This window comes from Echeneis naucrates, chromosome 16, assembly GCF_900963305.1.
Source record: "Echeneis naucrates chromosome 16, fEcheNa1.1, whole genome shotgun sequence".
In the NCBI taxonomy this organism is placed as follows: domain Eukaryota; kingdom Metazoa; phylum Chordata; class Actinopteri; order Carangiformes; family Echeneidae; genus Echeneis; species Echeneis naucrates.
In genome coordinates, this window is record NC_042526.1 from 7626870 (window position 1) to 7915227 (window position 288358).

At 41.5% G+C, this 288358-nt stretch overlaps 5 protein-coding genes across 17 annotated transcripts in view; 3 read left to right on the top strand and 2 right to left on the bottom strand.

Moving 5' to 3' along the window:
* The first annotated feature begins 19407 nt into the window (after positions 1-19407).
* mical3a (microtubule associated monooxygenase, calponin and LIM domain containing 3a) lies at positions 19408-75979 on the top strand. Of its 6 annotated transcripts, XM_029523263.1 has the most exons (47): positions 19408-19573; positions 33805-34210; positions 34906-35113; positions 35247-35363; positions 35485-35586; positions 36274-36429; positions 36892-36992; positions 38839-39096; positions 39191-39306; positions 39651-39777; positions 40334-40427; positions 40557-40586; positions 41129-41276; positions 42306-42502; positions 42687-42805; positions 42894-42956; positions 43105-43275; positions 44258-44359; positions 46556-46666; positions 47092-47154; positions 47365-47478; positions 47636-47740; positions 48153-48266; positions 48818-48919; positions 49964-50071; positions 50450-50636; positions 51423-51517; positions 51753-51846; positions 54391-54586; positions 54976-55319; positions 55608-55700; positions 56317-56481; positions 56950-57012; positions 58196-58270; positions 58381-58494; positions 58590-58666; positions 58757-60815; positions 60895-60989; positions 62690-62740; positions 63452-63559; positions 65071-65164; positions 65961-66011; positions 67016-67066; positions 70145-70210; positions 72959-73058; positions 73647-73720; positions 73826-75979. In XM_029523263.1, exons 2-47 carry the CDS (start codon positions 33932-33934, stop codon positions 74008-74010), a joined length of 7542 nt encoding a protein of 2513 aa, XP_029379123.1. In that variant the 5' UTR covers positions 19408-19573; positions 33805-33931; the 3' UTR covers positions 74011-75979. The 6 variants fall into 6 exon arrangements, with proteins under 6 accessions (XP_029379123.1, XP_029379124.1, XP_029379125.1 ...); XM_029523264.1 differs by lacking the exons at positions 65961-66011; positions 70145-70210 and having other exon boundaries at positions 42891-42956; XM_029523265.1 differs by lacking the exons at positions 65961-66011; positions 67016-67066; positions 70145-70210 and having other exon boundaries at positions 42891-42956.
* Positions 75980-77880: 1901 nt separating this feature from the next.
* Positions 77881-88024, top strand: ttc38 (tetratricopeptide repeat domain 38). Of its 3 annotated transcripts, XM_029522716.1 has the most exons (16): positions 77881-77978; positions 78433-78510; positions 78640-78721; positions 79850-80021; positions 81082-81255; positions 81969-82044; positions 82418-82537; positions 82720-82779; positions 83008-83046; positions 83471-83552; positions 84037-84202; positions 85487-85646; positions 86042-86115; positions 86435-86692; positions 87194-87294; positions 87616-88023. In XM_029522716.1, exons 1-14 carry the CDS (start codon positions 77949-77951, stop codon positions 86520-86522), a joined length of 1401 nt encoding a protein of 466 aa, XP_029378576.1. In that variant the 5' UTR covers positions 77881-77948; the 3' UTR covers positions 86523-86692; positions 87194-87294; positions 87616-88023. The 3 variants fall into 3 exon arrangements, with proteins under 3 accessions (XP_029378576.1, XP_029378575.1, XP_029378574.1); XM_029522715.1 differs by having other exon boundaries at positions 86435-87294; positions 87579-88024; XM_029522714.1 differs by having other exon boundaries at positions 86435-87294.
* On the bottom strand, positions 86750-101415 carry tspan33b (tetraspanin 33b). Its single transcript, XM_029522717.1, has 8 exons — positions 101314-101415; positions 94675-94732; positions 94023-94150; positions 93774-93848; positions 90706-90801; positions 90262-90390; positions 88514-88675; positions 86750-87249 (listed from the first exon to the last, which is right to left on the bottom strand). The coding sequence occupies exons 1-8, from the start codon at positions 101407-101409 to the stop codon at positions 87181-87183; spliced, it is 813 nt and encodes a 270-aa protein (XP_029378577.1). The 5' UTR covers positions 101410-101415; the 3' UTR covers positions 86750-87180.
* Positions 101416-108509: 7094 nt separating this feature from the next.
* tspan9a (tetraspanin 9a) lies at positions 108510-163979 on the bottom strand. Its single transcript, XM_029523216.1, has 7 exons — positions 163608-163979; positions 122711-122902; positions 120400-120474; positions 113458-113559; positions 113021-113152; positions 111419-111502; positions 108510-108803 (listed from the first exon to the last, which is right to left on the bottom strand). Exons 1-7 carry the CDS (start codon positions 163977-163979, stop codon positions 108732-108734), a joined length of 1029 nt encoding a protein of 342 aa, XP_029379076.1. The 3' UTR covers positions 108510-108731.
* A 123797-nt stretch (positions 163980-287776) lies between these two features.
* Positions 287777-288358, top strand: part of LOC115056749 (protein arginine N-methyltransferase 8-B) — a 17045-nt gene continuing 16463 nt past the window's right edge. For 3 of the 6 annotated variants that reach the window (XM_029523440.1, XM_029523443.1, XM_029523444.1), the window contains exon 1: positions 287777-287845. In XM_029523440.1, coding sequence (XP_029379300.1) covers positions 287777-287845 — 69 coding nt within the window. Of the gene's footprint in view, positions 287852-288253; positions 288257-288358 lie in introns of all 6 variants that reach the window. The other 3 variants (XM_029523439.1, XM_029523442.1, XM_029523441.1) reach the window with 2 other exon arrangements.

The window sequence follows — 288358 nt, forward strand, 5'->3', positions numbered from 1 at the left end:
CAGAAAATGCACACACTTCATCAGTCCCTGCACTGATCTGTTGGCAGCCTCACAGCGTTCATTTAGTAACTGAGCAGGAGAAGAGAAAACAGTAAGAAGTGGTGATTATTCAGACGATCACTTCCTGCTACAGCTGTGCCTCCTTGGGTCTGATCTGCTGCCAGCCCTAAGCCTTTTAACCCTGTTCTTTCTCTACGACACTGAGTCAGACTCCAGCACAGGAGATTAGATTGCAGCTAAAGGTGGTGTTGTGGTCATGTTGTGTTTTTACAACTCTCTTTTTCTGAACAAACCAGCAGAAAAATTCTGCATGTCTATTTTTCTTCCCTTTGTTGTCATAGTTTTTTTCTCTCAGCATTTTTTTTTTTATCCTGGTAAAGAGTGCACCACCCTGTCCTATCTGGCTACCCATGACCCTCCTTGTGGGGTCCAAATATCTGCCCCCGCCCCATCCCTCCCTCCTCCCAGCAGTAATCCTGTCTGTGTGTTGTCCCGTCCCCGTCTCAGCTAGCTGAGTCCAGCTCAGCCCAGTGTAGCACAACAAGAGCACACCCAGGAGTTAATCTGGATCATGACCGTAATTACTGCCCGTGTGTCCAGTCCGCAGGAGGGTATGAGGAAGGGAGAAATGGTCCACCAAGGGAGGAGTCAAAGAGGCAGCTCTGCCCACTGACCTTGGAGAAAACTGTGAGGGAGGGAGGCAGAGCAGATCCAGACATTAGCATACTGACAGAGTTCCAGCACTGCAGACCTCTCTCTCTCTCTCTCTCTCTCTCTGCCTTTAAGTGCTCTCTCACTTTTTTGTCTGCCGGTGAAAGACAGAAAGACAACCGGAGCAGGAAGGAGGCCAAGTGTAAAACAAATCCATTGACAGATGAGAAAAAAGAGGATATCTTGTCTTTTCACTGATCCCAGCAGAGAATTCAGAAGCACTTGTGAGTAGACTGCTCTCAGCTTGACATTCGCTGAGTAAAGTGTCTATATGTATGTGTGTCTGTGTGTTGTTTTGTGTGTCAGTTGCTGTAATGAGAGTCACATCTAAGGAATTTTGGGTGCAATGGTTTCTCAACCAGAGCACCACAGACAGTGTCTTCCTACAAGGTATATGTTTGTCTTCTTCTGGAGGTGGTGTGTGTGTGTGTGTGTGTGTGTGTGTGTGTGCGTGCGTGTGCACTGTTACCATAGTAAGTGTTGTTCCTCCAGCTGCCTGTCAGAAACAGACATGCCTGTGGTGTCATGACGATATGAATCGTACAGTAGTATTAGTTACAGCTGTCAACATTGTTGCAGCAGTGTGTGGGAGTAAATGGTCCTCGCCCTCCATGTTTACCAGCCTTGATTTATTTTTTATTTTTTTTCTAATATATGCAATTACGCAACACTCTGCTTGCTGCGCTGTCACACAGCATCAGAGTTTGTGCTCAATGGCAGCAGGATTGGTTGGCTTACAGAGACACTGCAGCATCCCGGCAGCTCCTGCAGTATGAAGCTAAGGCCCAGTTTGCACTGCTGTCACTGTTTTCACCATCACAGACTCACGTGTGTGTGTGTGTAAAACATCAGCAGCTGACTGTTTTTAGCTTGGTCCAACACATCACCTTAGTCACTTTCTACTGCAGCAGTAAGTCTTTGTTTTTATTTAAACATCTCCTTACCCCCCTACCCCTCCTCACTCCATCATCATCTTCACTGCTGCTCCCTCTCCACCAGCCGTCTCTTATGTAGCTTATCTTTGCTCTCTTGTTGGGTCGGTTCCTCATTTCTCTCTCTGTGTTGACGTTGGCATCAGGACACGCAGCGGGAAGAGGAGGCAGAGTTGGTTGTTGAGCTCGAAGGGCAGAAACTAGAGCTTGTAAGGAAAATGTGACATTTTACCCGGAGGAGGCACAGACCCCCAGCTCTGCCTGTTTTCATAACAGATGAACAAGCATCTGTGGGGAAATAGTGGCGAAGGTCAGAGAAGGATGAAGAAATGAAGGTGTGTTTTGTTTCTTGTTTTTTTTTTTTGTTCCTGTGGCAAATGCTGCCCTACTCACTGTTTCATAACACAGAACCGTATTTTCCCCTCAGGTCAGAACCAAAGCCAGCTCAGTGTTGTACTTGTGGTGTGTCGGGTCAGGTAATCTTTGCTTACTTGTTGCCAGTGGAGCATCACGGTCCCCAAGGTCACGGTGCAGGTTATCTCTGTCTCCCCCGCCTCCCGGTCCTCACCACCCGGCCATACTGTATCAGAAGACAGAGCTGGATATTGTGTGCGGTGTAGGAGGGAGAACTCATGTGATGTTGGGGGGGGGGGGTGGTGAATAGCTGTCATTCATAAGAGGTTGCCCGTTTGCATGGCAGCTGCCCTCTGCTCTGACTTCAGGCTTACTGATCCTGCCTGTCAGCTGCTGCCAGCCTTCTTCTGCAGCCAAACTGTTCTCCTCCCTGACCACAGAGGTTGACACATTAAACCCATTTGTTGTTGTTGTTAATAGGCATGGTGGAGCAAGACATATTAATAATCTGAACGTGAACTCTTAGGGTAATAATGCAGAATAGCTACCTTGATTTTTTAATATATTTTTTTTAAGCTCAAAGTGCATTTTCACATTTCTTAACTTTCATAACACTAAAAACAATTCGAAAAACTTCCCATAATGTACATGGGGGAAAGTTTATCTCACCCTAAACAGAAATAAGATTGTAACAAGATGTACAACTTCATATAAAATCTGTGCACCAAGTATGGCCCAGTGGACGTGGTAACTTCATTAAGCCACCCAATATCCCGTAGCTGATCTTCTGTCAGTGTTAATCCCTGTTGGCAGACACTGGATCTCTCTGCACTGCTGTCTTACTCACCACAGCCTCTGGACATTCACAGGAGAGTCAGCAGAAGAATGCAGCTCAGGCAAGACCAGCCAGATGACTGGCCGGTGAGTGAGCAGATGGGAGAGAACGGCGACTTCTGCAGGGTGTGAAGCCACTGAAAAGCCCCCAGAGGTGCAGACTGAGGGCAGTTAGAGGAAACATAAAGCTGAAGTGGATGAAAAAGACAATGGTGTCCTAAAAAAAAAGGTAAAAAACAAAAGCAGGAGTTTCTTTGTTTGTTTGTGTGTACAACCATAGACTGAACATTTGTGCGCTTTTTAAGTTCTGAAGAGCCTCAAATGCTTTTTTTTTTTGTGTGTGTGGTTGTGAACAGTCCAGACGATAATGATCAGATAATCCTGTTAAGCTATTATTTCCCTAATAGCTTTGTTTCGGTCAGCAGATGGGCATTGCAGGGGTGTATTTTTTCTGGTCGGACTCTTTTATATATCAGGGTTGACTGCACAATTTCCCAGCGCATATTTTTTTATACATGCAATTATTCACTTAGCCAACCTTTTTAAAAAACGCTGCTTTCGTCACAGCCTGTGCTAAGGTTTGAGTAGATGGAAGAAATTTATACTGTTGGGTCATAAAGTATCATTAGCAGGATCCCTGCAGACCTGATGTGGACATGCTGTGACTAAACGTTGCTCTATAAATAATCCCATTTCTTTCTAATGGGATCTACGGAGCAACCGCACACTCAAAACATTTTGGGCACTGTTGCCTTGAACACGGCTTTGAAAACATTTGAACATCTCTCAGATTTTTTTTTTTTTCTTTTTTTTTTTTTCAAAAATCTTCTGCTAATGCTGCTCGATATAAACTAACACTAACCAGAACAACAATTGAGCATTTCATCCTGATTTGATCCCAACGTAGATTATCTGGGGTCTATGAAAAATCAATTCAGCTGAGTAGTTTGTTACTGGCAGTGCTTTCACGCTCTCCCTGAGCTTCAAGCAGACATCAGCAAAATACAGTGTGCTGTGTTCAGCTGGAGGACCACAAGGTTAAGAAAGACGGAAAGGAGATCTGAAAGTGTGTGGAGCTTCAAAAAATAGCTCTTTTCTGAGCCAGTTTTCTTTTTGACTGCCACCCAGATTCAACATTATTTGAGACGATTTGTCCACATTTTTCATTTTTTTGCGCTGGATTTGTCTTGCTGAGAGAAATGACCCCCAGCTGGAGTTTCTTCCTGCCTGTAAAATATCACTCCATTTTGGTATCTGGCAAACCAAAACTGTTTTTGAGACTTGTGGTCAAGACCACCAAAGTTGAGGTGATGAATTTGACTACCATAAAACTTTGTTGCTTTCCAAACAAACCACTGTAAACCCTCAACTTGTATATATTTACATGAATGAATACAAAATAATAAATCATATAAAATAGATATTGCCAACAGACTACATAGAAAGTACACTTTAGTTAACAACTGACAACAGTGTGACAACTGGAATAATGTCCATCCAGCACTTTGTTCTATTGTGACAAATATAATCAGTAATTGTTGTTTTCACACCTTTCGCTCACTGAGTCAGTCCTGACTGATGTTTACTGCGCTGGAGTTATTTGCTCACTGTGCATCCTTAAGCACAGATGAATATTGCTCGTCTTTGGGGATTTGACACTGAAGGAGGACATGATGAAGGACAAGACCCGACCAAGACCAAGAGCTCAGTTACACAGTCTAGACATGAAGGGCTAACACAGGAAACATTACCACAGGAGACATTTGTATGTTTATCTCTGGGAATATTTCAGGAACCCTTAAAATATGGGCCCCATATGATGATGTGGAAACGCTGCTTTCTGTTTGACTACATCCTCAGAAACATTCTAATATGATGCTGATTTTCGAACAATGAGCCAGGCAAGCAAAAAAACCCTCAACCATGAAAAGTATTTTTAATACAATGCTACTTTCTATAGCCATTGTGCTTGTCAGAAAACCAAGGCAACAAAGTCTTTAAAAAATATAAAGCCTATTGTTTAGTTTTGTTTCTCAAAGACAAAGACAGATCTGTTGTAGTTTAGATGGCATCCATGCCAGCTCGAAAAGATTTACCTCTTGTCACATGTGCTGGTTAATGCCCACATGTCCTTTGTTTACATCTAAACACTACTGAGGTATAAACAAGGACATTTAAAAAAGTACCTTCAGAAAATCCAAGTTTTGACAAACAACAGCACAACAGCAACAGCAGCGCACAGCATATTACACCAGGCACAACATTATGCTGCATACCAGCTGTTTGAGTCACACAGAGCTGAGCGTCAGTGCGCTTGTATGACCAGGTGAACCTGCATGTGTGCGTCTGTGTGTGTATATAGTGAAGTAGTCGGTCAGCGGGGAGCAAAGAGGCAGAAAAACGGGACGCTTTGAGAAGTTACATGCTGTAACACATCGGCAGGCCGAGGCAGAGCACATGAGCACAGACACAGGGTCAGGTGTTCAGAAATAGATGCAGCACACATTCGGACATATGATTACACATACGCACACATGCACGGGGGGACAGAGGGTCCAAAGTGGACATAGGTCTGTGCAACAGCTGTTCTCCTGGTTCTTCTTCCCAATCCCACCCGGATCAACTTTCAGACAGATGGGGTGTCAGTCGTACGAAGTTCACCCGGCGGTGAAACAGTCTTTCTGTTGTACTTTTCGTATAGAGACTGAACATGGTGGTTTGATACTATATTGTATTGTTTATATGTATTGATGTGGATGTCATTTTGTATTTTAATTACCTCAAACACAACTTAGAAGATTACACTCCTGATTGGTGCTCCACGTAGGTTACTTTCATTCATGGGGTTGATATTGTGAGAACAACATAGCTGCCGACAGCAAAGAATTAGCTTGTTGACTTTTGAAGAAGTTTTTTTGGATATATTGAAATTAGAAATGAGAATTGTATAGGAAGTCTGACTCAAAAAGTTAAAGGTAACTTTTAGTTAAAAGTAATATCTGAACCATGACCTCATTTAAAGTCACAATAATCAGACAGTCAATGACGAAGCTTAGGATGAGTCATTACATAACTGCTAAAGTCACATGAGCCACCAATCAGTGCTGCCTTCAACACGAAAATGGAAAATATATTGAAACAGAATTTATGCAAATCACAGAAACTGTTTTCAAAATTGCTTTATTGAAGTAATAACTTTATTGAGCTGCCTTCAAATATTTATCTCACCAGTGACACTTTTATCCAAATAAATCAGATATATTTTCACTGACACACTTTTCACAACTTGGACTGGGCTTCTTCACCACAACATCACTAAACACAGTAACCTAGTTACCCGTTTGCAAAATGACATCATGGATTTGTGGAGTTGTGCACAAACTCGGCAGAGGCAGTGTTGTGAAAATGTCGAGTGGACTAAAGACAGACTTTTCTGACAGGGTGGGGAATCCAACTGGGCACTCACACAGATTCAACAGCCCTCAGTGGGAGAACAGGAGGGATTGTGCAAAGAATGATGTTCATGCCATTTTCATAATCCACATCTCTGTGCTTTCTTGAACTGGTTGCGCTCCGGCCAATCTTCCACATGGATTGTGGGAATCTTCTTTGCCTCAGATATATTCTGTGTAAAGCCCTATTGAATGTGGTTGGGCACTCTGGGAGTGGTTGGGCTCTATTTTATTCTTGCATCCAGTGGATTTTTCCCCTGCAAGGGATGAATGAGTTCATTTTAGGCCACAGCATTTCATCAGAGCCATCTGCAGGAGAAGTACTGCTCTCACCTGCTTTTGCTTGTCAGTCCGCAAATTGTGAGTGAGGTCAGCCAGAGAAGTCAGAAAAGGGTAAGGTACCTTTCCATGGTAACCTGACAAATCACACCACCAGTAAGGCTGCAAGATTTGGAGTTGGCCATGTTTCGGCTCCACACCCTCACTAGATGAGAAAATTATGGGATTCCTGCTCCATCTGAATTGTGAGAGTGTTGTTATTCTGGGTGAAATCCAGCTTGTACAAGACATATACACTGTAATTATGCCCCTGTGCATTCAATGTAACTGCATGCCAACGCATCCTCTGTTTCATAGATGAAATATAATAACACCATCTGGAACAAAAACTCTTTCATTGTGGTTTAACATACTGACACGTGCTGTACGTGTTCAAATGACTCAATGAACTCATTCTCCAAACTCAGGTGGAGTGTTTTTAAGACATGATGATAGCAGCCTTCCTTTCCTCTCCTGATGAAAAACTCAGAGATGGTCGAGGAATCGGGGAGAGAAAACAGAGATGTGAGATCACAAATCAGAGCTGATGTCAGGATGAAAGCTGCGAGCCAAATGTGATTCACACACACATACTTACATGGGGCCTTCAAGGTCTTATAAAAGCACTGCCCGTAATTAAACACAAATTCATAGCTCTGGGAATCTGTAAAGGTACTCAGTATGTTTCTATCAACAGTGGTGACCAGAGACCGGCTATTCATTATTCAGCAGTAAACCACGACCAAGAAAAAAACCTGCTTAACATAACGAGCTTAGCGTTCGTCCACTCTTTTGACTTTTGCAGAAATAGTTAGATACCTTTGAATACATTAAAAGATAGTTTTTGTGATTGTGTTATGGAGAGCGGAGTAGGGGGGGAGATGATCCACAAAAACAGAGAAAAAGGAAGCATTTCTTTTTTCTTTTTTTTTTATTTTTACTTGTTATTTGTCGGGCAGAGTGGTTCACTCCACTGTGGAATCTCTTACTTAAAGGTGACTCATCATTTTCTTTACTTTGAACCCAGCAACCATTTCAGCAGAGAAGGCATCAAATTATGTCAGTTTATCCATCTTAACACAGGATAGGTATGTTTTGGCTGAAACTCGTTGTTCTCTTGTGTAATTTGTCCACCATCTGGAAGGTATTCTACTTTCAGACACAATCTGATGGGGATAACAAGAAGATTATTGAAAGTTGATGGCAATAAAGTAAATTCTGAATCATCTGTTGAACTATCTTCTTTTATGTGAGGCTAAACATAATTGTGTTATGATTTTTGAGAGTGGGACAAAAAGTAGAAACCTGGCACGGGTATGTATTGTCTCTATGCGGTTTGGATTGGCCTTTTCACATTACAAATGTACACGTTTTAGAGATTCTATAGAGTATCTGTATCCAGAGATAGTGAAGAAAACCCGAAAGGCCACTTTGGATCAAAGTATTATTTCATACCTTTGTGTCTTATGAGAAGCCACGTCTGTAGAGCCTCATCAGGCTGAGAGGAAAAGCGGACATGACACACTCCATACAAGGCTTCCTCAGTGAGGTCATGACTTAACTCTGGGATTTACAGAATAGCTGGTCTGTGACGTGATTCCCTCGTCTTTTAATGCAATTGAAAGGCTTTGTTTTCTGCCAATCTGTTTTTCATTACCCATTTTGATAGATTTGTTTGCATAAGACTTCTGCCACACTCAGAATTATTTATAGGAAAAGGCTGCTAGGGTCCATAACGCTAAACAAAGCAGCAGTATTTATGGTGTCGTCCTGTTACATGGCTTTTAATCACGAAGAAGAATGCAGATACAGAGACAGCATTTATCTTCATTTATCTTCTGGGCATGTTTTTCTATTGCAGAGATTGTGATCGCCTGATACGTGCAGTGATCCAGGTTCCCTAAAGTTCTCTGGCTCTGAAGGAAAAACCTCACTGAATTTTCTTCCTTGACAAATTATAAATATGTGAAATACGCATATTTTCACTGAGGCATAACAAAATTGTTCATCTGTGAAATCGTGTTTAGCTCTCGATATTGTGGAGCTTTCGGGGAGGTCAGTCAAATTTGGGCTCAGACTGAAGCTGAAGCAGAGCTGCTGCAGCTGTTAAATTTGAGTTAACTGTGGAGTCCTTGTGCTGAGCTTTTGCCATTTCCTTTTAGTGTCACCACCAGTCTTCGCTTTTGTTTTTTGTTTTTCCAAGTTCAATGTCTTATAATTGACATGAAATACAAACCAAGTAACTTTAGCGAGGCCCTAACTTTTTTTTTTTTTTCACATTTGTCTTTTCATTGTAATATCTTGAACTGTCTCTGGCACTGACATTTTTCTTTCATGCCCAACTGAACGGGGATGATTCTGTAGATTTGCTTTGTTAGCACACAGATAGGTTTATGGTGACCATGGTAAATATTACGCCGGTTAAATATTGTGTTAGCATTGTCCTTTTGAGTGTGCTGCTGTTGAACTTATGGCATCACTGAGTTGTTGCTAGGACTTTGTCTGTCGTTGTATTCCATTGTATGGTGTTGATACTATTTCCTGCTCCCAGAGATAAGTTGAATGTTATTCTCATGCAGCCTCAGAAAATCCATTCAGATCTCACTACAGTATCAATTATAAGGATGTGAAGCTAAGGACTCAAAAAAGGTGTCAGGAAGGTTAACACACGGAGACGCCTTGTCTGTTTGATCCTCATCAGTGGGTGTGACACAAATCCAAGTGCCAGCTTTCGAATGAATAAATGGCTCTGAACATCTTATCGAGGAATGACAAAGCAGGGCAAACAACAGAACAAAGGCAGTTTTGTTCTTTCAGAAGATAAGGAATTAATCGCTGTCCTCCTATGATAAAATGACTACTGCTCAATGTTGTGTTTATTCAACGTTTAGACAGTGCTCCTCCTCAGTAACCTGAGTGTGAGAGGTGAAGTGTAATACAGCAGCAGACTGCTTCCTGCGTGTAGCGATATTTCTCAGGGTGCAGAGACAAAGTGTGGCAGGTTGCACATAAGTACACTGCCGTGCGTTTGGGTCAGGAGGCGGGGATGGGCCGCAGAGACGAGCTCCCTGTTCTCCCCGTCTTTGTGTCCTCGTCATTCATTACAAGCGCTCTTTGTGCCAGCCACAGATCACATGTCACAATATTTGAACAGCTGCAGACGATAGTTGTGTGTTTGCTCTTTTCCAGCAACACAGAGGGCAAAGATCTGGTTTGATAAGATGGAGTGTGAGAATTTGGGAGAGTTGAGCGATGTGGAGCGTATGTACGGGAAGCAGAGGAAAAGGATGTCGTGGTTTGGGGTTCAGCTTTCTCCTTGTCTTTGTCTTTTTGTTGTCTGCAAAGTCATCTTTTCAAGGTCAATTATTCAAATATTACGAAACCACAATGAAGCGGTTTACTTTCTCAAATACATAATTTGTTATTGCAATCACAAAATAGAACGACACCTGAAAATGGGCCCCTGAGTGTATTCCTTATGTCTAATTGGAGAGGATCAATTTGTTGCTATTAGGCACCGCTAATCGACTGTTAGAAACCCTGCCAGGGACTTCTCTGACAGCTCCTCTCATTCTGTCACTTTTCATTACCTCCATTAAACTAGAGCCAGGAATGTGACTCTAATCGAACTATGTGTTCCTATTACATTTATATATATAGCAGCACTACAAAGACCTCTTATCTTTTTTATTTATTTTTTTTTTCACAGTGCAGAAAATCACAAAAGCTCCTTTAGTGTGGCGGTTACTTGCAGAATACAGTCTGTTCACAGCATTTTCACAGTGTGGGGAGCACTGCCAGTTTTAATAGGTGTCACAGGTTTCCAAAATGACTGACTCCCGCCAGTTCTCTGTAAGCTATAGGAGAGAAGTTGCTCTTGGTCAGCCTTGTGTGGCACCAGTAACCATTTAAAACAGTGCAGTGTATGGGAATGTTGTGTGTTTTTGTGTGTATAGCACATACCGAAGTACCTGTACAGGTGTCACAGGTATGTGCGTGTTCACAGAGAAATATTTGGTTTCTGTCCTTGGGCCGTGTTTGTGCACAAACTTCAGGTGAACGCTGCAGAACGTGGCCATAAAACAATGACCTCAGCCTGCTGTGGAGTCAACATCTGCCCATATGTCTTCCAGGCAGAATGCAAAGTGGGAGCTGGAAAGCCAATCCAAGTGTGGATCAGTTTTCACATTAGTCAAGGTCAAGTTGGGGTCAAGCACATTTTCGTTTCGATGCATGAACGAGGCAACACCATTTCACTCAGCTGTGTTGAGTTATGTGATGATCCATTTGAAAGTAGCTAAATCTATCTGCACATTTTGGATTAAAGATAGACAAAATGTGGTGATCTAAAACTGAGCTTTGGCTCATTGTGTAAACTGTGGCTGAGCTCTGCATTGCCTCTGACTGTAATGAAAAGGCTTCGCTCAGGGTTGAGTTTACTGACTACTGATTACAGATAGCGGCTGCTGGTGGGGAAATTGTCCAATCAAACTCACAAACGTATACAGCAGCGTCATAGTTGAGAGTAAGGAGGGATGGTGTGCTTGGAAAAGGGTAGAAGAGCGAGAGAGACAGCAATGAAGAGCACAGTTAAAATTCTGGTGTGGTCACAGAAACGCTCTGCTTGGAACGATAATTCAGCTGTCACACTGATGACACTTTACTAGGAGCTGGCAGCACAGTTCGTCAGACATTTGTGGTGTCTGGGGTTTTTTTCAAGTTTTGTTTTCAGCACTGTTGTTTTGTCATAGCCGATCACCTGGTCAAAGATAAAAGGTGAAGCAGGAGAGAACAGATGGGCTGATGTGTATCGCCCATTACTCAGATATATTGTATCAAAGAAAAAGTGAAGATGAAATGCCTTTCTCTTGAGTGTGATATTATACACATTCCCTCAAGGAAGGCATACAAGCTTAAGTTCAATCAGAGTGTTATTACATAACGAGACCTATAGCATGTCTAAGATAAATCCATTATATTAACTAATGATGTTTAGTAATGAGGGTTATGCTTTGAAACACCGACCTTGTAAGGAAAAGCTGTAGACAAAGCAAAATGAACTGAACCCTGAAGGCATCATTGCTTCTTTGAGTATAACTTTGTGCTCTCAGTCTCCGCTCTAATTCATCCCAAAGGTGTTTTATCGGGCTGAGGTCAGGACTCTGTGCAGGCCAGTCATGGAACTGTCCAAAATCTCTTACATACCATACCATATACCACTTTGTGGGAACAGTTTGGGGATGGCGCCTTCCTGTTCCAACATGACTGTCCATCAATGCACAAAGCAAAGGTCCGTAAAGACATGGATGAGAGAGTTTGGTGCGGGTGAACTCGATTGGCCTGCACAGAGTCCTCAGCCCGATAGAACCCCACTCCTAAGCCTGTTGAAGCTGTTATCGCTGCAAAGCGCGGATTAAGAATGGGAAGTCACTTAAATTCATATCCGAGTCAAGGCTGTACCAATGAAATATATCGTATGATAAACACCAAACACTGCCGCCCTCCCACATAGAAATGTGACATGCTTGGCTATGTCTTAAGTAACACGGCTCTGGATGCTCATATTGGTCAGGACAGGAAGAAATCCCGTTGCCATAGTAACTGATCGTGTTTAAAGCCCGGTTTATGCCAGCCCAGTGGTATTGCAGTGATGTGCAGCATCATGCCAGCCAGGGATTGGTCAGTTAAAATGAGCCCTTGGAACTCCTTAGTCATGAAAATTGGCTTAAATTTTCATAAAGTCGCAGACAAATACAAAGCGAAGTCAGAGTAGAACTGCTGACAGGCATCTTTATGTTGCTGGAGTTGATTTTGCATCGATTTACTGACAGAGAAAATGGAGTGCTCTTCAGTATGTTGTCTGCTGAGGGATCTCAAGCTGCTGCTGTTCACTCTGTGTGCTGCCTGTTGGTGCTGCACAGACACAGCATCAAATCCCGCTAAGACCACCCCAGGCTGTCCTTCCTTCACTGAGACACTGGCTCCTCGTCTTTCAGGGATCAGCATGCATCTCCTTTAACTCCCCCTCCAAACACGTTGGATTTTCAGTTTCTCCCAGGTTATCCCATGACCTGTGCTGTGTGAGCATGCAAACAAGCTAAATTATGGACGTTGACATGGTAAGTGTCAGCACGCACACATCAGCCTTTAGCTCAGGAAAGAAACTGAATATTATACAAATATGATACTTTTCAACACCTTCACCGATCTTCATGGGAACCTCTAATCCAATTGTCACAATTTAGACATCTCGAGCCGTTTACCTTTAACCTGTTTACACCTGCAGTCTTAGCTCATGAGCGTCTATGGAGCTAAGGGTCAGGTGGGGGTCAGGGACACGGGGTCACAGCCAGGACTTCTGATCCTTTTGACTTCTATGAATCATGGGATAGTATATCATGCTAGCAGTCCAGTAAAAAGCCAGCAGTGTGAGAAATGGGTCCAGTGTGGCCACACCCTGACCACTGGTGCTGTTTTAGTCCTCACTCAGCTCTGGTCTGAGGTCTCCTTAAGACAAACAGTTATATTTAGACTGTCTCTGACTGACCACAGACTCAGCCAGACCTCCTGAAATCTGACCTCACTGTCTGCTTTCTCACTCTCCTCTGCTGCCATTGGATGATGTTACAAAGTGTTTGAATTCTAAGTTGGACCCCCTACCGCCACACACACACACACACACACACACACCTCACTCTCCTTTCACTTCTCCCTCTGTGCATCATATTCGGGGGCAACTGACTGGAGCTGATTTACGTAGTGTTTGGACAGGGTTAGTCTTCATCGCTCTGGAGGAAATTAAATTTTCAAATTCCAGCACCGGCTGGATTCATGTTAGCTAAAATACAGAAGACATTTTTCAATAGCACTTGTTTTGGCTGAGAGGGTTCATATTGTGTTCACTTGTGGGTCAAACAATAACTCTGTATGATATGTATCACATGGTCAGTTTTCTGGGAATATTACATTTAAATGTTTCTGAGTATTTGGATACTAATGCTACTGGGTATTCATGTGTACTTGCAAGATAGTCGCACTAAATCATCCATTAATCTTGTGATGCATCTTTTTTAAGCTTAAGAAAACAGTCTAATCACTGACTTCATTTATTGGCAAGTTTGGCTGATTAATTAAATTGATATACTATAACCACTATCTTTGTCATGAACAATAACACTTGCAAAAGATTGGACAAGCATTATCTGGGATTTTCTTTTTTTTTTTTACCATGAAATTTTGTGCAGTTATGTAAAGAGCCTTTAACTTTCAGCCTTGGTTTTACTTTCTATTGGGCAAACATGTAAATGCTAATTAAAATGGTGGGTAAGAGTTTATCTATAGTATAGTTTATCTATAGCACTTTTCCAACCATTCATTTTTTTCTGACTTTTTTTTTTTGTTTTGTTTTGTTCTTTATTTAATGTAAGAGAAATGATAGAAACGTAGTGGTTAGCACTGTTGCTCCACAACAAGAAGGTTGCGGGTTTGGACATTTTTGTGCGGTGTTTGTATCTTCTCCCTGTGCCTGCGTGGGTCTCCTCCCACCGTCCAAAGACATCATGTTTGGGTTAACTGGGGACTCTAAATTGTCTGAAGGTCTGAGTGTGAGTCCTTGTTGGTCTCTGTCTGCCTCTGTGTGTTGCCCTTTGATGGACTGACCCCGCCCTCACCCACTGTGAGCTGGGATCGGCTCCAGCACCTCCTGTGACCCAGAAACAGATAAACAGTAGAAGATGCGTGGATGAATGATAGAAATGTCATAGTTCCGTCTCTGATGTTTACATGCTATTCTAAGCTGCTAGTTCCTTTATCATATCTGTTACGATGGCTTCTCTCCCTCGCTCCCGTTGTCGTATAACATATGACAAATGTGATGAAAGTTGTTTATTTTGTGGAGTGGAGGTGAGTCTTAGTGGATTGGCAGCAGTCATCTGCTTTGCTGCAGCTTTAGAGCAGCCAGGAAACTAGAGCTGCTTGATGAGTGACTGTAACAGAAGCCTGAAGCCCACATTTGACACCCAAACACAGCCCAATCACGTGGCATACAGTCGGCCAATGGTGGGAAAATGATCAGTCAGTCAGTCAGTCAGTCAGTCAGTCAGAACATTTTCCATGAGGCTGGCTCCACTCTTTGTTTTGGCACAAAGAGTATTTGTTTTAGTTGTACTCAAAACCTCCTGTCAGATTTCATAAGTTGACTCAGCACCCAGAGAAATCAGTTTTGGGAAGAATTTGACTTCATTGGGTGCATAACATCTTTGTGCTGGCTGGGTGCAGAGAAACAGATCACGATGGAGATAGTGGTGCATGTTTAATTAATAGTGCTGCCCGGTTAGAGCATTAGGAGAAAATGGATGCATTATGCATGGCCCTGGTTGTCTTTCGAGAAAGATGTTTCGGCGTCACATCTGACCAATTTAAATTGTGCCATACTTCTTGGAGATGGCACAACAGTTGCTTTCTTTAGATTCACAGTGGAAATATGCATTTCCTATAGTTACTGAAATTAAGAAGATTCACACAATGTATCTGGAGGTGTGTTTTTCATTTCAATCCTCCATATTTTCTTTGATTTAATCCAAAAATGTTTTTAAATAGGGAAGAAACTTGCATCAAAACAGAGCACCAGTAGGTGTGTAACTTTGGGCTCATGTCCTGATAATTATATGGTGCTTTGAATGTAGTGACACGCCCAAACAGGTGTTTGGATATTTGTTCATGTTAAACTGAGAGAAGTGCCCTAATATAAGCATCTATACACACAAAAATGTTTCTCTTTTTTTGACTTGTAAAACAAAATGGCCTAACAAAATGGCAGTAGCTCACAAAACTCACAAAAACAAAATATGATCAGCTCAGAACAACCAACATTATACTGTCAGAAAAGGAACATTTCTCATCTCTGGCAAAACTGGACCAATCCCAGACTGCTACACAAAAGTCTGGAAAACAAGCCTGGACCATGAATACATGTCATCGTTGGGAAACAGAAAGGGACTGACAGAGACCTTCTTCTAATAAAGGGAGTACAACAGCCAAACTTTCGTTCGTATTGCTTTAATTAACACAGGAAGCTTTTTTTCTGTCCTTCAGCAGCTACAGTAAATACTACTTTTATTGCTGTTGTTCTTCTGCCAACTTCTTTTTTGTCTCAGCTTTCAACTCTGTGAAAGGCTTGTAAATTGTGTGACAGCAGGACAGTTACCATTATGCTATTATGGCACTTAGGCAGGTCAGAGTGTGCAACATGGCCCTTTATTAGCTCAGCTATTTTTCAGCCATGTAATCTGCCCGTTCATGACATACATTTTCAATGACAAGTCATTTGCGTGTTATTAACATGAGCGTGAGCGACAATCTGTTGTGTGCGATTTTGTGGTTTCACTGTTTGAATGTTTCGAGATTTTTAAGAGTGAATAACGGTTATGATTCAGTCTGCCTATGGTGGTGATATTAATAGTCCCTCTGCAGTTCGTGCAGCAGAGGCTGAAGTGTGGTAGGCCGGCAGGTCAAGCTGCCACATATGGGTGCTTTTGTGTGTCTTGTATTATTTCTGAATCCTGAGCTCCCGGCGCCTTAAGTGTGCTGGAACACATTTTAGTGGCAGCTGCAGCATCACAGTTGAGGAGGAAGTCTTATCGGACCGTCGGCCAGTCAGTTGGATAGGATCACCCTTGATTGTCTAACGTCACCACCACCAGCTCAGCCCCACCTTGAAAGGACTCCCATTGTGTCTGTATGTGTGCTTGCAGGCCGCCTGTCTGAGGGTCCCTCCCATTTGGGAACCAGCGGGTGTGTGACGTCACCACCCTGCACCCGTCCCTCCCTCCTCACGTCCTTACATCTGTCCAATCAGCACCCAGGAATCTCCGGTCACGTGAAAATCCCCCCAGTCTTGGTTACCATGCCAACGAGCTCTGGTCCAGGCAGCATCTTGCTTCGGTGAGAAAGAGGAGGGGAAGAGGCGGGAGGAGAGACAGAAAGAAAGGGGGGAAAGGGAGGGGAGGAAATAGAAAGAGGAGAAATCCCAGCCAGAGGAATACCTTTTGGATCATCAGCTTCTGCCTGTCTGCTCTCAGTACAGTAAGTACTTTAGCTTTATGACCCTACTTCAACGGCCTTATCACATGTGAACGAATGGGAATTTAATGCAGTCAATTGTCATCTGTGTTTGAAGATGTGATATGACAGATGCCTTTGAAGATTTCTGGCATGACATCATGTGTAAGTCCTTTGTTATGCTGGGAATGTGTGCAGCCTGCCTCACCTAAGGTGGACAACCCCTTGTGTGCATGCTTCATTTAGCTTCCACTGATTTTCAGTTAAAGGCTGATGACAAAGCTCAGTGGTGAGCAGAGGTGCGGTGGGAAGGTGCTCAGCCCAATATAAGGTGACTTCATAATGTGGCGAAACTCTCTGTGATGTGTTTTGATCCAGCAGCAAGCCATTCTGCTCCTGACTCATGATCACAGCCATTTGTTTTCATCATTGCTTCTCCTCTATATCTGTCTTCCTCTTCCTTTTATTTTCACACCCAGCTGACATCCTGTGTCCCCCTGTGGTTTGTTTAATTAGCAAATCAGTGCAAATCCAAGTAGGGCAGCTTGTTCTGATTGGAGACCTCGTGTGTAAAATGTCCTTGTGTTGGTGGAATCAGTGCACTTTCCTGGCTGCAAATCTCTCCACACTCAAAATGCTGCTGTTTTAAACGTGAGTTTGAACCTCATCCGAATGTTGCAGGAACATGGGAGATGTTCCTTTTTTTAATTACATAAGAAAGAGTTACATTTTCACTATGCACATAACCTCAACTGCAGACGCTTTTATTGCTTTTTCCCCACTCTAACACTGTTCCTCTCGATTTGGTTTGAGAATTTAAGTATTGAGTTGCAAGAACTGATGCGCAATAATATATTTAAAATTATACTACAATAGAAACCCCAACTCCCTCTCCTTGTATATATGTGTGTGGGTGTGTGTGTGTACAACAAAGACTCTACCTTGAGCAGACAATGGTAGATTAAAGAAATATAGTTCTTTATTATCCTTAAAATATCCATGGACTGTTTCCTTTTTCTTTCACACATAAGTGTAGAACATGGGTCTGCTGTGAATACCTTTATAATCACTTGTCAATTGATAACACTGTTTAATGAATATACTGAAATGTCATAGTAACAATAATCCTTCCACATGGTTGCATTCAAGTTAAACTTTACACAGCATCCTTGTGGGGGATTATCTCTCTGTGTCCTCACCAAAACCAGCCACACAGACCTATCTGCTGAGTGACAGGAGGTGACATGCTTGCTGGATGTTCAAGAGCAAATGATCTGCAGAGAGCTGATAGTGGTAGAGGGCTTCCTTCTTCTCGCAAAGTGGTGCAAGGGCTCACTGAAGGTGGTACCTACTATAAATAGATAAAAAAAAAAAAAAAAGCTGTTGCTAGTACAAGAACACAGACTTACTACTTTCTACTTTAAGTAGACATGTTTTCAGATTGTACAGCCTTTATTAGCCGGTGATCCAGCTAATGGCAATGGCACATCTGACTTTCATACTTGAATAGGTTTTGCTCAGAGCCTGCATGTCATTGACCTTTCTTATGAATCAACCAAGACTCTCGGGATAATCATTACAGCTTTTAATAGGTTCTTTGGATTTACAGCCTGGAGTTGCTGGACCGTTGACTTAAACAGTGTGTTTTTGTTGTATGAGGAGAAATCTGGGATTGTGCGGTGATTGCAACAGAACAAAGCATCATATCAATGATGCATATTTCTGTCAGTGGGAAGCAACCAAAGAGTCACTGTACTGTTTTCTGTGTGATGTCTTGCTGTTTGAAAGTGATTGTTTGAAACTTAGAATTTTCCCAAGTTGTAATCTTAAGCGGTTTTCCACTAAGGCAAGCTTCAGTTCCTCTCAAACCACGGTGCAATCTACGTCCATGCTTTGTTACAAAACAAACAAATGGGCTTTGGAATTTGGTGGCAATTATATTTCTCATTCAAAATGAGAAAGAGACACATACAGACGGACACAACAGATTCTTTATTACTTTATGATTTCTTTCAGTGGCAACAATCAGCTCATTGAACTATTCAGATAAGTGAGTGAAGCACATTTGCAGCTTTGTTTACTCTCAACTTAAACTAACTAACATCTAAGATAAACTACTAACAGCAACTAGAGTCATTTTTTGAAATCAGTGGCTTTACAATTTAGTAAGCCTCGTTTAAGGCGTTTAAATTGTCGGAATTTACTGCTTTAAATTGCATAATTTTTTTTTTATTTTAAATTTCAAGTCGAATCGGTATGGCCACACACAAGGTGTATCGGAATCCTTCTCTGTAAAAAGAGAATTTAAAAATATCTCTGCAGTTTGAAGGCCGTGAAGAAATCCCGCCTGCCTCCCCCTGTTGTGTAAACCTGTCTAATGTTTCTGACACCACGTGAAGGCAACGGCATTGCTGCGTCACGTTGGAAAAGACCAATCGGATTAAACTGAACTAAAAGGCGCAGGCCCCCTCAAAGTAGTAGCGGGGGCGTCCCACCTAACTTTGTTAAAGAAAGTCAAATGCATACTAAGGTTAGAGAATTTTATCCGGTTTATATGTCAATTTTTTCAATTTTCTCCTACGTTTTGGTGTAAATTGTGGTGAAATTAATTGGTTGATAGCGTTTCGGTGTCTTGTTGTTATCGCTGGCTCTGCCGCCCACCCCCCTTCTTGCGGTGGTAATGGTTTGGACCAATCCCTCTCTGTCAGTTTCAAGTGTCTCCTTTTCCTCCGCCGTGTTTCTCCGCTCCGGCCTGAACGGGCGCTCTCCGGTCGACTCTCCCAGCTCCCCCCTCCCCCCTCTCTCTTTCCCCCCCCATCTCTGTGGATTTACCGGGGAAAATCTGCGTCCGCTGACGGACATGGACTCAACCCGGGGACGTGCGAGCGGATTATAAACACGCTGGATTGAAAGGTGAGACGAACACGTGTGATCGCTTGACAAAAAAAAAAAACAAAAAAAAAACACGGCGGGTTTGGGAATGTGGCGGTCTGCTGCCTCTGTGATGGAGTTACTGACCATTTTTAACGGCCTGTAAATCTCCCCGCTTCGTTACGCACGGCACATGCACGTTAGTGTAATGGTGCATCAGTGCTGATCAGCGCTGATCAGCCCTGCTGCAGATCGGATGGGATAGTTGGCGGAATGTGTTGCACGGCTGATAATATTCACTCCTGATCAATCACACTGGGATGTCCTGATCCTGAGGACAAACGCCTTCACTGGAAAGGGCACCTTGGCATCTATTTGTCATCTCCCTTAACGACTGACAACGTGCCTTTGTGTTTGTTTGTTTGTTTTACAGTAACATATGCAATGCAGCAGAAAATTAAATGATCGTGATTTGACCATCAAGGTTGAATGCCTTATCTGTGTGTGGGCCATTTGTGCGACCCCACATTACACACACGTACATTTAGTGTGTGTAATCACGTCATCACATCATAAGCTGTTCCAAATGTTATAGGTTGAAAAAGTGCAACAGGTTTCTCTATCCTTTAGGACATTCCCCCATCCGAGTTCTGTATTGAATTCATCTCTTCATTGACATCGGATCAGATTTTAATTCGGTTACTTGACCAAGTCAGATATTGAATTATGCTCATGTTTGATGCATGGAAGCAGGTACTCCGTCACAGTGTTTTTATGTAAAGAGGCCACTCTTATTTCTCCCCAAATCAACACATGCATAGCAGACATGTGACTACTCAAACCCTCCTCCTGACCCCTTTCTGGTGTGTGCCTTTATTTGACGCTCCTGTTGTTGGTCTTGTTGGCTGGTTGTGCACTGACCTCAACAATAACAACAAAACAATATTCCACCAGCTGACCCAGATGGGGCCATACGTCAACACGCAGCAACAAGAGTCAGTCTGTGGCTAAATGGAGCAGTAAGGTCTTGACCCGACAGGCGTTTTCCCTGGACAAAGACTCTTATGCTGTCTCAGTTGAGTGATTTGACATTCGTTGTATTGATTAATCCTGGCGTTTGGTCGCACTTTATCCACCTCCTTTGTTCGTAAAAGCATCAGAAATGGCCAGACTTTGGACAGTTTCTCTGAGGTCACAGGGTCTTGCAGGGCAGGCAGACATTAATTGGGATGTACAGCTTCCATTAAGATGCGTATGCTACCCAACTCAGTCTTCCTCTCCAGAGATCAGGATGTGAAGGAAAGCGAGAAGGAGGAGGAATTTTGTCTTGGAGTCCGACTCAGCACGGTTCAGAGCTGAGGAAGACTGCAGTCTGACATAATTGAGGAGCTGGGTCAACCTTTAGTCTGCAGCATCCTCTGCAACGTTTGTCAGCGCAGCTGCAGCGGCAGTTTTATGTCAGTTCTGTTTTTCAGTTTCCAGGATCTCATCTCCCTTTTTAATAATCATACAGTTGACAACGTCTCTCAGCACCAGTTGGCATAAACAAAGGAATATATGAATCACTTGTCCCAGTAGAACGTTATTTTCATACAGTTGCATAGGGCCGAGGAATATAATGAAATATACCCTGATGTAGTAGAGATGTTTTCTAGGGATTAGTCAGTTGTAAACAATGTTGTAATCAGTGATAAAATCCGATTTATGGTTATGTTGGATTACAAGGACTTTAGTATTAAATTCAGTGAATTGCACAGAAATAAACAGCTCCATCCCAGTTTGCGATTTAAATGTTGAACTGCATCACGTTGCGATTACATAAAAAAAGTTCAAAGTTCATCATCTTGTGAAATTTGGTATTCTGCTTTGATGTGTTTATAATGAAGATAATTTTTATTTTTATATTAGTCAGTGTTCAGTCCACGCCCTTATGTTTGGCAGCAGTTATGTCACAAAGGCAAAGGTAACTCAGGCAGTCTCCTAAAACTGCTCCGCAGAAAATAAATGAGTCAGATGTGATGCTGGAACATGTTTTGTCAAAATATATAGATACAGAGGAAGTGGGTCAGGCTGAGTCACTGTGACCTCTCACTGACTGTCACTTAGAGGGAGTGAATACCTGCCTGGTTCTGGCCCTCCATGACCCTTCAGAGTACCATGGCTTTGGAAGCAGAGCTGGATGAAAGGACAGTAGGAAGGAAACTCCTGAAAGCAGCTTCTGTTGTACTGTGCACAGATGGATGCATCCCAGCAGCAAAAACCTTGAATCATCCAAACGTTGTTGGCTCTGCTGATGTCTAACCGCCACACATCGTAGGACTGGTCTAGTCTGCAACACACCCTTAAAAGGAGACATGTCAGTAACTAGATTCACTTTGATAACTGTTGGACGGGTTTGATTTTGCAGCAGGGGTCCTCTGTACAGTAAATAGTATATTGAAATACTCTTTCAGCTGTGTCCTTTAAGGAATAAGGCCATGATGATTAGTGTTTTCCTGCTTGAGTCAGACATTGTAAAAGAAAACAACCCGGTACAAACCATTAACATGCCAATAAGGTTATCTAAATTCTCTGAAGTACAAACCAAAGCCCTGTTACAAGACAACTCACTTCTCTTTTCCTAAGATTGTGACGTTCCACATATGAGATTTTTGATGGAATGGGTTTACCACCATTCCTAACTAGTCATAAAGTTTTCGACTTTATGAACGAGGAATAACGCAGATCAGATTTTAAGGATCCAACAACAATCCAACACCTGGTGGAAGTTGTTTCTGTGTCTTTAAACGTCTGACCCCAGCCCATTTGCTTTACTGATTTCTCACAGTTCCAGATTAAGGACTTGCTTCTTGCTGGCTGTTTTTTGTACTTTGCAGGTCAGAAGTAGGTCAGTATGACAAATGCATTCCTGAGACCAAGCCAACAAGACTGTTTACATTTTGCCAGCATGCTGACCCTTGAAACTATAGAATGGCTACGCAATTTTAGTTTTTATTTTTCTGCGTGTGTGATGGATGTGACCGGTTATAAAGGACTAAATGTAGTTAACACAGAGGTGGGGTAGTTTTATTGAGTTCAGCAAACTTTAAGTTGGAAAGGAAAACATGCAACGCAAGGTGACTCAAAAACTGCATTCTGTATAATCTAAAATAACTGAACTTCTACTGAATTGTTTTCCAGATAACTGGAGGCTAATGTTCCTGCTAAATTGTCACATTGTGTTTTTATGGTGTTAAATGGTGTTTGTTTCATGTGACCTTTAAGCTTTATATAGCTAGTTGTTTAATTAATCATAATCATCAACTAGTTATGTCTTTTCCAAGCACTTCTTGTAGAGCTTTTCAGTCCTTTCCGTAGCTTTTTGTTGGGTTTTATGCCCTAATAGCTGCCATTCAAAAAACTATACAGTACCTTCTCTGTGCAAAACAGCAGACGAGCAAAGCGGCACAGAGGGATGTTACCAAGCAAAGGGCCGGTGTCACCTGATACTCATGCTCTAACCAGTCAGGTCTTATTCTGACGCGGCTTTATTTTCTGAAAACTACATAATGGCTTCACCTTTTCATATAGCAGGCCTTAGAAGCGAACAGCTGCTCAGCCTATAGCTGTCAGAGCTCTTTCAACTGTTCCGCCCTCTGGAGACCACATCATATTTCACATTCACTCTCTGCTTGTGCGTGGATGAGCCTTGGACTTGTTATCTGCCTCCCTGGACAAGCAATGGATTCTTCTCTGGCAGGCCTGATGGAGAAAGAGGTGCACTAAATGTACTTTCCCAGAAGAATGATGGGAACAGTCATACAAGGGCCTCGTCTCTCCTGGTCTTTTTAATTTTAGTTGTTTGTGGGACCTGTGAATCACAGCCACACATATGCTCAGCGGTGTTCATACAAATGGGCGTCAATTTTATAATAAGTGAGAACATGACAAACACAAGGTTGATCTTATCACTGTAATGTTAGTGTGAATGTTAATGGGGGACGTTGTGTTTGAGGCCATATGTGTTTAGGACAGATGGTTATCTTATGCCCACTCCTGGGATGCTGAAGTAAGCCTCTCCACAGCAGAGGTGAAAAGAGCCACCCCTTCAATGGATAAGTAGCTTCTTAAGAGTTCACCACTCTGAGATAATTCTATTTGTTTTTCAGAGAATAAGAAGGATGTCAGTCCGCTCTTTCTGCATTCACTGCAGGTCTGTGCTGAGGGCACCTTTAGCTTAGCTTAGCATAAAGACTGGAGGCAAAGGGAAACAGCTAGCCAGAGTTCAAACCCAAACCTTCCACTTTCTCTTCTGCAGATTTATTTTCACATTGTATCCTGTGGGTTCATTTTCTGCATAACTAATAGAATGCAAAAACATCTGCTCAGTGGTTTTGTGCAGGTCCTTCAGCTATAGCACAGTAGGTAAACACGTGTGTTGGTTTTGGCCTCTGCGCAAACACCGTGTTTATCTTCGAAATGTCAAGCAGGCATAACTTCCCAAAAAGTCATTTTTACTCATGTTTAATTACGAAATCTTATTTTAAAGTTGTATTTACAATCCTTGGGTAATCTTTTCGAGGAGGGCTGAACTTGTGCCGATTTAAGCACATTTACTGGGTTATCATTTCAGCATCATTTCACATAATAAAGGTGATACATAGATTGGATGACGTGTTTGGCTTGGCAGCTGCAAATCCTTGAATATTTGATGAGGGGAAAGAAAGAGTCTTTGTTTCATGAAGCCCCACTCATCATCATTAACTTTGTTGCACAGAATTTCCCAGAATCTTTTATTGCATTAGGATTTTTGTCTTCTCGTTGTCAAGGTCAATTGTAAGTCCTTTCCTGTCTATTTACACTACACCTCCTTTCCAGTTATTCCATCTCCCCATTGCTCTCTCATTCCTGTTTATTTTCTGAGACATGACTTACAGCCAAGCACTTCAAGTTTTCATCTGGTCTTTAAGTGTAATACGTGCAGCACCTGCCAAACGCTTGCATCTTGTTATATGTAGCAGAGATTAAAGTGTAATTGTGGAGGACTCTGTTTTTATGCCTCTCTCTGTAAATCAATCAGCGCACTTCCTGGCTATGTGTGGGTGTTCACTTACCTTCCTACTGGATGAGCCTGCAGCTCTGCGCCGCTCACACCGGAAAGCTGACCTTCCTCTGGACCTGGTTGTGCTAAAGCCTTTAGTGGAACTGGCAAGAGGGAGATGAAATGATTGAGCAATGTTTGGCTGAAAAGAAATCCTTGCTTGCATATTCTCACGCTACTGTCTGTTTGATTTGCACGTGTGAGCAATCTAGGTATTATTTCACTTGGGGGGGTTGACTTGATGATGGGGAAAGAAACTTGTTTTCTTGGGTTGTCATAAATGAAAATATAGCTTAAGTCAAAATACAAAATGGAAATTACCATCTGAAGTAAAAGCAAATGGCATTATCAGTGATTAAGCCTCATGCCAGAGAGGGTCAGTCCTGACCCATCTGACATTTGTATACCTGCGCTCCATAGTCCTCAGTTTACAGGCATCCTATTAAATGTCCCGAGCTTCACTTTAGTAGATTGCTGTCCAGTGTGACTGGGTTCACAGGGCTGTTAGTTTGCTGCAGCTGCTTCTCTGCACTCAGTCGGCTTGTCACAGGGCCAAATTGAGGATGTTTGAGCCTTGGAGAAAAGTCAAGACATCCACAGGCTGGGTTAAGAGGAGCTGGTCAGCTTGTTGGCCTCAGGACTGGTGGCTCACTCTGCTGATTCCTCTCATCTCACACTGCATGCATATACAGATTAGAGAAATCAAGTGTGGATGTGGCAGGATTATGACGTATGCTGTCTCCGTGTCTTGGATGCATGTCCCATCAGCCTTGATCTATCATATATGGGATTTATCATAATTTTTTCAATTGATGTAGAGATCTGGGTAAATCTGGCAAGAATAACTCAGAAAATGTTCAACATTAAAGGGCCTTGTCTAGTTGGCAGTTTAACACCTGGGACAGGTGGTTCTGTTTGCCTCAGTGAAATTCTTTCCTTTGCTGTCATGGATGCATCAGAATCTGGCAGAATATTTTGTGTTCTTTCTGTTGTTTCTCTCAAAAATATGATTTTCAAATATAAGAGAATGCTCCCATTATTATAAGAACTATTCATATTATCACGACCCCATTTCCACCTGTTCACTTTAGTCAGTTCTCACATGAAATCAGACAATGCCCATATAAGTTAGTGTCTTATTCATTCTTTGCTAATTTCCAGCATAGCTGTAGCAGTCAGTTTGGAAAACTGACTATTTCTGAGCCTTGTGAAATTTAAACATTAGCTTTGTATTTAATTTTGGTGAGTCAGTAGTGCTAAAACAGTGAACAGAGATTCCCATGGCCTGCTGGAATAAAAAGCATTCTGCGGTTTAGCCCGGGTGTTAAATCTGTGATGTTGTAATGAGGCCTAGAAGGTTAGTTTTTATGTCTTGGCCCAGCTGTTTATCTTCCTGTCCATCATCCCTCAAGTAAGAACACGCAGCAAGACAAAGGAATCGATTCGAGATGTTTTATTTTTTGGTTTTGCAATAATAGAACCTCTTTGACTGACGTTGTAGATATTGTTGGATGTATTGTAGGCATGATTAGGCCTTGCCCTAAGATATTTAGTTTTCCATTAGAGTTCTCCTGTTACATGAAACCCAGGAACAAAGACTATCCCAAACACTACCCCAGCATCTCAATATTTTAGTGGTTGTAGGATTTTGGTCTCTCTGGACCATCCGAACATGTTCCTGTTACTTGAAAGAGGTCATTCGAACAGGTCTTGATACATCCTCTCCTTCCCTCTGCCATGCCTCCATTCCTCAGCGGTCATAAGTAATCCTTGGAGACTAGTCTGTGTTGACTGTATTTGCCTACTGGTCTCGGATTACACTTCCCAGTTCCCTGGCTCTGAGTATAAGTGTAACCAAATACACGCTTCCATTTCATGACACAATCTGGTGTGAAATATGCTAATGATCAGCACAGTTAGCCAAATTGTAACACCCATAAAATTTTAATGAGGAGGGCTATTCATAGCACATAGCTGAGCTTTGCAATACTTGCTGCATTTTTTTTTCTCCATTCCTTTTGTGGTTCGCTGTGTTTATGTCTGCATAGCTGCGGTGCCTGCTCTACTCTCGTTATGAAAGGCACGAAAGTGGGAGATGTGGCATTCAAGTTGGGATTTCAGAGATTTCCCAAATCAAATACCTGCTGCAAGTACTGGCAAGCAGCTCAAGTCAACTATGTTTGACACCCATAAGCATGCTGTCTGGGCACAGGCTCAGATTCCCCTGGAGTTGTTACCAACACAAATTCATAAAAAAGGCCCTTTGTAATCAGCATGTAGTAGATTTAGAATTCATTTTTTCACTGGCTGTGCCATTTCACACGTTGAAGCCAATCCATTTGAAGTCCCTCGTCATGGTTGAAGTAGATCGTTTATGGGTCAGTAGATGTAGAAATGAAATGGGGTTCAGATTTAGTTAATCTCTGATTCCTTTTTTATTATTATTTTATTTGGTCAGAATTTGCAATTACCTTTGCTGCAGCACTGAGAAATCGGAGCAATATTAATCTAGAGTAGAACCTCAGATCTTCAATCCCTTCTGCCTTTTAGATTACATAATTCTAAATGGTCAAGTGGTGGTTGATTTAGCTGCTCTAAATCTGATTCAACTCCAGCAGCGGCTCTTACTACAGCATAATAAATCACATATTGTCCAAATGAACTATTGCTTTCCCAAGTGTAGTGAATATTTCCAACATGAATAAAACAATACTCCAAACAAGGATCGTTTACTGAAAACATCTTTATGGTGGTCAAAATTTATGGCCTGTGGTGAGGTTGGCAACGACAGAGCATATGTTACAGTTCACATCTCAGCTCTAGTCCCAGGACACCACAGAAGTGAGAAATATGACTGGAAACTTGATGTTTTTCCATGATGAGTATTAATGTGTCCACCTGTTTAGTGCTAAAAAGAGGACAACATGGAATTTTTAAGTTTATTGGCTCTGAGGCTGATGCTGCTACTGGATTTGGTGAAGATGTGGATCAGTTTTGGGGAGTTGAAATGAAGAGCTGAGCTCAGCAGAGTGGCCTGACTGTCAGAGGCAGAGACATTGCCAGATGGTTTGGTGTCAACAGCTGCCAGAAGCAAGTTGAGCTTCAGTCAAGAAGTGTTTGTGTACGCGGTGAGCTCTGAGGCTTTGTCTGTTAATGTGAATGGACACACAACTGTCTCCGCTCCTGTGTATATGAATAGAATCTGAGAGCTGAGTGGGCATATCTAGACAATAACAAACAGAGTAACACAGCTTTTCATCTGCTTTGTTGACTTGAACTTCATGTGTGTTGCCATTACATTTGACGTGCAGCGGCAATCTGGTATTACTACCATTTTAGGAGATTATATTTTTAGGGAAGCACAAACATGCTTTCTGCACTGGTGTTTATAGTCTATTCTTCATAACACCTCTCATGTCACCCCATGACAGCTGTGCCACCAGACTTACCTGTGATGAGTTAAATCTGAAGCTTATGTGCACAGGGAAGACACACACACTCAACACCTTTTTGTTGAGGAAATTCCAGTTGGATGCATCCGGGTGCCTACAAAATGAATGCGGCACTTTTGTATTACTGAATGTACTCCAAACAAAAGAACACCTCTTTCTTACTTTTGATGAAGAAATTCATGCAATTCATGCAAACAGATCAAGACAACAATGATTTATCATCTCTGCTGCTCTGTAGCCCTCACTACTCATGCCCTTGTCAAGGGAAGCTGGAAATTAAAGGTCAGTCATGTGTCACATTACTGCAACAACACACTGACTGTAGTACCGTGTAATAAAGGTTGTGTGTGGCTGTAAGCAGACGTCTGGAGTGCCACTGTGACGCTCTAACTAGATACCAATGAAAAGATGGTTATGGTGATGATTACCTGTTGACAGAATGATGAATGTGTTGGTTGTTGAAAGAGTCAAGTATGGTCATCAAAGAGAACAGACTAACTCCAGCACAATGACAGAGCCAGTGCAACAACTGAAGGGAGCCAGAAAATAATTAAAGGAAGTGCAAATGAGTAGGTACACTGGAAAGGATTAGAAGGATTTACGTTCTCTTGAATCGAGGTTTGATATAAAGCTTTTTGGAGTTGAAGATAATATGCATTTATTGATTATTATCAGGAACAGCACGCCGGCGTAGTTGTTAACGCTGTTGTCTCACAACAAGAATATAGTGGGTTTGGTTCCCGGGCTGGGGCCTTGCTGAGCCGAGTGTGCATGTTCTCCCTGCGTCTGCGTGGGTCTCCTCCGGATACTGCAGTTTCCTCCCACCGTCCAAAGACATCGTGTTTGTGTTAATTGGTGACTCTAAATTGTCTGTAGATCTGACTGTGAGTTGTTGTGTATCTCTGTCTGTGTGTTGGCCCTGTGATGGCCTGATGACCTGTCCAGGGTGTACCCCGCCCTCACCCAATGGCCCCAGCACCCCCTGCAATCCAGAAACAGATAAGTGTTTGAAGATGAATGAATGATTGTTATAATTACCATGCACCCAAATATTCTTATTGATTTATGATAAAATTGTATAAAATGCACATCAGGATTTCCCAGTGCTTCAGGCTACATCGTATTATTACGCTTTTTATGTCCAAGAAAAAAGGTCAAACCAAAGGACATAAAGTTTACAACAATAGAAAATACGGAAAAAGTGGACATGGTCACAAATAAGTTTGAGCCAAGAAATAGTTGGCATTTTTTCCAGTACTAGCCTGAAAAAATTGCTGTTCATCAATAGCTAAACTGACTAATCCTTTAAGCATAACAGATGAAGATTGAAATGGTATAATTCACCCCAATCCTCTTGATTACTTCACTATTTTCTTGTAACCCTCACCAAGAAAGCTAATAGCTGTATTAGCATCAAACAAAACCACCACCCCCCCTCCCTCTTAAATGTTTTTTTAAAAGCTTTACAGCGTTTCCTCCAGGATTTTTTTCAGCAGCAGGTCAGGCTCTCCGGGGGGCCGAGGTGGAGGAAACAAATGACACTTGACTGCAGATTTAACTTTTCCCCTTACAACAACTACAACCTCTACATCTCAACTTTGCGAATATGTATTTAACTTGTAAAATCTCTGAGTTATCTTAAGTTATCTTAAGCTAGTCTACCTTTTCTCTGGTAAGTTGCTGCTCTATTTTCCAGGACGACACTCTTCTGACTCTCTGACCTGCTGCCTGACATGATGTCACTTTCGAGGCCGTACTCTCGCGAGTAATTAACTTCGTATTAACTCCAATAGGTGGTGTATTTGCGACAATAAAAAAAAAATAAATAAATAAATTTGAAGTGGGGGCTCGCCACTCCTAAATGAATGTAAAGAGTGCTTTAAAAACTAGCCCAAAGTTGTAGCATGTCTTAATTTACATTTTTCTAATTGCTGAACTAAATATTGTGCACACGATGGACTACAAGCAATAGGAGATAAAATATAATGACTCTTGTCAGTGAGATGCATTTGGAAGCCACAGGCAACTGCTGCATTGGTCTGTAATTAGCATTATAGTCATAATGTAATGCAGCCATCTGCAGTGACAGGCAAAAAGAGTCCAAGTGGGCTGCTAACGTTATCATTAACTGTACAGAACAAAGACAGAGTGGAAGTTGTTGTGAAGCACAAAGGAAAAAATGAGCGGGGGCATAAAATAGTCAAAATTGACTGTTATTGCTGTGGGATTGTAGAAAAGGTGAAGTGGGTGTGGTGAAGTATAGGTTTGACTGAATATTTTGCCGGCCCGTCATTGTGAAGATTTCCTTGGCTCAGGCAGAAAGCTCACATTGCGCCCTACACTCCCTCCTACTCTGCACCAACTCTGCTGATGGATGAGAGGAGGAGATGGGTCGGGAGTTATTAGCTTTCATCTCCAGCATTGTCATCTGAGCATCACTCATCTCTGACCTGCAGACTGGCAGAGCACAAAATGCTATTTAAGGACACATGCGTAGAGGATTGCAGTCGATCCAGTCACTAACATTTATTCTATTCCAACCAGCAGAAAAATGCCATGTTCTTTGTTATACTGACAGAGAAAATGAAACTTATTATTGGTTATTCTTGGTGGGGTTTTTTTTTTGTTTGTTTGTTTTTTTAAGTCTGTGGCTTTGATCAAGGAATGCAAATAAAATTGAATACAGGCAAAATAAACAAAAAGATTAACGTGGCAACCTGGACTGCTTCTGCAAACCACCTCAGGTTACAGAACAGTCATTTATCCAGTTTGTGAATTATTACTCCTGGCTGTGACACTGTTTACAATGCACTTAAACACTGTTGTCAAATGTGTAGCCTAGTGGCCTAATCTCTGGCTCTATTTTTAGCTTAGATGATGATGTAATACAACCATCAGAAAGCAGTGGCGTGTGTGCGTGTGCGTACTCTGGTAGGGGTTAGAAGGGGTTGTGTGTGCAAAGGCTCACATGCATGTGTGTAATTCTGGTGTGAATGTGAATGAATTCCTTGCTTATCCAGATGTCAGAAAATGTTTTAGTGTGTGACGAGCCTGTTTTTGATGTTTGTTTGTTTTTGTTTTTTTTTTTTTTTTTTTTTTGTCTTTCCTGTCACCATCCTCTGCCCATCAGAAACACATGCTGCAATCGCTCCTGTTGAGTTGGCATTGGCATTCATATTATAGGCATGTTTTTAGTGTTGTCATGAAATTGGCCGAGGGGCAAGTATGTCGCAGCAGGGCCGGCCTGAGTTGCACCATGTTTGGACAGATCACACAGCGATGTACTGTGACTCAGCATGCCCGTGAGGAGTTGGACCCCCAGTGACTTCAAAGACCCCAAAACGTGCTGAATGTTTACTGCTGGCTCTCTCAGAAGTGTGTCATAAAAGGATCATTTCATCTCCCATTTTTGGGCCTTGATGTATGTTCATAACCCGGATGCCTTTACAGTCGTATAAAAATACCACCGAGGGGATCACTTTAGTCCCAGTGGTGGGCTCAGAGGGAAACATAGGAAGTGATTCAGCTTAGCTCTTGCAAGAAAGATTCAATTACACTATTAACTGAATTATTTACCCCCTGAGACCATCTTCTGAAGTTCCTGTTCTTTTTAAGTCTGGTTCATGAGGCTCTGAGCGAGGAGTGGGTTGAACTGGTTTCTTCTTCTCTGCCGCCAGAATCCTGATGAAGTGTGACCCTGCTGCAGGATTTTTGGCATTGTTAAGTGTGCAGTTTATAAGCTGCTCATTTGTGGTTTGTAGGTGCATTTGAAGGCTGCATGGGTCACGATGCCATGTGCCAAAAAATGGCAAACAAACCAGTTTGTGTAGTTGGTAACCTTGAAATTGTCCTCTGTGTTTGCTCAGTGTGTGCTGCTTCAGCCCCCACCAGTTGCTAGACACAAAAGGAAATGTAAGCCTGACTGCACATCAATTTGCTCTGCTCAGCAATCAAACCCAGCATCTCCAGTCTTTGTGGAGATAAATCGTTATTGGACACCTGAAACCTGTTTTTGTTTGAGTGACATACACATTTGTCTTTACTGATTCTGATCATATCACCATTACTATTATTATTATTATTATTATTATTATTATTATTATTAAGTGAAATAAAAATAATTTATTGAGTTGTTGATAATGAATATTGGCTGATTGTTGTCTCCACTCAGTCAATCAGAATTTTTTTTTTTTTTTAAGTTGTGGTCATCTTAGCTGTTCTTTCTGAGGCAAAGGTTAGAGTTAAGTTCACGGAGGAAATGATGTGGCTGATATGTGAAGGCTTGTGTTAGAAAAGGGTCCTTTCTGTCTGTGCTGGCACTGCAGCCTTCAGCCCCAATCCTGCCTGACTGAGGCAGAGCCAAAGCCAGGGCCCTGCTGTTTTCTCTGCAGAGAGCAGTTGGCAGGGTGTGAAAGGGAGGCCAGCTGACCTCTGTACCTGCCTCGGTTTCATCATGCGTTGCCTCTGGGCCTGGGACTACATTGGTTTTCATGAACTAGCTCAGTTCTTCTGCAACTGAGTCCTGAAAAATTCCTTACAAAAAACAGGCCATGTCCCGAAGAAAGGTTTATATTCTGATCAGTAATGCCATTTTGTTTTTTAATCATTGAGATGTGGGGAAACATGAAATGACACCTCAAAAGATCCCTGAATTCTTCATTTCTTATTGTGTTTCCTTACTGATGCCAGTTTCCTGTGACTCTTCCTTCTACATGATAAATGTCGAAGTTACATAAATCATGCTGTTTGCTGAGCCACTGTGAAATTCTAACAAGTGGCTAATTTCTCCTTGTTGCCCTGGGAGACAATGCAAATCAGAACCAACGCTCAAATGAAATGTGTTGGATGGCAAATACACTTGATCAAATAAGTGTTCTTTTCATCAGTTTGAGGTTGACACAGCCTCTTTTGCCACCGTGCTTTGAGACATTTCTCTCACCTTCATACTCACACTGATGTCGGGTAAGACAGATTTTGTAGTGCTTGTGCTGCTAAATAGATAATTTTGGAGTTCAAGGAAGACAAATTCCAGTCATGTCAGCTGAGCCACAGACGCTAAAGAACATGAGAGATCTTAACCCCTGAGGGTTAAAAAGCAGAAAACATTAAGTTCAAACTGCCACAAGTCACAGCAGGTAGAAGAACAGCAGAAGTCAACTCTGGCTCAGTATTTATACATGAGGCTGTAAACAACCAGAGGAGGCTTTTGTTGACCATCTTACTTATAGCACATTATTTTCCTGAATGAATAGGATTGCGTCACCTGTGGTAGTGGGCTTTTTTGGGTGCTGTTTTGGATGAACTGGCTGTTTCCTGCGTCTGGAGTCTGTTTGAAGTGATTCTGTGCCACACAGACATGCCTATGCACATGTGCCCCATGTGTTTCCTGTTTGACTTTGTCTGGGTTCAGTGCCCTTCCTGTGTCCGGCAGCCTCATTCCTAGAAAAGATAAGAGGTTGTTTAAGGTCAGCTTCCTGCGGAGGAACAACGGCAAGAAACTTAGATGGCCTGGTCTTTCTTGATTGCTTGTCTGACCAGCTGTTATACATAGAGAGATTTACAACCCATTTCATTAAGAGAGGGACAAAACATTTTCCAAAGTTAATTGTACTTTGTTGCATTGGGCAGATATCCTTTTGCAGCCTGTGCTGATGTTTTTTACAGGACTGCAAATTACAAGCAGAATGTGGAGTTATCGTTAAGGATTCAATCAGTTTTGTTTTTCTCCCCTTCACTGACAGAATGAAGATGCCTGAGGCCTGAGTTAAATCTCTCCACCTGAGAGAGCGTGTTCCAGGGCTGGGGCAGGACCCAGAGACCCCTGCCTTGGGGGTGAAGGGCCCTCACAGCCCGGTGTGTGTCTGGACCATGGGGGATGGAAGCACTGCTGCAACTGGAGGAGATGGGGTGAACCGGTCCCATGTCCTGTTCGACAACTTCGTCCAGGCGACCACGTGTAAGGGCACGCTCAAGGCCTTCCAGGAGCTGTGTGACCACCTGGAAGTCAAGCCCACCGAGCACAAGGTCTTCTATCACAAGCTCAAGTCCAAACTGAACTACTGGAAGGCCAAGGCACTCTGGGCCAAGTTAGACAAGAGGGCCAGCCATAAGGAGTACAAGAAGGGTCGAGCCTGTGCCAACTCAAAGGTGAGTCTGCATCAACATAAGCTGTACTGTAACAACTGTGCAATTCCATTGAGGGCATTTTTGTTTTTTTGCTGACATCGTCCTGGAATGAGCTAAAATTTCATCCTGTTCACACCTGTTAATAAAATGTGATCAGTTTCCAGATCCATTATCTGAATAATTGTGTTTGCGTTAACACCTGATATTTTTGGATCAGTTCTTTTAATCCCCATTGAAATCAGATCACACGTGTAATCTGAGGCGGTAGACAATCAGATATGGGTGTCAAAGATTGCATTACTCCTAAGGAAGCTTCTTGGTCCGTTGACATCCTGGGCACCACATATTCACATACAGTATATGACTTCCATGCATTTGAGCTTACCTGAATAAGTTGCAAGGGTGCAGATTGCATTTGAACGTCAGGTTCAAACAGGGAGGAATCCCATAAATGGGATGTCCATCCAGCCAGATGGATAAATTTTTCCCTAATGTTGGTTTCCCTGTTTACATTGTTGACAAAAAGAAAATGTTAGAGTGGAAATAGTTGGATTGGATGTGTACCTTTCACACTTTTTCTTTTTTTTTTTTTAAGTGGGATGTGAAGTGCCGAGGTGCCGTCTGAATCGGTGGGACAGCACCTCTGGTCTGACCTGGTTTTCTGTGTGTGCGGCTCTTTCAGCTCATATTTATAGCATGTCTCCCTATGTCTGTAGTGTTTGATCATTGGTGCGGGGCCATGTGGCTTACGGACAGCCATCGAGCTCGCTTTCCTCGGGGCCAAAGTGGTGCTGCTGGAGAAGAGAGATGCATTCTCCAGAAACAATGTGCTGCACCTCTGGCCCTTCACTATCCAGGATCTCAGGGGCCTCGGGGCCAAGAAGTTCTATGGGAAGTTTTGTGCTGGTGCTATCGATCACATCAGTGAGTGAATATGACATATTTTACTCTCTTCGTCTTCAATACTTTAATTGTAAGTGCCTTTAGAAGACGTGTTTTGTGGTTGTGGAGCTCCTACCTTTCCTCAGTTTTCTTATTCACTGGCTTTGTATTGCAGGTATTCGTCAGCTTCAGCTAATGCTGCTCAAAGTAGCTCTCCTCTTGGGTATTGAGATCCATGTCAATGTAGAATTCAAGGGTCTTATTGAACCCCCGGAAGATCAAGAGACTGAAAGTAAGTGAGTCAAGCTGCTGCCGAGCCAGCACAAGAAATATGAATAGTCGCTATCTGTCAGGGGCTCTCAACCTGGATCTGTTAATGCATTTCTGTCGGATTACGCATTGTATTTTCTCAGGGATTGGCTGGAGGGCTGAGGTCCATCCCAGGACACACCCTGCCAGCGAGCTGGAGTTTGATGTCATCATTGGAGCAGATGGAAGGAGAAACACACTACCAGGCAAGTCTTGATGCACACACTGGTAGAAATGAATCAATGATGTTTTTCCTGGACTAAACAAACAAAAGCACAAGGACCACTGTTTGTTTGTTTCTTCACGTGGAGCTCACTCATCATGACTATGACCTCACTCGTGTACAGCTGTGGTCGGGTGCCTGACCTCACTCCATTCCTCACTTATGAATGAGGGTTTGTGCACATCTACGTGTGTGCGAGTGCATTTGTGTCTGGCTGTTACATTTAGTTTCAGAGTGTTTGCTCTTCTACCAGAGCAGAATAGGAATTGTTGAACTGGCTGTCTGTTTCATTGATGAGTTTTAGGGCCTCACACATAGCTCCACTGGCAGACTGAACCCCTGTGGACCAGAGTACCATGACCCCGCTCTGTACTACTGACTACTGCATCACAGACGGGAAGCAGCAGGCTCCCTCTGCGATAAGCATGAACTGCATTCACACAGCATGAAAAGCTAGCAAGTTGTTTTTTGATACAGAACATCTGGTTGCATTTATGATGCACATCAACAAGTCTGGGCGTGCTGTAAAAGCAAATATGAGTTGGCACTTTTCACTAGTTTGATTTGAAAGTTGCGTCTCTTTTTTGGAAGCTTTTTGAATGACATGTTTGCACAGATTCCTGACCTTCATGTCACATGCCGTCTCCTTATTCCTCCCTGTAATCTCCAGGATTTCGGCGTAAAGAGTTTCGCGGAAAGCTTGCCATCGCCATCACCGCTAACTTCATCAACAGGAACACGACTGCAGAGGCGAAGGTCGAGGAGATCAGCGGCGTGGCCTTCATCTTCAACCAGAAGTTCTTTCAAGACCTCAGAGAGGCAACAGGTCTGCCACAGCTCCACTCTGATAAATGTCTTGTGTTTACAGGGATTTTAGGCTTTTTTTTAAAGTTACGGTCTGATATGAACACCTTAAGATGCAGCATTAGACATAACATTTCACATTTTTGATGTCTATTTTTTTTTATTATTATTAAAACTACTTTTCACAAGTTTTTGAGTACACTTGATGCCACATGATTGAGGTTAATGGACAAATGATCTGCCTTTTGATCAACGTTCTGAATTTGTCAGCTCATCCAGTTGCAATGATTTTCATTAGGTTTGATGCCAAGTTTGTCCACAGATTATTGCTGACATGACAATGTCCTGGGGGCTTTTGTTATGTGAGCTGAGTCATGTAAATGCTGCGCTTGTCCTCTAATGGCGACATGACAGCCAGCTACGGCAATAAGGAAGGGGATTGTCCTTGGTATGTAACAATACTTCTTTCTGTTGGTCTTTTTAGGTATTGACCTGGAAAACATTGTCTACTACAAGGATGACACGCACTACTTTGTGATGACTGCCAAAAAACAGAGCCTACTGGAGAAAGGAGTCATTCTCCATGTGAGTGATCAAAGCCCAGAACTCAGCATGGTGTGTGTGTGTGTTTGTTTGTGTTTCTATATGTGTGTGTGTGTGTGTGTGTGTGTGTGTGTGTGTGTGTGTGTTGGGGAGACAATTGTTGAGTCTCATCCTGTCTCTCCGCAGTAGACATAAAAGCTATATGCATGCACAGACCCACAAGTCTGACTGTCTCTTTTTTGTCTTGGTCTCTTTCATTCTTTCAGTCTTTTATTCTCCCTCTGTTTCTGCCCAGTATCGGCCTAATGACCCAACCTAGCCAACAGTGTTGAGGAACACACTGCCAACTCAAGCAGCCTTACTGTGTGTTTGTGCCCTCACTTCGCAGGGCAGTTTCCTTTCCCTGGCTGCTTTCCACAGGAAACTGGAAAGACCGTTTTACATTTCGGTCTTTATGTCCTAGTATTACTGAAGGTGTGCCGTGTGGGAGCCTTTTAATTTTAAATGGCATTGAAATGTCTTTTAGATTAGTGTACTGTTATTTTTTTAACAGCCAAACACATCATTTTAGCTAATTTAACTGTTTTACATGGGTGCAGCTGCTGAATATTTTTGCTGGCCGTATGCATGCGTGTGCAAGTCTGTTTGTTTTCATGGTGAGCTGATGACTTTCATGAGGTTTGGTTCTGAGGGGGATTTGCAGTCAGCAGCACATGTTAAGGAAAAGGCACAATGGACAGACAGCTCACCATAGATCCTTTTAAAGCAATGAGCACTACTCAGTATTCTCGTGTATGAGGAAAGGTGGGATTTTTGGAATAGGATGGGTTAGTCCACACAGTGCGAGGAAAAAAAAACAACCCTCCATTCATATTTGCACTCCCTTCTCAGGCTGCTGCTTGATGATGGAAGAATGTGCATCTCTATGAAAACATTTGAAAGCATGCATTGATCTGATGATACATGTTGGAGAGAGTTGTGAACAGCACACATTGTTCCTCAGAAAGGGCCTGGGCCTCCTTGTTGCACTGTCAAGTTACAGAAGCAGACACCTTGAATTCCCAACATTTTCTACGTGTTTAGTGATTTTGTTATTATTGTCTTTCATTCCTCTCCTGACATTTCTCATGCTACATTTTCAATGTCACTTGCTCATATGGCATGGAATACAATATTTTAATGTCTCTGACAAGCAGCCAGGCTTAGCTTTGTTTTTTTATTAGAATGTCCAGTTCAAATTAATGTTCATCACAATACAAATCACACCAATTTAGTTTTGCTCCCTAGATATTTATGTGGTGCACCTGCCCTATGTCTGATTTCATAAAAAGTAAAATTTTCCTCTCTTTCTCTTCTTGTGTAAATTTGTGCTAATTTTACATGTGATCATCTGCCATGAGTCTGTGTTGGAGTGCGTGAAATCCACCTTAAAAACACTCACAGTGACCAAATAAAAAAAATTATATTGCACGTATTTGCTGCAGTCATAGATTTATCCAAGTGGAATAATCTTGTAAAAAATACACCTCTCTTGAGATCTGGGTTTTGTGTGCTCTTACATCATATGACAACAGCAACACTAAGAATTGTCTTAAGGTATTTTACTCTTCACTTGGCTTAACTGAACCTTGTTTTAATATTATTTTGTTAGTTAAGAAACTGACTGCAAACAACATTTTTCCCATCTTCTTTTCGTTTTTCATTCACACTCCTTCATGATTTATTGCTTGGCCTTAAGTTATCTCCCACAGCTGCAACCAAATCTCTTTCCCATGCTGAGTGAGCCCCTCTAACAACTGCTGATTTTTCATTTGTCTGAACATCTCTGCATCAGTTTCAGTCTAGATGACTGTTGTGAAATCGTGTCAATCTTTTCTCTCTTCTGTAGGACTATGCAGACACAGAATTGCTGCTATCCAGAGCTAACGTGGACCAGGCGGCCCTGCTCTCTTACGCCCGTGAAGCTGCAGATTTCTCCACCAGCCACCAGCTGCCGACACTGGACTTTGCCATCAACCACTATGGCCAGCCCGATGTTGCCATGTTCGACTTCACCTGCATGTACGCCTCTGAGAATGCTGCCATGGTGCGGCAACGTAATGGCCACAAGCTGCTGGTGGCACTTGTGGGAGATAGTCTGTTAGAGGTGAGAGATGATAAGAAGAGACTACGATTAGCTGTTATGGTCAAGTTTGCGGCCATATTTGGTTGTTTAATTTGGTGTTCGCTGTTCTCTGCAGCCGTTCTGGCCCATGGGCACTGGCATTGCTCGTGGTTTCCTGGCAGCGATGGACTCAGGCTGGATGGTAAAGAGCTGGGCTCAGGGAAAAACCCCTTTGGAGGTGCTGGCTGAGAGGTAAGTGTGTGGAAACACTGATGCATGCACGCCAAACTCTGCATTCTCTTCCTTTATTCACATTCAAATACACATCCACGTGCACGCACATATGTTCCCTCTCTTCAAACACACCCTTTTATCTCTAAGTGCTCTACTAGGAAATGTGCCTGTATGTGATTTCAGCTATCAGTCCCACCTCTCCTGGTACTAATGGGATAAGAGGTTCTCATAAGACCTGAATGGAATGTGACTTCTCTGTTTGGCACTAACTCTGTGCTGTTTGTTTGGAGTGTAACTGTGACTAAGTTATTACCAGAGTACATTTACATTTCTTTTAAAACCGTATTTCCTCTGTTATTCAGGGAGAGTATATACCGCCTGCTGCCCCAGACCACGCCAGAAAACGTCAGTAAGAACTTCAGCCAGTACAGTGTGGATCCCACCACCCGTTACCCCAACATAAGCCTTAACTTCCTCAAACCCAGTCAGGTGAGAAGTGCAGCCAACTATTTCAAACGTCTTCACCTCTATTGTTGCTTCACTATACTTGCAGATTTATAGTACCATTTAAAAGTTAAAGATACAGCAGTCATATGGAGTAAGATAGCTATCAAAAAAATGTGTGCATGATATAAATCATTTGTATTTGTAATGCAAAATTCTGCTATCATGTATATGAGTCTTTTTGTTGTTGTATATTGTTTTTATGCGAGTATGGGGGGGGTTCCTGTCTAGTCTCTGTGGGTGTCCCGTCTCTGGTCCCTGGGGGGTCCAGTCTCTGTGGAGGTCCGGTCTTTGGGGGATCTGCTCTGGTCTCTGTGGGGGTCCCATCTCTGATCTCTAATCTCATGCACACATTTTTTTTGAAAGCTATCTTACTCCATACAATTGTTTTATAAACAGGGAAACCTGAACATATCTGGTTTTTTTGTTTGTTTGTTTGTTTGTTTTTAATTAACGAATTTGTGCTTGTAAATTTTGATGGGCACGTCACTGACTTTGGTTTGATCATGCAGTACAGATATAGTAACTGTATATGTTGCAGGTGCGGCACCTCGTCGACACAGGAGAGACGCGGGAGATGCGCATAGAAATAGAGAATGTTATCAATACATCGACGCCTAAGTTGGCCAGGAATGGTTTGTATCTCTTGTGTTTTATATTAGTGTTAAAAGCCACTTTTAACACTTTATGTGCTTATTGATCAGTAGAGGATTTTGCTGCAATTACTCTTGCTGAAATGTAACAATGAACTATTTTCACTCTAGAAAATTGCCTGCTTCACAAGCAGTTGGAAGGTAACACAAAGTCTGAGTGCATGGTGTTGCTTTTCAAAATTCCTAATAGTTTTTAACAGTTTTGAAGTTGACCTGTTATGTATTCATGAATAATATGAAATAAACCCTGGAATGATGGAACTTGGATGGACTAATTGCAGCCTATGAAAATTCCTTTGCTTGCATTATTTTTTGACATTGATATTCTCCCTAGTTATAGTCAACATTTATTTTCCCCTCCAGCTGTTTAGGTTTCCTGTGAATTCCGCATCTTCGTCTAACATCTCATTTGCATTCATTTACATCAGAAAAATTATGTTTTACATGGTTCATAATACTTCCTCTCTGGCTGGTTGAAACTCGTACTAACAAGGATGATGAGGCCATGGATATCCAAAACGTATAATCGTTTGCCTAGCCTGGCCAGACCAAGGCCATGAGGTTGCCCAGCAAGAGATATGTAGTGTTTTCCAGAGACAGTTTTCTTTTCTTGACATGTTTAATACAATTCTGTTTAACCTCCTGCCTCAAACATCAAGACTTTCATTTTTTCTATTTTCTAGAATCTGTTGCTCGATCAAGTAAACTGCTCAACTGGTGCCAGAGACAAACGGAGGGATACAGGAATGTTAATGTAACGGACCTCACTATGTCTTGGAAGAGTGGTCTGGCCCTGTGTGCTCTAATTCATCGGTACAGACCGGATCTCATGTGAGTGTCATGAAAACAGATTTTTCTAAACATACAAAATACAGTTCACAAATTAATCTGAACTTTTTTGTTTTGCAAACACTATCAGTGAAACACAATGTGGTTACAGTGAAAGGGTTAAAACAGTTCCAACGTCTGGAGAGGCTGGCCTGTTGTGTTTATGGGACTGTGTTTGGTTGCAAATGATGTTTATTGTCTGGTTTTGGACAGTACATCACTATAAATGAGGTGACAGCTTCCAGTCACACTGGCCTCTTGGGCTCATTCCACGGAGCCCTCCTCATAACCTTCCCTTCTCTGCACACACACACACACTTTGCGCTCATGTGCTCCATAAACAACACAGTCTCCATCTCCATTGCCTAATGTAGTTTGTTGCCCTCTGGGGGCATTGTGGCAATTAACATTATAAGCTGTTAGTGCCCGTGTTCTGTCTGACCTTTACCAAGAGGTATAGCCGTTGTGTTCTGCGGCCTTTCATAGGGCAGATAATGGGTGGAGGGGAAGGAGGGTAATGAGCTGAGGTATCTTGGGAAAACCGCATTGATGTGCATGCATGTACAAGACGGATGATTAGGAGGAGTGAGTGCGGGGCCCACTCTATTCCTGATGTGATATGCACTGCCAAGGCTTTTAAACAGACTGAATGTGCAGTTGAAATGTATGGATGAGCCAGCTTAATGATATTTTCAGCTGCAGCGCAACAACATTTACGCTAATGTTTTTCACAACATGTACAGTAGGCCCCAGTATAGAAATGCATCTTTATTAGTGCCAATAATGCACCCTCACTTTCCATTATCAATCCATACATGTTGAAAACCTGCTAAGCTCTCCTGCTTATAAATAACCTCTTTGAAGTGCATTTAGGCCATATTTAATGGGGCAACACAGACTAGGATGATTGGACAGGAACCCTTCTGTTAATAATGGGCTTTCTTTTTGTCCCATATGTTTAAGTTTAATTTGCCATCATGTCCCATCTGATTCAAACATTTCATCTTTCTCCCATGTTTCTCCTGCCCTCAGTGACTTTGACTCTCTGGACGAGCGTGATCAGGAGAAGAACAACCAGTTGGGTTTTGACGTGGCAGAGAAGGAATTTGGCATCTCACCCTGCATGACTGGCAAGGAGATGTCTTCTGTGGTGGAGCCAGACAAGCTCTCTATGGTCATGTATCTCAGCCAGTTCTATGAAATGTTTAAGGACACAGTGCCACCCGGAGGTGAGAGTGAGTAACACAACAGGACTGTTTGTCCTGTAATCTGGTGTTGGGAGGCGTCTGTAATTACAGAAGTGTTGTCCTTGGCAGATGCTGTGGAAACATAATTACCTGTAATTCTGAGAGGATTCTGTTCCTTTGACTTGCTGATACACTATCATTTTCTTTTCTGTCTGTTTCTCTTCAGATAACCACAATTTGAGTCCTGAGGAGAAGGCGGCGCTGATAGCCAGCACCAAGTCTCCCATCTCGTTCCTGAGCAAACTCGGCCAGAGTATAGCCATATCCAGGAAACGGAATCCAAAGGTTAGTTTCTCAAGAAATGCCTGTTTCACTGAAAACACAGTTTCACAGATTTTTCCTGGACCTAAAATAACTGTCATGTCATCAGCAGGACAAAAAAGAGAAGGATGTAGATGGTTTGGGGAAGAGAAGGAAAACCAGCCAGTCTGAAGATGTGAGTAGTTTTGACAGCACAGCGTCTCAGATGTTGAGCTTGGATGGTTGATCAGTGTAGCCAACAAGAACAGACTAATTAATCCCACTAGACTGGCGGCAGCAGGTTAAAGAAAACAAAAATTCTGCTTTGCCTTTTTTTCCCGCAGGAAGAGGTATTCAGGACTGGCCGAGACGACAGGCCATCTGTTATCCTATCCGACAGGAAAATGGACTCCGCTGCTGTGGGTAACCACAACAAAGTCAAGGTCATGGCCACCCAACTACTGGCCAAGTTTGAGGAGAATGCCCCTGCCCAGCCTACAGGCCTGAAAAGACAGGTATGGAGGAGTTGCCTGGTTTATTTTGTGCTAATACAGCTGACGGTTGTGGAAAGAGTTTTCCACTCATGGAAAAAAGTTCAGAGTGTGTACGACTTCACATGACCCTTTTACACACTCGTTGTGGTTTCTTTTTCCTTCCAATGAGGACTTTGATGAGAATGTAGATTGTCATGTTGCATGAGAGGATATCTGATCTTATGATAGAGCTGCAGTGCTCTGTATTAATGAGCTCGGGTCCAGAATGCTAATATTGGTCAGGCAGGGTATTGTCTCTGGGTCATGTGGGAGGCCTCACAGTGCTGACTGGGCTTGATGGGCTCAGTTGAATGGGTTTGCAAAGCTCTGTTTTCTCTTGCTACTGAGGACGAACAGAGCAGAGTGGGAGGGAGATGTGGGCTGTGGGAACACTGGGCAGTATTGTGGATCGGCGGAAAGACAACTCTCAGCCGTTGCTGTCTCGGAAGACATGCTGTTACTGTGTGACTGGAAATAGGTGTTTTAGGTTTTATGGTCTTTTTTTGGTAGAAAAGCTTGTTTTGGTTTATTCCCCTAGCCACCAGATGTCTACAAAAGTAGCTTAATTATATTAATATGTATGTCCAAAACTTGTTCAAATGTATGAATTTAAATGTTTCATAATGACTAAATAGTGTAGCAGTTACTTGGCAAGATATACTGGTGTATTTCCTCATTTTCCATTTATTATTAAAGTTTACTCTGCATGACTTTTGATCATCTCCAAGTGCTATGATAAATATCTCTTCTCCCAGCATAAACTCTGTATGACTCTTTATCATTTCCTTATTAGTTGTGAACACTTTTTTCCCAACCATTGTGTGATTGATTCACATCCTGTTATTTTTCCTCTCTCCTTGCCTCCATCTCTCCCTCATGGACCATTTCATGATGCCTTGCATGGTTGTTCTGGCTCTCTTAATGGCCGTTCTCACTGTCACATCACCTTTACTTGGCCACAAAGGGGGAGTCTCTACCCAATCTGGACCGCCTTTTGCCCCCATCCCCGCCCCAAACACCTGTGCATGAGCCAGTGCGCCTGGCGCCTGTTCCAGCCTGGAGAAAGGTAAAGACTGGAAATGTGCCACCCTTATCCCCTTAGAGACTAACCATTAGACTGACTCATCTAACCAAATGTTCCGATGGTGCGTCATAGCCGGGAAAGCTTCTTTATGTTGACCAGTCCGTGCTGTATCTTCTTGTGAGATGTGCTGCAGATCTGTTATGTCAGATTAAATCAATAATGCAGATACTTTGGGAAAATCTTGTATAGTTATCAAACCTGCTTGACTGTTTTAACTTCTCAGTCATATAAATGTGAAGCTTCATATATTTGTGTCAGAGAGGGAGAGAGAGACATAAGAATTGTGCCACCGTCATGGTCTCTCTCCTCCCCACTTGTCTTGTCCTGGTTCAGAGACGCACTCAGCAGCAGGAGCAGCTCAGCATTCGCTACAAAGAAATGATCAAGTGTCAGACGCTACCCAACAGGGGGGAGCAGGTATGCTGACCCAGTAGTCCTCCAACTGATTCCACATCCTGTTCCAACCAGGCTCTCCCACCTACAGATAAAAACAGAAGCAAGGGGAAGGGAAGATAAAGTAATCCAGGCAGTTTTACTGTATGAATGGAAAATTTCCAAGTCTTAAAAAAAAAAAAAAAAAAATGGGCTGAAGAAAATTGAACATAAAAGAACAAGAGATGTTTGTTTTGTTTCAACACTCCAAACACCTGCTAACAGTAGGTGTTAAAAATAATATACTGTATGAGCGATGTAATTATGATGGGTAGTTAAGGAGAAATTTTGCATTATTTTCAGAAGTTTAAGAATAAAATAAATGGAAATAGACCCCAAAGCAGGTCATTAATAAAATGATTGACATTTATGAGTATACAGCACAGTGAGTGGTGGAGTTGTGGGAAGGGTTCATAGTGAAAATGCAATGGTACAATTAATATGAAAAGCTGACAGGCAATTATACAGAAAATGCTACCTAACTGAAATATTAAAAACACAAAACAGCACTTACACAATAATACACTGCCAATTAAAGGAACCCTATGGAAAAACAAACTGTTTACATTTAGGCTTCTCACCTAACAGTGTTATAGTTATTTCTAAGAGGTAACGATTTATTAAAGGCAATAAGTTCCCTTGTGCTGCTAGTTTGCTGAAATACTAGAAGGTACATTATATGTAGATGCTGTTGAGAGCAAATTTGAATGTTGGCAATGTAAAAAGAAAAGTATGTTTAAACAAAAAAAAAAAAGGGTAGGCAGACTTTTTCTATGATGTCTACCTTCCCCTTCTTTTCCCCACCACTCTTGAGTTCCCGTTCAGCGCTCCCTGCTGCACGTGTTTTAGCCCTCCCTATGGAAGTAGATGGCTATTTTTGTTCTAGTCAGAACAGTCCTTCTCAAAGGTGACCACATATGTAGTTTAGATCTCGCATCTGTCCTGCATCCTCAGTAGAGGACCAGTTTTGCTGCTCTGATGCCACCCTCCTTGACTTTTTCCCCCATGAGTCACAGAGTCAGCACAGCTAAGTGCCGCAACCAGTTTTTTTTGGTCTTAGATTAAGCATTCACATCAGTGACATTGATTTAAAGCTCAGAACTCTGCCGATTAAAGGGATTTAATTCGCTGCTGCTCTTAAATGTCCTCTCACTGCACATTAATTCTCTTGTTGCTGAGTAAATGAGCTGAGAGTAAGTTATAAAGACTTGAAATAATTGTGATAATCCGAAGTACTTTCTACATAATGTACTTAAAATGTAGTTTTTAAAGCCAAGTTAAAAACAACCATTTTCTGTAATATTCAAATATCATTTCCATGCATCAGTTTTAAGTTAACTTGATATTACAGTTAAATACAGCATCAGGGATTTTTTTTTTGGTCTCTTAACAGGCATTGGAGTATGTGTGTATTATTTTGTTAAGTGCACTTGAAGAATATTCCTTCTCGTGGTGCCGCTACTGTGATGTAAGTGAATCTAACCAAGTGAAGTACAAAACTAATTTAAAAGTAAAACTAAACTAATTCCATAAACAAAACTATTAATTCTTTGGTCTTGAAGGTAAATACAAATACTTTTGATATGGCTTTCTCTCAGTTAGCAAGTAAAAAAAAAAATGCATGGTCCTACTTTGACTTACAAAGAAGCAGAGACTAAACAATCATAGCACTAGCTTCTCATCGTCATTTTCGTCCTCATCCTCACCGTCTTCTGTTCAATCTGCTCCCGCTCCTCATCTCTCAAGGCCAGAAGTGGTGCAGATCAACTGTCCAGCTCGGGCTCTCGGAGCTGCCCCAAGAAAACCATTCTGCTTCCTTCTTCCTCCTCCACTTCTTCGCTCTCTCTTCACTCAGAGGTGACACACTGTCTGCTGTATCTGTCTGTCTGTGTCTGTCTTATTCTGCCAAAAAGCTGCGGCAAACACATCAAGTTAAATCAAGTGTGTGTCTTCATAATCATGTCTCCTGGATATCAGATTTGAACCCTGCAGTGTTGTAGTGAAGGTAAAAGCAAAATTCTCCATTTCCCCAAGTGAACTTTCTCGAGTGGTCGCAGTTGTGTTTGCTTCCCTGTGAGCATTTCATTTTCAGAGAAGCAGATGTTGAATGGTATATTGTTGGAATGTGATGGCTTTTAAATAAATCCAGAGTCGGGAGACCTTGGCAACTTTTAAGTTAATGTCAGAAACTCTCACAAACTGTTCTCTAAGGCGACGCCAAACAACAGTCTATGCAAGATGGAAATCAAAATGTTAATCCAGTACATTTTTCTGCTTTCAAGCATTTACGAAAAGCTCCAGAGGAAGAGGAGCTTGAATACTACGAAATTCCTCTGAAAGACGGGGTAGAGTAAATGAGTGCTTGCATGGACACGCACTCATGTTTGTCACTGCCTGTTTGTGGTTTTGTGATGGAATGATGGTTGGAGTTGCTGTATATAGACGTCTTTATTGGCCAAACCTTTCTCTGCCTGACACAAAGCTGTGGTAGTCAAAGCCTTCAGATATTAGACATACCCAGTCAGCAGCAGGTCTTAAAAGAGCTTCCTTGGCAGGAATGGAAGCCGCTGCACCTGACAGACCCAGGACCCCTTCACATACCTGGTATACAGGAACGGGCTGACCGCCTAATCTCAAAATTTAAGGGCAAACCTGACAAGGCACCAAAGGTGAACACCCCACATGCATGTTTTTGTACAAGCGTTTTTTGTTTTTTTTTTTTTTTGGGGGGGGGGGGGGGGGGGGGGTGTCTGTGAAAAAAAACTTGCTGCTGAGGTACTCTAGCACTAATACCTTCTCTCAACCATTCCTCTTTTGTCCGTGGAGCCTAAGAAAAAGCCATCCCGTTTCTTTATAGAGCAGTGGCACTTGTCCCGCAGCCTAACAGAGAGGTCTGGTTCACCGCTGTCCTCTCCTGACTCTTCCAGAAAGGTTAGGTTTCCTGTGCTGTGTGCTCACAACACATCACTTTCAGTCACACTGAGAAATAACCTCTAATGAAAGATTTTACTTCTGGGTCAGGATATTACATTGGTCAATGTTACATCATTTGGGCTTGTTCAGTTCGATTTATTTTTCTAGGTGTAGTGTGTTTTCCTGTGTATTTTCCGTTTGATAGCTCTTACAACTGCAGGGCAGTACTTTCGTAGTTTACCCACTCAGGTTCACATTACTACGGAGATTAAAGGCTGTCAGCTGGAACTATGAAAGCAAAGCTAACAAACCATCTATGGCCTTCACCACAATGATAAGCTTTTTGGAAGGAAACTCATTTTTTTAAAGCCACTTTAAAAGACTGCGTTGTCTTCCTCAAACCATGATTGAATAATCTATTTTTCTGCAGGAGTCAGCAAGGGGTCTCTTCTCTGACGACCAAATGCCCTTACATGTGCTTAGTATTCAGGAAAGAGCTGAACAACTTGCCTCCAAATTTGAGGGCAGGCCAGTTGCACCAAAGGTGAAATTTCCCTGATAATAAACAAAGCAGATTATCAGTCTGACATTTGTGCGTAAATATTGAAAGGTGAGACTTGCCCTGTTGGTCAACTTTATGTATTAAGGACTCAATACCAAGTTCACATTTCCCAAGATGCTTTTGGAGCTGTTATTAGGTGGTTAAAAGACCGATTCCAGGTCTGTCATTAAGGATTTCCTTTGGATGTCAAATTAAATAATAAACATTAATTTGTAGCTTTATGGCAGTTTTGTGAAGGCGATCACTATAATCTGACAAAACCTCACAAACTGCCTATTTCTTATTTCTCTATAACTGCACTCCTTCTAATATGGGAATGTACAATAGGACCAGAACTTCATAGGGAATGAAGCTGACCAATTCCCAAACAAAAGATTGCCTAATAATTTGGAATTTTTGGAAAATTGTGTAAAAGATGGTGGAAATTAAAATTGTCAAAAACATCAATAAAAACTAACATCTACTGGTGAATATTGAAAATTAAGTTCCTTACTGCACTTCTAACTACTCTCCTCTCCCCCTCTTTTGTGGAGCCTAAGAAAAAGCCCTCACATTTTTTTATGGAGCAATGGCACCGGGCCCGTGCCCAGAGTCCTCCCGAGTCTCCCCCCTCCTCCTCTGACGCCTTGAGACAGGTAGTCCCGTCATGCCTGGAAAGAATGGAGTTTGGCGACACTAACAAGCTACTCTGGCACTTTGTCTTTTCGGAAAATGCCGCACCTCACTTAGTTATATAAATTGCTTAAAATGTCTTAGACTCACCTGAGACCTGCTTGAAAAAGCTGGATGTTTACCTAATAACAGCTTACTATGATTGTTGTGATAAATGTGTGAATGATTAATTACCCTCTGTGACACTATTGAATAGCAACATATTCCAAGCTGGGGCATGTTTGATCTCAATTATTATTCTGCCAACGGAGTCCCAAGGAGTTGTTTTAGATTAGAAGAGCAGCTTGGCAGTAAAAATCTTATCTAGCGTAACTCCCATGTTGAAAAGCACAGTTCCAACTGTGGCAGAGTAACAACTGAGCAGTGGCACTGCAGCGCTGTAAAGTGTGCTCAAACCTCATTTCAAAAGATTTCATGATTAAGTTTTGCTCATACCACAAGTGGCCTCAATTTTCCCTCTATTGACGATCAAAAAGGTTCCTGGAGTTTGAATAAGTTGAAGCCTAATTCCGGAAGTTGAAATTCAGGATTTATACTAAAAATTTGGACCATAACAAAGAAATCATGTTTTGTTTGAATTTTCTGTAAAGTTTAGTGAGATTCTGCATGTGGATGAAAGACTTCTTTGCACAAATGATGTCCCAAACCCAATAAAGGTTTAAGTTTTGTTGGAATAACTTGTTTGACTTAGTGCTGAAGTTATTATATAAGAATTGGGAGTGTGTTTGGTGTATATCTAGCTAAAGGCTTGGCCGGTACATTTAAGCTCTTCATCACTGAAGCATAGAAAAACTGCTTTGTCCTGTCTAAATGAGCTGTCAAGCATTATTGTCAGTAAATGCCTCCCACAAAGAGTGATCGCCTCGCACCTCCCTAATCCATTTGTTTTTCCTGTTCTTGTGTTTTCATCAGTCATTTTCTGACATTAAGCCACCTGTCCTTTTTTATGTTTGCTTGTTTATTTATTTATTTTGTTTGTTTGTTTTCTTCCTGATGCTGTTATTTAGCGCTATGTAAGGATGTACACAGGGGGAGTTAGCTCATTGGCTGAGCAGATAGCCAATGATCTTCACTCTCAGGAAGACACCAAACCGGTACCAGAAAGGCGGGATTTGGTAAGCACGCTGTACCGGCTGGTAGAGGGAGCAGGCATGTGACTGCACAAATCAAAGATTGTTGTTGTTGACACATTAATGTTCTAGCTTCATGTCCCAGTTGGTCCTTGATCCATCCTTTGGCCTTTAGGGTGTGTTAACTCCAAAAGTCACCAAACTTTGGGATTTTTGCTGGACTTCCTTGTTACTAATAATAAATAACCTTTGGCTCGCTGTGATGTGGTTATTAGATTATAGAATAGCTCAATTTCCAGCATACAGTGGTGAGATTGTGGCTCGATGCGTCCTCAGTCTTTGATGTACTTAAGTCTTTCCCGTCCGTTCCCATATTTTCACTCTTTCATCTGACGACTGATGAAATGCTTTATCTTTCCACAGGGCTCCCTGAGAAAAGAGTTCCCCGTCAATATCGGCGGCAGCGACGTGTGCTTCTTCTGTCGAAAGCGTGTGTACGTGATGGAGAGGCTGAGCGCAGAGGGGAAGTTCTTCCATCGCAGCTGCTTCAAGTGTGACTACTGTGGCACCACACTGCGTCTGTCCTCGTACGCCTTTGATGTGGAGGATGGTGAGAAGATGATTTTTTTTTTTTATTTTTAATTTTAATTTTTTTTTTAATTGTCAGAAAAATGCCAAACATCAAATGCACACAAAATAAATTTGAATATAATTTGAAGAGAAAAGAAAAGTAATTCAGAGAGTATCACTCCATGCATTTTAAAACCACTTTGTGAAAATGTGCCTTGTTATATTGGCATGGACAAAGTCAGTGTGTATTGCAACTTTAAACTCCACCCAATCCAATCCAAAGAGAACCTGGAGGGCTGGCCTGAAAGCAACATTTTATAGAATATATAATGCATTTTAAAATGATTTAAGCATCAGAATGATTTGAAAAATCATTCAGATTCTTAAATTGTCAACACTTTGTAGCTTTGAGAGTGAATTTTTTTTTTAACTGTGATGTGACCTTACATTATATTATTAGACTGTCTGAGTTTAGAGCTGAGTCTCATGATTCCATATTTTCCTCTCTGGGAGGTGTCCATTGTGCTCAAGGACAAGGAACAGATTGTTCAGTGAGACAGAGTAGCTCTTTTTCCGAATCAGCTGTGGGACTGAAACCCACTTATGGTCTGACATGAGACAGAGAGGAAGATTTTTTTTTTTTTTATTATTATTATAAATGAAAACTAGGCAAACTGCATCAACAGAACAGATAGAACCTATGGAGTCTATGAGGTGACGTTTGCAGTATATTCACTCTTTATTTTTTGTTTTGTTTTGTTTTGTTTGTTTGTTTTATATGTCTGCTTGTTTTCTCTCCTCCTCCTTCTCTCCTTTTGTCCTGCAGGGAAATTTTACTGCAAGCCTCACTACTGTTATCGTCTGTCTGGCTATGCACAGAGAAAGAGGCCTGCCCCCTCCCCCTCTCCAATCACAAACAAGGTACTTCTTTTTATTTACAGCATGAAATCCTGCTAGAAAATCAGAATTGGCATGACTGTTTGGGAAGAAATGAATCGTGTAGTTTATCTTCAAAATGCAGTGCTTAGGCTCATGGGGGCACCTGAGCTAACATGCGGGAAGCAAAGTAGCATATTGATTAGGAACCTTTTCCTCTTTTATTTTGAACCAAGGTATGAACAGGTGTAGCCACTTTTCTGTCTCCCTACCTTTGCAGGACAGCCAGGCACCCCAAACACCTGCGGCGACTGTTGATGCACCTGGAAGGGCGATGGCAGCAGCAGCGCCCTCGGCTGACCTCCAGCCCTCAGGTACCCTGCTTTCCTCTCTTGCTGTGGCAGTTGCCCGCTGCCGTTTGGCCGTGGGTGTGGGAGTTCCTCTGCGTACCCTCCGCCGCACGCTCTCCTGGACCTGCCACCAGGTGGCACACAACCCCCTAGATTCTCCCTTCTTGTGTACCTACTGCATCTACCTCTTCTGCTGTTTCACCATCAATGTTCTGCTCAACCTCCTCTAGCATGACTCTCTTTTCCCTCCTTCCTTACTTCCTTTTACTTTTCGCTGGCCTACATCAATTGGACTGCGCAGATTTAGCCGATTGTATTGAGCCCCTGAGTCTGCAGAGTGTTCTTGTGAATTGTGGTTTATTTATATCTTGAAGACGCACCACTCTTTCTGTCCACGTTAGCAGCCAGTTTAAAACCCAAGGCACTTCAGCAGTTCTCTGGCATAACAATTTAATTTATTTGCTTTTCTCTTGGCTTGGAAATTAAAAAGAGTCGGACAGAGTCCCTTTTGGTCAGCTCTCTGGGCAGCAATAATATCTGATTCCAATCCTGATTTTTATTGTGCTCTATGAAGCAGCAATGCAGTAACTTTCTTAACTAAAATTATCTGTTAAAATTTGTCATATGGCAAAATCTTTAGAATTAATTGTTTCTTACCTGATGTCTTTTCCTGCCTGTTTTTTAATGAAAAGCCAAGCTTTACTCTTTTGTGATTGTAACCTCTGATGGCCTGTGACTGCTCTTTTACCTCTACCTCGTCCTGTGTGATGCGTTTCTTTTTAATGCCTGCTGTGTGATGTGTTTCTTTCTCTTGTATAAGCTATTTGCACCTATTGTACCCCTCCTCCTGAAACACGTTGTATTGTGTTAAGTGCCTGTATCAGGGCTTTTGTGAGCTTTACCTTTCCCCCTCCTATCAGAGCAGTTTAAAACTGACAGCTCTGCCAGTGCCTGTGATTGGTTCTCTTGTGATTTTTCCCTCCTCTGTCACACCATCTCGGCTGCCCTGTCCGCCTGCATCCCTCAGCCACTCATCCCTGACAGATTGCTGCTGAAACCTACTTGCGTTTGATTAGGATAGTGCATCTTTGCTGCATTTATTGCTTTGCATATTGGAGGTAAACATAATCTGAAGTTGATAGGCTGGTAATATTCATAGACACTAAATCATTGGAATCTAAGTAAAATGTAGGCCTGCTGCATTGTGTGGCAAGTGTAGTATTATGAATTTAAATAGATACTCATATATAGTTTAATAACACCATAAATGTATGCAATATTTATATTCAATTAAATAATATTATATATAGGCAGCATAAAATTATTACAATAATGAAATATAATAAAGAATTTGTCCTGATGATAACAATAATACAAGCCATTACTTTCGCTTAGTTAAAGATATAACATCATATTAGTTACAGGAGATCCAGCTTGACTGCAAAGTAATAGCAAGTTTAGGTTAAACTAATGATCTTGAAGTAATTTAACAATACTTTTGGGATAAATCTTATCCATTAAAATCTCTAAACTCCGTGTGAATATATTGCGATGCTAAACACTGTGTTATCTGCATTTGCCAGATCATATGGTCGCTTTAGCCCTTTAACTGTCATGGTTGATTTGGATGGAAAGGTAGCGTACTAAATTGAAATGGTAATTTTCTTCACAGCTGTCTTGCATTTTCAGACATGTTGCCTTGATGGCAAAAAGGAAACTACAGCTGTCGAAGCATATTTCTTGTCTACATAAAATAACAATGTTACAGCATCAAATATCACACATTCACTGTCACACCTATGATTTCCAAGGTGATTTACAGTGAGGTCAGTGCTTACAGCAGTTGTAATTGGAGGGCAGCTATATCCCTGTTAAGTGATTGGAGAACCAACAAGTGTAATATAAGTTATCAAACACTTGTTTTTAATCATAACACTCACATTCAACAATTCCCAAGTAATTTGAAAGCCACATTTTTGAAATACAGTTTTAAGATTTGCTTCTCAGGATGGGAAAAAGGCAAGGCATAAAACCTTGTACCTATAACTGTAGTATAATAGAGGGATTTTAGATTGTTAAAATGTGTTTGTTGGTAATATCTGCTGTAGGAGTTTAATATAACGCAATAAATTCAGTTTTAGATCTTAAGTTGGTGTGTTGTTGTCGGTTTGTCCTAAAAATCCATAGTTGCTTTAGTAAAGTGGGAGAAAATTAGATTAAATAATTAATATTAAAAAAATTGTGTCAAAATATAAAATTTACTGTTGGATGTTTGATGGATTTGTTGCTATTAGAATGATATTTTCACACAAAGAGATCTGTCGACACAGCATCTTCCACAAACAGTCACACAGTTGGTTTTGGATTAGATCAGTTTTTTCAGAGACACACATGCTGTTAGAAGCATAGTCTTGCCCTTACAATCAGTTCTGCATGGCAGCTGCACTATTTTTCTTCTCTAGACTTTTTTGCACCTGCCTGATTCTCAGTTCTGTTTTGTGCTCCCTTTCTCCTGCCCCCCCCCCCCCCCCCCCAACACAATGTCCTCATCTCACCCCGCTGTCTCAGCACCAGAGGTCAATGGACTACAGGAGCCGAGTCTGCCTAAACGACTGCGGGGAACTCCGGAGCGCATCGAGCTGGAAAACTACCGTCTATCTCTGCAGAGGGAGGAGGAGCTGGAGGAGGTGCCTGAGGAGACGCTGGCAGAGCACAACCTCAGCAGTGTGCTCGACAAGGCCACTGATGCTGACTTAGGGTCCAGGTAGGAGGATAACAAGATTCAGTTTTCAATCAGTGCAAATTTTAGTAATCCATTGGTGGTCAAGTTTTTATCAAATGCAAACAAGACGTGATGATATGCCGCCTCTCTTTGTTTTCTATCAGTGTAACATGCGTATATTTAAAATGGAAAAAAAAAAGAAGCAATTAATAACATCTGAAAATGTATGTTAGATGATAACCCAGTGCTTGTTTCCGCTCCTTAACATTAAAAACACAGTCATGCCTTCCTGTAGGAAATGGAAAATTATTTTCGTGAGAAACTGCAGGAGGAAGCTGAAGTCTGAGCTGAAGGAGAAGCTTCCTCCTGCAGTTTTTCACTATAATACAATACTGCTTGTTCTAACATTGCACTCTTGTGTTTCCTAACAGTAGCTCAGAGTCAGACATGGAGGAGGAGGATGAGCAGGAGGATCAGGATCAGGATCAGGAGGAGGTGGAAGTCGAGGTGGAGCAGCAGGTCCCCAGTCCCTCGGACCTTGGCGGTGTTCCCTGGAAGGAGGCAGTAGAGCTCCATGCCAAACTGAGGGGTGACCATGGAGACGAGGAGGAGGAGGAGGGGGAGGGTGAGGGAGAGGGGGAAGCTCAGGGTGACGCTGTCAGCAGGGAGGGAGAACTAGAAGAAGAAGAAGAAGAGGAGGAGGAGGAGGAGGAGGAGGAGGAAGAAGAAGATGAAGAGGAGGAGGAGGAGGAAGATGATGAGGAGTCGAGTGAAGGTAAATAAATTTTTCACTCTTGGTGTGCTCTTGAAATGAAGTTGGTCTCCAGTTTTTATATGTTGACACTCCTGTCCAGTCTTTGTTCTGTTTCGGACAAAACTGTTTGCTTTTCATAGAAATCTGTGTCATGTCTGGTGTCACCGTCTCAAACATTCTCCTCATCCTTTGCTCCTTCCTCCCCTCCTCCTCATCACTTCCCCCCCATGCCCTCTGTGTTTGTGTGTGCACACATGTATCTGTATGTTCTTGTTGGGGGATCACCTCTGCCCCCCCCTGCGCTGGCAGAGGGGGATTACTGCCCCTGGGACAGAGAGCTCCAGTCAGGCCTCTGGCTGGAGAAGTACCTCACAGATGAAGAGGATGTTGGTACATTTAAAGGTAGCAGCAGAAGTGCCTGCGGATGTGTTTGCAGTTACTTTGAGTGTGATCTTTAATCCTGGCTGGTTTCGGTTTCATTTTCAAGGACTTCAAAATAAGAGTGTGGATTTCCTTTTTTTTCTTTTGTTCTTTATTTTGTCGGTTGCACTTTTATTTTAAAGGAAAGTGCGTTTAATTTGACTGTGAATCCCATTTTAACCTGCTATTTCTTTTTGCCTTGGTTTTTGTTCATGGCTTGAAGTTACTAATCTGAAAAATTCCAGATTTTTCTGTTTCCCACCCAGGCGCTACGGTGTTTTGGTATTGAGTGGTAGAACAGCTTTGTCCAACAAATAACTTTTTTTGAACTGTGTATCTTTGAAGCTCATGATTATGGTTTGACTTTTTGCAGCCTAGTGCATGCAGCCTCCCTCATCCTTGCTTCTGATGGTTTTTCATTGCAACTGTAATCTAACTGTCTCTTTGCCTCTCCCTCATTTTTGTCTTTCACCTCATCTCTCCTTCAACTTTCCTTATCTATCTCTACTCTACCTGCAAAACTACCCTCATCTGCCTTTTCAATTTTCACACGGCTTCATCACAACTCAAAAACACTTATGCTGACACCCTCATTTAGCCAAGAACCTTAAGATCCAACAAGTCCTGCAGCCTGTGGATCCCCAGGCCATTCCAGGTTTGGTGAGAACACACCTGGAATCTGAGGGAGACAAGAATGATGGCCAGCCGGCCTCAGCCTCCCAACTCTCCCAACCCTCTGAGCTCACGCAGCCCTCCTCCACAGGTAACCCACCCAGAGGAGCTGAACACCGGAGACTGTCTGAGATTGTGGGCATCCCAAAGTTGAGAATCAGGGTCTCGTTTCATCCGTGTGGCTGCTGCTCATTTTGTTTTTGTGTCTGTGTCTGCAACCGGAAGAGCCACTTCCTCCCAACTAACCCACTTGGTGTTTATAACCATGTCTGATTTTGTACATTTGGTCATATTGCTTTTTTTCCTTGGAATGTCTAATTTTGTGTTAAGTCTTTTTAATTTGTCATTCAGAGTTGCTTTTGGTCCACTGGGGTGAACGTATAGTTCCTCGATCATATCCCAGTGCACCATATAACCCCCCACTTGTCAATTCCTTTGATTTTTGTTCTGCTTTGTTCTTTTGTGTAATTCTGTGTCCTTTCCCATGTGTCTAATTACTTTGCTGTTATTTCCCTGCCATCTATCCCTCGTTGTTCTGTTTCTTCTGGTTTGAACAAAGCACCTGCCCACACATCCGCCCGACACGAGGCAGTGAGAGTCTGGTTGGAGTCCATGTCTGGAGGTAGCTCAGACTTCAACGGGATCACAACATCCTGTCTTAGACTTGTACTCTTATCTGTCTATCGGCTGGCCTTTTCTTGGAGCATGCGGAAAAACACGTGCAAAGACCAGTAAACTCACAAGCATGCATATCGTAAGGCTGTCACTCTGAAGAGTTCTGCTCTCTTGGGATTGGATCAGCACCTATGTTTAACCTTTCACAATCCAACCTCTCCTCTGGCCCTTTCCAACTTTGAAAATATGTTTTGTTTCTCTCTACTTACATGGTAAACTGTACTGCAGCACAATATATTCCTGAAACTGTTGAGCTATTATGGCTTGAAAACACTTAACACCGCAGCATTTCGTACCCTGTCGGGTAATTTGTGCACCTTTCATTGGAATTTACTGTTGCTGTTTTTGGACTAACCCTTAATGGCTTTCGTCCTTGCAAAAAGTTCAGTAAATGGGGTATGCTGACGTACACCAACTGTTTAAATGCTTGAATGAACGGAATGAGAGTCCCACATTCATGGGCAGCCCTTGTGTTCTGGGTGAAAAGCTTATCAGAGATCTCCTTGTCAGAATCACTAGAATAAAATGTTCTTTCAGTGTGTAATTGCTCACCCATGTGAACAATGGTTCATTTTATGCATTTAGCACAAATGATGGCTAATGTTGCAACATTATTTCACCATTGCATGCAAATAACAGAGTGGGCCATTTCCCCTTTTCCAGTTTTTCTTCTTTTAGACCAAATTTTGTTTACATGAAGGACTGCTGCTCGTCTCGTAACCATTGTTATTAACATGTTGTGCTTTTAGCTCAGTTCAAATGTCATCCATTTAATTTATAAATGGATAGTTGCATGAGTTTACAAATGCTACCCTGTGCCCGTCTTTTATTTATGCTTAGAGGTAGAATTATCCTGTACAATTTCATTGTTTTTGCCAGAATGCATTCTTAATTGGAAAAAAAAGTTTATTTTTATTTTGCTATGCTTTTTTTTTTCAACGTAAGTTGTATAAACAATCTTTGAATTTGCATTTTTTTGTGTTTGTTTTTGCCTTAGAGCGGAATCTATGAAAAAAAAAAAAGTTGAATTGAGATTAGGCGGTTGTAGGAAGTTTCAAATGGTTCTCACTCTGAGATTGATCTCAAACACAATCTGTTACTCATTTCTTGCCATTTCTTTGTTGCACCAGAGCTCTGTGAAGATGAAGACCTGGAAGCAGAAGCAGACAGCCCAGACATAGAGCCTGGTACAGAGATGGAACAGGGTAAAATTGCCAAACTAAAACAAAAAATAAGGAACTCATTATCACAAAATACTGCAAATAAATACAGGTATAACATTACAATTCTTCATTATGTTTTCTTCAAATTCCAGATGACATCCCCTCAGATGCAGAAGCTGAGGCCCGTTTGCACCAATCAGCGCAAGCTGAAACACTTCCTGAAGAAGACAAGAAATCAGAAAGTGTGGGATTGGCCTCCAGTATCGGTACAAATCACTAATCATTCCTTGAAATTGCTCACATGCTTCCTAATTTCTTACAGGAACACATAGCTGTTCAATCTTGTTGTTTGTGCCTTCAGAGCCTTCCAGCAGCAGCCCAATGGAGAAAGATGTTGTCCTTTCCCCGCTTAAACCATCACCGGAGCCTGAGACTCAGGTGAAATGATTCTAAACATCAACTTTATCATGCTGAAGGCAATCGATGGTGTTTGAGGTTGAATCCTGAACGTCTCTCTAAATTTTCCAGACACCTCTCGTGAAGTCTCCTGGCATTCGATTCTTCCCCGATCCATTCTTACCTGAGGAAACTAAACCTGACACGACAACTCCTTCTCCAGCCATCAAGAGTCCACTGTGCCCTTCACCTGCTCTTGTCCAGGATAATTTTTCTGTCCCTTCTCCATCTGCTACTCCTCCTCTTGCAGCTGCTTCTCCTGTCAGTGTCTCTGCCTCATCGCCTTCTGGTACCCCAATTAAATCCCCTGTCACCTCTCCACTTAAGCCAGCGATCAAGTCACCTGTCAGATCCAATGTTAAGTCTCCAGTTATCTCACCAATTTGCTCCCAGCCCACCCCCCTACCAGAGACAAGCGCACCTAAATCTCCGGTCTATCCCCATCGTTCCATTTGCCCTCTAACAGGTAACCCCCTCTCCCCAATCTGTGCCCAGCCTTTGCCTTGTCAGGAACCGTCTTGCTCCCTCCCCTCTGATTCACCTGTTAGAACTCAGCCGGTTCCTGCCGTCACATCCACGCCCATGGCCAAAACTGACGAGGGCATGTCAGAGGACTCAAAGTCTATAGATTCCTCATCAGAGGAAACTCTCGCTAAAAAGACAGATATCATTGAGGAATTTTGGTTAAAGAGTGCAGAGATACGAAAAAGCCTCGGTCTGTCCCCTCTGGATCGCAGTAGCAAAATCTTGGAGAAAAGTGCCGTTAAGGCCCCAGCACAGGACCCAACCCCTGTCAAGGCACAGTCTCCAGGTGCGCCTGAGGAACAGAAGCACACCTTCACTGGCCGTGCTGTCATTCGCAGACTCAACATCACTCTTGAGGGTCAGGTCATTACTCCCATTGCACCTGCAGAGCCCAAGAGCAATGGCTCTGATAAGAGAGACTTCAGCAGTAGCTCTGGCCTGGGGTTAAACGGGAGCCTAGCCACGAGCCAGACGGCAAACAGCGACAGCTACAACATATCTGACTCCACTATGCTAACCCCGCCCTCCAGTCCACCACCACCTGTGCCTGCTAATCAGTCTCCAGCCATTCTCAGGCAGCAAAGACATCAGGTTTCCTGGAACAATGGAACAGAAAAGCTTCCACCTGAGCGTGCTGAAGAGCCAGCAAAAGCTAAGACTCCTGTTCCTTCGCCAAGGACCCAGCTGAGTCCTGTGTCTGCACCCACGCCTGCACCCAGGAAGGTCTCATCACCTCAGGCAGAGCTGGAAACAGCTCCAGTGGTTGTTATGAGGGAGAAGAAGAAGCCTCGGCCGCAGGAGGCGAGGAAGTCTTTTGTGGAGACAGTGGAGGAGATTCCTTTTGCTGATGACGTAGAGGAAACTTACGATGACCGGATCCCAGATACAAGCATGAACAAGTATTATACTCCGCCCACCAGTAAGCCCAGTAGGGAAAGACCACCTCTGCATCTGGCTTTGGCAATGGAAAATGGTAAACCCAATATCCCAGGCAATCAGGCCCTCAATACTCAAAGAGCGACTCAATTCTCTCCGGAGGCCAAGGAGATTGCAGAAGAGAGAATGAGGGCAAGAGAAAAGTCTGTTAAAAGCCAAGCACTAAAGGATGCCATGGCCAAACAGCTAAACAAAATGAAAGAGTCTGACATTGACAAAGGTGCCTCGCCTAAAGTGGCCTGGAGTGTAACTCCAGATGTTGTAGGAAAAAGTAAAAAGTCAGCAGGATCACCCAAGACGTCAGCTGTGAAAGCCCTGGAGTCAAAGAAGACAGAGACCCTTCCGGAGCGTTTCTTCAGCAGCAACAAGAGTCTGGACAGCTCAGCAGCCTCGTCCAATGGCTCCTCTACGAACAAGAGCAAGAAACGAAGTTCCCTCTTCTCACCTCGCAAGAACAAGAAGGAGAAAAAAGCCAAAAACGACGGCAGCAGGCTCTCTGGCACAGACGAGACGCCGCCCAAACACAAGTCCTTGTGGAAGGCTGTTTTCTCAGGGTACAAGAAGGACAAAAAGAAGAAGGATGACAAATCCTGTCCGAGCACACCATCCTCAAGCTCCACCACTCAGGACTCTGGGAAAAAAAGATCATCATCTCCTGGGAAATCATCAGGTGAGAGAGGTGGCCCAGACTTAAAAATAAGGCTCCAAACGATTTATCAGTTAACTTCTTCGCTTCTTTTACGTTACAGACTTGAAATCACGTCGAAACTTGAGCTTCTCTGAGGATTCAGACCTGTCATGTGATGATGTGCTGGAGAGATCCTCCCAGAGGTCAAAGGCAGATGTGAGTGAATAAAGTCAGAAATGTCCAATAATTTTCATGAACTACTTAGACATGTTTTGCAAAGCCACTTTAAGTTAGCTCATACCATTTTCGACATTTTAACATTTCAAACATCAGCAAACAATCAGTGGAGATGACTTGCTCAAAACCAGACCAGTCAGCAAACTCCAGAAACTACTTTTGATCTTCTTGTTGTGGATACACTGCTGAATGATTTTCTCATCTCGCGTATAGCAATCGACAAAATGGCACACAAACACCAATTGCAGGTGATATGAGCATCCTGTCGGGTGTAAACCACAACATTTACAGCTCCTTTCCAGACAACTGTGAATGAAATGGCATTTTGCAGACAGCCTTTGCGAGGCGAGACATGTCCTCATCACATCCATACATCTGTTGCTGTTTTTGCTTCCTCGAAAACCGCTTTCCATTTAAAAGCATTTCTTCCACTCCTAGCGGCATATGGACATCTTTGACCTAGTGTCAGGCATGCAGAAGGAGGCCATAATAAAAGAAGAGAAACTGGAAAAGGAGAGGAGGAGGGAGTTAAAGGAAAAAAAGAGGGTGAAAAAGAGTCAGAAAGAAAGAGAGCGGGAAAAAGAGGGTGATCGAGACAACGAGGAGGTATTTTGCAGTGGTGGTTCAAGGATTTTGAATTTCAAATAAACACATGAGCACTCGCATGTCTCACATAGCTTGCCTCATGCTTTTTGAGGCTTGTCTGGAATGAATTCATAGCAATATTTAATTTATTCATTTTTAAGGAGAATTGGAATAAAAAAACGTATCAAAAAAAATTTGCTGCCCAAATCGTGATTAAAAACACATTTTCAGCACAAGAGAGACACATAATAGAAGGTACATCATAATGGTATGTACTATCAAAATTGCTAAATGGGTGAATTCTTCCAGTCCCTGATTCATTACACATGCTGCAGTCATGGCTCTCGCAAGAAATGTCTCCAACATTAATTCTTTTATTTGAATTCATTTGTATTCATTATCCTTATGGCTGAAATTCAAATTGCTTGACTCTGCTGCTGTTCAGTCTTTGTGTTTTGTACCTGGTGGTTTAGATACAAGGCCAGAGGCACGACTCCATCAACCACTGGAAACCCCTTGAAAAAAACAAAACAAACAAACCAAAAAAAAAAAAACTAAACCCACACTTATTTTTGTTTTCTTCATCCTGACTGAATATCAGTGTGAATTTGGACTTTATACAGCTACAGTTACAGGAGATTAAAGCTGGATCATGCCCACCAGGCCATGTCTGATGCAGCAAGAGCCCACAGGAGTCCTTTCCACTAGTTTCTAGTATAGTAGTATGGATTTCCAGTTTTAAGCCTACTTAATAGAAAGAGACCTTTCTTACCAGTCTTTGGCAAGATGGGCCTTAGAAATCTTTGTAAAATCTGTTTCTTACACTGTGATTTGTAAACTAGTGTTTTAGTTTCATTTAACTAATTTAGAATTAACCTAGATGAAAAAACGTCATTGCACTCTGTCATATTTTTGTTTTGGTGTGGGATATTAACATTGCCTGTTTTGCTAAATATTACTTTTTAATTTAATATTTGTTTTTGTTCTGTTTTTACCAATTTCACATAATCATTAACCCATTTAATCATATCATCTGTGTCATGTTTGTGTCCTCCCTTTTTATGTTTTTTTTTTGTTGTTGTTTTGTCCTCAAGTCTGTTTATGTTCCTCACGCACTGGCGTTCAAGAGATCGTATGCCACAAAGGTAGTATTACATCTGTTCCCATTGATAACCCCCCCCCTCTCGAGCCCCACCCTTCTGCGCATGTCCCACTTTGCTATCATAACACTTCACTATGTGCACCTGACCTGAAACTAACCATGCTCCCTGGATGCAGTGCTCTCACTCACTGCTGGTTATCCACTCTGTTCAGAACAAAACTTTTCCAATAACGCACACCTTTCTGGTCACAGTGATACCGCAGCATCTCTTGCTCTCAGACACCTTTCCTGTCTGACTGGTATGATATTAACTTGCCTATCTGTCACTGTGACACCGCTCTTACTCCAGTCTGGCTACTGGATGAACTTTGACACGTTTTCCTTCAGAACTATTTCTTTCTTGCTCTTTGTTTACAACAGCTTTTTGTGTCCTCAAAAGTTTACTGAGAGGGGAACCATCCCTGATCCCTGAATACTGTAGTTGAAGAGGGATTGTAACGTATACGTGCTGGTATGTGTTAGGCTACATTGTTTTCTCAGATGTACCAAACCTTCAGATTGCAATTAGATATAGGCCCAGAGGAGAGGGCAACTGTGCTGTAAAGCCAAAGGAGTAGTAAGATCTTATCAAGTTCCCATCTCCTCTCCTGTTCAGTTTGTCTGAAGGACCAAGGCCCTATGGAGCCTACTTTAAAGATTAGCAGTCTGTCAGTTAGACTAATTTTTTTGGGGGGGGGGGTTGTTTTTCTATCAGAAAACCTACACAGAGGAAGAGCTAAATGCCAAGCTGACACGAAGAGTCCAGAAAGCTGCACGACGACAGGCCAAGCAGGAAGAACTCAAGCGACTACATCGAGCCCAGGTACCCAAACAATATACATATGTTTGGTGTTTTTGACGGGATCATTTGGAAATTTGAGTTTATATGTTCCTTATTGTTTACGTTATCAATAGAAGTTGTGCACTGAACACCATTTATTAGCCAGACAGGGATGCTGACATGGAACAATATTATTAGACTTTTATTGAGCAGGGTCTTTTGGTCTCTGGTTAGGCCTTTACAAAAACTTAAGTTAAAACAGTACAAAACATTAAAATACAAAATAGAGAGAAAAACGAGAAACACAAAAGACATAAGGACAGAAAACTAAAATAATATAAGATCACAGTTATATTATATAATACATTGTGCAGCATCTTGTGGAAGAATACCAGATTATTATTGCTGCCCCCACCACCCTAAGATGTCCTGTTCTTTGACCACACTCACTGTGGAGTGTGGGAAAATATCCACTGTGACTGATTGATCGATCTCTTCTCGTGGAGCTGTGGTTTGCTACTCCGAGTTTTCCTTCCCTTTTTCGTGGCTATTTGCAGAACCCAAACCACAGCTTCTTTATTCACCGCAAAGTCAACTTCTGAATAAGAGAAAAGAAAAAATCGTTCAGCTCGTTTTATGCATGTCTCCTTCTGCCCTTAACACCACTTCACCCACCAGTTATCTCTCAAAGTCTATCTCATCTCATGTATCACACAGTAGCAGCAAACATGAGAGGAAAAAGACTCCTTTTCCCTTAAGGGTCTCTGAGCTGAATGTTTCATTTAAAAACTCTTCTTGTGCTACACCACCACACACTGCCACAGTCAATACCCAACAGTACCTGTATCAGGAGCAGTGACAGCGCCCAGTCATTGTCATATAATTTTTTTTTTTTTTTTGGTATGGAGTTTAGTTTATAGCTTATGATTCTTCTGTCACCTGTCTATGCCTAGTATTCATTGACTCGTCATTGACACTTGGTGCTCCCCTCACCAGAAACCTCCTTTGATTTGAATATTTGGGTGTCTGAAAAAGCCAGACATTGTAGCTCCCCTCAAGCTGTATTTGTTGATGACAGTTTTGTACACAGGATCAGGAGCATGTTAAATATACTCTTAAGAGGCTTTATCTATTCCATTACTGCCTCCTTTTCATTGTCGCTGTCAATAACAAGTAAGAGTGTGGTCTTGACCAAAGAGAGAGAAATATAAAATATTCATATTTTTTTTTCCTTAAAGTCATAAATAATCATTTCTAATGCCAGTCAGAGCAGACTCTCTTAATGCGATTCTAATTAGATGTTCTCCCATTTCACCTCAACACATTTAATTTTAATGAGAATAAACTGTTTCATCAGTGGCGTGTTGGAGGTAACTTCTGCAGCTGCCTTGCATTGAAAGGTTTGGGACAAAATCACCCGTAAGAGGTGGTGGATGTTATTTCTCTCTGAACCTGTGTGAGGGGCAACTTGAGCTGTTTATAATACGCTTGTGCCGACATGTGTTTTTGTTTGTGTGCCTTTCATTAATGGTGTGACCGTCTTGTCTGTTCAGATTATCCAGAGACAGTTGGAGCAGGTGGAGGAGAAGCAGAGGCAGCTGGAAGAAAGGGGCGTAGCTGTGGAGAAGGCTTTGAGAGGAGAAGCAGGTAACAACTTGTTATTTTCAAGTCTGGTCACCCCACGTGTTATGGTGTATCAGTAACACTGCTACGGATAGACATACCATCCATAATCAGTAAACTAAAGGGTGCACTAGCTTTCAAAGCACACTTTACAGTATGTATATGCCATTCTATTTTGTTTTTTGAATCATTTTTTTAAATCTTTTATATGATATGAGTTTAGTCTTTCTAGTGCTCCAAAGGAAGTAGCCGTAATATGGATAATTAGGATTATGTAACATAGAATTTCATTACCTCAGAACAGCTGTCCCTTTGCGATCGTTTAGACTGTGGTGAAATCACTGTCTACATTTAGCCATTCTTCAGCTGTACTCAAGCATATTTCAGCCTAAGACACGATCATTCAAGTAATAAACCCAAAGCAGTCTTGACAGGGGACTATCACAGACAATATAGTTCTGAGGTGAAAGATATTTCAGATAAGAGTATTTTATTGCGAGCAACACACTTTAATATTTGGTAAAGTCTTAGAAGCATGTGAAGCAGCAGTAGTGCATAGTATCAATATCACATTATTAAAGTGATCTCAGTTCTGTATGCAAGGAAGGTTATCCTGTACAGTGCTAACTGTGTATTACTTCCAAATTGACTTCCTAGTGATGGTACCACAATTATAAAAAAGCACTGATAATGCAAACAAACAAACATTACTATGAATCTGGCCTCTTTCCCCGCCAACCAAATCACTACCTCCTTCTCCCTGCTGTGTTTGAATATGTTTTGTCATGTTTAACATGTTTACTACTCTACTCTCTTAAAGGATTGTATAAAGGTACTTATACATTACCCAAACAGCACAAAAGAAGATCAGGTATTAGATTTATTGTAGTTTCCTTTTTTATTTTTATGTAATTTTATTAATGACATGTGACACTGTAACGTAGGCTCCATCTGTGGTGACACACAGCAACAGTTCTCCATCTCTGAACATGTTGGTCTCTGTTCGTTCACGACATGTCCGTCATCGTCAGTGTGAGCTGCATGCGAGTCAGGAGAATGTGTGTCACGACATAGATTTGTTTGTGCTCATTCTGGATGTTTTGTCTCCTTCACTGCCTCTCAATCAGGAGAGTTTCTGTACTCTGATCTAAACTCAGATCATGTTATTACACAATATGCAATCAGAATGAAATTGGTCTGGAGGCTGAGACCTTCGTTATTTGAATATTTTCTGCAAATATTTGCTGCGGCTGAGTGACTTAATTATCTGAGATGCTATATATTATCTTTCTTGTTATGGTGAATAACCATAATCCATACTCGTTTCTGACTTCATCTGTTACACACAAAGACCTCCCTTAACACTCAGCTGCTCTGTCAGTCAGAAATAACTGCATTAAATAATTTTTTTGATTGTAATTTAAGATTGTTGCACATGGATTGGATGGTACATAAGTGGAAAAAATTCCATCTTCTCCCATCGAGCAAACTGTTATTTTCAAATCGAATGCACATGACACAAGCCAGCGCCACTTTCTTCTGAAATTTCAGCGCATCACTGCCCAAGAGGGCTTGTTTGAAATTAAACAGACTGAGCCAGTACACAGCAATACAGCAAATCTATGAAGCAGTGTCTTTATTCATTTGAGAAATGCCATGTACTGTAATATTGCGCAAGACATTTTGACTGCATTGTGCACCGTGGTGAGTACTGATGGACTCTCTTTATTCTGAGTGTTACTGCCGTACGTATGTGCGTGTGTGTTTGCAAGAATGTGCATGACTTGCAGGCGAATTTTGTGTGTGCGTGTTTGTGTGCCCAGTTTAGGGCAGTGTAAAATAACTCGTATCTCTAATATATCCCTGTCATTGTAGACTATTGGGGAGATTCTAATTACAGTGAAATCCTGGACTTGCATCTGGGCGGTATGTATTTCAAATCTGTCGCTTTAAATCTAACCTAATGGCTAACCCAATCTGCCCCTCACCCCCCCCTTTTTTCTTTTTTTTTAAACTACTTGAGCTTTCTACCCTTCATATCAACATCGACTGGCTGACTGGCCTGCTGGCTGGCTGATTGGCTGGCTAGCTGGCTTTTAGCCTCATTGCAATACTTTGTGCTCCTATTCCCTATTCCTCCTCCCATTTCCTCCCTCGTCCCATCCCTCCACCATCACTGAGTTTTTAGTTCAGAAACTTTTTACATCAAACAGACATCATACACTTGGCCTCGTGCCGTCCTCTTAAGACTGACTTTGATCTCTATAAACTTATGAATGATGAATGAATTGAATTCCTGAGTAGCTTTTATTTGTCATTCCTAAGTGAGCAGACTTTACAATGCAATTCAAAAGAACACCCCTTTTTTCTATCTTTGAATCTTCATATTATGCAGTTCTTAAAAGCAATTAATAATGACCAATAGTCAGTGCAATGAATGAAAATGGAATTATAATTCTAAGGAGAAGGCTGGTATTATAATTTTTTTATTGCCAATAAATCCCATGAAAAGGACAAACCCATGTACACAGAGATATAGAGCCCCATTGTTCCATAGCTCTAGGTGAACATAAGCACATAGTTCATTTTTGTCAGTCCAGTGTTCCCCATCGTGGTCTCATAAACACCATATTGTCAAAATTGAAAGTGGTCTATTTGCACAGTTTCTGCTGTCACCTCCAGGTAATATTTGCTACAAACTACAGCGCCTAAAATCATGGCCCTTAGTGAGGAGAGGGATGTGAGAAAGTATTCACAGACAGATGAAGTAATTCTTTTCATTTCATTGTGTCTTTTCAATGTGCAAAATAACATTTCATAAAAATTTTGATTTCTGAGCTTCCTCTACAGCTGAACGTAAGAGTGTATTGTAAGTTCATACGCTGTCTTCGTTTTGCTTCATATTATTTTGTGATGATAGTGATTTTTTTTTTTTTTTTTTTAGAAATTACAATATTTGTACAAAAATAAATTTAGAAAAAAGCTATTGTCACAGAAGAGGCACGTGATGTAACATACACACATTATCGATACAGATCACCTTCTATGCACGCGCACGCACACACATGCACACACTTTCGAGAAAGTACTGAATAACCTCCCTCCTCACTGACCGATACTAACTGCTGGTCTGGCTCTTAGCTTCCCCTCAGAGCTCTTTGCTACTATAGTTCTGTCCTGTAGTCCCAGCAATGGTTCCCTTGACTTCCTCATACCTGCTCAGTTGCATTACTCCCCGAATTGGTTCACGTGCGTGTGTGTGCGTGTGTGTGTGTGTAGTCTGTGTTATTACATAATGTTGCAATGCTTGGACGAAAGCTGTTCTCTCTAAAAAGTGTGATTAGCCAGCAGTAAATGTCCACCATGTCTGGGTGATAAGTGTTATGTGTCGTTTTCCTGTGTACTGTGGCCTGGTTTGAATGAGTGGAGGGCATCTTTTCCTCCTCACATCTGCTGGTTAGTTCAGCAGCGTTTTATTAAGTGGAATCTCTCCAACAGAGAGGGGGAGAGGAAAATGTGTATTTCCACAAATTTGATCAGGGCCTGCGCTTCTCTGTGGTTTTGTCCTGCTGGTTGTTGTCACTCAGGCAGGAGATTGCGTGGAGTTTTTGATTTAAAAGATGAATAAACTGTTTGTGCACCAAACCTAACTGGCTGAACTGATGCATGTGGTGCTGTCAACTCAAATCAGACATTGTTTTCAAACTGGATGCGGTGTGTCTTTTGCTCGCTGCCTTCTTTGTCTTCAACTATGGTGTTTGAACACCAGATTGTTAGCAGAATTGTTTTGTCAGCATAGTTGTCCTTGAACCTGTAGGTGGCACCAACACTAAAGTCACAATAAGTATTTCTCAGCTCTGGGGTTGTTGGTTTAATGTAATTCTCATTTTAATTTTCAAACGTTACTCAACTGATAATGACACAAATAAGAACTAATTAAGTGTTAAGTTGTAACGATTTCATCATCACACTTGCATGATTTGATGAATCCGTAAAAAAAAATTCTTCATTGTAGAATCTGTTTAAAACGCATATTCTAAACTGCATTTTTTTCTCTCTGTGATAGTCCCTTGTAGTAATTAGTATCTATTACACTCTTCACACCCCTTCACACTTGCAACCTGAGTACCTATTTTTGTCATGTAATGATGCATTATTTATGTTTGTGTTTGTTATCAAAGCTCTGTCTCATTTAGTTATGTCTGTATTGTTCTTGAATCTCTTGCCCCCATTTTGAGTTACTACAGTTATTACGCTATTTTGTAAAAGCTAGCAGCCTCAAACTTGGACCTTACTTTTTTGGAAAATCTGTTTTGTTGGTGCTTATTAGAGGAAATTCAAAATTTGTACTTCAAATGAGGCTACACTTCAAAAGTCACCATATTGAAAACATATTAAGTAAAAAATTTAAGTCGTTTTTACAGAGGGGCTGAGACGACTATAAAGAAGAAGCAATTTTCTGTTTCAGTGAGGAGAGATAGATCTCCTTGTGATGAGTAATAGCTTTTATAATGGGATAATGGGTTTTGTGGACTGTAATAAACACTGGGCACATGACTGCCAACATAACAGACATATGGCAGTGTTGTCTAATTTAAGATGATCTGAGCATTACAGATCAAACAGAAGGATTGTTTTCCCCTTTCTGTGCTCCAGGTTTTCTGTCATCTCTTGTTTCCGTTTCCTATTTTTACCCCATTTGCCATTCCTCACGCCACACAGACGATTTCTCCCACCTCCCCTCTCTAGGTGATTTGTCTTCTCCCTATCACAGCGCTCCTGCCCTCTTTTGATTTTTCTCCTCTTTCTTTTTCACAATTCTCTATCCCGTCCTTGCTCTTCTCCTTTCACCCTCCCCCCACATCTGGTGTTCTCTAACCCTTTTTCCACTCGACATCATTTTTTTATCTTCCCTTTCCACCATCCTTTCTCTCTCTCTCCTGTGCTCAACAATGCACCCATCCCCATTGCTCCCTCACACTCTTTCCCTCTGTCTTGTGGAAGTTGAGCCTTTTGTGGGGATGCCACGCCGAAGACCTCTCTCCTTCTGCCCCTGCTGTTCCCCTGAAGGTAAAGTAACCCTCGCCGCCACTGCCGATTGTGGCGGGTTCCCACAGCAACCGTAAGGAACTTCCAGAACCGGGTTACCCGCCCTCGCCCCTCTCCCCGATCCTCTTCCTCCTCCCCTTCCTCTCCTCTTCCTCCTTTTCCTCTTACTGTCTTCCCTGTTTGTGTGTGACCAGGCTCAGTAGATTTCCCCAGAATCTTCTCAAAACTAAGTCAAGCACTGAGGTGTTTACCACAAGAAGCTGATTTCTTGTTTACCATGGCAGTACACAAACGTGTGTTTCATCTTCAAGTACGACCAGAGTTGGTAAACATCCTAGGTGAACAGAACAACACTGCTTTTGTTACTGTACAGTGAACCTGTAACCACACAAAATGACGGGCCACTTGATATTGCAGTTAGGCTTTTATCAGATAAGGCAGTTTTTCTACTATAGTTCATTGGTTTTCCTCAAAAAGTCCCCTTCTTTGATTAGTATGATAGACAGGGTAATGACTTCAGTAGGGCCAGCACATCATGCAGTAGCTCATAAGTGATGACTGTCATGACCAAATATTCTTTTTTTCTTCGTTGTGACTAGAAAGTAAACATATAACTCATTTTTTAATTCAATTATTAGGATGACATAGCTCTGTGATCAAAGATCTAAGCTATCCGTGTAAGTAAAGATGTTTAATCTTTAAAACAACATTATTCAAGAGACTTGTTTCACGCTAAAAAGAAAAAAAAGAAAAAGAAATTGGTAGAAAAACTGGTATAGGGGGTTGTGATATCATCTGACAACACGGTGTCGTAGTTAGTGTTGCTAATCAATGATTGGCCAACAACGGCTAGGAGCATGGTTCCGCTAATGGTGATTGATAACCAGGGAATACGGGACTTCATACTGTTGCATATAATGTAGGCTGTTAATCAAACTAATGTCCTCATATAAACACAATTTTTTTGGTGTCACGGAAAATGGAGGTTGAGAAAGTTGCTGTACTCACTTAAAGGGGAAACTACTCTGCTGTCATGTGTTTAAAATCAACAGCATGTGCTCTGTTTGCTGTTTGGCTAAAATTTATTGTAAAGCTTCATAGTCTGTTGCAGTATCCACTTTTTATTATTATTATTTATTTATTTATTTATTTATTTTTTTTTTTTAAAGAATTTTTTTCTTAAAACACGAATAAAAGTGTGGGCTAATTCTAAAAACTGGGCAGTATACCACTGAGATGTTGCTATCTTGCGGGTAGGTTTGTGCTTTAAGGAGTGAGAATCTTGCATGGTTTGAAAATTTGTTCTAAATATTCACGTCTTGCACAAAACAAGTCTTTAAAATTAACGGATTATCTGGTTTGCTTCTGTATCTAACACCCGTCAGGGGAAATTTTATTCAAACATCCAATGTGTGTTTAAAAAAAAAAAAAGTTCCCGTTTTATTGTGTGTTAGCTGGATTTTGTTTCTGTATTGTGGTTTTTGCCTTGTACAGATGGCATCTCCCTCCTTTTTGTTTGCAGCGTTGAGCTGAGGGTTGGTTCTGGTGGAACAGGTTGAAATTGCATAAAAGAAAAAGAAAGTCATGCATTGTAGGATAGGTTTGGGAACTCAGCTTTGCCTTTGTAATTCATCTTTTGTTCCCGTATTTTGTATTCTTGTCTAGTGTGAGCAGCTCTTCCCCAGCTTTGCCTCTCTCTGTCCCTTGTCTCTTAATTAGCAAAAGCCAGCCTCCCCGACCACAACCATGCAATTTATGTGTGTACAATGTTTTTCCTTTTCGTTTTGCAAGAGCCTCCTCTTCCCCAGCTAAGTATGTCATGCTACATTGAAGTTTGCCTTTTGGTCCTTCATTGAAACAGCTTGGCTCCACCTGCTGCAGTCAGATAAATGAAAGGCTGCATTGCCCTAGCAGTAGGCCTTCCCCAAGCATGCCCCATCTTCTCGGCACACTGGCACAGCAGAAGTTTGCTGCTGCTCTGTACTCTGTGCTCTGGCTGATTGTGCTGATCATTAAAACTGCACAGCTGCAATGCATGATGCCAGTAGCAATGAACATGATCACACCTCAGGCAGACTTAAGAGAAGAGAGAGAACTTCACTATTGGTCTTGATGAAAAGTCATCTCATGAACATTTGAGCTTGTTATTGAATATATGACGGCGACAGAATATATTTTTGTTTAGATTTCTTTAGCCCCCCCCCAACCTTAGACTGCTTGGCATGAATGGGGCGCAAAACATTTTATTTGTGCAGATGTGTCAATATACGGGCAGGGGAGGATGGAGAATTTCGCAGGGCCTTCTTCTCTTTAATAACTTCAATAACTTGGTGTGTTTGTTTGTTTTTTCATTACCTACTCACTCTGGAAAAAAACTAATGGGAGGAGGTAGTTGCTCCCAAAGAGCAAATGCATCTGACACACTCCAAACTGGGTAACACAAACTCTCAACTTTGCAACAACAGGTATTGTCTTTTTGTGTGCGCGTGTGTGGGTCATGTGGGTATGGGTATGCGCGTGTGTTGATGCACTTGCCAAAGTTGATACCAAGTAGCTCCACGCCATCTTCTGTATGCATCTTTAAGTATGGTGTTGAGTTCATCCTCCCACCTCACCATCCCTCAGCGAGGACATCCTGGCTTGGCTGTCATTGCACTGCCTGTGTCGGTCCTTGTCTGTTTGACACCAGTAACAACAGTGAGACCACTGTAAGGGTTTTCAAGCCATCTGATTTCACACTCCCATTCTGTGCTTCCTCATATCCTCCAGGCATGGGCAAGAAGGATGATCCCAAACTAATGCAAGAGTGGTTCAAGCTGGTGCAGGAGAAAAATGCACTGGTCCGCTACGAGTCAGAACTCATGATATTGTAAGTAAAGTGTTTGATTGTTGAGATGGGTAAGATTGTTTTGACCCGGTCTTAAAAAAAAAAAACACAACCAAACAAATAAAAAACAGGTCCACAGTACACCGGTAGGTTTTGCAACAAGCATAAGTGCAGATAAAATGTCGGCTTCAGGTGGTAAATAATTGCCACGGTCATCATGAATTATGAGGGATATTAATTGTGACAAACTGATGTTGTAGCTGTTCATATGTTTCATTCTGATAAGTAATGACATGTTCAATAAAGTCATAATCATCTAATACAGATTGAACTACTTTACCTAATATGACGGGTTTCACCTCCTTTTAAAGTAATAATTTTTTAACAAAATAATGAAAGAAAATGATGTAAGACCACATTCACAATCCCTTCCTACGCATTTATTTCATTCTGATGAGTGATTCAGTTATTCATTATTATCTCATTATCAATTACTGAAGATTTTTTTAGAGGATTCATCGTTTTTTTCCCAACTGGTCATTTCTTTACGTCCTGCATAGATAAATAAGGTTTACTTTTGAATGGTGAAACAAACTTACCTCATCCAAATTTTTTGTTTCTGTCCCTCAGTGCTAGAGAGCTGGAGTTGGAGGACCGACAGAGCCGACTGCAGCAGGAACTCAGGGAACGAATGGCTGTGGAAGGTAAAGGCAGGAACGATTATTAGCTGACAGACCTGTGCTGTAGTGATAATTTATTCTCTACCTCTTTATCCCCTAAATGCCTCAATTTTCTGTTTCTTCCTTCAGACCACCTAAAGACAGAAAAGGAGCTTGCACAGGAAAAGCAGATCCTAAATGAGATGTTAGAAGTGGTGGAGCAGCGTGATGCCCTCGTGGCCCTTTTGGAAGAGCAGAGGCTTCGGGAGAAGGAGGAAGACAAAGATTTGGAAGCTGTCATGCTCTCCAAAGGCTTCAACCTGAACTGGGCCTAAGAGGAATGAAATCATTCCTCATCAGCTTTAGTGAAAACTGGTTGACTCGTGATCACCTTCCGTGATCAGAATAGTCTGCTGAACACTGAGATGGGAAGGTTTGGTCCAAAACTGACACACCTGCAGCAGTGAATGTGTAAAGATTTCCCCACCACACACACACACACACACACACACAGTATACAGCTGCCTCCGAAGCAGTCTGCAACGTTTACATATCCTCTGCCCAAAGGCAGTTCCAGTTAATCACTCTGCAGTTTTGCTTACACTCTCTCTCTGTGGGTGGAGAGGCAAGCACATTCATAACTTTATAATCACAGCCTTGAAGTGGATCCTCTCAAGCGGGGGTGGGGGAAACTTTGGAAGAATGCTGAAAGAATTCTTCTATTATGTAAAGGGAAGAATGCAGTTTGGTCCTGCTGATGTAAAGGAATTGTAAAGAATCGCGTTGTTTTGTATAGTTGTGTAGCGCAAGTCATATTTTCAGCAGATGAAGGTGTTCTCTTTTACCAAAAAGGACTGCTACAGAAGTGCGTACAAATGCTGAAGCGATAACTTCAGCCTTGGGCTTCTCAGTTTTGACTGTGAGAAAGACACCCTCTGCTGAAGCTGCCTTTCGATATACAGTGGCAAACTTCCACATCCTATGAACCACAGACACCATGGAATGCTTGTTTCCTTCCCTCCCACCCTCAGTATTCATTGAGGCAACATAAAGTACCCGTTAAATATGGCCATGTTTTTTTATGTATTTATTTTTTGTTTGCTTTTAACAGATAAACTTTTTATTTTGTGCGTTCACAGGAGAGTGCCCACCATATCATTATCTTGCACATGTGCATAACTCTCATGCAACCATACGCCATTGCATGTCAGGAATGAAGGCTGCAGGCACAGAGAAGATCTTTATATTATCTTTGATAGCTAGACATAGAATACACATACACACACAATGTATGAACACTTATGCACTTGACATGACTTGATAATGATTGCCCTCTCTGTGAGATGCCATTCACGGTATGTCACACTGCCTGTTACTGTTTACAAGGATTTGTCCATATTCTGTACTGGATTATTATGTTTCCTACTTTGGTAAACAGTGATGAGCTAAATCTTTTCAGGTTCAAATAAGTTTCCATCACGTGTTAATATTGTGATGTCATTCATGAATCTGATTTCAATATTGGTAATGTGAAATCAGTGTAGCTCACGTCACTCATTTCGTGCCACAGGACTGTCTCTGTTGGTGGATATGAAAGGAGCGCACCACACGAACCTACACACAACATGAGTATAGCAGTTTTAATCCTTTGCTCTTGAACAAGATGCCTTTTTAATTTTCATTCTCAATATTTATGTTTAGTTGTTTTCAGAGTTTACTCGTTTTTTTGGTAGTCACATCTGTGTGTCCCACTGGAACTCAAGGATTTAGCTCCCACCCAACTACTTTTATACAGGAGTTCCCCTTCAAAACAAATGGAGGATTTTAAATTGGGGTGCTAAAAAAAAGCGCAAGGTGCATTATGGGCAACTTGCATCAGACAGGAACATAATGGCTCATCTGGTGGTCAGTCAAATCCAATAGCCTTCTTGACAACTGTTAAAGAACAATAAATCACCCAAGTGGTCACTGTTTTACAGCACAGAAACACTAGCGGCTGTATTTATGATTTGGTGAGCTGTAAATAAAAAAGCAAGAAACAAAACTTACATAATTTTAAGGGTTGTCATTTTAGATGGTGTGTGATAAGTTTGACATGATTGTATTGATATTTATTAACGTGTGCAAACTGTATTATATGTATAAAAAAAAAGAAAGAAAGAAAAATAAACAAAAAAAGAATCCTAATTTTTAAACAGTTTTGTTGACACATGACTCATAATGTAAATGCTTCATGTAGCTAAAATGCATAGGGGTGTTGGATGTATGCTGAAAATGGCAATAAAACAATGCAGTTCTTTAAAATCTCAGTTAAGTTTTATTTATTTATTTTTTAATCTGCTTCCATAAACCCCACCAATACAAACAAATAGGGAAAAAAAGAACATGTTACAATAAAGAAATCAAGAAACAACAACAACAAAAAAAAAAACTATACATCACAGCTAAAACTGGGGAGTTTAAATTTCAGAGTTAAACATTTAGTGTTTAGTTTAGTATTAGTTGTCTTTACTCCTAAAGTGTAACTTGACAGGTTGAGTTAAAGTGTCCAGTGCCGGAGTTACCTGACAGCGTTGATCACATTAAGCCCCGCCCCCACCATTAAGCCCCGCCTCCACTCACACACCTGACTTCGGACGAGGAGACAGGTCGGCGCCATCTACTGCTTCATGCTGCCCTACACGGTAAGTGCAATTAAATTCAATCTTACTGAGACAATGATAAAAATAGTTGCTGGGTATCGTGGCATGAAACATCTACAGAGAATAATATGCTTTACGAAGCCTTGTTTGCTGCCAGGACTTAACAGTAAACATGTCGAGGTAAGCTAGCAGGCTATAGTAAGTTAGCTAAGCTGATGTTAAACGGTTAATTTAGTGATTAAACGTTTAAAATATAAAATATAAAATTAATATGCAACGAATTAACAACAATTCACATGTAAATGTAAGCTCAAATGATGAAAACCAAAAACAAACCAAAGCTTCAGTTTTTTTGTGTTTTTTTTGTTTTTTTTTTTCTGGATAAAATCTTGTTTGAGGCTCGAGCTAACAGTTTGGGTTTTTTTTGTTTGTGTTTTTACTTCACGTGCCAATGAAAACAGGCCGGAGCGAATACAGACGTGTCACCTGACATCTGTGTGACTTTGACTTTATTCATTTATTCATTTATTTATTGTGTTCATTTACTTTGGCAAGTTCTCTTGCATGTTTCAGTAAAAATGCAGGTGAGGTACAAACAACAGTATGTTAGGTTGGATGAGGCTGACGGACAGCTTGGCTTTATACATTTTCACGATTCAATTTTAATTTAGCTTGGTTAGGAAAAAAAATGTTTAAAACTGTACCTGTATTTTGTTAAAACCTATTTCTGTAATCTCCTCTGATGGACTCTGATTTCTTTAGATGCAATCGTAGAAATAAAATACAGTAAATTGCTGAACGTTTTCAGTAATTGCAATGTTTGCCTCACAGTTTAAGACATGATGCACACCCAACAGTCAATTTAAAAAAAAAGCCAATCATTAGTTTTCAAATCAGGAATGAAGAGATGCCTGAGCTTAAATTTCATTAGCCTGTCGATAATCAAATGTTCATGTTTCAGATGAAACCTTTTACATTGTAACATTTATCATGTTTTAAAGAAATGACTGCAAAGGAATAAATGTTATTTTGAAAATTATTGTCTTTTAGAATGAATTGTGTGTGTGTGTGTGTGTGTGTGTGTGTATGTATATATATATATATATACCCTCAAAAAGTGTTAAATTTAGCTCAGTGGGAGTTTTACTTAACTCCCGACTTTTTGCTGTGTAAACAGAGTAGGTTACAGTGGGACATGATTCCCTATATTTCCCACAGGATAAATAAATTAGCTATTTATTTGTCTTGTCTGTCTGTGTATATATTTATTTATTTATCTACTTGTTTATAGCGCCGATTAAAGGAATAGTAATTTACAAAATAAAATGCCGAAGGGAAACATTGATATTTCCACAGTGTCTCTTATTTTCCACTCTCACTTTACAGCCCACAGACATTATTTTAAAAAGTAACAACAAAAAAATTAACGTACAGGTAAAAGAGTTTATCGCGGTCCATAAATCAAATTTACAGTTTGTTTTTTTTTTTTTTTTTTTTTTTTTTTTTTGGGGGGGGGGGGTTCCATGCACTTATTTTGAAACACCTCCACACTCCTCCTCTCTGCTTCCTGTCAGCGCTCCGGCTGTTTGCGGGGTCGAAAGTTGAAGGAAAGTTAAATCTACCGCTGAAAGATGTCAGCCGCCGGGCTAAGGGACTGTCAGGTCAGTGCTGCACCACCAGCAGGAAACGTCTTTCACTTAAACTGCACAAATACTGACATTTTCAGGTGGCGGCCAGGACTGCTGGAGTTATCAGGAACGGACCGGCGGTGAAAATATGGCGATGGAGGAAATAAATTTGTCAGACAGTTTGTTCCAAATAATGATGAGCTGTGAGCTGCAGCAGCCTTAAACGTGTTAAGATGAGACTGCGGGAAAATAAATGTTTTTTGTAATTAAATGTTTAATGCAGCTATGCGGTTTAACTCGGATGTTACAAATGACCATTTAATGAGTTGACCTTTAACCTCTCCAGTGGGTGCGAACATGAACAGGTGTGTGAATGTATGTATACGTTCTTATACTGTAAAAAAAAAATAAATTACAGTTGTCACAGTGACCTGGTCAGAACTTATTTGTGTTATTTCAGTCATTTAGTTTCTTCTGTCTGTCACAGGCATGGAGGGATGAAGGTCTTCAGCTGTCCACCAGCAGTAATGAGGCTTGCAAACTATACGATGCTTTAATCACTCAGGTAGCCTGAACCATCCTCACACACACTGCACACACCATGTTACCTGTAGATTTTTTTTTTATTATTTTTAATCCGTCCTTTAAAACAATATTTACAATTACAAATATTTAAATTTTGTTTGGCTGCTAGTATGTGAAATGGAGGAATGATGAAACCTTGGGAGGATTTGAAGGATGCATTTCTGCTATGCAGGCTGCTGACCCTAATTTTGGTAAGTAATCAGCAAGTCAAAAGTTATTCTCATATTTCATTTAATTAAGTCACTTTTCATTTATAGAGCACCAAATAAAGTTACCTGGAAACACTTTTCATGTGGCACCAGCGGCAAGTTAGAACTTCCTTTTTAGGGGCAGAGGTTTATGTATATACAAAGTTCAGGTAATATATATATATATATATATATATAATGATCTTGGTAATTACGGCAAATCCTTTAAAGTGGACCGCCACCAGGATTATGGTTCAGTCTTTTGTATGCTTGTCATTCAATGGAATGACACTGGAAATTTCAAGTCAAACCACGTGCCGTCAAAATAAAAGGCTTTGCGGTTGGTATATGGCTTTTATTGATGTTAACTTGTATGTAAGTTTTTGTTGACACTGCAAGATAAGATGACCTTGGATACTTAACTAGCTGTCATTATCTGTGACTGTGTGCTGTCGTTTATTCAAAGGGAACATTGATCTTTTGCCTATGAGGAAGCAGAGGTTGCTAAGTACCTTTTATCAAATTGTGCAATTTTATGGGATGTTTTAAGCTTGAAGTCCCCTCAAGCATTTTAAATATTTGGTTTTAACATTTACTGTTCTGTATCAAGTATGCATCAGGAAAATTTTAAATCTTGAGATTTTACATCAATTACATGAATATCAATTGTAAAGAAATAGATGTATCCAAACTGAACGTGAAAACACACTCCTCTTTGCTAGTGTCTTTGTCTCATACATTTGGATAAAAAAAAACAATAATTTGCTTAGTGTTGATTTTGTTTAAGGTGCTATATGCAAGTTTTTGCTGTCTTGGCATAGCTGAAGTTGGCTTGGCAGCCAGCTGTCCTTGTATCATCTTGAAGTACTACTTGTTGATAAGTTGTTGCTGTGGCATTAGTCTGCCCATAGTCAAATGTGGGAGGATAAAGAAATACCACTGACCAATCATAACCTTTTACATTGTCAACACAACTATTGCAGAAGTTGTTACATTTAACGCTTATGTGTGGAATGGATAGATGCACTGTGGGAATAGGAGCTTTTCATGGTAACTCCATCTTTGGTTTTTTCTTTTTCTTTTTAACATGAGCAGAAATTGAGGGATTTATTTTTTCCCCATCTCCTGCAGTTATGGGGCATGTGATCAGCACAGGGCTGGAGCTGGGGGCAACGACAAGCTCCACTCGGCTGAATGAGCAACTGGCCTTTGCAGTGAAGCGAACAGTGGAGCTGGCCAACAGCCAGGACATCACTCCAAGAGAGAGGCTCCATGTCAAGGCTATGGAGCTCTTCTCCCATGGGTAAGATACAGTGCCAGATTGCTGATGGAAATTCTGTGAAAATGGGATGAATAAGAATTTTATCCCAAGATATCATTCTGAGATACAGCTTCGTGCCCATGTTAGCACATAAAACTGTCCTCTATATCACAAAATATTTACAAGAATATGCACTTTTGTTCCTTGTAACAGGCCAACATATCCTGTAGGGTAATTCATACTCTGATTGTACAGTACGTCTTAAATTACAAAGATGATGTTATCATTTTTGAAATTATTACTCCATACTCCCTCACTTGATGGCTAGGATATTTCTAAATGGCATAAAACACCCTGCTTTAAATAACAAACTGAAAGTTGTTGTTTTATGCATTTAATTGGCCCCCCCCCAAAAAAAAAAAAAAAAAAAATCACTAATGGATATTAAGTATTAAGCTTCTCAAAATATAGTCCTCTGCATTTACTGCTTCGTTATTTCTTACTGTAGATGCAGTGGATTACATATGAGTACTATAGTTAGTGAAATAGTTTCAAGGAAGATTGTTTATTATAAAAACAAAAGTCCATTTTGCAAACTGTTCAAGAATCTGTCCAAATGTTAGTTTGGTGGTGTTTTCAGTGTCAACATCCTGCCTGAGAGAAATTTGTTTCCTTCCATGCCAGAGGAAATAAGCTGCTTCTGAAAAAATAAAACAATTATGAGGCAGTATTCATTCATCAGCTCTCAAGTTTCTCTTTGTCTTCATCTGACTGTATACTGTCAGATGTTTTCCATTACTTGTGATCCACAGAATTCATCTAAATTGTGTGCCAAAGAGTCTTTGTAATTTTCTAGCTTAGTCTGGCAAGTAATATTTGATTTGTATCAGTGGTATCTTATTTCCCCGCAGAATACAAGGATATATGGTAATACCAAGAAGGCATTTTGTTTCTCAATATTGTTTTTGAAGGGTACTTATGATTTTCAAGGGCCTCTAGTTCCTTCCATTCATCCTGACATGTAATCACATCTTTCTTATTCTCATGGTACATTTCTTCTGTTGTCCTGTTCTGTGGTACTGAAGACTGATTTTTCTCTTAGAAACTTCCCCAAGGCCTGTGAGGTATGGGAGGACATTCTGGTTGATCACCCCACTGATTTGTTGGCCCTCAAGTTTGCCCATGATGGGTATTTCTACATGGGAGCCCAAATTCCGATGAGGGACTCTGTGGCCAGGGTGCTGCCTCATTGGAAACCACATATGCCGTTATCCAGGTAAAAAAGAAAATCATTGTGTATATCTTCAAAATCATATACAATCATACTCAGTGAGCTCTATGTATTGACCCCCTCCCCCCAAAAAAAACAAACAAAAAAAAAAAAAAACGAGGAAAATAAGAAGAATATCAAAAGCTCAATACAGGACATGAATTTGTCAATAATATACTTGTCAGTGCAAAGGTGTGGAAATGATTAGAGTAATTCAAGAGAAGTCAGTTCAGTGCAGTTAGTAACTGAAGATTTGTGATGTCTTTTCTGGGTGACAACTAAAAGTGACTAGATTGTTGTTTTCTCCCGAATCCTTTCTTTGACCACAAATATTCTGTTTACACACGGGTCTAAGCAACAAAATAAATTTCTTAACCATTTACTATAACTATTAACTATTAAGAAATAACTATTTCTTAAATATTTAGTGTTGATATTCAAGTCTGACATCAATGGCGTCTTCGACTTAAACAATACCACAGTAACAATAAAAGCCCCAACAGAGCCAGAAAGTTCAGCATGACAGAAAGTCGGTGAAGGCACATAAAAGTAAACAACAATCTAATGTTCGTGTTGATGATTTTTAGATAAAATAATCATATGACCTTCATTTTTCACCTTTAACTGTCATTGTTAGTGTTGGAGGCATGTACATAAAAGCAGTCTGTGCGTTCACCATCTTAGAGAAACTAATACATTTTTGGTACATTTGTACTCAGTTATCTAAAAGGACTGTATTCCTTTGGTCTCCTGGAGACCCGCTTCTATGACAAGGCAGAGAAAGTAGCCATGGAGGTGAGATTTTTTTATTTATTTTTTTTCCCCCCCTCTGTTGCTGTCGGCAGTCATTGTTTGGGTTTGGTGGTCTTGGCTGTGTGTGCTTGTGCTGATTCATTCAATTCAGCAAATAATTTGTGGTTGAAGACCAATGATGATCAGCTGATTCAAACCTCAGTCGCTTCTCTGCTGAATGCTTAATGCTTTAAAAGCAGCTCTGTGTACATGAGGGCTACTTGAAAAAGGAAAATCACAAACAAGCAAAAGATAACTCCAGAGTTAAGAATGGCAGTATTTTTGAATTTGTCTTTTTCTCCGGTATAACTGTTTTGTGTTTTCTTCAATCTGTAAACCTTCTATTTGACTCAGACTGTTGAATTGTGTTGTGCAGGGTCTCGCTCTGACCCCCGATGATGCTTGGTCTGTCCATTCTATAGCCCATGTTTATGAGATGAAGGCAGAGGTGGACAAAGGCTTGAAGTTCATGCAGGGTAGAGAAAAAGACTGGCAGGTACAATATCTCCTGAATGTTTTTTTTGTGTGTGTGTGTGTGTGTGTGTTGTTTTGTTTTTGTTTTTTGTTTTTTGTTTGTTTTTTTTTTTCAGGAATCACCTCTCACTCTGTAGTGTGACAAATTACAAACTGAAAGAGCCCCAAGGAAAAACATTTGAAATATGTTTTGTTAAATTTCAGGTATCTGATATCCTGGCCAGTCATAACTATTGGCACTGGGCTCTGTACTTCATTGAGAAGGTAAAGAATATAATGAGTTTTCTCAGTCAAGCGAATAATTGGCAGCAGGAGTGTTTGGGGAACATGTATTTATGATATCCTTTCCCCTCGCTAATTTGAATCTGGAGTTGAGCATATTGGGAGATTAATTTGTGTTTGCATCTGTGCAACAGAATCTATCTATCTCGCTTATCTCTCAAGTCTGAAGTTCAAATTTGTCTTTCTCTCCACACTATTCCTCTTCTACAGGGGCAATACGAAGCAGCTCTGCAAATATACGATTCTCAGGTGGGTTTGTGTTGAGAGTTGCCATGAAAATGTCAATGGCATATCTGCGTGAGTACACTCTATGTTCTTTCAAACGTCATGCATGTACCAGTACACTGGGGATGCAAACTAAAAGCAATGCATTGTGTTTATTGTGTGTCATGGGGTCGAGTTTGAGAAAGTGAAGTAAGAGTGAGTCAAATTCAGTCTGCAGAGAGTTTCAGAGACATTTTGAAAGTGGAGCTGTCCAATGTTCTGGACCTTTACAAGAACATTTCATAATGTTACTGAGCGCTGCAATGATGATAACAACTGGCGTTCTTACATTGAGTTAGCTGACATTCATGAATGTTTCATTTGAGAAGTGCCATTGTATGGCAATAGGCATATATTTTAGGCTTCAGTGTTCAAGGTGAAGATTTGAAATGAGTCCTGTTTCCCAAAGGTATTCAGACGTGTTAAAGTCACAGGATCCATGTTGGACACTGTAGATGCCAGTTCAATGCTCTACAGACTGGAAATGGAGGGTAAGATGTTTACAAATTTGAAAAGCTAATTTCTCTGTTTGTCTGTCGCTTGGTTTCTCAGACATTACTGATCAATCTTTGAATAGAAATCAGATAATAATTTGTGTCATTGTCACTAATATTTCTCAATATTTCTATATGGCATAAAACTGGCTGATGTAGACGCTGAAAGATTTCTGTTAGGTGAAGGGCAACCACATGTAATTTAAGATTGTATGGTTTTAAGTGAAATTGCTGATGAGGTGAGATAATCCCAGTTATCATACATCACTTATCTGAAATGTGTAAAGCATGTAATTAGCAGAACCTCTGACCACATTTTTTCACGCCATTCAAAGTAAAGCAGAGCTTTAAAAGGGTCATGACATTTTAAACAGCAACAGTTTTTTGTTTTTTTTTTGTTTTGTTTTGTTTTTTTCTGTCTCTCCTTACAATTTTACATCTGTGAAGCAATACGTGTGTTTTATGTTGGTGAATGTTTCAGGTGTGTGTGTGAAGGATCGTTGGCGGGAGATGCTCCAGGTAACACAACCTCACACAGACGATCACGTGACCTTGTTTAACGACCTTCACTTCCTCATGGTGTCGCTGGGAAATAAAGGGAATGGGACTTCTCAGCGTCTGCTTGAGGGCCTCCAGGAGTTGGCTAAGTTAGTTCTGCACCATCACACTTCCCTTCACTGCACACCTCAACACTCTCCCAGCCTTACATAAGAGCCACTCAGGCCTTATGTAAAACGGAGAGAGACAAGGCAGAGCGTAGGATGGCAAGATACAAAGTGAATGCAGTAATAGCAAATTTAAAGCTGAAGCCCATCTCGGAGACCAGGGTCCTCCCTCTGTAGCAGATGTGGCACCAGCAGTTGCTGCCTCTGTGGAGTTTTTGTGGTTATAATGTGTTCTGGCATCCTGACCGTGGACAGCCTGTGCTCTCGCGTTTTGTCCGGCACACAACCCACAGACAAGCTGCCATTTAAAACCAGTCCTTGAAATTCTCATGTTTTTCTCTGTTACATAATGTAACTTAAGTCACCGAAGTTGAGGAATGATGCACCTTCAGGGAAAAAGCAGCTCTTGTACTCAATCCTTAAGTAAGAAACTTTTTTTTTGGGGGGGGGGCTCTGCTCTACTTTGAATCATCAGGGAAACAGCAGACATGTTCAAGCTTTCCATGCATTTAATCCCATCACTCTCATATGCTGTGTCACTTTTATTACCTTGGTTAGGAAGGATTGCATGCAGTTTTACATAATCCATATTTTGTCATAATGTCATTTTCTGGTCAGAGGCAGTGACTTTAAGCATTAACTAATCCAAGAAGCCTCACAACAGTATGGAATCTGTGGCCTTACAGTGAAGGGAATTCTACTCAGATATTCATGCTTTTCACAGTTCAGTAGAGTAATGCTCTAATACCCTTGTCAGTCTGTCGAAATAAACTAATCCGGAGGTTTTTCTCTAGATTTTATTGATTTTCATGATGTGGAACTGTTTTTTGAAATAAGAGAGTACAGATTGGCACCATTCATATCAGTCATATTAGTAAATTTCATATCCAGTTGACGGGAAACTTGTGTTTGACCTTTGAAGGTGAGCTACTACATTTTGTCCTTCATTGTCTGAGCTGAGTGCTCTGAAGTCTGAGTGAATAATTGGAAACATATTTAAATATAACCAGAATGCAAATATTTTCAGACACATGATCCTTAGAGGATATTTACTAAGCCGAAATGAAATTGTCCTGTTATTTTCTATAAAAGTGAAGCAAATGTAACCTTTTATCTATTCCATCTTGCTGAAACTGTTTGGTTAGTTTTATAAAGATGGAGGGATCACATTTTTACAAATGAATTATTTCACGAAAAGTCTTATTTCAGCACTAGTTTCTAAACTTGCACCAATAAATGTCTTTTCTTAACCACTTTTTTCTGTAGGGAGCCAGGAGACAATCAGCAACATCAGATGGCTGCAACTCTTGGTGTACCGATGTGTAAGGCCATGATTGAGTATGATCAAGGCAATTACAGTAGAGCTGTGGACCTCCTGTACCCGTTACGCTACGACATGGTGGGCATAGGTGGCAGTGATGCTCAGGTAAGGGACAAAGAAGTGTGACAACCTTGAAACAAACAAACAAACAAACAAAAAAAAAAACACCCAAATCAAGACTGCATGCAATTGTAGATGTCTATGTACATTTGAAAAGCTTTGGCTTTACGTTCTTTGGATGTCAAGAATGCTCTACATAACAACACTTCAGTCTCTCTACATACAACATGCAGTGGTAATGTAGAACACAGTACACCAATGCATAAATAATAAATTCCTGTGATGGATGTTGATGGAGATTTTGTCCTCAATGCTCAGAAAACCATTCCCATAGGTGCAACAGTTTACATACAGCCTAAGAGGAAAGGGTAGAAATATTTTACATAAGGTGTTGGAAAAGTCTTGTGCTTATGAATGGGTATGTCCACTGTTGTTTCTAGAGGGATGTCTTCAATCAACTGCTTATTCATGCAGCAATGAAATCGGACAGCAAGCGCCATCATAAACTGGGAAGGTAATGCACAGTCCCAATGTACAGTGCTTCAGTCTGTACATCCATCTACTGAGAGAGTACAGGAGATAAAAGTGGAAGATCTGGCACTATTTGTACCACTGCTGTATAGTTGAGGTTGCTGGGCTCTTGACTATTCTTAAACTGCTGGGGTTTCCATGTGCAGAACACAAGCTTTATACGCCCATTATATAACCAACATTTCATGTCTGTACACCATGTTGCACTTTCATTATTGATCAGGTCAGGCGCGCGGCTTGTAATTTCTGGGAGAATTTGTTCATCTTTATGCACCATCTTGTGTTCTGCTCAATTCCACCAGATGTCTTCTGGTAGAACGCGATGCTGCAAGGCCCAACTCACCTCTGACTGATCGTCTGATGCAGAGAGCCCTGGCTCTTCACGACTAGAATGGTCCTGAAGGTCATGCAAAAATAACCAAAGCAACATTATAATCTTATCTTAAGGCTTTAGGAGACTCCTTTACCAGCCTCAAAGACCTTTGGATTGGAGTCACAACAGTTTTAACACTTTGACCCATTCTTCAGTATACTACTACAGAGCTGCCCTGTTAAACTTTGTAAGTGAACTAATTTGCACATATTTCAATATTATGAGATAATATTAACTGCAGGTTGTTAATTTGCATGCTAACTTGCTTTAAAGTATTATTGATAAGTAGATGCTTTAGTTTATTCTTTTAGCAATGCAGACACCTAAGCAGTGTAGATGTGATTTTCTCCTGAATTTTATTTGCGAATGCCACATTTAAATATAAATACTTTTCTCAGATAAAATCTTATTGTCTATCAACAAAAAAAACAATATCAAAACCAATAAATATACACATGGCACTTTCCATGTGAATGAATGTTTGAGTTACAGCACAAAGTGGAGTGTTGCTTGTCGGCAACAGCACATTAAGAATAAAAAATATATTCAAACATTGCAGCAGTACAGTAGCAGTAAAAAAAAAATAAATAAAGATGTCCTTGCATGTGTCAGATGAGCTGAGCGGAGTACTGTAAGTTCTTTTCTTCTCTTCTCTTCCCCTGTGTCGACCAACTCTCAAAACACTGAGGTAATCTCATCTTTGATCTGAGAGATCAGGATCTGGGACAGCACAATCCCTGCAATCTAGAGGACAGCAGCAGCCACTTTAGATTACAGAAAAGGCTCCAGGTAATTGTACAGCCTGTGCCTCGAAAGGGTGTCACAGGACACATTGACACAGAGAGGAGATGTCTAGAGTACGTTGCTCTGATGCTGGCAGTGAGAACGCACTTTTGGCAGCAAACAGCTTTTAACTGAACTTCTTAATAATTAACAGTTTGATTCAAATGTGTCTTGTTAGGCAGCCAAATCTAGTAATGGTGTTTAGCAAGGCAGAGAAAGACAAAGAAAGAACTTCATCAGATTAACTGCACGTCAGAGCAACTGGAATACTAATGCAATTGTTTTGACAGGAGCCATGGGTAATTCAGATGCTTCCCCCCTCAACAGAATCTTTAGGGACCCAATCAGGCGGATATGAGAGCGAAATGGATCAAGCTGAAGATTCAGCGACAAAGCTTCAAGTTGTGTCAGAATGCATTGTGGCAGCACCTGAACCATTTTGATAAACAAGTTCACTGATTATGAAGACAGCTGTCTATAGTTGTTAATGTGATTTTGTGGCCAATCTAATATATTGACTTGGTTATCAGCATTGCCTAATGCTTCGGGATATGGCGTGCTTTGTGCAGCTGTGTCCTGTGAACTGGAGGGAAATGACAGTACCCTCCTGTCTTAAGACACGTGATCTAACATTATCACACAGATTTCTACTTTGGTTACACAGTAAACTATACTTTCAATCTAGAACAGAGCAATAAATGAATAATGTTTAGTTAAAATTTAATTCTGCCTTCGTGCCTTGTTATTGCTGTCTAGGTATAAAGCTCTCCATTTTAAATCAGCTCGATCCCAGTGGCCTCACTCTAACCCTACTCTGTACGTTTATTCGATTCCTTCTCCTTTTTGAACCAAGATATGTTTATCTTGAGTGAGACAAGCTGAACTTGTGCAAGTTGTTGGAATCTCACAAAGGGAAGTTTAAGTTTGTAAGGCTTAATGAAAGGTGCAGGGTCCTGATTGATGAAGATCTGCTCAGACTACTTCACAGCCACACCGGCTGCACCATGCAAGCCTGCTTTTGGCCATCAATGGTAAAAAATCTCTCGTACAGTATCTCCAGTTCATGCTATTGACTGTGTGTCTGTCTGTCTGTCTAAGAGAGTGAGAATATTGAGGACAAGGTTAGAATCACCTCTACACTGAATTGTCTGAGATTATCAATGGCAAAGCAGCGTTGCCAGCTCCTGCACAACCTGCATTAAGTGAGTGGGTTGAAGGCAGTTACCTGAGGCAAGGCCAGTCCCAGTGCGAGAGCCCCCACCAGCAACAGATGCGAGTCGATCCACATCACCGCCCTGTCTGCGCAGCCTACTGGGTAGATCGACTTGTTTGCCTCCAGGTAGTTCTGGGTTTGAACCCCAAAACCACACATAGTGTTAATCACTGTCTGCAACAAAGAGACAGATGATGTGAGAGGTTTGCAATGACCTTGACTACCGCATACTGCTGCACTTTCAGAGGAGGCTCTCAGGCTGCTGTTGCACAGACATTAGCTGATAGTTTGTAGAAGCCAACTACAGAGACAGGGAATTAAAGAGGGGAAATGAGAGTGCTACAACTTCGTCCCTTTGATGTGACGAGGAAGACTATTGAAGTCCTCCATGGGGGAATGCAGTAGCAGGCTATCGACAGCAGGTTGCAGCACTGTTTCAAGTCCAATAGTGTTTGCCGTAATTAATAGATTTTTTTTCCAACTGTAAAAGAAGACTGCTGTGATGTTTTCCATGTAGCATGATGTATAATCAATGTTAGAGTGATGGCTCTACAGTCGCTCTCATTCAGTCTGGTGACTTTTTACAGACTAGGAGTTGTCAGTGGTGGTTTCCAAGCTGTGCTGCTGTGTGACTGCACACAGGGTATACAGGCACTTTGTATTTTGTGAGTGGGATTGTTACTCATGCATACACGAGTACACTATTTACATATAAACTGTAAGCGTGTGTCCTTATCTGCACACATTTCATATTTTATGGATGTGTTGGCAGCTGCGCGTGTATGTGTTGACTGTGGGAAGACAAAATAACATAAAACTTTCATGAAAGAACACTTGAATTTTGGAGCACATGGTCAGTTGTCTCTCTAATTGAGTATGATATGCATCAGTGGGCAGAACAGCAGAGGTTTTTTGAATAGCTGAAAAAGTTTGAAGAAGTTTTCAACATTTCAGAAGTTTCGGCTCGAACTAACATCCTGTGACACTCTTATGTCAAACATCTTTTCCAAAGCTGTTATTGAAGAGCACCTGTCTCGTATTGTAGGGTCCGCAATAGATTTGGGGAATTTCTAAGCCAAGTTCAACTCTCTGTGTGGCACAGCAAAGTATTCTGGGGAAAAAGGCCAATGCCACCAGGGGCTAGCATTGCCACAGAAATGGCCAACAACGCTAATTCAGTAGTCGTGTCAAAAATAACATCCACATGAATGCCAGGGGGAAGCAAAGGTTACAGAGAGCATCACAGCCCATCATTTATCCAACAAGGTGGATACAAAACACACTGCACATCACAGGCAAGCCCATGCCAGAGTTGTTCAAATTTTCTCGTTTGCCCATTCTTCCTGCTTTCAACACACCACTTAAAGAACACTTTGTTCACTACTGTGTAATATATATTAACTTGACAGGTTCCGTTGTAGCTAATTAGTGTACATCTGCAGGCCTCCTTCATTTTATGGGAGAAACATCACTCATGCCCCTATTACTTTTCCTGGATGTAGGCATAGCCGCTCGACAAGTTTGCCTGGCCTTGTTTTGACGTGTTAAATAGACGACACTTTGTGCCCAACTTTGCAGAAACATCTACAGCTTTTTACAGAGTGCACTTTCAATTTTGGGCTTTGTGTTAAACGACAATCAGTTTTTATAGCTCCAAACAAACCTTAAAGTTTAAGTTGCTGGACAGCTGATTAGTGTTTTTTTATTTTATCTTTATTTATTTTATTTTTTTTAACAAAGAAGAAGAAAAAAGGACACACCTCTCCAGGAACAGGAGTGCAGCAGGAGAAAGGTACAGCACAGCGCTCAGAGCTGGGGTTTGTGTGTGTACAATTAAAGTACAGGTTCCAAGACCAGTCGGTATAGTTGTTCCACCCACAACACTGGAACTGAAGGAAAGAACACAGGACAAGTATACATTTGGAAACATGGTCTTTGTATTGTGCATCCTGCCAGTCTGCAAGTTGGCCAATATGTACAGATGGAAGCCAAATGTCACACGTGGAGTCTCACAGTGCAGGAACTGGATGTTTACATGCAGCCTCTCATGTGGAAAACCACTATCAAGCACAAAAATAATAAACAAAGTCATAACCGCTCCAGTCAGTGGCTGTGGTTTCATGGTTTAGTCCCCGATTTGAAGACTTGTGACTAGAACAGACACAAACACGCTAAGTGAAAAATAAAAACAAACACAAACACACCTCTTTCTGGATATAATCCATGAGGTTCTGCAGATCCAGGTCATCCCTGTAGTGCACAATGGCTTTCTTCACAAACCTTTCCAAAGCATCCCGAGTCTACAGGGGGGAAAGAAAATTGGAGTGTTAAATAACTTTAATACAGGCCTCCATATAAACCTTTCTGAAGTAATGAAACGCCAAGATTTAATAATGTAATTAAAATGGCCAGAGGTTAAACTTATCTACAAATGTTTTTCAGAAGGTTGCTAAGGGGCTCAGTTTCATGGTGAAACCTCTCAGGTTTTGTGGCTCCTGTTAATTGTTTGGGCTGCATCTATGGAGAGCTGCAAAGTGAAAATTAAAAATCCAATGATAATGTATTCTTTCAAATTAAAACAAATATTAATAATATTACTAAAAATAAATGATGCATGTGATGGCTGCAGGATTGGGGAATATTGAAATCCTGAATAATTAAACCATTCATGCCTTTTAGGGTCAATCACAGGAAATATGGGTATGCCTAAGATTTCACCAGCATTATATAATTGCTTGAACTTTCCCATTTATGATTTTAATGTGGTAATTTTCTCTAGATCGACTCAATCTGAATAAGTAAAACCCAAATGTTCTATAAATGCAATACATTTGTTTGATTAAATAATTTGTAAAGAGACTTCCAGACGAAACAGTTAATCGAGACATTAAAACAATGTCCTTAACTCTGTTAATTCAGTTCATCATACTGTCTCTTTTTTCAGGGTATTATGAGACCTTACTTTGTTAACATTTAGATTTTCTATAGCCCCATATAAACACACATTTGAAAATGTAGTTTATGCAAATCTCCATCCCCTAGAAATTCTGAAAACAGAGAGGGCCATAGTTATACAGAGTTCACATGTAAAATATGCTAATAGGAGTGTTGTATGCTAATAAGCTGCTGAACTTTAAAATTTCATTAACTTGAAATTAACTTCTGTTAGTGTCTTGCTGAAGGCTTTCTGAATTGTTCGTATAACAGCCCATGTTAGAACAGGTTGTGATAAATGCTGTGAGCTGCGGCAAAGAAAAAGCCCAAATTTTTTATCGTGAAGTAGTTTTACAAAATTCTGTTTGGATTTTTCCAGCATTCCCCCGGCCCACACCCCTCCCTCCATTTCTGTCTCCATGTGTTACAGTATGCTCCTGGGCCTCTCAGGGGGGCCCCCCCAAGAAACACACCTCCCGATGTCATTAGCGGCAATGTCTCCTTCAAGGGATCTGTTGAAATGGAACATTTGGTTCCACTTTGAAGTGCCGAAGCATTTGAATCATTTAGTGAGGGAGGATGCTGGGAGGGTTGTTAAATTGCTCTGTTTAGCAGCAGGCAGTCCGAACGCCTGACAGAGAACACAAGGGAGAGGAGAGGTATCATCAGGCACCAGACACTTCACCAGACACCAATGTCAGAGGACGTCGCCACCACTGGGTGCTGTGTTTTAATCCTCGACGGAGTCCTAATGGGATGTTACTGTAGACGATAAGTGGATGCTAGAAGGAGGATCCTTACAATCCCGCAGAGCCTCAAAACAGTCGACCACGTGATATTCACAGCTCAGCTATTTATTATGTAGCCACTGCCCGGGTCACCCAGACACAGTCACTTCTAATCAATGCCTCAAAGTACAAGCATGATATATTTATTTATTCTTTTTCTTTGAACTCATTTTATTTACTACATACTTCTAAAGTATGTTTTTCATTGCTTTTTTGGAACTAAAATATAATTCTGTTTAGTTTCTTCACGGTATCCTGTATCTTATGGCAGATATTTATTCTGCAAAAATCCTCATGTATGTTTTTCTTTGGAGGTGAAAGTCTAAAATGCGATGGGCAAAAGCATAAAAGTTGAACCAGAGGGTCCGTGTTTAAACTATTTTAGATCTTAGCAATGAACAGTTTGGGTTAGAATTTGCCATCGTTTTCTCCACCAAAGATGTTGACTGGAAGGATTGTTTGAGAACTGTCTCAGAATCTCATAATTCTGGCAATGAAGTAGATTTAAGTATTTTAGAGTGAAGTCACTGTAAACAACTGTGTGGGTGGAGCAAATAAAAACAGTTTCTTTCTTCCGAAAGAAACATGAGACGATGTAACTTGAATTAACCAGAAGGGCATGTTAGTATCTGCCAACAGACCCCCTGTCTTCAACACCTTCAGCTTTCGGTTCACTGGCTCCCTAACCTGTAGAGAGCGAGTGCCTCTGTGCTTCTTATCTGTGCGTCTTCACAAATGTGCAAAAGTGCTGCAGTCCGAGCAAAGGCCAACCAGCTGCAGCATCCCATCCTGCAATCAAGATACCAGGTTTGCACGTGCCATCCTGATTCTATGACCAGCGCTCGATGCACTCTGCAGGTTTCAGTTGTTTTATTTCCCCTACCTTTTCTAGTCCTTGTCTTTTGTCCTCTCACATACCATCCTTTTATTCATTCCCCTCACGGTCCTCCCTGATTCACCTCCACCTTGTCTGGTCAAGCCTTTTGTTCTTGCCTCTGCCCTATTGCTCTTCTTGGATCCCCGCCCCACTCAATCCTCTTGAATCTCATTCTGAACCTTCTACCGCAGCCCCTAAATGCCCCTTCCCAGCTTTAGTTTTCAGCTCACAGCTTCCCTGGTCAAGCTACCTCCTAACCTGCAATCCATCTTTCCTCTGTAAACTGAAATAAATGTTTTGTTTTGTTTTTTTTTTAATACTACATCTGTCTCTTCACCTGTTCTCCTGCCCCACAACAAGAGAGCTTGGAGGTAATACACAGACACTGATTCTCTTGTGTGCATGCTGTGTGGCTCACACATTGACAGACATTCCCCTTGTGAGCACAGAAAGCACATCTGTGAGTTCAGATGCCATGCCTCATTACGCTTTATACACTGTAGTTTACAAATGCACAGACAGTCTGAAAAATATGAAAAATCAGTGGAGCCTGGGTGTTGCCGGTGTCACTGCAGAGGACTGCAGACACCAAATGTAACCTGAAAGTACCATATATTTATGTTATAAAATATCTGAGGTATAGCAGACAAAGTTGTCAGTAAAGTGGAATCACCTGATCTGAGTAGAAGAAGCCCAGAATCGCTATGGCCAGTTGGGTCAGGAAGACCAGCGTCAGGCTGAAGGAGAACTGCAGACAAAAAAGTAGACAAGTAGACAGTTTGACTCACAGAGAATTGAAAATGTTCAGATTTTTTTATGCTTGCAATGTCAGACTTGACTGCTGATTAAATAATATTTGAGCTATCAAACGACAAGTGAAACACAGCACCAGGGTTAGTAAAGTGTCTGTTATTTCTATTACTGTCTTGAGGAGGCGAATGTTCTCTCTGAGGGCTCCGATGCAGCCGCAGAACGTAATGAAGAACATGACCACCCCCACCACAATTAGGATGACAGCTGGGTCGATCAGGAATGTGTCCCGGACTGTGTCTGCCGGAGAGACGGGAAAATAACAGCTCTGTTTAGATGTCTGTCATCCTCTAGCCTCCTTTCCCTTATTTATTTATTTTGTTCTAATAACAATCTCCTTCCTAGCCTGTATTGAAATGATTTCTTCCCTTGCTCTGTTTTATGCTAGCTTTATTCTTTCCTGTAAAATATCAATGAGGTAGTGTGGATTATGCAGCATGCAGAGTCCTTTAGTGGGATGAGCCCAAATTAATCCTTTATTGGTGTCTTCCTATTGTATATTACCAAAATAAATGTGAAAGGATTTACACAAGGTGAACTAAGGATAAAGTTAAAGCATGCCGTGCTGCCACACTGAAAATCACATGCCTGTTGCGGCCGCTTAGCTGGCGAACAAATACAAAAGGCCAAATGTCAGTGGGAATGCAAATCTGGATGCAATATCATGAAACCAAATGCACAGAAATATCTAATGGTCGGGAGAGAACTGTGGAAAGGTATCTTTGTATGTGCCTATATGTTGAAGAAGTCTGTTATTTATTTACCTGTAGCTTTTTGGACTCTGGCATACACACCAATTGCAACAATAAGCAAGGAGAAAACCTGGAGAAAGAGATAAAGAAAAAGAAAAGGGGAAAAAAGATTTGACTGACATTTTCCCTTTCAGATGGATCTCACTGACCTTTAGTTGTTAAGTTCGATGAGATGAAGGATGAGATACAGCAAAAAAAAAAAAAAAAAAAAAATAGTTAGACCTTCTGAAAAAAGTGTTTGTGCCAGTCTTTTTTATCTTGAATTTAACAAAAAGGATAAACCATTAATACATCTTCCATTAGTAATTTGTGGGAAGCAGGGGGGTGATGTGTAGAGGATAAAGATTTTCAGACAAAGGACACCTCTCTGCCTGCAGCTGTTGTGCTGTTACTGAGTTTGCTTGACATGTTTTATCTTTGCCGAGCTGTGTTTCTCTCCTGATGAGGCCTCTGTGAAGTTTTGATTTCTCTGCGTAATATCGGTTTACCTGGATAAAACCCCACTGAGTAATCCTGCATGACCTCAGGTGGTCTGCAGTGGGGTGGCCGAGAAAGCTCACCGCACTGCAAACACCACAAAATAGAGGAAGCAAAAAAGCCACATTGCTAAAAAATAAATAAATAAAACAAAATCTGTGCTGCAATGAAAAAAAAGAAGCTAATGAGAAAACTCATGACAACAGCGGATGCACGAAATTTCGATATTTTATAGAAACAGAGCACAACACATCATACTCCAAAAAGCCACGGCCACCGGAGGGGAAAACAATTGTTGGCAGTTTTAAAAAAACACCGTCCTGTTATCTTAAAACATGGCTGTTTTAACACATTAGCTCTGCCGGAGAAAAAACTGTACAATGAAAAACTCACATATGTGGGCCTTTCTCATTGCCTTCACTTTCATGGAGAAATGATCCCACTGATATTTACAGCTACCTGATGGTAACATCATCATTGTATAAGTTAGGCTACATCCACACTATTACATCATCTTTTTAAAAATAGCTTTTTATAACCCAAACTTCTCAAATCTGCCCCACTTTATGGGCTTAAAACATAGTTGGTGGATGTACGATAGCCTTTGTTAGCTTCAGCTCCTACAGTTAGCCTTGCCAATTCAACAACCTTAACTTAGACTTTAAAATAAGTAATGTGCATAGCCTTATCTTTTTATTAGCTTCATAAAATTCAACATTACACCCCTTATTTTACAAAACCTTCTAATAAAAGCTTGGCATGAGCAGAGTATCCAGTGAGGGCTAATTGCTTGTGATTTATCTTCACAACACTGAGAAAAACAGTTTTTTTTTTAAGTGGATGGGTCCAAGTTGTGTACCACCATAAACCGACTGACTCTTCAAGGCTGAGCCAGCTGAACACAGCGACAATATGTTTGCTACTGTGTGTCAGCATCCCAGAGTTTTCCAGTTCTTCCCGACCGACGACGGCGCCTGTCGTCTTCCTGCCTGTGTCCACTTCTCTCAATGTTAAAAAAAAAATAACATAGGAACAGTTTTTTCTTAAAAAATGTCCGAAAAAAAAAAAGCTAAAAGCGGAAGTGACGTAGGCAGAGGGAGAGCCGTGAACCCGGGAAAATGGGAAAACAATGGATCCCGAGCTCAGTTCGGACACAGAAGAAAAGTTCAGTGTGTAACATTACACATGTGGCAGATAACTACGAGCCACAGAGAGCAGGGAGAGAGTCAATGGTCAGAGGAGAGCCAGGCAGGTGCTGTTAGCTTATGTAATGTTGTGTTCACATCAGAAGATTGCGCAGACTACCATCATGTCCGACAACAGCAAAATTATCAATGGCCATCTATCACAGGCAGGAGTACTGATACTTACAAATAATCAAAATTAATGATCTTGATGGGCAGCACGGTGGAGCAGTGGTTAGCGCTGTCACCCCACAATAAGAAGGTCCTTTCTGTGGGTTTCCTCCCACCATCCAAAGACGTGTGATGGACCGGCGACCTGTCCAGGGTGTACCTCACCCCCTCCCCCACCCGATTGGCTCCAGCGGTCTGCGACCCGGAAACGGATAAAGCGGTTGAAGATGAATGAATGAATGAATGAATGATCTTGATGAAGTGTTGTAATACAGCATCTGTATAGCGCTGTGCTACTGCAGCGGGAGAGGAACACTTTGGGGATCCACATTTTGTGGTGCTTCTGTGGGAAATGTGCGGCCACGACCACAGCCGAGGAGCGCCCGTGCTGCAGGGAGGTCAATGCCCGCTGGGCCTGAGTGGACAATGTCGGCTCCAGGCTCCAAGTGCAGGGCTGTCTGAATCCCTCCGTGCTTCAGATAGTCTGCATGGACCTCTGCAGGCCAGCAGACAGGGCAGAATTAATTCATTCTTCTTCTCCTTAGTTATTTTACTATATTTTTACTGTCTTTATTACTTAGATGTTCTATTTTCCATATATGAATAAAGTGTATAATAATGCTGAATGTTCAGCAGATGTTCAGCCGAGCTGAGGAGGCTGTGTGCACCGAAGGGTCTTGCTTCGGTGTCCCATGTTGAACTCTATCAGATCGGTCTAAAGGGTCATTTCTCGTAGCTGGTGCAGCCGTGAAGTTCCGTCTCTTCAGCTGCACAAAACGCACCCAGGCACGGAGGATAGTGGCATTTATTCCCGTTAACCCTAACCCTGTGGACCCGACGTCCTGACAGGATGGAGTGCGTGCAACCTCCACAAACACAATAATTTACCGTGATAATGATAAATGAATGCAACACAACAGCACTGAAAACACGCCGACTCCGACTGATACCTACCTACCTATTTACATCAAGGATATAAGATTAAACTGTTTTGGGAAAGTATTCCCTGCCAGTTACACAGCAACTATCCAGCATTTTGGTAAAAATTAAGCCAAAACTAGTAAAAACAAATTAGCTAGCGGGCAGTGGACAGGTAAAGGAAGTAGCATTTTTTGGGGCATTAATGTGCTCTGTCTATTGGTTAAACGCACGCCAAAAATTGTCAAACAAAAAATTAAGAATTAAAAGACACACAAAAAGCTGCATGGACCCACAGCATAACTCCGACGTGAAGTCAGCCATTTTGATTTGAAATGTGGATTTTCGACCCCATTTCCCCGCGTCGTACTTCAACGCGCTCCTCCTACAGATCCAAACAATTTCACACTTCCTCAGGAGTTCAAGATGACAAGTTAACACTGAGTCTGACTCCGCGCGCCCCCTGCTGGACACCAGAAGTCCTTCTCCAGAACCAGGCAACCTGCCTTCACCACAACTCCTCCTGTTGTTTTAATCCAAATGACTTCACTTTCACTCTCCATCAACGTTGATGACGGAAAGCTATCAAAATCTTTTCCTATTATTATTCCAATTCCTTCCTATATTGATGCTTATAACTCCCACATGTATGACTTCCAAAATTCACTCACCTGCTGCAGTTCCCAACCAATTTCATCTTCATCTGCACATAAATGCACATCCAAAAATGACTCGCTGCAATGCTGCCACCCTGAAAATCAAGAATGCCAAGCTTCTTTCTCCACATCGAAGTGGACGACTGAAAACTGGAGAGAAAACCTACGTATGCTCCTTATATTTATTATGATAAATAAAAATTTCAATTGAACACACGACCCTACCTGATCAGTTTGGAACCTGTGTCTTTTCAGAAAAACATACCAGAGTTCTGAATATTTTCTGCACTGAGTTGTTGACTTACTGTGACCTCTCCTTCACGGACGGTTAATTTAGGTCAGCTTAACATTGCAGGGAGTGCTCCTCTCTCCGAAGGCTAAAACGGCTCCAATGGGCACCATGATTAACATGTTTTGTCATGTTTGTATAAAAACCTAACATTCACTGAAAAGCATTTTCCTTGTGTTTAGATTCCTCAGTCAGGCAAAAATTTCATATTTAGTCTATAAAGTGGTATTAATTCATTTTCATTACTTCATTTTTTTATTAGGAGTTTACAAGAAAAGCAGAAAAGCAGAAAAGCTTTTTTGATCACAGTCAGCTTTCCTCATTGGCTATTTATGAATGCCTTCTGTTGGATTTATTCTATTTTCCACTGTGGATAAACTTGTTACTGTTGCTTGGTGCTCTGAACAGAATGAATTTGTCAGTTGGGACGGTGATCAGATCAGATTTTCTCAGGTGTTGAGTAACTAAAGAACCCGTAACCATGGCAACATCATCGGTATGTCTGTGGTAAACCAAATGGATGTCAGCAGGCGAAACATAACAATACCTTATGTATCGTGGCTGTAATAATCAGGATCGTGCTGAACCTCCAGGATTCTAAACTTTTTTTTCACACGTTTGTTACACAAGTATTGTCTTTTTCTTTTTCTTCCAATACAATTGACCTTAATTGAGACACCATTACCAGCCTATCCACTTGAGTTTTGCAACAATTTCACACCTAAAGGTGGGCGGCAAAGAATTACTATTCCTCTTTCATTTTTTTCTGCAGGAAAAACAGAAAGGAAGCATCAGAGAGGAGCAGGAGGTGGTGCGTGGGTGTGTGAGCTGTACAAGGATGTAGATCTGTCTGACATGTGTGCTGCTGCTACTACAGTGTACAATGTCAAATGCCGATCACAAAAGAGAAATCAGCAGCCACCACTGTGCCATAGATGAAGGGAAGAATACTTGCTTTAATGGCCTCGCAACATTCAGGCACGGACGGCCAAGTAAGAAATGGAATTGCATCAAAGTGTATTGTAAAGTCAGTGCACCTTTACAGAAGCTGCACAATGAAACGGTGATGAGGCTTCAAAACAGGCGGACTCCGTTGACACAAATTTCCCTTTTTCCTTTGATTGTTTTTCTCACCTTGAATAACAGTCTGCATGACATGGCTTTCATTTCCACTGCCACAATTCCCTCATTGTCTTGATTGCTAATAGTATGTGTCTGTATGTGCCCCTTTGTGTGTACAGAATGCGTTTTATTTGGCCTGCATAAACATAGATTGGTTTGGTTTCTGGTTAAACAGCTTCTGCTGGACCTCGGGAGGTCATGGGAGTATGTCCATGGCATAATTTGTTATATAATAGATGTAATTTTCAGCAGTTGTCACATCCCATCATTTTTTTTTATGTATTCTGAAGAACCATATTGTTTATTTTCAGTAGTGTTTTGTCACCCACACAAGCAATAATCTGCCTGGCCAAGAAAGTAGCTGACAAAAAAGACAATGATGCACGTTTCACTTGGGATCGCATTGCTTTCAAGAAATTTTTAAAGCACATTTAGGTCTCTCGTTGTTGTTATGTGGGCCCGTTGTGTGGAAGTGTGTGCACTTGCAGTTCCATTTGTCAGTTTGCAGTGTGTGCCGATGTGAATACAGGTGGCAGCGTGCATTTACAACAAGAGGTGCACACACAGAGAATGTATTCCAGCTCTGTTCTCAGGCTTTTCAAAGGGATGGATCAGGTTTCTCCCAGCAGATTGCGTGCAGAGGTTAAAGCCAGCCCAGCTGAGCTGTGTGGACATGGGGACAAAGGCCTGATGGATTAGGGGCCGCAGTGTTCGCTTGTGAGCCCGTGTCTGATAAACAAGTCAACACAGGCTTGGCAGTGTGGCGGCTGGGACTGCAGCTATTGCTGACTGGCTCTAAACCTACTCGGAGTGTGGTACAGTATTTACCACCTGGCTACGGTTGTGTATGGATTGGATGGAGGATGGAGATGTATGAACTAAGGCACGGATGGGATCTGCGAGCTGAGAGCAGTAATGTGACAGAAAAGAAAGACATTGAGTCTTTACTCTGTGTGTGTGTTGGTGAAGTGGCTGATGGAGGAGAACAACCTGATGGATGGTTCAGTGGCTGCATCAAAGTATCTCCCAAAGCTTTATAGTCCTCAGCAGACTGCCAGGTGTCTCCTGGTCCCACAGTCACTCTAACAACCAGCAGTGGAGCATATGTGCGGTTTTTATTCGTAGCGTCTCTTGGACTTTCAGACATATATCCATATATACTAACTATTATTCATTATTAAACTTTATCCAACAGCTATTTTCAATTTTAATTAAAAACAACAACAACAACAACAACAACAAAAAAACAAAAAACTAAACCCAAAACAGTACTGCTGCTCAGTTTAAGGTCTAACTAGGTTATAGCAGATACAGGCCTGGTTTGGAGAAATCAAGAACTCCACATTTAGGCACCAACAACGGCTTTATAATAATAACAGTAAATGGCAGAAAATATAAACAAACATTAAGATACATAACTTCCTACCAGCAGGACTGGGTGTTTTATGCTTCAGCATAATTCAGAACTGAACTGATTTGATAAGAACGTACCTCCCAACATTAACTGCAGTGATTTATGAGCACTGTATGTGTTCATATATAACTGTAGTAAATTCAGAGTAGGTAGCAGCAGAGAAGCTGGTTTCTCCCGCTGCACAGGGCCTTGCTTACTACCTATATTATATTCCCTTATTTATTATTTATAAACTTCTCTCCAACCTTTCTTTTCCTAGCAGATCTGGCTTTTGGAAAGCTACTCCCTGATAGCTGGTGATTTGTATGCTCAGAAATATTACATGGTGTCCCAGAACAGCATTAACAGCTGTATTTTTGTCACAGTGACCTACTGGAAGAAAAAAAAATCATCAATCAAACAGTGCAAATCTGTACTCACCCAAAATAAGAAGCTGAAGAAGAAGAGAAAGTATCTGATCCAGGGATTGACAAAGGAAAATGTCTCAGCTCGGTTTAGATTCAGCTTCCTGTCCATTGTTTGTTGGTGGTCTTACAGTCTGAAATGAAGGTCTACAGCAAGTTTTATTTCAAAACAGTCCCCAGATTTGGCCCCACCCCGCTCACACTCAGCCGCCATGTGAATCTGTGTGGAAGGGTCATATGTACGCTGCTAAAAAAAGGAGGCCTGGTGATGTGATGCTACCCTGCCATGCCGGTAGGGCCCAGAACTCTCTATGTAGGCTGTTGGGTCGGATTACACAAAAAATATCTCTGCTTGACTGCAGCTCAATGGCCTACAAGCTTTGGAGTATTGTCAGCCTGCTGTTGGCTGGTCGACCTTCTGTGCCTTCCACGCTCTTTGTGTCTTTCTAACCCTAACCCTAACTCCTAGAGCCTGTCTTGTTTCAATGTCACTCTTTATTGCTCCCAAAAGCTTGTGTTGACTTCTGAAGACTTGGCTGCAAAGAATGAAACAGAATGACTGCTGACAGAGGCTGGGCAACAGCATCTTTGAGAACTGTTCACTGACGCCGGGCAGCTTCTTCTGCATTTTCTGCTGTGCAGCGTCCATTTGTCTCTGATCAGGGAAACATGGATGAATCACAGAGAAAATAATATCGAGCCACCTCACCTGGAATGAGATTCAGACGCAATACTCCATTAATGATCTATTGGGAAATGGATCCTTTCTCAGTGTTAGCCAAGGGATGATCGGAGGATGCAGAAGAGCCACTGGAACATAAAGTTACCGTTTATAAAGGATTAAGTGTTCACCCTACGTTCAAACACCAGCTTATGAAAGTATAGCACTGTCCTTGGCAGTAAGAGTACCACATGTGAATACTTAACCACAGGCCTTTTCTTTTTTTCAATCACATCAAGTATGTCCTGTGGAGTGATGGAAGGACATAAGCTCCCTTTGGTACGTCTGTTCCTTGCAAGTGGTGGAAGAAGACCTAACGCGGTCGCTCCCTTCGTATCCGTGTATTATTGCTTTGCCTTTTTTTTAAAGATAGTTTAAATTCCACATTTTGGACTCAGGGAAAGATGAGAAGACTGAGGCCACTGTCATGTATGCACATGAAGCTACTGCCAGCAGATGGTTGGCTTAGCTCATAGGTAAAAACTACCAACGGGGGAAATTGTAGAGTAAAGAAGTGGTTTTACGCAGCCAGTACATACTCCATCTTTCCTTTTAATTTCCCAAAGGTCAAACTAATCCTTTGAAAATCCCATATCTTTTTACCTTAAATACATTATGAATTTGAATTGATTTTATTTTAACTACATTTATATAAACATCATAAAATGAAAACCAAGTGTACTTTAGGCAGGAAATTAAAATAGATCTTTAAAGTTAACTGTAGTAATTATGTAGCCTGCACTAGGGTTAGTCTGGCTGTGGTGCAGTTAAGATGATGGCAGTTCTCTCCGGGAAACGTGGCAGATTGAGAAGAGATAACAGCAGAAGCAACAACCTGCAAATCACTTCCACTGCAGGCTAACAAGCTGATTAATGTTGTGTGGGAACAAACTAAACAGGCTCATCAAAAGGAATGCCTTCCCAATTCAGGTTAATGAAATAAGCTTGGCTGAGGATGACTGGCAGGGGGTGGGGGTGGGGGGGTGCTGTGAAATGCTGCAGTAACTAACACAAAAATTAAAAATCCATGGTCGGATTCTGTTCACTTTATTTCAATACATGTTACTCATACAAAATAATCTGTACAAAGGCGAAAATAGGTCATATTTTTGCATAGAAGGAACAGTGATGTAAAACAAAAAGCCAGGGTGGAATGGCACAGTAAACTCCACTCACGGTCACACATGGGCCTGATAACAATTAGGTTAAAAAATGGGGCTTAAGCTGCGCGAGCGCACGCGCGCACACACACACACACACACACACACACACACACACACACATCAAGAGAAAAAAAAAACAAAAACCCTCTGCTGCTCATCTCAGCTGCAGAAACACTGGACAAATTGGCGATGGTTCCCACTTTCATCATCTTCCTTTTGTTCTTTGAAAAAACAAAAAATAAAACATAAAACCCTTTTTGCAACCGGCTGACTACCATTAGCTCATCTCTGCGTCTTTAGGACTACGGCGCCCCAGGTTTTTGGGTTTGTTTTTTTTTTTTTTTTTGGAAAAGAGGTCATTTAGGGCAGCGATGCCACCCTCTTTTACTAAATACACCATGGGACCTGCTGCGACACAGCTTCACTTTCCTCTTCATGCCAAGTCCTGCTGAAAAATCCATCATCAAATATGGCCTGAAACTTACAGATGCTGCCTCTATAATTGAGAGTGGCATATAAAAAGGAACACATCAGGAGCGTCGAGTCATTAAACATGAAAGGCAATGAGCGAACGGTATCGTGGGATTTTTTTGTGACACTCTTTCCTTTATTTAAAAAATAGTGGATTTTGAGAATAAAGAGAAGGTAGTGCACCACCTAGTATAGATATTCAGAGTGCTTTCACATGTAGCAGAAAACTCCACAGGACAAGGCTGGCAGGTATCAGATAGTGCCACCCAGCAGAATACAACATCAAACACACCATTTCTAGAGCATACATTTCCACTGCTCAGATATTCAGCATTAGCACGGGGGAAGGATTAGGAGGAGATTACAGAAATAATATGTTCAGGGTGGCAAAAAAAAAAAAAAAAAAGATAATAGAAAACAGTTTCTATGTGCTAAAATTCTTCACAGCAGACAAAAACTGAATTTCTGCATGTGCATTCTCCATCTACTATCTCTATTTCCTAGTGGGGATCCTTCCATTGATGAGAGGGGGAACTGTATATTCCTTCCAAAAAGAAAGAAACAAAGAAACAAAAACACACACAAAAAAAAAAAAAACCCCATCAGGAAAATGTATCTTCCTACAGATGCAAATTCTGTCAAATAAAATATGAAAACCATACTGACAAGAACACGAATTTACACCAAATTTACACTGCTCTGCTACAGAGACAGAAAAAATGCTCAAGCATGAGAGGACGAGCAACGTAAGGGTCGGCCTGTAAAGGAGCACAGAACAGTGTGGGTTGTTAGCCGTGTTAAAATTAGAAAATCGCCAATAAACTGTATGTTAATGTGATTATAAGTGCCAGAAATAAAGCAGGTTACATCAATTTTAAAATGAGCATATTTACATCCTGGGCTAGCATACAGCGCTGGTACTGACACAGTAGTAACAAAAGCTCTGTGCTGCAGTGGCATCTCATGCTACATGCTCTAAAAATACATCATGGGCCGAATGCTGGTAGTTTTAAGACATACTGCAAATTATAGCAGCACATCCGGATTTAATTTGCTAGATCTTAACATGAAAAAGCACGCGGACAACCGTGCAGACTGTCTTTTGTGGGCTTCATCCAATGATATATGCCAAATGCTTCTCTACCTGTCAATTCTGGCTTAATTACTTTCAAGACAGAAAGGCATTTTTGCACCTTGTAGAGGAACATCGCAAAGACTAATCCTCTCCGAAACAAATGCTTAATGGTGTCATGTTCTCACAATGTGCGACAATGAGTCTCTGTCATTAATTAAAAGACAGAAAAACAGCCTAACGACAAGCAAAACAACAGTATACCGTATAAAAACCAACATGAAATCAGCGACAATCAAATGTACAAAAATAACATCACGAAATAGCTTTTGTTAAAAAAGCATTCACCCCTGCTTTTTTAAAAAAACAAACAAAAAAAATTAAAAATTGGGGGGAACATTTTCTCTGACATAAATACTGGGTGATGGTGGCAGAGCTGAGAGGGAGTTCACTCGTCAGAGAAAATGTCAGGATGTCGACTCAGGGTCGGATCAGTCACATCAGTCGGAGGCAAAGAGTTACAGAGTTTGCAGGCTTGGCCTCTTACGTGTGACGTCAGGTTCGCAAACAGACACCGGATTTGCTTTGGGTGGCTTTCTGTGACATTTCTGATATCATTGAACTCTTTTCTACCCAGTGCAAGACAAAGCAACACAGCAAAATATTTATCCTCTGTTTCTTCAGAGCAGCTCGCCTGCAGTGAGGATACACTGTGATGTGATTTACAGGACTGTTACAGCTATTCCTGCTGTAACCTCTCCCGGCTAGAGACTTTACCTCACAGCTGCTTTGAGGCATTCAAAGAGCACAGCTGTATTTCTACAGTGTCTGTGCTGCCAGCTACTGTAAATGTTGCACCATGTGTAGAGCAGAGCGAGGCAGTAAATAAGGGATGCGTAGAGAGTTTGTGGAGGCAGCCAAGCAGAGGAGATGTGACCACTGTACATCAGCAGCTGTCATGTTTCCCCCCATGGACACAACAAGGGGAGTAGAAGCATGTGGGGGCAGGCAGCGAATCAGAGCCAGCCCAAATCTGTTATTTCCTGATACTCGAAGCCCCGCCCTGCTTGTCTTTGAAATACTTCTCAGATGAAGTCATTAGAAAACCAATAAAAAATGCTAAGGATCTTAGGTAATGCAAGCAGGCTGCCAGACTGGGTGGATGGCCTTTTTCTTTTTCTTTGCTAAGGCATGTGTTTAGCAGCGATGCATGGTGTGCGACTTTCAAGTTCTCACCCAAAGCAACACAACAACTCTCTTGTCCACAGTCAAACAATCTCAGATAAAATTTTAGAAGAACTGCCGTCTCTGGTCCCAATGATTTCTCCACTCGGTTATCAATGACAGCAAACAAACAATCACCTGCCGCTTCTGTTAAAGAACATTCTCAGATCTGGCAGTTTTGCCCATCATTCTGAGATCTGGGAATGTGGCAACATTTCTATTAAGAAGTCTAACAGGGCAAAAAACACACAAGCAGAATGGAGACATCTTGAACTGCTGCTTACAGCCCACGTTTTATCACTAATTGAAAAAGGCTTTTGAGGGCTAGTTGGAGAAAACAAAATAATCAATTGGACATTTAAAAGTAGGATTAAGAATGGAATCAAGAAAAGGAGCGCCATCTCTGGTGTCCAACCTCACAGCTTTTCGTATGGAGGATATTATCTTTAGAATCAATTTAGAGTTGCACATATCTCGGCTCATTGACAATGAGTAAATGAGGGAGTGGATTTGGACGAAGGCCAATCAACAGGTTTGGATGAAAACAATATCGTTATAAGAACTTTTGCAGATCCAGTTTTGGTTTCTACAGAGCACATTTCCTAACTTTTCTGGGGTTTTGCTTCAAAAACCTTGAAGGTCTTTGACCTACTTTAAAGGATTAACTGCTGATTCCACCAGCAAATGCATTTGGGCAAATCCAGAAAAAGGCAAATAGGTATGTCACCGCTAATAAGAGGAAGAAAACCACACCACCTTCCAATATCAAAAACAATATCTGATTCAACTTTGGCCTGTTTTCCTTCAGACTGAGGCATTAGTTTTTCAAGTGTTGTTTACAACCTGTCTGATCATCTGTGTCTGCTGAGCTGTGCCAACATAACCGCTATGATCATTTATATGAATTACAGCTCAACTTGTCCTTTAACATGAGTCCTGTGAGCCCCCATTTCTTACATACACCCAAAAATTGAGAGCAGACACACCGTGAAGTCACCACAGCAGGTGAGTGGATCCTCATTCTCGAGGCAGGGTGATACACAGGCTTCCCGCAGCAAATCAGCAGTAAATATACATAAACAGACATGCCTAAGGGAGCTGTAGCCATACCTATCCGCCCCAGCTTTGATCAGCCTACACTCCTGCCACCCACTCCTCTGTTGGTGGCAAGAAAAAGAGAGCTTGTGAATAATCAGAGAAGTCACAGAACAGGGGTGGATTGTGGTGATGAGCAGCAGTTCAGCGTGTTTACGTCTGGAGCAAAAAGCTCATTATTTTTCTGACACATGGGAAGAAAATTGGGAGGGAAAAGAAAGATGGAGGCAGGAGGGAGTTGACAAGCAGAGAGAGAAAGAATGAGGAGGGCAGAGCAAATGGATGAAATCTCAAGAATATAGAGGAGAAAATTCAAGCCGCCCTCACTAACTCAATTGATGGCAGTACCGAGACAACATGTCTGCTCTGGTTTTGCCCCTTGTGCCCATGGTTCTTCAGATTTATATGTTCTTTTTTTTCCCTTTGCAGGTCGGGTAGTGTTGATAAAACAGAACAATAAAGCTACACAAACACACATACACTCACAGTAACACTCATACATACACTTAGAGCCACACAGAGAATTCAGTCTGTATCCTCAGAGGAGGAACTCCATCACCCAGATCTTTTCACTTGACAGTCCTGGTGGAGCCCTAATAAACAGCTATTTTACACCATTTATATTGTCTCATAGGGAATGGAAATACTGCTGCTATGTGGCAATGCAAACTATGTGTGTCGACGTGTGTGTGTGTGTGTATACGTGCATTTGTGTTTACAGACAAATTTGTTGTATTACAATTTATTATTCAGAGGATATTTCAGAATCTGCTCAAAAATAAATCCACTGATTCCTCACACTTACACAGCGTTCCTCCATTACACGCGCTTTCCTCAAATCTCTATCACCAATGAAATGAAGAAAAAAAAAAACAAAAACAAAAACGTATGACATCATCTGACCATATCTGTGTCCCTCTGTGGCAACGCTGCTTCAAATCCAACCCCACGCACACTCATTGCATGTTTGCGAGCTCTTTGCACTGATCTCTTTAACACTGACATTCCAAAGGAGGGTTGATGATTAAAAATAGAAAACAACTAAATAACCCCCCCGAAAAAAAAACCCCAAAAAACCCCAAAACAAAAAACCAAAACCTAAAATTTAATTCTTTGACATTTCCACAAGAGGTAAACCAGTGAAGTAGAAAACTAACATGCCATGTTGGAACATTTTTCATTTACAAAGGAAAATTGGGGCTTGACTTTAATAAAAAAAAAAAAAAAATCAACAACAGGTGGAGGGCTATTATCAGTTTGCATGTTCGCTTTGCCTCAGTGGAGTGTTGGGATGGGCATTAGTAAAGTTTTCAATGTCTCAAAGTCTGTCTTTCCATCCAGCAAACTATTAGACCAAGCAAGAAAAAGAAAAGACAAAAGAAGAAGAAGAAGAAAAAAAAAAAAACACTCAAGAGGAGTGACAACTGATGGGATTCTCTTCTTTGCCAAAAGTAGGTGTTCCTTCTCCTTCAGTTGTGTTACGCTTTGGCAAAATGAATAGTGAGGAAAAGAACAGATCAGAGCGCGGACACAGCTGGAATCTGTACAGAGGTTCTGGGAAGTGGCGCGGGGGTAAAGGATGCTCTAAAGAGGTTATCAATTGGGGGTGAGTGGGGGTCTGGGTGTTAAAATCAGAGTCTTATCCTTTCAGTCCATGGGGCTCCTCAATATTGGGCACCTCCCCGAGGCTAAGCGTCATATTTCTTCCCTGTTCTGTGGATGTGGTGGAACAACGTCATGGAGAATGCCATTCCCAGGAGCTGTGGAGGGAAGGAGAAGGAGATAGTGAGTTTGTGTCTGAATATTTATCACATGTACTGTACAGGACTGTGTATCTGTCTCTGTGTGATCTGTTTGATGTTGATGCCTTGGACCGTTTGTGTTGTTGATGCACAATAATTCCTGTGGTGACGCACAAGCACGCTATCGTTCACTCTCCTTTTCTCAGATGGCCTTCAAATGCAAGCTCTGGAATCTTTGTGATGGAAAGAAGAAAAAAAATGTCCAGTGTGCACAAACATTAAGTCACTGAAGGAAATTGAGATGCCACTAAATCAAAGTAGCCAACTATCTCTTTGAAGTTTCCATTACCCCGATATTTCTACATCAAACACAGTCACAAGGCTGATCCTAAAACCATTATCTGGCTAAAGTTTGGACGGCAGGGAAAGTGCAAAGTACTGCATGGCGCATAGTCTAATAAAGAGTCGACGTGGACTTCCTACAAACAGGCTCCACTGGGGATTGCTACAGCATGTGATTAGCCTGGGAAAGCTGCTGATTCGCTTCCTTTAGTTTCAATTTAAATCCCATCCGTTCTAACGGTTCAGAGAAAATGCCACCTTTCGCCACCGTCAATCAAACGACAAAGGGCTATTTGAGGTGATCATCCAGCTCAAAGGGAATTAGAGCCTATGAGAAAATGTTTTAAAATCAACCCAATTATTGACATATGGCTCATCTGTGAGGCTTTGACATGCAAGAAAAGTTCAAACTGTCACCATCGTACAGTCTGGGAGTGAGACAGTTTGACAGTTGTTCCTGCAGGACTCTTCTAAGCTCAATCATCCACCCATGCTGAAAAATATTTAAATAGTGATGAGACTTCTGAAGCCACTGTGGATAAAGTTGTACACAGTGTCTGTCGTGTACACACTGATCAGCACATTAAAACCAGTTACCAGTGTTAATGTTGTGGCTCATCGGTGCATTCTGCAGGTCTAAATCATTCATAAGCCAGTTCTCCCTGCCTCCGGACATTATGTAACATTGCAGACTCATGCCGTGACTTCAAGTTTACTAATCTGACAGCTTTAGGTCTGTTTCTCAGCTGTCCGCCCCCTCACCTGAATCTGAGGACTGTTCCTGTGTGTATATGGAGATATAGAGGGAGTAAGATAATTGAAATGAATGTCAGCTGTGTCTTATAGTGTTTGATTCTGGTAGGTAACCTTATCAGCCCCCACGCAGTAATATCTGTCACTGTTCTACATGTACACTATGCATCTGTGTGTGTGTTCTGAGGTGAAATGCGCAAACGAGGGAAAGAGACAGTAGTCAAATGAGGAGAAAAGAGTTGGGGAGTTGGAAAAAAAAGAAAGCATGTGGGCATGAAAGAAGAGCATGTGATCTTGTTTTGAGCACATATTGATCCGACGTTGGCCGATATATGGTACAATGCTGACTCGCCCTCAGTATGGCTGTGAACTTTAACTAAAGCTCAAGCAATGCTTTCCCCTAAGGACATAGAAAGTGTGCTGGGTCTTGTAAAACTCAACATGGAGATTGCAAAGTGAGTCCACTACGCTCTGGACACACAGCAGATTCACAGATTAACCAAGCGAAGACCTGCCATGGTTGAGCACAGCCAGGGCCTGGGAGGACAAAGAAAATAAAGCAAGGAGCACTGTTGGAAAGGAAAGACGAAGCGAGGAGTGCAGCGTTGGGGATGATCTGATCTAAACCGATGACCATCCATTGTGGTTGTACATAGAAAACATTCAAACTTGATCGAAAACCACAAATTTATGGCATTTCATAATTCACAGAGACTCAGAAAAAACTGGAGCTATGATGGGATCAGTTGGAGTTATTGCACAAAAACACAAACACACTCACATACACACGCTGTCTGTGCTGGCTATCTACAGCTAACGTCTGTGAATTCAAATCGCATGCTGTCTGAAAGAAGTAAAACACACTTTGCCAAATGAATCCTGTAGTCAAATTTATGCAAACCTGAAGAAGAAAAAAGGTGTGCCTTGCTTTGCTTTGTTCAGTCTAAAGACACATGTAAGACTCAATCCCCGGGGAAACTGAGAAACTACAGCAAAGAAAGTGAAAGGGAGACGCTATCTGTCTAAAGGGGGATGGACATAAAGCTGAGTTAAGGACAAAAAGAGAAACGGTACAACCAGCTGAATTTCTATCACTCCTCTCAACAAAGCCTTTAGTCTGGCCTCTATAGCTTTTCTATATTCAGAATCTTGTCTTTTTCTTCAGATGGTTCCTACAGGCTACATGACGACACACTTTCTGGCACCGAGCCAGGGGGCTTTGATTCTCCCAGACAGGATCAGGGTGCAGGAGATAGCGACTTCAATACTTCAAGATGTGTGGGTGCCCAGAACGCCCACAGATCCCAGTGCCTCATTTCTGAGTGTCTGAGCAGACACTGGTGGCACAGAGGCCGCTGCATGCACATGTATTCTTTTTTTAAACATGTTGCCTGTCAGCCAGACTCAAACAAATTCCCTGGGACACAAAGAATGAGAAAGAAAGAAAGAAAAATAGGAGGAATAAATGGGAGGGAGGCTTAAAAAAGAGAGAGAGGGGAAGAAAACAAAACAAAACTATTTATCACCAAACCTCCTACCTGCACTACCAAGACGACCATGCCTATGGTTCCCAGCAGGTGCTTATTTTCATCCAGCCATTCTTCCACTTTCTCGAAGCAGCCCTGAAATGAAACAAAGGCCTGTTAATATTCCACGAGAAAGATGCACTTTTGACGTGGCAGAAGAATCATATCACATCCACACGTTGCCTGCTTGGTTACCTTGAGAAGCCCCATGAATCCAAAGTGCACACTCTTCCAGAAAAAATGCACCTTTTACAATCGAGGTACACTCTCGGATGGCTGAACTACCATATGAGATGTTAAAATGAGGGAATTACCCGTGAACAATGAATTTTGTATGGAGGTTCACGACTCATATCCACTTTCTCTTATACGTACAGCCCGCACCTCCCAAGGTTCATTCAGAGGTCACTCACTGGCAGGGCTATGGTGTCGAGAGTTTAATGGTGGCCTCAGCTGCAAAGTGGTGCCACTTCTTGAGTGTGGGTGCTGAAGCAGCATGCTAAGTCTTAACTATATAGTGTGGGGCCGTGTTGTCCTCCGGGCAGGATTACACACAGGCTTTTAGTGTTGCACTTTCCCTGTTGGCCAGCTCAATGTCTGCCTATTTTCATTTTGGCAATTATATTACAGCTTTTAATCCCCTACTTTGGGCCTGCTAACAAACCAAATGCCAGACCAAAAGAAGATTAGACTTGTAATGGGGAAGGCAATTGGTGAACTGTAAGAATTTTGAGGGTGAAAAAAAAAAAAAGAAGAAAAAGCTAGTGTCTCATGCATAATAAAAAAAAAAAGATCTAGCAAGAGCAGATTCAGTAATAAAAATACAACTTTGAAACTACTCTAACGACTCACAGAGGCCTACAAGAGGAACTGAACAGATGGACTGAAGATTAAAGATGTATATGTGTGTATGATTTTTTAAGTCCCACTGGAATTCTGAACTAATATGAGCCGTGCTGCCTGAGAGCAACATGTATTTGCATGCACAACTTCAAACATTACATGAAACAAGACTGTATGGATTTGTCTGATGCTTATGAATAGCATTACAGTATGAACAGCAAATGAAGCAACTGGCCCCTGGGTGCAAACAGGGGAAAATCCCACTCCACCTACACGGGAGCAAGAAAGACACGTAAAATGTCTACAGGACACAGCGAGGTTGTTTGTAGTCATTTTACTCCCTTTGCAGTCATTTCATGTATGCCTGCAGTCCTTTTATTTCACTTTGTAGTGGTTTTGTGTCTATGTGGTCACTGTGTTTCTCCATGCAGTGGTCTGGAGTCTCTTTGTGGTCATTTAGAGTCTTTCTGCAGTCATTTTGTGGCCGCGCTTATTTTGCATCTCATCTTTGCAGTCGATTAGGATCTGCGACGGCTCTGCCGTGGTTCGGAGTTTCATTAAAGTGAATTGGCTTCTGTCTGTAGTCATTCTGTTTCACATGTTGGTACTTTTTTTCTCTTTGTAGTCATTTAACTCGAGCCACTTCAAACAGAAGTTTTATTCCCAGCAGGCCCATTCATTTATTCTTGCAAGGTTATATCATTTGTGGTGTGTGCACAACATAAAAAAAACAACACGTCTGCATTTATGCTGCTATTAAAGCGAACTCACCCTGTTCCAGAACATGTTGGTGGAGTTACGTCCACAGTTCTGATAATGTTCCTGGCAGCAACGATCAGGAACCACTTTCTCCTTCAGGGCCTCATGCCAGTCGGTGTATGCTATCACACCGCAGCACTTCCACTGAGAATGCCACACACGCACACAAAAGGAAATTTTATGCTTTCACATAACAAGTATTGTAATGAGTTCTTTGCATTAGAGGGCCACAATAATGGAACAAAATGTACTTCAGCAGCGAGTCGACTCTTAATGACTGAAAAGCCTTTTAATGTTGCATTAAAGTCACATTTACAAGCCAGGAATTGCAATTAGCTGGAATGTTTCAGCAAAACATTGCATTTATATATCAGTTTTATTACAGTGATTTAAAAATAATGCAAATGTTGCTAATATTTAATGTAATGCATTGCACGGGGTCCTCATACCTCTGCCTGGATGATGTTCCAGGCGTTTCGCAGGCCGATGTTGTTCTCTGAGTTGTAGAGAGCCAGCCCATCCTTCAGGTCCTGCTTAGCATTCACACTCACCTGCAGAGTAAAAGACAAACCAGCTCTGGTTAGAGACTTTGGTTTTAAAGGGTTTGGCTCAGAATGAAAGTGAATTGAGTGAATTCGAGTAGGCAGCTGAGGTTTGGGAGTTTATGAAGGTGCTTTCACATTATTTTTGATCTTTCTAAACCGTCTTTTCCACACAGATGTTTATGAAGTTAATAAATCGTGGCATGCTGGTAAGTGCTATTTAGTCTTTGTAGAACGCTGTGTATGACTGATCATAAATTCCTTTTGTTGTCGACTGATGAAAAGTGGGACATAGACAGGCAACGGCAGCAGCTAGTATGTACAGTAGACTACCAGTGGATGCCAGAATACGAGCGTGAAGCAACAGCATCTTACAGGTAACCATTTTCCTTGTCAGCTAACAATAGACTTTGTGCATGATGACTGCAGATCTGACTTCAACATGCCCTTCAGCAGAGCAAGAAAACTGCTTTCCTCTTGACTGAACCCCACAAATGTGCTTGGGGTTGTACCAATGCCTGATGGAGATTAATATCTCATTGGATGTGGTAATGAGATACAAAATCAGAGCTTTATTTTTCCTGCAGTTTGCTTTGCCTGTGGGGATTTGCTAACTGCCAGGACAGATTGAGAAGCACTTCAGATATAGGGTAATTATTACTGGAAAAAATGATACGTACCGCCAGAAACATCCTGTACATTCTCACAAGAAATACAAGCTATATCACAATAAAAAGGAACACATTCGCTTTAATAGCTAAAGCTTGAGGCTTCAGACTGTGCCCTAGAGTTTAAAAAAAGATCAGCACACAATAGAAGAAGCAGCATTATGTCTGTCACAGCCTGACAAAGAAAAGTGCTTTCAGCTTTTTTTTTCAGGAGGGGCAAGGAGAGGCTGCTGTTCAGCTATACATTGTTTGTTGGCTGCTGAGTAAATTCCTTGGTTAAAAAAAACAACAAATGAAATCAATTTCAGTGTTACTTGACTACCTGTGTACATCGAAGAGACAGACCACAACATTCCCTTTTGATCACACAGAAAGTTAAATTAAGCTTTGAATTAAGTGGTTCATCAATTTATCGGCGGGAAGAAAAGGCCTCAAACCCTTGCTTTCCGAGCAGCAAGGCAGGAGAAAGCAATTTGCTGAATTAAGCATAAAAGTCAAATAGATTTTTTTATTTTTTTTTACAAAGTAATTAAACATTTCTTGGCAACAAAGTGTGTTAGTAACCATTAATCATGCAAGACCAATTTAAAATATCATTTAAAACCATTGGAATAAGATTAGCCTTATTCTGATCCCATCCGTCCGTCTTGCTCTCTAACTTGGTTGATGCAGGGAAGACGATATGCTCGCTGCACTCTGGGCTGGAGGCCCCACAGTATCTGTCCTTGTGCAGGAAAATGAGACGAAGAGAAGCATCATCAATCTCTGCCTGGTACTTTGTTTTAATCCTCTATCTTCTGCTCTCCATCTGTATGTGACGCTGCTGGCTCATTACTAACTCCGCGCACTAACACAACCACTGGAGGCCCCCCACCCCACCCCTCCCCCCAGACGACAATAAAAATCATCGTCTGAGTCTCCAATAAGTCTCTGCACATCTTCCATCGTATGTGTGGAAGTCTTTGTTAGAGCCTGAAATGAAACTTAATGATCCAGATTTAGTGCTAACGAGAGGCAGACAAATGACTGCAGAACAAACAGGGATTTGATCATGCAACACGCTGACCCATTTTCTCCTTGCAAAAGGAGCAGATGCAAACACATTCTTCGTTGCAATAGCCTATTTTTTTTTTTTTCAGATAAGGAAAACTAACTTCTTGACTGAAACTCATGTTGCTGGTACTGTAAATCGTTCACACCCAGCAGGCTGATACCACAATTCTGCAATATCGCTTCACTGTTGCCATTGGGTATCTATACAATCCTTAATGTGTGGCATACAGGCTAAGCCCTGAGAGAGAGTCCATGCTTGCAATTACATAGATAAACTGGCACTTTCGTGCAGGCCCCAGTCTGCTGAGTCCAGGACAGAACAGCCATCTCAGAAATCCAAAGGCTTAAACCTGGCTGGTCGACAGAACATGTCACAGAAATGGAGAAGGCGGGAGATGTGCAAATACGTGTGTGGACATGGCTGAAGAAGGAGCAGGCTTTCTCTCCAAACGGTGTTTGTGTTCTGTCAGTATGCATGACAGCTGAGTGGATAGTCCTCCAATAAACGCCTGTCACTGTAATAATGCAACACACCCAGTCAGTGCCAATACCACCCAGCAGAAAGATACTAAAGGTACTTTTCACATAGTTTTCAGTTTGTTTTATTCTTTTTACTTTATTCTTCAACTTTGTCAAAGTTTCTCAAGTTTACATCTTTGCCATGGAAAGAAATATCCTTGGGATTATTTGTGCATTCCTCTTAGTGGGATGTGTGAGGTGGTGCCAATAATTCCAATGCAAGAGCTCCTTACTGTCAGAATGGGGGCTCCTGATATGGTGGCATGTGAACATCTTGGGGACAAGGTAAAGTGGGAGCTGTCATGGAGCAGACATTGAGCCACACTGCTTACTTAATATTGAGTATGTAAGCATGACCGTGCTGACAGCTCCAATTTTCAAAAATGTGAAAGACTTGATCTTTTTTCTGTCAGTGCGTCAGTGTTTGCCACAAATCCATTTTCCCCGTCTTCAGACAGACAAGGGCACATCTGTGCCATGCAGGTGAATAATTCTACCACCCAAGCACAAAATTCCCCAGCAGTGATTCCTGCTGTATTTCTTTTCCCTTTGAGAGCACCTGGTGTCTCAAGTGGCTTCTTGGTGAATACTGTGACGTATGTGGAGATGCTCACACGAAAAAAAAAAAGAAAAGCATTGTTCATTTACAGTAGGTGGTGAGTGCAGTGACGAGTGTATAGAGGAGCAATTAGTGTTTTGTGCTTGCGTTTTATTCACTTTTCCCCAACTGCTATTTATCACCGTGAGCAATTACAATCTTCAAACGATGTTACGGTGTTTAATTCCAAATGAATTACAGTCTCTGTAGTATAATCTCATAAAAAAGAAAAAAACAACAAGATTTTGCAGGTGGTTCAGTAAACATATTTACCTTTTTGAAACAAGCCAAAACAGCCTGACTGTGAAATAAGACAATCAGTAGATAGTTTGTAAAAATATAAGATAATAAGATACCTTTTTTTTTTTTTAAAATCTGCCACCTTTTGTGCACTTTAGCTGCAGCCGTGCTTCACACAACTGGAGGGCACTCGAGGCGTTGGTGAAAAACCTTCCATCTAAACGTGCAATTGTATAACATTTTTGGCCACGTATACTTCATGTAAGTCTAAGTGGTGACTCGCTGTGGTGTTACCCAGTGGTCTGTCAATCACACAGTAGCCACGCCCTAATGGATACCCTGCTATAAGTTTGCTGCAGCATTAACAGTGTTTGGAAGAAAGTTATCCTGTTAATGTTGTGGTGGAAGGAAGGAGGGAGTGAAAGAGGGTAATGTTAGAAAAGTGGAAAAGCATTTATGTTCCCAAAATGGCTCATTTGGAATCACACAGAGATCAACACATATCTTTGAATGAAAGTGCGTCGCGTATCTGCCACAGTTCTTTGGACAATCATGTTCCATTTAAGTTACTTCGATCAAGAGTGAATTACATTTTGATAATTGTTACAGTTCTTATTAATCGCAAATGAATTAAGATGCATTTCTTTACATAACTATATCCTGTTAGTTTTCCATTAAGGTAGCCTCCAAAATGTTGCAGATCGAAAAACTGGAAAGAAAATTATAAAAGACGGGATTTTACTCAGACTCAGTTACTCGGAGTCTTCACGTATCTGTTTCTTCTTCCTTTCACCTCTCATCCTGTGACGTTGAACAAATTGTTGGTAATTGTTGGTTACTGTTTCAATGAATGAAATAAAGCAACTCTTGCTCCTTGCTGACGGATCATGATAGTGTACTTCAGGCTCATCTCCAGTCAGCCGAGAGAGAAGGAAAGCGAGAGGCACACCCTCTTTTTAAAGGATGAAGTCAGGTCAGATCACTGTATCTTCCTTTTTCACATCCAATTTATTACTTTCACTCCATTGTGCCTCTTTCAGTATCTTTATCCTCTCTTACACTCGTTATTTGACCATATGTGCTCCGCCAGAACTTTAATTGTCAACTCCTTCGACTCTTGTGACCCTAAGAACAGAAGTTAACAGTATTCTGCTGTGGCTCTCGCTGCACAGCTCTGGACGAGAGAGCTTGCTAACTGCGCTGAAAGTATAATAAATTATGTGGATAGAAACAGCATCAGAGCCAGATGTCCCCAACAGCACATCATTAAACAGGATACTCAATTCCCTCAGTTTCTCTGGAAGCCTGTTCTGGGTAGCCTGAGGCCGGGGCACTTGACAGAGCGAGGATAACCCCCCCCCCCCCCCCCCCACTGCTCTGTAATTGGTCTGGAAAAACAAAGCATGACCACAAACTAAACATAGTTTTCCTTGTAAACGCAAGTGCAGCCCATTTGAGATGTGGTGTAGACTGACTTTGCTATTACCTTTCTAATGTCTTCTTCTGAGGCTTCAGTGACCTCTATCATCACATTTGTCTTCTCTTGATTCACTCTTCCATATTTATATATTTCTCCCTCTCCAACACATCTCCACGTTCTTCACTTTTGTTTCATTTTGATTTCTCAAAAACCGCCTTTTTTTCACACCTGTATCTACACCCCATCCCTCGTCCAACATGCTTCCTCATTCTGAGCTAATAAACCTTCAGTGGTGTTCGGTTCAGCATGCTGGGTTGACGAAGGCACAATGAGGTCAGAGCGTTAAAGACGGATGGCTGTAATCTGGTTTGTGGCCCAGCCATCTGCTGTAGTCAGCTGGTTGCTGACTGCAGGACCTGCCTTTATTATACTACAGCCTGTACATGGCATTTAATCAGGCGGCTTAACAGCCTTGAGCTGCGGAGGCATAAAAAAGAGAAGGGAAAAAAAAAAAAAAGAAGATAAAAAAAGAGGGTGTTCCTACATATAAGCTTTACCTGGCAGCTAGAATGCTGTGAAGAAGAAGACGTGAGAGAAAAAGAACGACGCCAAGAATTAAACGGTTGGGAGGGCAGAAACGGGGAGGGAAGACACGGCAGCTAAAAGAAAGGAAAATTAAGCACCATACATCCCGCAATTTGACACCTCGAAGGATCACAGCGATATCTTCACTTACGATTGACGTAACTCATGATATAAACATGACCTATTTGAAAGACTTCAATAACTGTTTTGTGGGCATCTGTCAATACATGTTTAAAAACTGCCAACTACTGTACATCTTCCAGACTTGTTAATAAATGCCTTGTGATTATGAGATCAAATAGGAGAAGGGAATTAGCAATTCCTCTGATCAAAGCCTGTGGCAGAGGATGAGGAGAGCCTCATACAGCATATCAGATCTCAGTGAGGAAAAGCAAGCCAAGGGGAGAGAGGATAACAGAGAGAAAGCTCTGAAAGGCCTTGTGTGTGATGGATGGTGATTATCCCCCATCTAATTCTGAAGTTATTTAACATATAATGCCGGCCGATTTAAAGCAATACACAACTTCCTTAATACTGTTGGACATCTTTATTTGGAATCAGTCTGAAAACATCATCTCAAATAACAGATAGTATGCTCTAATGAATGCCTCTTCTTTCCAATGACATTTGAAGGCCAATAATAGGAAATGTATTTGGTAGCAACAAGCATTATCATGGTTTCATATCTCATTAGCTGGAAGCTGCAGGATAGAGACAGAGCAATTTAGCAGGATGAACAAAATACGAAAGGGTTGCTTTTCACAGGGACTAACATGAATGACGCACTTCTCCAAAACTAATGTCCCCTCTCTCATTAATGCAGACTCCTTTGATTTCTCATTTTAGAAATCCTCAGCCTTATACTTGGCTATCTTTTCCCTGCTCCACAGGTGACGGGAAGTCCCTGCTGTGATGTCAAGAGGTTCTCCATTTATATTCTGCTGGAGGAAATAGTGCTGGGATTTTTTTCCCCGCCCCAAAGTTAAGCCGCTAATATTTTGAAGATAAGGCAACAGACATATTTACTTGTGACGGGTTGTGCCTGTGAGACCAGATCCGAATCAGAGAATGGATTGGCTGCTAAATTAATTCCTTTATCTGCCTGCAAGACTTTTAGCAATAACCTGAGAACAAAGACGGAGTATTAACTGACATCCCCAGAGCCGGGTGACATAGAGACTTTGAATATATAAATAGAGTTATCTATCTGCACTATATCCTTGAGAAGTTCATTGCTTGTCCTGCTTTAGACATTTGGCATCTTCAGAATGAAAGATCTGTAGAGGGACTTGATTGAGTGCGGAGAAGAATTTGCTTGCCAGTAATCCCCACATCTTTCCATATCATCAACTGCGGTCACTGCCCACCTGACTGCCCACAGAGGGGTCATGGGAAATGGGCTGGGACCAAATACACAGAGCCAACTGGTGGGGATTACTCTTCTTTTTGGGCCTAACCTTTGACTCTGAGGTTAATAGCAGAATGAAGACATTCAACCTTGTGTCTGAGAAACAGCCAAATATAAAAAGAGCAAACGCTGACCCTCGGAAACAACTGAAGCATGGATGTGTTCATCACTCTAACATCTTATATTGCTTTGTATAGCTGGTGTGTGTGTCTGTGTGTGTTTGCGGTGCTTTCAAACGACAGCAAATGCCTGACAGACTCAGTGTGAGCTCTGGTGAAGTGTTAGACTGCATAGGTAAGTTAACTGGAACAGTAAGAGATGCATGCAGCCACAACGGGGGAAAAGAAAATCAACTTACCTTATCTGAGTACACAAAGAACAGGGTGAGCAGTATCAGCTCTGCCAGGAGTATTATCAGCAGGACAATGAAGAACTGTCAGAGAGAGACAGGGATAGCCTTGTTTAACCAGTTACACTTGCAGTGACGTGCTGATGAAAACATAAATCTGAGAGACGAGGTGGTTTCACGGGATATGTGGAGCAGTAATGTCATGACTGTAGTTTCGCTGGCACTTTATTGTGTGAATGTGCAAATCCCTCTTTCTATCTCGACCTGTCAATCTAGGTCAAAGGAATCATCAACATTTTGGAAAATGCATTTGCTTTTGCTTTTGCTTTTGCGTTTGGATGAGAGCATCTCTAAATTCTCATACGACGAAGAACCGTAGTGTGAACTCTGTTGCCTTTGAAGGCAGCCATGCTAGCTTTCCTCCCCCCGAGTGCTACGCTACCCTAACCAGCTGTTGCCTGCAGCTTCAGATTTACTGGACAGATATTAGGGTGTGGAAGTACATATTGATCTATCATACAATGCTCAGCAAGAAAATAAATAAATGTATTTCCCAGAATGTCGAGCTTTTCTTTTAAAGTCAAGTATTTCAGATTGGCAGGAAAAACAAAGCAATCCAGATTCCTCAATAATAACAGCAACAAACACTCAAGCCCCCTCGAATTGGTTAAGCAGAGAGATGAAATAGGAGGTGGGAGTAACAGAAGGAGTGTTCTGTTAAGGCAAACATGAACGCTGGAGGGTTTGTGAATTGTGAGAAGTGGTGAAGGAGGTTTAATGCCTCCTAAGATTAATTTCCTACACAGCCTTACGTCTCTTCATCTCCTCTCCTCTCCGTACTCAACTCTACTTTCAGCTCAATATTTACCAAACTCCTTCTGCACAGCATGGGAGGAGGCAAGCAAACGTAAATTATAGGGGAAAAAAGGGAGGGAAGCTGGTGGATGAAATGGTCACAGCAGCTTGTCATTGGTTGAGAATATGGGTTTCCAGTTTAGTGTACTGCTGTTGTGTCTGCACAGTGGGTTTTGTCACATTTTCCGGGGCTGAAAGTTAAAGGAACAGCTTCTGGTTCTGCTTTGATGGAGATGTGTGAGAATATGCAAGAATGCAATCTCATGCGCACGCAGCTTTTAGGATGTATGCTCTTGTTTGCTGGGAATTCAAACTTTCAACCTTTTGACGAGGCTTCTGTTTCAGCTGAAAAAACCCACTTCTTTTGTTTCATTAAACAAGTTTAAGTAGCAAAATGGGCGGCTGAAAACATACCTTGGTTTTAAATATTACTAATCCAGAGAGAGTTGTCCACTGAGTAACTTCAGAGATAAAGTAACAATGTAAGCCTTCTGATTCACTTGCAAAAGAGCTTAACCTGCTCTGGTACTTCTAAAATGTGCGCTAAACAGAATCACCACAGCCAAATATGACACATTGTCTCACAAAGACATGACAACAGTGTTAACACCACAACTTTTAGCTTTGCCGTTAAGTTGTGCTGTGTTTTCATTCCCACCCGTCCTTCCCTCAGCACACCGCTCACTCTATTCCTCTCTCTTCTTCGTAGTTTTTAGGCAGGTGCAGGAAGCCATGTCAAATTCTCAGGATTTTGTGGGGCTTTTGACTGATGCAAGAGCTTCAAGGGATTGAGCTGTTTGTGATGTTTAAGTACCCACAGCTCCAACTCCACGTCTCATTTAAAGTTTTTATACATGAAAGTTTTTTTTTTTTTCCACACAAAACTCATTCCACTGGGTGAACTTTTATAATTAACTTGTGCATAAGATAACACAACTTTGGGCAAATGGTGCAGCGTCAAGACAGAGTTGTCTTTGTAATAAATAATAGAACAATCTCAATTATTAAGCAGAAAATGATCAAGCGCCTTTACTGCGCTATGTACATACAGTAATTCATCCATTTGGTGACACAAAAAGGGGCCGTAAATGAGACGAATTTCACTGGACTGTGACCTAAGCCGTGGAAATTATATGAATGTGAAGGGAGGAAGGAAGAATCCCACAGCTCAGCTTTCTGTTAGGCCCCTGAGGTTTGATACCACGCAGATTGGACTCCTTCTGTCAGTCGACTAACTCAGCTGAGGTTCCTGCTGGAGGACTTATGCAAATAAATATGCTCCTTGTTTCTCACCGGCCATTGACCAGCATGTGTAGGTGTGCAGAGACACATGCTAGAGTATCTCTCCTCAAGGCATTTCTGTCAATATTAGCATAAGTGATGTGGGGGCATGTGTAAAAACAAACTGACTATGGTTTCCTGTCTATGGCGGGTTATAGTGTAGGTATATGTAGATTTTACTCACACTCAGAAGCAGGCACTTGTTCTCCTTGATGGCACCCAGACAACCAAGGAAGCCTGTTACCATGACAATGGCACCGATGGCAATGACCATGTTGGCAGCCGACAGTGAAGGGAATGAGGGCGAGAAGGTGGCAAAACTGCCCTGAGAGACGGAGAGCCAGATGCCCACGCCGAGAAGCCCACAGCCGCATAACTGCAAGGGGGGAAAAAAAAAAAAAAAAAAAAAAAGGTGAGACAGGCGACAAGGTGAGAAAACAGACAGCAGATCAGTTACTTCCATTTCAAGGTTAGCAACAACCAGGATTGCTTTCAGATTTCCCCTGGCGGACTTACCTTGTTGTGAACACACTAAGTAACAGGTAAGGTTAGATGTAAAATAACAGAACCTCAGCCCATAAAAACCCCAGCAACAGGCTCAGTTTCCTTCCAGCTGCCTGGGGAATTACCCACAGAGTCATCCATCATCAAACACTGCTCAAAAAACAAGAGGGTTTACACCAATTACAACTATGATAAGCCAATAACAGCTTTGCAACAGATTAGAGCAAAAATTGGACTTGGGCCTGCTTGGTTTTGCTCGTTTGAGCTGATTAAGTTAAATCCAGAACAAACAGAGATGTAATTACTGCCACCCCCCTAAAATGAAAACTTTCCAAATCTGCCCGCAATAGACTTGAACTTCACCTAGAGGGAGCAATTCCCTAATTCCTCCTTGTCACCCTGCCAGGGCCCTGCTGATGTGTTTCAGGTCTGCAGTGCAGAGCCCTTGAATGCATTAATTTTTACACCTTGGATTAGAATAAACAGTCCGGGCTTCTGATGCTTCGGCACATCTCAGGAGATAAGAGCCGTGCAGCATGACTACTGCTTGGTGAAATACAGGTTAGGAATCAAGTGGTGAAATTTTTGATTGCTCCCCTAACAGAATGAAACAACCTCATCATGGGATAAAACAAAAACAAAAAAAAAAACAGCAGATGAGGTATAATATGGGAAGGCAACATGGTAAATCATCACACCCCCCCCCCCCATCTATTCACACAGCTCCCTTCTTCGTTTTTCATCTTTGCATGACTGCTCAAAAACACTTATGTGCTTGTCAGAAATACACACAACCCTGCAAACAAACACGTGGCGCAGCGTACATTCTCGTAACATATATGCATCCAGTCATCATTTTATTGAAAAATCGTAACTGTTTCCTTTTGCTCCTCGACAATAAAATGATTAATCCGCCCGCGTGCACATGCATAGCTCCTTTTTTCTTGAGATGACGAGGTTTAACTGACAAATAGCCTACGTATATAAATATGCTGCACTTTCAGCGCTTCTTTAACAAACAAGCTTTAGCTCCTGTTTGACTAATGGCATGAGTCTGTTGATCAGCTATGCCGCACCGCGGGCAAAGAAAGTGACTTCCAACTGCATCACAGGACCATGGAACTCTCATGGGTGATTGAAACTGGGGTTTCAAATGTGAGCCTCATGAGGTGGTGAGAGATGCCCCGCATCTAATAATTCTTATAGGATCTGTGGATACCTAGATTCCGTTCACACGTCCCCCTCTCAATAGTCAGCGGCAGATCTCGCTCTCATTAACCTGTGACCTTTATGCAGGCTAACTGATGAGAGTGCTTCAATGCATACAGAGCAGCATGGCCAGACTACCATAGAATGAGTGATACACATGTGCTGAGGACTGAGAAAAGACTGATTGTAATTACAGGTGAGGACACGGCCCAAAACATCTGGACTGTGCATAAGTAACTCAAAGCAGATAAAAGCTGTGCTTCAGTCATGTACTCCCGAGACTGAGCCCACCCAGCAGCCTCTCAGAGAGGGACATTTGTTTAGCCACATATGGATGAGGTATAGCTGCACTGGAGAGCGTGTAACAGAAAGATGAGGTGCATGATTAAAAAAATGGGAGAAGGAACGAGTTGTTGAGAGTGCTGCCAAAGGTCATGTCCTAATGCATAGGGGCAAATACACAGAATGACAGCTGACACCCTTCAGATAATATAAGGCATGAGAGAAGGGTTTGAGGAAACGGGGGAGGAATAATAAGCTTAAGAGGCAGATGGATAGGGTGGATTTAGAGGTACAGCGAGGGGGAACACGGAGAATCCAGGTAGGGAGTGCTACAATGCCTTCACTTAATTGTGGTAAATGCCCAGTGAAGGGAGCTTGTCCAAGTGTGTTGCTCTCTTGAATGACCACCCAGCGCCCCCCCCTCCCCCCCTCCCCAGCTCAATCTGTCCAATTTGAGCCTACAAAACATGGCCTAGTCTCTGCTGCTGCTACTACTACTACTACAAACACAACAACGTCACCATCACTTTTCTGTGTTGGAGCCACAGGAAATACCTCCATTATCAGCTCTGAGCTCTGACCAGACTGAATAAAGGTGCCCTCCTCACATACCAGTGCACCCACAGCAATGACACCTCCAAAGACGTTGCACATCCTCCTACTCACCCCATTTTTCATTTAATTTTCATGTTTAACTCTGTTTTCTGTTTTTGATTTTATCAATCTTTTGTCCCGTTTTTCTCCTCAGAAAAGTGCTTTATTGATAAAATGTATCATTATTATGATTGTTATTCTAACAGCAGCACTCACACGTCAAATATGATCTAACGTCCCCTAACCTTCCTGTTTATATAAAATTTACACAAGTTTATTAGCTCCTATCTATACAATCTAACCCAGTGGCATTCTGCTGCAATTATCCGTTCTGATAGAAACAATCAGCATGGATTCTTGCTGGATTATTGCTTCACTTTAACTGTGCTGTCAATCAACGTATATGTAACTCTGCAGGGCATGGACACATCATTAAGCAAACGAGGATAACATGTGACAGCGTGCCAGGTTCACTGCTGTTTCAGTGTTAACAAGCTTCAGTGGTCCCAGTTTTCAAACATATATTACCAATTTAGTCGCAAGGAAACTACTGTCAATGCAACTCGGCTGATTTGTCTTGACAGTGTTTTGTTGCTGAGATGCCTCTCTGCTAATTACCACTTTGAAGGTTACTTTCATATTTGAGGCTGATAGGACCATATCTGCCGGCTGGGGTAATGAAAAATTCTTTGAATACAAGGCCTTGAATACAAAGTTTGCTGCGTTTAACACTAAATCAACTTCACAAAGTTAACAACTAAATTAAAGTTAACAACTCCTCTGATGGGATGGAGGGATGCTGAGTATGTGCCATTGAACTTGATACACAGCAGTTATTTTTTTTAGAAAACAATGCAAAGCTGAGACACCTTTTCATACGTGTTACGTATGTTTTGTACGTGTTCATGCATTTATTTATTTATTATAAATATGATATATATGATAGATATCAACTTTATTTATCCTGAGGGAAATTCACTTGTGACTGCTGATCGACTTCAGATCAGAGCTTGATGACGAGCTGATCATTTGAATCAGGAGTGCTGGAGCAGGAAACATTTAACACATTCAGCAGCTGGACACCTCTGGCCTGGACCAAACCCCTCCAGAGACGAGTGACTGGACCTGATCCCTCCAGAGACCAGAGACTGGACCAGACCCCCCCCAGACCGGTTCTTGTAGGGCCTCTTTAACTGAAGGCATTTTTAACCTATAAACATGTCTGTAGCAGAATCGCATCAGTGTATTGTATAATGACAATAAAGCTACTTTCCTGTATTCCCTGAGGTATTGTTTCATGCTTAAGTGATTTTTTAAGAAAATACTTTTGTACTTTTACATAAGTAATATTTTGGCTAAGCTACTTTTACTTATATTGGATTAATACTTGACAAGGAGTATCTGTACTTTTAATCAAATTGTACTGGAAGTATTGGAAGACACAACATGTGAAGACTTTATTGTGCTGGATGCATGTTACCAATGATACAGTGCGAAGAACCAGTGAAACTCCTTTTTCAAAAAAGGATTTTAAGGGAGGTCAGCCATGAGGGATAGAAGCTACTAAAAGCAGGAAGATTGGGTGTGCACATGTTAGTCAGAGACCGAACGATTGAGCTTAAAGGGTGAGAAGAAGATAAAATAGAGGCTGACCCTTTATCCGAGTGGCTGGCCAGCGCAGAAAAATATCAGGTACTGCAGTAACAGGCTACCGACTGACACAGGGCCACACTTCAATGTCCCCAAGATGAAAACACTCTAAGAGTGGGGGTCGATGGTGCACATGTGTTTACGTGTGTGTGTGTGTGTGTGTGTGTGTGTGTGGATGCTGGAGGACATTGACCTTTTTAAGCCCAGAGCGCTCAGAGGCCACGTCCTCTCGTAAAGAATGACAGCCTTTGTCAAATGACTGTTGTGATCTGTGGCTGCTCACATCACAAGGGCCCAATGCTCCTGTGAATGGGTTTGTGGAGTTTGAGTGAGAGTGTGTGTTTGTGTGTTCAATGTGTGAGCCAATCGAAAGTCTGTGTCGAAGACGCTCACTACAGTTTACTGGGGGCTGTTTTTGTTTTTCCAAAGACAAAAATAATAATCTTCAGCAGACATCGGCTGTCATGCCGAAAACTAACCTTTAGGTTCAGTAATTAAAGCACCTCTCCTATTACAGCACAATAAACCATAAAATTGGAGAAAATGCCAAGACGACTGTGCTGTTACTAGATGAAGTCACTACATCACTTTATGGTCCTCTCTGCCCTTTACTACAATGCCATCTTTCTTTTTATTGGAAAAAGAATCATCTTTTTTCCCTTATAGCACAGAACCTCTACTGCTTTATTCGACATAGATTTAGCACTGATACGAAGACAGAAGATATTCACCTCAGATAAAAGAATAATTTTCTGTTTATTTTCCCCCCAATTGTGATCCCACAAACCTGATTCATGTTAGCATATAAGTACTAAATGAAGTGCCAACTGCAAGAGGGAGAAGAATCACGGAACAGCAGACACAATAAGTAACTGTGAACATTGAATAAGAGGGGGAAAAGCCTTAAAGATAGGCTATTTGTGTTTTCCTCTCAGCAAGTAGAAAAGGTCTTCTTTTGAGTCATGCTGTGACAAAAACAAGGAGTTGTTTTAAGAGAAGACTGTCGCGAGCCTGTGTGTGATTGTTTGCATTTGATAAAAAGATTTCCATGTAACAAATGAGCATTTTTACTGTCTGTCCTCCATGGTCCGTCCACTTGCTTGTGCAAACAAAAAATCCATGACGATGTAGACAAACAGAATATTATTTTTCACAATTGTGCTTATATTTGGCACAACTCAGCCTCAATGATAAGCCATATTATTGGATTCAAGTACGAATATTTCACTCATTTCAGTCGGTAAATCAAAAAAAACTGTCAATTAGTGTCCACATAGATATCAAAGACTGGCATTAAGGTGGAAGCCAACAAGAAAGTACAACATGAGTTTTCAGTGGCAGCGGCAGCTTGGTTTTCTACGGTAGAGCACATTAAAAATGTCTAGATGGATAGAACTCTGGAAAAGGGAAGCTGCATTTAAAAAACACAATTTTACACGACATGATTAAAAGCCAGCGATTGAAACCTCTCAATCAAGCTTGGATGTTTACAGCAGGAATTTAACCCCTATCCCTTACATAATGAGGCTTTCGTGTTTCACTACACTTCTTATAAAATATTTATCCTGATGATGGCAGACAAACTAAGCTGAAGGGCAGTGTGCAGCTTTCCAGTAAAACTCCCCACTCTTTGGAGCCTTCCGAGGGGCATCCCAGTCATTCCCCAGTGGCCGGCGTACAGCTGATGCGAGTTGTATAACAAGTGAATAATTTACGGGGTCGGTGGTGGTGGCTGAGGGAAACAGTGCTTTCAGGCTCAGAATAAACACTGCATGAATTCAAAAGGGCCGAGACAGATTTGAAGCGTGAGATTAAAAAGCTATTTCTGCCTAGTTAAAGATTCATTCTCCATTCCAGGGTGGAACCGTGGAAGACTCATACGATGCAAAGGTTTACCGAGAAAAATCACACCACCTTTCAGGCCGTGGAGTGATAAAACAATGTGAGACTTGGTATGAACATGCCCACTTTAATTTGTAGACAATTCAACACATTGTCTGAGTACTGTAAACACATGACACATAAAGATATGTTTTGTGTTGGTGTGTCTCAAAGAGGGAGAGACCCTAACATCCATCACCTGCTTATTCAAGCATCTAGAATGGCAAAATTCTGTGGTGGTTCTGGTTTGATGCCTTAGCCAGACACTTTAAAGAGACGATCTAAATTACCCCATTTAGAGCTGCTCACAAGGCACCTGTTATTGATGCAGGGCCTGTCATGTCTCCCTCCCTGCCTCCCCGTCTCTCAATCCAATGAAGGGTTGAGAAGACTACTTGCCGCAAAGCAACTCTAAATCAATCGCAAAAGGAAGGATTAAAGACAGATAAACCTTTTCCTGCCATTCCAGAGCTATCTCTGCTGTCTGTGCTCAAACAGCCAAGCTCTTTCACACCTGACGGTGTGGGAAGGAGACACAAGCTCCAGAGGAGGAGACACAAAAAGACATTTCCAGGACAATGACAGAAGAAACAATATTAGACATCCCTGACTAATTCTTCTGTTAGATCTCAACCATCACAACAAGACTCTTCAATCAGGACAAGAACCCACAGGAGCTTCACTTATACATTGAGACCAAGCAGGAGAGCACCTGCAAGCGTTCAGTGATCCCATCCTATGTCTACAGCCAGGGATCGAGGCAGCTCAGCTTGCCAGAGTCAGAGAGAGTGAGAGCGTAGAGAGGAAGAAAGAGATGCACAGGGAAATATGACCTGCAAACCAAGCATACAGTACCAAGAAAAGAGCCAAAGACCAAAGCGCTGGTACAAATACAGCCAAACACTGCAACAGGAGAGAAAAGCTCCTTTACTTCTTCATGCTGCAGATGTTGGGCTGCTGCACGGATGGCAGCTGACCAGCCCTAATACTACCTCTTCCTAGTCAGCACCAGAGGGCAACGCTTAGAAATCCCATGTGCTTCGTTCTTTAAAATAAATTGAAGGACAATAAAAATCCCAGGGTTTTTCTAACGAGAACAGTGAGATATAAATACATAAACAGAGGGAGAGTTTCCTGACACAGAGCACTAATTAAATGTGAATATAGCCGCTTGCTGTTGACATTAAAGGTGCTTATGAGGATATCTTATGAGGCATTTGTGTTCAATAAAAAAACTGACGTGTTAAGAAAAATAAATAACTACTTATGTGAAGGCAGTGCAGTTTTATGAGTGGCTGTTTTCCTTCACATAAACTGTATCACCCGTAGAAGCACAAAACATTTGGCCCATATAAATATCTCACTCTGGTCTGGCAGTTCAGTCATGTAGAAAATTCTCGGAGGCAGGCAGACGGTTGGACAGTATCCCATTGAGTTTCACTAGTTGAAGGGCTTAATGAGCATGCTGGCTCAGCAGAGGTAGAGCACGGCCAGAGACCTGTGTGTTAGACCGGTTGGACGTTCGACCTGTTCCCTGCACAGTAGCTGGAGCGGACAACCAAAGGGCTCAAGAAACTGGGAAATCCCAAATGCACAAGTGAGGAGTGTTGCACTCAGCACATTTCTCTGTTCCTTTTCACCTTTTGCGGCACCAAAATGAGCTCAAGGCGGAATGGCACCGTGGAAGGCTAAATGGTCTTATGTGGTGGTGGAGAGTAGCTTAATACACCCAAATCTCTCTGATTGCTCCTCCTTTCAGGAAACCACAAACAAAACAATAACTTCGACCAACAACATCCAACAACTGCAGCATAATATATTCTTTCAAATGGGGGCAGGGATTGTGCAACATGAACCGAGTTGACCTTGGCTGGCAAAGTTTGAGACTGCCAGAAGAGCAGGAAATGTCGTTATAAATGAATTCCAAGTATTAATCAACAGAGGAAGTGAAATGAGGTGAAAAGCAGCCCTGGGATTTTTCCTTGGAAACGAGTGAAGTTTATTGTTTTGGTTTCATCCACAGGGTCAGTCTGTCTCACCTTGTGCAGAAGCACATAGGCTGTTGGGCTCACTGTGAGCTATTCAGGGAGAAAGCTGATAGCAATTGTGTGTGTGTGTGTGTTATCATGTCTATGTCTTCATGCAGATGGGTGTGTGTTGGATGAGATGTGTGAGATTTATCATCTCATTTCACTTGGAAAAAGCACAGTGTGGGCGTGTGGCCTTGCTGAAGGGATGGTCTGAGTACTGCACAGCTCACCAAGGCCTGACCTCTTGCTGCTGCTGCAGCACACAAAATCCATTAGAGACATTGGCACAAGCGCATAGCCTATAACATTTCACCACAATGTAATAAAGGCTTACTAACACTCTTAATGAACAGAAGAGGGGATTGTATTTGCCAAAGGGCGTGTCGGTGGAAACCCAAAACGAATACACAGGGGCGAAGTCGTCAGTAGCTGCGCAAAAACAGGCAATGTCTATTCACTGTTTGTGTTTTAGAAATGGTTTGCAGAGGGGTGGAACAAATTTTCAACAAATGCATAAGAGCAACACTGCGAACATCTAAGCATATGTTTATTCCTGGAGCAGCAGTGCTGTGAATGGGAAGACTCCTATTATGCAATGCAAGGCATTATGCATCCCTGAAGGGAGAGAAGGAAGATGAAGACGCAAAATATGCACATCCGCTTAAGTGAAAACCAGAAGCACCGGGCGGATGCTTAGTGAGAGAAAAGGATATTCAGATTGAGAGACGTATAATCAATAGTTGCTCTGCATACCCTGCCAAAGGCAAGTGACCATTCCTCAGCAATTACAAAGAGGCTTTATCATACCCTTTTCTCATCATATAGTCAATTATTCAACCTACTTTTAAAGACAGAGCAAAGGAAAAATACAGTCGAGGGAGAGGTTTGCTAATGTTATTACAGACTTGGCTGTGAAGCAATAAAGTAGTCTCAAAATGTATAACCGAAGCTTTTATTATTCCATGCCACTTTATATCTTATTTGTCCTTCTGCTTCTCTTCATGCTGCGAGGAGCACTTCTTAATCTACACATTTTTTACGTAAGCATGTTGCATTATATAATATAGCGCATGCTGTTAATCGTGATGTCTCAGAAGGGAAAAGGCTTTTGGAATATTGAGAACCTGCCCCCCCTGTCTTTTAGTCACAAGTTAGTGGCAACACAAATCCTGGAAAATTGACTTTAGTCCACAAATGTGTGCCACAACTGACTTCATTTTGGTGATAATAAACTTAGTGTGTAAAAGAAGACTGAATGAAAACAAGGCCTTATATTAACCAACGCAGAGAGCCAATCTGTATTCATAGAGGTGCAGTGTTTCTGTGGGCGCTGTTTGAATTTTGATGGAGCTCCATCTGCATCTGCTCCTCATCAACAAGCAAACGGGGGCAAAGTGATTTTATTTCACCTTTGGCATGACAGCCATGGCACCTGGGTCTTGTCTAAAGGCCAAAAAACTCTTTTCATCCATCATTGTAAAAAAGTTATTGTTGATTTAAACAAGACTGGGAGGTAGAAAGAAAAAACAAAATAAAACTTATTTATTCAGGTGAAAAAGTCAGCCATTTAACTTTTAATGTCTCTCAAATTACACTCTATTGCCATATGATAAAAGCCCTGATAAGGGATCCCTCTGGTTGTTTCAGGAGCTATCTCCCTTTATACTTGCTCTCTCAAAATCCAATTGCTTCTTTTTATTCATTCAAAAACAGCTCAAGTGGGATGAGGGGTTGGGAATTAGGAAGTATTGTGCGCATGAGCATCTGTGAGGATATGAAACCTTTCGTGGAGGGCTCCCCAAAGAAATGACCTTCAGTCAGCACTTCAGAGTGGTGTAATCTCCCTCACAGTTTCCGCTGAACACACACACACACACACAATTTTGCTTCACGCCCACATCATGAACCAGTGAGGCAGCAACATGACAACCTTCCGCTGCAAACTCCATGAATTAGATAAACCCATTCTCTCCTTTTCAACCGGTGTAAAGGTCAGGTTTTAGTAGTAGTTTGATGGCTCCGACAGGACTGGCTCAGCCACTATTCCTCTCCTCCTCCGTCCACTCCGAAACAACTCATTGGAGGGGACTTTACAGTTGACATGCTAATTAGCACAGAAGGGAAATGGACTGTGTAACTACTCTTTTCTGGTCAGCCAACTTCTGAATTCCCATCAGCCTCTGATCTCAAGGCAATGGACCGCACAGAGGGATATGTCACTAAATCATAGCATCAATCCTTGTATTAGAGCTGAAATATAATGCAATCATTCACTAACACCCACCTCAGGGCTGTAAGAGAAGGAGATAAGGAGAAAGAGAAATCAGGGAGAGGGGGGGAGGTGAAATGAGGCTTCGTTCAGCCGGTAATGTTGCATTGAAGGTGCTGTAATACGACTCCATCAATGACCTCCATGGGCCAATCATCAACGCCTATAAACTCCCACAATGCCTCTTCCCACTCTGCTGTACAAATGCAGGGTCAGGAGCAGTGCCAGTACAAGAAAAAAAAAGATAGATATGTAGTTGGCAGCATGAAAGAGGTAAGGTTAAAAAGTCCAATGCCTCTTTAGAAAGAATAATGTACTCTTGTTTTGAGGGCACAGGATAACTAGCACAGATGACAGACTGAAAGAAGAACATATGGATCAATGTCTGCTCAGAGAATGGTACTGGAATAAATCAATACTCATTACATCTGCATAAAAGTCTGTCAGAAAAGAAATGTTCTGTGCAGCGTGTGTTACTCCCCAAAAGTGTGTGAACAATGAGGGGTTGAGAACTGTTGATCAGTAGGGTTGGGTTTCAGTTGTTTCAACCCCCCTTACCCCAGATCGGATGCTAAAACAGTGGTGGTCATTACACATTAAGCAAAACTGTGGTTCAAAGAGACCATTCATACACCTCTGGAAAAACTAGAGGCTCAATCACAGTTGAGCATATGCAAAGCATATTGTTAAAAAGTATCTTATTACATACTGTGGACTAAATAATTCATTAGATTGCCCAGATGGATGTGTAAAAAGCCATGGGACCTCTGTGCTGATTGGGTGTATTTCACCATCCTGCTGCCCTCCGTGACCTCCAGTCATCATCTGAAGAACTTGAGTGCATGCAAGTGCTAGTGGCTAGTGCATCATCAGACACAAGTTCAAAGACAAAGCTAATATGGAGATTAGTTTCAACAAAGTATTGCAAGTAATTTTTGTATGTGATAGACACACTGCCACACTAGCTGTTTGCCTGGTCAGCATGAGTCACACTGGCAGAGTGTAACATTTTGACAAGGGTCCTGAAATATGAAATATGGTAATCCCAAAAGACCCTTTTTCATTTGCAGCTAGACGACCTGCAGACAAACATTGACATCTTGTGTATAATGAACTCACACCATCACAGGGCCACTTTCGACCACAACTCTTTTATGCAGCCAGAAGGCTTGAAGGAAGAACACAGCGAAACCAGAATGGGGGAAAGCCTTTTCAACATCCAAGTTATCAAATATGTAGGAATTCCAATTAGGTCCAAGGCCTCATATTTTCTCCATCTAACGTCACTTTTTTCTTTCCTGCAAAGCAAAAGAACTTCACTTTCACTTACTGGTTGAAGATTGATTACTCAATTTTATGACAAGATGTCATGAGATGAGCTGAGGTAAGATAAGTTGAGATGATTTTGTTTACTCTGTGTCAAAATGACGTGGTGATATAGTTTAGGTGAAAGCGAAGTACCTCTCATATGATTAAACTCTTGCAGGGGCTTTCACATGGACAGACAACCAGTGTTAATGAAAACATGATGATAAAACAGGATTGGATACCAAATCCTTTCCAAATGCCCATCACTGTATATGTATCCTGTAATCAATGTCCCAGACCTTGCCCTTGGATGAGGGCACAAAGGATCAATACTGATCAAAGTTGCAAGCAAGCACTAATATGACAATTGTATTTCCTGAGGAGTATCAATGCAATGCATCTGCTAAAATGAGGCTTTGTTATTTAATCAGGTTGAGCAGAAAAGCTTTTTGCGCGGACTATAACTGCTGAATTTCCCGTGCTCTTTCAACCCCCTCTATACATTTCTCTGGTGTCAAACCAGACGTGTTAGTATGTAGTGGACATGGGTTCACTTGGGAGAATAACAGAAGAGGTCACATTTAACTGTGACCTCCCGTGTAGTGGCAGGCCGGCTAATCTTCAGTCTCAATCGCTGTTTATTGCCTACTTCGTGTGCACGTGTGTGTGTCTGAATGTGTAAAAATCCCTTCTGGCCCTTCCTGCTTCCTAGAATAGAGAGGTGTATGTGACTACCAATGCGTGTTTCATGCCTCTCTGGTTGCTTTTGTTAACAGTGTCCTCGTGGGAACACGGTGGCCCCAAGCTGATTTAAAGACCCGTCAAGCACGCCTGTGGTCCAGGTCAGCGTCGGGGGGCTAAGCTAGGTCAGGTCCCTGGAAGGAAAATGACCCAGGTAAGCAAAAGCCCTTTCGTATTATTTGTTTTAAAGCTCAGTTATTTCGTAGTGACACCCAGTCATTTAAATGCAAAGTGACGGAGAGGAGTAGAAGCTGCAGGCTGTAGCTTTTATGTGGGAGTTGACAGCTGACGGGTCATCATTTGTTGAGTCCCCTTAGAAAGCAGTTATAAATAAATACCTGAAGTGAAGCTTACCAGTTCAGAGGAGTCAGGAAACTGCATTATTTTCTCTTTACAACCCAAAAAAGTACAATGAATTCTAAGAGATGCCGACCTGAGTTATGATACCCAGTCAGGCAAAGAGCTTCAGCTAGAGTTAGATTCGCCGAGGGACTTAAATGCTCAGTGCAAAGTTTGAAGTATAGATTGAGACTTGCACTACCCGGTTGTCCATCTTTAAATCTAAAGTGTTTGTTTTCAAACATTCCCTCAAATTAAATCCATCTCAGCCAAGGCCACATGGTAAGAAAACCATGTAGAAAGAGTTATGAGCAATATGGTAACAATCCTTCGAACTTGACACCCTTAATATTTATTTAAAGGTTACTATCAACCAAAGAGAAATTGGTGAGGGAAAATGAAATTTGTTGTTTACTATTTGATTTTTTCCACAGAGCTGGATGTCTGATAGTGTAACCATACTACATATCATTCACAAAATTTAACTTGACTGAGATATGTTTGCATAGATTTCTACAAAGGGTATAAATTCATGGTAGGTTACCTAACTACAAAGTCCATTCCTCACATTAAAATAATTTCTACATTAAAAAAATATTAAAACCTGATGAAAACTAGATGAAAATCTAAAAAAACTAAACAAAACAAATAAATAAGACCTTCAAATCATCACCCCTTTTTCATTAGTTCAGGTCCCAGTTTGCCTTCCTCATGGTTGTCAATTTCTTTCAGTTTTCAAAGTTGTGCTGTAGTTTTCTGTTGCATATATTTGGCCTCAGAGGATCTGACTTTCTACTCATCAAAAGGAGCATTGGGTTTACGTGTCAGGCCAGTAAAACCACAGGTCCCACCTGGCCCATATAATGTAGAAGGGTCAGCTGAAGTCCAACCAGCCATGGAGCTGATTGAGGTGGTTATATATAGATAGCACTGGCAAGCTAACTCATACAGGGCACCAGTCTGGGGCTCAGTCACAAGGCCGGCTATGATTTAGTGCAAGATCCTTAATCTAAAATCAGCCAATGGCGTAATGGAGCCAGTCCCTTTTCCATGACACAAACCAGAACAATATTTCCCCCATGGGTTAAGGAGATGAAGTGAATCAATTTAAAATAAATGGAGGATGATGAGACATTCATTCGAGCTGCAATGGAGGATGGAGGTTGAGAGATGGACAGTGTGACAAGCCACCTGTGATAATCACAAGATGATGGTAAATACTGAAATGCAGAGAACCGAAGACACGTGTAGCTGTTTTTTGATTAAGTAAGGCCTGAATAAAATGAAGTGACTGGTGATTCAGTAAGTGCAGCGGATACACTTTTTGTAATGCATGTAGAAACATATGGCAACAGACAGTAAATGAAGATATAAGGAAACAACTGAAAGACCCCCACAGATGCACTACCTAACATACTTAGGGCACATTTTCTAATCTTTGGGCAACTGTTTTTTTCTAAATTGTCTCATGAATTTATTTAAATTTTCCAAAGAATAATACAAAATGGGAATTCACTTCATCTTCTTTTGTGAAAAACCTTTTAATTCAACTACTTTTACAGTTTTTTTCCTTGACTATTCTATTTAAGTAATCACTTTGAATTAAAACTTAACTAGCTCTTTCATAATTCAATTAATATGAAGTCAGGCAATGTAATTTCTAAAAGAGGAAATAAAAATGCCTTACTCTATTTAGAGCCAACCAGTCAAGAAAAATGCATTTAAGGTGCAAAATAAAGCAGTGGAGACCTGTCCAGGATGTGCCCTGCCCATGCCCTGGGATTGGCTCCAGCGGCCCCCGGGACCCAGAAACGGTAGAAGATGAATGAGCAAAATAATAAAGCAGTGGATTTGAAAGAAGAATGATGAGTAGTAAAAATAAGTAGGCTTGAGTTTTCCTCCACTGATGTGGGGAAAAAAAAAAAAAATCTAGGCAAAAAATTGAGAAATTATGAGTGTCCTTGTTTGATAGCATTTTGACAGAAAATACATTTTTCAGACAACATGCATCGAAATACGTATTTTAATATATATTTAAACCTACACCGAAGGCTCATCTTATGTCTTCTTCGCAATTTGCATCACAAGGGGATTCTGATTGATGGACTCTCTCGTAATAAAAATGGAAAGCCGTTTACTAAGCTTGAGCTTCAGGCCACAACCTGAGAGCAAATGGTGAAAGAAATTCAATTCATGTCAGACTCATAAATGAAAATGGAAGATAAGACAGGGGGATAAATTAGTGTATAACTAACAAAGAGCTTATATAGACCACAATTCCCTTTTTCTATTTCCAAACAAAGCAATAATCAACTGGGGATGAAAAGACACACTCCCTCTGTAATATGAATTAAGTCCATTAAACACTGCAAAGCCACGTATTGTATAGAACACTCAGAAGACAATCGTTTTTAAGAGTGGAAAATAAGTAAATGAAACAAACCCACTAGGTAATCAATCGGGAAAATTAGATCACGATGAATGTGGGAGTATGTGTGAGTTTGCATGTGCGTGTTGTGTATATGACACACAAAGCCTGGCACAAGAACAGAGTAGGGGAACAGAGGTGCATCTTTCAAAATGTCAAGGGTGATCAATTAGCTTAATCTACATCTGCGCTCCATGCTGCTCATAGTTAGCTTAGTAAACAGACTTTCAGAGGTAATCCCTGTTAGCGGCGCACAAATAGGAGGGATTGAGGAAATGAAGACCGTTAAGGCATCCACACAAAAGATTACATCCGTCTTGGGAGTTAAGAGAGACTGACTGAACATACTGCTCACAGCTCACTAACGTTGGTTGCCAAGTCAAAATGCTATCCTCAAATGATTCTTTTATGAACTTGGTTGGGTACAAATGGGCAGTGCGTTTCGAAAATGTAGAATACTGCTAAACAGACGTGGCCAAAACCTTATTCAAGTTTGAGTTTGTGATAAGTCATTCAGAACCATTGCTGGATTATTTACTGAAAATGTTATTTCCCAATGTGACCTGAGACTGGGTCCAGCACTCCTCGTGCTCCAGAAACGGATCAGCGGTAGAAGATGAATGAATGAAAGTTCCTAGCATAGCTGATGGTCCCTATTTAGAATGAATGAGTTCAGATGAGGAGAAGGAGAGCTCAATGGTTGGTTTCAGACATTTGTTTCATCTTTTATTTATTCAAAGCCAGGAAGGGCATTTTTGTTGTCAGGTCTCTTCCACTGATTTCTTGTATATGTGTGCACCCTCTGTTTTCCATCCGGCGAACCTCTTATCACAACTTAGGGCACAACTAAATTTCCCATGGTAAAGATAAAAATCATTATCATAATCATAACCAAAAGGAACCGCTTCACCTTTACCCTTGTCCTCTGTGGCTTTGGTATGTTTCCAAAATGCCATAAATGACTGTCTTGGTAGGCATCCTGGTTTGATAAAAGGCCTCTAGGTTGTCATTTTCATCTTTTTTTTTTTTTTTTTTTTTTTTTAGCAGATGCTTTTATCTAGAGTAACTTAAAAAGGAAAGGACAGCCCTAAAGCTTACGAGACATTGACCATGCGAATATTTAAACTATTCAATAAGTGCAAGGAGACCACCAGAGCCATTGTGCTTTCTCCACAGAGAGTTAAAGAGAAAAAAATCTCCAGCACAAGCTAGAACTGTAGGTCGAGGAAACTCATATCCACTTGTAGAATCTCGCTACTGGAATTAAGACAAAATTAGGCAGAGCAACTGAAATTCTGCTGCGCTTTGCTCCCATCATCAGTAAGAAACATTACAACTGCAGCTGAAAGACTGCGCCACAAGAGGAAACCACTTATTTGACCTCTTTTCTGTATTATGAAGAAATAATGCCTAATTAAGTTGAGTGCTTTCACACCACCTTCCCCAGCAATCTCACCCGGATTTTTCTTTCCCAAGTTGCAAAAATCGCTCCACCAAAGGCAATAATGACTTAATTTTGCAGCCCTGTCTATTACGGATCGTGCTGAAAGGTTAAGCTGCATTCCTCTGTGTCGCCTCATGACAGAGCGGCCATTATGACGGAGGTGGCCTTTCACATTATCTGGCTGTCTTTGTGCTCTGCATGTGGCCAATCCCCTGTAAACCGTAGCACGGACAGCAAGTTGACCACCACCCAGCCAGTTGATAGGGAGAGACAGTAAGATCTGGACAAGTTTCAATATGGAGACTATAAAATATAAAATATAGTGTGTTGACTTGAAATTGAAAGGATATCTGATTGTGATTCATCAAATATCCATGTCTCTGTCTGCCAATAATGTTTAGAATGATGCCAGACATGATTTCTCATTAAATTAGATCGATATGGGATGTAAAAGCAAAGGTTTCCTCAAAATATTATTTTGCAGGCAGAAAGTTAAATAGAATGCATTAAGTGGCCTGATCTTGAAATAAAGCACGGCTCTTGTTAGAATCTTGAACAATTTGTCGTGTCACTTAAGCTTTTGCAAATACAATTTATAACACATTCAAAAGAAACAAGAAATTATTAACATCTGCACCGGAACAGATGTTGCTGAATAATTCAAAGCATGTGACATATATTCAGTGTTCTTGTTTTAAATTGAGCAAAAATTCTGTAACACATTGGAATCAAGCGCAGTTAGAAGCAACACGCGTTTAAAGCAAATTAAGACATATGTATGCAGGGCACACATGCCTGCCCTCTTATTCCTGCTGTGCTGCTGAATGAACCAACACTAATGTTTTGTCAGCGCGTGCAAAATTTAACCCCCCTGATAACTGCGCTCTTCAGTTCCATTAAAACAAAAATTTCCTCAGGTGTTATCCCTGAGCTGGCCCAGCAAAGGAGTGTATACCCTAAAGCCTGTCTGATTAAAAATGGCATTGGCACAGAGGAGGGAGATTGGGAACTACTGAAAAACGACTTAGGTTTTGAATGTTACTGCTTTTATGTAATCTTTTTTAACTTCAGCACATCTGCATTTCTGGAGAGAATGAGATAAGTTTGAAAAACTCATTTGAAACTGTGTACATTGCTGACAAAACTTGTTCCTTCTGTGAAAAAGACAAGATAAAGATATGAAAACTCAAATCTGAATCAGAAGAAAGAAAATTGGATTTGGGTGGTGCAAGCGCTGAGGGCATAGGACAGAGATAACAGAGGGCGACACACTTAACATGTGCAATTACTGGATTAATGGAACCTAAGAAAGTATTGTGGCATTTCTGTGTGTGTTGGGTGAACCAGGCAGTCAGTGCCTGCTGAAGGACTCAACACAATCTTCTGCACAGCGAAGATAATTTTGTGTACAGCAACACGTCGGCCAGGTACGGAGATTGTACTGGAGGGGAAGGCCTGCCTCAAGCTGCCAGTCAGTCAAGTCCTCTGGGTCTCACCTCGTTTTCTATTGCGAGTAAATAAAGGAATATTTTTATGAACATGCCACTGGAGACTGTAAACAAAAGACTTTAGACCACTGGTGTGCCATAAAATACCAAGTGCTCAGGGAACAATCGCAAAATGAAAATAAAGCACCAGAGGCAATGAGGGAGTGATGGTAATTATGTGATTAAAAAAGTGGAGTTTTTTGTGTGTGATTTTTGCTTCGGGAGCCGAATTAGCAAGATTGTTTTACGTGGAGTCTTATGTTACTCACTGAGCAGCCATGAACCCTACAATGACAGCTTATCTGCATTAAGAAACACTCCCATTACCATTTGGAAATGAGTTAATTGTTCTGCCTTTGATTTACAGCAAAAGTAAGAGGAGTTGAGTTCTGTGATTGATAACTATGAAACCAGAGCTGGTCAGAAATAAAGGAGAATGATGTTATAATGTATGCAACCTTAGGGAAATGTAGGTGATGGTGAAAATTTGAAAAGTTGTTTTCAAATTTTGGGACTCCTGCTCAGAAGTCAGAACGGTGGTTTCGTTGGGCTGCTGTCGCGTTCTGCTCCACGGTAGAAGTCAGCCAGCGATGGTGGCAGTGGTGATGGAGGGCATGTTCTCCCTATGTGAGGCCTGCTCTATTAGGGGAAATGGGAGCCCTCATGATTGACGAGTCGCTCCACCTCATCCATCAGGCCTGGCGGACAGAGGCCTGACACTGCCATATTCCTCCCATGTGGCCGGGAGTGCTACAACCCTGAGCTATATTTGCAAGCTGACATTAATGCCTTGCTCTTCCCCCAACTCTAATCTAAGCCTCTCTCACTCTCCTGCCTTGCCTTCTTCCATGACGCTGCAAATCTACGGCTACATTATCCCGTGCTACTTCATTACAGCAGCTTCTACATTACAGCATCCGATGACTTCACAAATTCTGGGAAGGAGGAGTAAGCAAATTACGGTGTAACACCTTCGGTCCCTTAAAATTTTACACCTTTCTGCAACACTTGTGCATGTACAAAGTGATAAATATACACAAGGACATTAAATAAAGAATCAAGGGGGCGAAGCTGCTGCCTTCTATAATTAGATTTCCTGTCATTAAATCATTTATAGAACATCAAACCTTTTGTTCTTTCCAATGCCCTATACCATCAGATACTCTAAAGGTAATTAACTGCAACATGGAAATTAGGCCTCTGCTGGGATTTTTTGGGGATATTGATAGAGGACTAAAATTAAAGGGTGCAAATAAAACATTGTCCTGACAGGGAGAGGCAGAACGACAGAGATGCCCATATTGTTGGAGTCATGGAAATTGTTTTTACGGTAGTCGTTATCCATCTGATGAGATCTGTCTACCCTGTTTACTTCTCTGTACCATCTTCGTCTTCATTAGAGTGTACTTGGCTGTTGATCCATGCTGTAATTTTAATTAAAACCTTTAAGGAAGTAAAGGAGTGAATTGCTCAGCTGTTGAAAGTTTTATCCCATCTCTTTTTTACACCTCCCTTATAAGGGGGAGTCTAGAGAAACGAAAGAGCCTCCTCGCAGAGGGGAGTTATGAAGAAGAGGGGGAAAGAACCCCAGTAAGCCTCCTCTACATTCAGGTCAGGACTGAAGAAGGAGCTACAGAGCGTAGAGCTCACCTTGAACCTGCAATTAAATACTCACAAGGGCTAAGGCAGCTGTGTATGTTCAAACAGGAAGGAATCTCACACCATCAGTCACTGGAAAAGCTGTGATTAATGTGAAAAATGAAAGATACAATCATACAGAATAAATCCAAACACGGCAGCAGAGGAAGCTACGTTATGAACTGGACTGAGCAAGGAGCCACTTGGTCCTTAAGTGATGTTTTATGGATTGACATTAAGAACCAGGCAGCTGTAAACCCATTAGGCCATAGTCATACTTCTCATATTTAGCGAAAGCACCAGCTAAGTGCAACATGAGGGACATTCAGCCGGGCAATGGGGAGAAAAAAAAAAAGTCCACTCCAGGGACCCTTGCATAATTCTCCTGCATAATTTTCCTGTTAAAATATTCCTACATCATCTTAATGTAGTGTAATTAATGGCCTGACTAATTGAAAATCTGCAGAGTCAAGTTTCCCCGGGGAAGGTAAGAGAAGGTGAGAGACGGATGCAGAGACGGAGGCGACAAGAGAGTTTTAATGTATCTCAATCCTGAAATGAACTCAGCTAAAGAAGTCCCTACAGTATGTAGGGCAGAGGTCTCCAGCTCCGGTCCTGGAGGGCCACTTTCCTGCATGTTTTAGATGTTTCCTGCTCCAACACACCCGATTCAAATGATCAGCTCATCGTCAATCTCTGCTGAGCGCTGATAAGGAGCCACTCATTTGAATCAGGTGTGTTGGAGCAGGAAACATCTAAAACATGCAGGACAGTAGCTCTCCAGAATCAGAGTTGGTGATCTCTGATGTAGGGAATGTATTTGTCACCACCTGAACGATATGTTCTCTGATGGTTTTTCAAAATCCAATTTGAGATGGCATCTCCCTCTGCAGGCTCCATGTTGGGGTCATAACTCACATGCCGATTGCTTGAAGGAATAGAAGAGTAATTATGAGGTGATGAGAAAAATTGAAGTGACAGCTAAAACTAAAAAATCTAAAGAGGCATTTTGTGGGATAAATATAATCTTGACCTCTGTCCTCCGATAACTACATAAGTTTCTTTTTTATATTGAAATTCCTGCCTCCCCAGCTGATTGTGACTTTGGCTAATGATGTGGTCAAACTTATGAGGTTCTTTTGCTTTTATTCATTTCCACCTGATAAAGCTGTTAAGCGGGCGTGCGATCAACTGAAGCGTTTTGGCTTAATATATTGTGAGAAGAATGCCAGTACACGGACAAAGCGGCGGAATAACGGATTGTTTCCTCAGGCAGGCACAAACACACGTCTGAGCAGACACATCCTGAAGTTTTTTTTTGAAAAATACAATGCAAGTAAATCCAATTCAGAGCGATAAGTTTATTGGAGTGCATTGTGACTATCGCACTATTCATTAGTCACATGCCGTGTCATTTCAGCTTCACTTACATAGTCATTACGGGAGGGAAAAATCCCATTTGGCATTGTTGTGCACACTTAATTTTCTTTTTGATTGAGCATGCCTATTAGTGCCTTCCAACCTCGTTGTGGCACACCAGGGACAGGGACAGGGGCTGTGGAAAATGGCACAAAGAAATAAGGGCTCCAGTTGCACACTCAACCCTCAGCTGATTAACATAATTTTTTAAGACGATTTTGGTTAATATTTTATCTTCTTTCTTACTTTGTGAACAAGTATATGGTTATGAATAGACGATGCAGTGCACCTTATCATATTTATACGAGGACTGGCTGATGCATAGTGGCGCTGTAGGAGGCAGCTCCTGTTTCATTTGTGCCTTTTGTGCTGCAGAGGCTTGTTAGGATTCTGCTGGAGAACCATGGGCTGAGATTCTGAAACAGCCTGCCTGTCTGCCTGCATGCCAAACAATAAGCAGACAGTGTGGCCCGATGAAGAATCACCTGCTGTTACCCAACAGCTTCCCCAATCCCTGGATCCACCACATTCAGCTGTTAGATTTAAGTGAAAGATAAAGCTCAGGAGTCAGTTACCGCTCTTTGCTGCATCTCCTCCCTCTGCGGTTATTAGACAAGCTGGACATGAGAACAAGACACAATGACATATAAATTGGCATCTTTGGGTTGTTTGTTTGTTTTTGTTTGTTTTTGTTTTTTTTTTGCTGCACAGTCTTGCTTTTTCTTCCTGTGCCTCTCATATCTCTTCCATCCAACTCTATTTTGCTTGACTGAGAGATGTTGTAATTTAGATTCCTGGAAGAAGATTCAGTGTAACACAGCTGACATGCAAGTCTGGCGGCTGGATGGAAAAGATGCAGGCTGTGGGAGAAAAAGTAAAACAAAGACAGCAAGAAAGTCAGGGTGAAAGAGGGGAGGAAATGGTCTGAAATAGTTTGATTTTCAGTTGTCTGATGCGGGTGCAAGTTATCATTATCACTTTTGTTTAAACAAGCACCACTCTAATCACCTCCTCTGGGACACAACAATAATTAAATGTTTGGACTAACCACAGAGGATGAAAATCAAAATTGGAGCTGACAAATCAACAGTTGATCAGGACCTCTATTGTGCATGTGTTAGACCTGATTAAAATTAAGACAGACATATATCCCCAAGTCTGCTGCTATTAATCTCTGTGTCTGACCCTGCAACCCTATGTGGCCCTCTTCACACACTGTTCCATTACCATCAGGCCAGGTCCTCTCAATCAAACAAACACACAAGCTAGGGAAGATATTCAGCATGTAAAAAAATAAATAAATAAAATCACACAAACTGTGTCAGCATGTCAAGACTCCATTCCTCTCTGTGGCATCCTGATCACAGCTGCACAGTGTAGATAATTGGGCTGTAATTAGATGAGAACACACTATAGGAGGTCATGTAGTGTTGATGTTGGCGTATTGCCGCTGGAAATGGGCTGTGAAGAAAGAAAAATGCTAAGCTGCAGCTATTCTGCATGATTGCCTATTGAGAATAGTTACGGTAAATGCACCAAAAATGTACACAGATGGATGCATATGCGGTCTCACACACACACACACACAAACAGATCCTCTGTAAGTGGACTGTTAGAGAACTCACTTTGACACATCACTGCCTTTGGTTTCCATACTCTGCCCAAAGGGAGATGGTGCCTCGCCAAGCTGCTCACTTCTGAAATATTAAGGCTAGAGACCCGTTGCTAATTCAAGAAAGTGATGAAAAGGGACAGAAAGGGAAGGTAAGGATTATGTTACCATATCTGTTTGCACAGTTCTCTTCCAGAGTTCTTCCCCTTTTGATCTGATCACACGCACTGTTCTGGAGGTTTAATAAAAGAAATAAAACTACCTTGTCAGTTAGGGAGGAAGAGGAGGGGGATCCTTCAAGCAACTTATTTGCATGTTCTCTGATGTACAAGGTCTTTACTGTACGTGCCAGCAGAAGAGAAGGCCTTGTAAAATAACCATGGGTAAGCATGAGGTCTGCAAATATCAAGCTGTTCCATTTAAATGATGCGCTGGAGACTGCTATATACTCTAAAATGTAAACTTTTCTTTGTTCTGCAAGATCGGTGCCATCTTGATAAGACCTGATATTTTTTTTTACTTGATGTTGCGCCTGTAAAAAAAACAAACAAGGCAAAAAAGTAAATAAATAAATAATCCTAACCCTAAACTGAGCTGTAAAAATAGCAACTAAAATCTGGGGTGCAAATGTTGTTGCCGGCCTCACTTGCACCAGCAGCGTTCTCACTTGCTGTTTGCATCGATGTCAATAATGAATGATCGTTTCTGCACCTGCCTTGTTATGTTCCACTACAGGATGACAACCAATATGTGGACAATAGGACACTGATGGCTGCCCAATATTTGTTTCTGAACTATTTGATAGCAAATTTCTTCATTCTTGAGTGAAGAAGCTGCAAAAAAAAGAGAAGCCGTGCCTGGTAGCTCATATCTCCCTGTTTTGTTTATTCACAAGAAGAAGGGCACATAAACAGTGATTTATATTCTGGACAATGATAAGGTAAAGCTTCTTAGCTGCCCCTGCACTCAGTCAGAGATAACCGCAGGCTGGATGTGAAGAACATCCCGTCTAGTGCAAAAATGTTGGCTGCCTGGAAAACTCAGTGATCTGTGAAGCTCTACTGTTGAGAAGAATGATCAATACACTCCCATCTTACTATTTTCTCTCTGAAGCTCAAAGAAATCACTACCCACTGCACCGACACAGAGGAGGTGTGAAGCGAAGGCGGATACCAGTGGGAGGTGAAGGTGGTCAATTCAATTATCCCTGCGTCAGAGTATATTTTCTATCCTAGACAGGCGGAAAAATCCCTCAGAAAAAAGAAACGTAAATACTTTTGATTGCTTTTAATATTTCTCACTTACATATTATCTTTACCGATGCCTATTTTTGGGGTTATTTGAATTGTGCAAGCGTTGAACTCAGTGGCTGAAAGTTGACTATGCTAGTTTCTTGTGAGAACTAACTGGATCCCTGGTTGGACACGTCATGTTTAAAATATACATATCTACTTATGTCTGTTTTAGCACGAGTAACTAAGTCCCTGAGTGACACTGAGGGCTTTGTTGTGTGATAATAGCAAATGCTCTGGCACACGGAGGGAAAGACGTGAGCTAAAACTGCAGGATGACTGAGGAAGAACGACGGCAGTTTGAGTCAGCGACATGACCTAGACTGTGTTTCGCAGTAAGGAAATGTCAGTGCCGCATGAAATACTAAAAATAGACAAACCTTTTTTTTTTTTTTTTTATAAAATGCTTTATGCCACTGTCCGCAACCTCAGAGGCCAGTTTCAAAAACAAAGTAGCTAATCGTTCTCCCTTTTTTCCTGTCAGTCCTTCCAGGTAGAAGAGTTGGACCAAGAAAAAGTTTCTGTAATTTGCACCTTTGGTAAAATCATCTTCCCCAGAATCTTTTTTATTTTGCTTGGATTAGAATGATTTTGTAATTTTCCTGAATGCCCTTGGACGAATGTTTCCGAAATGGCCTTGAACATCTGTCCTATTCAATGGGAAATGTTTTTCAGACAAGAATGATATTCATTAACGAAGCTAACACAGAAAACAAACAGCGGAAATTTGCTGAAAGGCCTCTTCTCAGAAAGAATGCACAGGCTTAAAATTAAAATAAGTGCAAAGCGTTTTTTATTAGGGCTCTGGCAAATTTCAATCTGGCAAAGAGCCCACTCTCTGATGAGGAAAGCTCAAGCTGTTGTGTTAAAGTATTTGTCCCTAAAATCTGCTGTGACGCAGCCCTTCATGGTTACAATCATAAATAGGCAGTCCAGTCTAAGGCAGGATTATGTGTTTGGGTCAAAAGAAACACTTCCTTCACGTCAGAAGATTTTTGTTGTCATGGTTACAATAATAAACATGCAGTTAAGGTCATGGAACAGTTTGTCCCGTTTTTTTCTCACCTTTACAGCGGATGGCAGATTCATACCACTTGGTACTTAGCAGTGACTACTTTTCTCCTCAAACTTTTGGTCAAAAAGGGGATCATAGATAATCTCTTCTGACTGCGCTGTATTCTGATTTTGTCAAGACCCCCTTCAGTAAAAAAAATCTCATTTCATCATATATCAATATCAGATGCAAACAGTTGCATCTGAATAAAAGAGGCCATGTTGAGGTGTTTAGTCATGTTTCAGAAATGTAAAATGGAAAAATTCTATTGTCATCATTCTCTGGCCAAATATTTACTCAATACAAAAAAATAAAACCAGAAACTAAGGTTAAAAGAAAAAAAAAGAAAAAAGAAAAGAAATGGAGGTCAAAGAATTTCTAAATGATTTGGGATCAATCTTTCTTTTATCATCCAACTGCAGAATGTCTTCATGTGAAAACCACATGAAAGTGTGCCTGTTGAAAACACAAAAGGGAAAAACTGGCTTTTGCAATAGTTTAGAAAATCTATTTTATAATAAGACACGTTTTGCCGTTGATGGAAGCACGTATATCCAAAAGTATTACATTTTTCCAACCGTTATGTGCAATCACTCTACGAGATCTGACTAACAAGAACGGGAGAAGTCACCCAGAGGTAATTGTAATAATAATTGTAACAAATAGGATGCCTGTGTTTGTCAATTCTCAAACAGACTATAATCCAGTCCAGATCCTCTGTATTCTATCACGACACGGTCAGCCGCGTTTAACCAACAATGTGGAGCACGCCAGAGCGAAAAATACAGAGATACACAAAGCAGAATGACTGGTAATAGATTTGACCGAGAAGGCAGCTGCTGTAAACACTGTTTCCTGATGGCTGCTCACAGAGCTCTTTTGCTTCCCCTCCACATTTATATTGTAAACACCTCTCTCTTCAACAGCCTGCTCCTCCCTCTGCACTCTCCAGCTCATCATCCAGCAAAAGGCCGCTTTCACTACAGTAGCTATCAGTTCTGGCTACATCTCATATTCCATTTAGACACAGAGTAAACCCAGGGCTTGGTGCGGCTGTCTTGGGTAAACAACATCTGACATTTTGGCTGGATCCCTAAACAAAAGGAGAAGGATGACACAAGGCTGAGGGATTTGTTGGTTTTAATGAAAGGCTCCTTACTAAATAAAAGGCCAAAGAAACAAAGGAGAAAAAACAAAAATCTGGGGTGGAAAAGTTGAAAGTAATTATGGTTCTAGGTGGAAGAATTAACTACATATACATCTGCTACATTATTGGACTAGTTGATTATGGTCTCAATTTGTTTACATTAAAGACTGTGACAAAAATGCAACAACCAAAATGACTTAAACGCTAACACACACGTAAACAATGCTGACTCCCTGATGCTTTGCATGTAAAATAAAACCACATTTCCTACTTTTGCTTCTCATGCTAGGAGGCTAAAATGTGTAAATTAGCAGTCTGAAAAGAGTTCATGTGTGTTAGCGTTAGATTTGCAAACACAAAAAAGCTTCAAGAATTTATTATAATTCATTTTGAGGAATCCTATCTGAGTTTTTTCTAGCACTGGAAGAAAAAATTTATTAGAAAAATATGAATGGATTTGTCGAATTTGAGATACAGAGAAATGTCAGACTTGTCTTGAAATGTCTTACAGTAAGTGTTGGTCTGACCACCATCAACATTCAACAGCGCCATTCAGTGAAAAATCCAGTGAAGGATTTCCAGTACTTGATCACTTGCTGATTAAACTATGCAGCTGCTTTTGTTTAAAGCAATAATCTATTTTCAATATTCTTTTTTCTTGAGCAATTATGCAACTAATTTCCTGTTTTTGTTTTTGTTTTTTACAATCATTGATTAGGAAATTTGTAAATCAAACAGACACAAAGCAAATGGATAAAATTAACATTTGCATTGATGCTCTTAGTTCAAACATCTCTCTTAAGGAAGCTATGGCAATCGTGACATTGTGTATGCTATATAACATTTGGTGTGTGAGTGTATGAAGTACAGTGTGAAGTGATATTGAATGTCCACATCCGTCTGCTTGTTACAGCAGGTGTAGCTCACTGCTGAAATTTCAAATTAATCTGAAGTAGATTTGAGAGCTTCCTTTGCACGCTGTCATGGCTCCCCCACAAAACACTGTTTAGAAGTTAGAAGAAAGCAGTACCAAGTGCAAGTACTAAGCAGAAAAATAAAAGTGTAAGTGAAAAGCTGAGGTTGTCTGATAGCTAAGAACATTTTCATAGTTGCTAATTATTGCAGTCGGGAACCAAAAAGACACCATCTGCAGCCGCCGGCAGCAGTTAGTTGAGGAAACAAATCGCTCAGCACACTCTTCTCTTCAGCGTACACATAATAAAATCCTCCATCTAAAATTATTTATTTGACTGCTCCGACCTCTCTCACTCTTCATTTCCAGTGTAATGGAAGAGCCTGCAGCAAGTGGATTGTGAAAAGATGTGGACTGTATCAGAAGATTTGCCACTATCGCTGAGTCCTGCTGCACTCAGTCCAGTGCAGGAAATATCAGTTTGCTCGTCACACTATTAATACTCAACCAAAACCTCCAGCACAGTTTAACAGATTAAGACACAGCCTCCTGCTCCAGAGTAGCTGCTTTCAAGAGCTTTATCTTTGGTAAATGGGAACCTTTACAGGAAAATATGGTGTAAGAGTGGTATTTATTACAGATGTCACCTGTGGAGATTCTGAAAGCAGCAACATGTAAAGCTTTGCCAAATGGTTGGAGGAAAAAAGATGGCTCTGGCAGAGGAAAAATATATTAAAATGGTGTGAAATCAGCAGGAAGTGCAAATATAGGCTCCTCACGTTGTCTTGGGTACACCTGGAATTATTATTTGCTCAGTTTTACATGTGCTTTTTTTTGCTCATGACACCCAGCAAACAGGCCGAAAGAAAGGAAACAGTAAAAAGTCTTTTGAAAGTCAATGAAAAAGCAGTCAAATCTCAGGAGGAGCATTGAGAGACTGAGCCAGACTGCTTTCCTTCATAAATCAAAGCACACCATAGTCATCCACGAGCCACCGTTGCAACAGGTGTCTCACTCCTCCTCTCTTACTCCCTTTCTTCTGCTTTGGCATGCAAATAACCCTCCGGGAACGGACTTGTTTACCAAGGCATGCCTCTAGATTATACACACACACATTGGAACAAGTGCTGCGCAGGGCGTCTCTCAATCAGCACCTCAGACGGAGCCTGATACAATGAGGGCTTTTAGAGAACACTACTTTGCTGAAAGGCGGCGGCAATAAGCATTCTGCTCAGTCTTACGCGCTTCCCCTGTGATTGCCGAAGAGATGGGGACATTTTCAAGAGGAAGACTATCTGCCTGTCCGCCTGTCGAACTGCGGTAACAACATCTGAGACTCAGCTAACACGTCGAATCAGTTAATTCGCTCAATGGCTCCCCGCTGTCTTGACATGCTTCTAGCGTAGCCATCCCCTTTCTTCTTTGTCCTTAAACTGTCCTCCGTCGAGGGAATCCGGGCTGGATAATGATGAAATTGACAAGTCTACCGTGCTGCTCATGCACCACGCAGGTCCTTGCTTCTAAAGCGCCCCTCTTACTGTCACTGTGTCACCACAGGACAGCTGCCAACAGATAGCAGGCCTATCTCATTTAGACAGGAACAAATGAGGCAGAAAACAGAGCTCAAGCTGATCCGTGCCATCGTGAGTTATCACTGTGTCCAGAGGACAGTGCAAATTGAGTTCTGTTGATTATACTAGCTGCTTCTGGTAATGCTTTTGCCTTGTGCATACAGGTGACGCTGAACTGTTTACTTTCTTATTAGCTCTAAAAATATGCATCTCTTAAGACTTTCTTGTTTCTCTGAGTTAGAGGATTTTAATAGCACGGCTGCTGATGAGAGCCATTTGTACCTCTTAAACTGCTTGAATTATCCCCTATGCGCGCTTTACAATGCATGTGTGATTGGGCACCTACAATCCAATGAGAGTTGCTCAGCCAGTGGCCTTAATCACCTTATTTAGCACACCACACATAACCTTTGCTGTTAGTTGTGACCTCATTGTATAACAACTGTGAGTTCAATTTATTCCTAGAGCTTCCGCTACTCTTGCCAACATTATTCACTTATTACTTGAACCAGTCCCCATAAGAGAGCAGAACTCCAGCTTCTGCTAACTGTAAGACGGCAGCAAATGAATAAATAACAAACATTGAGGGAAAAAAAAAGCAACTGAAAAGAGGATAGATTTCCTTAGAAAATGCTAACTGGATGACAAGTTGTAAAAAATGCAAAACCCTAACAAGTGGTTTTAAATGGCAGACTTTAAAAAATGGAGAGGACAAATCCACTGTGACTGCACTGTGGTCACTTTGTGTTGTCTGAACTGCTAAAGAACAGTTTGTATTATCGGTGAAGTTGAGACAAAGCTGTAAATTGGATGAGTAAAATGCACAACGTTATGAAAAGTCCGTCATTTAAAAGCATCCAGCTTTTGTCACCAGTCTGCAATCGCGCATCTTCTCTCAAAGAAGCTTCTCTTTTGTCTACACTGTCGATCACACACTAGAAAGAACAATAGGATATCAGCACACCGGCAGGGATCTATTATCAGACTGACTCTAATAAATGCTTAGCTGCACAGTGAGCCAGGTCAGAGAGGGCATTTGCTAGTGGCTGGTAGTAACGAAGCACTAACTCAGATTTTCTTTCTTTATTTGACAAGCACAGACAACAAAAGAAACATCAAAATCTGTAATTTTTACTTTGAGCTTGGCTGATGTGGTCGTAGAGTGAAATTCAACTGGGTACATAATGCAGAGGTGCAAAAATGTTGAGAGTAAACAGCAGGCAGCTCTGTGCTCCTGCTCTGCTAGACGGCTTTGGTCCCTGTGTTGTTCTTCACCAAGATTTGCTCTTGTGAATCTCAGTGGGCACAACCTCCAGCATTTAAAATGGACTCCTCTGACATAATGAGAATCTGGACCACTGCAGCTACACTCTATCTCCCTGCAACCGGCACTGACACGTCGCGAAACTGCTCAGAAGCATATTGATGTTTTGTTTTCCTTTGCTCAACACCCCGTCCTCAGCTAGTAATTGTGCTTTCAATGAAGTTATTCTTGTCTGTTGGATGAAAATGGAAACTGCTGATCACAGAGGAATTCTAGTATCATTCTATGGGTGATAAATCTGACCGCCCACCACAATTAATACAGAAAAACACCAGATTCCTCAGCCTTAGTGCGTTCTGAGGCGATATTGGATCAGCAGTTAATACAGCCATTCTGATGTAAGTCAGCATGAAATGTGATTGCTTTTGAAGAATATTTTTTGCTATGACGACCATCACAGTTGATTCAGCCTCCTTAAAATTCTGCTTATTTGTGCCTAATAGTTTAAGAGGATGGGTTGACTTTGGCAAAAGAGTCCTCAGTGTTATAAATATTTACTTCTTTGTACCTGCCACAGGTTTATTTGTAATTCAAAGATTTATGAAACCCCACCACAATATTTTTGGATAAAGACTCCCTTCATCTGTCCAACAAAATGTAAAGGACTTGAAGACAGAGCAAAAGCATGCTTTGGGATTTCATTTTTTCCCTTCACATCTCTTTTGCAAAGTAAGCACTTCAATGAAAAATGAACTGTAGGGAGCGGAGGCTTTTGAGGATGGAGGAACATTTTCTATCTGAAGCAGAGATGCGCTTTCATGTGCCAATTACTGGGCTCTCAATAATATTGACAGACAGGCAGCACGCAGACACATCAGCCTTCTCATGTAAGATGAGGGCTGTCACCATCCTTGTCTTTATCAGAAAAATATTTAATATCTTTATCAAAAAAAACAAAAAAAAAAAAACAAAAAAAACAAAACACCTGCATGGCCATAAACTACAAAACGGTACCGTGTGTACCACTGAATTATTAGAGGCTGTACATGTACAGCATTTTCTATGTCTGCATGGGTACACACATATATAGGGAATAATAGAATAAACCAGGGAGGTCTGTTAATTCTATTATGATTGACTAGTCATTCTCATAAAGCCCAGGACATCATTAGAGATTATTAAAGCCCACGTGTTGGATATGAATAATTAGGAAAATTAACAAAAAATGATGCTGTATGTGCTTAGCACTGTTAATCAGGCTGGGGAGTTGAGAGCTGTCTAAAAGAAAAAGCAACTTACTTATTCAATCAGTTTAATACTATTGTCTCCGCTGACTGCTGCTCTCTAGGTGCACCTACATTCAGTTTTCATCTGCTCATTTAAGGCGTATTTATCTCCCACCATCTATCATCTGTTCACTACTGACAGCTGTGTAGTATGGCCACTGGGTATTTTTTTAAAAAATGCCAATTACTCCTTAACCAATATATGTTGTTAAAGAGCAACTACTCAGATGCTGATAATTCAGCGTGTGGTGGTAGCTGCATGGAATAGCAATATCTGTTAATGTGTTATAAAGGAGAGTTCATGTCTTAAACATGAAGTCACGAATAACTGCCCCCCCCACTCCCAAAAAAAGATGAATTATCTAAAATGAAGAATTTTCAGGGTGGTTTTGGTGGGAAAACTTTGGGTCTAGGTCCAGCAGAGATTATGAACAGGACCAAACACTGTAACACTGCTCCTTTGTCATTAAAGGTTTACCATGAAGCTGCTTTATAAATCACATGTGACCCTTTACCTGAAGAAGACAAACATTGTGCAGCAATTTATGGGTTAATAACTGGCAAATTATTAATACAGACATGTCACCCAAATGAAAATAGCGCAGTAAATCCAAACTACTATCTTGTTTGCCATTTGCCTTCAAACTTTTAATCACTGTTTTCACAAGTTAAGTGGATGTCTGTCTACATTTGATGTCTACATTTTTTTTCCTCCCTGAAATGAGACAAAATGATTTATCAAATTTGTCCCCAGAAGAAAAACGAAAGTGACTTTATGGTGATGCCAGAGAAGGAGAGAGGCCTTCATGCTTCACTTCCTCTCACCCAGGAAAAGGACAGCATTTTAGGTCTACCAATCTGTCCTCTCAGAAGGAGGCGGCATGGGGAGAAAAATCTGGCCGAACCCATCTGGCCCAGTTCACAACTGTGCAACCGGTGTGAGCAAACTCAAAACGCTGCCATGGTGGAGATTTATTATTTTAACAAGCAAAGCCTGAAATTGATGAAATTTGTATGAAATGGAAAGGGCATTAATGGGCTGACCCCTAACACACTGCTGCGTCCTTTCTTCATATTATGACTGGATAACACACAGTGAGTTTTCCTAGGCGGGTGGGTGGGGGGTTCTCCCTACTAATGGGTGCATGCGCAGACAAAAGTTCTATATTAATAATTATTCTGGCTCACTATGGATGAATGAAATCATTCACTGAGGCTGGATACTGACCCCATAATCAACTTCTGAAATTAGACATCTATTCCTAATGCTGATCTATCCACACTGAGCTCCACTCAGACCTGCTCCTTTGTATTCCGCTGCCATCCCAAGTCACCCATTACTGAAGGCTGGGTGGCTTAATAAAAGAAATGGAGACATCTGTGCAGAAATAATTACTACTGACGGGCACCACAAATGACACATGGTGAGGGAGGAAGGTCTCTACACCAATTTCCCACTCTATTTGATCTTTATTCAGAATTCCCTACAATAGCTAAGTTGTGTACAAAAACTATTTATGGAAAAATGGTTTTTCCATAATTTTTTTTAAATGAGGTGCATGATGTTGTATGCATAATTTATTTATATCTTATATGAAAGTTGACTTGCGCTGGTTTTTAAAACAACAAGCAGAAATAAAAGCAGTTAATTTATTGATTTGTTGGAAATATATATTTTATTGATTCCAGATTAATGAACTTGGGCTCAAGACAGACAGCCGACAATTATTTTCTTGCAAAGGAAATTCATAGTATGAACGTGGACACCATTCATCAATTCAGGTGAACAGCTGCAAGTACTGCCAACTTAACTATATGGCTCTTGCATTTCTACTATGTAATAAAACTGTCAAGTCCTCTCTAAAAAGTAAGATGAGAGACATCCTTCTTTGCCCCAGATAGAATACCAAAGTGATGGAACGAGGCCAGTTTTATATGCTTCCTTTTTATATAAGACACTGCATGCTGCAGGCAACCAGCCTGTTTCAGTCTTCCGATTTCAGGACACATAAAATCCTGATATCATCTGAAACAGAACAGATACACATGGCAAATGTTCTTTCGTGTGTCTGAATAAGACTGGTAACTGCAAATTGGTGTAAAATAAACAAGCACAGCCATTTGCTTTTGCTGGGTGATAATACTCAGGCAACGTCAAAAGGACCATTTAAAAACCCGGGTGTAATAAGAGAGAGGATAAATCTGCATGCAGGAAGAATGACAATAATCCCTATTAGCTTTACATAGTCTGTCAGCCAGACAGTTATCTTGCCGCTGTGGCAGTGAAGGTTCTTGAGAAGTTATTGCGCTTCCCTCTTCAGGGAGAATATCAGTGCTGGTTGGGAGCACACCTCATGCACATCAAATCAGAGTCGAGCTCATATTGGATCAGACATAATGAGAGCACTGCAACAACCTGCTCTGATGAAGATCTCGGTTTCATTTCAAAAACGAGACAGGCATCCATTTCAAATCACGACAAACTAACGTACGGATGGTCTACATTGTATATTATACTGCATATAAGCAACATGAAATTGCTGCATTAAATTTACCAATAAAACCACATCAGCCACTTGCTGACAATCATCTACTCAGAATACGTACTCACGCATTTCCATCCAGAATGCTAAAATATGCTGCAATTTATGGCCGAGTTATGTAGCAGTAATCGGCGGTAGTTATGTTAAATAAATCAATGCACGCTCTAATGTTTTTGGCATAAATCTGTCTCTCATTTGTCATTGCTAACAACATGGCCAAGTGAGTGCCTTGTTGCGTGTTAGAGCCCTGCTGGCGGTGTGTCCGGTGCAGTGAATTTCCCGGTCCCTAACCGAAATTCAAAGTAACACATTTAAAATAGACATATTCAAAGTCAACCTGCTGTCAACATTTTCAGCACATCGTAGCACTGATGCCCAGACTGTCCTGTGTCTGCAAATGTTGTGTGCAGAGTGGAAGTGCAGACAGATGAGCAGAAATGAGCTCTTGAGGGTGCTGTGTGGGTTGTTTGAGAGGGTTCATGGTGGTAAAGGAATCAGGCCCAATTGAATCAATATAGGTAGCAGCTCTAGGGAAATAGGTCAGTCATTGATGCATCCTCAGCCAGGAGCTGATAACCTCTGGCCAACCTGGAACTGGACACAGTGCTCTTAAGCTTTTGATGGACTAAGTGCAGCTAAATACGATTCTCAGTATTTTAAGACAAATCGCTCTTTCTGCTGTTTCACCAGGAAATCAGTGTTAGGTTAGTTACAGTCATGGTTAATCTGTTAGTCATATATGGATATATCTACCTCGTACACTCTTTCAGCAGGGTCATGAAACAGGAAATTTATTAGCTCTTGGAAGGCCTAGAAAATGATATTCTACAAGCTTCGTCAGCAGAGCTGGAGGTGGACACCAACCAGGAAACATTGATTTCACTCTGATTTGCCTTTGGATCTCAAAAAAAAAAATGCTGAGTAGTTGAACTAGAAAGCTGTTCTAACATTCTACATTAATTCACTGCTTAGGTGAAGATTAGCATTGATTGGTCTTCCTGCGGTGAAAATAGATACTACAGTAGTTAAGATCTACTCCTGCAGCCCAAGGGCAGAAAGTATCACTAACATGTTTTGCTACACCAAATAAATAAATAAATAAATAAATTATCATTTTGTGCACTGCAAAAAATATCTGCACAAAGATAACAAAGCAGTATGGAGGTGATACATGTTAAGATATTTTTCACATTAAAATGCTGAAACAGCATATTAAAAAACTCAAGCTGGCCAATATCACAGTGCATCTGGTTTGCTGCTTCAGAGTTATATTGAACCGCTCCAAGTCCACATTAACTCTAAACTGTCAAGTGATATGTGGCAGCCAAAGCTTTACAATAATTGGACTTGTTGTCTAACGCCAAACGACAGCATTTTTGTACCAGTTTGCTTGATCAGACTAATCACTTTGAACCAAACTGAATTCCATCCTGAAATCTGGACAGCTGTGAAAGGGACACAGAAAAGGCTTGTTTTTTCCCCTGCAATAGCCTCTGAACGGATGCCTTGTCTGAGTTTTTTTATTTTTTTTTTTTCAAATATAAAAGAGCGACTATAAAGACTAGTAAAGTGGCGTTTTTTTGGTTAATAACACATAAACCATGATGCATGAAGATACTTAGCAGTTTTCAGTTTGCAATATTGATCAAAAATGATAATGCTGCCTGTCTTATTGCCTGAGGTACATGATTTGGCACATAGTCATTACAAGAGATTCTGCTTATGTATGCAGAACTAATGACACTCACCCCCCATTTTCCCATCTTTGCACAACTCTGAAACCCTCCGGCCTATATTTAGAAAAGCAAGAGCTCTGTGTTTCACACGGTGGGATAAGGAGAGGATGATTAATATTCGGGTTGAGGTCCTTCTTACCAACGTGTACAAGTGTACGTTTTACTCATGCAGCACCAAGGACCTGTAATTCCCTGCACCTAGAAGCTCTTGTTTTTTCATTTGTTTCCAGGAGGTCCATCTGTCTCTCCACATCAATGCTACACAGCTGACAATGTAGCAATAGGGTTAAAACTGCATCTGCAGCCGTGCTGCCTCATGCAGAGCAGCAAACTTGCAATTTAGTTCCACATTCTCCAAAGGCGCTTTATATGACTTCATTATTTTTTGAGGGAGGTTATTTAAACTCCATTTCTATTAGTAATTAACTTGTTGAAGTGTATCTGTTTTTTTCTAGTGAATGTTATAATCACCCTTTCAGAAAACCAACGGACAACTCATCAAGCCCTACGTTTTTTCCATTCAAAGGGTGATTAATGTTGGGGTGGGAGTCTCAATTTCCCAGAAAAAGCACCTACTGCCTACTGCTTTTATGCAAAAAACGAACCTCCAATTTCACTGCTATTTCACCTTGATCCCCCAGAGTAAAGCACAGCAACTCTATATTCCAGCTGATCTGCAACATGAGCTAATGAGCACAGCAGAGCTACACAACACGGCGGGGAAATCGAAGCAGCCGTAGAGAGACGTGCAAATTAGAAGGATCTCCGCAAAATATCCACCGGACAAAGAAGAGCAAAAGGAGCTATTTCACCAGGCAGGTCAGACAATCTAAATCAAGGCCCAGCAATCTTTGAAGGATGCTAATTACAAGACTTGAAATTATTAAAATGCATATACAGTGATGTTCTTTATGTAAATGTTAGAGAGAAGCTCTTAAGCAAGACACTGGCAGCTGCATGTTTGATGAAATTTGGATATATTACACAGTATAAAATCTTGATACAGATACAGATGACTGTAAAGACATAATCTGAGACGGGGTGTAATTGCCCAAATGAGGTGCAATAATGCATACCTTCATATTGATTAAATCTCACTCAATATCTTTCCTATCATAGCTGGAGACGTAAAGTTGAGGTGAAGAGACGGGCTGATACTGCATTCTACCAACTTCAAAGTCAAAGCCTACGCAAGAGTCAGCCTTTCACAGAGGACTGATGGAAACAAATGCATGTGACAGCATAGTGTATACAGCTGGTTTCATCATCTCACAGACAGCCTGCAACTGTCCTCTATTTTTCCCGCGCCGCAGCCGGATGGAGTTCAGCGCAGCCTCTTGTGAGAGAAAGGAAGAGGAAAATAGAAAGAAATAAAAGTTTGTACCAACACATGCTTTTGTGAGCCATTAAAGACGTCTGGATAAAAAAAAAAAAGATGCCTGAACTTTTCATACGCCGATAAGAGAACGAGGAACAGGCAAATTGCTTCGGTGCCTCAGGTGCAAATCTCAGGGGAGAGGGACAGCTTGTGAAAAATGCTTAATGTAATTCCACTCAACCAGACACAGTTATTCACACGCAGACATGCACACACTTTTCACAAAGCAACTTGAGTCTGTCTTGTCTTTAAAGCATCAGAGCGCAGGCACATTTGAAACCTTAAATGTCAAATTCAGTGATTAAATCAATAGCAAAACTAATCTTCTGTTGCCTTGGACCAAATGGGTTATAAATCCGCCAACGATCCCTTAACTAAGCACGGGATTTCATGAATGCTAAATACATTTGGTTTTCTTTACCCTAACAAAGGAGCAGCTTTGATACTACCACCCCTCTTGTACTCGTTAGATGAGACTGCTGAGCTGTCTCTTTTCTTTTCGATATGAAAATCAAATGAGGCTGTAGCTTTTGATATGGTACGATAATGGCACAACTGGGATGGTCCTATTTAGCTACTGTACAAAGAAAATTAGTTTGTGTGATGTTCCTTGTGATTTGGCAGAGTAAATCATTGTGTTGTCTTTCCAAGGCTTTTTTTCTCTTTATTGTTTTACTTTTCAAAGGTGTCTAGTATCGCTGGAGAAGATAAATAAGTACAGCAGTGAAAAATAAATTGAATCTTGAATTGAAAAGATTAACGGAGATGGCTACGAGGACGGGACATAGTGCAGAGTAAGAGGCTGAAATCCTTGCCCTCAGCCAGAACACCTACACTGATTCGCTCAGAAGGCCAGCACCGATAGGACTTAACATCAATCACCCTATCCGACTGGCCAAACAGTCCCTGAGCGTGCGTGTGAGTACGTGCCCACACAGCACACTCCCCCCCCTCTCTGCTAAAGCGCACCACTTTGTAAGACATTGTCACAGCACAAAGGCCATTTCCTTTGATGATTGTTGGTTTTGGCATAGAGCTGTCCAAAGGAACCATGCTCTCAATCCTTAACTGCACCACCCAATACTGCTGTAATCTGCCTGAAACTCCCTCTACAGCTCAGATTCTTCTAATCCCTCATAAGAAAGAGAAGCCAGATGGTCATGAACAACTGCTGGGGGGGCCTGAGGATGAGCGCATGTATGAAGATGCCTGGAGTGCCTGTCGCTGTTTACCTTGTGCTTCAAGTTACGGCTGTAAAGCCCTGTGGAGCGGATGGTGTGTGGGTGGCGAGTGCGCTTCCAAGAATGGGTGTTGTATGCGTGTGTGCGTGTGCACGCGTGCGACAAGTGTGCTCTTGCATGTGTGCTCAGTCATGGAGAAGAGACCCCTGCTGTACCTGGTGTCAGGTTATTGCAGCACACCATTCCCCGCTTCAGTCTTGAGATGAAATTTCAGGGCTTCAGAGGCAAACCTCCCTACCAGCTGCAGTAACCTTGTGATTCCTGGAGTGTCAGAGGTAGAGCAATGCTGTCCCAGGGGTGTCAAGATACAGCTCTCCCCCTACCTACCTCAATCTCAGAGTGTCCAGGCACTATGCTCCAACCCGTTAATGATGAGTGAATCCTTTATTCCCAGCTCTAACGGTCAACGGAGTGAACTGTTGCCCCAGAAACCGGCCAGCTGGTCAAACAGCTACTACTGAACTTTGAGCTGTCACATTGCGAACGGATCGAGACACCGCCACCCACATGCTGCTTCATAACCTGCACATCACTGCTCTGTCATCCCACGGGACATTGATTTCACTGTTGTTGAATTGATAGAGTGCTGGAGAGAAAAGAAGGAGTATCAGTCTGCAGGAATAGAAGGGAATACACTTGGTGGGTGTTGATTAAGTGAACATTAGCAGAGTGAAAATTCAATAATTGCACAGCAGGGCATGTAGTGTGACAGGGTGTGTGCAGAGATGCTCTAAGTCCCCGTGCTCACGACACAAACTAAATGTTTACACATATAATGACGAAGAGAGCTCTAAATACTCAGATCTTCTACACACTCTCCCTCCACCTTTGCTTAAATCCAAAGCCCGTTTTTCCAACCACCTTATAACTGGAGTGCAGCAGCCAGTTATTCGTGACGGGACTTTGACACTGAAAAGGGCTAAACACAAACTGAGCCTTAGAAAGAACCCGGGGGAATAAATGCCTTCTCACAAATCTCCTGTGTCTGCCCCTCAAGAAGGCAGCAGATAATAATGACCTTATGACCTCTGTTGAAGGTTGATCTATAGCTGTGCACTGACTGCAATAGCTCTGATCTAATAAATGGGTGAAGATAATACAAAGGTAAAAGGTGGTAAAACGCTGTTAATGTAGAGTCTAGAAAGACCTTCATCTCTTCATCTATCAGATTTTTGATTTTTTTACTGTATTTTGCTAGTTATGCTATAAAAATTGCCCATTTTTCCAGTCTACTGAAGCTGTCAATGAGGGGGGTAAATGCATTTTGTAACACTGAGGAAACGCTGCTTGATCATTTATTTGGCCAGTAATCGATAAAAGCAACTGCTTGAAATGTCCATTCCTTATCCAAACAGTCGTAATGTCAAAGTCAGAGCACTTCACTTGCACAATACATTTACTGACTGATTTCTAAAGGGGTGCTCACATCAAGTAAGTCAATGTCTGTATTAATGAATCTAACACCAGCTAAGCTCTGCTGACCCGTTCATTCCCTGAAACAAACATTCACACAGAGGAGAGGCGCACAGGAGGGCCCCTGAGCTATTTCCAAGTCTTTGCCAATCACTCCAGCCCTCGCTGTTGCAGACTGACTAACGATAAGAGAATGATACAGAGATGTTGCCCTGAAGCAGCTGAGAGCTAGCCAACCTCAGGACACAAGGAGCGCTGTCCATTTTGACATGCAGAGGCGGATGAAAAGATAGAGTTTGATTTGTGCAGTGAGTGTATGTGTGTGTGTTTGTTTTAAATGTTGGCCAGCTGGGCCCCAGCTAATGCCCACTCTGATGCCTCCAATGTGCCCCAGTTAGCAGAGCTCACAACCAACTGGCATGGTGGGCAATCCTTAGTGGAGTACCCAGTGTTGGGATGTTTTTATACCTCACGCTTCGCTGCATCTACACAAAAGACTTGGCCTCATAACCTATAAGCCCAATAATCCACGCTGTCAACATTCACTCGGGGGGTGCCCACTTTCACACCAAATGCCCATGCCTGGGTACCAATTACAGTTTCTCTTTCATGTTTCCTGGGGGAAATTTATCTGGAAGTAGACGAGGCGCAGAAAACACTATTCCAAAACAAACAAACCAAAAAATGAAAAGAAACAGAAGGAAACAAAACAAAACATTAATCAGAAAACAGCAATTACAATAAATCTGGACATCAGCTATGACTATTACCATTTTACTGATCAGAGTTTTCCCCAACAACATTAATGTTGCATAAAAACACTGCATGGTAAAATGAAACACACAAATCAGAATCACTTGAAACTCTTGATGACAACCTGAGTTCATATCCCCTGGTGCATATTGTGTTGCTCATCAATGTAACTGCACTGTGGTCGCATATACAGTTTCACGTGCATGCCAAAAGCAGCATTTCAACTTCATGTTCACTGTAAATCATCTGAATGAGTGAACCTAATGAACCCATGTCCTCTTTACCGTCACAATCCAATTCCTCCGCTCATGGCCCCCTCACTCCCCAACCCAGACCTCACCCATCACACAAAAGGAGACCTGGTGCAACGCCACTGACTCTGTGCATGTTGCTATTCCTGGATATCATGACGGAGAAGAACAGGCAGAAAGAGCCTGATGTAATAATTACAGACGCGTGACTGCACTGACAACTATCACTTTTCCATGATGTTTCCTGATTAGGATAAAAAAATAAAAAAAAAAGATTAATAATAAAAAAAAGCTTAGCACATGCTGAACCTGTAAACTAAGCCATCATATGTTCAGATAAATTAATGTGAATATGTATTATAATTAATACATCACAAAGCAAAACTATATACTGAGCCACTTACCCAGAAGATGAGATTGAAGACGAACATCATATACTTCAAGCAGCAGAGGCAGCCTCTTGCCATGTTGCACTTCTTGAATTCTAAAAGAAACACAAAGGATAGATCCAGGTAAAAGACAACGTATTTGCTGCCTTTAGCTGAGCTGGGCTTGCTGTTGGACTTGTCTCCTGCGGTGGTGTCAGCTCCAGCTGCCCCAGCTTGTCCTTGCTGTGCGTTTTTGCGTGGCCCAGTGGAGCCGTAGAAAGCACCAGCAGTGAATCCGCGGCCACCAAACGGGCGGCCGGACGTGGAAGCTTGTGCAAAGTCAGAGTCACGGCTATCTATGGATGGGCTACGGTGAATGGCTGACTCCTCACTGCTGGACTTCTCCATGCTCTACGGCTGCAGCTGCTGATGTAGGACTCCCTGACGCACAGTCTACCATAGTCTCAGAGATGACCAGACAGAACAGCTCGCCTTCCAAATCGCCACTGCTTCACACTCTGAAGCAAATACAGATAAAAAGCTTCACGGAAAGACAGTTACATCCACTTCAGAGTGCACAATGGGATGAGAAAGTCTCAGCTTTGTTAAGTAGAGTCGAACTGCAATGCTCAGGCACCTCTGCCAGGCTTAAGTGTCTTCTGCTTCCTGCTGCTGTCTTGCTGTGATAGTCCTGAAGTGGCTGTGCAGAGGGGTCCTGTGAGGGGCATTACCTTCAGCTTATGACAGGACTGTCTTTCCAGGAAGAAGTTACAGCTCCCTCTATCCCCTCATGTAATATCACTCTCCTCCACTGCTGCTTAATGCTGTGCCGGGTCGCTCTGGCTGGAGTGAGATCTCAGCGAGTCTCAGCTGTTCCACTTCCCCGTCCTATTGCTGACCTGGTAACTTTTCTCCTCTCCTTACTCTCCTGTTGTCTCCCTGCTTCGTTTCTCTTTTTCTCAACGTGCTCTGATGCTCGCTATCTTCCTCTCTCTCTATCTCTCTCTTTCTGAGGGTGCCTGTCCTCTCATGTGTACCATTCTCTGCTCAGCAGCTGAGTCCTCCGCACTGCCTGTGCTCTGCTCTCCCAATAGCAGCGCTCTGGCTGATGGGCTATTATCAGCAGACGCAACTAACGGGCATTCCCTATCTTCCAACAAGAGCACTGCCCTCCTCCCAAACTCTCTCTCTCTCTCGCTCTCTTTCCCCCTCTCTCTCCTTCAGCCCCTCCCCACTGCTGAGCAAACAACCAATGTAGCAGCTGCAGCCTTATCTGAGCCCCTCCTCACTGCTCTCTGTGTCTTTAATAAGCCCATCACTGTGGCAGCCTTGACTATACATGTTCAGCAATTTCATCTCTTTTGTCAGGGGAACTGAGAACCAAGAGATGTGTTCTAGAAAATAAAACAAACAAATTAAATGTTGAGGTATGTTGAGATTCAGGCAACTAATGGATTATCTAAGGAGCTGCAAGATTGGGATGAATGCGTGAAATTGTGTGCAATGGTGGAAAGATCTTTTGCATGCAAAGACCTCTGACTGTCAGCCTGAGTCAAGGTGATGACACCGACACCTGCGACTTCTCACATGCCAGTGTAACAGCTGACAGTTTGTGAACTGTATCACTGATTTCGAAATATATCCGTACATAACATATATATATATATTTATAAATGTTAATAAAAAAATCTTATTTTTTAAATATATTTATTTGTTCGATCCAGCTGGAAACATCAAGCAGTGATAAGCAGACTGAATGCTGCCTCTGATGTGGGTGGTGGTGACAGCACCAAGCTGCAGTCACACTGTGACAGTGTTACTCATTGCTGCACTGCCTACCTCCATGTAAGGGGACCCAATGGACTGGGAAGTGCGCAGGCTTTGGAATTATGGCACCATCTGAAGCATGGAAAGGGGATAGTTGCTTTGAGATGCTGAACACTCTTCAATGCACAGCAAGGGTCAAAAGCTGAATAGCTCTGCTGATTCACACACCAAGCTAACAAGTTCTTGTAGAGCTTTGATTTTAAAGTCACTGAGCCTTCAAAACATGTGCATAACTTCAGAGAACAATAAATCCTCAAGGGAGTGACCGTTAAGCAAGTGTAAGAGCGTATCTACCTATGTGAGCCCGCCAGAGCTCAATTATATCCTCAATAGACTGTAACAATTGGAATAACAGTATAATTGCCCTTATTGACTCTCACAGCCTTTTCCCCCAGTCATGTCCACAGATGTACCACCAGACTACACCTGGTTCTGCTGTGATAATGGTCTTCTGTCAGCACCGGTGATGGCTCAGCCTCCAGACAGATGGAGTGAGAGATTCAACGGAAGGGTCTTAAAGCTAAACCCAGTAATATCCAGTTGACACAGACAACCTAATCCAACCCTCCTGTGTTTGACTATCGCAAAGTAAAAACCAGCTTTGAGTCAGCATGTGTCATTGTGGGTGGAAAAGCACACATTTGCTTTTCAGTGCATAAATAAATGGTTTAAAACGATGACATTTTGTTTTTTACAAACTGCATACAGCTTTTATTTTGTAATCTTGTTGGTAAAATGAAAATTGGCAATTTTGATTGTACAAAAAAAGAGAACGGAAGCACGGCGGCGTAGTGGTTAGCGCTGTCGCCCCACAATAATATGGTCGTGGGTTCAGTTCCCAGCCTGGTTCCTTTCTGTGCATGTTTGCATGTTCTCCCGGTGTCTGCGTGGGTTTCCTCCCACCGTCCAAAGACATGCATATCTAGGTTAATCGGTGACTCAAAATTGTCTGTAGGCCTGAATGCAAGGGTGGTTAGATGGTTGTTTGTCTCTGTTTGTATTCGTGTGATGGACTGGCAGCGTGTCCTCTTGCCCGGAACGTAAGTTCAGATTGGCTCCAGCAACCCGGAAACCGAAAAGCTTTGGAAGATGGATGGCAAAGAGAACCCAAAATGTAATGTACTCATGTGAGGCTGCAGGGTCTAAGTAGGTTAAGTTAACATGTTCAGTGGCATCGATTGATATACCTCAAGTCTCTTTTGTAAACATGAGGGAGCAGTCAGTTAGCTTAGCTTAGCATAAAGGCTGGAAACGGTAAGTCAAACCAAAGTTGACTAATTAATAATATAACATGTAAAAATGAGAAAAGCAGTGTTTGTTTTAAAAGGGGTGGGGATTATATGCATGAAAAATTCATCACCCTCTTAAGTGACAACTCTGTCAGCAAAGAAACTCCCCGACCACCACCACCCCCACTTGTCTCTGCACTTCCGGTCAGATAAGATATGTGTTACTGGACCTGATGCATTTATAGATGCATTTATCACATTTGGACTAAGCCTGGTTGGATGATTCTAGTTTTGTTCAGTCTTTACACTATGCTAATGAGATTACAGGTGTAGCCTTGTATCATTAGAGTGGTATTGAGCTTGGCTAGAGAGCCAATAAATGCATTTTCCAAAATGTCAAATTATTGTTCCAAGTTAACTGTTTGTTCCAGAATAACTGTCTCCAAGATCAAGTTTTATCATGCTGTGTTATATAGAAATCCAACTATGCAACCATCACTTTGCTGTAATAGTCAGTGTTAAGGAGTGAGTCACAATTTCTATATTTTCCACTTTTCAGGAAGGAATGAAAAGTGTCCTGGAAGATTAGAGCAGATTCAGATTCCCACACACAGAAGGAGACACCCGCATTTTAATAACTCATTTAGTTTTATCTTATCTTTTATCTGTTTGAAAGCGACTCCCCGTGATTATTTATTATCAATGAGGCCGACATGATAACACACGATGACAATAGCTGCTCACAAGGTACAAGTGGCAAGGTTTCCATCACAGCTCTTTTAAACATGAAAAGCTGCACAGATTGTCAAAAACCTTGCATTTCCTCTCCAGCAAGCTTTCAGGTCAATAACACCAAATTGCAAACAATCTTAATCAGTGCTGCTCTCTCTAAGAGCTTTTATTCTAGCTGCATATTTATCAGAGCTCAGCTGGGCTGATTGTGTGCATGCTTCTGACTCCTCAAGTACCCTGATGGACAAATCCCAGCCTGCTCCCTCCTGAGCAACGCACAGATCGATCAGTGGACATACAGCAGGAGCAACAGGGCTTTGTGTAGCTGCATTATAGTTTGAGGGGGTAGTGAAAGAGAGGAAAAACACGAAAACAGAGACGTTGAGGCTCTGAGAGAAAATGAGAAATATGTGGAGTGGAAGGCGATGGACAAACATGGCTACTTTCAAACATGTTCTCACATTTGTATGTTGTCATGAGCCAATTTGAACTACCTGAGAGCTCTTTAGTTTACGCTTTGCAGAAGGTAAAAGAGAAGAAAACGGCTGTGATCCAGAAGCAGGCCTCTGTGAAAAAATAATAAAACACGGAGTGGAGTGGTGTCAGGCGTGTAAGTCAACCAACATCTCTGTTGAAGAAGAGGCCAAGAGCCAAGAAAATCACTTACAAGAAAAAATGTCTTTTCCTTACAAGGAAAAATGAGATATCTCATTTTGCCAGCGCTTAGAGTGAAGCAAGTGTTCCATCGACACTGAGTTAAATAATTAAACACCCAAGTGATGAAATCCCTCATTGAAAACACAAGGTTACATTATACTGAGGTGTAATGCGATTGTAAAAATTAGGGAATGCTCCTGCATTTTAAAATGGATCCTTAAAAAAGTAATGAATCAAATTTTAATGTGCCTACAAATAATTGTTAAATCTTGGATGAGTTACATATGATTACGTGTCTTTGTTAATGTGGAAGGACGCAGTTGTTTTGAAATTCATCAGGACTAGATAAAAAAAAAAAGCAAAACATCATTCAGTTGCAATTTTAATGGTCTATGTTGTTTGGGTTGAATAAAATAAAAAATAAGGGACAGGCAATATCCTCAGGGAACTTAACAGATGGCTATAAATAAGAAACATTGTATAAAAACCACTATGGTTCCAAATGTTCCCTATAACATAACAAAGAAAAGTGTAAAGTGGATTATTTCACTGCGACTTCACTTTTTGTTGAAGCTGGTCAGTAACATGATTTATGGCAGTTTCTGTATATATATATGCGTGAAATGATTTGAATTAGTACCGCCCATCTCAGAAGATCATGAAGTTAGAGGACAGATCTGGTAAAAGAAGTTAGAGGACAGATCTGGTAAAAGCAAGGTCAGAGGTGAAGATGCAGTGGAAAAAATATCCTGACTTTGAATTCTTGTATAGATTAAGATTCATTTCCCGTGATATAACAGGATAGACTCTGCTTCCATGCTGGATATCAAAGCATGCATGTTGGTTAGAAATTGAGTTTGACTGTCACGTTGCATGTGACATTAAAACCTTGTCAGGATGGGGAACACCTCTGAGACAACACAATTTCACTCCTGATCAGCTTCAGGCCTCACCCAAACTTAACGTGCTCTACATATTTACTCTGAAATCCTCATATCTCTTATCTGCTTTTATTACATCTGCCAAAGGGCAACACAATTTATTTAATCTACTCCCGCTGGCTGCTCATTATTTACATACGGGCAGCGACACACTTTTAATTTCCAGCAGCTGTAAAACAGTTCAGTTTACTTTGTTTAGTTATGTTGTTCAGTCTGTTATTGTAAAAGAAGTAATGGCCTCAGAGGTTGTATTTTTTATCCTTTAGATTTATTTTTCTTTTCACCCTCCTGACAAGAATGGCCCTTATGTTTTTTGGAGATTACTTTAGAGTTTGGGATTCTCAGTAAAACAGAAAAATAAAAATAATCTCTCTAAATGTGTTTTTTGAGAAGGTTTAATGCGTGACTTAGCACCCACACACCATAAACCATCACCCTCGATGTTTCCATATAATATTGCTGATTTAATTTCATGTGCGTTAAAGGTTTGTCAACATTGTGTCTGCCCTCAAAAGGTTTTGGAACAGCGTGTTTCTGGCTGAGTAAACTGTGTGCAGATCTGATGTGGTGAGAAACACACTTTAAATAACAAAAACACAGAAAGGGGCCATATGCAACAATATGGGCCAGTGTTGTGAGCTCACTGCTGCTAATACAAGGAATTGTGTGCAGTGATATTGTTGATCAGCAAGTCAGACGAATTCAGTTGAAAGTCCAAAACAAACACACAGCTGTAGACAACCCTGGTGACATCACTGTTGCATCATCAGTTCATTTTTTTCCCCCTTCATACATCAGCTCCCTGCAGCACCTCAGAGGATACAGTGTATGTTTTTCTAGAATACAAGTCTCATAACAAGTACTCTGACCTTTACATAGAAAACTGGTGAAATCGATTACTAAAACTGGGAATTTACTGGTTAACTGGCTGTTTGTAGAAATTTACCGCTGTCTGTATCAATCTATGATGTCCAGTTTAATGGTACTCACAAGCGCATGATGTCCACCATTTTAACTCCTCAGCTTTTTGAAGAAAACACTATAGCATAAACTATAATGGCTGCTCCCCAACAACTGGAGGAAGCTCAAATATTCAACAGAAGACAAAAGAAGGACTCAATATGAATGGAGGACCCTGGCTGAAAAAAGACAGGATGAAAGACGGAAAGCCACTCGTGTTATATACTGTTTTGTATTATGAGATGAAATATCATGTTGACAAAGTGTCTTCTTGGTGCACTTCATCTGCAGGCCTGGAAAACAATGACAAAGTAGTTTTTTTGTATGAAAGCTAAGGTTTCTCATGAGGATGTTTTTGATACCATAACAAAATTAATGACTGCCTGTAAGACTGTGTGTGTATGCACAGATTTTTTTGGGGAGAGTTTTTTCCTTGGTGCATTGTGTTCTCTTCTCTGACTTCTATACATATGATCTAAAATGATCTATTTTTATCCCCTTAGTTCAGGCACCTTGTAGCCTTTGTTATTATTTTTGACATTTCATAGATTGCATGACTAATCAGTCTCTTAATCAAAGCATAATTGATGGAGGCATCTATTGTGAAATCTCCAAATGCAGCCCTGCTCATCTGTGAAACTAATTTTCCCCAAATGTCAATGGATAAAAGACTGTACATGTCAAAATAGATGATTACCCATGTACATATGAGATGAGCAAGTATGAAAGGTGGAAGTTCTCTTTTTAATCTGATATAGAACAGTTGTTTTCATTCAATCACCTTTTAGGCTCCAAGTTGCTTCTGGGTGAAATTAGAATTTAGGCCCATTATTTTTTAGCTGTTTTTAAAACACAATTATGTCTTTCATCTGCTTTTTTATCTCCTTGATAGCTGGAAACTGAATGTCCGTAATTTATTGAGTGGAATTGAATCATGACAATCACAACCAAAGTCTCAAGGTCGCCTTACACAAGACAGCATCTCCAAAATAAAACACAGACTTCAATAAAATCAGTCAGCTGAGAAAATGTTAATACAGTGTGACACACTCTATAAAAAATGACAGCACATGGAGACTGATGTTGTCTCTGATGCTGTAATCTAACCATTCAAGAAGGGCCACTGTCACTCTACACAAATGCAACAAAAACAAAAAGAATGACAACTAGATAATTACTTTCTAATGTATCTTTGCTCATATTTCAAAAGGAATTAGTGTTGCATATCTTAAACTAGTCAATCTGAAATCATACCAGAGCTGCAGACATGTGGTGTGTGACATGCGACAGCACATAATCCTGGTGAGAATGTATGATCAAGGCCTGAGCATAAGGAGAGGATTAAAACTACAAAGGGTTTCCTCCCACACAATATGTCAACTGCCAGTAGCCCTTAGATCCTCTGAAACGTTTGGGCCCAGTCTGTTGCTGTGGACGCAAACGGACACAACAGACAACACGGCACGTCCAACGACGGCCTGTGCGCTCTAACAGTCAAAGGACAAACCAAACATATAAGAGGTTGAAGGCATTTGCATTCCCCCGTTGTCCATGAATTCACTGTGATGTGTGGATGAGGCAACAGGCTATTAATTCTGATGTCTGCCTCATCTCCGAAATCAAATTAAAATCAGGTGTCAATCTAGTTTGATATTTATGGTTCTGCTGTGCCCTTTTATGATGCTCTGAATATTACCCTCTGAGAGGAGGCCGGCCAGACAGTGCCGCCATTCTCCAGTCATTCTTGGGTGATTTGCAACGAAAAGTCAATAAAGGTGTCTGGAAAGAGTGTTAATTAGGAAATTTATGACATCACAATCTCCTGAAGATCCAACAGTGATTGCATGTGAGGGCTCCAGATAACATAACTAAAGCTGGAAAGGACTGAGCACTGATCCTCAAGGTTAAACGCTGTAAACGTTGGCCCCAACTGGGAGTACCAAGCTTACGTTCACTGACCATCTACAATGCTGGATTGTGTTCCAATATTTCATGTGCTTAAATAAACCGTCGCAAGTGTTGTATATGTTTATTCACCTTCTCCAGTGGGAGAAATTCTGACATTCACACACTGAGAAAGAGACCAATGTTTGTGGATTCTGTCAGGATTTGAGCAAAAAAACAGGAGCAGTTATGACACCCATAAACCTAGAGGCAGGCAGAGATGTGCAAACAGGGCGCCTACACACACTCACACAAACCCATATAAAATTAAATACAGCCAAAGCCCCAGCGGCCAGTCCTGCAGCCAAGCCTCAATCTAAACTGAATTCCTGTCGGCACGTCCATCAGAGCTATGGAAGATAAGGCTGGACACGTGAGACAGGGAGGTTTTTACAAGTAAAGTGAGTATACTCCAGCTACAGGGTACTGCATTAGCATTTAGATCAGGAAGGGTGCCTCGCCATTGAAATTCGCTGTACTATCACAGCGCAGGAAAGTCCAGCTCAATACAGGCTGTCACAAAGGGGGTCTACTTCATGTGACGTTGGGAGCAGAGCGGTATATGACTCCACGGACAGCTTTGCAGATATATCAGGAATGACAGACTGTTCTGATAATGTTGGTCACTGCAGTGGAAATGTGTGAGCAAGTCATTGGATCCAAAGCTCTGTCCTCAATTTAATGGTTCTGAGTTAATTAAACTTGACTTAGGGAGGTCTTTGAAAAGTGTGCTGAATTTCAGTTTTGGTGGTATTGGAAAATGGTAACATTATAAAAAAAATATTTGAAAGAATCCATCAGAGAAAAAAAAAAAAAAAGCACTAGGGTGTAGCCTTTATGTAAATGTTCATGTTATGGAAATTAAAAGTTTCTTCTCTCAGCTGTTCACATTATCTTCTGTAACTCACATGTGAACTGGTCATGGCCCTGATGTGACCTGAATGAGCAGAAGAACAACAAGAACGTCACACACAGTGTATGAGTGTATGAAAGTAAACACAAAGAGGTCTAGAATAAGACATGGATGCCACAGAACTACAATTTAATAAGGTCTAACATTTCACTGTACTTTTTCTGAATTATTCTATCCCCGCTGTCTGCCATGTTTTGTTTTTCCATTTTGTGACTCCTGCCTGTGCACAATTACGATGATTGTTGATCGCGAATGAGGTAAAAGTCACATTGAATTCTGATACGGGTCGCATGGCTGTTATGACTGAGGTTGCATTTCAAAAAATCTTATTTGTAACCAGTTTAGAAACACATGAGAAAGTGGCACAAATCCGATTTGTAAAGATCAGTTTCCAAGTGATTTGTGCTTTTCACACTGTCATTAAAAATTCATATTTGGGTCACGCAAGGAGTAGAAAGTCATACTGGGGCCACTTGGGACTGCTGCGTGAACATGTTTGTTGCCCGTTAGTGTGAATGGTTTTCTCTGTTTGACTCTATGTGTTGGCCCGCTGATGGACTGGCAACCCGTACAGGGTGTACCTTGCCCTTGAACAATGTCAGATGGGATTTGGCTCAGTCCCCCCACAACTCTGATGGATAAGCACTATAGATGATGGATGGGTGAATGTGTCTGACAACACTGAAGCAACAAGCACTACGCATCTTATTATTTTGGGCTTCCTGATCCAATGTTGAGGTTCAAGGTTGAAACCAATAAAGATTTTTCATCTTAAAATATTGATAGTTGAGAGAATGCCACCGTTGTTGTGAATATGATCTAAATCTATTGTATTTGTTGGGACAAGGAATGTACCCCTTCACAAGCAAACACTGACAGTGATGTTTACAGAAAACAAACTAACGACAGCCAAGTTTCATTTAGGCCCGTCATTAGTTACTCACAGAATTAACATTAATTAACAGCGGCAGCTGATATGACGTCTAGACCATGACATTTGTTATTTTAAGCAGCAACAACAACCCTCAGGATGAGCTAAAAATTAGAATCTTCTGGCTTCAAGCATTGTACATTCTTTGCTAATTATTATTGGCATCAAGACTGAGTGAATCTGTGTTTTGTTTTTTGTTGTGTCTGAACTCCTTGTCACTCAATCCTGTGCAGATAATATCTGACACATTCAGTTGTTCTAATTTCTCAGGTTTAGGCAGAGGGATGCTGCTCTGAAGCCTGGGTGTCTTAAAGAGGAGAAGCTGCAGGATTGGAGGGCTCGAGGCGACAAGTGATGAAAGGATTAGATTTGGATAAGCATTATTTCAGCTGATGTACCAGTCCATTAAAAGAATATTAACATCATGATATTGATTTCTACCACATCACTTAGTTCTCTTGGTACATATAAATAAAGCTCTGAGATCGACTGTGAGGCAGGAAGATAGCGTCACCCCAATCAATCACCTGAGCAGCTTTTGCATTCTGCTTCGAGAACACTGTATTCAATGTGAAAGCTTTAATTCTGCATGTCTTAAGTTAAAAGTGGAAAAAAAAAAAAGAACATGATTGACTCTTTTTCTGACACAGAGGAAGGAGTTGTCATATCACACTAAACTGCAAGCGACATAGGAATGACATGGAAAAAGCAATCACTGCTGTTGGGTGCACACACAAGCAGTTCTGCCTCTGTAATACAATTACAGTTACTGACCACGTTTGCCAAGAGTGAAAAGGCAAGCAGGTGATGGTTCTTTTATGTGTGAAAGAGAGATGGGTTGAAGAGGATGCAGTTATCATTACGAGTGCCAGTCATATGGAAAAAATGGCAACCGCAATGGAAGCAATGCCACTTAGCGATCAAGTTTCCGCAACCTGTGGATACCACTGGCACAACATAAACACTATTTAAAGCTGTGGAGGAACAAGAATATATACTGATCACCTTGTTCTTCACTCTAAAAGCCCAAAGCCTGGTGGGTGAACTTTGTTTGAGAGGTGCCTGATAAATAATCCAACACAGATTTAAATATCTGCAGCAGTTTCAGGGGAACAGGTTATAGGGCGTGCTGGAGAGCTTGAAGACAAAAATGTCCTCAGAGTACAAAGACAAACATTAGACCTATTAGGGACAATCTATCAGCATGCGGAGTGAACTAATGCATGCCTCCTTTGCATGACAGTTACATACCTTTCCTCTCTATGTGTCAGAATGTCCCTGCTGTGGAGGTTGTGTCTATGTTGTCTGAGACAACATGTGGTTGTACGATCCATCTACCCATCCAGTGGGATTAATGGGTCAGTCTCTGTGGGGAGTGAGGTCAACATCATGGTTTCATCGCTAGTTCCTGACATACAAGAGGGTTAGGAACAGCTGGCACTACACACATATTACTACATATTTTTGCATCATGTGTTGTAGTTAGTCCAACAAGAGCATAAGTCAATAAGCAGATGAGCGCTGTGCCTCTCTGGAGGGATGTTAAAGAAGTCGCTGACACAGCGATGAGGGGTCAAATGGGGTTCATCAATATTTTAGTTGGCCTAAATGCAAATAAAGGAAGAGTAACCTCCACTGCTGTGCTGAGTTGGAGATGGGATGGGAAGATGAGAGAACTGGAGTTGGCCAAAGAAACAAAATGCAAAAGGAGAGAATGGAGGAAGGACTGGCACAGTATTCCTCTCTCTGTGATCCTCGCTGTTCGGTGCTACGGCTGCTGGCTGATGATTCAAAGGCGAGGGCGGATTAAAGGCACAACAGAATGCCTGAGGAGCTTTACCATTGTCGGTCCAAGAAAGACATCTCATCTCCATCTCTGAGACTGCTGGTTCTACCTCAGGCGTACAGATCACTGCATGGTCTTGATCTGCCTATAACATATGGCATTTTTTCATTAACATAATCTCATCATCAAACGATACTTGCGAGCCCACATGAAACAGAAAAAATAAAGAACTTTAATTTAACAATCAAAACAAGAGTTAACCAAGTATGTTGGAAACCTGCAGAGGGAAGAAAATGTCCCACAAGAGCAGCTCCAATCCTACCAGCTGGGTAGCACCTCCCCACAATATGGCAAGTCTGCCTGATCCATGTGCGAGTGTATGTTTGTGTGTGTGTCTGTGTGTGTTTGAACTGGGGACATAGGGTCTGGCCCTTGGCACAGAAAACACTGTCAATATGGCTGTGGTCAGCCATGAGCAGCCGCTCTGTCAGAGAGAAAGTCAGGGCAACAGACCAGCAACAAGACAGATCACAGAGGAAAGGAAATGAGGGGAGAGGAGAGGAAAGGAAAGGAGAGATGAGATGTGATCAAGGTAGCAGACTGTGGCAAAATGCCCTGGATCCCTTCACATTTACAGGAACTGCCCCGCTGCGGATTAATTCCCTCCTCTAAAGAAGCAGCTGCCATGTCATTGTGTTTGTGGGGCATCTCCTGATATGAATCAACAACTGCCGGTAAAGCAACAGATACAGCCACATAGATTACACATAAAAATCACAACACTTGGAAGTTGTGCCAGCATCTGCACATCTTTTTGTTTCCCATGAAAAAATAAATCCCTTGCAATCAGAGAGGCAGAGCTCTTGTATAAACAGACTACAATATCACACGGCCACAAGTGGAGAACAAACTACAGCTGTTGTTGTTTTATGTAGACAAAATAGAGCAACATGTATAGCACCTCCATGACTGGGAGAATTAGTACAGTCTAGTGTTGAACAACCTGCTAAGAGTCTCTGTCATCGCCCGCTAAATACCGAAACATACTGTCAGAGTCATGCTTTTGCACCTTCACAAGGATACACCAACATGCAAAAATGTGTAATTACAAAGTTGGAATCACACACGAGATGACCAATAATACAGATACACCCAAATGGTCCCAAATGGTCCCAAATGGTCCTATAGGTTCCCCAAGCAGAAAATGGAATTTTCCGCCCTCCAGCAACTTAATTTCAAAGTTTACCAAATGATAAAGTAATCTATTACTCTGAATATCACCTACTAAAACATCTGTTACGCACATAGATAAAGAGCATTTGCTGAGCTGCCAAATATTCTTAATTAAAGTCTGCAGACGGTAATTCTCTCCAGAGTCCGAGCTGAAATTGGCTCTGGCTACATTTCTGATTTCACCTAGTCAGACATTTCGTGCTGATGGTTTCCAATTCTGCACATTCCCTTTGAGGACTGATGATTATAAATTAACACAATATTCTCACACCCCATGTCATGGTTTTTTGGCAGCAGAATACTGAAACAAAATTGCCTGTAGATGACTGAACTGAAAATAATTTTTTGTTTCACCACCAATCCTGAAACATAATGAAGAAGGCAAAAGCAATTTATGCACCGCATTAATGAGTTTAACATTACTCATTGTGTGCTTATACATATAAAAATATCCAATGTAAATAAGCAGGGTAAATGAATGCATTTTCTCAGAGGAAATGATTGAATATGAATTTTAACAAGATTAGCCATGACATGCCCCAAAAACTTCAGAGGCAGAGAGACCACTGGGAAGGAAATGTGAGCCACTCTGCCACTCAATCATCAATTTTAGATCACCCTCAAGAGCACAAGGTCTCCCTGAAAATGATTTGAGGCCAGTAAATAGCTTTCCTCTGACCCATCGCCCACAGCAATAGATTATAATATCTGTTTCTCCTTACACTGAAATCGGCAGACATCAAACAGCAACGTCGCTTCATGTAATGGGTGGTTTTGCATGGAAAACAGCTTGCTGGGGGCAACTGTTTGTGCCACTGCATTAGTCACAGATTATAGGTATGAACGTCATTTCATTCTTTATGCTTGGGAAGGGAGAAGTAGAGACACTTTATACACATTACCTGCAAAAATGTTTAGCAGAATTTTACATTACCACCTTGTCAAAGAGGGCCCGAGCCAACCTACGTCTGATAGTGTTGTCTTGCAGACTCTGTCAGGTAAAGATTCTGCAGATGTTGAAGAAGGGCAACAGTGGACCACCTATGGAGGCTCCATCACTCCCAAAGCACAGCTCTACAGTTACACACACAGCGCGGCAGGAACACAGGCGAACTTTAAGGCCAAGTGCCCACATAAGAAAAACTGGATACAAGCTAACGGAAGGCATGTCTGCCTGAAGACTTTCACTACTTTAATGCTGTTTCTCATCTCTCTCTCTCTCTCTCTGGTGCACACACAGCTGTATATTTTATGAAGTCATCTCTTGCTGCTCGGCTCCTGAACACGCACACCCACACGCACACATACACATGACACCCTGTCATTTGCTATTCACACACTGACCTTCAGCTTTGCAGGAAAACAGCCTCAGTTACTTTTTTCCCCCTTTTTTTCCCTATTCACATTCACATAGGAATAAATCATCTTTGTCCTTCCAGGAACCAGATGTTTACTCCACAGCGACTGCAAGATAATCATTATGCATACCTGTGAGGGCTAACAACACCACACATGTAGCTCAATGGGAGTCAAAATGGTCAGAATGAAGAGGGGAGTAATAGTCAGGTTTCAAAAGCACAAGAATTTCAAGTATCACGATTCAGCTTGATTCAACAACTGACACTCACGCTCTTCCTTTAGCTGCTCTGGTGGCAGGTCGTATGTTATCATTTCTCCTGACATAACACACCTCTTTCAGACTGCGAGAATGTGGGCAAGCTGGGTCAGACTTCCCTAATTCGGTTTGTCAAGAGTTTTATTGCCTGTCCACAGAGTGCTCGGCTCCAGTCCGTCTCCAGTGTGGCGCTCCTGCTACATCACAGGTGGAGGCAAAGAGCAACTGGGCAATGCACAGAATGTTAAAGCAATGGAGAGCATTGTCAAGGGAAGGGAGCTGTCCTTCAGCTTCACTCTTCCACCACAACATACAGTCATCATCGATTTTAACTACGCCTGCTCCACACATAATGACAAGTAAGTGTTTTGTGACAGCTGAGGAGTCCATCATCTTAACCCCTTAGCACCAACTGTTGCAAATTTGTGACAAACCGCTTCAATTATGGAAACAGCCAAGACATTGTGTGTATTCTGCCAGTGCCGGTATGTGCATATTGGATACGTACCTGTTTTGTTTCCTGTCAATGTTATGATTCATTCATTTTAATTTCTAAATGAAAAGTTTGAACTCTGTTCAAAATTAGATTATAAAATAGTTATAATAGTTGGTGTTGCAGTCAGGGCAATGAAAATTATTTTGCGGCATCAATAAAACTATCTCAGTCTCCTGATATGAAAATCTGCTTTATTACGTTTTCATGACTATTGAATATTATGGCCTGTTGTTGCAAAGTTGTAACACACCCAAATTTCTATGTATTTTATGTGCCATAGTCAAATGAACAATCTCCAATTAATTTAGCATTTCCTTCAAAGCAAAAACACAGATAATTTATTGTTTAATATACTTGTATAGAAATGCAGGCACTAACACATTTTTAGAGTGTGGTGAGTGGAGGAGTAGTTCAGATTCTTCTGATGAGGCATGTGAGGCATATGGACCATGGACACATAGACATAAGGAAGGAGTTCTCCATCATGAGTTTCTAACAAGGCAACAGAACAAATAGGATCGGAGGTAAAGGTCTCACTGCCCTTTTTTAATCTATCTTTTTTGGTCAGTAGATACCTGACTTTCCACTTCAACAGTTCCACTCCACTATCTCTGGCTTTTGTGCTGCATCCAAATTAATATTCATAATATCAGCTCAAATTTCATACTGCAATTCATTACAGCAAAGCATTTTGTTACTCAAGGTGACTGCAGAGGGATGGGGACGTGCAGACATATATTTGAGGATAATGTCTGAGAAAATATTCACAGCACAATACTTTCAACCTTGTAGGGCTAAATGAAATTTAATCTGCTTTAATAGCTGATGCTGGTAAACACAATGTTTCATACTTTATTTATCCCAAATCATTAAACCAAGCAGATGAAAATGCAGGGAATATTGCACTTTAACAGCTTCACTGGAAACTTTATAGCTACCATGAATTTCAATTATAATTTGTCTGTCATTATATGCCTCATTAATAGGTGCTATTTCTGCCTTCAATTGGCATTGTTTTTGCTTTTTTTTTTTTTATGAAATCATCCCTCAAAAGTCAGCCTCTGTAAGCTGTCATTGTTTCAAACAAATACGGTAAAGCTGGCACATTCAGTAGAGCAGCTTTAATGGACATTTGATACACACTATTAAACGAGCCCTGAGGCGTGTACTCTTGAAGCCTCTAGGAATAGCAGAACTGAACCGGGATCACTGCTTTGCTTACATGACCACGTTCGCTCCACGGTAAGATATTTGATGCATTCCTGATCCGTGTCTAGATATAGGTACATCCTGAGCTCCAGGTGGGACGACGTGACATTGAGGTTTTCCATGTCACTGTTACATTGACAGGCAAAATCTGCGGGGTGTCAACGTCTGTGAATAGTCTGAGAGGAAATCAGGGTCATAGAACTTCCACATCTGATTGGCAACTGCCTGCAGCTTTATGCCACACACCTCGATTTCGAATTCTGACAGGCCCACTACCAACCTTGAGCACATTTCTGCTTATGGTTGCACCTTTTCAAACATTGACTGAATTTGCGGGGTTAGAGCGTACAAAGAACATGCCAAACAGAGCAGATACTATTAGCTTTGTCATGTGCAATAATAGAAAGCAATTATGTTGAAGGCATTTCCAATAACAAAACATTCCCTGACTTCTCTCCGTTATTTTGTGTTCAGAAAAGGAGCACAGTGGCAATCCAAGGTAATGTATGAGAATGTACTGTATGTTACAGGAAGCAGGATTTGATAATTATGCATTCTTCAGAAAGATTCCTCTCAATGTTTTTTCCCTCCAGCTCAAGGATCTATTCCATACAGCGCTTCCATAAAGGTTAAATTAGCTGCAGTGCATAGTTATTTGTTTTATAAAACAAATAGCGATAATATTTAATGTGATACTGATTGGGTATGGCTCATCAAGGGAAATGCAGGAATGGGATAACTCCACCAATTACGCTGTTAAAGATGAAGTTCTGATTAGTGGATTTTCAAAACAAACAACAAAGCTAATCACCTGTGACATTTCGTCTGCTCTATATGTACAACTATGTGACTATATAACCACAGCACAGGAGTAGGACTGGTTCATTAGCTAGGACTGAAACAGCTGCTGGAGAAGACTACAGCTCTTAGGTGACACACTGAACACCTCAAGAAATTTACAGTGAAATATGGAGCTCAATGCAGCACCACTCAAGAACATGCTGCAAGTCAACATACACAAATACACACAATAGTGCATTTTTCTTTTTAGCTGTAGTATCTTCAACTTCAATTAATAAAAAACAAAACACTACTATAATAATAATAATAATAATAATAATAATAATAATGATAATAACAACAACAACAATATATTTTATTTGTAAAAGCGCTTTAACAAGTGCTCAAAGATGCTGTACACAGAAAACCATACTATAAAATAGACAAACAAATCATAAAATATAGTAAAGATAAAACAGATGAGCTTCTGAAAACAGCAGTTAACCAGATTAGCCCTCATTATTTTATATTAAGCACAACTTTGACATTTGAACTTTTTCTATGAGAACACTGGGTTAAAGGTAAATGCTTTAAGCAGGATTTAAGCCAAAATGAGAGCAAACACAGCGAACTATGACGGATCACATCGTACAAGTTCCATTGCTGGAGGTTGAGTACTTTTCCACGTGGGAGAGGATTATCGCATGGGCTTGAGCCCTCTGGACTAGGCTTTCCCTGATAACAGACATCTGAGCTCAGCACATTGCACATGCAGCGCCAGATAGGGCTGTGATTACAGTATGGACAAGAGTCCTTTGCCAGGACCTTCATTTTGCTGGCCCTTCACATCCATGCATTCACACTTCCACAGCTCCGAGTTCAGGTCCAGCCCCAAGGGGCACTCATTACTCAAGACCGATACACAAATCTCAGGTCCCCTGAAGACCCAAGTATTGACAATTTCAGCAGCAAATTCAAGATGACTTTTTAAAAAAAAAAAAAAAAAAAACCTTCTTGGCTCCCTACACCACACCTTATACCACTGTGCCATAACACTGCAATGCAGCTTTCTATATAGCTACACAGTGAATTTACTTCCCAGTATGTGTTCTTGTTAACTGTAGAGTAAAATAATCAGGACGTGCTGTTTTTCTTTTTGGGCTTGTTTGTTTTTTTTTTCCCTTGTCCAGTCATGAAGCAACAGTTGCTAAAAACTGCAAAATAATGCCAATCTTGGGTTTCACCAAACAGCATGTCAAGAAAATAGTGCAGGGAAAGTAGAAAGTGTCAGGACCCACTTGATTGAATATTTATGATGTCTTGAAAATGCTATGCCAGTGTATATAATCTGCATCTCAGGTAGAATGGACTGTTCGCCATGTAGAGAAGGTAAATTGCCTTGAACTTACATCCGTGTTTGATGGCAACACCTGCGATATTAGCGTTCTAAAAGTTGTGTCGCTTTCCAGTAGAAGAGAGGTCACAAATGAGTGATGACTTGAAGGCAGATATTCAGCTGGCAACTCCCTAGCTTTGAGTTCAGCAAAGCGATTCTGAAGACTAACTCCAACGGTAAATAGCATCTCACTTGAAAGACAGCTTTCATCCTTTAGGTTTTTTTTTGTTTTTTTTTGTCCATTTATGCATGTTTTCACTAAGATCCTTTCTATTCCTGTCAGCATTGGCATTGGTAAATGGCAAATATCTGGTTTAGGCTCACTACAGAAAAGGGCAAGTGAGTAAGCAACACATACTACATTTACCCTTTCCAGTATTTTTTTAGGACACAGACCGAACAATCCCTTGACCTCTATAACACATTTGGCTAACGTTATCTGAGATTAAACTTCCCGCACTCTGATAAAAATTCAAAACTCCTAGTTTGGAGGTTTCAATGTAGTTAGTAAGCTAGTTAGCTCTACTCGTACATCTTCGCTTTTGTGACATTGTAAAACATGTTTTTTTACTTATCTGAAAATGCTGCAAAGAGATGAAAAAGGAAAATCATATTTTGCACAAAAGCTTCCATGGGTTTTGAAGTATTTCTTCTTTCCCTGATGTATTTACAGTAGAGATAAATTTGGGTGAAGACTACTCAACCTCACTTAAACTTCAACTCCTGACAAGAAGAGGACATCTGCTAAGTGGCCTACAGCGAGCAGCTTTTTAGAATAGCTCGATATTTCATATCCAGCTGCTCCACTCTGTCAATTAGGCTCTCCATCTTTTGCCCCCCCCCCCCCCCATAGACTCAGCTACCCTCTCAATAAAGCATCATACTGCCAGTCAAAATAGATAACTCGGCTTCACTACATGTATGTGGACACATCGTTCCATGACTTCCCTCTGTGCCACGTATGGGTTCCTGGAGTGGCACTTTCATTGCCATTTGACAGTGACTTTGGTGGCACGAGGGTCATTGGAGGTAGCTGTTTCCTTAGGCTGCATAAATTTATGATGGCTTCACTGCGCAGAGCACAGAATCCTTATTCATCACCACTTTAAAGTGCCTCTCAAGAGACGCATGCAAAAGAAAGCTAAACATACTTTGTTTGCTGTAGTTTTGTTTTTGTTTTTTTTTTTGCAGTAGGCCAGTAATTTCATTTTTGTTACTGAGTCAGACACAGTGAAGAAAATTGCATGAATGAGAAGAAGAGGGTTTTCAGATCTGGGACACAGAAGACCTGAGAAGGATGCAAATGGATTCTAAACACAAGATCCAGAGAAGCAAAGGAAGATTATAAAAGGAAGATGGAGGAACATCTATATCTGCTGCAGGGATTCAAGAGGTATGGAGCAGCCTCAAAAAAATGTCTGGTCACCTCATTAACAATCGAGGTGCCGCAGGGTCTGCTGACCGGGGGTGGGCAAATGACTTGAATTTGTTCTTGAACAGATTTGACTCCGGGCCAACAACCCGCCCCCCTCCAGATGCTGACCCCCATGTCCTCTGGGACATTGCAGTTTGCACCTACACTCTCTTCTCACCACTCAGCTCCACCCCCCAACACACACCACACATTAGAGCCAACCCTCTCTGTCACCCCACCCCAGCCTCACAGTGTCTATTTTACAGCTGATCAGGTGAGAAGTCAGCTCAAGAGGACAAAGACCAGGAAGACAGCAGGACGGCCTCAGCTCCTAAGGCTCCTCGGAGAATGTGCATACCAGCTCTGTGAGGTGGTTCTACATTAGGGGTATGCCAAAAAAATGTATTCATATAAGAATTGCGATTCTCAGTTACTACGATTCAGAATCGATTAATCGATCACCACAGAGCTGGTTCTTGAACATACACATGCGCGGTAAGCACTAAAACATGGAGGAAACTACAATCATGGAGGAAAGAGATTCAACCGGTCCTGTCCTCATTGAAGGCAAAGATTTGGACTCATTTTGGTTTTTTACCTCTCCCATAAAATCTGTTTTATTTTCATATTTTAATATGACATTTTCTGATATTTCCCATGTTCCTAATGAATCCTGTCATTCTGTGATTGTGGATTTTATAGGGCCCTATTAACCGAATGCCCAGGAAGACCGAGCTTAACAGGGTGCAAGAATTGCTTAATGAGGATTAAGCAGTTTGGGAACCCATGTTTAACTGCACTATTTTTTTTTTTTTTAAAGAGACACTTTTATTTTTGTTACTTAAGCAATATGTGATATTGCTTATATGCAACAACTCCATCTAAGCATGGATAAATGATTGAAACTTAATAAATGTCTCCATTTGTCATTCTGTCTTGCTAAGCAGACTGGAGTAGATCAGGAGGATCCTTTGCACAAAGCAAATTAAAGCAGAAATCATTATGAACCAAACTGTTTTCAAAATCGAAAATTGAGTTTGCATCGAATCACAGTTTCAAAAATCTGAATCAAATCGAATCATGAGATAGTGTGTACTACACAGATCCCTCTCTCACCTGGAGCAGACCGGGAGCACTGTGAGGATCATGTTTTTTAATTTTGTCCAGTGCTTTTATTATCGAGCAGCCTGCACTGCTGAGAGGGAAACTAGAGGGTGCTGGAGTGGACCAACAGCTGACTGCATGGATTACTGATTACTTGACAGACCACAGTATGTGAGGCTACATGACTGTGTGTCTGGGTTGCTGCATGGTACATTGTTCTCACCTTTTCATACAGATACAGCTATCGCCGTGTGTATCGGACAGGAATGATCAGGGAAGTAGGGGGGTCATCAGTGACTTTGGTGGCTGTTGTTGGCTGTGACACCAGCGCTCTCCACATCAACGTCAGCAAGACTAAGGAGTTGGTGATGGACATTAGTAGGAAGTCACCCCCTGCCACACTGGTGAACATCCAGGGAAAAGACATTGAGACAGAGGACTCTTAAATACCTTGGTGTTCACCTCAACATTAAACTGGACGAATAACATAAATGCCCCATACAAGAGCCAAAGTCGGCTCCATCTGCTGAGGAATCTGTGGTCCTTTGGTGTCTGCAGAAGGACACACTGTCATGGCATCTGCCATCTCTTATGTTGTAGTCTGCTGTGTAGGTGGATGCGCTGACAGGGACAGGCACAGAATTGACAAACTGGTGAAAAGGTCTTTCCCTGTGCTGGGATGTCGTCTGTAGTGGAGATGGGTGAGAGGAGGATGATCCATCTTAAACAACCCCCCTCACCTTCCGTATGACACTGTGGGTGCTCTCAGCAGCTCCGTCTGCCAGAGACTCATACATCCACGTTTGCAGATGCAAATCACTCTTTTTCACCACTGATGCACTTTATATTTATACACCTCTCTCTTTCTCTCTCTGTCTGTACATATATATGCATATATATTATCATATTGCACTTATTTTCACTATGCAGTCATTCATAACGCATATTGCATTTTTTTCTGTATATAGTATCTATGTTCTTTCTGTTTCTCTCTGTTGTACATACGGTTCTTTCTTTGATTTGTAATTATATTTAATTGTATTTAGTTTCTATTCAGTCCATACAGAGCTGTGGTAACGAGCAAATTTCCCTAAGTGGTATCAATAAAGTTTTATCTTATCTTAATAGACATAACATAAACAGACTGGCAGCAATGTTTACAAGACTGTACTGATGCAAAACGTTCGTGTTAGAATTCTGGTAAAATCTGATCAAACAAAACTGTTTAAAGGTTGAGACTCTCAAAAGCAAATGTGATTTTTTTCCCCCCATTAGTTTAAAACTCGTGACGAATGAAGATGCACTCTGCATAATTACTGTTGTTTGCTGTGTATTGTTCTGTAGCCTTGCATTTAACTCCTCTCTTCGCACTTGAACGATAGTCGAACAGGGGTATGACCTGCTAATTAGGCCTGCAGTCATCACTGTGCAGCTTTATGCCAGAGAAGAAGAGAGCTAGATGTGTGTTGGCTGAGATACAGTGCTCCTGCTGATGAACAACTTTCTTTTGGCCGATTAAAAGATTGTGCGGCTGTGGCGCTGCCCTCTGATGCAGGTCACTGAGTTAAGTGGACGGCTGTCAGACATGCTCACTTAGATCAATACATCAACCACCATCGCTGGAATTCGTCTGGCACACAACAAACCAAAACATTTCACTGCTTCTTAATTAACATCTTTCTTTCCTCTTCACCCCCTTTCCCCTCTAACTTTTTCTAAAACTCCTCACGTTATATCACCCAGAGCCTAGCCCCTATCTCATCTGCTCTGCCTGCTATAAGAATAAAAATTTCTCTCCTGGTATCCCTCTCTCTCCCCCTCCAGCCAGCTCTGTTGGTGTCCTCTCTGTTTGGAGATGAAAGGCGGTGGTCCTGCTGTCTGGCAGCTTGTAAGAAAAAACTAATGTGAAAAGAGAGCACACTGTGAGATGTACTCCTATCTTGTTTACGCTTAATGATTCATTATTCCGCGTTGCAATTCATTTATATCAACTGCTTATCTGTCAGGGTCGGCATGAGTGCTGGAGCCAATCCAAGCTCAGATTTCAGATGAAGGCAAGGTTCACCCTGCACAGCTTGCCGGTCCATCACAGGGTCGACGTACAGAAACATACAGAGAAAAAAACAACCATCCGCACTTACATTTCCACCTACAGCTGCATGTCTTTGGACCGTGGGAGGAAACTGGAGTCCTTTGAGGAAACATCCAAAGAAAGGCCCCAAACCAGGGAATCAAACCCACAAATGTCTTGCTGTGGGGAAACGGTGCTAACCACTATTCCGCCATGCTGACCAGCGTTGCTATAATTTCAAAAAATGTAATGACTCCAGCGTGAATTGTTAGTTAAACAGTTTTTCATGCTGTGTGTTTGTTTGTGTGTGTGTGTGTGTGTGTGTGTGTGTGTGTGTGTGTGTGTGAGGGTGGATGTGGGAAAGAAAGAGAAATGCATGGCTTTTGTGTTCAACCAATGTGTGTTTGTGGATTTGCATGTGCGTCCATGTGGATTTTTCTTTTTTTGTCTGTCTGTGCCTGGAAGGTCCCATACTGTCACATTTGGAAGGCTCACTTTGCCTACCTCCTGTGTAATCTCGCCTTCCCTTAGCAAGTCATGCATGCTTTCTGCCTTCTCTGCAGACAGAGAATAACTATCACAACGAATCTGCAGCCAGAGAAAGAAGAAACGTTTGGCACATCGTAGGACTCCGACACCTCCACATGCTTTCCTGGGAACAATGAAGCCCTTAGGGGTTAGAGGGGATAAAGATGAGGGGGATGCATCCTCCCCCTCAACCCGCTTGTGATTTCAAGCTATTGGCTTTAAGTTGTTGCTGGCGCTGCTTGCTCTGCATCGGAGCCAAATATTAGTTTATTGCAGGGCTACAACATAAATATTGCTTGCACGGCAGACGTGTTTGGTCGTAGTGATTTAATGAGTCTTCCTGACGCCTCTGAGATGGCAGCATGTCAAGCAGAAGATAACGGGATAATTCCACAGTTAGCTTTAAATGAGGAAATGATCAGCCATGATTAATTAAAAACATTTCATATGTTCAAACTAGTATTTAAGTATTTAGCGTACGCTGCATTGACTTGGCTTTGCTAACAGAATACTGACTGCGCTACTCATCAACAGGAAATATCCAAACATGGTGCATCAGAGGCCTTAACATCGACAAATTTTAACATTCAGGAAAAATTTCAGGGATGGATATATTTGTTTAAAAAGACATTCATGTGGTGATAGAAAGGAGGATATGACAAACTCCCGCGCTCACACATAAAAGCCGAATCTTCTCTTGGCATTTATAAGAAAAACATCTATCTCCCAGATTGCAGAATCAGCTCACTTGATCACTGAAAAATGAGGGGTCATGCCTTCCACCTGCTCCACATCCCTTAAGAGGCTGCACAATGTTCATATACTCACAAGCTTCTACAGATGGACACTTAAACACAAATCCTCTCTCTCTTTCTCCTCCTGTCTTTCTTATATTTACATAACTATATCCTCATCCAACAATCACCATACAATTTTTGTGCCCTGAACAGAAATGCATTTTTCTATCTAGGCTGAGAACTAAGCTTACTTCACAAGGGATCTGCAAGGCTTGGTAAATTTGATACAGTGAAAGGGCTTATGGCTAAATCTCTTTTTCCCTCTCTGTTGCACACATTGCTGCCATTCAATGGTGTCTTGTTCCGCTTCCCCAGTGTCATCATTACAAATGCAGTAATAAAATGCAAGCTAATTGCAAGGATACTGTATGCATGTCTGTGTGAGCGCCACTGCATGTGCATTTGTACGTATGAAGTGGATCCACTGAAGGTCGGACTATTTTTTTCCCATAGACTCCGGACTGATGCCGTAGCTCCAAATATATCAGTGCTAACCCACAGAATTACATTACTAAGTACCAAACAAAGTTTCAGTCTCTCAGCATTCAGCTAAATCACTCACTCATACTTTATTTCTCTTGTCTTTGAAATCTGTCTCCTTTAAACTCTTCTTTTTTTTAGATAAGGCAGAAATAAATAATATTGACCTAATAATATAACATAAAATTGAATTAGAGTCATATCTTTACCAGAAACAAAATGGCTGCTCGAAAAAAAAGCCTGGTTTGACCCCAGCTGAGAAAAACCAGAAAGGTTGAAGATAAGACAACAGAAAGTATTGGACAGACAAGGGACAGCTGTAACATGGGACAGTTGGAATACCTTGAATTTCTCGCACTAACACAAGACTGTCTTCTGTGCTAACGTTAAAAAGGAGCCACACTTGAAGCTACAAGAAAAAATTATCACCAAAAGTGTTTTTTGTTCTATCACATGTATTTTTTCAGATACTGTCCTGAAATCAAATGTCTAAGAAGCCAAACAATAACATTCAGATTGCATATAACAAGGCAAATTAGTCAGGAGAGGGGCCAAACCATATGGCCACAGCAAAATATGAGAATTATAAATAATCTTTTTCATTTGGAGTATTTGATATTTTATGTGTACATCCCTGGCATGTATTAGAGGTTGTAACAACGGTGTAAGTAATTATACAACCTGTACATATTTCATAACACCACTTAAATACATTGTTTCAGCAGTTGACAATTGAACTTTATAATATAGCAAATTGGCTGTTCCAGTGTAAATGGTTTTTGATTTATTTGTATAAATCACAAAAAACCATCCCTGGCCTCCCCTGCTGTATACTGCTATAGCATCTGTATGGAACTGTATTATATCACAATGAAAGCCAAAGGTATGACATTTGCTTGTCATAATATGCACGTTATATAAGGAACAGCGTGGGTAGTCAATATAGTTTTTAAAAAAATGTCAGTGTAAAAGATAATTATGTTATTATTTAGCTGGTGACAAATGAGAGGTGACAATGGTCTTAAGGGGGAGTGTGACACCAGGACGCTGAGCTAAAGAGACAAGATATTCTGCAGCATGTCCCCCCATTACCTATAAGCGGGAAAGGTGACCTGAGTCTAGGTTCATTTAGGGACTAGGTAGGAGACACACACAAATCCATTTATGGCCATGTGCACAATCAAATATTCACATGCGTGCTGTCATGTTAGTTTCAGGCTCACAGAACATTTATTCCCCTGATGGCAAAGTGGGTTTATATAATATAATTACTGATAGCTTGTGACATAAAGGGCTGCGTAATTGTGACACTTTTATCTCAGGATTGGGAAAGCCTGGTGGCAACAGTGCAAAAATTCCCTCTGTGGTCAGCACCGGGCAAGGACTCATCTACTTTGTGGAGCCACAGAATCGCAGAGTGAAGCATGGAGTAAAGTGTTTTCAGATGGAGCTTTTAGAAAATAAAACTGCACTTTCACCACCATTACACATCCCCTCCCCCTCTTTCTCCCTCCTCATTGCAGCGTTTCATTCTCTGAGGGTCAGTGCCAAATGGACGGATGGATTCACTACCATTCTGTCCAAGTGCCAAATCTCATCTCCAAGCCCATTACTCTGAATGATGTGAGCTGCAATGTAAAACACGCCCTGCAATCAGCAAGGTTAACCCAGAATAAAACATGTTCTGTAATTGCATTGATATTAACAGGCTGAATAAGCTATTTATGAAATTATACTGCCTGACTGACATTGCATGGAAAACTATAAATATGAGCTACAAAAGAATAATGAAAGAAAAAAAAAAAAAAACATTCACACATATTCCCTTCTGGGGAAGCTGGGGGAGCGCTACCTGATGTAAAAAAAAAAAAAAAAACAAAAAAACTCTACAGCTGGCTATAAAGTTTGCTTCAAAGCGACTCTCTTACTTTGAGGTGAGACACAGTTCAAAGGGTGAACTTCGTCCTGGCTTTAGTCCCGACTCAGTCCTTGCAGGAGGCTGTGCAGGTGGACCCTGGGGGCACGATGTACATTGGTTCTTAAATCAGTTAGAGTGCAGAGGAGAGAAAAAATAAAGACTTAAATACTAAGAGTTAATTAAAAAGATATAGCTCCTGTGAATCAATCAATGATCTTGATTACATGAGTTGATAAGGAACACCCAGTAAAAGCTGAAGACTGAAGTCTTTCCCTTCCTCTCTCTCTCCCAATTCTTATTTCCTACTGATAGAGAGGATTACAGTTGCATTAGACTTCAGCTATACACTGCATTATTGAGTATAACCCTCATCTAAATGTATGCAATTATTTTGGACTTTTTATAAAAATTTCTACTTTGATATCAGCGTGAGCCTTGACTTAAGTCAACCATTTTGGAATTGCATGAAACATGTATAGCTCAAAAGTGTCAAGAGTCATAGCAAGGCAAAGTCAAGGACACAGTGGTTTTAAAACATGGTTGCAAAAAAAAAAAAAAAAAATCACCCACAGACAAGACCTTAGCGTAAGAAGAGAACCTCAGTGGCTGCATAAGTTTGTAGCAAAACACAAACACAAACCCGAGGTGTCATTGCTTTAGAAAACCCTGTTTAACTCAGGCATGCAAATGTCAGTCAAGTTAACAGTTAAAAGTCATTCTGTCATTGTTTATTGAAACAAGCTTAAGGCAATAACCAATGATTGGATTTAATTTACAGTTTATCTGGATGTGACTCCACACTCTGGAAAATTGTCCAATTGTCCAACAGGTGTTTTACTCTGTTTTAAGCACCCAATCAGCTTCAGTTTGTTAATGGCTGCAGATTGTACAAAGTGGCTGAGTGCTTGTAAGTCAGGTTTCAATATGGATATGCTGTTTCATTCAGCAGGTGAATCTCCAGATGGCACCAAACTGATACTTCTTGGCATTCTTCTTGTGATCCATTTAGCCCCTCAGAATTCCAGAGCCGATATTTAAGTATCTCATTGACTTTCATGGCTCTCAGTGATTGCTATGATATTGTGGTTGCCTCATGATAAATAAATATAAAAAATGTCACCCAGAGCTTGACATTTATTTATTTATTTATTTATTTATTTATTTTTGGTAAGATCTCCATACTTGGTGTATCTGTCTCAGTAATCCTAAGAGAGTTGCTCTCATCTCTATAGAGCCCTCATTCTTGTTAAAAGTTATTCCATGAGTGGTAAACAAATTTTACATTTAGGTCACTCAACATAGCGATAAACAAAGAATTAAAAAACCATTCATGTCAGTTGTTTTTCATCTAACACTGTAAGATGTGGAAGAATGCTGTGATAAGGTTGGCAGGTTTAGCACTGCGGTTAGATGAGTGTTGAATTTTTTTCAATTTATATTCTTGAAGCTTAAAGTTTTCCAAAAAATGTATTGTTATGCCACAACTCAGATATTATAATTAAGCTAACTTCCTCCTCCCTTTTGTAGCAGCCCATATGTTCAAGGTACAGCAGTCAAAATAAACACTGTTCCTTCTGATTTGTTTTTTCTCTAATTCCGTCCTGGATGGTAGCAGTACCAACGGCAGTTCCAGTGGCACACAGCGCTGCTATCTGCTTGGCTGCCGGCTGTGATGCTGTCCACTGGTGGGCCCTCATCCAGGATGAATACTCTCTCCAGCAGTGTATAAACAGTGACCATGCACCAGCTCCCTATGCACTTTGGCAATGCTACAATCCTAACATTATGCCACATTCACTTGCTAGAGCCTTCTCATTTGTCCTGCAGTGACTTAGGCAGACAGGTAGGTAGGCTGCAAAGGTAACCACGCAAAAGAACATGTTTTGTTTCATTGGTCCACAAGGGTAGCTCAGTGACCCACTTTAATGTCACTGTATTCAAAAACCTGCCCAGGTCACCTGTGGTCGTATTAAAAACTATTATCATTATTATTATTATTATTATTAAAAAAAAAAAGCATTAGAAAATTTACTCTTGAAACACCAACAAAGTCCAGAGGCAACGAGGTGGGTGATTTTCCCCCGAGAGCCTAGTGCTGAGATCGAAGTAATATCTCAGAAATATGACACCAAGCACCCTTATTGTTACACAGGCTGTCTCATTTTCAGTTGATCTTAATAGCATTTGATGTCAAGATCAGTTCTGAAAATATAAGCTATATTTTATGGACACAAACACAGTGAAACTAACTTTAAAGGACATAAATAGTGTCGATCCCAACAGAGAGCTCTGTCATCTTCATTTTCATTAATTAAAATTTGATTTCATAATGCTAAAAACATTATGTTGATGTTTTCCTCTTTCCATTCATGCAGTCTCTGGATGACCTGGTTTTGAATTTTCTGCTATGAATTTGCATCATATGACCTGAGCCTTGTGATTCAGCAGAAAATAAATTCTCTTTGGGGCTGCGGCACATTGATACTAATGACTGCAGTCTGTGATGTCAACACATTCAACCTTGGTGTGATAGTTGGTAGAAGGCTATTGTGCAAATGCTGCAAGCAGGGTATGGTGATTGAAAAGACAAGCGAATGTTCAACAGCCATGCAGATAATATTGTGTATAACAATATAGTAGTTATAGGCTGCAAGGTAATTTTCCCTTTCACTGAAGAACTTTGTGCTTCAGTGCATTATATAATTATAAAATGTCTTATATAGAAGACTTTCGGTCTGATGGTATTTACATTAACCCACACAGTAATGGAAATGTACATTTATATAATTTATCCAGAGTTACTCAGGAAGTGATTTACTACATACTAAACCATTCTCAAAAATAGTTGTTGTCCAATCATGTCTTAGCAGATCCATGTAGCAGGTTGTAGTTCAGAGAAAGAAATGTTTTGATTTCTTTCTCTGCTATTTGTAACGCAAACATTAGCAAGTGTGACCAGCCATCTACAGTTGCAAACCAGACTTTTGTTGTAAAACTAAGGAGTACATCAATGGCACACTGCATTAGCTGGCCTTGTTGAATTGAAAGGCTTTTAAAAAAACAAAACAAAACCCAAACCCATTTATAACCGGCACAACCATTGTGCGCCTCTCTAAGACTGGTGATCAGTGGGTGCTATCCGTGTATGGGAGATAATGATGCATTTGACAAGCACATTGGATACTCATTGATCCTCATATCCCTTGAAATAATATTGTAAAATACATATAAAGAAAATGCACAGGAGATAAGCAGCCTAAATATCATTTACAGTCATTGCAATTTAATGCAAGAACTTACAAGTCCAGAGAGGTCAGATGGCATCCTTAAAAAGTCAGCTGAAGATAGCAGCTTTAAAACAACTAATCAAAACTACAGTTTAATTAGCTTATTAAAAGCTTCATAAGCTTAGCTTTAATAAGCTTAATTGGTTAGCTATCTGTAGCTAATGACATCGGCAAGTGATTTTTCTTTCCGACAAAATTTACCATCACTAGCTTGTAATTTAAAAGCTGTCAACCTCTCTGTGAACTCAACAACACGCTGTGTGTGAATTTCACTTCATCAGTGGTGGAAAATGTGTGCGTCCTAGCAACTTTTGTTAATCTGCTGCAGAAAAACATGTTGGTGTGTCCACCTGCTGCATATCCACCGTGCCACTGCTGCTGACAGCTCTATCTCTCAATATTCAATCTGCAGGATACGTCTGTATTGAATTTCTCCTCATCTCAAACACTATATATATATATTTTTTTTTTTTTTTTTTTTTTTTTTTTTTTACAGAAAACTGCTCTAGGACACCACCAACTTCATATACAGCTGCTAAAGTGATAAGCTTAACAATCTATATTTTTATAATATATGACTATCAGTGGGTCTTTTCTCTGTCTATTTTTGCTGTGAGAGGCAGCTAACAGGTAAAATATAGACGAGACAGCGGACCCTAAGACTACGTAGTGCAGCTATGAGAAGTGTGTCTCACACAGTTTGTCTGCTCTAACACAGACAACCCAGTGAAAACCAAGACAGGCTGGTCAGCCAAATACATTCAACACATTTAGGCTGTTCCTGGCCCATTAGTTCAACGTGGGTCTTATAAAATAGAGTAACAAAACATGATTTCCGGGAAAGTCATATTTAATCTTAGAGGTCTATTGCTTGCAGTCAATGATTACTATTTCTATGACCCGCATACATCTGCAGACACTTGGTATTTCCCATGATGTTGCTCCGTTACACCTGCGCTAAATTCAGCTTCACTTATTGGTTGTTTGGGCTTCTGGCCAACAGTCTGGTCTATCGTGAGTGAAACACATGATCATGTGAATTGCAGTCAGAAAGGGGGAAGTGGCCAGGGACACGCTTCTTATGGACTAACCATAAAAAATATCCTTAACTGCTCCGTGTGCATTACATACATTTTAGATAGAAAGGAATACAATTCTTACATTACTCACCCAGCAGGGATGACAACAACCTCAAACACTTAAAAAGCCAAAAGTCTGCACTTTAACTTCATCATACAGTACTCAAGTTTCATGTAACTATATTGGACTAGACTGGAGCAAAACAACAGAAAACAGATCACTACCCTAGCACTATTTGAATATACATGCTGACATGAAACAAAGATGTCAAGTGAAAAGTTTACATTTCAGAGCATTTTAATTCCAAATGAAGGAGAATATATGAAATATGATACATTCTTGAGAAGGAAAACTGTAACCTCTGGCTATCATGCACATGTTCACTTAATGAAACACAAAAAAACAAACCAGCCTCCCAAAGAGCAGAGGAAAGCAGACTTATTTAATATGATTTATTTATCACTCTGCACTTGCAGATGCACTTGTGAGCTTTATGAACATATAAGCCAAACAAATTACTATGCAAATAGAATGCAATGTTTCCTCCCTTTTTATGTAGTTTATTTGAGTGTTTATATAACTGTACTACATCCACTTTGATATGGATATGGGAGTCCACTCTCCATCATGTGTATCAAAAACAGTTCATCAGTCCAAAGACTGGAGGTAATACAGTCTGATCAAATGGCTGACCTGCAGCGAGCTTTAAAAATGTGGTACTTTTTGTCGTCTTGAGCATTAACTGTAGCTAGAGATAATGACTGTAGATATAATGAGTTTTGAAACTTTCCTTCATAACCTCACAGACACACAGAACACACCTTTAAACAGAACTAACTGGAAAATCTGCATTGAACCACTGTGAATGAGACGATGAGAGAGAGGCAAGTGACAATATGTATGAATGAGCTGCTCTGGAAAAATACTGAGGCGCTGGCAAAATCACAAAATTATCTCTCAGGACATCTTAGCAATTTGCTTCACTTCTGTTCTCCTTGAAGAAAGAAACAGTGCGTGGGAAGAAAAGCATGGAGCGAACAAAGTGAGGTCAGAGGTTTAACAGCCCAATAGCATGATGTTAGAGATGAAGTGAAGCTAAAGTGAAGCTTGAGCTTTTCATCTTACTGATATTTCTGTGACAGTGTTGATCAATTGAATTTATTTTCGATATTCAGTGTCAATCTAACAAATCCACCAACCCACTGGAGCAGTCGCAGCAAATGCAATACGTGGTTTTATTCTGTGGAATACAAAATATTTCCATTTACAAAATCGAACACCTGACTTTTTAGGCTATATTCATGTCACCTTTTTAGAGTCGAAACATTTTAGAGGATTGAGTTTTTCTCTTTGGTGCTAGCCCTCCGAGAAATACTCAAGGCCAATTGTGGATTCATCCCTTGCCATGACTGCAGCAGTGGGTTAGAATGGATGAAAAAGCAAAATAATGAAAAGACATACACACACACACACGAACAGAGGCACAAGAAAAAGCAATTTTTTTCCCTCCACGTATTTGCCACGCGCAATTTTTTTGGGAAAAAGCAATAACTGTGTTTGAATGAGAGGAAGAATGTGAGGGGGGAGGAAAAAGGGAAGTGGGACAGACAGCGTGAGTTTTAAGAAAAAAAAAAAAAAATCACACAGGAAAACAAATGTACTTTGAAAATTTGGCACAGTTGGCAATTGCCTCATGTGAAAATGGTAGCTGGTGACACAGACTGATCTGATTTTGCTGATCTGATTAGAGAAGAAAGGGTGCATTTACCTAATGAAGCCTCTAACCTGGTGAAGCATTAAACTAATGAAATGGCCATGGCCAGAATATGGGATGTCTGATTCTACAACAAAACAATTGGGTGTCGCTCTCTGACTGTCTGCCTCTGAGTCAGGCGACAGAAGAACGCTGTCTGATCTGAGCTACAAAGCACTGACTGATTGGCTGACTGCTGTGGAGACTGGCGGCAGGCCTGCTGAGGGCATCGAGAGGAAAACAGGTGTGTGTGCCAGGTGTGTGCATTCTGAGCATGTGCACTGCTGGTAGGTGGTCGCGATGGAGAAAACACAGCACGGATCCATAAGAGCTCGGGCCCCAAACACTGAGGCTCAGCGACCATGCGGCAGACAGAAGTGTAGTGCCACAAAACCTTTCTAACCTGTAGAATCAGCAACTTTCAACAAAGCAACGTATAAACAACATTCACTGGTACAAACTTTTATTTATTTACAGGTACAAAGTTTTATTTATGGTTACCTTTGCCACAGTGGTGTAGTCTACTTTTTTTTTTTTTTGTGGGTATACTGTTATACTTGTACTCATCCATCCTAGAGTGACACCTAGCAACACCTCATGGACACACACACACACACACACACACACACACACACAGTATCTCACTCCCTTTCTCTTCCATTGATCCGCCACATTAACTTTAACCAACTATCCCCTACAGAACTACAGATAAGCATGCTAATTACACTAACCGGCTAACTTCGCGGTAACGTTGCTGTCACCTTATTTAAGGACGGCCGCCTCACCTGTCTCTTCTTCTTCCGAAAACACTGAACTACTGTCGTCTGTTTTGTCTCGTCGTGTTCCGTGCTTCGTGTTTAGCGCTCGCTAAGTTGAACGGCAGGCCGATCAAAATCTGACAGAGAAACGAATGATTTCGCGGGGTTTGTCAGAGACGAGCAAGTCCGCTGCTGTTGCTTAGCAACACGTCGCAGTCCAAAAGTGAGTAACACAGAAGGGGCGAAAGAGTGAAAGTCACAAAATGATGTCGTTGCGCATATCGCGCATTTTCAAGGGCACCAGCGTGTCACGTTGACTACACCACTGCTTTTGGTCTCTGAAAGGGCGAAACTCAACTTGGGGAAACAGTTGGTTTCTTGGCCGTCACTGTTGGGTGGATCACTGTAACACGAAGCAATGATATTTCTGTCAACATTAAAGGCAACAACTTTGCTGATTCCCTTTCATCTTGCAAGATAAACCAAAACTGATGATATTTTCACCATCCTCAACTAATGCTATTTAACATCAGCACTTTTGCATTGCCATAGAGATCGTTTCATTGGCAGAAACAAACAGTTTTTTTTGTTGTTGTTGTTGTTGTTGTTGTTTGGGATGTGGGATTTCCAGCATATAAACTAGAAACTCCACTGCAATGGAATGATTCTTGTTACTCTAGTAATATTTTTGTGAATGAAAACTGTCCATGTATGGAGAGGAGCAATACAAATTCTGAGGCATGTTGGGAGCATTTGAATATGTTGTTCAAATGTTCAAATTTCACAATCTGATGAATAAGTGGCAGTTTGGTGAATCCAGCAGGGACCCTAGAGGCAAAATGTTAGATTTTTAACTACGGTAGTCTTGCATGAGATCCAGCTTCTTTTCTTTCTTTCTTTTTTTTTTTTTGCCCTGTTTTTTACCTTTCTTGCCTTTTAAAATTTGATGTCTTCATATGGCTGCTAATGTCTAAAATAACAATATCCATAACGTAAAAATTCTGGACAACTCACACAGGGCATAAACTCTATCCATAATAATAATAATGATAAAGTCCAGAACAGCTTAATCAATTCAAACTTGGAATCATTGAGAGTATTACAAATAAATTATCTACAAAACCCCTGTCGACGTTTATCAATATTATAGCCTTTTAAATTTTATCAAATGGGGGTCTACTGAACTATCACTTAATTCGCAGGCAATGGTCCTGTGTTAATGGAAATCTATTAGCAGCTTTCACCATTTAAAAAGCACGGGCCAAATCAATTTAAAGTGTTTTATTCCATAGCTCCAAGGCTTTGTATTTAATCCAATGCCAAAGCTTAAGCGCCCCTGCTCCTGTTGCAGGTTTTCAGCTGCCTGTATCCCTATGGGCTATTCAATGTGGCTAACAACTGCCACAGGAGTGTTGTGGAAGTTATTCTGCCGTCACCAGATAAAGAAAATGAAAAATCTCTCTTGTGTTGAGTGGAGTCTCTCCCATCAACCCAAGAAAGCAACCCAGAGAACTCATAAACGTTGTATTTTACACAGCACCAAAATGCTTCTCTTTAGGAGGTGGAGGACTAGCTGTATGCTTAAAAAAAAAAAAAAAAAAAAAAAAAAAGTTAAGTTAATACATAAAACATCACTTTCTATGGAGATCTGTGAAGTCCAAGGGACTAAAGCAGACGAGAACAAAGTGGTTTAGGATGTGTCGCAGACAGGGCTGGTGCATATGTAGAAACCAGCTGGACACATCTGAGCCCCACCACTGATCTCTAGCTGCTAAGTCGATCTAAAAGTCAAAGAGACTCACTTCTCGCTCTTAAATACTAATAAAGCAAGTGTCCTCGGCTGAAGCTATTCCCCATAGCTGCATTCACAATGTATTTTGCACACGTCTGTGCACGTGCCTGATCTGTTTAAATAAAGCACAAATCAATGCGTAGTGGACGTCGCTGCACGTTACAGTGTGCATGTATATGAGGGTCTGGAGGAACACTGTAGCAGAGGAAACACCGGGTTCATTGAGAACGTGTGCGGTGCAGAAAAACCGCTACAAGCCTGCATCAAAACTACTGAGCAGGTAGAAGCCATAAATCACAGTTCAGTCAGGGACAGACAGAGACGCAGACTGTCTCCACCTGCTGTAACACTACCCAGAAACTCTCTTACAACCTTACATACACACACGCTCACACACATACAGGATGCTGTGGTCAATGAGGACCTCACAGCATCCACTGGACCTGAATAGAGGGGGAAAAAAGTGCTTTATGAGCCTAAATCAGACGTCAAGGGCATTGTGGTTTTGATTTACAGTGGCCTCCTGGCCAGACTGTGATGTATTGCTCGGGTGCTGCATTTTACATTGTGATGAATATTGTTGGGTGTGGGACCAGATAAATTCTGGAGACACTTGAGGGGTTGCATTATGCAGGGAACTCAGCCTCGAAGGTTTGCCAGGGAGTAACCAAACCATTATTTATAGAATTACCAGGCCTTTTTTTTTTCTTTTTAGAAATTCATTCTTTTGCAAGCTTAAAGTTTTCAAACATATTTTAAAGTGCATGATAAGAAAAAATAATAATAAATATATACATATTATAAAATATCATCATCATCATGGACAGCTAGGTTTTAAATTACAGCTGATGGCAACGTGGAGCAAAATCTGCCATTTGCCAATTGGTTTTGCCTTTTCTGCCTTCTCTACTGTTTCTTATACTATTATTCCTGCAGTTCCTTGTGTCATCTTTCCCCTTTCTCTTGCTCTCCATAACCTCTGTGGAGATACGAACACAAACAAATGTGCGTGATATTCGAACTGGCACAGGAGACGATGAACCTTGACGTGTTGTGCACCAGCGAGATAGAGCAGTGGTTGCACATCATAAATCTCAATAACAAGATAGGCAGTTTTTAGAGGGTGTGCATAAGTAAGGAATGGGAGCAAGTATCACATGACTAACACAGATTACAGAGCAGGAGTCAGTCTAGATATATTATACATCCAAAAATCAAAATGAGACTGCAGTGAAAGATGACATACGCTCTTAGTGATGTATAGCTGCTTGTAGTCTGCTTATGTGGCGGAAGGCTCGCCGTCAGGAGATAACTGTGCCTGTCATAACATGCAGTAATCCTCTTAGGGCTGGAATAGTCGATGATCTCCAGACAAAGGGAGCCTGGCATGGGACAAGCACAGGTCTCCATCATTCTAACTGTGCCCGGATGGGGGATAGCTGCTAGCCCGTTGATCAATAACACAACACACACGGGCCACAAAAATACACTTGTACTTAAGGTGCCAGCAGATAATCTACAGCAATGGAAAACACCAGCCAACCCCCAAGCATAATCTCCCTATTCATAAACAGACCATTTAAATCCTGAGATAGGTGGGGCCGAGGAGACAGTCTCATTGTGTGGACATTATACTTATATGTAGATATATGCTGTACATCAGATGCGGACCCATAAGGCCTCAGATTGACAGTCAGGAGTTTCTCAATTCTGGTGTACAAATGATTTCTGCCACCGTCTAAAAAAATCTCATGACTGAGGCATTTGTGAATTCACATATTTTAGGTTGTATAACATGGAGCTTTTTGGGTCTGTGTGTGTGTGTGCCAAGCATAGCATATTGTACATATTGCGTACCTTATAATTTGAGTTTAATACCAATATTCAGTGCCACTGCTGTAAGTAGCGTGTCTTGTGTAGCGGAAAATTTGGGTGAGGAGGTCGTAGTATGGCTAATGAGCACGGGACACGTCTGACATTGAGTCACAGTCCTATCCCCAAAATCTGTCCCCTATCTCAACCAAGCGTTTTGCTTGCACTAAGCTCAGAAAGAACACCAATTATCTGGGCAAATTTAACCACTAGACCATTTATGCAATCTATCTTGATTTGCCCCAAGAAGCAAACACACCACTGCTAGCTGTAAACTGGCTAGACAGGGACCCGCGGACCACATCTGGGTTTGTGTGCTAGTTTAGCCTCTGACTGATCTCAGAGCACAGGAACACATTTAAGAAGTAGACTCGATGTCTCAAGATTAACGTGACGCTTCTTTTCTTTGACATACTTTGCTAAACATTTTTTTATATCTTTTCATGTCATCTATGAACTCTAAATTCTTCTCCTGTGCTGAACACACCTTAACCATAATTTTTCTTAATTTTTTGGCTCCCAACGTTACCATCCAGTTCAGCTCCCCTTTGTCATACACTTTGCCCCTGAGGTGAAAGGTTCCTTCTGATCTTCTCTGATCCTTGGTATTAGGGGCAATGTTCAGCAGCATCACCCATCTGCCTGTCTATGGGGTCTCTCTGCAAACCTCTGGGATTCAGAGTAGGATCACGTCAACCCCCCCCAATTTCTACCCAAACACACTTCCCATTAAAGCCGCTTCAGCGTTATATCACTACATAATCCTTTTGTTTAGCACAATTTCAGCATCTCACATCACAAGAACACCAACATCCTCCACAGGATGGCATTTCATGAAAAGAATCAAAATAGATCCTATCAAATATTCAACAGAATATTATATCGAAATGTGCATTGGTCATACAAGTGATATTAGCTTGTACCAGCAATAAGATAAAAGTCTGAATATGGTGTCTATTGTCAGAGGATTAGCATAGAGCTGCGTACATACGGATGGCGAGAAGCCCAAGAGGTAAAGCTTTAGTTGCAGATAGGAAAACCATTGTGGAGTAAATAACACGTGAATAAAGGCGACACAAATCTGAGTTTGAGAAACGAGAGAAACAAAAACAAAGCTGAATGGCTGAAAGATGGTTTTAATTGGTATATGTTCAGATATACAGTGAGGGGGGCATACACACAAATGCCCTGATGTTCTATTAGGGTTTGATAGAGGGCACAGAGAAAACATCATGGATCACTGGTGACTGGGATCTTGCATTAATCCTTACTTACCCTTCCAACAGTGCACATTAAATACCACTCTAGCACACGCACACACACACCATGCAAAACTGTGATCCACACTGCTTCTTTTTCACACACACAAACCCGCCTTTCTAGAAGTCTACACTGCACTCTGCTACATCGCCTTTTGTAAACACAGGACAAAGGAATGCATGAGTAGATGAAGCAATGCAGTGTGAAAACACTGTTTCTAAATAATCTCCACTGGGAACGTTGATCCGTGTTGGCCCAGCCAACAGAGACGAGCAGTTTGCAATCGTTTCAGATCAAGTGTGGCTGATGTTAGACCAATTGTACCCAATTCAATTAAACTCATCCTCTCTTTGCTACAAAGGCTGAGTCTTGAAATATTATTCCTCTAAAAAGAAGTTAAATAAATATCGATATTGACGTAGGGATAGAAGTATTTCACTTCAGATTTGAATAAACTTATTTCAAGCACCTGCCTTTGTCATTTTCTCAAAACCAAATGCCTGCTCTGCTTATTGGTACTGCCTGAAGACATTTGGATTGTTTTTGGAAAAGAAAGCAGCATTTGAAATTGCTGGTCTTTATTCCTGTCAAAGCATCATTTTAACAAAATAAATCCCACACTTTTATGAGCCTACATCTTTGGATTTGGCACATTCTGGTGAAAATACAGCTGTACTCCCATTAAATGTTATCAGTGGGGTGGATGGAGGGAGGAGGGAGCCATATACCATGGGTATTGATTGAGCTTCAGCATTCAGCCACATCACTGGGGATTAAGTCTTCTGGATAAATTATGTGCATAAACAATGGAGAGCAATAACTGATGTGAAATATCTCAACTTCCCAAATGTAATGGCTAAATTTAAGCTTACAGTTGAGCAGCGCTGCTTCCGCAAAGCTAACTGAACTCTATGTGACTCAGTATCAGAAAGCATTGAGACTGTGCAACCAGGCACCTGAGCTAGCCAGCATGCTATCTTGAGCAGAAGAAAATAATCCGTAAGAAAAAAAGTAAATTAAGAAGGTTACTTTCCATAGCTGTAGTACTGCACAGTTTCACTTTAATAAAAAAAAATCGCCAAATCTGGATAAAAAAAAAAAAAAAAAGTGCATCCCTTACCAGTTCAATAAGCAACGCATATTTTAGTTTCCAAACATCGGACAGTTACGCATTTTAAGGGGTTGGATGGCAACCCTAGCTGCAACATGAAGATTTATTTATTTATTTTTCAGAAATTATTACAGGATGTGATAGTTACAAGTGTGATTTTTATTTGAGATCATTGCACCCAATCAAATGAGAACAGATTTCTATGTTCTCAGTGGGTTTTTTTTTTTTTTCTTTCTTTTTTCTGCCAACTAGAATATTCTTTGCAGCTATTGCAGAGGTGACTTTGTTCAAGGTTAGTTCAGGACATCTTACCCAAGTGACAGAGAAGCTTTTACTCAGGCCCAACACAAGAGCTAAACTCCTCCCTCCCAAACAGGAATTTCCATTCATCAACAGATTTAATTTTCCAAATCATGCACGAAAGGCAAGTGCTAGCAGACAGACGGGACATTTTATCCATTAACTTGGTAAAAAGGCAACAGAAAAACAAATACGACTGAGCTTCTGTCAATCCATTATGAACATTCCTGCTTTATGAGTCTCAGCAGCTCCCATTCTCCGAGGTTGGTGTCATGAAACATTTAAAGTGAGGCCACAGGGAAAGCTATCAGCGTGTTAAATGTGTGGTGGGAAGAGATTTAGAAGATTTAGAGTAATGGAATAATCACTGTGAAGGAGCACGGTGGAGCAGAGTCATGCAAGACGAGTTGCTGCGACCTTGGATTCTGTCAATAGAATCAGCTGTGTCTAGCTCCACACAATATAGGGTTTGTTGCATTTCAGACAATTTAAAATCAAAACCAATCTAAGTCATGATTACAATGGATGGATTTTATACCAGAGGTCTGAGAATGAAGACAAGAACAACAAGGCAGCCTGAGAAACAAAAAGAGGCAAAGATAAAAAAGAAAACACTTAACACTGACTTAAGGTTTTAAGAAGGAAGAATGCATGCGGATCAGTGCAATTCACAGCCTTATCTGTCCTAGCGATAGAATAACCTTTGAAACGACTTAACACACATTATGAGCATAGCTGCGATATGCGCCACACTTGATTATGATTTATTTGTCCCGAGGGCTTCGCGCATGTGTTTATAGAGAACAGACACACACATGCCTGTTTAGGTCAGTGTAATTTGGTCGAAGCGTTCCACTGTTTTCTGCTGTCTGTGTGATGTGCAATTGTGTTGTCAATGAGGTGAGGAAGGAGCTGCTGTTGGGAGGAATAGAGAGGGGGAGTTGGGGAGGTGTGGGGGTGGATGATGATGCACGTGGGTGGTTGTGGAGGTGAAAAGGTTAGTGCTGAGTGTTGTCTTTACCCGCAGGTCCTAAAAGAGGATCTGTTTGTCCCTATCAATAAAGGCTCAGGAGGAGTGTGTGGAGAGTTGGTTTGACACTCAGCAACCACAGCACACGCTCCTGTTAACATACACACTCTTTCTTTCGCCCTTATTTCATGTTTTCCACATATTTCTATCATCCTTGCTCTATCTTGCTCCCTCCCCCCTCCTCTCTCCCTCTATTGCTCTAACTGGGATTAGTGATCTAAGATCAGCGTGGCCGTAATGCCCTTCTCAGTAGACTGACAGATGATACAGCCTGCCCTTTGGGCTCTAGTCGGAACGGCTACAGATCAATACCCGAGCTGGCTGCCTATCAGAATTCACGCAAACACACACACATCCTTGTACAGCAAGCATACAAGCACATACACACGGAGACAGGCATTCACGTGCGAGCCAAGCTTCAAAGCTCATCTGAGCAAGCTGTTTTTTACCGGAATGGGGCCTGAATGCGTGCAGCACAGCAGGAGGGGACATTCCTGGGACGCTTCCCGTCCTGCAGAGATAGTTGGAGGATGATGGAGCTGTGGAATTCTGATCACAGATTCCACGGGCTCTGCCAGTTTGTTTAAATTAAGCAGTTTGGAAGAGACAAACTGGCTGAGAGACCGAACAAAGCGACAGGTTGGAGAAACAATCAAGAGGTCTTGCCGAGGTCTCCGTGTGTGTGTCTGTGATTGTTTGTGCGTGTGAATGTGTGTGGCAGTCTGGCCATTTAACCTCTGTGGGAGAATTGGTGTGTGGCCATTTGTGAGTGACATTCCTTTTCAGCTGTGGTGCTGATTGTATTACAGTTTTGGCTCCATTGGCATGAGTATGTGTGATAATAGTAAAAGCTTTAGGTAAGTGAGTTAATATTTAATACTTTTCTGTCTTTTTCAAAAACATGTCTTAGGTAATGCTGACTGAGGTAACGAAAGGTAACGATGGGACTTCTTTTTTGCAGCAAGGCTCTTATGAGCCTATATCATCCAGGCCTACATAGGCAAAATTACCGATTGCAACAGTAATGTGCAGGCACCATTATTAGAAAACTGCAATGAAATGCAAACATTTGCCAGGTGCAACCAAATAAAAGGTAGTTATTTTTCTCTCATTTATATTCATTCAGAAACACAGATAATCATCATCGTCACACAATCAATTTATTCACGCCTATATGCAATCATGCGTGCAAGCTACATGGATCCATGATGTTACATTATTTATGCTGACAAACAAGGCTGTAGCAGCGGAAGGTATTTCATGTCAAACAAAGGCGCTGAAAGACTGAACTAGTTAGGCTTTCTGCCTCTCTCTGCAAGCTCACATCATCTTTCCGATGTGCAGTGACCTATGCAAATAAATTCTGTCCAAGAGGCTGTGTTGCTATTGTTGCAGCGCATATTGCGTCACTGATTTCCAACATAAATAAAAACGAGAAGCACATAAATAATGCAGGCGCAGATGTGAAAAGAACAACAGAACGCTTATGGCCCCAAACTCAACTTGTGTGCCCCCTCCCATCTCTCCCAAGCAGCCAGTAATTCATTGTCTCCCACTTCCATAGCAGAGTCAATCAATAGCTAATTAAAGACAGGCGTATACTACAGTCTCAAGTGGCCACCGGTACATATGGTGCTGTTTGGCCGGGAAAATAAATATGTAAATGGTTCACTGGCAGAATAGCACTAGTCAGTATCTTTCAGCAAGCACAACAGGGGGCATATCAACACTCTGCAACCCCCCCCCAGGTTTCACAAACACAAACACACACATCTATATTCTCCCTGTATGCTGACCTCTCTGTACTACACTGCAAGGCCACTGGTGATCAGAGAGATCCAAAGGACCGGTTACCACCACGAGGCTGAGAGACACGTTTGTGTGTGTGTGTGTGTTGTTGTCCGTCGATATGAGCGAATGGCCTGTCGAAGAGAACATTACTTAGTTCCCTCTCATACTCTCGCTGCCCTCTTCTATGGCACAGAAACTCTCTAAAGCCCTCAGTGAGAAGTACAAGACGAGCAGGATGCCGCAGATTCCAAAAACATTGATATGGCTTCAGTTTCAGGCAGTCTGAAAGGCATGTAAAAAAGTCATGCAGGGATATTTTAAAGACAAGGTAGCCTTATGGACAACCCACGACTGAAAATTTAATACTTCCCCTGCAGACAGCATGGGAAACATGGAAGACTGGACGGCTTCCATCTGATTTTCCATGCTCTTGTGCTGCTACTTAAGTGATATAAAAGTTTTGCAAGCGAAAGCAGGGCGGGTCCCTTCAATTTCATCCAAATAATCATAAAAAATATTATGTGTTAATTCATTATTCACAATGGAAATCTTAACCAAAGCTTATGATGACATGAAACCGATATTTTCACATTGGTAGATTTTTGTAAGTTAGAAGACTAAATCCATTAGTCCAAATGTCTGAACTGATGCAAAAGGATGTAATCTGCTGCTGGTGCTTAATGACAGCAGGAAATCCATTGGAAGATGACATGATTAACAGTATACTGGCCCGAGATTTGATCGTAATAAAAGGATTTACAGAAATGAAGGCTCCTTAAAAGTGTCAGTGGAGCCGAACTGCATTCAGTAGTATGGCATGGGAGTGTTGAAATAAAGTTTATTTCCTCAAGAAAACTGGACAGTTTTGATGTACTTGATGTAATAATTGATGTACGATTATTTTCATTTTATGCTACTTTATACTTTACTACTATTCTTGTAAGCCTGTACTATAGATGCAGATTTTATAGTTTTAGATTTATTACATATACTGTACACTTTGATAAATCAGCATTGATAAAGTTGAAAAACAGTTAGTCAATATTACCCCAAACTCTGTTTGGAATGGCCAAATGTTCCAGAAAGTGTGAAACATAGCTGAAAGTCAAACTAGAAAATGGCCATGTATGTCTCACACAGGCAGTCAATCATGCAGATATACAATGATCAAACACCCTGCTGATAGTAAAGTTGAGTGCAGGATGCTTAGATATCTACGGACAGCAGGAGAGAGTGTGTCATGCATCACAAGAAACCTTGACCCCGCCTCAGTTCACAGCTCCCATAAATAATCTTCTGCACTGGAACTTTACACCTCGATACGGGGCCTCTTTAACACTCGGCCCTTGCATGAATAGCACTGTAGCCTCCCTCGCTGCCTGCCCATCTCTGTGTTCCCCTGCTCCGCATTCTTCCTTCCGCAGCCTCTGCCACCACAGGCGCCATCAAACAGCCTGACAGTCCATCCCCAGCTTTGATCTCAAGGCTCAGGTTATCTGTTGCCCGGCTAATTTTAGTTAGCTGCTCTAAGCCGTGTTTCTCTTTGAAACCCGGGTACCATGCAGCACAGAGTTGTGGGTTGTTATCAGTGTGCCGTGTGTACTTTCAGGGAGAGAGAGATAGATTCACTCTCACCTTTGTGAAGCTCAGCTCTAACCTTGGCAATCTGGCCACCTATTATGCTACACCTGTATCCTAATGAAGTGTGCTTCTGTGTGTTGAAGTGCTTTTCCATCTGAAGGGCACTTGTTGAATAAACACAGCAATGCATGAGAGATATTCAAGGAGGAATGCTATCTACTCCTCGTGGTTAATCAAAGGTTCCCTGTTTCATTTTGCTGCAATGTAAACAGATTGCCATAGCAGATGGGGGATGAGTACAGCAAGTTAAAGCTGGATTCTTACCTTTCTTCAAAGTGCGAAAAACAGGAAGAAACGCCGCTTGCAACTCAGGCCCAGTAGGTCAAAGGCCTGGAACAACAAACAACCTTCAGTTAGTTTCGGGTTTTTTGGTCTGTGTTTAAAAGATGATTCTTCTGTTCATCGCTTTTTATTTACTAAATCAAACAACCAGTGAGCACTCCCCTGCTCCTCCCTTAAGCTGCTCCTGTGAATTACAATGTCCAGGAGAAACAAGCTCATTCAAACAATAAAACAGGGACATAAAAAGTTAGGCTTCTATCCGGCCAACCTCAAGGTGTTATTCAAACTTGAAGAGCGACCGCAGCACAACCTCAGGCACGGCATGTTTACAGCAGTTTACACAGCAACACCCTGTGATTTTTACAGAACGGCCAGCTGGTCGGAGCCTCAGTCAAGACAATGAAGTCCTTATAGGATGACCACGAACACAAGGCAACATGTCGAGGTTAAACGGTGAGTCTTCAATGAAAATTCATTTGTCCGTTTCTGACCTACGGTATGTAGCAGTGCACATATGTGATTCTCTTTCTTAATCTTTCAGCACTGTCTTTATAAGCACACAACTGAGAAAAAACCTAAAACAAACCAAAAACGTGGTTACACAGAGCTGCACATCCGAAGCAGGGCACAGAGAATACCTGCTCTGGCTCTCTCCAGAAGCACCTTCAGATGAGATGTGCAGGTGGGGTGTCTACCGGCTGATTTAGCATCTAGACTCGTGCAAGAGGGGTCACTTTTCTCCCCACAGTATGACTTACGAGGGCACAGCTGATTCTTTCATTTCCATTCTACTTTGAGGGATGGCGGCTAAAGTTTCCCTCTATTTGTTATTGAAACTGTTGCATAAGCTCAGCAAATGACAGTGGACACTAAGAGAGCCAAAATAGCTGGCACAGTGACGCTACCCCTCAAGGACAGTGATGCTGGTGTGATATGTGCTCAATTTCAATATTTTGTCAGGGGAACATAGCAAAGCCAATGATGCCTTTGCTGCGCCTGGCAGACAGGGAACAACTCGTCTACATTATATCCTACCAGTCAGATCTGAATTTACTTCGATCGTCAGGTTCGTCTTACGACGTGAACACCCATCCCCCCTCCCCAGGCTTTTCGAAAGCTTTTTCAGTACAAACATATTTACTGCATAAAGGATTTGAAGGTGAGGAAAAAGATGAATGAATTGGCTTCAGGGTTTTTGATTTCCATCCAAAGATGTTGCGACATAAGAACTACAGTAAGGTCAGTGAGTGGCTGGGTGGGCAGGCACAATAGAGAGAGAGAGGGAGAAAAGAGGTATCTAGCAAAGGGGCAATTAAGATGAATCTTTGTATGCGCGTGACAGAAGGTGATGACTGACAGCAATGAAGAGTGAAACTAAAGTAAGTGATCAGTAGAGCCGGACTGCAACAACTGCTGTACAGAATGTAAGCAGAAGAAGCCAAAAAGTGAGACAGTAGGCAAAAACATGACATTTTGTTCCTCCCATTAGTGAGCAGAATTAATTAGGCCTCCATTGACACATTGTGCAACAAGACAAATATAATTTCATTACTTCATTACTCGTCATCATTACAGCCTTTCCTCCTTCCTGTTCCCCTGGGGGCCGTGTACAGTCAACCAGGCAGCCAACTCTAAACAGTGGCCATGGTTTAAAAAAAAAAAAAAAAGAGATGTTAATTTAGCAGAGCAGTGGAACAACATTCCCGCAATAAGTCATGCTCAGGAGACAGATGCAGGTTTCTGGTCATGAGGCATCATGGAGTAGAGACAGTGAAGTTCCTATGGCTATAAACAGAGCGTAATTTGGCTCGAGATGTGATCACTCACTCCCAGCGAGCTATATTTACCATCTGTGGCCCTTTACCCTGTTTGTATCTGTATGCAGCATGTGGAGCATGTGTGTACAAGCGATTGTGCTCAGTGACATCCTGCAACAAGCTCAAGGATTGCTAGCTTTCTTGCAAGACACACATGATATTCGGTTTTACACTGTGGACACTCTTCTCACAGCTCGGTGGGTGTTAGCATGTTTGCATTCAAACACTTTTTCAAAATCTGAAAAGGGAAGGAAGCTGACCTTGGCATTCCATCAGACAGTCCTCTGTTCATGAGAAAAAGAAAGACATTTAAAATTACGAGGAACACCATGTTGTTCCTGCTGTTACAGGATTTCCTTCCAGACTGGGAGTACAAAATTTGGCCTTGCAATGACAGGCTGCAGAAACAAATAACTTTGTTCTAATAGGAAAGCGGTGGCAGAGACGTTGAAAATCCAATGCTGTGCTGTGTGTGGTAATGGAGTATCATTTGTCTCACGGGAGAGAGCAGCGCCCTGCAGCTGTGGCGTATACAGAGCTCACACAGCTGTGAATGAAGCGCTATCAGCCAGCGCTCGCACACATCAGCAAGTCGGCTGACAACGGCTGGCTTTCCTCTCACTGAGGAAGACAAGTGTCTGTGAGATGATGCACTGCCGGACCGGACTGGAGGCGCAGAGGTTCAACAAAACGTTCGAGATTAGATCTAAATATAAAAGGCTTTTAATGAAATTGTTTTGATTTATTCTTAAAGATGGACACCACTTGGCTGAGAATGCCCTCGTGCAGGCTATGCTGCAGACATCTCTGATGGGATTGATTTGAATAATTTTTTTTCATTCTGATGCCAAAAGTCCAGTTGTGACACATTTACTCAAATGAAATGACATGTAGCATTGTGGCTTTTTTTTTTTTTTTTTTTGGGTGAGGTTTAACGTGCCGTTTGAAGCTGAACACCCTGGAAGTATTATGAAAAACGTGCTGCAGAAAGCATTTCATCCATTCCAGACTCAATAAGCTTTTATTGTGCAATTGCATGAATTGAGACAGGACAATGCTTAATCTATGTTCCAGATAATGTGTGGGTAGAGGACAGCAAAATTGAAATGACAAGACGTGAAAAAAAGCACATCCTGCTAAAAATGAAGGCATCACTCCTTCATTTATAGAACTGACATCGACTGATTGCTCCTGGACTAAGCCTTGAATTTGAAATACATGTATGTCTCTGTGTGCGACGGGAGGTGTAAGAAATCTAGTGTGTAACTGCAGTTGCCATACCGCTGACTCTGCTGTGTTAGCACAGCCCTAAAGCATAATCTAGAAAACCATTTAAAAAAATGACTGCATATGTTCCCCCTTCCTTTTTCTTAAATCTCTCCCTGTCATCTCTTTTTTCCTCCATAGGAAACAGCTGTCCCTCCATATCTGTCTGTTCAGATCAATCTCTTCCCGCCATCACTCCCTCCCGTTTCCTCTCCTCTGCCCTCGGACAGGGTTTCTCAGGCCAAAAGCTTCTCCACAGTGAGTGCCGTCCAGCTTTAATCCTGCTCTACATTGCTGAAAGGGAGAAAACTTCACTTTCCAAATCCTTGACAGCTGCATCGGTAATATCGGACTCTCTGCCCCTCATCTTATATTGTCGTTGTGCCTCGGTCTCACCCAGTTTCACCTCTTCACGCGATTGCTCACAGTAGGACGGACATGCATAGAGGGCATGACGCCTCTGCCTAGGAATGCTGGCAAAGAACCAAAGCGTATCCCCTTCCCCGGAGCATAGGAGTGTGGATGATTGAGCTGACGTGCATGGCCACGCACCCCGCACACATGCAGACAGCCCTGGCACCACGGGGATGTGAAAATGACAAACGGAAAACAGGGGGCTCTCAGGCCAGGCAGATGGCTTAACTTCAGCTCTGCTTTCTGCTCCTCCAGCCCTGTTGGGAAACCAAAGACTTTCTTCAAAGATTTTCATGACTAAGGCGCAGGTACTTAAGAGAGTGAATTGCTGTGTAATTTAAGACTGTGGGCGGCTTGGCCATGCTCTGATTGCAGGGTGGTGTGTGTGGAAGTTGAGGCGGTGGGAGCTGTGGGGGACTACAGTAGGCTCTGGCAGTGGGCCAAACTGTGTGGCATTGCTGACTGATGAGATCCATGACTGGAGGCTCGTGCACAAGCTGAATCATAAGAGGCAGCACGAAATTCAATGGACAGCTTTAACCGTGCAATTACTTTCTGCATGGAGAGTGTAAAAAGTTGGCAGCTTATCGACAGTACAGAGTCCTACTTCAATTGGAAATAGAACAGAGAGGGGATGGAGTTGGAGTTGCCAAGGTGACTGAAATAAAGTGCTTGTTTCCATTTAGTTACAAGTACATCTTAGAAATTCAGTTCATTGTTTTCACATAGAGGAAGCAGTCATCGGCCTCAGCCGTTCATTATTTCACCTTGAGTCCCAATTCATCTGCTCTACTCCAAGAGACAATGTAGATAACACAAAATCCCTCTACACTTTCATTTCTTCAGTATGTGCAATGCCCCTGACACTAACACACATACACAGCAAGCAAAAACATACACAGTCGCTGTTACAGAGAGTTCAGGGGTCAGGTGTATGCCAAGGTTTATGGTGTTCTGTGAGAAAGACTTATGGCAGCTCAATTTCATCTCATTAGCCTGACAGGCAACTCAGCCAGCATCATTTAGCTGTGAAAGCAACACATCGCCACGGGTGGGAAAAATCACAACGGCGGGTGTGATACTTTACCACTTAGGGCCTCAAAGACATGACTGCAGAATGAGCCACAAATTGAGATGATAAGAAGTATGAGCCTACAACAAATGTGTTTATTGTTGCCAGTCAGCTTTTTATTAATAACATTGTTTTCTGTCTACGTATGAATTGTGGGTTACTGTCTGTTTTTCTCTGTGTGTGTGTGGCACTGCTGAATTTATGTGGGCCAAAGACGTTGAGATGAATGGGGCCAAAGGGACAAGATTAAAACAAATATTAGCCAATTAAAAGCGTCTGATGTGGCAAGATTCAGATCCCAAAAAAAAAAAGCACAACAAACAAAGAAGGCGAGGAAATAAAACTTCATGGAACAGAGATTTTTATGGCAAACTGCTTTGACAAATTGGTTTGAAAAAAGCATTTCACAGCTTCATCTGCAACACGATAATAAACCTATTGTTTATGGAAGAGATGCTTGTTCCACAGAACTGTTTTTGAGGTTCATGTTTCAAGCAGAATACGGCGTACCCATGGAACAGATGGCTATCTCATCGGGACGTGCTGCTCAGAGAAAATGAGGGTTAGAAAGATGCAGCAGATACTGTATAAAGACCCTCCGGCAAGCTCGTCCTGATTATTGTCAATTAGCCTCTCATTGGACAAAGCCGAAACAAATCTACAGACATTACCTCTGGCCTGCACACCCTGCAGCAAGGTTTCGCTTTGTCATCAGAGCAAACAGAGCAGCTTTAGTGCTAAACATTTCCTCCTCTCTCCCTCTTTTTTTTTTTAAAACAATACAGTGCCATAGAATTAAACTCCCCTGCGACAATACAGCTTTGTGATGCAGAAGATTGTTTATCTCCGTTGACACAACATCCAAGAAAACATTGATGTTGCATTTTGTGAAGGTCTTATAGGTCTCCATCTTTAAGGAAGAAGCAAATTATTAGGCACATATTAAACATTTCGCCCCCAGACATTTCAGGGTTGTGTATGTTTACAATAATGACAGCCTGCTGGATAAATATTTTTATTTTCAGGCAGATTACATCCCTTCTCCTTTAATTCTCCATGGTCTCAGTGTCTGAGATGAGTTTATGTGGGAGTTAAATAAACAGATGGACTCAGGGTGGGAGGGATGCAGAATGCAAAATAAATGCATAAATACATCATATTGGGAAAAAAAAAAAAAAAACGAAAAGGTTTTGACAAGAGAAAAATACTAAATCACTACATCAATATACATTTGCTTCTGAATTAAATAATTAATTAACCCCATTCTCCAGAATCAATTGCATGGGACATGTATGATGTACATGCCAAATATAGATATGCCATATGCACATTCCACATGTATCATAATCCATCAATTATGTAGTATTTTGCACTATCCAGCATTATTGAATGAATGCAACAGCTATACTGATGTATTCCAATTCCAGACCTGTACTCCCACAGGAAAGGTTTGCTTGTCTCAAGCTGCTGATGCTACTTCAAACCCTCTGACCTTACTTCCACCCCACTGCTGGGTTTACCAGTGTCCATTTATCCCGCACAAGCTGGTACCGGACAATACCTGGTTTTTATTTTTAGAACGTTTAATTTCAACTACGAAATGTGACTTACTCAAGCTTGCTTGTTTCGATGGAGGCCTAAGGCTTGGGACATACTTGAAGATGGTTAGTTTAAACCTAAAGTGACGGGACAAACTGTTGGTGAAGGCTGCTGCAAACAACTCATCTTTGACAAGTAGGAAGTAACACAAACCAAACCAGTGAATAAACCCAATAGACAGCTGTGGAATTCTAGCCGTAGATGATGCTGCAGATACCACAAGAATGTCAACTCTGGTGTACATTTGTACCGACAGCTTGCACCCCATCAATGCAGGGTAAAAAAGAAAAATAAGGCAGAGTCAGAGTGAGATTCTGGAGAGAGAGCTGGATCAATATTGGCATTGGATCGTACAGAGGGCATTGTGTGGTAAGTGAAACCTTTAACAAAGTTAAAGTTAAAATTAAGTTCAGTTAAGTACAAATTGAATGGCATGCGCTGTTCCAACTCCAATATAACAAGATTTAAAACTAGAACTAGACTCAACTAGACTGAAAAATGTGACATGTCACACCTTAAATAACTATCTGTCATCTGCAGACTCCAACTGACCAAAACCTTAATAGACATGGATCATAAGTAATTGAGTCCCAGCCATATTTACGATCAGATCAACATTTGTAATGTTTCTCTTTGCAATAATATCATGGTTTTGTAGTTTGTACAGGTCAAGAAGATCACTCCTGGAAATGAAGGTCTTGTTGATCCTTACACCCTTGAAGAGATTTGGGCTTGCAGAGCTCCTCTGTCCAGGACAAATCCCAAGTTACTCAACCTTTCCCCTGCCGCCGTGCTTCAACAGCTAATCTCTGAATTTTCTCCCATGCAAGCCCACCATTCCACAATCCCCTGTGGCCCTGGCCAACCGTGACTCTAATACACGAGAGAAGGTTTAGAGCCTCAGGGGAGTCATGAGAGCAGATTATCACCTTAGCTAGTAGATAAACAGCAGCCATCATGTACAATCATCACCCGAGGTTTGGACAAGATCAGGGTTTGATACCCCTGGTGGTTGTATGTGTGCCCAGGCGCATTGGTTGGCCCATGTAGATATGGTTTACCTCCACTGACAGCAGATGTCGGCTGGGCAGAGCCCTTGCTGCTGATCCTCAGTCCTCATCCTAAAGGAATGTTCACCCTGATCCAGCGTGCAATCACAAGCACCTGCAGTCCACTACAACCAGAATTCCTCCTTCTGCCCCGAAAACATGCAGACATGCTACAGCATCTGTTAGGATGAAGCCCATGCCAGGGAGAGGCACAGCTGTACACTCGTCGGCGCAGACAACATTTTTGGAAAAGTATTCACCAGAGATCACTCGGTAAGGGGGAGTGAAGAGTGAACAAATGATCCAATTCCTACTGTGGTGAGCTGTCAGCATCCATGACCTAACAAAATCTACTGTGTCACTGACAAAAGTGTTTTTAAAGGAATATTATCACCAGTTGAGTTCACAGAGGTCTGCTCTGCTCAGCTCTGGACTTCAAAAGATGCCTGAGATTCCAAACACTGAGACAGTGGCGGTATAATTGATTTTATTTGCTTTGGATAAGACATTCGATAGTTTTGATGGAGGCAGTTCACACACTTTGTATCAAATGCATGAACGATTTTGATGTGAGACTCAAAGACAAGGAAAGTAACATGTGGAGCCACAACCTCTATTCCCTACCTTCCATGAAAGGCTAACAGAGTAAGTAGGAAATGGATGAATACATTCTGGATGAGCAACAGGAAACATGTCAGTCTGACGTGAGATGTGTTGTTAACAGCTCATATCCCTCATGCTAATTCGAACAGAGTCGGAGGCTGCTCTTTCTTCTTCTTCAATCAAAGTAACAGCTCATAATTCTTCTTTTTCTTTTGGCTGGACTAAGACAGTGGTCGTACATGCAAATGTCCCTCCCTGACTGACTGATGAAGTTACCTCAGCAGTCTGTCGCATGCTAATTGACGCATCTAACAAAGTGACTTTACAAAACAACAAAAGATTTTACATACAATCCAGCCACATACTAGTTTTTATCTCATCTTGTTTCAGGAAAGGGGTCAGTCAGTTTATTTGCAAAAAAAGAAAAGAAAAAAGAATGGCCCCGACTGAGTGCAGCACTCACTCTTATGTTTAAAAGAATCTGATCACTTAGTAAAATAACATTGCCAGTTCTGAATAATGCCACACTGGAATTGTAGCTGATAAAGCCTTTATTATTCATTTCTCTCCACAAGTTTTAAATTAAGGTAATAGACAAGCTGGTGGCACAGTCTTGGAGAAGTAAAGCAGGGGGCCGGTTGAACAGGGAGGGGGGATGATAAGTGCAAACAGGGGACAGTCAGCAGCAGATGAAGTATGTGCTTAGAAAACATAATTACCAAAAAATGGCTTACACTCCTATCCCACTGTAAAACAGAGCTCAAATACAGCAGGCTCAAGAAATGTAGATAGATGGATGGATGGAAGTCTTATGGTTCAGATGCACTCCGGAGATTCCTTTTTTCAACAGCCATTATAATCTATCTTTGCCAGCTGGTGTTGATAGACAGAGCAACATTTTTCTATCATGGATAGTGTGACATTTAAAAATAAATACAAATCATGTGCTTATCTTTTATTAATTTAGGTCTGTTTGTTTTGTTTTTTTTTTTTAATGGAAAGAAGAAGCCGAGGGACATTAAACTGAAGATGTTCTGGGTTGTAACGAAGCAGAGACTTGTTTTAATGAATCTGCTGACAGCTCATGAATAGCTCATGGGTCCTTACCATGATAGATCAGATTAATGAAGTTATTTTTATGCAAATGTTTGCATTTTTCATTTGTGTATTTAAATTCAGCGTTTTCTATATTCAATGCACTCAGGTTGTTTTTTTTTTATTTCTTACTCTGCAGTTCTGTCTGTAAAGCTGTGTTCTTGTTTAAATTTCCCAAAATCCCCCCTGGTCCTTCCTAGCTAAGTCGAGGGCACCAGGCCCCATCTCTTCTCTCCTCTCTCCTTCTCCAGCTAATGCTCGGCAGGAACGAAAAGCTTTGCCAACCGCAGGTGTCAGCAGACATGGCAGAATGTGAGAGGAAAGATGAAGTGCACGCCGGCAACAGTGAAAGATTTAGGAGAGGGGTGATTTAAGGGAGACGGTTGTGTAAAACTGAGGTAAAAACAACACGAACCTTGAGGATCTCAGGTAAAAAAAAATTACTTAAAGGAAGGAACATAAAGTAAGGGCAAGTATCTGTGAAGGGAAAAAAAAAAGTCAAAGGGATAATAAGAGACCTTTGACATATTGCACTATGGGTTGTACGATGTGCCGAAGCCAAGTTTTAACTGGATTGGGCAGATAGATGAAGTCTCCCATTGCAAAATGAAAAGAGAATCCACTTGTGCTGAACCCTTTGCAGGGACTAGACCTGATAGGAATCCACAAAGCAGCAGCAGGCGACATTATATAAGATGATCTGGAGTCAGATTGGAGAGCGACGACACACACAAGAACAACTCTTCACAACTCTTTCCATCGTTCGTTACAGGGACAACTTCTGCCGAGATAAACTGCAGACACACATGAAATATCAGCATGAAGTCTATCAAAAGATCCCCTATTATTTAGGTTTACAGTTGATAAGAGCAGAAATAATCATTTTGGCAGCAGATTAATACCAAGGCCACAACCGGTAGGCATGAAGGAACATTTCAACACTTGAAAATGGAAAAAAAAGAAATTGAGCTAGATGGAGAGAAAGGAGATGCAAGAGGCAGATCACAAAGGAGAAATGGTACCACATGTGCAAGGCCAGGTGACAAAGAGCCACATCCTCTGATGATACGTGTTGAGAGGGCGGCTATGGAGCATGATTACTCACCTCCGCTACAGCCCTGTGTCTAAGAGAAATCCAATAATTAGGTTGACCTAACAACCTAACAACAAAACAACAAAAAACAAACTTGTCTGGCATTCCCTCTTCACAGCACTGCCCTCATCCCTTTACCATCCATTCATTAAATGATTAACAGGATAAGACATTCCCACAGCGATGACGCATTTAAAACCCATCCTTTCTGAGCTATCAGCAGCACTGAAAGGCCCAGAGAAGAAAAGAGACGTCTGGAGACTCTTCCTCTTATGGCTAAATCTTGTTGTGGACGGAACTGGAACTTCTCCTGCAGCTTTGAACAGCCCCTGAAAATTGACAGAGTGACTGATAGGTCCAACTCAATCATGCCACCTATTCATCTCCCTGTAAGAGGAGGAGGGGGGAGAGAGAAGGGAAGCCAAGAAACAGATTATAGTGATGCAATGATGAATCCAAGGCGAGTTCTGCGAGCACTTGCAGTTTGTGGATGTGAGAGTGTGGAAGGACTGAAGTAGCAGCACAGGGTTTTTTTTTTTTTAAATGGTGCGTTTCATAGCCTCAATTTGAATGTGCCCCGCTACTTATGATATTGCCATGTCGTTCCATGTAATGCAAGACAGACATGGCGAGGTGAAGGAAGAGGGGAGCATGGCTGCTACAAAGTGTATGTGAGCTTCATTCCAGCGTGTCACTCAGCAAGGGGTCGCAAGATGAATCAGGTGCCTTGCTGTCTCACTGGCACCTGGCCATTGTTTGTCCTTTAGGTGTCCCTGTAACAAAAAACGCCAGAGGGGGGCGGGGGGCTAGACACACTGTCCTGTACAACACTGGGAGTATTACCAGTACCTCACTATTCTTTTTCCAGATGTGCACGTTTGTGCGAATGTGCGAAAGTTTTTCTCATCAAAAAGGGTTCAGTGTCAGTCAAGTGTCCCCGTCATCATTCTGCCTTGTATCCAGCAAATTCTCCCAGGTGATGGTAAGAGAAAACGTTGGGGAGGGATATACCTGTAGGAGCTATTAAAAAGAGGATATAAAATGAGCATTAAGATGACATATGGAGACAAGAAATTCTCTTGGAGGTTTAGAGTTGGCCAGGAAAGACCTATTAGCGGATCTCTCGAATGGCAATTGAGTCGAGAACCCAGTGTGTAAATCACAGAGTTATAACTATCCATTAAAATGCCATACCGTAGCGACCCCAGATGTTAGGCAGTTGTGTGGAAAAGCACACCCAGTACAAGACATGTGTGCACTTTGAAGGAGCACTGGTGTATTTGTTGTGGGTGTCAGTGATGCAGTTATGGCAGTGAGTGTTTGACAGAGACGAAAGAAGTGGCAGGTGTATGATGACAGAAGTTGCACGCTGAATAAAGCCTGACTCCAAGTGTCAAGATTGGTCCTATCCCTCATCACTCACAGCCCACTCTCTCCACAAAGTGCCAGGTCGTTTTTTCTACACCTGAGCGCTCAGCTTTAATGCATATTAATTCACTTTCTGGCACTGACATGCAGGCACCGAGACGCAGGCACAGAATGAGGGCCAAAGTGTTAAAAACAAGACAGAGGTTTGCACAGAGAGCTTTCCTGTCCCTGAGTAAAACAGCGTTGGGCTTAAGCAGATAATAACAATAAATTTAAAATGCTGGCTGTGCTCCTTCCGGTTACAGCGTTGTTGTGCTGTTGATCAGTCGTCCATGTAATGGAGCCAAGTGACTCGTCAAAAAAGCCAACAGGTTACACCGAGTCAAAATTGTTTGTGCGAGGCCGAAGCTTTTTTGAATAATGTTTCAGTTGAGTACATGTTTGCTGTCATTAACTTTCACATTTGTCATCTTGTAAACCTAATTTGCAAACTCCGCTAGTACACAAAAGGTCAGAAACTCCTTGAAGTTTGTTTTGGTCAACTTTGTGAACTCTTTCAAAAGCTCGCACAAACTTTGCAAACTTCATTTTTGGCGAAATAATAAACAGGCTTGCACTGCATCTTAAGGACAGTTCGAAAACGAATGCCCCCGTCCATTTAGACCACCCAGGCACTGAAGACAAAGAGTGGCAGGACAATGGAGAGAGCCGGAGACATCTAAAAGAAGAGCCAAGCACACCTGTGGCTCTGGAACGGACGGTCTGGATGAGTGTGTCTAGACGATGAGTTATTAGGGGAATTAGCCTGTCTTATGGGCGTGATGGAAGGGACATAGGCAGAAACGAGGCAGCTGATGATGAGCTATGCAATCACTCCCCCTGCGATGGCTTCTACAACCATCTGTCACGAGTTCGACTGATGACTCAGATAAGGATGGAAGCAACTGGGTCTGTCAGTATATCACAAGATATGAGAATTTAAGGGTTATATCCCCACTGATAAGAGCACATAATAAATGGCAGTTTGGCTTTTTTTTTTTTTTTTTTTTTCAAGCGAACAATCATGATTTCAAGAAGATGCAGATAACGTTTTGTTTCCACTTCACTGTCTCTGTATAATTTACATATCTGCTGTTGGCAATGTTTGCATACAGGCAAAACAATATTTTTTTCTGACTTACAATGCAAAACATTTGAATGGTGTCGTTCCATGTTCCAAAAGAATGACCTACAGCAGGTGCACAGTGATTTTTTTTTAATCACCGCGCTCCTTTAACTAAACAGAATTTATCGGCACCAAGGTTCTGCTGATACAACATTTCAAGACAAGTCAGAAGAACATCTGCAATGCGATATCTTCCCAAAGTATATTGTTTTATTTAACACGTATTCCCTGGGGGACAGAGCTTTTTTGTTTTGTGTTAAAGATCTGAATATTAGCAAAATGTGTGAAAGTTTAGCTTAATTTATTTAATCTAACTCTCTACAGATAAATGTAAAATACAACCCAGCTGTTGAGTACACATAATGTAGATTGGTGGCAACTTAACCCATCAGTTTGTTTTCCGATCAACCATTTGCAGAAAAGGAGTTTCTTGTGAACTGGGCGGTTATTTTATCCCACTCAGGTACTTAAATCTACATGTATTTGCATCATCTGTTCACCAGAAAAGTGGATTAAAGAACAATACAGTCTGGGCTGTGAATTACAATAGAATGAAAACAGAAGCCAACTTTTAATTTTTACCATTATTTCCTTAAAGCCAGAAGCCAAATTGTCATCATTTAGCTCAAACAAGCACTTGCCCATATTTAAATGAATGGATTGTATTTTTAACAGCCAAGCTCAGCCATTGTTCAGGGCTGTCAGAAAGATTTGAACTAGAGATTCAGGCCAAAGAGGAAAGTACTCTGCCAAAAACTAATAAAAAAATGGAAAAGGGAAAAAAAAGCGTCCTGTTGAACCTGCGTTCGCTCACGCAACACGCACACAGCGTCTGGTCTAAACCTCCAGCCATTTCCAGGTCCAGATTCTTAGCTCTCTGGACGAGGAGCATTTGGCTAACACTGAAATACCTTTTATGGCCTCGGCAGTATTGACATTAGTTGGCTAAATCACTTGCGCCTTAATTAGACACAAACTGCACAGATGGGCAGTCTTTGTTATTCGGGACCGCAACCCTCATCAGCGATAATACTGCTATAGCATAAACCTGCTATTATAAACTACAGGCATCACATCTGCGTGCCAGTGGTTCGTGAAACAGAATACTGCAGGGATGATTGACCACAAGTGGCAACAGTTTCGACCTATTAGGAGCATGAACACAAAGGTAATTGTCTCAAATCACTTGATTAGCGCCACAGTCATGTTCAATAGATTGAGAAACGTTTTTGGGGTTTTTTTTCTCCCCCTGAAGAAAAAAGCTGGAAATAATACAAACATGATTGTTACAATGCCAGCTTTATGCAATGGAACTATCCGAAAGATAATAAAGTAAAATATTATCACCCCCTCTGCTATTTCATCTTTAGAAAAGTCGTTAAATCTAAATCTTGAAGATGAATACCCATAAAAAAAACTGACAAGGTGCAAACCTCTCTGAGCTAATTATCAGTTCGTCTTTAGAGTTTTACTGCATCTGTGAGCTGTTAAAGTTCCACACAAAAATATATTTTTTAAAATCGCACACACTGGGGGGAAAAAAAAGAAAAAAAGAAATCTACTGAAACTTACATCTGCATGCCAGGTACTGTAACAATTGAATTTGATAAAGAACATCAGTAGCTTCAATATTTGTTGCTTATGGACTTTAATGCCAACTCATCATGAAAGCAGTGAAGAGAGAGAGGTTATTCCTTTTCCAATGATGAACAGCTGCAATGTAATCAGCTGTCAACACATCGAACAGCAGTCATGTCCTCTGTTCATGTCTAACTGATATTGCTCGAGAAGTTAATAAAGAAAAAGTTGTTTATGCTGCATGTTTTGCAGCAGAAACCAAACACCTCATACCAACTTAACTACCTAAATGACTGGCATCAGAGAAACATCTATAATTTTATCCTGTGACTATCTATTCCGTCAAAGGATATTAGTTTATGACATGCACTATTGCTTTAGAAATGCAATAGCTGCAGGAGCCAAGAGATGCTCCCCTAACAGAGGCTGCAAATAAAGTGTGGCTCACTTATCTCCCAGCTCACCCCTCCTGCTGCAATCACATCGCAATGTGATACATCTCACCATTCAGCCATTTTACCTGCTAAGGTACGGAGAGGAGGTGATTGATATTGTGACTGCAGCAGTGCAGGGTAAAACAGACCAAAGGGGGCAGACTGGGTTAGCCCCAGAAGGCCCCAGAGCTGCAAACACACCTCTTCTCGAAACCCTGTGGCGCTGACTGCCTGCCCGCCCGCCTGTGGCTGTGGCTAAATTTAATTCCTCCTCCACAAGCATCCCAGCACATCACGTTGGGATTCTATTACTCTCCGGCGTCCCACCATACAGAGAGTCATGTGAAAGCCGGCCACAAGCCTCCGCGGCTGGCAATGCCCTTCCTGCCCCTGCATTCAACATTCAGTCCAGTTAATGCCATTTGTCTCCACCCAGCTGCCCAATCGCTCTCTCGCACTTTCTCTTGTCTCTTCATCTCTACTCTTCCTCACCCATTCTCACCCCTTGTATGGCCTTAACCCCCACCCCACCCCCCACAACATTCTCAACCTTGTTCCCCTCCAATTACAGCTCCTCTCATCCTGAGATCAGGGGTGAGTGTGGTGGGGTGGACGAGCTTAGGACAGGGACTGATGGTGGGTAACGGAGAAGGGGAAACGAACCCCAGCCAAATAGGGATCAATAAGGAGACAAGGCTGAAGGATGGCTCCTGTTATGGGCAGAGAGGTGGACGAGGATTGGGGTGAGGAAATACCACTGGAACCACATCAGGTCAAATCACATGGTTGATACCCCAGTACGACTCCTCCATCGTTGGAGTGCTGTCAGCAGCGTGACATGAGTCTAGAATATACACTTAAGTGATGGTCCATGGGCACGAGGATAAAGTGCCCTGCTCTGCTGAAAAAACCACAAACCAAGTGGCCGTCTGACATCACAGGGCTGATCCAGCACAAAGATCATCAGCTCTCAGTTGGCCATGTATGACAGTGTTAGTCGTTGAGCCTGAAATAGACTGACATGCGTCAATGACGGCAGTGGAGTCATTAGCTATTCCCTCTGAACAGCCAATTCATTCTGAGTAATACTAAGGGGAAAAGCAGAGATTTCTGGAGCCAGCTTATGCAAATTGCACACATTGAACACATCCCAGGTTGGACTGCAAGCGAAGGAACAGATAAGGAAAAGGAGCAAAGAGAGAGAGAGAAAAGAAGGAGAGAAAGAGATCTTGCTTGTGGCAAAGAACAACCAAAGCTTTGCACCATGCAGTCATTCTGCAGACATGTCCATAAAGCATGCTGCAAACCCCCCTCCCACCTACCCGGAGAGAACATGACATCTTAGCTGCCTCGTGCACTCACGTCAGGGTCACACTGACCTCTAGTGGTGTCAACAAGAACACAGGACTCGTGACAGCAGGCCATGAAAGAGAAATAATTTGTTCTTGAAGTAATTTCATCAGAAAATTGATTTTAAGTCAGTGACACTGGTCTGCTGCCTCTCAGGTGATGTGGATAAATTGCCGCAGGGAACGGCTTGTTTCAACGCCGCGTGAACCGCAGTCTCAGCCTCCCCACTTTCCAATCATCCACTGGGGAACAATATCTCTCTCTCGCCATCCTTCTCTCAGTTTCCGTTGTTCTCTCCACCCCTCCCAGTCTTCTTCAGTGTAGCCTAGCCTCTCTCCTGAGATAGAGAAATTTTCTGTGAAACAATATTGATTTTGGGGGTTAGGTCTATCACAAAACCTTAACAGATCTCGAAGCCACTCTATTTAGTCAGGAGAATCAAAATGTAACCTCTTCTTGACATTGTTTAATGAAGTTAGCGGCTTGATGCTGAGTGCATTACCAGATACTTTTGAGGAAAAAAAAAAAAACTACTTGAGAGCCTCAGAGGTCAGTTACCACCTGAAAAATCGAATTCCTACTTCAGACACTGCTCATGAAGTAAAAGTTTCTTTATTTAACTCTGCAAACTGCTTTACCTTTCCAGTTATGCCTGCATGCAAGTGCAGTACAAAGGGCTTTGCCTTCGTATAGAGAGTGCAGAGCTGGATGTACAAAAAAAATAAATAAATAAATAAGTGCTCTGAATTAATCATCTAAATGAGGCCCATACTACCAAAAGCAGTGCTGCATTGATAATAGGCTATTAGTTACGCTGAGGAAAAAAAAATAATAATTCATTAGATATTGCTCAATATTCACTAGATGGCGCCCACTGCAAGGAAACATAATGAGTGCTATTGTTCCCCATCACCCCGTAACCTAGAATAGAATCAGCTGAATATTCGAAGCCTAGTCAACAGTCTTATCACATCTGCCATCTCAAAGGTCCACCTTAAGCTCCAAGAGGTAGTTATGTCTCTCTTCTACAGACTTGTGATGATTAAAGGGTCTACCTAGCTGTCTGTTGGTACCAATAAACACGCTGCAACAGAATGTGTGTTTACATGACATAGGTATTCATGTGCATACACATGGTTCTACTTCAAATCAGCTTGCAGCACTACTGCTTTCAAATCTAACAGAAAATGGCGGCTTAATTACAATAAAGTGAGTGCTGATGGCAAAGTTAGAGTGATGCTGTTGAATGATTTGGAACCGTAACTTCTATGCTAAGAGGCTGAATGATTATTCATGTCTCTGATTAGAGCGAGAGAGAGAGAGAGAGAGAGAGAGATTTTCTGGATTCATGTGTAATTCAAGTAAGACTTATTTAAATGTTTGTTTCCCTTGGTGCCGGGGGTGGAATCTTCAAATAGGATTTGATTAAAACGTCTCAGTTGTAACCTTTGTCCAATGTAACGTTCAGTTATGTTTATGTCACTGGTCAGGAGCCTGTTCAACCCAAACTGGCCCTATCATTATCAACCTACAGCTTTTCTGCCACTGCAGCACGCTCCATTATAGGTTAGACTCCTTGAACTGCCTTAAGAATGAATGGGCTGACATACTTACAGAACTAGACAGCAGAGCTATGAAGTCATATTTAGCAAACCTCACATATTATTAGCATTTCCAGGCAGCGTGCAGGACCTCTGATGACAGAGGAATGCGTGTTAATCCTCACTCTCTCTTCCACGGTGGGAAGCACTCGCTAAGTATTATTGAGAGCTCTCCACCAACCACTAAAACGTCACTCATCAGTGAATCTGGGGCTTTTATGTGCTATTCAGGTCTCCACCGGGGACGAAGCCGAAATGCTGAACTACCACAGCTGGAAAACAACTCTCAAGTAGTTGAGTTTAACAGGCATCACTAAAATTTATCATTGGCCATCACTTACTTAAACAAAAAGTTAGCTGAATTTAAATGCATCCACTTTATCATATATCATTTATTTGATGTTGCATTTTTATCCTTTTTTCACTTCTCCTTCAGGACATTAACTTTCCTTTAAATGGTTTTTTGTACACATAACTGTAACCGCTCTTTCCAATTGGAGTGAAATCCGAAAAGGGTACAAGAGTGAACTGTTTCTGTTGCAGTGAAAGAGAGTGATAATCAGTCACCTGATAAAACCAAAATTAGCTGGAGTGGTGGTGGGAGATTAAAACCTACCCATCTGTGCACATTCTCAGAGTTCATTAGCCATGCTTGAAGACATGAAATTATAACTTACATACATTATATCATCATGACCACTTGGTGGCAGGGAGCTGCAGAGGTTTCATTAAATGTTTTTTTTAATTAGCGAGTGCAAACAGGGCAAAGAAATCCCCAAAACCAAGCGAGATTTTGAAAAAGTGCAATGCCTTGTTTATCATGACCAAAAATGTTTGATTTTTGGTGCGTGGAACAAGAGACCTATTTAAGGCAGCACACGTGAGTGAAACATGCTTCTTCTTAATCTATGCAGGAAAATGGAGAACAGACCTTAATTAAAGGTCACATTAGTCAACCTGTATAAACAATCTACAAGGCAAAAATAGCTTGGTCAGCAGGCCACCTTGAATAATCACCAAATAATGACCATTAATTTAAAAATCACAGTTAACGGCGCTGGCTCTGAACCACGACTGATACAAACACACGTTGTTTAATTCCACAGATGTTCCAAACTCAATTTGAAATGTCGCCTGATAAACCGAGGTGTATCGTATGGCCAAGGGTCAACAGCATGGCTTATGGTCTGATTGAAGGCCAGGATCCTCTTTGAACCCTTTGGACCCTGCCGCCTGCTAACACTGCCTTCAAACACAGAGAGCGGGGAGCCATGCCATGAGCCGTGATGTTTTTACAGAAGGAACATAATCAGGGCTGTGAAATACAGCGCCCTATTCCTCTCCTTCAACCTACACTTCCTCCATCCTCCCCTTCTGCCACATTTACTGCTCACTCTGTACCGAGTAGCCTGAAAACCCTCAACACTCCTCGTTTCAGCTCAACCTGCGACTTACACCGATTTCCAAAAGGACGTCCTCATCAATGTCACGGACGGACAGGTGTGGACTTAACTTCTGTTAGAGTGAAGAGAAGAGAAAACAAAACTTTTTTTGGTGGTGAAGGCAGCACCACGACAGTGACCTTTGGAGGACAATTTAAGATGGCAGCTTCTTTAGCTCCGTTTAAAACAGTGCTAGCTGCACTTTGACATTTTCAGCTGTCTGAAGTCTTTAGGCATAATTTAGTCAGCCTGTTAGCTACTTCATCAACTTCTGCTGTGATGTTCGAAGGCTTCTGAGGAGGAGCGATAAAACAAAGTGTTCACTGTTCAGGGATGTTCCCATCAGTCAGGGACACCTTGGCTTCAAGAGATTTTTATTTTTTTTCCAGGATTCAATTGGTAATTTCAAATTTATTTCCCACAAAAAAAACTTTTGTTGTTGATCCGTTCTGCTACCCTCATTTAACCTTGCTGTCCCTCCCCAGCTCTGTGTCTGAAGTCTCAATTACACATGAAACAGAGTAAGAGGCAGAGAAAGTGATCCACAAAGACACGGTCACTTAAAAGGACACAAGTCCGCGGGTGTGTTCATTTTAAATTCTAGCCACAGTATCAAATGCAGCGTTGAAGTGACGCACAAGACAAAAGAAAGAGGAGGGGGGGGGGGCATTTCCTTTCTGAAAACAATCGAGAAAGGGAGCCGGTTTAAATAGCCGTGTGATGGAATTCAAATCGAATGTGAAAATGCAACTTAATTCATGTCCTTGTTGGACCTCCTTCAAGGAGAAAACTGAGCAGAATTTAAAAAGCAAAGTGAAGAAGCATGACAAAAAAAAAAAAAAAAAAAAAAGCAAACTCTGAAGGATTCTTCTCAAGGATTTATAGTGACAACCTTGGGCTATTAATTTTCTTTTTTTTTTCCATCCAGAAAAAGACTGTTCAGACCAACCAGTCTCCATGGACCACTTTCTTTTTTACTCCAAGCCAACTAAGGGCCCAGATGTTACTGCCCTTGAATTAAAATAGAAAAGAGAAATGTTGTCCTGCTGCCGCTGTCTCTGAAGCTTTTCTCTGCCGTCTGGATGGGACTGAACCGTGTATCAAGCTCCACTTTAAGGAATACATTTGGACATGCTTTGATGTCACGCTTTAGTGACTGCAAAGCCCACGTTGCCTGCCAGGGGTCGCTGCCACCCTACGCAGTCCATTATCATCACCAGCCAACCAGAGCTGAAGACGCAGACCTTGGCAGCAATGAAAGTGTTTTGACTGGAGGTCGGAGCGTTGAGGGAAAACTGAGTTTCTTAGAGCAAAAAATCCTCAGAGGCTTTGTTGCGTCTTAGTGCTGCCAGGACACTTCATCCTGAAAAGTGGGAGCCTGCTTTCATGCCCTGTCCTAGTTGGCACCTGGTTGTGCCTGTTTTACATGGATAGTCATGATCCAGAGTGCTTCCTTCGTCTTGTTAGCACACCTCATTTAGCCTCAGGATTGCAGCATGAAAACAGTCAACAGCTTATATTGTTACCCCAGTTTACTGCTGTAGTCGTCCTGTTAGCTGCACGGGGTAACCAAAAGGAAAGGAGAAAAATGCACCTGCAATGTAATGCTACAAAACTCACAGTGAAATATTCAGTGCCTGTTGAGAAGTCAACTGAAATATATAAAAGATTTAAATTCACCTCAAAACAACTGCTGTCATGTGAGTGTGTGTTCTGTATCAGTGTTAAGGTGAGTGTGACTGAGCCAGGTTCGTCCGTTTCGTTCCCTATGATGTACAAAGTGGGGAACAGAGGGGGGCAGCACTTTGCTCCGTTAGCCACCTCCCCTGAAGAAATGAGGAAACCAAACAAATCGCATAAATGCCACAGTTGTACGAGATATAAATTTGTGTCAGAGGTCACGGTTGATTCTTACCAGATAATGCTCAATGGGCCCATCAGATGCACGTTCTAGCCTTAGGCTGGCTCAGCTTAAGTTAAGTGCCACATCTGTGTGAAGTTAACACATAAATGGCTCCTTCTAGCCGCGTTACTGATGCGTGCTTCCTAAAATACTCAGGTTTGTGTCTCTGGCTGGCATACACTTATCAAACTGAAGGAGCCAGACATCTCAATCTGAAGTAAGTGCTTCTTTCGGAAATAACAGACAGTACGTACAATGTTACCTTTGCATGATTTGCACAAGCAGTGGTAACTTCAGAAGCCCCTGCTGTCAGGTCACACCTGGAGCAGCCGAATCAGGTGTACTAAGCCAGCAGAATACATGTTGGCGTTCAGTAAGTGGCTCTTTTAGATTCATATTTAATGATAGCTGGGACTGTTCTTACTAACACTGACTGACCACACGACCACAAACTGTAAAGTCCTGGCTCCTTTTCCATGTGCGTCTCCAGCCCTCAGAGACAGGAATAATTTATGCCTATGACCAATTACTGGTGCAGGCAGTACTGGAGGTCATGCAGGTTAAGTCACTGAAATTGAAATTTAAGTCATAAAAATTGTAAGTGTGTGTGTGTGTGTGAGGGTCTATTTCCTGTCGTCAGTTTGGAGGGAGGGCGGCAGGAAGCACAACCACACCAGAGCAGCAAGCAAGTCATTCCTGAACAATGTTTAATTTAGTCCCAGGAGCGTGTTTCCTGGAATGTCTATTGTCTTCTCTATTACACCCCGGAGCGAAGTGGGAATCACACAGCACTACAGAGCACAGGCAAACCAAATCTGTGATTATTTCCTAAATATCCCGACATCATCCATTCTCGACACTCAAAACCAGGGGAAGAGCTAAAGGCCCAGAGGAAACAGCTCACTGGAGGGAAGCCTTTTGCAAACAATTACTAGCAGTCCTGTTAGTGTATACATCAAGTGGGGTGGAACGTGGCGTCATCTCTCACCGGCTCAGATGTGGTTTCGAAACAGAGGCAGTTGGCTCTATGGCTCGACCGTGGCAGCCTGTCAAACAAGAGGAAGAAAAACACTGAGAGCAACTCCTCACATTTAATCGCTAATTGGGAAAATTTCACAGAACAATAAAGGAGCGCTTGCAGCTAAAAAGCAGGATGTGAGAGGGTGCAGTGACAGAGCTGTGACACTCCCATGTAGTTATTCAAGCATGTAAACAGCAGAGCAGCACAGCAGTCCTGTGTGGAGCGTTTTACACTTTCCATAAAAAAAAAAAAAAAAAAACAACAATAGCTCACTAAGACATGGAAAAGACGTATGACTCCTTCCCGGTGAGGCACAGCCTTTACAGACATTACAGACAGAATTATAGCCCGTGTCATGGCTTTTCCCTTTGCAGGTTATTTCTGACCACGATGGATCTGAGTAACTGTCACAAGATGAAAGTCCAGTTATCTGATATTATAGTTTCAGACACAAGCAAGATGCGTAAATCACAATATGTCTCATTCATCAGGTGACCCATGATGAACATGGCAGGATGTTTGTTCAGCGTTCAGTCAGCGTGACTGTGTGGGGACTGCAGGTTGACGGCACCACAATCTGCCCCATGAGCTCACACTAAACCACAGATTATGGGGGCCCTTGTCTGCTGTGACAGACTGTGAGAGACAGCCACCCAGTCTGCTTTCTTGTGGAAAAACTAGAGGCTGACTACAACCTGTAGCTTTCCACTCACTCACTCAATTTATGCTCTGGTGAGGAAGACGTGCCAGCACAAAGCCGGGACAGATGCTGCCGTTAACATTTAACTGCCTTGTCCCGCTGTAAGGCAGATGACTGGAAAAAATTAGTTCAATTGGAGCAAAAGGGAAAAAAAAAAGGGGGGGGGGACTGAAAAGTTAGCAGGAGAGGAAACACAGGATGAGAAGGCAGACAGAAAGGAAATATAACAAAAAGCAAATGCAAATTGAAGACATGGAATTCACTTCAGCCAAATGTCAAGTCATTTTCTTGCTGTGGCTTCGAAACTATAAGCTTTTGGCGGTGTAGAAGTAATAAGGGCAAGAACTGACATTTCCCTTCTATATGTCTACTCCTGTATGTGTGATTAAAAAAAAAAAGTTGAATTTTTCTCAATGAGATCATTTCACTCCAATTACTTTTTTTTTTTTTTTTTGCCCTGCAGCCGCCACAAAGAACAACATATAATCTAAATTCTGATTCATTAGGGACCATAATGTAAAAATTGATTTAAAAAAAAAAAAAAACTCAAATGCTCACCAATGAGATTCTAGGATATGCAGCAGCACACTGACATTTAAAAGTCATTGTTGTTGGAAAGTCAATAGCGCATTCTTGGATTTCTGACACTTGGGGCCAATTCAGAATGAGGTATCAAAGGAAAACACGTCTCAAGTCAAACATCTGAAGGTGTCACTTGAGTGAGAAAAAAAAAAAAAAACCTGCTGTGTACTGTAAATTCACTTGGCGCGTCATGAGCAACATGGACAGTTGGCTTTTTTGTAATCATACCATCTGCAAATCACATATTTACCTCAGACAGTTGAAGATTTTTGCAGAATATTTCAAAATCTGACACCAGATTTCATAACACTGAGAGGACTCCGAAATTTGCCCCCCTGAGCTCTGAATATGAATACAGTGGGTGTGGGGAGATCGCAGCTGCCTGTGATAAAGGCATGAGCGCAAGAAGCTCCTACAGAATATTCGTGCTCCTTCTCCCTTTTCCACATTTCAGGGGACCGCCTTTCATTTTCTAGGCGTGCCTGTAAATCACTAATTTTTCATTTTCCCTGTGACACTGGAATCAGCCAGCAGTATTTCACAGCACCTGGGCCACACTAAGAAACAGGAGAGACGCTGAGATTCTGCTGTCTTCAGCCTCAACTTCAGAATTCAGCTGGTTTATTCAAAATATGTGGGAGACCTAAGCACTGCAGTTAAAACAAATCTTACTTGATTGATCAAATTGACAGCAACTATTTTTTAATCATTTGCTTGATCAAATAATGGCTTAAATTGGCTCATCAATTGATAATGGGGGTTAGGGTTGGATTATATTCATTCATTCTGGGTCGCAGGGAGTGCTAGAGAAAATTCTAGCTCACTTTGGGTGAGGGCGGGGTCACCCAGGACAGGTCAGCAGTCCATCACAGGGCCAACACACAGAGACATACAGAGACCAACAACCACTCACACTCAGACCTACAGACAATTTAGAGTCACTAATTAACCCAAACATGACGTCTTTGGACGGTGAGAGGAAACCCACGCAGGCACGGAGAGAACATGCAAACTCCACACAGAAAGGCCTCAGGCTAAATCCCTGTGAGCCAATCGGCCTGCATGAGGTTACCCAGAGTGAAATTTTACCCTGACAAAGTACTGCAGTGCAGCCAGCCTGAGCCAGACAGCCCTGCAGCTACAGGAAGAGTATAAACAGGAAGACTGAATCAGGGGAGATAAAACTCTATTTATACTCCCCCGGACAGGCAGTCTGATCAGACCGCCACATGATTCACTGCAGGTATGGGAACTATTGTAATATTTAATATGTAAAATTTGAAAGAGCTAAAGTTTAATTCACACAGCTACATTTTTCTTTCAAGTTTTCAATCTCAGCATTTGCAGAGTGTGCACAGCTGCAAGGTGAAGAGCCAAAAGGAAGCATAAAATGTAGATTTACAATGAAATAGAAGCGAAGTAAGTCACTCCATTTTAACGACGCAGCCGACACCAACAGAGGAGCCTCGGACACGACAGCTTTGGATAAACACCAACTCAATGGCGGTGGGGATCAATCATCGGGTGGCTTTGACAGCTTTAAGTATTCACATAAGCTGCGCACAACTTCGACCTAGGAAATTTCTTTTTCCATTAATAATGGATTAGGATGCAGAGAGTGCAACCAGCGAAATGCAACTACTCACTTTAGAAACAACACATGCATCTCAGAACATATGGCCTTTTTGATCACGAGGCACACAGCGAGCTTGCCTTATACAGAGATTTGTGAAAAGAGAATAAATAAATAAAAAACAAAAGGCAGGGTCACAGGAGGTCAGGTGGTCGAAGAGGAAACACCTAATTGATGCCTGAAGCTACTTCTGGCCTCTGTCGGGAAAAACAGACCTGTCAGACCAAAGGCAGGATGACGTTAAAATGACCTGTTCACATCTGAACATCTCGGTGTAAAAACCATCCGTCTTATTGATGGTCATAATGTACTATTGCAATGTTTCTATTGAGGCTTTCAGGATCTGACTTGAACAACAACAACAACAACAACAACAACAAAAAAAGATCACACCCTGCTGTCTTGAACATGCCTGGGGACGTGTTTGGAAGCTCTAGAGCTTATTATCACTCATGAGCCAACTAAACTAACCAAACTTTCACCGCAAGCGTGATCACTTCATCTCATGTGGCTAAAACAGGCAAATGACACATGCAGCTGCACAAATATAAAATAGACGCTTGTGCGATATTATGACAGACAATAACATAATAGACATAAAAACTGAAATACGGATTTTTCTACCTGAGGGATGTTACGAGAGCTCAACGGGTTGCACCGACGGGCAGACATGCAAACGGTGTAACTCTGGCTCATCCGCATTCTGACTTTTTGATGAACCTTCATCAAAACTATCAACAATCCACCTCCTAAGACCTCCTAAGACCCCGCATCCTCATTTAGGGACATTATACTCGTCCTTAATTTTGATCTTTGAGTCTCATTTGTGGACACCAACAAGTCCGACAAACATGCATCTTCACCACATACCCACATTTTTGGGTTGATTTTGGAGACCACTGCAAAAACACGAGATAGAAGTCAATACCATTTGGTGTCTGTTCTCATCCCAGAAATATATTTCGGGAAAAAAGTGGTAAGTGGGCCAAAATGACAAAAAGACAGATGGATTCCTTACAAATCATCACTTATTAAACCATAATGATAAAAATGTTATTGGACAATGGAGTATCGTGTGAATTGTATGGAGTGATTTTTGTTTTTCCAGCTTTCGGTCTGAGCATGATGCAATAGTATTTTTATTTATCTGAGCTTTTTATTATCTGATGTGGTTGTAACTCAAATGGGAAAGCAATTTGGTGACTAAACAGCCTCATGACTCAACAACTTGGAAGTTTGCCTTCAGATTCATTTGAAACACTCACAACTCAATTATAAAATTTCGGGTTTATGAGAACTATTAACAGCTTCAAACTTCCAGCACAAGCACAATGGGATATTTCAAGTCCACATCTTGCGTTTAATGGAAATATTCTGTAACTGCCATCTGTTACAATGTGGATGACTTCATACACTCATTTTTATAATGCTCAATATCTCTCAGATAGCAGGTAATGTTTCACACTGGACAAAGCACTGCTGACGTTCCTGTCCTTTTTCATACTGTCATCAAGGATTGTTCACGAAAATCTCAAATTATCTTTGATGAGAAGAACATGTCGGGATAAAAAGATATAACAAATAAAAGATAATTCAAGAAGACACATTTAATAAACATCAGCTGCTGGTTATCGGTGGCAGAAAGTTGGTTATAGACCAAAATTGACTTGTCTACAAAAGAGGCAATATCAGATGATACCATCTGTGAGCATCACATTCAAGAACGGCTCCCCCAAAGTGATCATTTCTCATGAGAAATTTGAGTTTCTTGAGCAATAATAACTGCCTCGCTATAGCTGTACTTGCCTGTGAACAAAAAGAGTAAACGTTGGTTTGTCTGAATATTTTGCTTGGGAATGGCCAGTGTACATAATAACCATGGAAACTCAATGAGGTGTGGAGGACACTCTTATGTGTGACAACTATGCTGAAATAAGAGGCAAAAATACTCGCACCTTCCCGTGATTGTTATCATATCTCATGTATCATAAAGGAACAATATGTTTTATATAGTATTAGAAGGACCTTTCCACCACAGAGTGAATTTCATGCTTACAGGCAATTCCCTGAATCTAAAACATTAAAAAAGCTGCAGTCAGGGATTGTTGAGAGTTTTATCAGGCTGTTTACAATTCCGTCTGTGAAGGGACTTAAGTAATACCATACAAGACAAATCTTAAAGTTTCCCTCTTTGCGACACTAAAAAGATCCAGATAGCTGCTAATCCCACATGGACTGTATCAGACACAGCTTGGACCAGCAAACCTCTCACAGCTGAGCACTGCAGTCAGAAACAACAGATATCTTTCCTGACCACAATGCCATGAAAAAAATTCTCAGTCCCCAACTGTCACTATTCGTGTCAAATACCAGACCTTAAAATAATCTCACCTACACTCCATAAAGTGTCCTCACACCTTCATGCAGTTCTCATTTGCAGCCCTAATCATCAATCTGAAAACTGCTTTCTTAAGCAAACTCAATATAAGCCAGTCTACTCAGCAAGCACGCTGAGGGTCCCTATGATTTGCATGTTAAACGGGATCTCTCAAATTATATTCAATGCATTTGTCAAGAAAGCTCAGATCAGTGCCAGAGAGGTCACCTGCTGCCGTCCTCCTGCTGTGTTTGGTCAGAGGGCAAATTGAGAAGGAGGTAGGAGGATCATGGTTCAAGCAAATCAGCATCAAATTAACAAAGGCCAAGCTGGATGTTGGCCAGAACTGCAGGAACAGGAAGCTGAAAGATATGAAAAACCTGCCAGCAACAACAGAGCCCTAAACGCTAATCGTCTTCTATCATACAGGGGAAATTATCACGACTACATTATTTAAAAAAAAAAAAAAAAAAGAAAAGAAAAAATACATAGTCTCAAGATGATTGATAACAACTTGTTTGTAGAAAAAGTTAAAGCCATTAAAATCAAAATGTCTGCTGTGAAAGTTATTTCACTTTGTCAGAAAAACTTGCTGCTGTCTGTAATTTTTTTTCCTGTCTGCCGCGAGATTTCACAGCTACAGTAAGGTGGAATAAGGCTGGGCTGTAGCTTGTTACGTTATTCTGTTAAACTTAAACATTAGCAGGAGAAACAACTCATCAGCTTGGCCGGCACTTGAGGAATTGTCATTAAAACGGTTTTGACAATACTTGGCGGCACAATGGTAAACTGCATTATGTGGGTTTAAATTAGTTCCTCAGACAATGACGGCCGCAGCGGCCAACATTTACAGCCAACAGTGTGCAAGCTGCTCAGTGCATCTTTTTATTGAGAGATGATTTTATTGTTTGCCAAGTGAACCATTGTTGGCCATTCTGGATACAAACGTACAGGCAACTGATGTAGTAAATGTCCTTGGCAAAAAAAAGTTTAAATAAAGAGGATTTAAGCAGTTGACAATTTTGAGTTGCCACTGATTTTCACTCAACACAATAGAATGACACATTGAGAGCAGGTCTATAAAAGGGCTATTTACTGTGCTCTGCCAGTTTTCTGTATGTGCAATCCCTGCATGCTTTGCTGAAGAATCTTATTTTGTAAAAACACTGCGCACAAAGTGCCATTTTTTCTACCGCTGTGCCAAAAAAAAAAAAAAAAAAACAAACAAAAAAAACGATTAATATAAGAATCGTGATTCTCATTTACCACGATTCAGAATCGATTTAAAAGGTTCTTGAACATACACATGTACAGTAAACACCAAAACAAGGAGGAAACTACAATGATGGAGGAAAGAGAGATTCAGCCAGCCCCGTCTTCGTTGAAGGCAAAAATTTGGACTCATTTTGGTTTTTACCTAGAGTCCTATAAAATCTGTTTTAATTTTTCCCAAATTCCGTTTTTAGCTTTTTACATAAATTTAACCCTGACAGTGTTCTGAGTAAAGAGATAAAGACCATTTCTTCAGTTATAACTGAAAAAGTTCATTCTTCCACACATTTAAGCAAAAACATAATAAAACAATGAAGTCAGTGAGTGACTGCACTCAGACGGCAGCTTCACTGGTGGGGGGCGTGCATTATAAGTGACCCCCTATGATAATTTTTCCAACAGATATGTTCCTCTTTGTTCTGGGTGGGAAAAAAAAAAATTCATGTAAAATGTCGGCCAGTTCTGTTATTCTGTGTTTATAATGAATTCTGTTTTTAATGTCTAATTCTGTTTATGGATTTTATAGGGTCCTATTTACTGAATGCCCGGGAAGACCAAGATTGACATGAGCTTCAAAGTGTGCAAGGTTTGCATGCGTGCAGGTTTTTTTTTTTTTTTTTTAATCGAATTGTAGCCCCAAAAATCAGAATCAAATCAAATCATGAGATAGTTAAAGATTCCCATCCCTAATTTATTCAACTGGCTCTTTACCCTAAATCCATCGGGCATCGCTCTTTCTCAAAACAGCACTCACATTCTGAGACTGCGTGCACTGTGATGGACTTAGACTGCAGGAGAAATATTTTACTCTCCTCAGATAAACATTTCAGATAGTTTGAGGAGGTTTTGTGGAAATACAAATAACTCATCCGGATATTAGGAAACCGACTGTCCTGAAATAATGTGCCGTTGATAAATATAAACTCAAGCTAATGTTTGGGAAATGATTAATTGCTTTTTAGTTTTTCAGAAACTGTCAAAACATGTCTGCTTTAATATCAAGAAGGAAATATCACACCTATCAACCCTTCACATCAATCCCCATTTTTGGTCTTTAAAGGTTGACAGAACTGTCACCAACTCCTTGGGAGCACCACAGAGGTCAGAGACGACAGGATGTGGATGGCCTTCTCCTGCGTAAATAAACACGTCATTCAGATGTCAAGTCTCAACTTCTTTCTCTTTACGTTGACTTCAGATTCTGTTTCATAACTTGTTCCCTTTTGTATCCCTTATTAAGACTCACAAAAAAAAAAAAAAAAATTCAAGTTACATCTGTTGTCTGATTATTTACAGTTAGTCCACCTACATATCATCTTTGTATGGACACAGATATTCAGCTGAGAAAGTCGGAGGAAGAATTGTGGTATCTGTTATTGTGAGGTGTTAGTCGTATAAAATAAACTGTTTTGCTGCGTATTTGTGAAACACTCACACAAGCAGCATGTAATCCCTCCACAAATGATCTGAACGGCTCATGTTAGTTTTGATATTGGATTTTATTTCATGCCCACAGTTTGTTTACGCGACTTTTCACCTAACTGCATGAGACAAAATTTGGATCCAATGGCTAGTGCAACTCATTCTGAGTGGGACATCACTGTGTGCACCAAATGTCACGGCAGTCCGACAAACAGTAACTGGAAGGAAAGGGAAGGAACCACAATGCAGTCATCTAGATGCGTCATCTGGGAACCATGAGCGTCTGTACCAGTAATGTTTAGAGAAAGAAAATGATGATTGCATCAATCCACCAAATTGTCACGAGCAGTCAAGTGTTAAAAAGGTGCAGAAGCACATACGATTTCAACTCCTGTTCAGCTTGCCATAACAAAACATGAATACAAATCAGAGTGAAATAGAAAACGAAATGACCCATGAGAGAGAAGTCTACAGTGCATCACACTGCTGGTACGGAGTGACCAGAGGACACGCAGTCGTCAGTGCTGCACGGCTCCAGATACTCTTAACTAAGAAATACAGTCTATACATTTTGAATCCCCTCTGGGATGTTTTTCTGGCTTCATTAAAACATTTGGCAGCACAGAGAAATGTTTTCCTCACTGCTCAACGTATTGGCAGCCTATCATACAGAAGTGACAGCTGAATTTTGTTTAGAAATTCAATCTGGCTTTTATAGAATATTTGGTGGTTGTTGTAGAGTTTGCATCAACTGCAAATGTTAATGTTGTAGTCGGCAAAAGTTTCTTGACACAAGGAGCTTAGTTGCTTGATTGGACATTGTGGTTTTAATAAACTGGATTTGTGAATGCACTGTGAAAACCATTTATGGATCAGCAACGTTTTCACTGGAATTTCAAACATGTTTAGTTACAAGCAGATGTAACACAAATGCAGAGTTTTGCTGTTTGCTCCTGATTAAAGAAAGAGCTATATTTCAGATCAGTGTGCCACCAGTGAAGTGTCCAATGAGGGTCTAAAGCAGAGAGCAGCAAATGTGTACCGCGGTGGGCTGTCGATCCCTGGAGCCCCAGGCTCCGTCAGGGCTCACAAAGGTGGTTTTGATTAGAGCGTTGGCATGCGGCGAGATGAGAGCTGGCTTTGCCTCACCAGTGACACTGTCTCGTGTACAATTAATCACAGCAGGTTCAAAACTGATAACAAATTAGTCTTTTGAAATCTTTTTATTGTACCAGCAAGCATCGAGGAGACCAGACGGGGCAGGACGGAGAGGCTTTCCAAAAAAAATCTTGCCAGCAGAGGTGGAAGTATTTTTCCTTTCTTTTATCTCTTGTTCTCTCTCCAAGAAAATTTAAGTTTGTTCAACTTTGGAGCGTTTCAAGTAGAATCCAGAGATGCTTGAAACAGCCGACAAAAGGTCTGCAATGCTGCGGCTCCATATGAAGAGCAGTGTGTCAATCATGCTCTGTAAATAAGGATTAATAATTTAAAGGAGTTAGTAGCAACAGTTGATTTTGTTCATATCAATTCAGTTTTAGCAACAAGGGTACACGCCATGGCTTACTGTCAGAAGTGATGTTTTTATCGAGCAAGCACCGGCTGCTTTCCCGCCTACGCACTTTTGACATTTTGGTGACTAACCATGAAAGTGACTGAACTGAAGTGCGAGTGGAAGCAAAGAGGGAGGGGTGGTAGCAATTTGAGTGTCAAGGATTACTGGTTGGATAAAATGTTGTTGGCTGTTTGTGGGAGGCAGCACAGGTAGGTCTTTCATCTGCAGCCTTTAATTTGCGTGGCACAGTTCAACTTACCCCCCCCCCCCCCACCACCACCACCACCTTTTACTCCACATAAACATGGAAGAAATTCACAAAAGACAAAAGCATGTAGGAATATATGAACCTTTCACACACTATGAGTCAAAGCAGCCGCACGGTTCATAATCAGAACGCCGAGCAGAAACAGAAACTTTTGGGGGCAAAATCTTTGAACAGTGTCGTCTTACTGCCGTGCCAACATGGGCCAGATGTTTTGCTCTCTTCGTGCTGTTCCGTCTTGTTGGTGGAGACTGTAGTGAGTTCAGTAAAACATCATTGCTTCAATAGTATGCAATGGCTGATGTGAATTAGTCTCTCCATGCTAGATTGGTTTACATAAATATAGAGTGTAACCACGGGTACAGATTAAAGCTTTGTTTCTTTTCACGTGACAGAGGGCGAAAAATAGAATACATACATGAGATATCCAAATAGATAGATAATAATGCAGAACCTAAACAAAGACTGTAAAACAGACAAAAAAAATGTAACAGAGAGAAAGATGGATATATAGATATATATGAAATCACTGAAATCATTTTGTGCCACTTCATTTCTGCACTAGGTTTTAAAGGTTTTGAAGAAGTCCCATTTAAAGTGTTTTCACTCTAACTGAGCTGAGATGGTTAATGTTAAAGCTACAGGAACTGTCAAAAAGCATCATTACACACACACATCGATACACAACAAATGCTGACAAGCATTAAAATCAACATACAAGAAAGAGCATCCTTGAACATCACCTTTGACAGCTGTTGTTGCAGCTTTAGCACTTTACTTATCTCATTCTGTGACAAAACAATCAGCTGCGTATAGAAGATCACACTTTATAACAGAGTAAAGTGACAGTAACAGCAACAGTTCCAAAACAAACCTCTCACAGCAACAGTGCCAGAATTTCTGGGCATAAAATTATAAAAATAAAAATGAAAAAACTAACTAAAAACAACAACCTCGGAGCTGTAACCTTTCTTCCTCCAGCATAGCAAGTTCCACAAACAGCAAGTTTTATTTAAAACTGCAAAATAACCATTTAAATATCTCAGAATAATACGGCATACATGAAAATTTATCGAATACTGATGCATTTTGGCTCATGAACAAATAAAAAAAAATAATTGTGGAATTGTCTTGCTTGTATGGAATCATATTATTGAAGAACTTCTTTGAGACAGTGCAGGGTTTGATAAGTCACAATAATAGGCTGTTTCATGTTAAACGTAAAAAGGGAACTCATGTTACACTACAGGCCAGAGGGGATTACTCAAAATGCATTTAAAGGCTGGCGCACTCAGGCTGAGCCTCGTGGCCATGTGTCTCTTTAACTGACACCCTGAATCAAAAGCATTTGACCTGTTTGTTTCCTCTTCCTCAAAGCAGAGCGTGCCTGTGAGTTTTGTCCAATGTCATATATTTCAAATGACAAAAGTCCAGCACTGACGAAAGCTGAGTGTCCTGCGCTTTTCCCATAACTTCATGTCAGGACCTAAAGAACCATCGTATTTTATGTAGTGTGGTTCTACAGCTGAAATACTGACAGCACAGACCAAAGCAAAGATCAAAGTTCTGTTTATAGTCACTAAAACTGTCGCTCAGAACTTCATGGTCAAAATGGTCTGGAGTAGGATAATGGGATCCACCCCGATCCTGGAGCAGCTATAGTCCTGGTGCGATGGAGTATTTTTAACAGGCCACTAGAGTCAGAGTCATATAAATTCCTTCCAAATTTTAAATAACTAATGATGAATAAAATCAACACCAGCCCATCAGGAATACTACAGGGATCCAGTAATGTGATCCGCTCCCCCTCAGCTCTGCTACAGCAGTCACACTCTGACTCTGTGACTTACAGCGTGGAGGTCGTTGGAGGAATTTATGTGATCCAATGAGACAAAGATGTCATTAATTCTCTTTCTCATGCCTTAGAAAAGCATTCAGTTCTGCAAAATCTAACAGAATCTAAATAATTCAAAAGAAGAGAAAATCTGAAAGTTAGAGGAGAGCTTTGAGCTGCACCGTTTCTCACCATGTGCACGAGTTAGAAGTCAGGGGAACCTTAGAGCCTCTGGCAACAAATGTGCCAAAGACAGAGATAAACACTGTTTCATATTGTTTTTAGCTACACAGTGACCATGGCAATTGGATTGGTATGAAAAAGAAAACAATTCCCACACAACAGTAGCCTCCCAGCAGACAAAGGTTGACCGACCGAAGCCACAGCTACGCAGGGTGTCATGAGAGGAAGCTCTGTCTACTAAAGTCAACAAGTCTGACATTACAAATCCCACATGGCAGCAAAACAAAACAGCATGATAGTGTGAAAGCAGACCCCACTTCCACCTATACAGACAAAAAGGCATGTGGAGCATGCAGTCTACAAGGTTGCTGATGAAGAAGAACTAAGCAAATGAACCCCTTTAAGCCTGTATCAGCCGCTTTATGCAAATCAACTCTTACATGTTGATACACATGAACAAGGTCATGAACTGGTCTGAACTGTGAACATGAAACACGAATCATCCCATCCCGATGCTCACACAGATTTAGGTATGAATGTCGTTTCCGTAACAGAGATCTGCCGGATCATTGAGCCCGAGCAGGCAGGATAGGATCCCGGCTCAGAAATAGACTTGACGGTAAACAACCTCCTGTCAGTCACACAGCGAGGTGAAAATATAGAGTGTTTATACGGCTGAGGGTTACATGTCTGATCTATATCTCAAGAATGCACAGCTTGAGTAGCTCACGTAAATGTGAAGATTCGCCTCCTACCCTGAAATAAGGGCTGTCGGCCACTAGACGCAAAGTCAGAGTGAGTCATGGCACCCACTGGTCAGCCAGAGATATCTCAAACAAAGACAGTGATGCACAGCCCTGCACTTCCTGCTTCTGATTGGCCTTGAGGGATGAGATTAAAGTGGTCGGGAAAGAAAGAAGGGGCAAAGCGGTGACAAGTGAGAAGTAAATGTTGATACAGTAACACAACTCATCCATTGTGAGGCCGAGTGGAATGAGATCAGCCCAGCACCGATGGCCGGGTGCCCCCCACCCCTCTTCCCGTCGCACAGAATAGGAACTTTCATGAAGAGACAAAACATAGAGCCGAGCTCTTTGGCCACTTTGTGGGACAGAGAGAAAGCTGAGGAAGTAAACACAGTTGGAAGCTCACATTGCTGCCTTTGTTTACCATGGCAGCGAATCAGCCGGTTCATCCCAGAGGAAAACCTCTCGACAAAGGTCGTGATTATTGCTGATTGGAAATAGTCATGGGGAGCGTTGGCTGTTGTTGGCAACCTTTGATGTCAGTGACTGTATGGTGGTCTCATTATGTAAACCAAGGCTTCGCTGAAGAGCTCAACACAATTAGAAGCAGCTGAAGGCTTGATAACTCCCCCTCCCTCCCTCCCTCCCTCCTCTTGAGTGAAGTGCAACTAATAGACATGAGTGGACGAAAATTAATCCTCACACTTAAATGCCTATAATCTGCAGAAAACTCCTTTCTTCAGGACACAGGATATGGCAGAGGTCTGTGGTCAACGTGCAGCCAAACAGTCGAGTCGGACCGCTGAAGCTGGTCAGAAATAATGAACCACAAGAGGGAAATTAGTAAGAAAACACACATATTTCTTGATAGCTGTAGGTCAGAGGCAAAATGGGGGAGGGCACGCCGACCTCATGCCACGAGAGAAGCAGGAATGTGGGGTCAAAGGGTCCAAGACCGTCCCATATACCAGAATAGACTCGATCTACAGCATACCAACATGGTCAGGAGATGCCATTTTGATAAGGTCCCACTTGACTCCTGTGTAGGGACTAAGCATTATATTACATATTTCAGAATATGTCCACAGTGAATTTAACCGGTGTTTAACAGTGAATGAGCCACCTTGCCTTTTCCACATCTGGTAAATTCATGGGTGAATGGGATGCACCACAAACTGAGAGTCATTCACCACTCTGCTTCACAGGAGCTTTTTAAACACAGGGGCCAACTCACAGGAAATTGAACTCAGAACTAGAAACACAGCTGGCAACACCGAGGTGAGGACTGGGGTTGGAAAAAAAAGCTTCCAGTGTAAGCGATCCGGTGCAGGTCCACATTTGCAGCCACCTTCGGTCCAGCTTCATTCAAACACAAACATAGTAGCAGTGATCAGGCTCATCGGAGCATCTGTGCTCCAGCAGTCACCCACTCTGTGAGGACGGGAAGAGGGGACAATCTGTGAGGAGCTGAGCTGATCAGCTTATTGTCGAGTGAGGCATGTTCCTCTCAAGGATCAGAGCAGCATCTCATTCAGCTGTTGCCTCCAACAGGACTCTGAATATATGCTTTTGATTCTTCACATTCCTTCAGGCTTATGAGATCAACTTTACCATAAAACCCACGTTGGAAATGTAGCAACTCCGAATGCAAATGATAAACAAAACCATTTAAATGTTGTCATGTGTCCACTATATATATATAAGTTTTAAACAAGAGGAAGAGACAAAATGTTCTTTGTGTGGGGCCTGAAAATGGTTGTCAGAGTTCACATTCAAAACTTTGTGGCATGTGACAAACTCAAGATCCCGGCCATAATTTAGGTATCCTGTGGTAATAATGAGAAATGGGAATATGAGAGTCTTAACAGGAGTTCCTGAATAATATTAAAATAAAACTCTGCAGTAGTAAAATCACTGCAAAAGTCGTGACTAAACCACAACCTGCTCATTTTAGAGACATCACGTTGTGGCTGTTTAATCCACATGTCAGAAATCCACAGGCAAGGACAAAACAATACAAACAAACATGAATAATAAATGTAACATACACACAGCTGAGCTGGAGCAGCCCTGCATGTGACCTGACAGGCGAACTTCTTCTTACCTGCTCGGTGTCCTGACTTCAGCTCAGCGGCGGCAAACTGTCCGTCAGTCGGGAGGACAGAAAACTCACAATCACTAAACCTCAGCATTCACAAACATCTAAAACCTCAGATCAACAGCTTCAGCCTGCAAAAGTTTCCAGCCGGACCTGCGGAGGGTTTTATTCCGCTGCTGTCCTGCCCAAAGTTTAAATAAAAAAAAGAGAGAGAGGGAGTAATCAGAGATTGCGCCCTCCTCAAAGATATATATAAAAAAAAAGAGAGAGAGAATCGGATGTGACAGCTTTCAGTAACCGGTTTATGTCTCCGTGTGATGACAGATTGGGGACCCAGTTTTCTGGTTGGACGTGGAGGAAATGAAGTTTGAGGAAGAGGAAGAAGAAGAAGGAAAAAGAGGCAGAGCGGCTCTTACTGACTCCTACAGGCAGGTCAGAGGCTCAGACCTTCATAGGAGAAATACAGAGCGCCCATAAAACCTCCAACCATCCTGATTTACTGTCAGACCCACCGCTTAAATTATATTCAATCATTTAGCAGTTGTAAAATAAAAAAATAAAAAGAAGAAGAAGAAGAAGGAACAAAGTGAGTTTTCACAGATGAACCTGGTAATGTTAATGTCCTGAATAAGTGAAATTTCTTGTTAGTAGATGATGGAAAATTCAATGCATCAACAAATCTATTTCAACTTAATGTGGACAGTAACTGTTGATGCTCAGTCCCATTTTATGTTTTCATTGGAGTACTTTATGAATTACTACAGTGCAGCAGCAGCCAGAAAACACTGCCATCATGACAAGACCGGGCAGCGTTCACACATCCAAATCCTTTTTCTGTGTGTGTGTTTCCAGTGTGTGTAATTATCAGATTAAATTGAACAGGGGGTATGAAGAGGAAATTCAAAGGCAGCTGCAAAGCCGATCTGCCAACTGTTCCTCCAGAGGAGTCAAGAATCACAAGAAGAAGGATGCACCGATGTGGCAAACCTGGCAACGCTCATCTCCATTATTTTAAATTTCCATCCATTAAAGGCAGTTTATCCCTGAACCCTTCCAAACTGTAGTTCGCCTGTTGTCATCAGCAGGAAGAACTGAAAGCAGAAAAAGAAATTAATTGACTTTTTCTTTGTTTAATACTTCTTATTTGAGCTACCGGTCCAAACTCTGACTTTAATCACCTTGTGTTCTCTATAAAACACCAATAGAAGGTGGGAAGCATACTGCAGAGTACGGGTGGGAAGACATGAGGCCATCGCTCATCGGGACTGTCTGTGGATCCCCCTGCTGTCATGATTACATTGCTGTTAACCAAATGTTACTGCGAGCAATTTAAAAGACATTATCATTAAACTGCAAACGCTGGCGCCTTGATGGATGCGACCATCTGAGCAAAAGGATCTTTTGTATTTATACTTTGTGTAATGATACTGCACTTTAAAGCTCCTCTCTGTACTTGTCTTCCCCAGTTGTTGTTGTTGTTGTTGTTGTTGTTGTTGTTTTATGGAGTATTAGTAGCATATTTTTATGTCAGTTTAGCACTTATCTCTTGCAGTAAATGACCATTGCATTAAGAGCTACAGTCAGATGCTGCCAAGTGTAGCCGCTTCAAGACTGAAGACGAGGGGGTGAAACAACTCTGTCCAACATCATCAAACTCCAGAGCTAATAACACAATGATAAGCCCTATAAATTTACGGGTAAAAATTACAACATTATATTACAACATTATTTCTCGGCCTTGGACATGTTAGTCAATAGGTGGAGAATGTGAATGACCGTGTCCCAGAATTCCTACTATGGTTCTATTTGCTGTAGATATCAAAAAATTTTCTCATGTAGATATTCTCATTATATTTCTCTCTCTCTCTCTCTCTCTCTCTCTCTCTCTCTATATATATATATATATTCAGACCTCACGCAAAGAACATTTTGTCTCTTCCTCTTGTTTAAAACTTATACATATATTTTTATATATATATACTGATTCCCTTTGGTAAATGTTTTGCAGGTTTTTCAAGCGAACACTTTCCCTAGCCCCTAGCTTCATTTATTTTTAATATGTTTTCATGTCTACTTCTTAATTAGTTTTCTTTCTGTTGGCATGGGATTCAATCAATTGGCATTTCATGAATTTAGGAATCAATGCGGCTTGCAAACATTCTCAGCCGGGGTTTGGTTGGACAGTCTGGAACGACAATTCCCGGTTATGCACCATACATTCCTCATGCAGTCAAAAAATAAAAAAAAAAAAGAAAAGTGCATGGTGATATGGCTGCTATTTGCATCACAACAGGGGTCTTAATCCAGCTCTCATTTGGCCTGTCCTCTCAGCAGCAGTAATATATTCAGCATGGGAGAGCAGCCCAGGTGGAGCATGCTGGGTTAATGACTTAATAGGCAGCGTGGGAGACACCTGGAAGAGAGCCAGAGCTGATTACAGTACCTACACGCCCGTGGTAATCAGTGAAGCTTATCGTGCAAATCACTTTCAGAAAGAAAATAAAAAAGTTCAACTTGCAGAGCATGGCAGCATGATGGGGAAAAATGGATGCAGATGTTTGAGAAATATGACACATCATCCCTGCAGATCATCTTTTAGAAGGGTTTGACTTTATGCAACGTTTGGATTTCTGGCAGGTGAAACAAGTTGTTCATTACTGCAACTATAAAAAAAAAAAAAGATCAATTTGTTTAATCTATGTCACTTTAAGTTCTAAACGCTTGGCTTGTTTTGGTATAAAACTACACGGTAAAAAAATTTTAACAGAGGCAACAGCAGTTTAAAGATGAACTGTGTGATGTGAGATTGTCGTTGTTGTCTGACTGTTATGATGATCTACAAAGACATTCAAAGACGACCTTCATTCAGATAAAGTCCAATCAAATACAGCTGATCTACTTTCCAGCCTCAGATGTGTCTTTTTTTCCCCCATCTGCCATCAGAAATGCACACCTGAAATATTAAACTAATTCATATTTAGTGTGAAAACCGGCTCTGAACAGGAGGGATATCATGTGTTGCTTCGTACCATTCTGTCTCTAATTTACATGTAAAGAGGGCAAAGTTGTGTTACTTTTTGGGCGATGGATTTTTGCGAGATATTCTGATACCACTTTTTCCGCCTAATGCTGATAACACCTAAACTTGTGTACCAATCAATGCCCTTGCATTTAAAATGAATGAATAAATAAATAACAGCTGTCCTACATAATATGTGCTTGCCAATACCCAAGCCACTATCTTAGGCAGTTATTCGACTCATCAGTATCTGTAGCTCTGGCGTACTGATTCACATTTAGTCCTTACATTGTTGACTTAAAGACCTCTTCAGCAGATTGCAGAAAATAAATCCACATATTCAGAATAATGAATTCAATCGGACCTAATTGTTGCTCATTAATTCAGAGTCAGCCTTCATCCAATCAGGATGTGTTTGTTGTTGTAGCTGAGTGGCCTGTGCAGGTGGGTGATGTCCTTACCGGCTTTGTCAAAGCAGAGGAGAGGAGAGGACACCTTGAACAAACTCCTGTGAGACACTGTGCTCAGATCTTACTACTCAACTATTTGTCTTGTCCAGACTACTTTATATTATGTTTGGCTTTTATTTGGCGAATTATAGCTGTAAAGTAGATAAATATCACGTGTGACTGAAAAAAAAAAAGGTCTTGCTTTTTTTTTACTAAAAACTCCAAATGATTCAAATAAAGAGGAGACTGTAAGAAAACGAACATCAAATATTTAGAGACATTTTAAATTGGACAAAAAGACTCTACAAAAATAGGTAGAGCTTATGCAACATAATTGAACTCGGTGATATGCAGTGTCACAATTCCTTTAAATAGACATATGGCCTTACAGCTCGGTTCAATGAGCACTGTGCTGTTTCCAAATAAATGTTATCTGACAAGACTGGCAAATGATCAAAGTCAAAGTGAAACCTTCTTATAAATTATTCACTGAGAGTTGTACTACCGTTACACTTCAGTTGTCCCTGCCAATGCCCTTCAAACAACACATCTGTATTAACCAGCACAGTTTCTCCTGTCAAAACCAGAATCGTGCTCCTCAGTCCGCAGAGCTGATTGCACTGGTCACTGCAGGGTGGCTTGCAAATGAATGGGTCAACAGTCTATCCTTTTCCTTGCAGTCTGCAGTAGGAGACAGCCACAGGATCACAGCTGGGCTCAGGACGCATTCAGGCCAGTGTCCAGCATAGAGCGTCCCAGCTCTGCAATTTTCAGAGAGGACAAATAATAACAGATATTTTATTTCCTAAGCTAGCTGTGCATATCTCACACAGAGAAAGTAAAAACATATATTTCCAAAAATAGCAGAGATCGGTCTGCTTTCATTTCATTTCCTGCTTTTTCTCCGTGTCCATGCCGTATTTCAAAGTGCTCCCTTCTCTGGGAGTGTCCTGGGGATGAAAGGGACCTGAACTTTCCCTGGGCAGTTAAACGCTCACTCTCACTGTTGATTGCAGGGTGGAAAAGGGTTTGGTTTGGTTTTTGTGACTCAAAATCTCAACGGGGACCTGACCATGGCAGCTCATATAGTATCCTAAATAGCATTGCTCATATTCAATTACATGCTGCATATCCCCGGTTCTGACATCGAACAGCTTGTGAACAACAAGGTTCTGTAGACGCACAGCTGACACGTGCACTGTGGGAAGATACTTTAGAACACATATCATTCATCACGATCACAAATGAGCCCTGACGTTTGTGAAAGTTGCGGCCCTTTGTGTGTCTTTTTGGCTTGAAAACACAAAACCAGTGTTTTAATACAGGCAATAAGAGATGACATGCAGCTTCGTAGTGAAACAGTGCATATAACAAGAAGAAGCATTTTTTTTCATTACCCCCTGAAGACAGCCTTCGAGCAATGTGACACCGCTCTCCTTTGTTCAGCTTACTGCAGTAATAAGCAGCGAAGTCCAGCTGAGAGGTTAAAGACTTGGATGCTGACCTAGAAAACTGCTTAGAAATTCTTCACTCGTGATTCTCATGATTATGCAAAACATTATAAATGGTACTGCAAGTACCCTTGGTCTCCCCCCCCCCCCCCCATCCACTGTTTGGTTTTCATCATCGCTCGAACTTATTGGACAGACAAACTTTTGAAAATGTGCTGCTGGCAGCAGAGGGATAATGGAAACTGTCAGCAAAAATCTACTTTTACTGAGCAATTGTCTTCTTATGAAACTATTATTATTTCCTTTCCTGCAGTATCACAGGAGTTAGATCCATTCTGAGCATAACTGTGGCGTTGGTCAGCCATATCAAGACACACAGAGACCGTTGACACGCACACCTATCGGCCACCAATTAGCCACCCATTAACTTAGACGTGGCTTTCCTGAAGGAAACATAAAAATGCAAACTCCACTCAGAAAGGCTTCGGAACCAACAACCTTCTTGCTGTGGACCAACAGCGCTAACCAGCATTTAACTGTGTAACTCACAGTCTACTCTAATCTAAACTAATCTAATCAGATCCAAGCTAACATAATCCAATAAAATAAAATATAACAGCGCCTCCTGTTTAGTTTGAGTAGTATGTTGTTGGAGGATCAGGAATGGGGATAACCTAACCTAACCGCTTTAGACAATTAGCTACTATCTTAACTTCAATCCGCTTAAAATGAAAGTCTGATTTCAGGCTGAATGAAATGCATAGTTGGTGGCAGAGTTTGATGAGGGAAACCAGGTTTGTCCCTCGAGGGAAACCCTGTGATCAGCCATGAAGCACTGCTAAACACCAGCAGGTGGAAGGCTGAGCTTGTTTAACAAGCGACCCTCCATGGGCTGTTATTGATTAAGACACTACCTTGCACACTGTAATAGCATTTTCAGACCTCAGAGAATGTGTGTCTTGCAATTTTCAAACCGTCAGGCAGGAACAGAGAACAGCCATGGCTGTTTGTTGAACTTATTACGGAGGTGAGTGCACCGCGGTTTTTCTTTCATGGCTCGCTGGTGCCTCCAAATGCAGCATAGCTTCGAGAGAGTCTGTTTTTCAACAGTAGCCCCGTAAGTCAAGTGTAAGAATATCCCTGCATTTGGAGCTACGGTCTGTAGACACGGAGCCAGACTCCAGGCATTCTTTCAAATATCATATCACTCTCACTGTTGAGTATTGACTCTACCAACTGTAACCAAACAGTATTGTGAGGCTGCGGCGGGAAACATTTCATTTGTCACTGCAATCAGCATAAATTGGAGTGGGTGTCAAAACAGGCGTCTGCAAAATAATGTTGATGTGGAAAATGACAGAAATGTGAAGATTTCTTTTTTTTTTTTCTCTCTCCTTGACACTTCAACTTGTGTGGAGTGTGTCATCTCCATCAGTTAATTCACATCTTGTGAATCACAGTATTTCTACCGTGTGGTACTGCAAGGATATAAACACAGCTCGACTGAAAACAAATAAACACATCTCAGCGCTCCAACAGCCAGCCCTCAAATAAACAAACACCACACGCCTACTCCACCATCTTTGCTCAATTAGAGCAGAGGTTCGGCTCTCTGCTTGGAGACCTTGTAAAGATGCTCTGAGAGCCATAATGACTGAAACGTAATTACTCTGCGTTATCCACATCAATCACGCGTGGACACATTTTCTTGTGTTAAACAACAGATGACTTGGCAAGGTGACTCTGTCTTTTGGCAGGATGGGGCCTCCCTAATGATGTTAACAAGTTGGATCAATTATCTGGTAGATCAACAGAGCACAAAAGAAATATCAATGGTAGAGGTTTAATTACATCTAAACTTCTGTATTTAGGTTCCAGAAAAGGTTAAATCGGTGTCTGCTCCTCCCGAAGACATGTCTGCTGTTAAAACATAACCATGTACTTTCAGAGGAGCACAATGGGAATACCACATAAAACCTGATCACTGTCACATAGCCATGAAAAGCCAGCGTTCTCTGTAAAGTGAGGTGGGCGGGTGCCTGGGGAGAGTTTTTATGGTGTAAAAGCTTGCACATGATAGTTACTATGGGAACTGGGACTCCGGTGATTCCAGTGGAGCAGTAATTAGGCCGGTATGGAAGAGAAACTTGGGAGAAAAGAACGAGCGGCGGACGGACCCATGAGAAGCGGGCAGTGCGGCGCTTATGCGTTGTTAAAATGCAAGTTAAAACAATTATAGCATGAAGTCATTTTGAAGGGTGAACCTGCATTTCCCACGGTGGGTCCAATTACGGGTCATGACAGATTGTTGCCGTTTACACCTCACTGTTCATTTACTGCCCTCCGAAGACCGACCTGATCATCTATCCCCTGTCGTCTTTCTTAAATGTCTGCGAACATGCTAATCTAGCCGCAGGGAGAGCTGAGAATGACAGGAGAGCGTAAGAACATCAACAACATCAAGGCAAGGCAACATCTGTGACTTGCTTTAATGAGGGAAATGAAATTTCTCTCACAGACTTTGTGTGAAGGTATTATTAGAAATGCTGCAGAACCAGCAAAAGCATCTCTTTGCACCTGGATGAAAAATAGTCATGCTGCACCTCTTTGGCTATTCAGAATGTCTAATGACAACATAAGTACCCTGTTTTTGGCACAATTAAAATGAAAAAGACTTCAGGAAGGCTTCAGATGAGATAGCATGAAGAGCAACAAAATCCACATGATGAACAGGATGTATTGGATGAGCAGGTCAAGCACAGTGGCTGGAAACCATGTGTGAAATCAAAGCATGTGTTTTTGTTTTGTTTCGAAATAATCTTTTTCTATTTATTTATTTTATTAGCCCTACATAAATATTTTACATGCAGTTTAACTCTCGTTTCAGGCGCCAAAATTACTTGGTAAGGTTTAGAAAGATCAAGGTTTTGGGTTCAAATCTGCCCTTCCACCACATTAACCGCGTGTAATGAAGCTTTTCTGCAGTAACTCCTCAGATGAAACTCGTTTATGAGGTCCAGCACAGCCTGAACCACGGGTGTAAATAATCACCTTAGGAATCCACGCCAGGTACAAATGGCATCTACCTTAAATATAATTCCACATCAAAGAAAGCCGTCCAGACACTGAAAATGAGAACATCGTAAATCATAGGGCGGCCATCTCTCCGTTCAGCACATTAAGGAATGATACAAAAACCATAAACTTCTACGGAAGATCCCTCCTAGCTGACCTCATCAGAGTGCTGCCTGGGTGTCTAGTCTGTGTGTCTGAGTGTGCATGATAAGGCGTATTTGAAACGCAGCCATCGGGAAATACAGGCGTGTACCTTGGCGGCCATCGTCAGCCAATCACTCTCTGTAAACATAAAGTAGTGTATATGTAACCCATAATGAGTTTGTTGCTACAGCCGGGGGATGGCAGCATACGAGCCCTTTCGTCTTTGATACAGATGATATGGCCAGATAATATTTTTTCAGTGTTTGCATGTTGAGATTAATCTCACATAGCCAAGTGCTCGGAGGGCCCTTAGCTATAAACCTCCTCAGTGGGGAAGAAAAATAAAGAAATAAAAGAAGAATACTGTCCTGAGGAATCATATATTATTAGGCCGTTATAAACTGGATGATAAGGTCTGCAAGTTATAACAGATCACCTCCTCCAAGCTTCTGCAGCAGCACAGAGATAGCTGTCCCTTCCCTTTTTTACACAGTAGAACCCAGAGTGAGCATAGTCTGACTCCTAATAGCATTATAATGGCAGAAATACATTACATGGTGCTTGGCAATAAACTGCGGTATGATCGAAAGTGATATTGATTTGATATAACACATTATGAATGTTGGACTGTCAACTGAAGAAGTTTAATAATGAAAATAATATTAACAATAAAAGGAAGAATATTTTTTGGCTTCTGAACACAAGGCCGCCTTGTGGTCCAAAAATCTTTCAGCTAATATGACACAACTGTGTTTTGTGACCTGATTAGAATTTGAAAAGGAAAGCCCTGATTTATGAATGTGGAAAACTGCTGGGTACAAGATGTTCCTGACGTCAGCGAAAAGTGCGTTAACAATGCAGAGCAGGATTCAAGTGTCTTCACCAAAAATACGCAAAAGGTTTCCAAACAAGGTCAGATGCCACAAATTGCATCTTAAACTCCAATCAAAGTAAGAACGCACCATCCATCATTCTGGACAGCGAAGGTCAAACCTCCATGTAAAGCAATAATAAGGCGAAATCTGGTGATATTTCTTGTGGAGTTATTCACAGTCTCAGTCTGAATAAGCTTGAAGGAGTCAACTTTTTTGAAATGGTATTTGGGACAGACCAAGATGCGTAGATGCTGCATTGCATGTTGAAAGGAAAACTGTGAAGTCAGATATTTGGTTTATCTCTAAAAGGCCACATGGCTAAAAGGCCAGGCCTTTGGCCGTTTTTAATATGTGGCAGAATAGTTTAATTTGATTTGAGCAGAGTTCTGTTAATTCAGTGTGTCTCTTGTTTACCAACAAAAATCACATTTGCCCTCTCCCCCTTGTGTCAGATAAGATGAAATTATCAACAGCACCCATTTTTTTACCTCAGCAAAAGTGCAATCTCAGGAGCAAGTGCATTTCTTGTGGTTCATGTCAGAGCAATCAAGAAAGCGGAAAAATGCGGCGTAAATACACCGCTAGTAAGAGCAATCCACAATCAGCACGCAGGCCAATCAAATCAGCCCCACTCAGTCCCTCGAATGGCAGCTCAGCTCCCCGCCACTGCAAACTGACAGCTTTGGAAAAGGGAGCAGAGTCCAGAGGCTGCTGGAGCGGGTCCTTGTTGGACAGTTGGAGAGGCACAAATGCACTTCATTCAGGAATGCTGGCAATGCAAATAATGCGTCCTCTGAAAATGAACTGATGTTTTATGCATCATTGGAATCGTTGCCACCGTGTTCTCCCCGCCAATAATTTCACGCAAAGGAAATAACTTTCTATGTGTAAGTTACTCCAGTGACTTCTTTTGTTTGCAGTTTTGGCTGCTCTGCATAATCCTGGTCATACAACAGAAAACAACTGGTTTACCCAGAGAATGCTGATCATTCATTCATCTTATCCGTTTCTGGGTCATGGGGGGTGCTGGAGCCAATCCCAGCTCACACAGGGCGAGGGCGGGGCCACCCTGGACAGGTCACCAGTCTGATTCTTCATTAAAAACAGAGAAACAAAGTCCTATTGTAGCTCTCATGATTTCCGCTGGTGGAACAGTTGCGATAAGCCCGCATCAGCTACTTTGTCTCTTGTGCACTGAAATATGCCAACACTTGTGTGTTTGCAAATTGGGCAGCAGGGTGGTTTGCCGCTTTGGCTTTGTCCTGTTTTCCTGCTCATAATGTGACTCACTGGGTTTCTATGAAAACCGTTTTTGGGATAGATAAAAAATCGTTGTGACTTCTGTTGCATGTTCTCAATGCAGAAACAGACGTCACTCTAGAAGTAATCTTATAACAATGCAAATGTCAGTCCTGGAAAATCTCTAAAAATGCAAAAACAATGTCAAATTAAATTGTACTCATCTGATAGAATTCAACATGCTGCACGTTGATATCTGCAAATAAGACATGTTTCATATTTGCATAGCAGCGTGGATTCGACATATTGGCATATGGCTCAATAATGCTCATGAATACCTGCATGGCTGCATGCACTAATCATCTCCCAGACTCCTTTGCTCACTGTCATTAGTTATGTTAACATTGACTGATTGGCTGATTACACACATCATTAACAATTACTACCATTTGCCAGTCTCTTATAGGAGCAGGTTTTCTTCTACTGCCGGGGTAAACTGTGTATTGACATTGGAGCAGCAGTATAACACCAAATGATTGATTCAAGTCTGTTTGCCATGCACACAAGTTTCGGTTTGTTAGAAGGGCCGCCCCTGAAACAGCATGTGAATCACTTTGAAAGTCATTGACAGAAAACATGCACGAGCTGTATTTGCTTAAGAGTCATGTAGCGCTGCTGTCCGTGCTGATTAAGTCTGTTGTTTGTTAAACTTCTCCCACAGCTAATTAATTCAGAAAGAAAGAAGAAAGAAATGTGAACAGTAACATTTATATTAAGCAGGACACCGTGGTTAAGTCACCGTGAACACCTACATGAACGCAGTGCTCACCTCAGCACACAGCAGATGTCAGCTGCATTCCAACAAAGACACATTTCTGGCACACAAATGTGAACTATGAGCCGGCGTCTGGCCGGAGTCTGAGTCACGCAGAGCATTTATTCTATTAATTTAGTTCCTCTAAACTAGCTGGTAGAAATCTGACACACATGTAGATGAGTGTATTATTACGGTAAGCAAGAGTTCTAATTTACACTCAAATGCAGTTTTATGACAACTGATTTAATAAACCTGTTTCATACATGACCGAGCCTTTTGACTTGGACTATAATTACATGTTTTTTAACAAGATCTCACTCAGACCAGTGAAACCAAATGAGAGGATGATTCTAAAATAGTCTTGCAGCATTTAAATGGCAGGGATAAGTGAAACAGAGCAACATAAGAGGAGTATGAGCTATTCCTCACTGTCTAAATAAGGTCTTATTATAGGTCCTATCAAGTCACGAGCCAAAAGTGTGTGTCAGCAGCCACAGTGAGTGTATGACAAATCGTTTTTGTATTTCTGATTGCATATGTTATTTATATTTGTATTTGTTGCTGCATTGGATTCAGTAAAACTGTTATGGCCATATTGCCCTGCTCTCCAGTTCCCTCTTGTTTCCTTTGCTTTTCCTGCTGTTCAAAGAATGCCTAATATACAGAGACACGTCATATTTTCAGAGAACAGAATAAAGTCCCATCAAATCCCCTGCCAATACAAGTAGGGCAAAAGCTCCTGTGTTGACATCAGGCTTTAGAAAGTTTTCTGGTTCCCTGCTAACTTTTCTCTTTATTTGCTTCTTTGGGTCTCTTATGTCTTCTTTGGTACTTTGTGTGGACACCAGAGTATAACACCATTTTTCTTTATCCATCACAATAGAAGACAATATAGCCACAGCTGACAGGTGAGCATGGACAAAGGTGCAATGACAAACACGAGTAGATCAAGCTAAATCCATTTTAAGTTCATAAATTTGCCCCCAGGAAGCTGGTTAAAAATTGTTGTGGAAGATTACAGCTTTAAGAGTAATTAAAAAAAAAATAAAAAAATTCCTCTCAGTGATAAATGCGGAACTAATCAGGAAGCTCGTTCTGAATTCCCACCTGACGAGTTGATTACAGTGAGTGTGGAGAAGAATGTGAACTGCTTCAGCAGCAAAGATGTGGGATGCGAAAAGTGGCATTTTATTTATTAAGGTCTTTACACTCCAATTAATGTGTCTAATTATCACATCCTGCTGGTGTAGGATTAATGATCCAGCTCAGCCCCCATCTGCTGGTGACAGGGATGTGCGTGTTCAATAAAGGTGCTGTCAGGGAACTCAAACCAGTGGAGGAACAGGATTCGCAGGCTTCCCCTCCCCCACACAGCCACTCCATGTGGAAACCATCATCAGAGAAACACGAACATGAATTTGAAGTAAATTTGACATCGGTTATCGGTTGGAATTACAAGAAAAAGTGCAAAACCTTGAACCTGGCAGCGGAGACACCTTTATGATCGCTAAATTTATTCCACTTTCTTGTGGTCGTGTCAAATGTCAATTGGCCCCTCTCAGAAGAATACGATCTGATTGACAAGCGGTTTCATTTCCACAGAGTCGCCTGTTAAAAGTTTAAATAGAACATTAAGTTCTGCTGCACAACAGAGAGGCCTTTAAATGAATCCATGTGAGCTGAGCCTCGATAACAAACAAAATGAAGGCCAGCCAAGGCGCATTATATCTACAACAGCACGATGAATCAGTGCAGGAGGAGCAATATGGGAGCGATTCCCTGCCAAGAATAGTGTTTTATTTTTGTACCTTCATGTGAAAAAGGCCATGCTGCTCACCTTGTTGGAATAAAGTACAAAACTCTCAGCTAAAGCTCAATAATCAAATAGATTTGTTCCTTAAATGTTGTCTTCATTGCAAGGAGTTGTTTGATAGTTTGGTTTGGTTTTCATGCAGGAATAATTTCAAACAAAATGTGATGTGTTAAACAAGAAAATAAACTAACTGAGGAAGTTTAGCAAACCGGCTGCTTCCAAATACTTCATAGCAAGAAGACAGACAGAATTCAAAGAGAAACATCAGTCCTCTCATCTGGCCACGAAGAAGAAGAAGAAGAATATGGAAGTCTATTTACAAAAGTCAGATTACTTAAATTAGGCTTTTCTCCATCTTTAACTGTGGACATGAAACAAAAGCAGTTTATATAACTTGGTTGACTTGACTTGGTTTGGCTTGGATTGGCTTTACAGACACAGTGATTGACTAAAGGTTCATTTGGATTAAAGTTGTTTCCACATAAAGATCTTATCATACAACCGCTCCACAGTTTCAATTTCAAATGTTTTATCTGAAACCACTCAGGTCTTAGAGATGTCACCGACACAGCCCTTCAAAATGACATGTAACCACTGTTGTTTTAATCATGATTACTTCTTTCCTCGTGTGACTGACTGCACCCTTTTGGCATTAACACAACATCAACGGTCCTCCAGTGAAAACTGTGATATTTATCTGCTTTAGCTAACAAAATAAAATAAAGTGGGCAAAAATATCACATTTTCTTAACTCTATCAGCATGGCCTGTAATGCATGAGGTAAAATGAATGAAGATGTAAACTTGTGCAATCCATCTTCAAAGGCATTCATCTATTTCAAAGGACAAACAGACAAAAGGATGTGATATTGGATTCTCAAAGTCACTGTTTTGAGACGGAAAAGAAAAATGAAAGCAGTCCAAAATCTACTTATTTCATTCAAATATGTGAAACTTGACAGCTGTACCTGATTAGAGTTTGATAGTCGGCTGGCGAGTGAACCGACAGGAGGGATTTGACCGTGGCTTAGCGAAACGCCCTCAGACGGCTTTAATGGGGCCGAAAGATCAAACCTGTGAAACAATCAAAAGAAGACACTCACCTCTATTAACACTCTTTCTCCCAATTTTGTTCACTTGTCTTTTTGGCCAGAGGCGGTACAAGGTCTTAGACCACCACAGTAGCTAGCACAGAGTTAAGCTTCTTGTGGAATAATAAGAAAAATAAAAATAAATCCAAAGAAAGCAGTAAGTGTTATGGCAGAGGCACAGTTGTAATATAACCTCCATGCTAATAAATGGCCAATCCTAACAAATAAAACATCAGTAAAATTAAATGAATAAACAAAAACAACCAGCAATAAAGAAAATGAATTGTGCATAATTCAGTGAATTGTGTCAAATTAAGGGAAATAAATTGAAAAAAAAAAAAGTCTAGATGCTAATTTTCTGCAATAAATGTTATTTTATTGGTCTGTATTTTTGACCTGAATAATACCTTTAATCAGGAAACAGAGATGTTTAGGAGTATTTCCCAACTGTTAGGTTTTACAGCGAGAGAGTGAGAAAGCATCTCAATGATTAGACTGAGCAGTAAATAATCCTTTTTAACAGCTTGAATGGCACACGAGTGTGTCCAACCTACATGCAGGATGTTGTTACTGTGCCTTAAATCACTTCAAACACTGGCTGATAAAAATGACTGTTTACAGGGAGAAATGTTTTGGCGGAAGTTAATGTGATGAGCGAAGAAAAAGGAAGGCACACAGACGTCTGTTGCCGTTCGTTGCTAAACAGCCTGCTGTGCCCAGCAGTGTTGTGTGATAGACCGTACCTGCCATGTCCCAGCTCTACAACCAACCAGGCTGCCCACAGCTAAGGGCTGAGGACCAGATGGCTGAGAGTTTTCCTTTACCTTCAATGTCCTTGAAAAAAAAAAAAAAAGAGAGAAAGAGAGAGAGAGAGAGAAACTGAGGAGACAATACACTATTGTTGTTTCGCAGAAATCAAATTTGAACATTCTTTTATTCGTCTACAAAAGGCTTTGGTAGAAAATATGACGTTTTGCATTGTACTGCTGAAACTTATTGCATTATATTGTGTGTGTGTGTCCTTCAGTCCAGATATAAATAACCCACAGAGGAGATATCTTTATTCACTTTCTTGCCGAGAGTTAGCAGAAAAGATTGGCAGCACTATCATTCTGTCTGAAGAGGCAGCCAGAGGACTGCTAGTGAGTTTACACAAACCAAATAAAGAAATCAGACCTTCATTAGTGAGCATAGAAATATTAGCTAGCACATTTTTTTTTGGTACCTTTGAATGGCCTCTTGTTTCCATCACAACCACGAATCAAATTTGAGAGAGAGAACAATGACCTGGATGAATGAGAATCTTCATCGACATAACTCTTAGAAAAACTCCTCATTCGTTGCAGGCTGTGATTGAAGACTGACTGTTTGGATCTTGTGTTGAGAGGGGCACACTCTGAAAAGAGCTATTTGTGACACTGAAAATGGATTTATTGTGTTAGAGGCATTCTGTCTGTGATGATTTTGCATGTAAAACACCCAAATTGCCTGATTTGTGCGTTTAATACATTCATGCAGAATCACAAACTACCATTCTGCACAATCTGTATAAAAAAAAAACTGCATTATCAGATATAAAACAACAGAACAAAAAATAGTCGTCCTTCGTCTGAAAAGTCACACGGCAAGGTTTGATTTGATGTTCAGGCAGAATTAGAGGTTTTTAAATATGCTGTGAAATTAAGTCTATTCATTTGACCAAATCTGTTTCTAGCTATGCATTTTCTCTGCTAATATCACAATGAATGTGTAACAAGGAAAAAGGTCCAGATTTTTTGTGGGTGATTCATTTATCCATTCATTTAACATTTAGCTGTGTCAATAACTCAATAACCGACATGCCCCGCCATACTGCAGATTAAACCTTTAAATTCCTCACAGTATTCTCATCTTTCATCACGTTGTCAGGAATCCGACGAGGAGAAGAGCTGGTGAACTCGGCATCACCTCACTAATGATCAAAGAAATATGCACCACACATGGCATATAAAGCGGCTGAATGTCCCTTTATGAATGAAACCTGTAGGTTGGGCTGTGCATGTGTGTGAATGACAGGACCACTTCTCCTCTGAGGGCAGTCGGTGCTGGTGGGCTCACGCTTTCGACAGCCTGTGCTGACAGGGCTACAGCTGTATGGGTCTCTTGCAACAAAGACTTTTGGACCCAGAGCTGTTTTCTCAGCTCTCTGTGTCCCTGCTTGCTTGACTCCCTCTCGCTCACAGCATTATCATCCCAGCGCTGTCGAGCCCTTCAGTCTCTGCACTGGCGATCAACCACTCACAGCTTTTCCTTTGGTGCACAGTCTACAGCCTTTGTCTCACGCTGTCCCTCTCCCTCTCTCTGTTTCTCTCTTCAGTCAACATTTATGGTCCACATGCCCAGTATTTACCATAGAGAGAAATCTGTTCTCTCTCAGTCATAATACTGTGAGGCAGTCCCAGTTTCTAATTTCCTGACATGAATGCTGATGACTGCTTTGTGCAGCTACTTGCCAGGCTGCAGGAAAGCAACCCTGAAGCTGTGAGAGCAGGTTTCCAGAAATCAAAGCACAGCCTATTGTCGTACGGATGTGGAATTGAAGTGTGGCAGGCAATGCGACTTTGCCAAGGAGAGAGGGTGAGGTCAAACCTCAAGAGGTCTGACGGATATCACCTGGGTAATAACAGTGGCTATGTGAAGCAAAATGGCTGCTTAGAGACTTAAAAGATTCTCTGATAAAGCCCCTCGGCCCAGACAACGTGATGTGAGCCAAGTTCAAAACTGAAATATCAAAATAGCATGCAAGTGTATCAACCAACAGCAAATTTCATGTTGTGCTCTCACTTCTGCTGAAACATGGACTATACTCTCTATGCACATAGAGAGAGTGCTCCAGTGAACAAGACTTTACTATTAAGGTGGAATGAATTCTAATAATAAATACAATGAGATAAAATAAGACCACAGACAGATGGCAGAAGCCATAAACACCTGTGTGTGCTTTTTTCCTCACCACTGTAGAGCGTTGCATCACATCAGGTTAATAAAACAGTGCAGCTTACAATGCAACCAAGGCAGTACTACAAAAATAGGGCACTTGAAAAGCGAAGGTAATCATAACGATTCCCCTCAGACATCACCCAAAAAACATTAAAAGCACCAGAGTGTGCCTAATAAAGGCTGAGGTCTGAGGAGAGAATGTTATAACCGCTGCAAAGACTTTTTCAAAAGGAGGAGGAGGAGGAGGCGAAGGAAAGAAGTCCAGTTCAGCAGTTCGGCCTGACAGGATGTGAGGGAATCCTTAAACACTGAAACCCATAAAACACTTTCAAGAGGCCTTTCCACTGAAGTATTCTCTCTGACGTCAGGCACACAAATCAAAGCAGCATTGTTTGTGCTGTCAGCATTCATTTCACCTGTGTGTTGTTGTTGTTTACTCGGCCTTTCATGTATATAAGTCTCTGTTTTCTTCTTCGCCCTCGTGCTCTGACCCTTTGCTGTGTTTTTTGTGTTCCCTGAGAAAGTCTACAGATTCTGTACATCTGCCTGTGTTTGACCCTGGACCGCCGTCTCCGACTCCACACTTTGATTCAGCTTGATACAAGAAGATCATCACAATTATCCGTGTTTATCGTCTTTAGAAATGAGTGTCTGAACAAAACTGAGTGACAATCAAATAACATGTTTTACCAACAAGCCAAGATTAAACCCCTTGGTGACACTAAAGCGAAATAGTTGTATCCTTTGAACAGCAAAATGTATCTGTACTGAACTCCATTTCCATGCAGATAAACCTCTTTTTGGAATATTTCAATCTGGACCAAAAAAACGAACTAATCCCTGCAACAATTTGTATCCATCTTGATATTTACCAAAATTCAGTCTGTCACTCTTAACTTATGTCCACCTGACAGTCATCCCCCATTAGGCTTTCAGTGAACTTGGGCGACTGTCCGAAAACTGCAAGGTACACATGGAAATGGAAATGGAAAGACGTCTGAGTTCAACTCCGAACTCAGACCATTTGCATGCATGGGTGCGTACAGTACACACACACACACACGCAGGAACTATGTTTCTGTTTACACATGGGGCCTCCCAGATTGACTCACTTTTTCTCTATGGTGATGAGGCGTAATATAAATAACTTACAAAGCCATTAACCTCATTAAAATCATCTGCACTACAGAATGTGAACGTGCTGTAGTGAACAATGTTTGGAAAACACCAAAGTGTAGATATATCAAATATATCAAATTATTTACAGATTTTTTGGCCTGTTGTCTCACAATAGCAAATCGGCTACATAAAGTTAATTTAACAACAATTCTGTAGCTCGTCAAAGAAAATGGGAGTCACACTTGAAATATTGAGAGACTTCTTTTTCTGCCAGTGATCTTTGGCTTCATGTTCCTTAATAAAGACTTCTCAATCTTTTTAAGAGCCTTGCTCTCCCCACTGACTTCAGATAAAGACACGGCTTTGAGCAACAGAGATATTTCACTCATCTCATTTAGTGAATATCTGCTTTTTAGATGAGTGAATAAAATATCCTTCAATTCACTCAACTGTTAAAGCAACGTCCCATCTGACTTGGCAGTAAACTGATACATTCAAATGATTTGAAGTTTTAATTCTGATGTATTCGGGGTTAAGTGACCCAAATTCCAGTCTATTTTAAAGAGTCAAAATGGGATCGTGTGACTCTAAATGCCACCAATTTAGACAATTCAGAATTCAAAACAGTGACAAGAACAGGCATCAGACGTTTGGTGCCAGAGGGATGTGAAGGGAGGAATGGAAACAAGGAGAGGCAGACGTGAATGGACCAGGGGAAACAGGAAGGAGGGGGGAGACAGTGCTAGTCCAGGGGATACAGGGCGAGGCAGAGAGAGATGCTTGGCATTGCGGCTTCGTGTCTGCAGTTGCCCTTGCAGTGACCCAGTGGAGCCATGGCTGCTATATTTATCGAGCAGCTGTATGATGTTGAAGTGCAAAGAAAACTGAATGGCTCCAGCCTGGAGGAAAGTCCAGCGCTGTGACAAACTAGAAGCATAAACACAATCGAACAGGTCGGCTTTTGATGAATTTCTGTTGAGCCACAATGTCGACGCTCCACCGGATAAAACAGGAAGCTCAATTTCTGAGCATGCAGATTCATTGTACTTGTGTTTCAAGTGATGCTCTGCCCAAAAATCAACATTTTGAATAAAAAAACCCCAGAAAACTCACACTCCACGCTTTAAAGAGGACTATAAAATATTTGTAGCTTGCTTCTTCAGGCAGAAGAGCGGATGTGGTTAGCTTGTGTCCATAGCTGCCATGATGAATTTCAGTAATAACTTCAATAGCTGTGGGTTGAAAAAAACAAATCAAAACAAAACAAAACATGAAAGTTGGACGTTCTGTTTTTTTCAGGCTTTGTTCAGACAGCATCTGGTGTCGGCACATATTCCATCCTTCAATCTTCAACCGCTTATCCGAAGTCGGACCATGGGGGTAACAGCTTTAGCAAGGAGCCCCAGACTTCCTTTTCCCCGCCAACCTCAGCTAACTCTGACTGGGGGATCCAGCGGTGCTCCCAGATGCAATTTCTCCACCTGGTCCTGGTTCTGCCCCGAGGTCTCCTCACAGTCAGACGTGCCAGGAGCAGCTCCTCAGGGAGACACCCCTGGTGGCATCCTTATCAGATGCTCGACCCACCTCAACTGGCCCCTGTCCACGCAAAAGAGCTCAGTCACTGGCTCTCCCTGATGACTGAGCTTCTCACCCTTTCTCTAATGGACCCACCCTGAGGAGAAAACCTATTTCGGCCGCTTGTATCTGCGATGTTGTTCTTTCTGTCATGACCCACCGCTCATGACCATAGGTGAGGGAAGGAATGGAGAATGATAAGCATTATTTACGGGGATAATAAATCACAATTATTTGAATCATAAGCTTTCACTGGCAAAATGTCAGTGTGTTATTTGAAACTGGTGGACCGAGGGAATTCTCCATCCTCCCACACTTCACTTTCAGCCACATGAACTCTCAGGTGAAACTGTCATAGGTGCAAATGGATTGCTGTGGAAGGTTGAAGGTTTAGGGTTAGACATGACCCTGAGGTTTCCTGTGACATGGAGCTGACAATAATGCAACATGTCTCAAAAAGTTCTTTGATTGCAGTCAAATTCCAGAATAGTAATCATTTTAGTAGCAATCTTAATTCGTGTAAGACAAATGTTGACGAGCTAAAACCATAATAACGCTAAACCTAAACATAAAAAGACATTTTAGGTTAGTTTCAAAAAGCACCGCTGAGCCACTGAACCAAGGCAGAGCACACACAGAGCTGAAGGCGATTAGTCGGGATGAACTACTGCTGCAGCATATCTTGTTTTGCTTATCTGTATGCATAATGTGGTCCAAGCAGGTACGACCCCACCAAAGCGGCGGTTACTGTCTGCCCTCATGCACAGCGGCATGCTTCGGTCGCTGCACACCAGATCGCTCTCCATCTGCTGTAATTCCTTTAAGTACCACAGATTTGAAACTGCCATGATTACAGACAGAGACATGCACTTATTCCTACAGTTCTTTGTGATACAGAAAACATTTCATCTTTGGCTAATTGATGCTTCTAAATAATGCAGATCTTCTTCTCTGAATAGGTAACCATGAAATAGCAAATTCAAATTTAGCTGTACAGTGTATGTTTTCAGGAAGCACATTAACACAAGGCTCTGTGGAAGTGGTTTCCCAGCATTTTTCGATTGGCAGACTGAACCTGCCCTCCATCAGTTGAGAAAGACACTTTTCCTTGTAGTTCTTCTGATGTATACTTCATTCAAGGCGCCGAACAACCAGATTCCATTACTGGATCCCCAAATACGTACCTTACCTTCAGGGCTTTGAACAGCTGTACGCTCAGATTTTGATGATAAGCTTGATTCTCCATTCAAGTGTGAGTCCCAAGTTGTCCCAAGCCATAACTGTTTGAAAAGCCATCTGGAAATACAAAGAACACTTTCCACTGTTTGTTGACTATAAAACGCCCAAATTCACATTTGTTTCCACTGTGCCAATTAGGAAAAGCTTCAGATAACCTTTGAGCAGACCACAGAGAGGCAGCCAGCCAGCGCACAGGAAATGAAAACAGCCTCCACATCAGCAGCACAAGCTCCTTTTAACCTCTGCTCATTAACAATGTGTGAAATACTGCATGGGAAAAAAAACAACAGAATTTATCTTATCATTAATTATGTTTGATCAGAAGTGTGTGAAAATGCAACTGCATCTGACTCTGCATGAAATGGAAATTCTTACCAGTGACAATTAAAACAAACACTAACAGATTTGTCCATACAACTTGAAAAACAAAACAAAAAAAAGAGAAGAGAAAAGAAAAACCAAACAAGCTTAGTGAGCTTACCTAAGTGACACATGGCACCATCATTCAGCAAATGACTGGAGATCCAGACTGCTGGATTAGTATTTCGTCCTACATGCCAGACATAGAGGAGGCTGAATTACAGAGTCTGGATAAATAGAGGAGAATAGATTGTGCACCAGTGACAGAGACCGGAGGAGACAGGAGTGGAAAACAGTTAGGATAGAGGACAGATTTAATCACAGTGTGTTTCCAGTTGGCTACCAGGTAGTACCAAAGGAATGGGGATGAGCTGATGATAGGTTTTAACATGGCTGGGAGAGCCACTGTTAATTCCTTCTTAAGGACCTGATTATGAGCCTGCTTCTTTTTTTTTTTTTAAATTCATCATTTCAGCGTGATCCTCCTGACCTGGGTTTGATTTCACCAGATGCTACATACAGATGAGTTTTTCTAGAACAGTAATATGTTCTTTGTTTGAGTTCAAATAATTTTCCAACAAACCAATTTATAAATATATTGTCCAGTATCCATTAGGTGGGAATTGTTCTAAGGTCAGTGAGAGTAAATATACTTTTTAATTGGACAGCTTCAGGCTGATTAGGGTTAGGGTTAGGCCCACTGGTCAACTGGTATCCTGGAAGTTGGACTTCTATGCCACCAAACCAAATCTACTGTTCTTCCACACGTCTTTTCAGTGCTTTGTTTGTGTGTCTGCCGATCAAATTTGAAACAATTTTAACCATGAATGGCATTTCTATCTGCAGCACCCTGTCTACCTTATTGCTTATTAGTGTCCAACAGATGATCCTGTGGACAGGATTATTCACAGCACCTACAAGCGAGGGTAGGATGGGTGAACTGATCTCTGCTTTTTACAATAGACGAATTTATCACAAGCTATAAAGACATCACAGAGGGAGCGGCGGGGAAGAGAGTGACATGAAATCCTCTTTTTGTTATTCCTAACTTTTAAGCAGTGCAGCAGAAAGTCTTGTAAAAGCACAAATGGCTTTCACTTACCAAAGCCCTGAAAGAGCATCACTCCATGGAGAACCTGAATCATTTTTATCGCTCAGTCTAAAAGTTTCCACCCAGCTACTGACATGCATAGACATTTAAATGCCAATTCTGCGATCCGCCAAGCTGTGGGTCAGTTATGGGCCTAACACACACACTGCTGTGCTGTCCACTAATTAGGTTTACATTTAGGAGTTAACTTTTAATCTTTCATTCTATGATAATAGATAATAGATAGTCCTATAGTCCTATCCCAGCCAGAAGAATCAAAAAGTAACAAGCTTCCATTTTGAAATATGAACATAGTAACACCAGATAAATCATTTATTCAATGACTTTTTTTCTGTGTAAAAAGTTACTTGAACACATTTTATTTAAAGCTGAATATCGCAATCAAGATGTGACATATTTACATCCATCATTGATGGTGTAATAAATACTGCAAAATGATTTGATATAAATAATTAAATAACATTTCGGGATAAATATTTTAAAGTGGTGCCAAAGACATTAAAGCAGTAGTCATGTTTTGACCACTGGAGAGGAATGAAGCAAGCTTTCATTTAGAGTTGTGTTCACGTCATTTCAGAGAAATAATTGGCTCTTGAGTTTGCTAGATGCTGCTCTGGAGTCTTATTACTGGTTAACTGCTAACTTTGTCCCCTGTTTGCTGCTGGTCAGGTAGCATTCAGCAGTTTTCCCTTCTTGGCTATAGCTGCCTGCTGCTGCTGGAAATGAGAGTGAATTAAAAGGGCGCTGTGTGCTGTAGTTCTAATGAGTTTCCTTTTGCTTAAATCTCTTTTGTCTGTGTTCATTTAACTATTTCATACTCTTACTGCTCGAGATTATACTTCTTTTCTGACATTTTTCTCATCCTTCTCAAAAAAGATAGGTGGGGACAGCCATCCCTGAAGACAAACACAGAAATAGGTTGTGATAACGGTATCTAAAATTTGGTCAAACAAAATGCTCTCTGACAAACAGTGTTGATCACAATGTAACACAGTCACACAATGTTCTTTACTGTGAGTCATTAACAATGAAGTAACAAGTTCACAATGACATTACTGTTAAATGACCAGAATATACAAAATTCTACGAGACAGTTTGAAACACCAGCAAATGGAAATCTGAATAGCAATTTGAAGGAGCTTCTTTTGAGCGTAAAATGTTTCAGAGTAAACAGTTGCCTGAACTGTAAGCCCAAAGAAGCAAAATCAGCTGACCTGCTTCGTCGATCAGACTCTATTAACGGTACAAAAATAAGCCAGCAAAATCCGAATGATGATAACATTTTGTCACACCCAAATCACCCAATTGGCAGCAAAAAAACAAACAACAACAACAACAAAAAAAAAACGAACTCGTGCCCTTTGTGTAGTAAAAAAACAAAGCCAGTTTTTGATCGATGATTAAAATAGAAACTTTGACTAATGCAGATTTTAACTGTAAAAATGGAATATGAAGTTCCATGGGCCCATTTCTCCTGCAAACTTCAGACGTAGATAAAAATGTTTGTAAATTCATTTCCCTTGTGCTGTTAAATCAACCCTGTTGCATCCTGCCAAGATGATAGAGATACTGAGAAAAGTGTTTTCATCCATGTTCATCAGTGCATGATGCTGCTTGTTGTTTGCGTACATCCAGCTTCTGACACGCTGAATGGTTACTGTGTGTTATTGTGTTATTGTGTTCGCCAAACCACATCTGCGTGTGCTCTGATTGTAATCGAAAACGTCTTATGTAAATATCTGGGTTTTTTTTTCACACTCTGCTGTGGTCAAACTGTGAGAATGGCAGCTAGTTACTCAAAATCACATGATCAAAGTAAAGCTGCAAAATTGTGGCCTGGATGGCAAAACTGGCTTTACAGTAAATATTTCGGGAGAATCGGTCGAAAAGTACCACGATCCAATCAAATGAAAGTGACTATGAGATGAATTGTGGTGATGAAGTGTAGCTGTGTGTGTGTGTGTGTGTGTGTGTTGGAGAGGGGGATGGCCTCTGTCAACAGATTGAAGCTCTCCCCTCTCACCATGAATGGGTAACTGATTGTATTGTAAAAGCCTGTGTGATGGATGTTGAGGAAGCATTAAAGTTCACTCGATACCGACATAATTTTCCTCTGAGCTCTCCCTATCTCAATAAGAAATCCTATTAAAGGATGGTTTCACCTATGTCACCGACTCCTAGACGACCAAGTCTCCAGTTTTAAGACCCTGTGGAGTCAGAGGATGACCAGGACGTCACGTTATTTACTGCTAATGTTGGGACTGCCAGGAGCGGCCCATGTTGGCCACACAGAGCCAAAATGGATGACGAGGTTCTTCTGGCTCATTAAGTTCGGGAGAATGGCAAGCAGATTGAGGTGGGTGTCAATAATAAGCCAAAGCTGTTCTGTCCTAGTAAAAACTACATGGTGTCAGGCCACAGCTGCCTGACCAGCTGCCATTCAAAATGTTCTCCGATGTCTCTGCCAAGTGAATCAATGGCATCAGGTCACCTGACAAAAACGGAAATTTTCTTTTGACAGCATAAATGGGCTTTCACAGCCAAATCAGCGACAGCGTAGGAATGGAAAGTGGCACAAAAACACTTTCTGCAAGACATTCGGAGGTTGTCTTTCGTAATTGCCTTGCCATGGAAGATAACAGAGCTAACAGCTTTTTTGCTCAGGTTTATTTACCTCACTCCACACATACATCGGAAACAACACAATGCTAGCCAAAATTAGAATTCAGCTTTAACAAGAGGGAGAAAATAAGACTCAGACAGAGTCATTGTGGAGCAGCTGATAGAGGCAATTAATGCAAGAAATGATTGTAAGCAAACACAATGCACTCTCGTCGTGTACATAGTTATCAGTGTCTGTGTTTTTTTTTATGATATGAATCATGTTATCTAACTTCCCTTTTCATTATTTTCTTTTTTCCTTTCACCTTCTTACAGACTCATTGTTCTGTTCTTTCCTGCCACCCTTTTCATTGTCTATCCCTTTATCTCTGACTCAGTCCCTCTTTCTCACCTGTCCTCATCCTTATCCCCTCGTCAGTCCTCTTCTCCCTCTTGTACCCTCTCAAAGTAATGGAGCACATTACAGGCTTGCTAAAAATATCCTAGCTGCAAAGTTCATTTTTTTCCCATTCCTTCTTTCTCTCTTTTCCCCCTCTCTCCCTTCTCTAATGCTCCAATTTTTTCTCTCTCTTTTTCTGTACCTCCCTCAGGAGGAAAATGACTAACGGGGAGAAGGCTTGTCAGCTCATTTATCAGCTGGCAGCCCGTGCGCAGCTTTCTATGCTATCTGGGCTGACCGGCTGATGCTGTGGGACCGAGGGCCTGGGACCGGGCCCCTGGCCGTCCGTCTGTCAAGCTTTTCGCCGCAGAGCCAAGGTGCTTGGGGGATGGGGTGGAAATGAATGAGCGGTCAGTGTTTATGGGGAGCCCTAGGCACTGTGGACACGACCTTCTGGTCCAGCCGAGGGTCTTAAATCTGCGGGCAAAGCTGGTGGCTGACAATGTGTTAAGAGAGTACAGCATGAGGCTGGAATGGATGAAACACACGGAGGGAGAGAAAAGCCTAAAGCAGATGTGCGATTAAGGACAGATAACAGAAAATCTATCCAAAACCTCGGAGGAAAAAATAAACAATTAAAATTAGGTCAGGTCAGCAGGTATTGAAAGTATTGAAGGGAAGATTTGGTATCAGACAGCCCAATTCCTATTTTTATAGTTTGATAGTTTGTGATGTGCTCTTAGCCTGCAGTGACGTTGCTGTAAGATATTCTCAACCACTGACTTCACTGAATACAGTCATCAAATTATTAAGTGTGAAACTGAAACACTTTTCCAGTGTTTCACAGTGTGACAGGATTCCCTTCTGGGTGGAAAGCATAATTAAAATTTTTCAATGTGCTAAGTTAATGTTATTGAAAGGCTGCTTTTTGTTTTTTAATAGAGGAAAAGTCAACATAGAGTTCTATGATGTGATAAGGCATGCATGTGTTTAAGGTTTAATCAAATTTATGCCACTATACAGTATGTAGGCCTGCACATATTTGGAACTGCTCATTAGTAGAAAGTGTTGGCAGTTATGTTTTAATACAGACATTGTAAACTACTATACGATGTCTGTATTAAAACAGAACTGCCAAAACTTTCTACTAATGAGCAGTTCAAAAGTTCATAAAGTAACGCTAACCACTAAGCATCTGCACATACAGTAGAGTACAAAAAATATAAGAGAAAACCCGTTTCATGGCTAAAATACCACAGAGGCCCGGAGAAACATCAGTGACAGCAGAGGTTAATGGTACCAACTGACTCATTATGACATCTGAGTCGTCTGAGTCTTTCTAATGATGCCGTGATATCTTTCACCCGTCATAGTTTAAACACACATACATACACACACAAACACATGCTGCAAAATACTGAAGCAAGGCTTTGTGGTGCAGCGAACCTCCAGCACAGTCCAAAGCATTACCTCGTGGGTCAGTGGGAGGAAGAGTTCCTGTTTTATTGCATAAACCACCGGTGGCTGGGACCACAGTGCAAGCAAATACCTCATGACAGCAGAACAGAAACAAAGAAATCCAATCTGTTACATGTTGCTGCTGATGGCAATAAGATGTGGAAAAACAAATCGGCCCATGTTAAAAGCACAAAGGCACGCTCACATGCACACTTTCTATTTTTACAATGCAATAAATTCAGATTAATTAAGAGAGTAACAGATTGAGAACTCCTGGAAATAGCGTCGCGCAGAAGATGGAAATTGGATTCCTTCCTCTCCTCCCCCTCCTCATTGTGGTGGCGAACATTAAAAAGCTCTCTTGTGAGATAAAAGAGGATCTTTACTGTCAGAAATTTGATAAATGCTGAATCATTGTTGAACTGCAATAATCTGGCTGTAAGCATTTATATCATCTGTTGCAATCTCCACAAATTATACTAAATCTGTTTTTCTTTGGCCATGTGCGCTGTGAAATCTTTTTAAACATTTCTTCCTGCGGATATAAGGATACAAACATCTTGATCGTTTTGATCGTGTACTCAGACAGATGAGGTTTAGGATATCCCATGTTTCCTTCTTTGTCTTTTAAATTAACTAACTGCACCACTGACTCCTGCGGACTTCACTGTGAAATCAACCTGTGATGGCGCCGCTCTGGAATTGAACCGCTGCCATCCCCTGAGTTACTTCTGTCTGATGGATTTGTTCAAGTTAGCAGGAATAATCGGAGCAGCAGCCATGGCAGCCGAGGGAAATCTGTGTGTGTGTGTGTGTGTCCAGTCCTCCCTGTTTGTGGAGATGAGAGAGCAGCTGCCGTGCTTTAACTATCGCTCTCGGCAGACGGCGGCTGCGTCCTGTGAAGCGATGCATCAGCATGAAGATGACACAATGAGCGTTACGTCCGCCATCGCCGGGCCTTCCAGGCCACCTGCCCCCCTCTTCCCCACCTGGAAGATTCTGCAAAGCAAGTGTCACAATGAACAGTTGCGTTGAAACAATTTTTTTTTTTTTTTTTAAGAAATAGGTAGCCATTATTGGGATTATTTGCTTTCTTGTGGGGATTCATTTAAGGAGGTGCATTCTCATGTTTGTGCTAAAGAAAAAGCCAACTGCCAGCTAAAAGCAGCTACCCTGCAATAGCATCTAACCCTCTTACAGACAATAAGCTGCTGTTAGCAGGTGAATTTGGCCAAAAAAAAAAAAAAAGGAGTGAAATAGATAGCTCTGCTAAAAAGTACTTAAATTCAATTACATGTTATATTTGGTTTGCTTAAATCAGCGACTCCCAACCGCTGTGCCGTGGAAGATTATCCAATTTCACCTGATTGGTACTCAAAGCCTTCGAGTACCAACCTGATGATTTCTCTCAGCACACAGCAGTTTGGAATCACTGGTTCAGATTGTAGATAGATTTTGCTCATATAAAATGTAGCCTGCGTAAATTTACTTTCAACATTTGTTGAATTCAAACCAATTTGTTAAAGAAAAACTCAGATCTGTGTTCTGTTCTGCCTCCAGTTTCAATAACAATAAATTCCTGAGATACATCTAGGGAGCAGTTGAACTCAAACATGCAGAGGAATATTCAATACACATTTTTTCAGATACAAAGGCCTACCCGACGGTCGGTGTGACTTAGGATCTATTTCCTCCAGCTGCAGAGGGAATTCAAATGCAGCTTCAAAGCTTTTCCCTGAGCTTTAATCATGTTACAAACAAAGTGCATTATCCAAAGCAGGTAGGAGGGGAAGCCACGGCACTCAGTCTGAGTGCTTTGACTGAGAATTCACAAGCTCCCCATCACCGTCTCGCTCTCCCCTAACGGGCTGACAGGGTTAAACCTGATTAGTTCAGATTGGTAAGGAGCCATTGATGGAGAAAGCCCTCGAAGCTCTTCTTTTTCCTGTCAGCACTGCTTTGTAATTAACTCACAAAAACCTGTGGGTGTGTTTGTGTTTCAGTACATGTGTGTGTCTGTGTGCGTTTGTGGGATTCAAAGACCAGCAGGGTGGGCTGTGGGGTTGATTTTACCCTGACCATTCAGTCTGCCAAAAACCTTATGGGAGGGGAAATTCACCAAGTGGGGTTATGTCTGTTTGGGTTTGAATGTTAATATCTTAGTCACATCATGTTGGTCAAACTGTGAGCACAATATGTTTTCTTTCTGGTGTGTCTGACGATAATCTACTTAGGATGGCCCAAATGCATATAGGAAGAAACTGTGGGTACGTCCATCTACTCCTGTAAAGCCCTCCTCTTGGCGTGTGCATAAAGGGAGGCATGGGAAGATCAATGCTTTTCATCGTTTAACCTTCTCACCTTCTCATCATATACCCAGCAAAGAAAATGATCTAATAACTGCTGTGCAGCTATCACATGAGCAATGTGGAATAAAAAGATCAGCGTGGTGAAGCAGCAGTTCACCTCATCTCTCACAACGAAAGAAAAAGCAAAAAAACAAAGCACAAGTGCTCTCCGAAGAGCAGATAGAATGGAACGCAAAGTCATTTTGTAGCTGAGCCGTGAACGTCCAGAGTGGATGCTGAGATACAAAATGTGGATGGTAGAAAATGTAAAGAGGATATTACCATTAATGCTTAAAAAGATGAATGACTGTAACTGAGCTCGCCCCCTCACCTCCTTAAAATTCTGTTCCTGTCAAGGTATTCATTCTTTCATGGGAAAAATATCCAATTTTGGAAACTGTGCCTTCAGAGATAAAATTGTTTTTGTTTCATTTTTGAAAAATGTAGTTATTCAACATTAAAAACACCAAAACCCCGCTAATATCCAACCAAACCGATCTGTTCTCTTCACGTGTTGGATAAGGATGGAAGGGATTCTTTTTAAAATCATTTGTTCAATTTTCATGTTCTTTCTGGGCTAACGCTTAGCATTTCCCATTAGACCTCGGCCTGTCTGTAGGAATATTAGAGAGAAGACTGATTGCTGTAGAATCAGAACCAGAAAGCTGAAAAACAACCGCAGAAGAGATACAGGAACTAATCAATTGGCTCCATATCAATAACTGAAGGAGTTTGCAGTATCCGGTCTGAAAAAGCCTGCTGAAAACTTAGAGCCCATAAGGCATGAAAGTATAATTCACTGTGTGATGCAGGGTTGCTGCCTCTACTTTTATTTTTAAACGTTTGTGTAAGATTCAATAAAAGTGGAGGATGCCCCAGAAAAATGCATTTTAAACTGCAGAACAACACCTGCTGTGTTATTTTTTGCTTTGTCAAGAGATTTTGTGTTAAGTTGATATCACACTGATGACAAATGCTTTATCTTCCTGTTCTCCATTTTTATGCCGGGCCAAATGAATATGCTCAACACCTTTATTATTATAAATATTTTAACCTCCCAATTCCCTGCCAAATGCATCTTGCTGTGAGGAAAGCTCTTAAACTGTCACCAGTGGAGGAAATATCGACTTATTTATTTTAGTTAGTTGGCGTGATGTGTCCTTCCAGCTGCCACCACTGATCCACAGGCCGTGTCTTTCTTCTATGAAACAAGTTATCTGATGAGGCATCTTGATGGCTCACGATTGATGATCAGCTGTCATATAAATCCATTCTATGCCTCAGCGTTAGTACAGTCCAATACAAGGAAAAACAAAAGCAAAGAGAGTTCTTTTTGTTTTTTTGTTTGTTTGTTTTTTATAAACCATCTAATTGAAGAGTGAGCTTTTGCAGGTATTCAATTTTAAAGCCTCTAGATTTGAGTTTCTGTGCTCATATTTCTGAAATCACAATTAACGAAATGTCGACCGTGCGGCTAAAGAAAAGTCCAGATTATTTTTGCAAATGCAGGGCTCAAACAGTCAGTCAGGACCACTGATGACTTTGGTCAATGTCCTCAGACTGTACTTCTGATCCCCCTGATCTGAATGTAATAAGGCTTGCTGTCTGTCATCAGCAGTCATCAAAGTGAGGAAGATATCAGCCAGGTAGCTCTTATCTTGCTGAGACACAGCTGGCCCCAGATCGACAGCCAGCGTCTTCCTTTCCTCCGCAGTCAAACAGTCCCATCAACAAACCCATCAGCGCTTCTGTCGTTGACCGCGATTCATAATCTCTAACCATCAAAACATGGATTCAGAGCAGCAGTTTCAGCGAAGCGCTATTGCAATTTTATGTAATAAAATCCAAAGTAAAGGCTTTCAGAGGGTGAATGATGGGTTGTTTTTTTTTTTTTTGTTTGTTTGTAGTAGAAAATGTGGTGTCGCTTCTAATCTATCAGAGCACAATCTAATGTCAAATCAACATTGGCTTTTCCTTTTGTAAAGTAATTACATTTACTCAATGTTTGGTGCTGGTTGGCACTTTTGAAGTACATGTGTTGTACATAAAAGAGCACTAATTTTTATATTAATTCACCAAACATCATGTATTTTAAAACTAAATCCTTTGTATTATCGCAGCATTGAGATCAGCAGATGGTCTTAGTCTCCAGTAAATCGCTGCAACGTGAGGTGTACATTTATGTGCATTCATTTTGTGGAGATATCATGGCTCCATACACACCTAATATTTTTGTCTGCCTCTATTTTAAGTCTCTCTTGTGGACTTTTAAGTCACACAGGTCATGATAACTGACTAAGCCTAGAAAATAATAAAGCAACAAAAACCATGTGACTCAAAATAAATAGAAGTGAAAGTCGCTCAAGGGGATCTCAAAAGAAGAAATGGAGAACTGCACTTTTACACACTCAAGTCAAAACACCAAAACCAAGTCAGCTGGTGCCAACCAAGCCACTTTTTACAGTGACACACTGTCACTTAGCCTGCTACCATTACCTCCATATAGAAGCTCCCAGTCAGGGTGACTGGCCCCAGCTGAGGGCAAATAACAGGTGCCACCATTAACGCACCGTGATCTGTCTGACTATAACACAAACAACCTGTATCAGACTTTAGAAAGGATCAAAACATAGCACAAAGGAGGGCACGATCAAATTAATTCACTGACTAATCGGTACTCTTACCTGGAATATTTTTACAGAAACAACATTTTGGGTTGGGTCCCTTTAGACTGCTTTATTTCCAAATGCAAATGCCTGAATACTACCTTAAAAAGCTGGTTATCGAATAAGCTGTTGTTCATCATCTTTATTTCTCCTTCATGATTTTCCTTTCTCATTACAATCCTACCATTATACCCCCTGTTGAAGGTGACCCCATACGTCACCCTCATCATTCCCACCCCGTCTTCACCCAGGGCCTTTCTCGCTGGTTCTGCGGTCCCGAGACAGCAGCGATAATTAATCGAGCTGCACAGGAATGCAGCCATTTCTCGTGGAAAGTTGGCCGATTGAGAAACAGTTTGGGTCTGCACTTCCAGGCAGTCTCAATCAAGCTGTCATGTTCTGCAGATGTGAGGGACTAATGAATATGAATTGGTGCTTTAGAGTGAACGAGGTTTCAGCCTTTCTATTGGCAGAATGCCCTCAGGAGGATGTCACCTGCAATGAGCTGTTTTATAGCCCTCCTCAGTCTTGCATACCAAGAGGGCCAATGGCCTGTTAGAGCCTGATGGATGTTGGTATACACTGATGGAGGTTTTACTCGTTGTTGAAAGGGTGATAGCGGCAGACTAAGTTAAAAGGCAGTAACTTTTACACCATTTAAGACGTATGGTGTGTTAAGCGAATTGTTAAAAGTCTGACGCCTGAAGTTAGCACCGGTTTGAGATGGGTGGCTGTGGCCTGACTGACTGAACAACACGATTCCTGCCTCTCTAAATGTTAAGATTGCTGCATTTAATCTCAAATGGAGCATGTTAGGCCCGTTGACGCAACAGGAAGGCTTCAGCCGTATTCTAAATGACTCCACCAGGAGTTATAACAAACATGGTGAACGCCTGCATCTCCGTCAAGCTCTGGTGAACATGTGAAATAGGTTTCATAGCCTTTGGGCTTTGGAAGGATTTTTGCAAAGTTGTACACATAAATACGACTGACACACTTGTGTTCAACCGAGCGCCCAAACGACAAATGCCCTACTGATGGAACTCCATCAGTTTAAGGAAAAAAATAAAATAAAACAAAACAAAAATTTAAATCAATAAATGACAACTAATGACCTTGTAGACATAAAACTGTTTATGCTGGCCTCCTGTTCATAACACTGACTGAATGAATACTCAGTACTCATTTTATTCCATGGACCCGTTGTGTAGTTTCTTGGAAAGTGTTTGACGAATCTTCGTAAGTGAGATGCGGCCAAGATCACTGTCAAACTATTTCCCCACAAAATGATTTACTGTATTATAGCATGAAACAAAATCATCCTGAAAATGTTCAGCAATTATAAAGATATTGATCAGCTGACGAATCTTTAATTCTGAAACTGCGGTTTTTAGGTTTTCTGTTTTCATGTGTGTATCCGCTTGGTGTCTCTGCGTTTTCTGGGTAGAGTCTTTATGATTCATATTCTGCAGACGGTCTGTGATCTGAGCCACCACATTCTGCTCCACTATATTAGCTTAAAAGACACATTGTGCATCAATCTGGGCTGCCTGCAATAAGACCGAGATCAGCGATGATAGTGCTGACTAACAAACAGCTGTGGCTGCGCAGGGCACGCACACAGACACGCACACAGAAGCACGCGCAGCAGCTTATTGAAAATGAGGGAGTGATAAGAGCTTCATTATGAAGACTCACAACAATAACAGGTCAGCGCAGAGAGGCAGCTGCAGGCACTCTATTTCTACCGTATTTCAGATATGAAAGGTGACCAACAGTCAACGTTTTCACTCAACAAGTTGGAAATAATAAAACAGTTTTCATCATAATGAAATCCTGCAGCAGAAGTACCTTCCCACTGAGACCCTGAGTTTATTTCTGTGTTGTTGTCACCACAAAATAATCTGGCAAACATTTATCGCAGATATATACATATATATATATATATATATATATATATATATATAAGCTTTTAAAAGAGCCCTTATGGTTAAATTACAACCATCCATCTGAATTTGGTTCACACTGATTCAGGTCTAAATGGAATATAATTCTGCCGTCCTTGTTTAGTTGTATTCGCTGCACTGAAGCATTTAGAAGGATCAGAATGCCAAAGCAGATGGTTTCATTAGCAGAGGTGAGGAGGACCAAAAATAAAACTTCATCTACCAGTTTATACTCTTCCGGAGAAGATCGAGGGAGAATGTGTGAAGTTTCAGTGTCAAAGAAGAGTTAAAAATAGAACTGCTGCTCCTTCTGTTGTTCGATAAGGATGAATTTTCTGCTGCATCAATTTTGAAATCCAACTGTTCATCGGAGTCTGAGAGAGTTACATGGAGGGAAATGCTATGTAGGAATTCTCGTCTTTTAAAAGCAGACAGTAGTGGCTTTGGCATCCTTTTAGAAAGAAGGATGACAAGCAGCTGTACTGACCCTCCCTCCTCCCTCACCTCCTGCACATCTGAATGAAATAAATCTGAAATCAGTCTTCCTAAAATGAAACATCGTCAAAACTGAATTCCTCCTCATCGGCACCGAATTCGCACTGTCTAAAGCTGACACCATCTCCCTCACCTCACAACATCTTCTCTCTGTCTTCTCCTCAGGTTAAGAAGCTGTTCACTATCTTTCCAGTCCTACATCAGTAACATTACCCGGTCTTCATACTTCCATCATGCATTCGTCAATCCGCCCGTCTCTCAGCCCTGATACTGCCTCCATCCTCGTGGCCTCCCGGATTGACTACTGCGACTCTCTTCTCTTCGGCCTCCCTCTAAAGTCCCTCCATAAACTCCAACTGGTCCAGCCTGTATCATCACCAAAACCACCACGTCACCCCCATCGTAGAATTCAAACTCCTACTGTGCACCTTCAAGGCCATCCACAGCCTCACCCCTCCGTATTTGTCCGGCCTTCTTCGCATCGCCCCTCGAGCCCTCCTCCTCCTCCTCCATCCACCTCACTGCCTCCTCACATCTGCAACTCTCACCTGTTTAAGATTGCTCACTCACTTCAACATCACTCCCCATTGCTTCTTTTACGTATGTTGGTTTTATTTATTGTTGTCTTTATTCATTGTACAATGTCCCTGAGTGTCTTGAAAGGCTGCTCACTCTGTGTACAACGTGATGATCATTAACTGAGTGCAGTGTAACACGTCTGAACTCCTTGTGATTTTTTCAGCTCTTTGTAACTCGATATAGATGAAATCTTTCTCCACACCTCACACCAGGTATGTCCTTCTGTGTGTGCGAACAGCTTGTCACACCTATTGGTCCGTGTGAAATGCTTCAAAACAGATAAACAGATTTCTTTCTCTGCAGTGGATTCTTTTCAGGCTGACCACCGCGGGAAGATGTTATGCAAGTTGGGAGAAACAATTTGGGGCGGCCAGAGTTTTTTCTGCCTTGATGTGAAAGGTGTGCACTCTCTTCCTGTACATGCTTGGCATCAGTATCACACTTGGTCAAATATTTCTGAGCCAACTGGAAGAGCTATCTAATGAAATACAAGGACCATCAATACCCAAATATAATGTCCCTGTATGTGGACAATGTATTTGTTTCCGGGGTTAATAATACAAAGCCCCAGATCTTGTGTACTCTGCTCTCTGGCTTTCTCAGTCAATGAACCATTGAAAGGTTTATTTAGCACCATGACATTGCTGCCCCATTGGGTGATGGATGTGTTTTCATTAGCATCAAGATGAAGTGTCTTCTGGAAATATCTACGCTGTATTAAAAAGGAGCTTGTATGTCTGTTGCTAGTGTCGAGAGTGGCCCATTTCCGTGCAGCTTCTGCTGGGTCATTAAATATGGATCCTCTCCCCGGAGAGTGCCACAACTGCAGGAACATGGGGGAGGGAGGAAAACAGAAGAGGAAGAAACCAAGAAAGAGCTGGGTGCAATGAAACTGCAACAAACAATAACACTTAACTCTCTGTTCACAGGCAGGATTTGGAACCAGCATCTCACAGCAGGCTTCCCGTCGTTTACCAGGACAATGGTAGTAATCACTGAAAAACGCGGCTTGACCTATGTGTTCATGTATCAGTTTCTGAGTTTAGGCTCATTTACTCAGTTTGATCAATCCAAAAACGTCATTTAAAGGTGAGAGAGAGGCAGCCTCAGTGATTGTATTTGGCACACACCTGAGGACGGGCAGCACAGCAGCAGAGTGGTTAGCACCGTTACCCCACATTAAGAGGGTTGCGGGTTCAGTTGCAGAGCTTGCATGTTCTCCCCGTGCTTGTGTGGCCTTCCTCCCAGCAGCCCCAGACATCATGTTTGGGTTAATTGTCTCTGTGTGTTGGCCCCTGTGACGGACTGGTGACCCGGCCCTCACCCAGAGTGAGCTGGGATTGGCTCCTGCATCCTCTGCGACGTGTAAACGTATAAGAATGAACACACCGTAGGATCTCCCCCATAAAAACATTTCTTACCTCAACACCCCTAAATTGTTGGATTATAGGCCAAAGAATGTCAGCTGTGCTGCTAACAAGCTCTTATAACGCTCTAACGTTAGTTACTTCACCTCACTCCTCAGCAAGACCTCTATTTCTCAGTCGGGTCGTACGGAAAGAGAAACAATGACTCAGCCTTTAAAGCAGCTATTTATGGCCTTTTTTTTTCTGCTGAACTTCTTTAAAAAAGCCTCATATCAGGTCAAACCCCAAGATGTTTGCAGCTCAGCTCCTCTGCAGTGAAAGTCTTTTCTTTTCTTCTTTCTAGACAAACAAACTTGTAATTATTGACTGAGACATAATTCTTACTTGGCATGCTTTGGATGTGTTAAATCCACCTTTGACAGAGCAGCGCTAAGTAACAAGTAATGTATCATATTATTTCTTTTTGATTGAGCAAAGTTTTTTTTGGCATATATCCCATCTCACCTTGTCTCATTTATTTATCCTTACGTGTAGGTCAAAAACAGCTGAGAAAGCAAAAGGTTCTCCAGCATCATCTCTGTCATCTGGCATCATCTTTTGTCAGTCTGACAGCAGAGCATTTTTTTTTTTTTTGTTTAATCTTCAGAGGTATATGGCACAAAGAGCCTGTCAGTTTGTAAAGTATCTTCCAGCTCCATCAGAACACAAAGGCAAAGGATATCAAAGCCGATATGTGTGTGGGAGAGGTGTTGGTGGAAAATTTGTTGAGCCCGTCTATCAGCATGCAGGCATGGGCCGTGCGTGTTTTCCTGCCACTCCGGTCTGAATCCACTCAAACGCGCATCCCCACCTCATCAGAGTTCAAACATGGACGACAGTGAATTCGTTCAGCCGTCTCCATTTGATCAGTCCCCAGCGCGGAGACGCATCCCACAGAGTTCTGTGTGGAGAAGCTAATAATGAGTTGGAAAACACAGAGCTCTCGCTTTGAAACAAAACTTCTAATGTGGGCAAACAGCTATGAAAGTACGATGCACATAATTTGGCACATGGTTGGGTACAGGAACACAAAAATACATCAGCATGTGGCCGATGTATTTTTCTCTCTGCTGATCAGTGAGAGAAGGAAATGGCTGACGTGGTTATCACTTTCTCGCGGCTCCTCACATGTTCCTGTTTTCTTCAGTACGTTAGCGACAGTTAATATCGAGGTTAAAACATTAATGTCTAACTTTTAACGCGCTCTGACGAATTGAAAATTAATTTTCATCTTAGACATTTTGACTTGATAATAACATACTGTATGTCCTTTTTAAGGACGATGCAATGCTTAATGGCCACATCAACTGCTGTAAACCACAAACATCACCATGACTCATTTAAATGCCCGTGTAAACACAATTCATCATCAGAAGCCGCCATCACCAATGCGTGACTGCATGGGTATCGAACAAACTAGCTAAAGCCAGCCTCCTGCAATCAGGCAGCATTAACCACAACAGACACAACAAGGTTCCCAGTCAATCTTTGATCTGTCAATCTTACACTGTTTCAATAGGCAGGAGTGGCTAAATCTGGTTTTATGCTCCTTTTACAGCACAGGGGTCTAATCAACATGAAATGTAAAAAAAACAACAACAAAGGAATAAACAAATAAAAGAGAGAAACAACTACTATGCTAAATAAAGTAACAGCCCTTAACTGTCATGTTGCATTTCATATTGATCTTTTTGTTTTTCGTTGTTGCTGATGTGCAGTTGTTCAGTATTTGTCTTCACACTGTAATAACTGCAGATGATGACTGCACGGGGACAGAATTTTAATGGGGAGGTATCAGATCTACAGCTGCTTTATGTTGTTTTTGCGGCAGAGTGCGGGGTGTTTGGGGAGGGGGGTAAATACCGCTGGTCTTGCAAAGATTGATGAATTGTGGAAAGGATGCTATCAGCAGCAAAGCCTCAGTGTTGGGGGCCACACGGTGGAAAAACAACACTAATGATTAGCAGTAATGAGGTCCTGGACTTACTTGGTTCACTGAAGCCAATGATCCACCTGGGTCCCCTTCTGAATGTGATCCCACTGCCCGAGTTCTGACTTTGACTGGATGAGGACTCAGCAGGCGCTGCAAGACAGTTGTGTGTGCAAATTTGAGTTTCATCCGACCTCAAAACCACAACAAGACACCTAATTATAAGTTTTGTTCGTCTGCCAGTTGCCCAGTATGCATGCTGGGCTGAGTTAATGGTTTGATTAACAAGCAATTTTGCCTTGGGCTAATTTAGTGACTATAAAAAGATTGATACCAAAATTGTTGATGGCAATTATTGCACTGTGGACTCCCCCTTCTTTTTTTTTTTTAATAGAGCTTAGATAATCATGGTGCTGTGAAACTGTTTTAGGGGTCGGATCTCTTTCATATTCACACTACGTACACTACGACGCTGACGCAGACTAAGCAAATGTACAGATCCACAATTTAGTTTGTCGTAGAATATGAAAAAATACTTCATGCTAATGAAGTGATTCAAAATGGATGAGGGCTGTATATGTGCTACCCTGGAAATTCTACTGTAGTATGGCGGTTGAAGCTATTTGCATGTAAATCCCAAAAACAAATGAGATCAGCAACATAAAGTGGGAAGATAGCCAACGGATGGAAGCTATGACTGGAGATATGATGTACAGCCATATGTTAATGATGAACGCTGGAAAATGTTCAAAATAGAGAAAACAGCTTTGCAGAGCTTACACATCTGCCATCACACTGCACGGGGAAGTGGAGTGCAGGACAAACACTTCATAAGAGAAATGTGCTCTCTGGCATGTCTGAAGTGTCTGTAAGATGAAGAGAGGGGGGGATATTTCAGGGGAGCTGCTGCAACAGACTCAAACAGATGTTGAAGAATTACTTTGACAGATTTGAAGCACAGCCCCTTGACATTGTGCAGATAGTCATGGTCAACTTTACTTTCTGGCGTCGCTTGAGCATTTGACGTCGGAATTTGCACTGCAGCACTCAGAAATCACGACACAGCCAGCGGCAGATGCGCTGGCAGCAATACAACGTTGAAGTGAAGCCTGTCCACGAATTGGTTCGTAATTAAATCCACTAATGACAAGCTTTAGAATACTCAGTAAGTCTCGTTACATTTGTCTGTCTTATGTTCGGCTGGTATAACTCGGACCAGGAGTGGAAAATCAGAATCAGGTTCCTCCGAAGTGAAAAAAGAATCAGTGGTTATAGCAGGTTGGTGACCGTGGCTTTCCTCATCACGAGAACTGAAATGTGGGAAATGATGGCCACAGAGAATAAAAGAAAAATAAATCCCCAGTGCCTTTAGTTACAATGAAGTTGTGCTGCATTCGTGTCACACAGAGAAACAAAACACAATATGGTTTCATGATTACGTAGCTGATAATGTGACAGTTCTCTGGATCACATTGCGCAGTCATGCATCATATCCATAAATTGGCTGAATTGCATTGAATGATGGATTCCAATGTCTATATTTCCTGTCGATAGGCAATTATCAAACATCAAGTTGGATATTTATGAGTTTCTGTGGGAACAATTTGGAAACATGATAAGTGAGATACGGCCTGAACGCAGCATTGCTGCAGTCTGTTCCTTCAGCTGTCAAGCTTTCTCTTACCTCATCACCTTATCATTTTCTCACAGTGTTGCACTACATATTCCGTCATGCACGGTGCTGGGTTTCAACCCAGTGCTATCATGCTATAGCTATGGAATTCAAGCTAAGCAGATGGGGGTTAAAAACCACAAAAGCATCTTTACAGTACATATATACTGCCCTTTGTCCCGTCATCTGATTACTCTCCGACACAGGCTGTAGTACTTTTTTTTTCTTAAATCTCCAGTAGGGAAAAGGTATCAAGGTAAAACTGGACACCCTCTTTTTGACAACAACAAAAAATAAATAAAGCACCTAACTGAACCCAAGCCTATTCCTAGGCTTATGACAGTAGGCAAAATTCAGGAGTCTCTATGAAAGCTGCTTTGTTGCACTGGATGTGTTAACCTGTGGGAAACATCTGCTCCATGTTCTGTGAGAAGCACAAATCACTGATGATGACTTGTATTCACTCACTGCTGAGAAGTCTGCTGACAGTTCACTCAGCCGAGGAGAAACCCCAAGTGAACGCTATATAAACAGACATGGAGAGAACAAATGTTAAACCGAAATCAAACATGAGAACAAGAGAGCGGATGTGTGGGTAAACGGCACCCGGAATATTTATTAAATTTAACATCCAGTCAACTGGATAAATAAGAGAAGCGGCCAATACATGTTTACAGCTGCCCAAGCTGGATCATAAACTGTATAATTAATGGGCAGACAGTTGCTCCTGCAGTGCTCGTTGTACATTAAAGTTAATGAAGTCCAAGTGACTTGCTGCTTCTGTTATCCCTGCGTGTTAGTAAGCATGTAGCTACAATTCAGTTCATATAAAAATGAAAGAGGCAGAATTGCCTAATTAAGCTTCACACGGCTGCAGCGTCCTCTCAAAGATAATGCCCAGCTCCTTATGCACACACACACACACACACACACACACACACATGCACAGTGAAAACACATCTCACTACACCACAGGACAAACCAGTTATTGTAACTCATGACAATGGGCTATTACCATTGATCCTGAAAAAACAAAAACAGCAACAAGATGGGTTATTTTGGGCGGTGATCAGCCACACGATGATGAAAGACACATCAGATCCACATCTGAGGGAGGCAAAATTAGATATTTCAGTGATTTCAGTGCATCTCAGATCCTGATCCTCTCACAGCGAAGACAGAAAGAGGAGCAACGATCCAGCAAGAGAGCCGAGTCATCTGCTGTCACTGTTAGAAACACTGCCGCACATTACAGGGGAGTAATTACTCCAAGATCAGAGGACATCAATTGTCTGGGGCGAAACATTGACACCTGCGCTCCAGGAAGCCCCAGAACTTGTGCTTTCGGGATGCATGGCAGCACGGCTGTCAGGATGTTGGTATATGGCTAACAGTTTGGTCCAGACTCTTTGAGATGGATTAAAGTGAGGATGATTCCTTTGGTGACAGACATCAACATGCCAACCCTCTAACTGTTAACATGCCAGCATGCTATTTCTTCTGATGATATGGAGCCATATAGCTGCAGACGCAGTTGTGTTTCCTTACATGTCAATGTAAATGTTTCCCTGTGAGTTCGTCCTGTTCATTAAACTGAATACGTCTGTACATAATGTGTGTATTGATGTTTTAACGGATTACAGACATACAGCAGCTCGAACAGGTGCATTAATACATAAGCTGGCACAGTGTGTGGGCAACAAAAAGAGCGCTGGGGCAGGTTTCTATCTTGGTGCCTGGCGAGCGCCTGCCTACCCTCTCTGTTGAATAATGTAACAAGTGTTGAGTGGGGTGTGTGTGTGTGTGTGTGTGACTCCAGTGCAGAAGACTATGAGAAGACACAGTAGCATGGTTCTGACAGCCATGCTATTCTGCAGTAATTTACACAATCACAGCCACTGCAGCACGAGCAGACACACGTGTGGTTTAAAAGATCACAGTGGTCAGGAAAAGTCAGGCCAGACAGGAAAACCCAAAGAATATTGCCATGGCAGCAGTTTGCAGAGGGGGGCAGGGAAGAAATTTGCATAGAGAGGTGCTGCATGGATGCAACACCTGGGAAATCATCAGAGGGTGTGTGTGTGTGTGTGTGTGTGTGTGTGTGTGGGCAACCTGAGCAAATGCGTCCTCCCCTTTCGAGTGAACCAACACCAACTTTCGCTGGACAGGGCGGCGGGCAGCACTTTGCGCAGATGGAGAGCGGACACATGGCGCAAAGAGCTGTGAATCCGGGGGAGTCACATTATTAAGGAATGAAGAGCAGCACGGCGATCTGAACGGTGGCAGGCGCTCAGGAGAACATTTGTGGGCACGTTTTGAGAGTCATCATCAGGTTTCTGTGCGTGCACTCAGCAGCAAGTCTTTCCACTCTGAGGCAGCGGTGGCCGCAATGCTCCTATTTTTAGAAACAATATTGCGGTAGAGGATTCAATCAAACTGGGGCTAAAACACTGTTTTCATGACAATCTGCCATCAGTGCTGCAGTCTGCTCATATGTATATCTGCACCGGTCAGGAAACAGGACGTTAGCCTACATTTCTCCCTTTTCCTTTTTTTTTTCTCTTACTATCTCAGCTGATGCCTGATGATGCCTTATTCTTTCATGCTCTCCAGGAACCGGTGGACTGCAAACTTTTGCACGATGGGAGCCGCTACACTTTGTGGCAACAGTGCTTCTGGGACCTCATGTAGTTTTGTCTCTCTTCCCAGTCTCATCATTTTTAAAGCTCATTGCAGTTTGGGGATGTGAGAGAGAATTATTTAATGATAAAGAGAAAAAGAGCCTGAGAATCGGGAGGCGTCTGTTTTTGCTTTCCTGGTAGTTAGTTTTTTCTTTTTTTCCCCCTCCTCCTCTTTCTCTTTCCCCTCTTCTGTCAAGTGCACATTTGCTGGCTCTTATGGGAATTAAACACTCGTCCCGCTGCATGCTCCTCAGGAGAAAAATGGCGGAGTCTGAGAGCAGTGAGGTAAGTGTGACAGGCACCTTTGATTTTTCCTGACTAGATCAGAGATGTCCTGCAGCCAACCTGTAGCCAGCTATCCTTTAGCAGAAGTTGCATCCCGGACAAAAAAAAAAAAAAAACAACAACGCAGGACGGTGTGTCCGGATGTTGAGACAGCCATCCGAGGAATGAGTCTCTGCGCGACCCCCCAGGCAGGCGAAAAAGGGACCACCTTTAAGCCATAGTCCTACTGTTGTCCTTTCTTTAATCTGAGCATGCAACTTCAGTGTGAGGTGGACTTTTATTTTGTCAGGCAGGACAGTGGCAGACTGGAGGAAGTGTCTGCTCTGGGGGTGGAGATTCCTCAGATAATGTCTGATAACAGCTGATGGTGGAAGCTGGCAGCTGGCTGCGCTGTCCAAGGTACTGCAGCAAGTTGGCGGAGGGAGCTGAGAGGGAGCTGAGAGGGAGCCGGGGCTCGATGTGGAGGGAAAGTAGGATGAGTAGAAGATGAGGTCTGTCTTTGGCTTACCAGCT

Coding starts and splice junctions, on each gene's coding strand:
- mical3a (XM_029523263.1), top strand. CDS start 33,932: ATGGGGGATGGAAGCACTGCTGCAACTGGAGGAGATGGGGTGAACCGG. Junction 50,072..50,449: donor TACCAGAAAGGCGGGATTTG/GTAAGCACGCTG, acceptor ATCTTTCCACAG/GGCTCCCTGAGAAAAGAGTT. Junction 57,013..58,195: donor GTTGGAGTCCATGTCTGGAG/GTAGCTCAGACT, acceptor TTGTTGCACCAG/AGCTCTGTGAAGATGAAGAC.
- ttc38 (XM_029522715.1), top strand. CDS start 77,949: ATGTCAGCCGCCGGGCTAAGGGACTGTCAG. Junction 81,256..81,968: donor CCACATATGCCGTTATCCAG/GTAAAAAAGAAA, acceptor ATTTGTACTCAG/TTATCTAAAAGGACTGTATT. Junction 85,647..86,041: donor TAGGTGGCAGTGATGCTCAG/GTAAGGGACAAA, acceptor TGTTGTTTCTAG/AGGGATGTCTTCAATCAACT.
- tspan33b (XM_029522717.1), bottom strand. CDS start 101,409: ATGGACAGGAAGCTGAATCTAAACCGAGCTGAGACATTTTCCTTTGTC. Junction 94,733..101,313: donor TCTTCAGCTTCTTATTTTGG/GTGAGTACAGAT, acceptor CTCTTTCTCCAG/GTTTTCTCCTTGCTTATTGT. Junction 90,391..90,705: donor TGGATTATATCCAGAAAGAG/GTGTGTTTGTGT, acceptor TCTTTCCTTCAG/TTCCAGTGTTGTGGGTGGAA.
- tspan9a (XM_029523216.1), bottom strand. CDS start 163,979: ATGGAGAAGTCCAGCAGTGAGGAGTCAGCCATTCACCGTAGCCCATCC. Junction 122,903..163,607: donor TCTTCAATCTCATCTTCTGG/GTAAGTGGCTCA, acceptor CCCCCCTTGCAG/TTATGCGGCTGTGGGCTTCT. Junction 108,804..111,418: donor TGGTCGTCTTGGTAGTGCAG/GTAGGAGGTTTG, acceptor TTCCCTCCACAG/CTCCTGGGAATGGCATTCTC.